The following is a 288,358-nucleotide window of genomic DNA, read 5'->3' as shown; positions in this document are numbered from 1 at the left end:
TCTGCATGGTGTATTACACAAAACAATCTCTAGGTGGCACTGCAGCACAAAGTGAGTAAGACCAGGCAGCAACACAAAGCCCCAGCAAGTTTCCATGGCAATCCTACCCCAAGGCTACAAAGGATATTCAAAGGAGGGTGACCATTAACAGATTATTATAATTAAAGACCAGTATAAAGTTTGACCACTGTCCACAAACAAACATTATGTGTGTACAAACCTTTAATATATTAATAAACTAGTCAAAGAATTAAGATTTTTCTATTCTGAGCTGTAAAATGTTCCAATACTCGTTTTGGATGGAAGAAATAAAGCTCTTGAGAATACTGCAAATAATGTGATGATTATAGAGTAAACAAATTTTGTCTGGGATTCCTGGAAAAAAACAAGTAATGAGGGTCAGACGCTCTCCCATTAGAGAGCCCACCTTCAGCAGTTTTTCTCTGAAACAATTACATCTAATATCCTACAATGACACACAGACCACTAACTTTCTTTCGCTGCGCACCATTAACATACTTTACCTAATCATTTTACAGAAAGCAACTTTCTTATTTTGTACTCTTAAAAAACGAATGGAACATAAAAGCATTCTTTGGACAGATGCCAGAGAAGAATCACCTTTTGTTCCCTTTAGAACCATTTTATGAATGGTTCTTTAAAAGAAGATGTGCAAGTGTGAAAACCTTTCTAAAGTTTAAAGGGGGATTTTATAATTAAATGTTTATGATAAACTAATAAATAGTGAATAAAGTAAATACAGTCATTCAGAGTGGTTTGATGTGAAATACTCTGTTCTAGAGAAAAGAATCAAAGTTGTTCACAGTGCTGATGACAGGAACCAGACGTCTGAAGAGCTGAATGCCTCTTAAAGCTAAATTATTTAAAGCCATTTACACAAAATGGTTAGGAATATGCTGACTGGTGACCAGACATTGTTTTACAACAGTTTTAAGATCAGATTTTGGCCTAAAATATATTTTTCAAAATCAATTAATGGCAAAAGGTTACATTCAGAGCGGCAAAACGGTACCCAGTGAAAACATGTTTTTGTTTTTACCACAATTTTACCATTATTAACATTATATTAAAACCTCAGGAGACACATGTATGTTTACTGGCTGCTTTGGATAATAACTAAAATGGCTATATTTGCATTGTAGACATTGAGACATTGATTGCTGGTTTCCATCACTGCTGTCAAGAAATCTGTGTCAGCTGGTTTCTCCACAATGCACCATCACATCAAAACCATTCTGAATGACTCTGTTCACATTAAAGCTATTAAATTATGTAGCAATGCTGAAAAATATAGGAGTTCCCCTTTAAGAACCTCCACATTATATACCAGGTCCTATATAAAATGAAAGGTTTTTCTTAGAACCATATGGCCAAGCCAAAAACCACTTGAGAACCTTCAGCATGGTAGAAAATGCTGCAAATACTTTTAACACAGCATTCAAGTAAATAAATATGCAAGACAATAGTTCTTAATATCAACTACATAACCTTGACCCATATTCACAGCTGCAGCAACTGAATAGAAAGGAACTCAAATGTGTTTACATCTACAACTTTTAAGGCCTACACAACCTTTTTTTCCAAAGCTGGGTGACTGCCTGCTTGCTGTCACCAAACATTTAGGTACTGTTGCAGATCAGCTGGTTAAAAAGAAGGCCCTTAACCCTCTTACAGTGCTCTTCACTGTCCCCAAGAAGCCAATTAAACTCTTATCCACTCAACACTATGGACCGATTGGAGAACATCCTCTGTCCAAGCGAAAAGATCTCACGATGTTTTCGTTTTGCAGTCTGAAATATCTTGTATTATTTTTCCTATCCTGCTGACCTGGCCATTAGCCACTGTCTGGTCCTTCAGATGGCTCTAGAACTCAGCTGTGGGCAGGAAAAATTCTGCATTCATATCTCTCTGCTCAGCCTGCTGTCATTAAGGTGAAAGGTAACCAAATGAGGGCTATATTTATTCTAACCCCTGCAGCAGACACTGTTGTGTGATATATTAAGAGGTTTGTTGGCCGCAGAACCAATGCCCTCCTCGCCCTCTGCGGCTCAAGCCCCCACCTCAGAGAACTGAACCGAGCCAGACAGATCTCCTTGCACCTGAAATATCCACACCCTATATGACGCGAGACAGGGCTGTGGAGCCACTCGTGTTCGACTGAGAACTGTCTATGTTGTTGATATTTAGTTAGGGTAAACTGAGGTCACTGCAAACCCCAGCAGGTCAGAAGTCATATAAGAAAGAACACTAAATATGAGAACAACATATCGTTCCACTTCAGACATTGCGTTCAGGGTGCTGAGAAAGTCTGGGTACTAATTTAAGTCTGAAAACTAGTTTCAAGTCTAAGAATAGTTTTTAAAGCCTGTATCATGATCTTCAGGCTTAAGGGTTGCCAAGTCAAGCTTTATAGTAATGGGGTGAAAAATATTCTAGTGATTGTACTCTGGTCTGTCACCGCTGCTCAAAAAGATCCTAGAGGAAACATTGCATTACTCACTATACCACACTCAAGGCCCTCACAGCTGAAGAAGACAGAACTTCACATTAAAGTATCAAAGTTACTTTAATGTAAAACAAAGCAAGTCCTGAATCTTCATTTTATCCATAACCTATGACTATTGATTAAAAATGGACCTGTCTTCTTTTGTTCACTGTAATGCAACTATTAAAGTACAAGCCTAATGTGGCCAAATTGTACAATGAGCTGTCTTGTTTTGTAGCTGTTGATACGTAGCAGCTCCCAACTGACACAGCTTGAACTCAAATAAACAAACATTACTCACCGCTGTCCTCTAAAGGTGTTACAACACCAGCTAGAAGGCCATGACATATCTCACTGCATTTTTTAACGGATCAAAACACAGTCAATTCACATTCTGTTTGATTCAATGTAAATATAAGATTTTGAAAGCTAACAACTGTGGAACACAACAGCGCTCAGCTCAAATAACTGCGATCAGGTGATTTTGCCGTAAATGTAACAAGGCTATCACTCACCAAGGTAATCAACAAGGATCCACTCCTCGTCGTCTTCATTTTCATTAAAGCCCACATCTGCAGGACATCCACTGGCCTCCTCCATGGCGTCTCCAAACAGGATGCTGGTGAACCTCTGGAACATGGTGAGGACGCTGGGAGAGGAGTGGGCCTGCTAGTGGCTGAGGATGGAGCTCTTTGGTCATCAGCTGCTGGAGCCGCTCACAGAGGTCTCCGAAAAGGTGCTGAAGTGCATTAGTTTCTTCTTCTTGTGTAAAGAACACCACTAACAAAGGTCAGTCATAGTGTTCACAAGTGCAAAATCAAAGGACCTGTGGACAAAATTAGAGAGGAATCTATCATTATTTACCCAAATTTCAGATAAGAGACAAGAGCAGTACCAAATAAGAACATGATAGAACAACAGTTATTAACAAAAGAACCCACTAACAAATCCAGACAACTATATATATATGCAGGTGGTCATAAACTCAGTAGTGACATTTACCCATTATTTGCAGAAGCACTATAAATCTTTAAGACTGTGTTTTGAAAACTGGTTTTAATGCTATGTGGTAAGGCATCCCAAAACTGCACAAGCAAGACTGTCTAGATGTTTCACTCAGCCATAAATTGTATGTTTATCCTCATAAAATGCCAAAAGGCTGCCAACTTGTTCTGAACGACAGTCCCTGCCCAACAGAGTACTGCCTGTAGGGTCATCTATTCTAGGTAATGATACACCACTTCAGAGGAAGCTGATACCAATGACAACTGCTCTTTGTGTTGATCACTCTGTTCAGAACTATGACTCACGAGGAACCTCTTATCTGTTGTTTTGCATGTAACGACAACAGAACAGCTGTGCAATGAAGCACTGAGAGCTTCCCCTCAACCAGCTGTGTCTTTATCTGACAAGCAGTCGATTCACAATCTCTTGCACCTGCTCAGCATAGCTTGCTTTGTCTGTGTAGGAGTGTGTGGGGCTCTGTGGGGTCACCCACTGCACAGAGCCCAAAAGAAGAGGATTAATCACAAAGCCTCATACAGACATTCAGAAGGTTCTGTCATGAATCAGCTGTATTAAACAAAAGTCAAATTACAGAAATATGCAGCATTTAGGCTAAAATACTGCTGGGCAACATATTATATATGACATTGTGTTTTTGTGATATATGTGATAGATAATGAGTGTTATACCCTTGTCATAATGCCCCTAAAATAGCAGTGTTCCTTCTGGTTTATTTAATTTTTTGTTCTATTTTGCACGCTTTATTCATGGTATAGGTTTAAATATATATATATATATATATATATATATATATATATATATATATATATATATATAAATCTAATCTGCTACTGTGATCTAGTTGAAAAATATCACCCAGGCATCACCCAGGGCCAAAATGAAGGCATGCTTGAGGAAAGTACACTACTTTCTTCCAAGTTTAATGACTGGCCTAGCTGGGCTACTGAGGATAACACTGAGCAGTACTGGACTAAGAAGACTAACACTGAGCAGTACTGGACTAAGAAGACTAACACTGAGCAGTACTGGACTAACAGAACTAACACTGAGCAGTACTGGACTAAGAGGACTAACACTGAGCAATAATGGACTAAGAGGACTAACACTGAGCAGCACTGGACTAACAGAGTTAGGAACAAAGACAACCGGCATCTGAAGCAAACTTACTGAAACACACGGTTCACAACAAGCGCGTAGTTGTAATTTACTGGCGGCTCTCGCTGCCTCTGTATCTTTAGTACATGGTCTAGGCGCATCTAATCGTCTAAACGAGTCTGAAATGAAATGATGTAGCTTTGGCCTGCCTTAAACAGCTAATGTTGTCGATGCCTACATAAGCAGTGGGGGAGGGCTGAGTAACTCTACACCCACCCACAGCAGGGCGGACCACCGCAGCAGCAGGCCTGCTGAGCCAAACCTAACCCCTCACATCGGCCCAATATCATCGGTCAGCTCACCCAGCGAAACACAGCAGTGAACGCAGTAATCAGGGAGGTCGGGAAGGTCAAGCCCTCCAAAAATATGCTAGGTATGAAAAAAAGCATATTTGTACGTTTCTCCAAACCTGCGCTTTTAAAGCTTTAAAGCAAACAAAAGTTTAGGCAAGACTACTTAAGAATCCCTGTCGAAGCAACTTTTTAACAGCTTACACATGTGAGTGGTTAATATGAGTGTTTTACAAGACAAAAACCGAAATACACTCAGTTCAAAAGCGCTGCTAACGGCTGCTGCGCTAAACGACGAACAACAAAGAGAGACTCACCTGCGGTGAAGTACTGTAAACAGGAAGAGGGTAAGCCCTTCAAAAACACGACAGGTCGCTTGAAAGTTGAGGTAGAATGTGTTACACGATATAAAAATATATAAATATAGCTATTGTGTGGAAAAACTGACAGTTTCTGGACCCTCCGAGTCGGAGCTTTCAGCGGCGTCTCTTCTGCAGCGGCGGCGGCGGCAGCAGCTCCTCCGAGTGCGAAGCGAAGCACTCTCTTTGTTATTGTTGTGGAAAATGAACAGCTGATCGCTGGCGACGTCACTTCGCCCAGCCTATGGGAGGGACTCGGTCAAACTTCACCAGCCAATCAGGAGCGGCGCTCTGCTCTGACTGACTGTCACCAACGCACGTGATCAAACAAAGCGAGACAAGACCAGGCAAAGCGCCTCAGCTACACAGCTACACGGCTCAGAGCGGAGCGAGGCGAGCTGACAGGAACTGGACCTTCAGCAGCGGTGACCCATTGTGTGGACTTGGTTTTGAGGTTGTGCAGAAAGTCGTTCTCCAGCACGTCCTTCTGTCAGTAGATACAAACTGCTCCATTACAGGGGTGGATTACTGAACGGGTCATTGGGGCCAGTGCTTAGGGGCCAAAGACCACAAGGCTAGATGTGGCTCAAATGCTTGGGATAATCCACTGTAGACTGTAGCAACATCACACAAACGAGTATGAATGTGCACAAATTACTAAACAGATGAAAGAAATGAAGAAATCTTATCCATTGAGGCAGGTTTTCTGTTTTCCCTTATCTGACTCATGGGACGTTGTTATTGTCAGTCAAATGAGGTGTTGGCGTTTACTCTTTCATGTGTCTAGACTACTTCTGTTACAGCACTTATAGAAATTCACTGCATACAAAAAACTGTTACAATGTAGACCCAATATGATATTACACATGAATGAGGATAATCAAAACAAACAACACATTTCCAGTGCTGCTCACAATGGGCATAATCTTACTTTTTTAGTTTTTTTTTTTGTTATCGGAGGGCCCTCCAAACGGGCCTCACAAAACCATGATCCATCCCTGGTCCATTAGTGTAAATGCAATTTATTGATTCATTCACTGATGTCTGTGATTGGAATTTTAAATTTCCTTTGGTTATGCTCTCTGAGTATGTCTCAAACCAATTTTTCTAATAAGTGTAATTATTTGTTCACTGGGAATTACAGGTTTTCTCCAAAACAACAAAAAGTCCAAATCTGAAAATGTATGAAAATTTCATGTGATCAAAAACATGCAAACTGTTAATTGTTCATTCAAAGTATAGCTAAATAAAATATAATCACTTCAGACCAATCAGCAGAAGTTCTGTAGCATTTGTCTATATCATACTGTTAGAAATGAATGGGTTAAATAAATAAAAAAAAGAGAGGATTTTTTTAAAACTAAGTTTTGAGAGGCTGTATCAAACGAAGTGAAAATGATGACACATTGCTGCAAAAGATGTAGGTCACCAGTTCTAGGGATTACAAAGACCCCCCTCCTCCAAGCAGATGGATCTGAAGAGGCTGTTCCGGAAAGGGGGGGACTATAGAATCAAAATGGGGGATTTAAAAGGAGCTGATTGAATAAGCTACAACCCCCTCCAGGCACTGAGCAAGACACCAGTTTAGACAAAGCACTTTCATATGTGCAAGTCTAGAAACTCAGGGCAAGTGAAAGTGTTTATCAAACCACTCTCAGTTTAACCTCAAACGTTATCATTTTTTAGATCTCATTTGTTTCACTGTTCAGAATCTCACCTCCATGCATTTGATAGCACAGAGCACGTTTATGCTACATGCAGAGTATTTAGTTTTTACAGCACACAATAAATACAGAATATGTAATTACTGCTTTGTGAGTATGAATAAATAGACAGATAGACAGATATATAGACAGACAGATAGATAGATAGATAGATAGATAGATAGATAGATAGATAGATAGATAGATATTTTTGTGACATCACAAAAACGATTAATTCAAAATTGGCTTTATTGCAGCTTCTATATATTAACTGTATTGACTGAGGGATGAATGATACATTTTGAAACTTTAACAATGTTTACATACGACTTCAAACATTTTTATTTTCCATTCATATGGGCCCTTTAAAATGCACCCATCGCTGACAGTACTTGACTTCAATAATGCTCCAGTGGCTGAATGCAATGAGATCCTCACAGCAATGTTCCAACATCTACCTCTCAGAAGAGTAGAGAGTAGAGAGTAGAGACAACAAAGTCACTAATAATACCCTTGACTTCTGGACAGTGTAGATAACTGCATTAAAGAGGCTGTTTGAGGCAGTGAGGAGAATAAGGGTGGAGTGATGTACAGAGTCATGTTGCTCTTTGTGCTCTCTGCTGTGTCATTTCCTGTTGATGACGGAAAGTTGGCTGTTAAATAAAGGCTCAAAAACACTCCTTCCTGGGTCAGGAACAGTGACAGTCCCTCCGTCAGCTGGCGACCTTGCTGCACTCCTTAAGGCCACGACACAGTCAGTGACTGTTTAACAAGAGGAGCACACTCTTCCTACTAAGCAAATATTTTCTTACTGCTTGTGTTCCGATTGCTAAAGAGATGTAAAGTGTGAAGCAGCACTCTCACATACAATGTGATGTTTTCTTCTGTCCTCATGACTGTCTCCTCTGTGCACAGGCCTCACATGATCACTTGAAAACCTGGACATGCTGTGTTCCTTAGCTAAGATTGGTCTTAAATCCAAAACTGGGTTAAAAAATAATAATGCCCCCAGTCTAATAACTAACATACATTTTCCAGCAAGGTGGACCAATCAAAATGCGATGCTCATATTTTTTTTTCCATTCAAATTTTGAAGCCCGTCAAGCATAAACAACCCTAGATGTACTGTACCGAAACCCTCTCAGCAGGCTGCCGCCTGGCTTATGTAATTTTGTTAATGTTTAGGGCATGTTCAGGTTCAGGACGTCTTGTGCAATAGCAGTGAGGAGAGTTCAGTGACTACGCCACTGTGTTTATCAATTACATGTAATCAGGTGCACCCATCGTACTGAAGCAGTTGTGTATCTGAGCAGAATGTTTTTTTCCTAGAAGGCTGACATCATGTTTCAGTTCCTGAGTGGCGTGTTTGTGTGTTTGTGCCTATATATATACACACACACACACACACACACACACACACACACACACACACACAGTGTGTACCACCAAAATGGGAACTTACTGGAGAAGGTAAAAACATGCTTAACTTTAAATGAAAAAGTTAAGTTAATGGAACAAGATGACCACTTCTGTTGGTCAACTCATCATGAAATTTTAACGCAACATAAAAGGTAATTGGAGTTTTCAAATTACATAAAAAAGCAAAAAACAATAAAAATTAAGATACAAGGTATTTGTGTGAATCTATCTTTAAGGTGTAGTTATTGCTATATATGTTCATATGTTCCCTTGTGCACACACAGCTTGTGTAATCTCCATAGCAAAGCATTGCTAATAGAATGGGATGCTATGGAGCTGCTACACATGAGCCTAAGATTGCCATGCATTGACTAGAGGGGTATAAATCCCCCAAACATTGGGTGTGTGGAGCAATGGAAGTGTGTTCTTTGGAGTGATGGAGTCCTGACCTCACTAATGCTCTAATTGGCTGAATGCAATCAAACCCTCACAGCAATGTTCCAACATTTAAAGTCTTCTCAGGAGAGTAGAGGCTGCAGGAGAGGGGGACAAATTAACCTTTAATACACGGGATAACAGAAGAAACGTTGGATGAGCAGGTGTTTATAGACTTTTGGACATAAAGTTTACACCCCAGTTGATGACATCAGCATGTCAAAAGTCCTTTCTGATACTCTGGAAAGGTCTATTTATTTTGCACACAGAACTCAGAATCAGTTCAGTAAAAAAAAACAAAAAACAAAAAACAAAAAAAACTGAGTGGGCAGAGCAGCTAACATATGATTTAATAATTACAGTGAAGAGAGCTGACATATGTTGTAACATTTACAGTGTAGTTATGTAATGTAATCAGATACAAACAGTCCACTAAGTGGGTCAGATTCTGTCATGTTGAGGAAGAGCTTAAAGCTGGAGTTTGGCCATCAAGGTTAAAATAATCTGTATGTGGTCTTATGTGGGTCATTACCACCTACGAGCCCCAGCAGCTGACATAGCACTAAAGGGGAATTTCTCTGAATTTTCAAAAGTTCTGCAAAATGGTCAAAGATGTAAAATCATTCAGAGTGGTTTGATGTGAAATGCTGCATTTTATAGAAATGCACTGAGCGAGAATTGTTCACAGTGGTAGTGACAGGAACCAGACGTCCACCTCTAAATGGTTATTAATACACTGCCTGATGCCTGAGACATTGTTTTACGATAGTTTTGAGATAAAATTTAGCCCAAATAAATGAGATAAAATTTTGCTCCAAAATTGTTGGAATAAAATCTCTTTACATTAAAAGTTAAGAATGTTTTTGCCCCCACCCCTTGTTAAGTTACAGATCTGGAGATTTTTCTTTGGACAGCAATGATTTAAAAACTCATGTAGAAGATATGTATAGGTTCATTGGTCACTTTGCATAGTAAATAAAATGGCCCTATTTGCATAGTAGACACTGTGACCCCTGGTTGTCACCACTGTAAAGAAATCTGAGTTGGTAAGTTTCTCTACAACAAACCATTTCCCATCAAAATATTTTGGATGATTTTAATTTATTTTACGTCATCATTGAATTATGCTGAAATTTTGAAAAATCAGTGGGCTTCCCCCTTAACTCAGTAGACTATCACCATGGAAAAAAAAAAACAATCACTTGACACAGTTAGATAGGGAATGGTTAATTTGTACCAAGAAGCTGGGTAAACAGCACAGCCGTCAAATCAAATGGGAACAGCAGTGGAGCAAGGTAATTTGTACCAAATGAACAGAACATTTGGAGGGCAGGTAATGTGTAAAGTGAAGGTAATGAGAGATGATGTAAAGGAGCTTACAAATTGACATCTGGGTAGGGGATTGCATCAGCTAAACGGCACAGACATGTGGGCGGGACCAGCCTGAGGCAATCAGACGACAGACAGGTGGAATATTCCTGCCACTCGACACCATAGACTGACTATACAGCTTTATAGGGGCATACAGTATGCCACATCAATTAGCGTGAGCAAAAATCTGCTGTGAATCACAGAAGCTAGAGCAGCATATCACAAAATGTACATGCCCAACTTTGTCTATCCACAGCCCAAACAAGTCAGCTCTGCCTCACATATAACGCAAGATGTATTAGCAGTAGTCGAACATGACCTGTTAAATGAGCGTTGCATATACAGAGCATGAATCATGCACTTGAGCACACAAGGTTTCTTATTCAACATTTAGTTTATTTTATATTATTTTAGTTCTTAATACAAATAACAAAGTAAAGTATTTGTATCAAAATGTTCAAAATCAAACTCTTCACCTCAAATTCAAACAGTAATGTCCAAATTGCAGGGTCAACAAGCAAATAAATCACGCTGCAGTACATTACAGCTATTGCAGAGCTTATGCATGCATATCAGAGGTGGAGCGCAGTTATTATGGATACCAGTATGCTAAGCAACAGTGTGGAACCACCCATGTTGACAGTGATTAATAAAAACCATGTCAACGTGAATGTGGATCATAACGTAGTTTCATTCGACAAATTACCAGATTCTTCTGATATTAATTCATTTATTTTATTTAAATTACTTTCTATAGAAATGCATGACCTCAATGAACAAGACAGTATATAAAACACAAGCTGATATATACTACTGTTCAAAAGTTTGGAATCGCTGGCCATAGTAACATTCTTTTTTATTTTATCTACAAAAATAATGTTTACAACGTGTATTTGAATTTCACAAACTATTCACCAAAATGGTATTTTTAATCAATCAATAATTCTTTAAACAAATAACACAATAAATAATATACTGTAATTATCTAGTTACATATTGGAATCATTGTGTACATTTATATACACAACCAAATTGGTTTTATATTATTGAAAATGGTGATTTCAAACTTTTGAACGGTAGTGTAGAACCTCAACCATCATTCAGACTGCCCTGATTTACTGTTTGAGTGTGCAGTACATGGAAAAAAGTAAAATGTGAAGATATGGAAGAGATGGGGCCTCCTGAGCTGTACAGTGGAGGAGACTCACCCTCTCACACAAACATCGCCGAACAGAAACAGTGCAGTAACTTTCTCACAGTTCAAAAGCAATCCATTAGCACAGAGGTGCGCAGGTCAACCATGCCAACAGAGAATTTTTCATATACAGATGTTAGGTCCAACCCTAACCTCACATCTTACACCTCAGCTCATCATGATCTTCAGGAGCTTTCTAGTGAGTGAGTGAGATCACACTCTAAGGAAGAAGATTTAGCAGACCTTCTTTCACATTAAAGGAGAGATGAAACATGAACACTGCATGACTAGAACTAAAGAAATGGTCACATGGCTCTTAGACCAACTGGGTCAACTAAAGCAAAGTGTACTTCCTGTAAGGGGTCAGATGGGCAAACTGGATGGAGAATCTTCTGCTTACCGCAGATGTAGTCGATTAGACATTTTTGGTGTCCAAATTTAGCTTATTTATTTCAGTGCTGGAGCTACAAGGCTAAAGTTGCTAGCAAACCCATTTAGATGTCAACAATCACCCAATTCTCTTGTCAACACATCCCTAACTGCTTCGATCTGCCCAAACTGCACCCACATTTTCATTAAGGTTGCATGGACTTCACTTGCTGTGAACTATGAAAAGCAAAACTTTACCATTTAAATGAACACAGTGTGCAGCCATTTTATTCAACAGGTGGTGTAGCTACACAGTGCAGTTAATTTTTTATAGTTCACAGTAAGTTATACTGGGAAGGCTGTGTGACTATAATAAAGATGTGGACATTTAAGTGGGCTGAGAGAGGTTTTGGGGATGTATTTCAAAGATTTGGGTCACTACTGACCTCCAGCATTTGTTAGCAATGTTAATCTTGTAGCTACAAAACCTGGATTCCAAACATGTCTTGGCTGAGCAAATACATCCAAGTTAAGTGGAAAACTGTTTAAATTAGATTTTTGACCAAACCATGCCATTAAGCAATTGCAGAGAGGGCCACATGATCGTCAAGCCACCAAAACCGTCAAGGACCAAGTATCAAACACAAGATTAACTTGAGCAACTCTCAGTAGCACACAGAAATAGCAGCTTATTACAAAATCATAAAAATCCATTGGCCCCTTCCATCACATGTTCGAGGGAAATGTCATCAGATACTGGCCTAATAGACTGGAAAAATAACACCACAAAAATAAAGTGGGAAAAAAGGCATCTGTCTCTGCCTCCCTTTCCACTCCTCTCTTACTACAAGCCTGCTATGAATTATATGCGTTTAGGCTTTTATATCTCTCGCTTAAAAGGAAGCAGCCTGTTTTGACAATGATTAATAAAAAACGTTAATGTACTGCTGTCTTATGATATTCAACTATAGACTAAAGCAGCTCACTTTGCTGTACTGCTGCAACTAATGACTCTACAGGCTCTACTGAGCCAAGCTGATTACCTTTGTACAGTGATATTGTACAAAATTGCTTTAAATACTGAGCCGGCAGGTAATACAAGGCACTAAAACCAGTTAATCCTAGCCCTTACATCTCTTGTTCAGTTAGGTATTACCTCCCAACATTTTAGCGAACACATCCTGGCAAAAAGCTCAGATTCACTAACTAATGAATTATAAGTGTGTCAAGTCCAAAGTCCATTTGGAATTTCCTTGTTTCGCCTTCTCAAAGTCTACAAAAAACTAATCAGTGCATGAATTTACAATGTGTGCCCAGGGAAATTGCTTACGACAACATACACCGTAGGCCAAGACCATAATAAAAGCCAAATGGGGTCACACTGTTTTCAAAATGAAAAGAGTGAAGGGGAGTACGGAAAGGTACATTTTCATTCACAGTTCAACCTGGTCTGGTTCTAGGGCAACAAGCAGAACATCAAGATAATGAAGGACCTTTCTTAAGGTTAATATGCAAGGCTGGTCACCAAAATGGAAGTTCCTGAGGTATGGAGTAAACAACACCAAACAGGACAATACTGAGAAACCATAGCGCACAAGCCAAGATGCCTGTTAGTAAGACTGTAAAAGCCACAAAATGAGGTGCCATAACTGAAAGTATACGCAGATATGCACATTCACTTTGTCTTTCTAGAGGAGCTGACACAGCTACATTTGAGCAGTGAGCAGACAGTTCATCTGCCCTTTGACTCGTAGTCTAATTGTGTTTCGGGTCAACGTTTTTTCCGTTCATTTCCAAAGAAAAGCCTGTCTGAAAGCAGCAGAGATAAGGAATGTTCTGATTGGACAGTCCTCACTTTAGTGCTAGGCTACCCAGTTTACTGAGAAATCCTGCCTTGGGAAATAACTCCTTAACTATCAGCAGGAACAAAAGGCTCAAAGGCTCTTTCTCTGTTTGTCTTTTAAACAGTCCTGTTACGATAAGGGCTAACTGCCACATAAATGTTTTCGATTAACAATTTAATTAAACTTTCATGTTCATTGTATGCAAAGTACAAGCCTGAAGTAGCCAAATTGGTTGACTTTTTGCTATTTGCTTCCTTCCTGTCAGCACTTTAGTATCAGAGGTGGGCGGTATTCAATTGTTTTAAAAGCATTGTAGAAGATGTAAAAGCATGTAAAAGCAGTTGTGTCACAGTCATTGAATAAGTGTACAAAGTGCACAATTCAAGCCATCACTCAAAAATGCCAAGCCACTGAATTAACGAATGCTGCCAACTAGGACAGAGGAGCTGCTTAGCATTAGCTTATCTAGAATGACAACAGCTCTGGTCACCACAGAACATGTTTGATTCTGGCTAACTAAAGCACAGAACAAGTTTCAATGATTCATATCTGAGGGCTTAAAGCAGGGTAGTCAGGCGACTGTTGTTGAAGCGAAAGAAAGGCAAAGTTAAACCTGTTGTGGAGAGTTTGCATCTTTAGCCTTAACGTTAGCTTAGCGGACAGGCTACAGACCTAAACAGTGCCACAGACCACAGCACAGGTTTAATTCTTACTAACTGGTGCTCTGTTCACACAAGTTTAGATGATTAAAAGCTAAAGTAGCTAAAGTGTGAGAATGCAAAAGTCAAGTGACTGGTGTCAGAGTGACAGAAAGAGGAAATCAAACCCGTTCTGTGTTGTTCACAACTGTAACATGTTGACTAAGCTAATGATAGCTTAGTTTGCAGGCCAAACATGAATGACTGGTGTTGCAGTGAAAGCTGAAATTGAACGTATTCTGTGGTGTCTATAGCTCTTAGTTGTTGCTGAGCCACAATCATGCTTAGTTTTTTAAGGTATTTCCTGGCTCCCCCTCTTTCTATCAGTGTCACATACTGGTGAGCTCCCACACCACCAAATCAGTGAACCCCTAAAATATAAATGGGTGAAATGTGTTTATTTGCCCATTCAAAGGAGGAAAAGAAACTTGATATTTAAGTGCACTTGCATAATTGGCATAGTTTTTAAACACTGCATTATACCTTATTACCATATTACCGCCTAATCCTACTTAGTAATTCACAACTCAACAAAAGAAACAAAAAGGTGTCATGGTTAGAAGTCAGAACTTCTCTTGTGTTCGCAAAATTTCTTTATTTTCTGTAAATGCCTTTACCTCAACCCAACTGATGAAAACGCATTCGATTCACACTGATGAAAACGCATCAGACTAAGATTCTGTTTCCTCGTGAACATATGACTATGAAAAAGAAGTGCAGCTTAAATAATTACGATCAGGTGATCATATCATAATTGCGACAGGCCTACTAATAAAAGCCAGAGCCAATGCAGATGGAGTCAGAAAGGCAACTCTCTCCTAACTGCCCAGGCATCAGAGATCACTTGGGCAGATGTGTTCATGTAAGGACAGTTTTGGCCGTAATACAAATACTCTCTTGCTCACGTATTCATCAGAACATGCATGCATTCAGACGCACAGATCTAATCATACAGAGTCTATGATCACTGTTCAGGTCATGAGGAGTCTTGCGAGTCTGAGTCATCTGGTAGAAAGAGGCTCTTTACAGGCTGTGTGCTCTGTCCTGTGCGTCCGTTCATCTCCTCCAGTGGCACATAGGAGTACTCCTGCCGCAGATGGTCTCTGAACCTTCGGCACACTTGGATCATGTTTCCAGTGACACTGGTCAGCAAGAGAACAGCCAAGACAGTGGTGATAACGAGCCAGCTCTGCCTACAAACATACAGTGGGACACAGACAGTAACCTGAATTCACTACCAGAACCTACACAAAGGCCTACAGCAAAACCATAGCAACTACACACTTGCATTTGAATGGGATGGTCGGCTAATATATGCGCAACTGCCTTTTCACTGGATGACCTGTTTACAAGCACAGGGGGACTCAAGTCTGCCTGCAATGATTGGTCAAGTCAACAAAGGTCTGAGATATTTAAGTCCATTTCCATGGCAATAATCAAGTTCTTATGCAAACTCTCGGAGAACACTGTTAAAGTATGACCTTTCTCTTAAGGCAATAGACTTTTCCACTGGAGCAAAGCCAGCTGAAAATTGAGAGGAAGCCAGCGTTATGGATCCTGTTGCACCACATATTTAGGTGACTAAAAGCAGGGTTATGTTTGTTTATATATGAGGACACTTACTCAGACAGATAAGGCCTTGGTTTGTGAGCCTCCTCCTGCTCTCTCCACTCCTTCAACATTTGGGTTGCCAGGCAGTGACCAGCTGAAGAGGGAAGAAATAAACATTCCATTTCCTCACCAAGACCACGACGTGTAGCACTGCCACACAGGGTGACTGATGCTCAGTTAGAGGTTTAAGTTATTGCATTTAGTCACTATACTTAAGTATTATTTGGGAAGACTTGTAGCTCATTCGAGTATTACTGAAATTGAGAATTTTCTCAACAACATACCCTAAAGGAAAAAAAAACAAACAAACATTTTACTCTGCAAATTTTCATTAAAATCATACAAGTTCTTCGTACAAATATCAAAGACCAGGAGATTTTTCTATTTTTTGTTCTTCTGGCAGGTGGTCAAGTTCCAGCACATTTTTTAAGCTGCTCTTTGTAGGTTTTTGTGTTAAAATTGAAAGAAGCAGAGCTATAGACAGTCAGCAGAAAAAGGAAAAAGGGTATAAGTGCACTGCTGTAAATAAATGCCTGAAATAATAAATTAAAAGTCAGAAGTGTCATAAAGACTTTTTCAAACCACATCATGCAACTTTATGTATTAACTTCAAACACAAAGGTTGCAACAGAAGGTCCGGCTTCAAGTTTAAGTCTCAAATGCCAAAATCAACATTATTCTATGCATTAGTATTAGTTTTTAGTATTAGTTCTCTTCGAATAATCTTTCAACGTGCTTGCAATCATCAGATTCATCCGCTTTCCAACAGAGAGGTCTCCAAATCCCCAAAATTTACACAGCAAGCTTTAAAATGTAAACATTCAGCCAAATTTATATGAATTTGTGAAACTGCTCACAAGTACGCTAATTCATTGTGTAGGGAACAGTAAAAAATGTAAAGAAGTGAAAAACAGCATAAACAGAGCATTAAAAATTAGCAAGAACTTTGAGTCTAACAAAGATTTATTTCATGTACATGAGATCTACAGCACATGACTGATGAACCTGTGAATACCAGAAAGTGACCAAACACACAGCTTGTATATCTTTAACTACATTAAAAAAGTCTGTTACATTTCACCCTACATTTGGTTGTGCTCGCCTAAATGGTTTGCACAGATGTGTTTGCAGCCTCGACCCTGCAACTTCCTTGGGGATTAACAAAGTTTCTAAAGTATCAACTGCCTCACAACATCGGGTTCAGATTTGACACAGAGGCAAAAAAGGCAAGAGAGTTTATCTCCAGCTCAAGGCAGCAGGTGCACTTGCTCTAGACATAGTAAAATGGTTGTGCAGTGCAAATACATCAGTTTGAACTGAAAGGCTGGATAAAGTACTTTTGATAAACACTCAGAGGGGGCTTTAAAAGAGGAGAGTGCAGCAGAGCTTGATGGAATCTAATTTTAAACCCTGCATCAGCCAGACAGCAGCAGACGGCCAGGCTCGGAGTAGAGCAGGCAGAGTGGGCCAGGCACTCAGCAGACAGGATGGGGACAGGCAGAAAAAGCCAACAATCTTCAGCTCTCACAGGGCAGACTGAGAGCCAGGGCATGCTGGCCAATAAAGGTCAGGGAGCTGGAAAAGTTGGATCTGGCTGATCGTTCTGACTGTCCCTGAAAACCTCAGCCTCGACTCCAGAACTATTAAGTGCTAGAAGACTTCCACTGAGCTGAGGGAGATTCTCTCACACCCTCGTACCTCAAACATCCCTGCACTTTCTTTGTTTGTGCGTAAGAGCAAAGGAAAGGTATCATTTGGTAGTTAAAGACAGACAAAGAGAGACCATGAATTACAGAGACATGATTCACTGGATGTGTAATGTAGATCTGTGAATAACTAGGGCCTGACCAATATGAAAATTCTGTCACAGATACTGATTTTATAGGGCCATTCCAGCCTTATGATGTTATATTTTGTAGTGCAGCCCTGCATTCTCAGCCTCATTGGTTGGAGCATGCATTACACAAATACATCATACAACAATTGAGAATTTCTCCCCACAGCAATAAAGAAATTTACTGATGTACCACTCATGTAGAGGGTAATAGATACAGATATGACAGCTGACTTCCTAGTAGTAACATGACCCCTTTGGCTTCCTTCTGCATTCGCTAGCAAAAATATTTCACACAGCCCATCCTCATGTATCTGCTTCACAGCCCTTGTGGTTTTTCAGAAGTTCCTACCACGTTTAAGATATCATCAGAAGGGGAGTTTCCTAGTCTTTAAAGTCTCACTCTGGGCTATGATGGCATGACTCTAGGAGATGAGTAGGCATGTTTACAACAGAAGTAGGCTGCGTCCAGGAACCCTAAAAGTTAATCCTTTTTCCTACAGGTCCTCCTTTTCTCTCCTCTCCGGCCCTTTGGTGACGCCATCTTTCTTGCCATCCAAATACTGGAGGACATGAGAGAAGCTCCTCCAAACACCTGCTAAAGTGGCTTCAAATAGAGGATGCACAAGTGTATGCTATCCAGGAAGTCTTTTTCAGATTTTAAAGTGACAATGCATGTGCACCCAGAAAGGACAAACAACATGAAGGAGCTCAGCTATGTCTTTCAATGTCGTTTGTTTGTGTTTATGCATTCTGAGTGTTCTTCGTATTTTGTACTTTATTTAAAATAAAACACAAAACATGGAAGTAAAGACCAAATGTACATACAGATATAAGGAGGCTGACCCTGTGCAGTGACCATGATTGGAATATAGAAGTATTACGGGTGTACTGACAATGGCCAAAATTTGGCAACGTTGGAGTGAATCAGCTGTCCTATTCCCCTCGTTACTGCTCATTCAAAGCAAAGGCAAAAAAAATTCTGGACGCAGCCATAGTAATGGTTAAATGGCCACAGTGCCCAAATTCTAATACCAACCAAAACAGACTCCAATCTTTTTAGTTCCACTGACTGATACAATTTTCAGGTGTCAGTTGAACGACTTTCCTCACACACAGAGGCGCATATAATTAGAATGTGCACTATATGCCCAAAAGTATCCAGACACCCTTCTAATTATTAAATTCAGCTACTTTGAGGCGCACCCATTGCTGGAACAGGCGTTCAGTTCTGGACACACAGCTTGTATAATTTGCACAGAAATGCACAGTCAATAGAATGGGACAAATATGAGCCTAAGGTCACCATGTCCAATGAAAAATGTCAGCTAGATAAGTATAAACACCCCCCAGCATTGGGCTGTAGAGCAGTGGAACTGTGTTCTCTGGAGCGATAGAGCTCCGTCCGATACCTGTGGTATGAGCTAGAGTGAAGTTTGTGATCCAGAACTCGTCATTCCATATCAGTAATTACTACCTCACTAATTGGTTTTATGCAATTAAACCCTCACAGCAATGTTCCCATTAAAGTATTCCCAGAAGATTAGAGGCTGTTACTGCAGCAAACTCCCTATTAATACTCTTGATTCCAGAAGAAGCGTTAGATGAGCAGGTGTCTACAGACTTTTGGATAATATAGTGTAAATCCAATAACTTCAAATCGAAATCAGTGCGATTTTTGCTGAAACCAGTAAATCCATGAAACCTTAAGATGAGCTGATTGAACAGGCCAAGCCATATCACTAACCAACAAGTGGAAAATTTAAGTGAGTTATCAAGACAATATCTCCAATTGGTACAAGAAGAAAAACCTAGCAGACACAAATTTGCTGAGAACTCAAATTCCATCACACTGTGCAGATCAGTTTCCAACGAAGACGGCCATCACCCTGCACTTTTACATAGCCTGATGTACTGGTTACTTGCACTGATAAATAATGTCAGACAGAGGACATTAAAGAAAGAGCAATGCAGGAAGAAAAATGGAATGCACAATAAGTAAGACTTTATCTGAGAACATGAGAAACATGGGACAGCAAAAGCAAGATGATCTAAAACATTTACACAGACAGAGCAGTGCTCATATGATCAGTACCTCTATGCAGGCTGCTGTTCCTCTGGTCATGCAGCGTGTAATTGCAGCTGCCGGTGACAGGGTCACATGGGCACATGTCACTGCACTGGCATGGCTGCAGACAGTGCAGCCCGTAGAAACCCAGCGGACATTCTGAGAGGGGAGAAGGTGGCCGTACAGTGTTAAAGGGCCCATTTCACATAAAACTAGATTGTCCCTGTGTGTTGTGTGTTCTCTGTAGAGGATGTGTTTTGGCACCTAGGGTGCCAAACTTTTGCATACAACTGTATCTGCCTATTCAGCTTACAGCAGTTTAGCCCCTCCCATTCACCTGAACATGTCAGCCCAGACAGCTTTTTGACAAAGTACAATACAGTGTGGCTGATTAGAACAGAGGTCATTTACATATATCAGTCCTAAAGGCACAGTACCAAAAACAGCCTGTTTAAGTCTACGGGATAAGAAGAGGTTGGAAAAGCGTTCCACAACTGAAATTAAAACAGTCCTAGAGCTCCTTGTGCACTGCATAATTGTGTTAAAACTGTTTTACGCACCTTCTTCGCAAGAATCTCCATAAAAACCAGCAGGACAGGAGCATCGCCCATGGACAGAGTCACAAGATCCTCCATTTACGCATGTGCACGTCTGGTTACAGCCATCACCATAGAAACCTGCTGCACACTCTAGAATGAGAGACACAGTAAGAGAGGTTTGTCTGATGGGCTGTGAAAACTTAAATACATAAAATACATTACAGTAGCCTACAATTCAAATCTACCTGAAGTAATGTTGGACATACATTTTTTTAAACATACACTAAGGGGGCATCAAAAACTCTATTTCTATTGCATTTTATTTTTAATATTATTATTAGTAGTAGTAGTATTTCTTTAACATTTTGCATTTTAACTGTACTATACCTGAACATGATGTAGCAGAGAGCCATATTTTCCATCATTTATCCTCAGTCATATAGTTAAATAAACCAGTATCTGTGCAACCAGTGAGTTGAATTTGTCTGTGTTTACCTTGGCTGCAATTGGCACCCATCCACCCCGCATCGCAGACACAGCCATCTGTTCAGAGAGATGAACAACACCCTGACAACTTCATATACATGTGCATAGCTGACAAATCTCTCTTATTAACTATAAGTGGCAAGCATATCTGTATTAATACCACATAATATATCCAAAAGTTTGTAGACACCTACGCATCCAACGGTTTTCCTGAAATCATGGGTACTAATATGGAGTTTGTCCTCCTTTGCTGCACTAACAGCTTCTGTTCTTCTGAGAAGGCTTTACACTAGATGTTGAAACATTGCTGTGAGGATTTAAGCCTTGAAAAAACACAAACTACCACAGGCTTAGGTTGCTATGGGCTTGTTTAGAGAAAATCATTTAAGATACTTTTTAGAGGACTGTTCCAGACTAAAACTAGAGTTTATTATGCTATTTGTCATTTTATGCAGTATTCTGTAGCACAGCATTATATCCCTAAGTCTCACCAGTTTGACAGAATTCATGATTTTATATTGTTTTCATGTTTTCTTTCATATGCAGCATGCATTACACAAATACATCATACAACCACTGGGAAAATATGGTGTCAATCAATTCTGACAGTTGGCCGAGCCACTGATCTATAAGCTAACAATTACAACTAAGTTAACATTAGTGTAACTCTTACCTCGGTCAAATTCATACCCCTTTTAGCCAGACAAAATACGCCAAACTAAGCTAAAGTATCTAGATAGCCAGACAGATACCTTGCTAAGTTTAGCCCATTGTCCCCCTCATCTGATCGTGTCTGTCATTTCAGTCATTTGAGTAATCCATTCTCCCCATTATAGTGATGTTTTAAAGACAGTTACTCCAGTTATACTGCTGTAATATGATATAAGGCTTTCTAGTAGTAACATTAAAGGAACAGTTTGGCAAAAAAATCTAATTTACACAATTTCTCACTTAGCCCAGATGTAGTCAATCAGCCAAGACATGTTTGGAGTCCAAGTTCTACTTGTTTTGTTTAGAACTGGGGCTACGAGGCTAACATTGCTGACAAACAACAGAACTTAATAGTCACCAAAACAGCCCAAAACATTTCTATAAACATTCATCACCAACACTTCTTTCAACTTGCTCAAACCACTTTTAGGTCCTCATTAAGGTTGTGCAGATATGTTGATGTGGTTTAGGAGCCATACAGTCTGCCTTTACAAACATTTGTGAAAGAATAGGTAATTCTAAAGAGCTCACTGAATTTGAGCATTGTACTGTAAGAAGACGCCACCGTTGCAACAAGTCAGTTCGTAAACTTTCTTAGTTCCAGTGGAAGCTGTTATAGCTGCAAAGGTTGGACCAACTCCATATTAACGCCTATGTATTTAGAATGGGATGTCATAAAAGCTTCTGTAGGTGTAATGTGTACGTGTCCCAATACTTTTGTCCATGCAGTGTACGTAATAGACTGTACATACACAGAAACACTTTCATTTGCAAACAGAACCCAGCATGCTCTAAACACGTCTATCTTTTGGGTGTCATCTAAGAGAAGTGCAGGGAATCGACGGAGATACTCACCCGGAGTACACATCCCGTGGTCTCCACAGGCTGCTGGCTGGCATGTTAAATTGTCACATGTGGGCCCGGTCCAGCCGGGCTGGCACTCACACTGGCCGTCCACACAGACCCCATGCTGGCTACAGTCCTCCGGCTGGCACAAACGCTCATGAACACACAGCACGGTGGAGACGGCTCGAGGGCATCGCCACATTGGGTCAACACTGGACACAGAAGAGGCAGTAGTCAATTAATACTGCAGAAAACACCAAACCTTACAATAAAAACTGCTCAGCATGCCAGAGCATTTGACGTTTTTGTTTTTAAACCTGCATTAGTTTATATAGATGTAGAGTGCTGACTTGTAGTCATATACATTTTATATAAATACGCACTCCAGGGCCAAAATGAGAAGTGTAAGGCACTGATATCAGACAAGAAGACCTGGCTTGCTATCAACATTCCAATTCATCCCAAAGGTGTTAAGTGGGTTTGAGGTCAGGGGTCTGTACAGACCACTGAAGTTCCTCCACACTAAACTCATCAAACCATGTCTTTATGGACCTCGCTTTGTGTACAGGGGCACACCAGGCTAGAACAGGAAAGAGCCATCCCCAAACTATTGCCACAAAGTTGGAAACATATAATTATCTAAAATGTTTTTGTATGGAACTAAGGGGCCGAGCCCAAACCCTGAAAACCAGCCCCAGACCATTATCCCTCCTCCACCAAACTTCACTGTCAACTGCTGCTATGTATTCTGCCACATATCCTGGCATCTGCCAAACCCAGAATCCTCCATCTGACTGCCATGTAGCGTGATTCATTACTTCAGAGAACACCTTTACACTACTCCAGAGTCCAGTGGTGGCATGCTTTACACCACTCTAGCCAACACTTGGCATTGCATATAGTGATCTAAGTGCCTAACTGTATACACCTGTGCAATGGGTGTGACCCAAACACTTGAACTCAATTAGGAGGGGTGTGCACACCCTATATGTCCAAACGTTTGCCCCCTCCTTTGCTGCAGTAACAGCCTCTACTCTTCTGAGAAGGCTTTACACTAGATGTAGGAACATTGCTGTGAGGATTTGTTTGCCTTCAGTCCCAAGAGCATTAGTGAGGTAAGCTACTGACGTTGGATGATCAGTTCTGGATCACAAACTTCACTCCAGCTCATCCCAAAGGTATTGCACACAGTTCCACTGCTTCACAGCCCAAAGCTCTCTATCAAGCCTAATGAAGTGTGTGTGTGTGTGTCTGTGTATGTGTGCATATACATAGTTTGGGTGCTTCTGGTAAAATTACATTTTTATTGATCTTCTAAGTGAAAATAAGTTCCTCTACAGAGAACACACTTCTGCACTTCTGCAATTTTAATACACAATAACTGTTTATTTGCTATATTTAACATATAGAAAAGAAATGAAAACACAAAATGTGGCCTGTGCAAACATTATGGGTATATGTTATATTCTATTTTTTTTTCCAATAATTTAAACTCAGCAAAGAAACAGAAATTGTGCCCTAAAATTTGCAGAAAAACAACATATTTAAGTTTGCTTCCTGTACAGGATTTGTTTGAGTATGTGTTGTTTCCACTTATTAACAATATTAAATTATCCACACAACATATACACAGACACACACACACACACACACACACACACATATATACACACACACACACAAATACTCTTCTGGCTCTTATTACCACTGATTTCAGAAGAAAGTCTGGATGAGCAGGTGTTGTATGCAAATGTTACTTTCAGCAGATAAACAGTAACTGTGCACTAAAATGTGCAGAAGATTTTTTCCACTTAAAAAAAAAAAAACAACAAAATATATCATTTGATCATAGGTGCCTAAACTGTCACATACAATTGTGTGTGTACATTCTTCACTTTAACCTCATAGGGCTGGTTTCACCTGAAAACAAATGTACTAAGGCAAAACACTACTTATAGACTGGACCATGTAAGCATACTATTGTCAGCACCTCTAGTAGTAAGGCCTATGATTTCTTGAAAGCCTGCTACTTATTTACAACAATAAGCATTTGGGGTGGGAAATATGACATTATTTTATCATTATATGATATGTTACCATGTGCCACAACATGCTTTTCTGAGAATATCATGGATACGGTGGACACTGTGGATATTGTCAGTATTTCAGAACACTAAAAAACACTGAACAACTGCTGAACAAAAAACACTTATTGGTGCTTTTTTGTCTGCTATAACTTACCAAACGTCAGAAAAATAACATATTGTGATACATATCATGTATTGCAAAGATGTCCTCAGATATCCTGATGTTACATTTTTGCCATATCACCCATTTAGAATTTATTTAGAATATTTACTGCTGGTTAAAAATGGTGACTAGGATTTACACACCAGTGATCTGACGGGTAGCTGGCCAGAGAGCCATTAAGGACGTAAGTAGCAGAGCCACCTCCATCCAGATTAATGGCATTGACAACTGCCTGTTTCCTTAGGAACTCCGCCACCTCCCACAGGTTCATGCTGCACACATTGTACACAAGCACAAACAAAAACACATTTAAAGAAAAACAATACTTCAGCTGAAGAAATAATAATGTCTAAATGTACAGGTTGTTACATTGGGCTAATATTTTGGATTCCCTGCTTTAAGCCTGTACATTTGAGAGTGTCTTCTAATATAAACAGGCAAAGGAGTTAAGCTTTCGGAACGTGCAGCACTCAGGAGAGGCGCTGGCCATTAGGGACATTAATGCAAACACAGAAAGTCTGTAACATCCTGTTCTATGTAACTGAAATTATCAATGACTCAGCAAAATAGGAGTATTCAGTTTCACACCTCATCATCAGAACGAACTGCTGATATATTAAAATATACCACACAGACTACAAACAAATACAAAGACTCCTACAAACACAGTCATATGCAAAAGTTTGGGTCTGCCTGGTCAAATTACATGTAGTGGTAATTTTCTAAGTGAAAATAAGTGAACATACATTACATATATAAGTCTGGTGTCTAATATACCATGTGTAAAGGTTAATTTTATATTTTCTGTTTTTCCAGTATGTTTAACTCACCAAATAATTAGAAATTGTGGGCTAAAAACTAGAAAAAAATTCCATTTTAAAGTGTTCTCTTTAGAGCATGTGCTAACATTTTTACATCAACAAAACACGTGTTCAAACTTTTGCATACAACTGTACACAGATGTCCATCATTCTCTTCACTAATTTGCATTAAGAAGCATAATGGTCAGAGGCTCTCATCAGGTATAATTTAACAACACTGCACAGAGACTGCGTGAGGTCATTTTGCTTCACCTTTTATAGCTAAAATAATTTATAAAGAGAAAATAATTCAGAGAGAATGTGTAATTTTCCACTAAATCTAAAAGGGCTTTATTCCTTCCGACTAGCATGATGCAACCTGCATGTAAAAATAGAGGAGCATACAGTCCTAAACATTGACTTCAATGAGGTGTAGTATGAGTATCGTCTGGACACTGGAAGATTTTCCCTCTCTGAAGTTTATAAATGGATACAGTCAATTACGGGATAGGAGGGGCAGTGGTTGAAGAGGTGTGTACAACATTCAAGCACCCTCATGACAGTAAGAGAAGAGTCATGGAGAATAGAACGAGTGGAGTATGTGATGGTTTTTGATTTACACTACATGTAGATGACCTGCTTTGGATCTTCATGAAATACAAATAATGTAAAATTTCACCACATGCACTGAGAAAACGGGCACTTTGAATTTACATGATTCAAACGTAGTAAGTGGTTAGAAATTAATAAAATGAACATGAACACAATTATTGCAAAAACCATAAATGAGCTGTGTGACCGTTTGACACATTTGAATCATGATTTTTTTTTGGTGTGGTCACCAGAAATATAGAACAAAGAAGGAGCCCAAAGCTAATGAACCACACTTTGAGCTGGTGTAAAAAATACACCCATTTGTTTGTGATTCTCACCCTCTTCTATCTGTCTGGCCGTCAACGTGGAAGAGAATCAGTCTGCCCTCCATATCATGGCCCACTGCTGTCCGGGCAGACCTCACCTCAACAAAGCGCTGAAACGTTCCTGTAACAAACAACAGCGTTGATATTCTAGTGCAGCACAAAAAAATGCAATTTTCACCTTTTCTGTTTTGCTAATCTTAGTGCTGATAACATTCAGTATTAATACCTTCCAAATGTACTACAGTATCAGTTGGCATTTAAGTTTGCATTAATTGGGTTAATAAATTAATAAAGTTAATGAAACCCTTTTTAAGTGCTGCTATTCTATGCAAAAAGAATGTCTAACAAACTTGACATAGCTTGTTTTGACTGTTTTACTCTGGTTTCTTCTCTTCAAATGCCACTAATGTACAAATGTACACTACAATAACATGCATGCACAAAGATTTTTTGCATTTGTGCAACTGTGATATATATATATATATATATATATATATATATATATATATATATATATATATATATACTATATATATACATACATACATACATATATATACACACATTTTTTTTTGTAATTTGCAAATGATTCTCCTAGCTTGTGTAAAAATGCTGCATATTCCTAATCAGGCAGAAACCACATTTCCAGAAAGGAAACTTTTGTATATATTTAAACAGTTTTACTGCACAAATGCAAAAAACCTTTGATTTACATAGACTGCACTTTGCCAAGTTTTTGGTTTCGTTCAATATCTAAAAACAGATATTGTCATTTCATAGGTAATAAAGGTATACCAGTACAGATACTATTGGCCAGAACTACTTCACTGCATTTGAATTTCTATTTCAGTGCTGTAATTTCTTTTATTTCGGTATTGTTTTTATTTATGTTGCTGAAGTACCTTTTATAATAATGATTATTACCATTATTGTAAGTAAATTACAAAAAAGGTTCTCAGTAAGTACTGTTCGATGGGCTGATGCAGAGTTTCTTGGAATTTTTCACTGTTGCCTCACTTGAGAACAGCTTTTAGACCAGTGATGTCACAGCCCTGTCTCACAGGCCACGTCCGGCCCCTCAGATAGCCAATGGTCTGCTGCAGTTTTTCCTTTAATCCTGCCTGCACGCTATGGTTAATTTTTTTCTCATTTTTCTGCAGCTCAGTATTTATACTTCATGACTAAATTTGTTTCATCAGACACCCTGGCTGGTTGCCCAGCATGACACCAGTTTAGGCTGAAGCTTAATTTGTCTTGTGGACAAATTAACTGGACACTAAGCAGTCAAGGCTGCACTGCACACTAAGCAGACATGGCTATAATTTAGCTATAACTAAGCGCTCATCCGAATTTACACTGACAGTTAAATCTGCCTTCATGGATTCATTCATGACATAGTGGTAAATACAGTATGTCAGATTTTAATAGACTCAACAAATTCACTCAGAATGGAGAATTAAATGCTCTCCATTGCATTTCACTCACAAAACTTCACTCGCATACAGCAGGAACACACTGCTAACACAATAAGAGAACCATATAGTTCTACTGATAATTGTAAGCTGACTTGATTTAATTGAACCAACACACAATTGGAGTTTGAGACCCTTGGTTTAGACTAAACGTACCTGTCTCCTGAGTCCTGTCGCATTCGGCCTGCATGCTCTCATTAATGTAAACTTCTCCTGCCCTCAGCAGCCACACCACCCCACTGATGAGCTGCACAAAGGGGTTTACCTCATCCAAAACATCTTCCTCAGACAGATAACTACCACCATGGAGCGCAGAGAGACAGAGAGAGAGGAGAGAGAGAGAGAGAGAGAGAGAGGGAGATGAATGAAAACAGGCAAAAAGCTACATCTGGAACAGTTTTTCCCTGAACAATTCAGCTACTATGTGGAAGAGCAATAAACCCCCTGATTTATAAGAACAGCCACAAACATGGTTGTTCGAATCACTTTATTGTTTAACAACCACAGTAACTTTTGCACACAAGTGGTCAAACACCTTTATCTTATGGTGGAAAATTCCATGGAAACCTGCACCTTCATAATGAACAACAGGCTGTGACACTTTTAGCACTCAAAGTACATAACGACTCACTCTTATTTGTGAACAGTGGTCTGTTACGCAAGAGTGCTGTGTTTTTGTAACGCTGCTATTTTGAGGAGCAGATGTTTTTGGGCCTCTGCATTCTCAGGCCTTTCTTGGCGTCTGCCTTTCCTGTCTCATCTTAGATCTGCCTGTCAGTGTCCCGAGTTCACTCTGATCAGTCAGCTGATACAGTGCCACCCAGTGAGGGCGTCGGGTCAAAACACTCCCTTCATATCGTGTGTGATAAGACCGAGTGATTTGAGGGGGGGTCAAAACCAGTTCACTTCATGCTGTAAATTAATGGCTTGTTAATGCTTCATAAAGGGAAACATCACATATTATTTAACATGCTTTAGCAAGCTGTTTGAAATTAAATTAAGCCACTCTAGTTCTCTGTCAGTTCTCTTTCTCAAAACAAAGAATAAAAAGATGAAAAAGAGAGAAAACTGATCATTACAGTGCCCCTCCAGCAGAAAAAAATAAGCCAGACATATTCCTGGTGCACATCAAACAAGGGTGGGTGTTATGGCAAAAATATAACATGACAACACTTCAAGACACTTTCTTGATACATGATAAGTATCACAATATTTAGTGTTTTTGAGGTTTTATAAGTTGGAACTGAGAAAAAAAAAAGTCCTATTTTGAAAAATACTATCAAAATTATTAACATAATTTTCATTCAGCATTTCACATACTGCACTAAATCTAATTAATTTTTTTAATAACAAAACACAGTCAGTCCGTCTTTTCTCAAGGAACATTTCATGCCAAAATGGCAAATTTCATCATAACCATCATCACATCTCTTGTAAACATGCCTAGTCATATCTGACCGTGGTGCCACAGCAGTCTCTCGAGTGATTTTTTGGTTTAAATACTAGGAAAATCCCCTTCTGATGATGTATCTTAACGGTGGGAGAAAGAACTACAAGCACTTTGGGACCCTCAGGGCCTTCTAGACCTTTACAGAAAGACTGATGATTTCTGGGAACTAAACAATTCATGTCTGTAATTATCTGTAGTTATTTTTCTCCATGGTATCTAGGTAGATATAGCTAAGCAAGCTCTCCTTTGGTCTTCAAGAGTAGAAAAGCAGGCATAACATGTTACATTAACTATCAACATAATTACAAATTACTATTTGAGTGGTGGATCACTCTCAGCACTCCAGTGACACTGATGTGGTGGTGTGTGTACGAGTGGATCAGACACAGCAGTGCTGCTGGAGTTTTTAAACACCTCAGTGTCACTGCTGGACTGAGAATAGTTCACCAACCAAAAACACCCAGGCAACAGCATCCTGGGGGCAGCGTCCTGTAACCACTGATGAAGAACTAGAGGATGAACTGTGCAGTAACTGATGAGCTATTGTCTATGACTTCACATCTACAAGGCTGACCAACAAAGTAGGAATGTCTAATAGAGTGGACAGTGAGTGGATACAGTGTTTGAAAACTCCAGCAGCACTGCTGTGTCTGATCCACTCGTACCAGCACAACACACACTAACACACCACCACCACATCAGTGTTACTGCAGTGCTGAGAATGATCCACCACCTAAATAGTACCTGCTCTGTGGTGGTCCTGTGGGGGTCCTGACCACTGAACAACAGGGTAAAAGAACACTGATCAACGAAAACACAAAAAGGATACAATAATTTGAATTCTTCCAAACCAGTGAGGCTAAGAGATACAAAGCTACAGAATATGGCATGGCAAATAATATACTCAATGCTGGTTTTAGGCCACAATGCCCCTTTAAGTACTGCTGATATCCACAGTCTGTTTAAAGAAGCACACTGGCATGTAATATGCAGTAAACCATAAATATTGTCGTATCGCATAGCCCGGATATCAAGTATTATGAGGTCTCAGTTTAAGTTTTTACGGATACCTAAACAGTTTAGACTTGGAATTCCATTTAACTTTCGAAGGAAAATATCAACACTTACAGCCCATCAAAATTTCAGTTAAAGTAACATACCCAAAGACGAAAAGAACCACAACATTATCTGCTGAGGGACATTCATCCAAATGTAACATAAACTTACCCAAACACAAGAGTCCCATCCTTTCTAATGCCAAACTGGGCATTCTGCAGTCCTCTGCTGTTCTGTACCAGTCTGCCATCACTTACAACATTCCCTAAACAGCGTCCACTGTGAGTGTCAAAATAGCCGCCGTTCTGGGCAATCAGACACTTTCTCGTTCTAGCGGTGTTCTCCACTATCTCTTTACGGGATTTTTCACAGCCGTCTGGGCCTCCAGGCTCTAGGACAGACACTGTCCTCACAGGGTCATGAACCACGGTGATGTGGCCACTCACCCATTTAGGAGTCTCTGAATTGGTGCTGATGTCCGAGATGAAGATCTTGGACTCCACCACAGGTGACCTGGAGTGATTACTGGCAGGCCAGGTTTCGTGGGTTACGTTGCCGTGGGTGATGGGCTGACAGTCCCTCACGTACCGATGGGAGTGAGACGGGCCATGAGAACTGGTGTAGGGAGACAAGACATCATCATCCATAGAGTACCTGTCAGGGGGAGAAAACACAAGAATATTGAAGCATGTCCGTATCTGCCAGCATGCACTTATTTAATAATCCTGTTTTTATTATTTCACATGCACACTTTTGAATAAAAGGCAATACTTAACACTCTAACCCAATGTGAACAAATATTTAATCAGCACCACCAAAATGTATTGCTGGAGCTTTTAGAGTTCAATACAGTTTATGAGACTCATCCCTTAAACCCAGACACCAATCCAATGTCAAAATGGAGTTTTGACTTTTTCATCATTATAATCCTTTGTTTTTATGTGTCAAAATGTCATATATACATACAAGGTACTGTGCAAAGGTCTTGGTTACCTAAGCACAATGTTTAAAACCATTTATCTTGGCAATAAGTGTGTTTGAGCTTGTAGAAAAAAAAACATATCATTACAATAGACGCAAATGAACACACATACAGCAAAAAGTAATAATAATTTCTTTGTTCCAAAAAGTAGTTGATATCTTAGTTGAGCAGGTTGCAACATTTCCAATCATTCATTTTTCATTTTATGTTTTGCGTGTGCACAAATTTAATATTACTTCTCATTTGGTTTAAATTCTAAAAGGTGCTGTTGTCACTCACAGAGGCACTCAGGATCAACGTAAATGAAGCTTTCAGCTGTGCACGTTCTTTCAGTGTCAACATCAGTTTGTGTACTTATTGAAACATTACTGAATGAGGAGCTAGAAAGATGAATGCTAATGATCTGATAAATTGAGTAATGACACTTGAGTAACTGAGCACAGAAATCCTCGGTATTCTGAAAACTCTGCATTAAGCCAAATGTTCAGTGTAGTTATTTTTGGGAAACCAAACCATTCTATAGTTCTAATCCATTAATTTTTCAAAATTTCTGTATAATTAAAGGGTTAAGGCTTAAACAAAGACATTCAGAGAGGTTTGGTGTGAAGTGCTCCATTCTAAAGAAACTTACAGAGTCTGAATTGTTCACAGTGGTGGTGATAGGAACCAGACGTCTGAAGAGTTTAAGGCTTCTAAAAGCTTCCTCACAGAAAGTTATTATATAAAATGATTATGTGAACACACACAATGCCAGAGACATTGCTGTGAGGCAAAACGGACCCCAAATAAAACTTCCAGGTTTATCACTATTTTACCATTACATATGAAACCTCAGAGGACATGTGTAGGTTACTGGTGGTTTTGGATAGTAAATAAAACAGCCTGGTTCCCATCACTACCACTGTAAAGAAATCAGAGTAGACAAGTTTCTCTACAATGAACCATTTCACATCAAACCACTCTGAATGACTTTGTTTGCATTCCAACCACTGAATTATGAAGAAACTTTGAAAATTCAGTATTAAATGGGTAAGATATATTTTGCATTTTGATGTGAATGTTCCATTCTAAAAAGACGTACTGAGCACTGAGTGCTGAATTGGTCACAGTGGTAGTGACAGAAACTAGACAAATGAAGCATTTAAAGGGGAAATCCACCGATTTTTCAAAATTTCGGCCTAATTAAATCACTAAGATATAAACACCATTCAGAGTGGTTTGTTGTGAAATGCTTTGTTCTAGAGAAACTTGCTGAGTCTGAATTGTTCTCAGAGGTGGTGACAGGAACCAGACATTTAAAGAGTTTAAGGCCTCTAAAAGCTCCATCACACAAAGTTATTAAATTCAATGATGGCCAATACATTAGCTGACACCTGAGATACAGTTTTACCATAGTTTTGAGGTAAAGCTTCACAAACGTCTAAAGAGTTTGATGCCTCTAAAAGCTCCCTCACAGAAAGCTATTACATGAAATGGTTATGAATACACTGCTTGATTCTTGAGATAATGTTTTACTTTGAGATCAAATTGTGACCTAAACCACATTTTAAGCACATTCATGGTGGTGGTGGTGGGGGGGCTATGTGCAGGGAACTGTAAAGCAAAACAGTCCCCAAAGAAAACAGATTTTTTTTCAGATTTATCACTATTTTACCATCATCATACATAAATACAGAAACTCAGAAAACACGTGCAGGTTCACTGCTCCCTTTGGATAGCAAATAAAATGGCTTTATTTGTGTTGTGGACGTTGTAACCCCTGGTTCCCATCACAACCAAACACAGAAACCTGAGTCAGTACACTTCTCTACAATGAAACACTTCACATCAAACCACTCTGAATGAGTCTGTTTACCTCCCAGTGATCGAATTACACAAATCCATTTTGAAAAATCCCTTTTAATAACCCCTTCTTCCCTTTTAAAACTCTAAAACCTGTTAGCCAAAAAAGGAAACAAGTCACCCAAATAAAGGGGCTTTTGAAACTACTGCTCATCTACTGAACAGCTCCTTTATTTATTTTCTAACAAAACGCAGCCAGGTGGTTTTAGCCTGAAGACAAAATAATGGAGAGCTCATCTGAGTAAGACATGTCAGTCTGCACTATGGTTCATGTGTCTGCAGAGAGGGGGGTGTTCTGTCCTGACTGGTCACACAATCATAACGGCTTTCTTTTCTTAACTGTAATGATGCTTCAGTCATTCACTACAGCGCTGTTCTTTGGTCTACCAGGATGTCCGCACTGACACGTTGGTTCTCTTGTAGCGATAAAGGCCTCCAGGAGCAAAGACTGCAGTTATTCAGTTTGCATGGCAAATGCAAATGAACGTCTCATACAAACCCAACAATAGACTTAAACAGAACGAGGCGAGGAAGCTGAATCATTTTAAACAGTTAGTCTTAAACGGATGTAAATGGGTTTGAGTTACAGCTGTTAGTCTGCACTTCTTCCTGCACTTTACCCTCCTCAGTCTCTCTCAATACAGCTGCTACATAATCAACAGCTTGTGGTATTTTCGGAGCCCGTTTCCTCTCAGCTGTTGTGGTAATTAGTACTGAAGCTTAAACTGTTCTCTTTTTAGATGTATGTAGTTTAAGATATGAACAGAATGGATCCTAATAAGTAAGCAGTTCTCGTTAGTTAAGCTAGGTTAGCTACACACTGTAAAAACTCGTGTATCGAGATGAATCTTACCGGATGTCTCTGCTGTCTGTCACCCACACTCCAACACACATTAGGAGAAAATAAATACGCCCTAAATTCTCTACCAAAGCTGCCATATGATTAAAAACTCGATCAGCTAAATCAAACACAGCTGCATTTCCATTATTCTCCAGTTCCTCTCTGAGCTTCCCAGCGCTGAACTGTCATGTGACTCTGTCATGTGCCGCGGTGCAGCGCCATCTACAGGCGCTGAGGCGCCAGCACAGGCCGCGCTATGTTCACACACATGAGCCCCTCAGCAGTGAAGCGCGTTCAGGTATACAGGGTCTGATTTACTGTGTACCTCCCTACAGAGAGTGAGATACACATGTATTCCTGATTTTATATCCTCTCAACCCTCAGTTATATTAAACTTTCATACTTGATAGGTGAAGAAATGCTCTTCTGTAAAATACTTGTTGTGTTCATAGTTACACTGGATGTAGTTCATATCCACATTTTATTTATCGGTCAGTTTTTTACTTTTATTTATTTTATTTTATTTACCTAATTTTGAATTTTATTTTGCTTTGTTATTTATGTGTGGATGTTTGTATTGTCCTTTCATTTGAATAGGTTCAATATAAATTCGTATGTTTAATTATTCCAAGACGTAACGTAATGTTTAAATAAAATTCAAAATAAAAAAAACAAAAGGAGGTTCCTTGGACGTGGCATATTTTAATTTAGTAGACATGAATACTTTTTCTTCATACAAGGCCTTTAGACTCTTAATTGTAAACTACACTGAGATGAGACCCTTTTTTAAAAAATCATCATGTACAGGAGAAAACATAAAAGTCCATTGACGTAATGTTGAAAAGCACACATATCTTGTATTCCACATCATAATACTTTATTAATCCCTTACAAATCACACTGAAAGGAAGGAAAGTAGTCTAATCGCCCTTTGATGCTTCCGTTAAAAACCGAGGTTCACGATGAATTGGAGGCACCTTAAAGGTAGTACAACATACCGTGTCATGTCACGCGCATATTTCGGTATACTTGTGATCAAAACGATTAACTGACAAACATTTTAGATAAGTTTCTCCGAAACGGACTACAAATATGGCGTCCCTTTCACCGATCGCACGAAAGCGAGTAATGGGTTTTGTAGTTTATTTGTGTTTTAATCTCTGAATGGCTAAGAAAAAAAAATGTTGCTTTAGTGTGTATGCGTAGCCAACTGTGCTACTGTGCTTGTGTGACTGCAAAATATTTGTTTCACAAAAGTTCCAGATTTAAGCATTTTTTTCAATCCGTTATTTTAAAAAATCACTGTGGCGAAATGAACGAGCGCAGCCGGCAGATGGCGCAGCTCTGCGCTCCACTACCCCGCAGCGTCCACACAGCACTGAACCACTGGAGACTTTTTGTGTTCTCAAATCATAATAAATCATAATGCATTTGGCAGAAGAAAAAATACATGATATAGGATTAAATGTAGAGATAAATGCACCCAAAGTCACGCGTAAATGCAGCAATATCGCTGCTCAAACAGAGCCGTCAACACAGGCGGAACTCAAAACACGCCGGTTGTCTCTCGGCGGACTGAAACTGGAGGGAGCCGGTTGAAGCTGAAGGGGACGCGGCGTCCCTCTGCTGGCATGTGAGAAGTAACATGGCACCTTCTATTAGCATGAAATATGGACTTTTAACCAGCAGAAGGTCGCTTTGTAGTAAGATATTTCCACTTGCCAGATGTAGACAGAGACCGACAGAGATTAAGAGTCTGAGCTCGTCTACTAATTCAAGCTCGCAACACGACGAAAAGTACTGTATTGATCTCGTCAGGTAAGCAGTGCTGAGCTAACGTTAACTGTAGCTAGCTGGTTCTGAATGGACAAAATCGTAAAATAACGCGTTTAACGCAAAAAATCCTGAATGTAGCCACCTTTACCCTGCTGTGATTTTCCTCTGTTCAGTTTGGTTGGGACCACTCGTTTTCAGTTGTTCTTGAGTGGACGTTGTATTTGTACTTCGCGATGAATGAACTGAAGAGTTGGGTCAGGTGTTATTAAGTTATTGAGCAGGTACGAACACTACAGTACAGCACATGAACTCCAGGACTGGGAGGCACTGCTGTTTTGTTCAAAATCAGCAATTCGCCACCATATCAGTTGGGTTGTGTCCCTGACCTCTGTGATGACAACACACACACACACACACACACACACACACACACACACACATATGTGTGTATATATATATATAGATATATAGATATATAGATAGATACTTTTGGACGTCCAGTACTGGGCTGTGGAGCAGTGAAACTGTCTTCTGTGAAGTGTTGGAGCTCCATCCAATACCTTTTAGGATGAGTTCATCCAACATTAGCTCCTGACCTCACTAATGATGTTGTGGCTGAATGCGATCAAATCCTCACAGCAATGGGCCCACATCTAGGGCTAGTTTCCCAAACATGGATTAAGCCTAGTTGAAGTGCCAACTGGGGGATCTTTTTATTGTAGCATTATCCTTGATGTTGGTCACAGTCCTGGTGTAAAGTCTTCCCAGAAGCAGCAAACTCCCTATTAATGCACTTGATTTTAGAAGAACTGCTGAGTGAGCAGGTGTCTGCAGACTTCTGGACACACAGTGTATCTACCTGATCATAAACTGCTTAATCTGTACTGATCTTTCATGTAGTTTATTCAAGAGTGGATAAAGAACAAAACTTATGTACAAACATTTTCTCTGCATCGCTACTTGAGTGAAACTGTGGCAGTTCGAGTAGTTTGAGCACGATGGTCTATTATTAGATGCTCGTCTTAAATGAAGTGTAAAACAAGATTTTGTTGTCTACACACCTAAAAAGTGCTTCAGATTGATGGGAACGCTTTTGTATATGGTTCTTTAAAGAACCTTTCAGGTATTGTTACAATGTCCAGTTTGTAACATTAGCAGAACCCTTTTTGGTGCTAAGTAGAACCATATACAAAACATTCTCCATCAATCTGAAGACCCATTTAAGCATGCAAATGGTTCTCTATAGAACCCATGATTCTAAATAGAACCAATGCCTTTACTAAAGAACTCCTGAAAAAACAACCAACTTTTTATTTATATTTATTTGCCCAACACACTCGATTGAAATCTAATGACTTTTATTGGCTTAAATAATTGTTGTCATTTAAAGAAATTGCCATTAAGTGATTGTGATAATTGTGACAGGCCTAGTTCTCGTTATCAGCTAAAACAGACACCGGCTGCGTAAAGAAAAACACGCCATGCACGCACACAGGGTCTCTCTCAGTTTGCATTATCTTTTATTTGTATCAGCATTACATGATTATGATCTACTCTACCAAATGTCAACATATTTAATTCCTGTTAATAATATTGTCTGTTTTTTTTGTATTTTAATATTGACCTATAAAACATTTGACATCATGAGAGTGTAACTAGGCATATTTTGTTTACACAGGTTTATGCATGAAATCTGCAAGTTTTATATGCTAGTACAGCTAGATTATTGATGGGTATTAGTATCAGGTCGATATCAGCAGAGACTGTTGTATTGAATATCAGAGAGGAAAAAAAATTAAATTAAAGTGATCCAGTCTTGTAACAAATCCCTCCAGAAATATCTCACGCATTGTTTAATGCGATGGTGTTAGCTGTGAATGTCTTCCTATGAGCTAGTAGAGTGATTAAGTATCTTAAATGAAGCGCTTAAATTAAAAATACGTCATTTTAGAAGCTTTTTTAAGTTTTAAAATCAGATCAGTATCAGCTGATAAGGAAGTTTTCAGTATTAGTATCGAAAAGCAAAAACGGTGTCATGTCATCTCTAGTTTTTAGCGTTGTATATAGCCTATAGCCTCTTAATGCTTGTCCCCCCTTGCTTTTCAGAACAAATTTGTATTGGCACAATAAAAGTAGTATTGTCCTATCTCTATCTAATACAACAAATACAGTGCTCTTCTGGTTGTGGCCAAGTCCATGTCTAACTGTGTCTACATGTGACCACAATGAAGAACTTAGAATTAGTTTGAAGATTTATCTGGTGAACCTAATGCCCTGCTGTCTACAGAGTTGTAAAACAACCACCAGCGTTTATGTTTATACATCATTCACTGTACACCATTATAGGGATAATATATAAAATGCTGTTGTATGTCTGATTAGTGATGTGCTCTCATTGACAGATCACGAGACTATGAAGGCTTTGTGTGCTCTCTGCTTGTTCCCGAGGCTGCTCGCCGCTCCTCCATGGCGCTGAGGGCTTTCAATGTGGAACTGGCACAGGCAGGTATTCATGATAACTGGTACACTGAAGCTCATGTACACACTTCTGTAGACATGCTGGCTAAGATTAAGGTGAAGTTAATAATCATTTATATGTATATGTATGTATTATATGTATAGTGGGGTGGGGCAAAGATTGAATCACATTGAGGCACATTGAGAATCTTCATATATTTTTGAATGATTCTGATGGATTTAAGTAAACTGCGATTCATTCATTTCACACAAACCCATTTTGAATTGCTTTATTTACATCTCGATTGAATGATTGAATTATGCAGAAATGTTTAAAAATGTGCTTTCTCAGTCCTATACCGTGTGCTATGTAAATTATGAAATAGTTCCTATGTAGTGCACTAGTTGTCCAGTGTGGTACAAATTATGCCCCATTTCAATGCAGGTGCCAGTATTGTAATTCCTATGTAGTGCACTATGTAGGGAGCAGGGAGCCATTTGAGATTAGAGAGACGTACAACGCTGTTACGTTGGTGCTAAATAACACTGGAAGTTGCATTATGGCGTTAGTGGTCATCGCAGTTGTAATTTGGCTCTTTTAGCGATGCATCGTTGCTTTAAAGGAACGACAAGCCTCTTGTGGATGATTGGTTTATTTTAAAAGGGATTACATAATTCTAAACATAGTTGAATAATAACCACCCACATTTCATAGTCCTTCAGTATGAGAACTTAAAATGTTAGAGAAAAGTTCATTTGCATTTAAAAAAAAACTGGTTTAAGTATATTCTAATATTTCAATTTTTGACTGTTAAATGTTGGAATTGCTAGGTACGCAAAGTTGTATAATCATATGTGGCCTGAATCTTCACTTTGTGTGCACTTTTCACTTTAGGTTAAGGACTCTATCTCTCAGAAGACCATTGGTCTAATGCGAATGCAGTTTTGGAAGACTGTGGTGGAGGATATCTACAGAGATGACCCTCCTGTCCAGCCTGTCAGTGTGGAGTTGTGGAGGGTTGGTTTTCTTCTGAGCTCAGCAATTTATGAACTTTGTTAAAACGTTAACATAATTGAACTAAATGCCAAAAAATATTTTTTCTTTTCATGTACATTCACATACACATGTACATTTTAATGTGATCATTTGCTCAAGATACTGCATTGACTTGTGAATGTGGTCACAATTAAAATTATCTGGGAAAAGGGAACGTTGACACACGGCTGTGATTCCTAAACGTAAATGTGCTGGTCTTTGCAGGCAGTGAGGAAACACACACTGACGAGGAGATGGCTGTTAAAGATCATAGCTGAAAGGGTAAGATTTGCTTTTTTGTGCAGAAGTTTGGAAGATATACTAAACATTTAACTCTTGTGGATCTCATTAAAGGGAAACTCGGGGCAAAATGAAAAATACAACTTTCGCAACAACTGTTGTAAACATGCCTACAGTGGTGCCACAGTAATCCCGAGAGCCTTCTGGTTTAAAGAGGAGGCTCTCAGCGTTTCTATACTGTATTTGTGTAATGCATTATGGGTGTTGTAGTGCTAGAACATTATTAGATCATTAGGGAACACAAACAGAATGCAAAATCATGAGTTCTATCAAACTGGTGTGGCTGAGGGATGTGATGCTGAGCTACAGATTACTGCATACCACAAAAAATAACATTAAATGTTTTAGGCAAAGCCAAAAGATTAGTTGTTTTTATATTGGACAGTATTATCAACAGTTTTGTTTAAGTGGGGGAATTTATTCTAATTATGAGCTGCCTGAGGATGAGTTAGACCTGTGGTTCTTAACCCTAGCCCTGGAGGACCCCCTGCCCTGCACGTTTTAGTGTGTGCCCTGCTCCCAACACACCTGATCCATTTATTGGGCTAATTAACAGAGCTGAAGTGGATGTGTTTTTGCAGGAAAACACAATGGGCACAAAGGACCAGGACTAGGGTTGGGGACCACTGAGTTAGACTAATCAGAAGCAACCAAACATTTTGTTGTGCTGTGTACAACACAACCATGGCAAACAATTTTTACATTATAATACTATATTATATATATCATACTAAGCAATGTCCAAGACTTCAAGTTTTAGAGAATTGCACAGATTTTTTTTTTACAATTTTGCATAATTCAGTCATTACGAATCAAAGTCATTCAGAGTGTTTTGATGAAATACTCCGTTCTAGACAAACTAAGTCAGAATCGTTCAACGAAGGGGTGATGGGAACCAGGCGTCTACAGCGTTTAATGCCGCTAAAAGCTGCATCACAGAAAGTGAGTACACTAAATGGTTACAGGTGTATTGTCTGATACCAGAGAGTTTCGAGATAAGCCTTTGGCCTAAAACATATTTTTAAAATACATAAAATACAGGAAGCTGTAAGGCAAAATAGTCCCAAAAAAAAACATTTTTTTTTAGATTAATCTGTGTTTTACTGTTATCAACATTGCATATAAAACCTCAGAACACATATATAGGTTAGCTGGTCATTTTCGATTGCAAATAAATCAGAAAGGTTCTCTACAATGAACCGTTTTACATCAAACCACTCTGAAGAACTCGATTTGTTTGCATCTCAACGGTTGATTTATGCAGAAGTTTTAAAAGTCATTAGAATTCCGCTTAATACTTTTGCTCAAGTATATTTGGTCACTACCATTTAGTTACCTTTTGTTGTACTCCTTTATGTTTAGTCTTTGCTTTGACATTTAAGGCTTTAGCATTTTGTTGGATGTACAAAGACGTTCTGCTGTTTTTGTAGTTCTACTCAAGTTGTTTTTGGAAAGGTACTTTTTACATCTACCTCAGCCATTATTTCACAAATGTAACAAAACATTGAACTTCAGATTTAGGCTGCTCTGTGATTTAGTATTTATCAGCTTTCAGTCCAGAAATAGGTCTTCATTACACTGCTTCTATTTTCATTCAGTAACACAGCCATGCACAGTCTTACTGATGGAGATCTCTCCAGTCTGAGTGACCGATGTCTAATACCTACTAAATACATGTTATGTTATTAAGCAGTAATGGAATCTTCTATTTGCTTTTTGACAGGAGAAGGACATGGAGGACAGAGCGTACAGGAACCTTCAGGAGCTGGAGTCTTATGCAGAGAACACTCAGTCTTCGCTCCTTTATCTCCTGTTGGAGACTCTAGGTGAGCTTTTATTTATCTGACAGTGTGAAATCCTGGAATTACACTGACTTTTTAGCAGAAATTATTTTTTTTTCAGTTACTTTCACTGAGAGTTGTTTCTGGTTTTCTTTATCACAGCTCAGCAAATCTTATTTGAATAAGACACAGTGATTTACTCTTATGTCTTTTATAGGTAGTTTGCTGTTGGGCAACTTTTTTGAGGTGTTTATTTAGTTTGATGTTTTTACTTTATAAATATCAAAGCTTTTGTGAAGCTGTTTTTGTACTGGAACTAAAGAAACATTTTGTGATATTTTAGACTTTTTACTTTCAAATGAAAACAAATTTAAAAAATCAGTTATTACAGACTAATTGATGTAAAGATTTAAAGAAATAATTTGGTGAAAAATCAAATTAACATGATTTATCACTTACCCCAGATGCAGTCGATCGGCTAAGACACAAACTTGGTATCTGAAGTTTGCTTCTTTAGTTTAGAATAGAAGATGCCTGGCTAGCGTTGTTAACAAACACTTTATTTCAGTTGCCTAAAACGTCTCTCAACCCACTCAAAACGCATCCAGGTCTTCATTTATTTTACACAGACAAAGCGATGTGGTTTAGTACACGGTATGACTTACTTTAGTCTGTAAAAACAAAAATAACCGTCTCCTCATAGGTGAATTGTGGGGCAACCATTGTAAGCACCCTGAACCACTTTAACCTCAGCACAGTATGTGGTAGTCCATGCAAGACAACCTTTTGCTTAAACACACGCAGTAAGGTAATTTGGCAAAGAAGCTAAGCTAGAATACTGAGTGTATTAGGATTTCAGCATGTACTTATTAACAAGTTGAGATTGGTGACAGTGTAAGTCCAGTGTTGGTTAGCAATATTAGCCCAGCATCTCCATTGTAAACTAAACAAGCGCACATCAGATGTAAAACGTTCTTTTATTTTTTCCCTGAAGTCCACTTATGCTCTTTGCATGGTTTTGATATACCAAAAACAGTCATAATTATTGTTTGCATGACCATTTCCATCCTTTTTTATCATTTGCATCATAAACTGTCTGCTTTTGTTAATGACTGATATGTTTAAATGACCTCTCTTCTGATTGGCTGTTCTGTACTCTTTCAAATAGCAGTTAGGGCTAAAACACTCCTGGGGGGGCTAAACTACTGTATACTGATTAAGTGGATGTATGGAAATGCATTGTATTTCATGTATTTCATCACAAAATCAGTGAACACTCAACAGGTTATTTTTGCAGGTTAATTTCCATATATGGACTGAATGGACAAGTGAATGTTTTTATTGTAACATACATTAAACTTTTATTTCATAATTATGAGGAAAGTGTCATTGTCCATGATATGGGAAACAAAAGGACAAAAGTCAGCTCTTTTAAAATGCTGTTTGAGACTTTATTTGAACATGTTCTGGTCTGAACTGAGTTTAACATACCATTACCCTTTGTGTGTTTATAAAGGAGTGAAAAATGTCCATGCAGACCATGCTGCCAGCCACATTGGCAAAGCACACGGGATTGTGACGTGTCTACGAGCCACTCCCTACCACAGCCAGAGACGCAAGGTCTATCTGCCCATGGACATCTGCATGCTGGTGGGTGCACTGCTGAGTGGTATCATGCGATGTATGAAGATCATCTCCCAGTTTATCCTCTTTCATCTGTTGGGTTGTCCTTCAGCCTCCTGATGGGAAGCACTCAGGGTCAGTGTGGTGGAAGAGCAGGGCTCTATAGCAGGCTCAATACATGAAGGTTTAATGGGGCATTCCACCAAGTTTTAAAATTTCTTGGTAATTCAATATTTGAAATGTAAACAAAAACATTCTGTGTGGTTTGATGTGAAGTAGAGAAGCTTACTTTGAGGTGATAAGAACCAAAGATATTTATTATCCAAACACGTGGTCCTACACACATCTTCTGAGTTTTAATATGTAATGTTGATGATGGTAAAATGATGATAAATCTGGAAAAACATGTTTTCTTTGGCTACTGTTTTGCCTTACAACACCCTACATGTATCTCTCTGCCATGAATGTATTTGAAAAGAAAAAAAAAGGTTCATAAAATTCATAAAACAATGTGTCAGGCATCAGGCAGCGTATTCATAAACATTAACATGTAATAACGTTTTGTAATATGGCTTTAAGTGCTGTTAAATACCTCTGGTCTGGTTCCACCACCACTGTGAACAGTTTTGACTTGGTAAGATTCTCTACAGTAAAGCATTTCACATCAGACCACTCTGAATGGCTTTGTTTACATCTTGAAGATTTAATTATGCTTTGATGTAATTGGCCAGTGCCTACTCTATAGTTAAGCCCAGATCCCTTGCCTTAGTTTCACCCTGTTGCCTGTTTGTTACAATCTGTCATTACTCTAATTTGAATGGGCTGTAAGTCAGACTGAGAGATTTAGATGATCTGGTAACAATAGAAGGAATATTCTAGGTCGTCTAACCAAATGTCATCACAGTTCGTAAAGCAAGTACTGAGATGTCCAGAATGTATTTTATTGTTGTTCTTTTTCTGTTTTTTTTTAATTATGTTGTAATCCAGACTCCAGGGGGCACTGCTGTAACGTAATGAGGGTGAATGCAGCAAACATAGCATTCTCCAAACAATGTAAAAATCAATTGCTTTATCTTTTGAGTTGAAATATAATTTTAAGATTGTGAAAGCTCTAAACTGCCAGGTTATTTCAACCTGCTGAACAGTGTTTATTCACAGTACACTGCATTAAAAGGAATAACTAATATTTTTACGACTTTTAAATTTGTAGATCTGCATATTTTAAATTGAATCACTCTCATACAGCTATAGTGCTCATTTTGATGTGGGATTAAAGGATTACATTGTAAGGATTTCTGTTGTATTTACAGTAAATGTTCGAAAGCTGGAGTGAGTAGCTGAGTGAGTGTGTAGAAAACCATATTTATATGGTGTTAATGGTAGTTAGCCAAAGAAGAGGCTAATATTAAACAAAAGCTGAAGAACACAACATTGTAATTGGTGTTTGCTTCAGGGTTTAACTGAGGCTGTAGTGTAAATGCCAGTGCAGACAGACTTGAGAGTGCCCAAAGGCATTGAAATCTGGTCTACAACAGTCTCACTATCATTTGAGTCCCTATTTTAGCATCTAAAGCAGTAATCTTTTCAGAACAGACCTAAGCAGTCAGTCATGTTCTACTGATTGTCCTATTGTCATGATGAGCTCAAGTGTCTAAAGCCTAATTGTCTGTGGAGTTAGAGGTGCTTAGTTGAGAATTTTAAGGTACATTTTGTTTGATGCAGCTGTGCATGTGTTACCTTTCATTGTGGTGAATTACAAAGTGGATGATGGATTTGTTCTTTTGTAGTTCTGCTGCTCTGCATCAGTACATGTTTTACTTCCTCAAGCAATTCACATTGGATAAAATTGAGGGTGAAACAATACTGTCATTGATTTCTCAGATTTGCCTTTCTTTCATAAAAAGAGTACATGAAAGCTTGTTGCCTTTTGTGCAAAAATGGTAATGTGCCAATTATTATTGTGCCAATATGGAGCAATATGGAGATTTATGAACCAGTATAGGCCTTTTACAGAATGGGCCATCACTTTTTAGAAAGACCTCAATTTATAATTGTTTTTGAGGGGTTGGGATGTGCATCCCTACTAATTCTCATAGTTGAGTATCTGTACCAGTCGTACATCGCTGTCCTGATTTTACTTCCTTTTTCTTTCTGGCCGTGATTTTTGCACTGTTACTAGATGAATCATAAATATCAGAGCCATCAGTCAGCAACTCTTGGAGAAACCTTAAAAGGCGTAGGTAGATACCTGTGTACCCAAACCTTTTTTTTGCTAACTAGCTAGTACACAGATGAATCAGAATTAATGACAACTTTTGCAGTTAACTGTGTTACATTGCATGATAATGAAAATATGCTAATCGGATAACTCTGCCTGAGGGTCCTTGGTAATTTGGCGTGTTGGCTGAAACAGGGGCTGCCTCTTCAGATGAGCTAAAACTACAGCTAACAGGTACCACCCTGGACACTGATGACGACTCATCTAACACAAGATTTTTTCTCCTCAGTGGATGATGTGCCAACATGTTAAATTGTCAGAGAAATATATTTTCACTGTTTCTGGACCTAGCTAACATCAGCTAGTGTTAGCCTCGTTAGAAAAAAAAAAGCTATGCTACATCTGCCTTCCCAGCCTCGTCCTGAACAGCGCATCCTTGGCAATGAGCTCTGAGTGGCACAGTGCAATATACATACTAACTAGGGGTGGGACTCTCTAGGCACCTCATGATTCGATTCGATTATGATTCAGAGGGCTGCGATGCGATTATAAAACTATTATCGATGCACCTTGATGCATCTTTTTTTTTCTATACAGGATTTCTATTTTCTCACTGTGTGAGGACTTGGAACTTTGAAAACAAAGTATTTGTAATGATCCATAATGAATTTACTTCCAATATTTTTTATTAATAAATCAAATGGAAGTGATGTGGCCAGTGAACTGGAAGGCTCTCATTCACTGCCCTTGTTTGGAGCACATGAGACGCTGTTGCCACTCAGCTGTGATAAAATGCGCTGTTAGAGTGAAATAAGATCCTGTGGCAGTGGTGTCCACGCAGCACGTTACAGCTATTCTACCCATTTGGCTTTTATAACTTCGGTTTTGGTCTCGTCGTAGAGAGTGAGGATCGCTGTGTCAGTAAAATATCTTCGAGACTGGACACTGTATCTCAGCTCCAAAGTGTGCAACGTAGCGCGAAAGCCCTGGTTCTCAACGACTGAGAACTGGCGTGCAGACTCCAGCTCACATAGCAACGCAGTCTCGCCGAGCTAGTAGCTAACAAAAAGGCAAAGAGAGATTTAAGACGAACATTCGGAGACCATTGGACTTATTCGCATTTATAAGCAGCGCAGTTGGTTTCCTGGTACGTTAAATCTGCAATGAGAGACTGTCACACACTAAACAGTTATGAAGATGAAGTCGCTTCTCTTTCGAATTTTCCCGTTCCACCTTAAATGGTGCTGCATTTATATTCTGGCGCCTCAGGCAGAATTTAAGGTGGAACAGGAAAATTCGAACAAGAAGCTGGAGAATGAGAAGCGATTTCAGCCTCGTAAAACAGTCGAACGTTTTACAAGAAACTATTGTATACTTTTGAGGAAAAGTTTTCTGGCAGAGATGGGAGGAAAGCGGCTATAGCTAAAGCTTAAAGCAGAGTAGAGTAAGTCCGCGTTTTTGTTTTTATTTTTTAGCCTATACTAGGACATTAGTACATACTGAGACATACTGGACATTAAATGTTGTGGCTTCCAAGGTGGTTTGATTTTTGTTGAAAGGACAAAATGTCTCTTCATAACATTTGGGTTGTGACTCCTGATCTAACCTGGCTTTTAATGCAGATGGGGCAGGTCGATTTCTCGCTCATCCAGTTGTGGTCAGAGAACTTGTAGAGAGGAGATTTACCACTCTACAATGTCTTCCGGTTTTCTCAAACACTACAGGGCGCTCCCGAGCGAGTCCAAAATAAATGGGTTGATATGGAGCATTTGAGCAAAATCATAGTTTATAAATGCTTAAACATTTTTTAATGTAAAAGAATACAATCATTTCCTGAACAATGAACAGCATAAAACATTTTAACACCGCTGTTATATTTATAGAGCTTTTAAACTCAAGTTATAGGAGTTTAAAACAGTGCCTCAAGTACGTCCATGACGTCAGTGAGCGCGAACAGCCAATGAGCTGCTCCGCTCGCCAATCATCACGCTCTAGCAGTAAAGCCCGCCTTTTGCTGCCCAAAACCCGTTTGCTGTAGAAAAAAGGAAATGTATAGGTAAGATTTCTTTTTTTTTAGTGAAATACATCCTTCTACTTTCTAAAATTAAAGAAACGTTCTGGTCAAGTGATTAGAAACTATTTTAACTTTTCATTTTTAGCCGTTGAGCTCCATTCACTCCCATTCATTGAGGACTCCCTCGCGGCCGCCCTCTGCTGTTTAGCAGTCCTGGTTTATATAACGGGGGGAATAGGAAGTGGCCAGGCTCCTCATAAACCAGCTCTGTTGTGTTTTTGTTATGTGCCGCACTTTTGCACTTCCAAGTTCCGCCTTTTGCGTTCCGTCAACATTACATTATAAATTAACATTTAGAAAATCGATTTTTGACATTTGTGAATCGATTCAGAATTGTTCACATCCGCATTGCGATGCATCTAAGAATCGATTTTTCCCCCACCCCAATACTAACTCACAAATATGTGCTGAACATTTTACAGTCATCGTTTACCTGTGCTGGAAGAGTAAGTTCAGTATTCGGATACTGGCATCTCCAACAGTTAAGTGAGTACTCCAGTACTCATGCACATCCTTAATGAGGGGTCTTAAAAGAAGATGTCTGCTAAATTTTGAGTAAATGTGCACATACATTAGTGTAATGTTTTATTTCATGTCATGAAAAACAGTGTCAGCTGCTAGTAAACATAGTAAACATAGCTAATCAGCCAATCTGGTCACTGCAGGCTTTTACTTTAGTAGTAATAGTTTAAAAAAAAATTTTCATCTCAATTATTTATGTAACAATTAGTTGTCAGCTAATATTTCATCATTGTGACAGGCCTACAAATAAATCAAAATAGCTGGAAGGCGCAGCAATTTCTTCCATTAAATTCTAGGCTTTTTTGATATTTTGGTCTAAGGGTGTACAACAATGCTTAGTTTTGATTATAATGTTCTCCTGATGGTGCCTCCAGATGCCCTTCTGATGTGTCAGAGTAGGGCCTAGAGGTGGGTTAGAGGGGATAACTTGGTTGGTTATTGCATTATCACCTTTTTAAGCCTGAAGAGTTTAAATGTCTGGAAAATATAATGAATATTTCAGTTGGCACAGACTTGGAATTACATTGAGTAAACATACTTTTGAAGCAGTCCAGTGATATGCATGTTTTTGTTCTGTGGAGCTGAGAATAATACTGAACTGTTGATATGTTTCCCAGCATGGTGCATCTCAGGAAGACTTCATCCGTGGCAGCAGAGAGCAGAATGTCAGGGATGTTGTGTATGACATTGCCAGTCAAGCCCATATCCATCTTCAACACGTACGTGTTGCAAAAATGGATTATTTTTGTTAATATACTGTACATATTTGCTCGCACTGCATGAACAGCATTAACTTCAAGTAACCTCAGATAGATGATGTCTGAAATCCTAGTCACTTTAGAAGATTTGCATCAGCATGTGTCAGACTTAATGTTGTTATATTAGTTATATGCTACATTTACCCATGACTAATTTGTCATCCACCAATCATATTCTTTTTATACAGGCTAGATCATTCAGTAAAAATGTTCCCGATGCTGCCATGCCTGCTTTTCTGCACACAGTAAGTGATTTTATGTCTCTCTCTCTCTCATTCTCTCTCTGTCTGCCCTCCATAACCTCACATGCCTGGTCCTTTCTGTGTAATTAGATGACTAAGCCCTGGTATGGGCTTGGCCTTTTCCTCTATTACAGTTCTTTCTCTTCAAGCAAGCATCCAATGCTGAAGTGAAGGAAACAGACAAAATGTTCGGACTGTAATTTCCAGCATTTCAAACAAAGGACATAATGGTCGCATGTTCTGACCAACAAGGGACATTATTAAGTTTAATGAGCATCAATTTCCACAAATTTTCTGTCTGTTTTAACCTCTCGCTTCTAAGAATACGTTTATACCACCAACCACTGTCACTTTTCAAAAGGCTACTCTAAAGTGCTTGAACGTTTTTTATTGTTTATTTTCTTTTACTTTTTTAATTTTATTATTTTTTGGATGATAGACTTATAAATGTGTGGTTAAAATGTTTTTAATAGTGTCAACATTTGACTTGAGAGAATTTGCCGGAAACAAAGCTTGTGTTCAGATGGCATTTTTACCATTCTCTGACAATAATAAATGTAAACCAATGGCCAAAAGTATGTTGACACCCAGATGTCACATCGGTATGTGCATCTCTTTACATCTCATCTTGAAACCATCTATGTTAATGTAGAGTTGATTAATACTGGCGGTCCTGTTCTGTGAACTTATATGGCCTGCTGCTTTGTGCTTCAGTTGTTGAGTGCTCCTATGCATTTTCACATGATGATAACGCCACTTACTGTTGACTGAGGCAGCTGTATCAGGGCAAAAATTTGACTTGCTGGGAAAGTGGCATCCTATTATATAGCCACATTGAAAGTCACTGAGCTCTTCAGTATAATCCATGTTATTGTCAGTGTTGTCTATTAAGATTGCATGACTGAGTCTTTGATTTTGTACAGTTGTAGCCATAAATGTGACCTGCAAAGGCTGAACGTACTACAGTCCCATTTCCAAAGTCTAAATAAAAACAGAATGTAATGATGTGCAAATCATTTAAGCTCTATATTTATTTAAAAACAGTACAAATTTTGAAACTGGTAAATTTTATTGTTTTTTGAAAAATAAATGCCCTTTTTGAATTTAATGGCAGAAACATGTTTAAAAAAAGATGGAACAGTGGCATGTTTACCACTGTGTTGCATCACCTTTTCTTTTAACAACACTCTGTGAGCGTTTGGGAACTGAAGAGACAAATTGCTGTTGTTTTGAAAATGAAATATTTTCCCATTCTTGCTTGATAGAGGGTTTCAGCTGCTCAAAAACTTTGTTTTATTTTTTATTTTATCCCAACTTTTTGGAAACTGGGTTGTAATTGAAAGAGATGTTCACATACTTTGGGTTGTTTAGTTGAGATAATTAAGAGCAAGTGGTGGTCTTTTGTGGTCTGTTATATAATCTGTCAATTATAGCTAAAGTCACACTTTCTTGATGATAAAAGAAGTAATAACTTTGAAGTTGTACTTTTTTTTGGAAAGAATTAAAAGAAGCAGCTTTACTGAGTCAGGAGAAAAAAAAACAGTAAAATATGACCTGCTTGAGCTGCTGTGTCACCCTGTGAAGCCTAAAATAATAATTTAAAAGTCAGATGTGCCGAGTCACAAATCAGTGGAGTTTTTTGGACCACGTCATATGTTTTTACATATTAACATCACACGCACAGGCACAAGGTGTGGCTCGGTATTTAGGCCTCAAATACAAAATCTTTATACTGATCAAGCTATGACGACAACAGTAAATGATACACTTCCATCCTCAGAAGACACATCCTTCACTAGGTTTTGACTTTGCAAGCATGTTGAAAGAGTAGAGTACTTATTAAATACATCTGCTTGCGGAAGGGGTCTGAAGCTCACCTCCAGCGTTACAAAATGTTCTTCCACATGTTTCATGCAATTACATATTTCCACCAGAGAGGTCTCCAAATCCCCAAATTTTACCTAGTGTAGCTTTAAAAAAAAATTGTTGGATTAACTTGTAGTTAAGTAGACTGTAACTGAAATGGTTAATGTCAGATTGTTTGTCTGTACTGCAGGTCGCTATTGAGGACTACCTGGAGAGAGTGAGGAAAGTAGACTTTGATGTCTTTCATCACAGCCTGCAGAGGAGGAACCCACTACTGCCCATCCAGCTTTATTTTCGATCATGGAAAAAGTCATACTGATATATTTTTTAAATATAGCTCTTACATTCATGTTGCAACTGATGATCCAAACATAGACACTGTGTGGCGTAAGGAATTGTATAGATGCACTTCCATCTTTTTTGATATCAGTTTTCTGATTGTTGGCACTAAATGAAGTCATTACTGGGAACGAGTTACTCACTGAGTAGAATTTCCTCAAAAACCAACAAGAACATATTGTATCAGTCTAGGAAAGGTACCTTGAACTGGTACTGTTGTTAGATGTTTGAAATTCAACCCGAAACTATTTTTCCTGCTGATTCTTAATCACACTATGTATTTAGTCATGAACCCACCAATTACGTGTAGTTTGTTTGCAATGAAACCAAGTTTTGCAAAATTGAGTGTTTTATTCATTTATTTATTTATTGTTTTGTTTACTTAATGATGCAAATCAGAGATTTGAGAACAGTGCAGCAGCTTAACCATTGAATTTGTCTAAATCAATGAAAGAATTGGATTGGGGCAAGTTTCACATCTTATAATTCGCACAGTGTTCATGCACAGAGCCTGAATACAAAAAGCAGCAGTCAATAACACGAAACAACCTTAAGCCTGGTCTATTGATTGCTGTAGTGTTGCTGTTATTGTGAGACTGCTAATTTTGCTCACAGTGGGGCAAACTTTTATTTAGGAAATAAAACATACTCTTTGATCAGTGAGTAATTAGGCATCAGTCAGGTGTAAATGAAATGTCTTTGCTCATACCTGATTACAACAATTATCCATATTTGTTTTCCTCAGCCCTCCTGGCTTCAGAATCTAGCTGTGTCCATGGTGATTCACTGGAACACCCCAGACTTTTAGAACTGTTGTGTTCTTATGTTGCAGCATATTTACAAAAACAAACAAACAAAAAAAAACATAAAAGATCTGTCAGTGTGAACGCATTAGATGTCAGTAAACAGAAAGCTACATCTGTGGTTCAGAAGATCAGAAAGCTGCAGCAAATAGCCTTTATTTATGGGGGAGCATATGTTCTATGCATGTGTCCTACACTCAGTTTTCAAAATGGAAAACATGAAACATCAGTGTGGTCAGCCGGCAGTCGTGCTAACAATGGAATCTTTGATTACATCCTCAGTGACGACACCCGCCCTTCATTTCAGAACTGTTTTTAACTTGCCCTTGTCAACTTGTACTCACTATTTCCCTATTGGGCAGTATTAGCTCAAAAGACACCATGGAGTAGCGAGAGACTGAGTCAGTGTAAACAGATGTCAGAAGCAGAACTTTCCCAGACATTGCTATTCGATGCAACATCCATTTTTATTGCAATTACTCTCAATAAAGTTGGTTCTGCCTTGGTTATTTGGAAAAGAATGGTGCCATTTCAAACCACAAGTTCTGCATAGAAACATTTCATGCTTAAAAGGTTCTTTGCTTGGGAAAAAGGTTCCTTAAATTTATGGAGATGGTGTTGTATGTGGTTCGATATAGAACTTTTTTGAAAATGGTTCTGCTGTCGTTACAAGCTTGACATCATAACAATTGAACACTTTTTGGTAAATGTGGTGTATAAGGTTATATATAGAACTATATACAACATACTCTCCATTAAACTGAAGAAACATTTCACCATACAGAGAACCATTTAATGGTAATTTATGGTGCTAAACAGAACCCTTGAAGAACCATCTTTTGGCATTGGATTTGCATTCAAATGTAGTAAAGTACTGCATTTGAATGCAAAAAGGACTCTGGAAACAGGAAGGGCACTGCACCACACTTTATTTCTACACTGGTAGTAATAAAGATACTGTGCAGGTACATTTTTCGTGACATTTATCAAGGTACAAACAATGTAAATGTACCCTCAAAGGTAGAACAGTGGTTTTAAGGTCTTATTGTGTACCTTAAATAAGTTTTTCAAGGTGAAAAGTGTATATTTGTATCTTTTTTTAGCCTAATGTTTTAAACCAGAACAACAAAATAAAAAGCCTGGAGACGAAACGAGGTGTGTGGAAATATCATTTCAATGGATTATGGTACAGTTATGTTCCCTGACTAAAGGTACTGAGATGTACTCTTTAGGGAAACCACCCCAGTAACAGTTTCATATTTTTTTTTTTTCTGAGAGTGTTGCTGAGGGCAAGCATGTTTCTATTGAAAATATCACTCCTCATTGTCCCCATGTGACCCATCACTCTAGTTTCTTAGCTTTTTTCTTACTACTGTTGCACTTGGCTTGCTCACCAGGGGCTCGGATCTGGATTTCTGTAAACCTTCTTCATGACATAAAAACACAAAGCTAATACATTTTTAATTTGATTTGAGATTTGGTATTTAATTAGCAATAGCAAACAAGTTTAGCAGCAGCCAACCACCTGGCAGACCACAGAGGCCACAGTAGAGAATTAATGAAGAGTACATTAAATCATAAAACTTAGGATTCTAGGGAGGCGGTTGATGTGAAACCCTCTGTGCTTTGACACATGCAGTCGGATCAGGATTTGGCATAGTTGCGCTGGACATGTTAGCATATTGTCACTGTCCAAATGAAAACAAGTATCTCCAAAATGGCAGCTTTACAGGGGAAGGCAACAATGTTCTTTACTTTTAATGTAGGTTAATGTCTAGAGATTTTTTTCGAACAACGTGAAGGACAGCTGCTGAGCTCAAATGATAGAAGATGGTAGAAAAATAAAAATCACAAAAAATGGAGATACTTAGGGGTTTGGACAGTGACGATAAACTATATCTGACATACATACTAGAGCATTACTTTCTGCTTATCTAAGGATACAGCAAAGCATTTCAACTTAACATAAAAAGCATGAACATGTAGTACTACCAAGTTTTAGATCAGAGTATCAGAGCCCTGTTCTCACAGTTTGGATCCATTGTTGAGGTTTTTTTTTGTGATGAGTGGCAGGCTGGCAGAATGGGATTTAATTATAATCAGTGCAGACCAAAAGCCTGTAATTACCTTTGAAATTAAGGTCAAGTACAGACAGCTTGAAAGAAAGATGTCAAGAGAAAAAAACCTCTCTAACACTTTAAAATATCATTCAGGGCTTTAGTTCTACAACTTGAACATTTAAGAGAGTTTTCCAAGAAACTATATGCCGGAAGGTTTGTGGACACCTGTTCAGATAATGTTTCTTCTCAAATCAAGGACATTATTTGGGAGTTTGTTCCCCCCTTGCTGCAGTAAATGGCTAAACTACTCTGAGAACTTGATGTTGGAACATGGCTGTGAGGATTTGATTGCATTCAGCCACAGTAGCATTAGTGAGGTCAGGTACTGATGTTGGATGATCAGTTTTGGTATTGTATGGAGCTCCATCACTCCAGAGAACACAGTTCCACTGCTCTATAGCCCAGTGCTGGGGGGCTTTATTCCCCTCTAACTGACTCTTGGCACTGGTCATGATGATCTGCTCCTCCAGAGTGTCTCATTCTATTGACAGTGCTTTTCTGTGGAGATTATTCAAGCTGTGTCAGTAATGGGTGCAGCTTAAAGTAGCTGAATTCACTAATCAGAAGGGGTGTCTGGATACATTTGGACATGGGCTGTTTTCCCAGAGAGGGAAGAACCCTAGTCCTGAACTATTCAGCTTTCTGAGTGGAGATTCTCTACTAGTCCAGGACATACAGCGTGGGTCAGTTTCTTGGACAGGGAATAGTATATACCTGACCGCTCAAGAGTGCTGGTCTTAGCAGTGTTTAGAGAACACTTCTTACAGAATAGGACTTATGAAAAATGTCCTTTGATCTTACAAATAAAATAAAGCTACACTGTCAGAAAAAGGTACTGTGCAGAAACATGTTTTGTTCATCGAGATACAAACAATGAAAATGCTCCCTCAAAGGTACAACGATGTTTTTAAGGTCCAATTGTGTACCTTAAATAAGTTTTTCCCAGTGAAGAAATACGTATTTGTACATTTTTCATAGCCTAGTCTTTCAAAAAAGAACAATAAAATAAAAAGCCTGGAAACAGGACAGGATGTGCAGAGTCAATACAACATAAAATATATAACTGCAATGGATTATGGTACAATTATATTCCCTAAGTAAAAATACTGAAGACGTGCCCTTGAGAGTCCTACCACAGTGACAGTGTAGTACTTTTTTCTAAGAGCGTACAGTGTAAGAGAGGGATAGAGAACTTGGACTTGGAGGGCTGGATTCCTGCACAGTTTGGTGATTCTCTGCTCAAACACACCTGATGCAACTTAATTACCACATTTAGTTTAGCTGTTATAGCAAGAAAATCATTACGAAGAGCTAAACTCCAGCCCTCTGTTCCCCACTCCTGGTATAAGACAAGTATGCTGTTTAATAAAGCCCCTTTTTCTTGTGATGCTTTTCATTTTGTTTTCACTAACAAACACTGGTTTGGTGTTCAGCTCAGTTCCACCCCATTCACACTACGATTTTTACTGCCTTCAAATCAAAACTAATTTGATTTGTGCCTTTAAAAATCTATGATTATTGGGCCAAAACCCTGTTTATATCACATAACCACCTCCTCCAGCTGGGAGCTTAACTTACTTACTAAGCCCAAGTGAATTGTGAAAAAAAAGGTATAAAAATCTTATGAACATTGCACAGTATACTGTAATGTAGCACAGTTTCTGGTGGTTATGCATAACCCTTCCAAGCACTGACCATCTGCACTGAAATGTGAGCAGCACACTCTCCAGAGGCTTTTCTCCACTGTGACATGTAATAAAAGACAGAAGGAAGCTGTTTACCAGAGGTCACTAATACCATTGTAGTTTGGAGTTATGAGCAATCTTGCGTTACTCACTAGAAAAAGAAGCTAAATTAAACAGGTGAAGAGTGAAATCATAAAGCTGGGCCCCCGAAGGGCAACAATGAAGTGACCTGTGACTGACAACTAATGGAGCTGTAAACTCCACAAGATTAAAATTAAAATTCTAATTCTAAGCCAGTTAAGCACACACACTGTTGTAGCACATGCAGAGTGAGCCCTGGCATTGTCTTGCTGACATAACCATGGCCTTCCTCAGAAAAGATGTCTTGATTCCTGCATATGTCTCTCTAAAATCACAATATATGCCTCCCTATCAATGTTGTCCTCACACGTATGCAAGTCACCCATGCCATGGGCACTGATGCAGCTCTGTACCATCACAGATGTTGGCTTTTGCACCTTTCGCTAATAAAACCCTGGATGGTCCCTTTTGTCTTCGGGGCAGAGAACTCAAAATCTGTTTTCACCAAAAACATATATATATGTATTTATATGCTTCTTCCCCCAAGTTACCCCATACTATTTGTAATAATTATTCTGCATGTGCATTTCAAAAACATGATGTCAGATCTTTAATCTTTCCGCTGATCAGAAATTATTTGGTCCAGCAGCCCCCTGACCCTTTTACAGGTGCTGAAAAAGACCAAGAATAAGTGTTCAATTCGTAATACAACCATTTATTCACACAAACAGCCAAATGTGCCATAATCCTAATGTTTGCTTAAGCATTAACAGACAAAGTCATTCCATCTCATAATGTCTCATTAAAATATGCAGATGTGATGGGGAGAACACAGTATACACAGTCACAGTTGTAATTAGTGTAATGTTCATCACTGCTGCGAGCAGAAGAAACTGATGAGTTCAGTACTGGAACAGCCTGTAGAGGAGAGGTTTATCTGATAACCGCAGCACATTTTGCAACTCCCTTTCCATCAGTAATGTAACGTTTCTATTATAGCTCGTTATTCTGAAAAATGACAGTGAAACAGTGAAGTAGCCTAGTGTTTTATTGTTTTTTTTATTTATTAGTGTTTTATTATCTGTGGATAGATAGATAGATAGATAGATAGATAGATAGATAGATAGATAGATAGATAGATAGTCTCCTGATAAGAATGGAAGCTATAATAAAGACAGAGGCAACACACTAAATATTGAAAAAAATAGTAATATTTTTGTTGTTCTGGGGCTTCTGTGTAAATATATGTTTTCTCCAGATACTGAAAATGAATAGCTTGTATTCTATGGCCATGTTGACTGGAAATTAAATTAATGAAGGATGTTCTCTGATTTTTGTACAGTACTGTGTCTCAGGTATGTTTGTCAGGGGAGCAGCTGAAACTTTTAGAATGAGGTGGTCAGGTGAGACCCAGAGATTTTATTGCGGGACACACTGGAAAAAAAAGCATTAGCGTCTGTACATAACTAAATCTGTCCATCATTTCTACATTGATAAAATGGTACATCAACACAGTTATTGCTCAAAATAAACTGAAAGACCAAACTGTGTTGGTATAACATCTTTTAGTCATTCACGAGAAATTGATGCATTTGAATCAAGAATGTTTTTTTTTCAGGGCACAATGCTAACTTTAAGAAAAGCATTTCATATAAACAGGCCATGGAAGTTATTAAATTAGATTACATTTACTAGGAGGTAAAAGTGTAACACATGAGTCTAATGATTAGAAAGCCCGCCGGACAGCACTGTATAAGGCGGGGGTCGGCAACATGTGGCTCCAGAGCCGGATGCGGCTAATTTACTGCTCTGTTGCGGTTCCGCAGCAGAATTAGATGTTTAGATAAAAATAGTCTTACTTTGCAGTAAAATAAAGATCTGTTGATCATTCTTACACAGTTTTAACACTACATGGTCTTAAACGCTGGAGTTAAAGTAGCCTATATCTGCTAATTCACCAACCTTTAACCCTGAAGATTGGCATGTAAACTACTGGTCATCATAGCAACCCAGACAACAATCTCGCCTAGCTAGCAGCTAACGAAACGGCAAAGAGAAAGATTTAAAATAAACATCAATGACTTGGAGACGAATGGACTTTTTGCATTTATAAGCACTCAGCTGGTTTCCTGATATGTTTAGTCTGCAACGACAAACTGTCAAACACTAAAAAGTCATGAAGATGAAGTCAGTTTGTCTTTTCGAATTTTCCTGTTCCACCTTAAATGGTGCCTGAGGCGGCAGAATGTGACTGTGGCACCACTTTAAGGTGGAACAGGAAAATTCGAAACGAGAAACTGACTTCATCTTTGCAAAAAGTCGAACGTTGAGAGACATTTTATGAGAAGCTATTCTATTTGTGGGTAGAAGTTTCCTGTTGGAGATGCGAGAAAAGCTTAAAGCACAGCAAAGTGAGTCTGCATTTCGTTTATATTTTTAGCCTATACTAGTACATTATCACATACTGAGACATATTTACAGTCAAGATGTTAAAATGGACATAAAATGTGGCTCCCACTATGTTTCAAAACGGCTCTTCTGAACATTTGGGTTGCAATCCCTGGTTTAAGGTAACCTATGACACGTGTGAATTCAACTGTAAAAATATATTAGCATGATAAATGATAAAAGATGACTAATTTTTAATAGTTAACAAAGCTTACCATCGAATAGCCTATTTATGATGTAGCTCACAGAGCAGCACTGTTGAAGGGACCCAGTGCACGTTCACTCACTTGTTTGTTTATTATTAAATACTGCATCATCAGACTCTCATAACTGTTAACTACACTGATGGCAGATTTTCACTATAAAACATAACTGATGATCACTGATGACCGTCTCATTCTCTACGACTGAGGCAGCCAGACGGGTGGTCATGCTTCATCCAGGTTGGCACTGGTCACCCCTTGGCTGAGCCTCTGGTGTCTGTGTGGAGCCGTTTGTGTTGAAGCTACAAAAGTTTGAAGGCTGTTTGAAGACGGTTGTGGATGTTTGTTTTCGGTTGAGGTGTGTGTGTGTGTGTGTGTGTGTGTGTGAGTGAAACACAGGCCTGTTGATGTGCGCTTCTCATGTGTGTGTGGAGCTCTTGTCTCTGCACCCGGTGAGCAGTCTGAGCGCGCGCTGTCTGAAGCGCCTCTCTCCCGCGCTGTAGATCACCACGTTCCAGCAGCTGTTGGCCGCGAGCCCCCAGAAGGCGAAGAAGGAGAAGCCGCACCACTCGTTGCCGCGCGCGTTGCCCACCACCAGCACGGCCACGGGGCTGAAGGACGCGGTGAAGGCGAGCGTGAGCGCGCCGATGCTCCTGGCCGCCCGGATGTCCGCGCCGCTTGGCAGCCTGCGCGCGCCCGCGCTCGTGCCCGCGCCCTCGTTCCCAGCCAGGCGCCTCCTGCGGCGCGAGTGCCTGCGCAGACTGCCCAGAGACACGAGGTTCACGAGTACAGCGGCGCCCAGCAGCGTGAAGTCGAAGGCAGGGAAGAGCAGGAGCGCGCTGGCGGCAGCGCGCGGCGCGTACGTGCACATCCTGCTGCACGGGTTGTACTCGAGCGCCACATCGCGGCCGAACAGCAGCGGCGACACGGCGAGGAAGAAGCTGCCGAGCCACGAGAGCGCGATGAGCGCGCCCGTGCGCCTGCGCGTCACCACGACGTCGCGGTGCAGCGGCCTGAGTACGGCCACGGCGCGCTCCACGGTCAGCAGGAAGATGGTGCTGATGGACACGAGCGTGCAGCCCGCAAACACGGGGCCCACGAGCGCGCACGGGTGCAGCGCGCCGTCACCGCCGCTTCCACTCACGGAGGCGCGCGCCGTCCACGCGGGGGCTGGACCGCCCAGCGCGAGCGCCAGCTCCGCGTGCACGGACAGCGGCACCACGAGCGCGCCCACGGTCAAGTCGGCCACGGCCAGTGACGCCTTCAGGTAGCCGTGCGGCGTGCGGTAGCGGCGCGTGCCCAGCAGCACCGCCAGAGTCAGCGAGTTGCCCAGCAGCGTGGCAGCTGCCAGCAACAGCATGAAGAGCAGCGCCACCGCGCGGCCGAGCGCGCTACAGCAGCACCCACCGCAGCCGAACCACACGTCTTCTGGCATGGAAAGTCCGAGTCCAGCAGCCTGAAGAGGATCTCCTGCTCCTCTAGAGAAGCAGCAGGAGGTGAAGGAGTTGAAGGTGGAGAAGTCCAGCAGCCTAGTCGAGGATCTCCTGATTCTTTAGATCAGGAGTAGGAGGAGGAGGAGTTGTAGGACGAGGAGGAAGAGTCCAGCAGCCTGTGGAGGATCTCCTGCTCCTCTAAAGAAGAAACAGGAGGAAGAGGAGGAGTTGTAGGACGAGGAGGAAGAGTCCAGCAGCCTGTGGAGGATCTCCTGCACCTTTAGAGAAACAGCAACAGGAGGAGAAGGATGAGGAGGAAGAGGAGGAGGAGGTAGAGTCCAGCAGCCTGTAGAGGATCTCCTGTTCCTCTAGAGAAGTAGCAGGGAGAGGAGGAGGAGTTGGAGGACGAGGAGGTAAAGTCCAGCAGCCTGTAGAGGATCTCCTGCTCCTCTAGAGAAGTAGCAGGAGGAGGAGGAGGTGTTGGAGGACGAGGAGGTAGAGTCCAGCAGCCTGTAAAGGATCTCCTGCTCCTCTAGAGAAGCAGGAGGAGGAGGAAGAGGAGGAGTCCAGCAGCCTGTAGAGGATCTCCCTGCTCCTTTAGAGAAGCAGGAGCAGCAGCAAGAGGAGGGGGGGAGGAGAAGGAGTCTAACAGTCTGTAGAGGATCTCCTGCTCCTTTAGAGATGCAGCCGCAGGAGGAGGAGGAGGAGGAGTCCAACAGCCTGAGGATCTCCTGCTGTTTTAGAGAAGTAGCCGCAGGAGGAGACGGAGGAGGAGGAGTCCAGTGGATGGAGAGCAGAAAGTGGAGAGTTTTTATTCTGTCTTCTGTTATAAACCTGTACTATTTATATCTTAATTCCACTGGCAGGTACCGTCCTAGAGCTCAATGAGGACTTGGAGTTCAGGTTTGTGGATAATAAAGGGACTAAACGATGAAGGCAGAGAGGAAAGTGAAGCGCTGCTGCTGCTGTACATGATGATGATGACGATGATGCTGTGACTCGGTGTATCAGCTTGCTGCGCGCGAGGTGTGAGCGCGTGTGTTTGTGGTGTGAAGAGCCCGCGTGAAGTCGCTTTTCGTCCCATGCCTGTGTGTGACCGCAGCGCTGCGCGCGCTCTGCGTTTGGCACGAAGAGGTGCGCTGAGCACGGGCGCGGATGCAGATGTGACGTTTTCTGTAGACTGTCACTGATTGCATAGGTTTGTTTGGTTGTTTGTTTACATGTTTGCACAATAACAAGCCTTATCGAACTACACTGTATGTCCAAAAGAATCCGGACACCCTTTTAACCAGTGAAATCAGCTACTTTAAGGCGGCCCAACGCTGACACAGGCGCTCAGGGGCACACACAGCTAGCATAATCTCAGTAGAAAAGCATTACTAATAGAATGAGACGCTCCGGAGCAGCTGCACATGAGCCTAAGATCACCATGTCCAATGCCAAGAGTCATTTAGAGAGGTAAAAAGCCCCCCAGCATGTGCCCTGGAACAGTAGAATTGTGTTCTCTGGAGTGATGGAGCTCCATCCAATACCTTTGGGATGAGTTGGTTTAGGCTGAGGTTAGAGTTGAGATTAGGGTCAGGATTAGAGTTAGGATTAGGTTTTAGGTTGAGGTTAAGGTTATGATTAGGGCCAGGGTGAGGGTTTTGGGTTGAGGTTAGGGTTAGGATTAGGGTCAGGATTAGGGTTAGGTTTTGGGTACAGTTATATTTTGCTTAATGGAAGTACCATATAAAGTCTACTTCAGGTAACATCAACAATACAGATATTTAATGTAAGTAATGTGTGAACAGTATATCTTCAGGGTATTTACCTCAGTGCATTCAGATGCTTCTCTACTGCTGCTTCACTGATTTGTTGTTGACATGTTACTGATATTCTGTAAAGAGTTATTAATCATCTACAAAGGACCAAACAAAAATAACGTTTTACCCTTCTTTTCTTTAAAAATAATACCCAAGTCTTCTTTGTCTGTCTTTCCACCATAAAATACTCTTGAAAATACATTTTAGGCCAAAAGCTTCTTTCAAAATTATTAAACAATGGATGAGGCATCAGGTAGTGTATTCATAACCATTTCATGTAATAACTTTCTGTGATGGGGCTTAAACTAGGCATTAAACTCTTCAGACATCTGGTTCCTATCACCATCACTGTGAACAATTCTGACTAGAGCATAGCATTTCACACCAAACCACTCTGAATGACTTTGTTGACATTTTAATGATATAATTATGCAGAAAATTTGCTACATTTGTGGACTTCCTCTTTAAGCTATTACAGTTCTTTTTTATTTTATAAAAAAATAATCAGATGCGTCAATAATGTTAACATCTATTTACAAAATAAATAACTATTAGAATAAACTTACACATCTTTAAACATAACCTACAGATCATTGTGTTCTTCATGTCAGATCACAACTGTTTATCAGCAATGAATATTCTGAACCTGACTTTCTGTAGTGAGACAGGTGGAGGCGACAAAGAGCTAAAACACACCAAAAACACATACATGTGAATCAGTGCAAATACACGTTTTGTTTTTTGTTCCCTTTTGCAATGGAATCAGAGAAGTATTGCATGATTTCTTAGTGATCTATTCTTTTCCATTAAGAATTCATGCAGTACTTAGATTATATTGCAAAGTGTGACAAAAATAAAATCACTTTATGTGGCTGACTAAGAACTCCTGATGTGATATCAAAACGTTTTGTAATCTGATATGATATTATTGGGAGATGGTATAACCCTGTGCATTTCACACTAAACCATGTAGCAGTAATGACAATCTATAAAAAGGTTTACAGGTATGACTGTGTGTGTATGTGTGTATGAGTGAGTGATGGTAGGAATGCATGATTTATTTTATTTTATTTTATTCTATTTTATTTTATTTACTACATGTACTACTGTTTGTCTGATACTGTGCACTGTGAGCTCCTGTAACCAAAACCAAATTCCTTGTATGTGTAAGCATACCTGGCCAATAAAGCTTGATTCTGATTCTGAAAAAAGAATTCTGCTGACCATCTCACCTCATCACCACTCTCATAATGCACAAAAAATGAGTGGGGTGTCTTTTATACATTCCAGATCCCTTGTATCTTAATTTTGGCAGAATAGTCTATTATGGGTGACGATGATATTGACAGAATGAACAGTGAAGAATAAAAGAATCTCTAAGGCACAGAAAATTGAGCCGAATAAAAAAAAATCTCAGAATGAGTTGCTGTGTGAACAACTTCAAAGGCCAGATTATAGTGTTGAAAAACAAGAGCAGCGCTGTAACAGAACACCGCACCTGTATGAAATACACAGCATATGACGACAGCTGGCACTGTACAGCAGCCCTCCAGACATCCACAACAGGAAATACGCCTAAGATCACTGATCTCCTGATGTGATCACAAGAGATCTGAATCTCAGATTAGGACTGGGTAATATTGATTAAATTTAATATCACAATACTTTCCATCTAAATGCAATGTCATGATATTAGATGATATGTAAGTTTGCATTAAGTTAATAAGTCAGCATTAATAAAGTTGATGTTGTTGATGTGATGTTTCCTGAGTCCTGCTAGTCTATATGCTAAAAGAATGTATTACAAACATAGTTTGTTTTGATTGGACTGTTTGTTCTGCTTTTGTCTCCTAAAATGAAACCATACACAGCACTGTAAATGCTAAGCAGACAGCAAACACATTTCCAGAAATGAAAATGACTATTTATTTTATTTTTTAATGTATGTTAAATTGTTGTTTCAAAACAGTTTGAAGCACAGAGTAAATGACATGCATTATAGTTAACTGTCACCATGAGTAAAGTGCACAAAATACTACAAAACCGCTTTGAATGGCTATTTTATGACCATTATAACAAGGATGATATTCACAAAAAACATTGCTAAACCTGAAAATCAGTATTACCTTATATGTCAATGTCATTAGTAAAGCGATATAGAAGAAAGTCATATGCAAAAGTTTGAACACCCCCATCAAACTACGGATTGTTGATTTATTAAATGAAAATGCCTTAACACATCTTTTGGTTAACAAACTAAAACATGCAATATTTCTATTTATTTGTGAAGTTTAACATATTGGAAAAAAACATAAAAGATCAAATGTGCCAAAACCTTTGCACAGGCTACATTATATGTTTTATGCCCCCCTTACCACCATTAAATTGTGCAAATAAACAGTAACTGTGCGTTCTCTGTAGCAGATGTGTAACTTATTTTCACCTGTCAATCTTAATTAACCTTGTGGTTATGACCAGGGATGGATTACTGGCTGGGCCACTGGGGCCAGTGCTCAGGGGTCTTTGATTGTTAGGGAAGCTATGGGGCCCCTTAGACAAGGCCTGAAGTAACTCAAACACTGGGACAATCCACTGCAAACATTAACATTAGATGAACGAGTAGCCCTTGAATATTGTAGCATCTGCACAGAAGAAGAACCAGGAAACAAATGCTCTTTTATTGAACAGGCACTTCAACAACCCAAAACATGGGGAGGGGGACACAACATACAAGGAGGGTAAAAACTTCCAACACACTGTAACCCACCCTCCTAGTTCACAATTACACTAATAACTCAGCTACACACTATAACTAACCTACACACAACAACAACACAACAGTCCATTTTACACTGGGAATGTGGCGGCTCCCGTGAGCCCATTTGCATGGCCACAAACCCTAAGCTCCCCATGGCAGCGCAGCCACAACATGTACAAATGACTAAACAAATGAAATAAATGAAGAAATGTCTTTTTCCAGCACATTTTCTGGTGTCAATCATTACTGACTCATGAGATGTTGTTACCACTCCACTGAGATGTTAACCTTTAGCCATCCGTAAGACTACTTCTGCTTTTTGTGGCTTGACAAAAAAAGAGAAAACACAAAAATCTCAAAATCTTACCCAAAACCTGTTATGATAGAATAGTGTTCATTACTGAGGCTATATTGTTCCGGTTCACTTACAATAAACACAATCATGACGTATTGTTTAATCTCACTTTTCTGGCTTTGTACTACTGTGATTATCAGTGAAGACTGGAGGAGCCTCCCAGGACTCTTGTGGTAATGATCTGTGTCTGGTTCTGTCTGTTTTACAGTTCAGTGAGATCTAACAGACAGACTGTGGCTCTCGACACTTCCTGAGCGAACACAAGCCGCTCTGGTTCACGCATTAGAAATGCAGGACTCCAAAAATAACTATGACAGTTTCGAGCACAGGCTGTGGACGTTAATAGGGGGTGTGTGGCACTTGTTGATGTTAATGTTGTTATGAAGAAGTGTTTGTCCTGTCTGACTAGTTAAGGATCAGTACAGCGAGCAGGAGCTGCCCGTTTCTCCCACACTGACTCAGTGGCGCCTACATTCCCTTCCCTTCCACTCCACAGCACACTCAGCCATATTGCTGCTACTCGCATCGGACTCTACCTTTACCCTTTTACCCCTGGCTGCACGGAAAAGCGTCCGAAAAGTTGGAAGGGCCCAGAAGAAGCACACAGACTAACTCGATAGCGTGATTTGGATTTTACATTTCACTGTTGTCACTGAGAGAGTCTCCGGTCGCTGCGCGGTTGCTGCCCAGATTAAACGCCGCCCGCCCGTCGCTGTGCTGGGTAAGTTTGGTAACTTAAGTTGGTTAGCCTCGGATGTTTACTTCATTCGTGTCCGTCAGACCAGCTAGGGACCCAAACCCTGGTACTCAAGAGAACTGGCCGCGAAGTTAACTTCTATTTTTTCAGCAAAAAACAACTTTTATGCGAGCTCAGCCGCGCTAGCGAGCTAACGGAGTTAACTGTACCCTCTGGTGTTGACGCTAGCCTGGCTTAGCCAACCTGCCCAGAGTTAACTGTACAACCTTCCAGCTACTGTCACTCTGGTTATGGTGCTGGCTGACAGGCAACATCGCTAAATAACACAAAAATCTGTTTGTCTGCGTATTAGGTTACAGGTTTTAATCGCAAACGAGCAGCTCTCACCCAAACAACACAGCAGGTTAAGTTAGCTAACTGGCTAGGAGCTAACTAACTTCCCTATGGACCGAAACCACTTCGGTCAGTGGAGCTGGCTAACGCTAACGTCAGCGAGACCAGCAGACCGCTTCTTATAAACTGATCCTTTTTATCTGTAGAGGGCCACCTCATTTTCTGTAGTTTTTTTTTGTTACAAATGTGTTGTTTTGTCACTGTGGTAAACGGAGTTTATGGGAATTCGGTGAAAGTGAAGCCTCTTCTGAAAAGTTTTGGGCAAAATGGAAGGTTTCGTTAGCTAGAGAAGGCTCGTATCAGTTAGTTAACCTAACCCACTTGTTGGACAATAATTTGGGATGTATTCGTAAAACCTACAACGTTTTCTTTCAATTTAGCCACATATAACTTGCCTAGACGTTATTTAGTAGTATCAGTGATATATATGCATCTATGTATGTGTGTGTGTATGTGTGTGTATATATGTATGTAGATATATATATATATATATATATATATATATATATATATATATATATATATATGTATATGTGTGTAATCAGTAAGCCATTCATATTAAGGGAAATTGGTAGTATCTGTTTTTCGAACTGTTTACTTTGACGTGTGACTATCAAAGATTACACAGGGCTGCGTTTTACCAGTGTCCACATACTATGTGAATGCACATGTTAGTCTGTCTAGCTGTCATGGAGAGCACACTGGTCTATTGTGCGCCCAATAGGTTGCCATTACTCATCACCTACACACCTACACAGAAAGCAGGGCAGTGGGTAAGGAGTGGAACACTTTAGGTCAGCAGTGAGGAGGATTGCAGCACTGCTGAGCTGACTGCTTTCACTGATGTAACAGACCTGATTCAATACATTAGCTAATTGCAAAGCCAGGATTTAGTGTCTGGGTTATTAGAGCAGAGTAAACACAGAGTATGACCCTCAAGAGTATGACACCCCTGGTTTTGTTGATCAGTGGGTGACCACCTTCAGCTAGTATTTCTAGGGATGCACTTTAATATTGGAATCATATCGACAGGGGTTTGAAGTATAACTTATAAATATTTCAATTGCATGTTTCATATAAGACGTCATAATTAGACCTGTTTAATTGGATTTACCACAGAGTAGTAGGTAAAATATTAAATAGTAGTTTAACAGTTTTTAAATGTGACGCTACAAGTGTATTTTGTCTGGTGTGCTGAAATCTCACGATACATACCAGTTATTGTGAAATCATTGGCATCAGACAGATGTTTATATTTCACCAGTATTTGATGACGTGTTTATTGTAATCTAGAAGAGCGGGACATTTAGGTGACACTGGGTTACTGTGCTAAAAACTGCATTTTGTAATGCTATGGGTATTGCTTTTATGTTTCTCTCTAATGCTAACGATTTATGTATCGGCATTGACAGATACACACATGGAAACTATCGGATATATACATCTGTTCACAATTTCCTACATCAGTGCATCCATAAGTATTTGTGTCTGCTAGTGAATAATAGAAAACCCATAGACTGCAATGAAGCAATTTTTGTGCTTACTGCTGTATACTGCACCATCTTACAGCCCCTGTCTGGCAATTGTACATTTACAGTAACCTTCAGCTAGAGTGACTTACTGGCTGAGATTGGAGATACGGCAATATATGATCATATTGTGATAAATTACGCAATATGTTATTTTTTCTGAGCATACTGTGGATGTTATCTGTACTTTAAAGAACACTGAACAACTGCATGTTTCATTACAAAATTAGGGTTCTGTTTAACTGGGTTTAGTACAGTGCTGTAAGTGAAATGTTGAATAAAAATTATTGTGTTCATATTTTTTGATAGTTTTTTTTTTTAAATGTGACACTGCTGGTTCCTTTCTGTTTTAACTTAACACATGATTCATAGACTAGTTTTTGTCCAGTTTATAATCCATTTTATAGAAAAACTGGTTTTACTTCCATAACCATCTAAATCCTAGACTAGGTATTGTGTTCTATGTGACCCATTTTTTTCCTTGTTTAAAGCCATTTGTCCAAAGTGCACTGTAGTCAGGTGCTACTCTCTGTAAGAGAAATGCTTGTTTTACGAGAATAGGTGTGCAAATAAGAAGTGCTCTGTCTTTTTAGTGTCAGGCTGTGTAAAGGGGAGCCTATGATTATGCACAAAATCCACCCTGTGGGGCTGAAATGATCATAATGTTTATACGTGTTTGACATTTCCTGACTTGTTTGTCAGTTAGCAGTTAGAAGTGGTTGACTACAAAGTGAATGGCAAACTATCTGCCACGCTACTCTGTTTTTTTGACAGCAAAGCTTAATAGCAATGCAATGAAAAGTATGACATGAGGTCAAAATGTCAGAACATAGTTTTTATGAAATCCTATGTATTGAAAGTGTAACAAACAGTATTCAAATACCTAAATAAATAAATAAAAAGCTAGAAACATGAAAGGTTTCACCATCATTTATTGCGTGCTGAGAAATCTGTACCTGATTGTTTGGGGATTGATTTATTGATTAATCTTTATATTTTAGGCAGCTGTGATTTAGCATTCCACCAGTTAGCCTACAGAGTAATGGCTCTGAGGTATACAACTATTACACTGTTAATATTTGTCAATAAGATCCAGATCCATTGTGTAGGACTTGCCCAGACGGACAGGCTTAACAAGGAGGGGCCACCAGAGTCGCCACACCTGCATTAGCTGCAGCAGTGCACTCAAAAGAGAGAGAGAGGAGCAGACTACTTTGTGCTTGTTAGAGCAATCTGAAAATGAAGTGTATTCACAACAATAAATGGGTATTTCACAGAAGCAGTCCAAAAAAACACAAACAATATCAATATTAGGCGTTTATCACTGTGCACCGTGATTTTCCTGCAACATGTAAAAGGTTGACGAATAATTAGGTAATTAAATTGGATAATAGTAAATGTTAAACATGTTAAGAAAAAAAAGTAGTAATTTAAGAAAGTAGGTCCAAAAAAAAAATCTTATCAGCCTAGAGTGCCCCATTCGTCACAGAATAAATTATGTGACTTTACTGCAGCGTTGATTGGCATCCTAGTGTACTTTACGAAAATATAAATGTTGCACCAGACTCTGTCTAAACTCATTATTAAAGGTTTTAGATTCTGGATTTAGGCATCGCTAGTTCCATGTAACTCCCTACTTTAGTGAAAATTGTATAAAATTTTAGTGTAAAATGTCTGCAAATTGGATGATGTTATTGAAATGAAGAAAAAGCGTAGTGTGATAAAATCCCCACTGTAAATGATGGTGTGACTTAAACTGAATGTATTTCCCCCCAGCCTTGTGTACTGATTGTTTGTTTGTTTGTTTTTAATAAAAAAAACAGCCTTTTTGTTGATTAACAACAATCGTTGACCATCAGTAAATTCAAAAATTGACAAAGCGTTTTTTTAATGAGTGATCTACATTGCAAGTAAGTGTAGCCTAATGTAAATGTTCTTCTGTATTTAGCTTGCTGATAGATCATATTCTTCTGTGTGCCTGACTACCACATGTTTTCACCAGTGCGTGCTTTTACTTCAGTAATGTTTTGCGTTTAATGCTGGGCGCAGGAGCTTTGAAAAATGGTCTGTACATCCTAATGGATTTGTTCAGTTGTACGTCCGTATGGAAATGGAGGGTAGTGCTGATCTACTTGGTATTCAGCTGACAATATACAGAAGAATTGGAAGGAGTTTTGAATGAGAGAACCAGATGTTGTCGCAGTGCATTCCTTTCACTAGTGTTCGTCGTTAGTGCAGCTCTGTGTATTTCAAACAGTAAAGACTTGCTGTTTTTTTTTTTTTAAATAACTGAAGTTGTACTGTTAGTACAATATAAGTAAAATATGCTAAAGTCACTAAATGTTAGGAGTAATAGAATATTACAGTGATGACGTTTTGGCTCATGAAGGTCCTTCAGATGGGAAAATATAGTTCTGCAGTGGTGAAGTTAATTCTTGTCCCTGTGAGCTAAGATGCACCACATTAGCCAGTTTAATAACAGTGTTGATCGACTTACTGTTTACTACAGTCCACCATCTGAACCGTTAGTTCATAGTAGGTTCAAATTGAAGTACCAAACTTTATACTTGTTGGAGCTTTTAGAATTACAGAACACAGTGATTTTTTGTGAAAGTCAAGAGTGACCGCTGGCTGAAAGGAAGGCTGCTTCTGGTGTTGCATGTGTTAACCAGTCCAAAGACGTTTGTGGTTAGCTGTTGTGAAGATCACGCTAATGCTGTTTGTAAATTTGTACAAGTAACCATGGTATGTTTTGGTGTATAGGGTTGGGTAATATAGCAATATTTTGTTATCGTGAGAAATTGTAGTATGCTTTCTGAGCATATGATGGATATTGTCAGTACGTAAAGAACACTGCACAACTGCATGCATCATTACATAGAAAGCATAATTAGTCCTGTTTAGTTGGAATTAGTGCATTATGTGAAACCTTGAACAACAATCATTGTATTCATAGTTTTTGATATTTTTTTTTTTTGGTTTAATGTTACACAAAGATATCAGGAATCATCTTGGTGTTGACAGTTATATGCTTTAAAAAAAGGAAAAGTGGTATTTCAAATTGATATTTGGTAAAGTGTATATATTGTACCCTGGAGCAGTAGAACATTTAGGTCACACTGAGCCACTGTGCTAAAATCTGCATTTTATTTTACTGCACTTGTAACCATCTACTGGTAAATGCTATGTTTCTTTGTAATGTTAGTCCAAGTAATCACAATTTCAACATTTTCTAAAAGTTTATAGTAGTTTATGTATCAGCATTTGCAGATATGTACTAGAACAATATTGGCATCTACCCAGTTCCCATATTGATAAAATTCCTAATTTTTTGTAAATATGAAACTGTGTGCATTGTGTTGATTCTATCTTATTAAACCTCATAAAATGTATCACCATACATATGGTATGTTATGAAAGTGTCTTCAAGTGTCATGAGATTATATTTTTGCCCACCCCTATAGATGCTGTATAACTCCCACTTTTGTTTAGTGGTTATCACTTTGGACAAGTGTGGGCAAACACTGCTTCCCTCAAGCCAGTCACCACATACTCTGGAGTGGCTGCCCAGGCAGCCTCATAAGACAGTTTAGCACACTTTTAAAGTGTTTTACAGCCGTTGATTATCCCTTGTTTTTATATAAGACGTGTCACTGGAAATGGACAAATTATTTCTATTATCTAATGGATAAGTTATCATATATACTGTATGACCAAAAGAAGTGGACACTGCTTCAAATCATTGAGTTCAGGTGTTTCTGCCACACTCACTGCTAACTGGTGTATAAAATCAAGCACATAGCCCTGCAATCTCCAGAGACAAACATGAGCAGTAGAACGGGTCGTACTAAAGAGCTGAGTAACTTTAAATGGCACTGTCATAGAGTGCCACAGCTCAGTTCATGAAATTTCTACCCTGCTAGATCACTGTAAGTGTTATTATTGTGAAATGGAAGTGTCTTAGAGCAAAAACAGCTCAGCCACAGACCGGTACGCCGCAGAAACCCACAGCGGAGCTGCCGCGTGCTGAAGAATGTAGCCCGTATAAAATCACCTATCCTCTGCTGCATCACTCACTACAGATATCCAAACCTCCAAACATCAGCACAAGAACTGCACATTGGGAGCTTCATGTCATGAGTTTCCATGGCTGAGCAGCTGTAAACGAGCAAAAGATTACTATGCAGAATGCGCATTGTGCGCAAGCTTGTGGAGGCGAACTTGAACTCTAAATGCTTCACTTCTCTTCTGAAGTAAAATAAACCGAGCACAGGCACAGTGACAGACAACTAACGGCGTTGCTGTATGTCTGATTTACGGCAGGAAACAAATCCATTCACATAAAAAAAAACCTGTGTAGCAGTCTTCAGTCTGATGCCTCTCCACATTTCTTCCACTTTGGGCCTTTCCGAGTCATAAGGCTAAAGTCAAAGTCCGAGTCATCGGTTTTGAAGTCAATGTACGTTTGCCCATGTATGTTTTGCCATGTAGTATATTTTCCCTTTTTTTAGTCTATAAATTGTTTTTCAGTTAGGCCTGTTTGTATTTAACGCTCATTAAGAATGTGAAGAGGTATTAATTAAATTTGCATGATCATTTAAATTTGCATGCAAACTACTAATGAGAACAGTGTAGTGAAGCAAGAGTAGCTTGGCTAACAGCTCCACACACAACAGTATAAGGTTGCTCCCTCAAATTTGAGTCTTGCCAATGCAGCATTTTGTTGCAACCAATCCTGAACTGTGTTATTATGCTAGTTTTATGCTAAGCTGGCTTATTGGACAGTACATTGCTGCTTAACCAGGACGGTAACAGTTCTGACTTACCATATTTGACAGTTTATAAGATCGATGTGGAAATACATTTGACACCATCATAATTTTAAATACCAACATTGTATATGTACTTTAACTAACTGCTAACTGCACAGTAGTAATACGTTTCCTGTGGATAATCCAGAAAGAAAGTGAAAGCTTGTGTTTTTTACGAATGGAAAAATGTGAGCTTTGCGCTATGGTAACACATTTGACACAAATATGAATCTATATAATCACAATAAGCCATCCAAAAGGAATTAATGGTTTACAAATCACATTTTTTGAGTAAAGGTCTTAAAAGCTTACCGCACAGGTACCGTGACTGAAATATTCTATACTAATAGTACTTAGAAAGTAACTTTAAACCAGAGCCAATAGATAGTCTTGGTAAACTTAGCTAAAACAGAATGATGGCGGGAAAAGATTGACTCCATTTACAAGCACCTGTACCTGATAATTGACCTAATTTCTGTACCCAACAAAGTCCAATAGCTCATCAGCAGATATAGGGCTGGGCCAGATTCAAAACGACTGTGTAAAGCAAAAGTGTATGTTGTCAACATAACAGGTGCTCTTGGGTGTTAGGGTCACTGTTGTTTACTTCAGGGAGATCAGACATCACATTATCTCTATAGTATTGTTTGGCCAACCTGCTTGTAATTTTTTTGGCGCAAGATTAGAAGATCCTTGTCAGCAGCTCCATTCCGATTGCTTCTAGGGAAATGCTGTAGGCTACAGGCGGCAACTCCAGGACTTAGAGGGCCACAGCAGGTTTGTCTCCATCACTGCAGGTGTTAAAGCCGAATCGTTTCTTCATGAGTAAATCAGAGAGGCTAAATCAGAGTGTTGTCTTGTGCTGTCCTGCCAGGACTGGAGTTCCACCTTGGTGGGTTTAAGAAACATGGCCGTAGTTTAATTAAGGGGGACAAAGGTATTACAGCTTACTTTCTTCCGACTTTTGTTACAGTCTGTGAGGAGTGTCATAGCTGTCACTCCACAACATGTGTTTTGATAACTGAAATGCCAAAGTAGATCTTATCTCTTAAGTAGTTGGTCGCTGTAGTTCAACAGGATGTTTGGTGGGTGTGTGTATACTCATGCAAGAGCGTGCTTAATCTAATTTTGTGGGCTCAAAAGCTTAACCATTACTTTATTTAGAAGTGCTGTTTATAAATTTACTGCAGTCATTGATGCTGTGAAGCTCTTTGCTATTCTTTGTTCAAAATATGTTAATGATGTTTACAGAGCATGTTGAGGACTTCGTTCTTCAGTGTTGGAGAACACTTTGAATTATCTCACAGTTAATTTCCAGTTTGCTGATAGTTTGATCAACTTTGCCATCATTTGTAACAGATTCTGACATTTCTACATTTGATTACGTGGTTAATTAAAATATTAGCAAATGTACTAACTTGAACATATAGATGTTTATAGCCTGTAAGATTGTACCTTTTCCTTTGAAAGAATCATGCAGTCAGTATTAAGGTGTAGGCTACCTGTAATGGCCCTTGATTTGATCTATTCATAACTGGTTTTGAATGATTACCCCCCCCCTTTGTAGAAGTCAAAGCAGTGTGACCACAGCACACAACACTCATCACTTAGTTTCACATTTATTGATGACCTTTAATAAAGCATCTCCAAACACTTAGTTCACTTATAGTGAAACTGACACCTGTTAAACGGAGTCTTGTGCATTTCCTGTTTTAAAGCTTCGCTCACATAGCATTAAGAAGAGTATATCTTCTTTGATCAAATTGGATCCTCTTTTCTTCAAAATGTAACTGCAATGTGAAGGTGATAGTTGATGTAGCATAGATTAAATCAGCATGGGGGTGGTAATTAATGTAGCTTGGGTTAATGGTTCATAACCCAGTCCTTGGGGTCTCCTAGATGGCCCACCTCTTTGCTCCAACCCAACTTGCAACACACAGGGAGGGAGGAAAAATGTAGCCTGTCTGGGTGGCCCTGATAACCAGGTTAGGAACCACTGGCTTATTTGTTAGTCTTTTTTGGAAATTATGCCACCCTAAGCAACCCTAAGTACGTTAGTGTCCTATTTGAGGGGTGGCTTGTAGCCTCGTAGCAAGAGAGGGTGAGCTTGCAACCGCAAGGTCACGGATTCAAATCCCAGGACTGGCGGGTTACAAAGATTCTTGGGCTCAAAATCAAGAATTGTAATGATGAGTGGGGTTATTTGTGCTGTCTTGAAATCTAATAGAAATATCCTAGAAATCCATGACAGGCATTGTAGGCTTGACTTGATATGTTACACTGCACCCATTAGCATTTCCAAAATTGCTTAAATTTCATTGATGAGTAAATTATACTTGTATCAAGGGTGCAGCAGTTTATCAGTACTTAATGTGTCCATGAACCTTTCTGTTGAGAGACTATAGTCAAATACAATCTACACTTTCCACTAGTTCAGTGTTTCTCAACCTGTGGGGCTTATTCTGTTTAAGTATAATGTCTGTTCTGGATTTTGAGTGCTGAACTGTCTGATTTATGCTTGAAGATGGCTTTGCTTTCATTCTAGAAAATTATAGCAATTACATAAGTGTTGTTTAAATAAACATTGATATTTTGTCTGAAAAGTAGAAAATATGTATGTAGATCTGCAATTGATCCATTTTGAAACCAAGGCCAGAAAATGGGTTTCATGCATTTCATGCTTAAGATACATTGCGTGAGTTCTGAAATCCAAACCTGACATGTAACCATCATTTTCCATATATCTCATTGTTAAGGGAGAGTGTGCTTTTGTTTCTGAAACACATACATAGACACTGCTGAGGCCAGTCAGAGCGTCAGGGATTGTTGCTATTATACACAGTCAGTAAAACTCTTGTTTGACTAAGGAACTGAAACCTGGTGCCACGTTGCATAGAACATCTAAAGTATACATTTTAGTTTATATTTTGCTTACAGTAGGCTTGTGCCAGCAAGACAGTCCTCTCATTTGGGTGCCTGTTTAGAAAATAGCTGCAGTATATGGTTAAACCAGAGTGGACAGTTGTGTAGGGGGTAGATATGGACTTTTGATTTGCCTTTTATTTATTAGATTTCTGCAAAAGTTATTTTTTATTTATTTGTTTAATGTGCATAGCAATAAAGTAATGATAATAACAATAATATAATAAAATAATGCAAAAATTATAATAATACAGACACACACCGTCTGAGTCAGCTTAGCTTAGCCTGATGCCTTCTTCTCTAAAGCCATTTTGCCTGAAGCTGTTTGAAGTGGGCCTGATTCACCTGATGTATGAGAGCCGAGGCGAGTTCTTCTTTGTGTTTTTCCCGAGACCTGCAGCTGTTTTGTCTGATGTCTAAAACCTGACATCATACCATACAGGCCTACCTTAAATGACCAGCAAGAGGAACAGTGTTATCTGGTGAGGCTGTCCAGGTTCATCCTGGAAACAGCCACTGTTAGTATTTGCTCCCAAACATCGTGTGGATGAGAATGCTTAGGAGCCCTGCCAGCAGCTAGGAGTCTGTGTAGCTTCATGCATTTGTGGAATTTCTCAGCGCTTTGTCAGTTTTTACACGTCTGATGGTCACGTGGGTTCATTGTAACTATTTTTGGAGCCTATAAAACCAGGCATGTCACAGCTAATATGCTGTCTTCAGGTTACATACTAGTATCTGAATAATCCAGTGATTGATTTGTTGCCCTTGTTTTATTGATTCACCTGTCACAACCTGAATTTTTGTCAACTTTTGTCCATTTTTGTAGATAACAGTGTGCCATACAGTGTCACAAACCACATAAATCTATTTGAGATTATTTACAGTGTTTGAGATTATTTACAGAATTTGTACAGTGGCAGTTAGCAGGGTATAAGCTTCTATTATTTATGAGCTACATTAGCTTCATAAAGAAACAGACTTCACACCCAATTCACATCCAGATACGTGATTACGATAGTGTTAGTGTGAATGGTGATTGAATGACTGGAAAATGCTCACTTGCTGCTCAAATAATTAAAGTAATGTGATTTGCTAAAAATAATTTGAGGTGAATAGTTTCTAACTATTTTTTTTCTCTCAAGATGGTCCAAGACTTGAGCCAGTAACTCACAGACGCACTGAGACAAGGAAAACATCACTTTCATGAATTAAGCATAGACGTAGCTTGAGCCTACAGCTCTCTCATTGCAGTGGCTCACTCTGAGCATGCGAGTGCCAGGCACAGACTCTTCCCCTCTCCAGCTCCACGTCACCCCTGTTCCATGTCTGTTTGAAACTTTTGCTGTGAACAAGAGTGTAGCTATTTCTTCAGATGGACTGATAGTTGTGGGCTGATGCTAGTATTTGATATTTTTGTGTGCATATCTGCCAATGCTGATACACAAACATTTAGAAAATGTAAAAAATGGAACATAGTAATAATATTAATATCTCTCTCTCTTTCTCTCAGCTACTTACAAAAACAGTGGCGAGGACAGTGGCGAGCAAGTGCATGTGCAACAGTTTCTCTGCTGGCAGGAAAAAGTTCCTCAAAGCACGTGTTCACTTACTGCTACAGAATTAGCTCGTTGCCAGCTGAAAGAGTTTCTCAATCTGAGGGAGACATTTGCTTGCCGTTATAGAGTTTGCATTACTGAGTAATCTAACATTTATTTCTATAGGGTTACAGAAGCATTAATGCTAATGAAATGCAGACATTTCAGTGCAGTAATAGTCCAGCATCCCAAAGGTTCTGCTCTTTCAGAGTGTAATAACACCAACTATCAGTATAAAACGTTGGTGAAACCTAGACGTTGGTCCAGTGGTTGGTCCAAATTATTTGTTGCTACCAATAGGATTCAGATATCTTGATGCGTGACTAACCATTTCACTTAGAGGTGTGTGAGCAGAATAGGCCAAAATTCATTCCTAACATGTAACCAATAACTGCTTAATTTATTTGTTATTTCAGCTGTTCTGTGCTGTGATATCTGAATTAATCAGCCTTAAAAAAAAAAAAAAAAAAACAGAAACAGAGAAACAGAGCTGCACACAGAAATCTGTGCTCTGTTTGTAGGGAGATTAATTACTGGATGTTGGCATTGTGACTGCATGGCCTCTGCCAGGCCGAGCTTTCAGTGGCATGTCTGGCCATGTGTGGCTTTTTCTAGTTGTTTGCAGACAGAGGAGAGGTTACAGGCGATCTGGGTTGAGCAGCTGTCTGCTGTGAGACCAGCAATACATCAGCATTCCTCATAGACACAGAGCTCTGGTCTGCATCTGCTGCTGCTCTCTCACCTGCCTCTCTGAACTCTGGCCTCCACACAAGCTTCTGAAAGTGCCAGGGTGCACCTGTTTCACAGACCATGCAGTGTTTCAAATTTACTGTCAGGTTCTAAAAGTATGCAAGTGCTCTTAATGGTTAGCGCCGTATTGTAGGTCGTGCTGATTAATATTGATAAAATACCTGAATGGAATCTTCCAGAAACAGCACTGTGTATCAGCTTTTTGAGTAGGTAGCACTGGTGCTAGTAGATTTGCAAGAATTGTAGCACTTAAGGGGGAAAAATCCATAATAATGCTTCTAAAAAGTGGTAGAATTTGTTATTTTAATTGTAAATAAAAACAGAATAAAATATGAACTTTAATGTTCATTTTGTGAAATAGATTAAAGATGGCACAGTGGTACTTTTTCCTTTGCTGCTTCAGATATTTAAACATGCTAAGTTTTAAAACAAGCAATCTTTTAATAGAAGCACTTCACTTTAGATGTGTGTCTAAAAGTAGGCAGGTGTAACTTCTTACACGCTGTATTACTCCACAGGAAGAAATACACAACAGATAACTTCAGATCGCCTAGTGTGAGTGAGGGCTATTTAAGGATAGATTTGTTACAGGATTGGATTGAATTCATTCTTTTTATTCTCTCAGATATCTGATCCAGTATTTTCTGCTGTTACTGGCCCGACACTGATACACGGTGCCATCACTTACTGGTACCAACACTTACTATTGTTTACTTTAAACAATTGTCATGCTTTTTCTATCAGTACCTTCAAACCCAATAATCAGTCATATATTGTGTGACACCAATATCAGTATTTGGGATAGACAGTTTGTTGACCAACACTGGTTGTAGGTTCTTTTTTTTTTAATGAAGTAAGACAGTTGAGTTCAGTGAGAGTCAGTGAGGTTACCCAACACATGCAGAGAATTACTCACAAATGGAGAAAATCATTTACACTACTTCCCAATCTCCAGCTCCTCCCCCACCCCATGCCAGTCTACAAACAGCATAAACAGAAAGTGAGAGACAGAGAAACAGGCCAAGGAAAAGAGCCTGAGAAAGGAACTTGTGATGACTTGCAAAAATGCAGGAAATCCCAGCAGCACGATTTTTGACATATGAGCCTTTTAGCTCCTGCTTGTATATGGACCATTGTCCTGAATTAGTTCAAACAGTGGTCACACAGTTAAAAAGCTATGTAAAAAACAATTCAGTCCTCAGATTTTTGCAAGGATTATGTTATGATCTAGTAACTTGAGAAACTAAATATGCAAAATCATAATTTATAGGATACTTTCTGTTGGGAGGTGTCTGTCCCAAACCCTAACCCTAGTAATTTTCAACTTGTGAAAATACTTTTTTTTTTTTGCATTTTTTCCAGTTGTATTTAAAATGTCTTTTTGATTTATTTTAAAGTAAAAACAGAGTTTTAGCCGTACCCCTGCATTTCAGAGCAGGAACTGAGACTGCATCCCTGTCCCTCATGGCCACATTGTGGGCAGTTAGGTGCCAGATTGTTTTAATGAAATTGTGTCCCAAGTCTGAAAATCACGTGTAACCTTACGAACTGTCACTACCAAAGCACATTTCCTGTAGAATGATCTGGATATACGGGGAGTGTCTGTGATGTAATAATTGTGAAGTATCTGAATTTGTGGCTGCGAATGGTTAACCGTATTTGTTAGTCATACTAGGGAGTCTGCTGATTGAGAAGGATGCATGTCTACTCTTGTTCTTCGTTGTGAGGGAGAGTTAGAACATTGCTCGACAAGGACACCACCCAGCATTCATTTCTCTGAATTTCTCCCAGCTCTTTGCGATCAGGCCGTCTTGTCAGTTTCAGTACCTAGTCTTGATCATAATGCTAAGCAACAGGGGTGTAATGATTTCAATACAGCATTGATAAAAAGAACGTTCATAACAGTGTAAATCGTTTGCTGTTGTTTTGAAGCCCACATAATTTGAATACTTAAGTGTTTTTGTTACACTGGTATTCAATTCAGCTTTGTCTCTTTTTCAAGCTGCAAATTGTAGCATATACTACAACATTTCATGAGCAAATGCCTTTATAAGGACAGTGATTGTTATTAAATGGAAAATGTTCAAAATAAATAAATGATAGCAGGTTTAGTTTAGGCATTCACCTCACCCTAGAGTGCTGCACAGCTTTTCACATGGAGGTTGAAGCCAAAAGAGCCAGGATGCCTAAAAGATCATTTGAATTATTGAACATTAAGAAAAATGCTTCTGACTGTAAAAGCTATAAGAGATGGGCTACAGTTGTGGCTTCTAACATACGGCATTTAAACAACTGGGCTTCAGCCTGACTGTTAGTACATTGCTAGCACTAATGCTCAAATGACTTGGTATTGCTTTGAATTTGAGGTAGCTTATAAGTTATAGGGGTTGTGATCTATGTAGTATGTAATTATAGCTCTGTAAAGTCCAGACTTAATACATTAAAAATCAAAGAATGAATGTAATGCTGACCTAAAGCGTCTAGGTTACCTTCCAAACTGAATCTTGATCTACTGTGTTTGGGTCAGAGATGTTATGCACTGTACAACCCAGCAACTTTACATTTTATATTATTGCTTGTGGTTTCCATTTTGCAACTGATGTTTAACACGCTCATATTCATGAGAAAAGGAGGTTCCAGGAATGTGCAGCCAAATCTGTGAATATGCAGGGAGCTTCAGTCGTAAATGACTCAGCATGGGGCTGGTGGAGCTGCTGCAGGCAAGTTGCGTGTTGCATAATTTGCAAACCACAGCAGTGTATTGTCGGGAATGACCCTTCTTTCCTGGTGCCCAATTTTTTCCACAGACGTCCCATGATCAGGGGCTGGGGTGGTGTCATCACACAGAATGATTTTTAAAAATCCAGTGATCTTTATTTTAAGGTAGTGCAGTTGTGATTTAAGAGCTCATTTATAGTCAGTTAATTTATATTTGAAATAGAAGTGGAAAATACAACAACATTTTATCATTATCTTGAAAGAATAGGTCCCAAAACGCTTTTCTAAGCATATCAGCAGTACTTAAAGAACACTGACTAATTATGTTTCAGACAAAGTAAGCAAAAATTAGCCTGCTGAAATGGGTTTAGTGAAATGCACTTTGTAAAACATTGAATAAAAAAATCATTGTAGTTGAAGGTTTGTTCTTAGTATTGTTGGGTGATTCACCGCAGCATAATTAAGATTAAAATTAAGAAATGTGTGAAAAAAACCCATTTAAAATTTCTGTGATGCAATATACCCCAAAACTGAAAAGAGAAGACCACACATTGAATTTTAAAAGTAAAATAGATAATAGAATTTTATAATAAAAGTGTTTTTCAGGTGGACAGGAACATGAAAAGGGAAACATAATTATAAGAATAAAATGATAAGGGAAAGAAATGTAGAAAAATAAGCTTAACAGTTCAACGCGTTCACACAAACACACGTAACTTTACATGCAAAGGCTTAACTGGGGCAAAAGCTTAAAGAAATCAGCAGGCTAAGTGGAGAGAGAGACAGAGAGAGAGAGAGAAAGAGACAGAGGTGGGGCTGAGAGCACCCACAGGTATCTTCCCCATCTAACACAGACTTGGTCAAAGCAGTTATAGCTTTATGCAAATTATATGTAAATTAGACATATTCTGTGCAATTTCTGATTCATCGTTACAATCAAAACTGACTTGTTTGAGCTCAGAAATAAAACTGAACAGAGTATCATGGGTGAGATTCAGTCAACAAAGTGTCCCTCTTCTGCCTAAAATGTCCCAAATGGTCAATTGGTCACCTTTCACCCAGTTATACAAAGATGGAAAAACCCAGTTCTACTCTTGTACTGCAGGCGATTGCCATATCTGGTAGGATAGATTGGAGATGGACATAAACAAGTTCGTATCTCATGTCACAGCCTCCTTCTCAAAGGAACGTCACGGGCCTCACACAGACACAAAAGCTAAAGAATGTTAGCCTATTTCTAGGTGTTAGAAATACATTCTTAAGAAAATTATTCTACGTTAAAAAGATTCGAATTTGATTATAGTTGATAATCTACGTCCCTTCAGTATTATATTATTATTTCATCATAAAACCCCAAATATATCTGCTTTTAATTTTTATGGGTTAAAGAAAGCCATAAGAAATTGATAGCTTGAATTTGCAAACTTCCAACACAGAGGGCTCTTGCTGTCTCTCTTGTCAATAAAACAGCAAATATTGAACATCACGTTTGAGTCTTGTGTTAATCTCTAATCAGGGGAAAAACAAAACTGTTTGAATATAATCAACCCAAACGATATTTATTTTGCAGAAGAAGCTGTTTCTTTAAGGACCAAGCAGTTCTCTGATGACAGTATACTGTGATCAGACACTGGAGCTAGACGCTGCTCCTTCGTCTTCACATTTGAATATAGACTGAGAATTTTATTGTTGACAAAAAATAAAACCTGAACACATACAAAATGAAAACTGAATACTGGGAAGTAAACTTTAGCCTGTCAGTTACATCCCATGTCTGGATCTCATCCAAGCTGGGCAATACATAAATTTGACCCTGGGGAAACACTGGATTCATATAGAACCTGCTCTATAGTACTTTTATCTTTTTTATCTTTTAGGCCTTCTGAAGGAGTGTTTGGCAAAGACTAAAGGTTAACAAAACTTTACGCATCCAAATTATGCCACAGGTTTTGACTAACAAAGCTTGCTTTCAGACCTGTCTGTTTTGTCTATAGGAAGAGTTTGCACTAAGCAATTATGAAAATTAGTCTAATGCCTATGGCACGGGAAAGCCCTGTTAGGTCTCTTAGAATGTGCTTTAGGTTAGACTTGGAGCCTTTTTACACTTAGCTGCTTCATGCAGATGATCAGATTGCTGTCCGATTGTTAAAGGCCAAGTGTAAATGCAGCATTCCACATGGATTGGTGCGTAATCAGTTCAGAAGGTGGTTTGACATACATTGCACATGAAATTGAGTGTAAATGTATCTGTTTCTTCAAACGTCATATGTAATCTTCCAAATGGGGTATGAGGCCCAACAGAGGAAAAATGAATTTCCAGTTTATCACATATAAAAATAAAATGTTTAACGCTGCATTTGGAAGCTAGTTAGCTAGTCACTACTGTGAAGTGAAAGCACTTATATCACTATCCTGTGTTCAAGTGTCTACATTTTCCTCAGGTATGAGTTTTGACATAACAGCTGTACTGCTATGCCATAAGTTAGAGCAGTTAATGTGACGTACAAACGGTGCAAACCATGCTAATGTTCGCCTGTTTACCCGAACAGCTGAGCCAAGGATGTTTGTCAGGTTTCAAATTAAAACGAAAATGCAGCAGTCTTTCAGTCTGTTCCCGCTGTCTAGTCTGTTGCACCTAAAGAAGTCCACTTTGTTCTCGAGGTAGCGGGCATAAAGGAATGGCCTGTTTTTTGGGGTAACAACCTAGTATGGGACTTTTGTTTACTCTTGTCACCTCGATCAGCTGCATCAGACATCATCCTCTGGGTTTGTGTGTGCAGCAAGCTGTGGACCAGCTGGCATTAACAGTGTGAATGACTGTAATATTTTCCAAATTCTATCAGTGTCTGACGGTCGGAGACACAAGTATACGGGACGGACATATGAGAAATGACTTGAGAAATTCCACAGAGCTGAAGTTTGCTTCTCATTTTAATTTCCCGTTCCATCTTAAATGGTGCATCAGTTACATTCAGGCACCTGTACAGGTGCCAGATTGTAAGTGCTGCTTCATTTAAGGTGGAATGAAAAATCTACCAACAAAAAGCTACCAAACGAGAAGCCAACCTTTTAGAAATTAAGACATTAGACAACAAATAGCCTGCAGGGCTTGTGTTTGAAAGCAGTGTTGGTTGAGGTTTATCTATATATTATTGAGTTTTTATTTATTTATTTATTTATTTTTACTATTTTTATTTTTATTTGATTTATAAATATACCTTGACCTGTATTTAAACAGAACGACTACAAAGACAAGATGTGTAATTTTTGCTAATTTAAAGAATTCCTGTTTAACCGTGCCAAAGAATAAAGTGCTTTTCTGTTGAAATATATAGGAATACAATTAGTAGTTTCTCAAAGCATTAAATACTGTTTGGGCTATAAACCCCAAATATATCTGCTTTTAATTTTTATGGCTTGAAGAAAGATGTGTAATGTTTTAGGTTTTAAAGTTCAGTGTTGTTTATACATACATGCTCATTATGAAATTGATACTTGCAACAAGTTCTGAAAAAAGTAGAACGTCGTGAAATTTTCACAAAATCTTGTTAAACAGGTGCTATAAAAGGAGCATTTAAGGAAAGGACTAGACCTTAGTCAGCAAGGATGGGTGGAGACTCACCACTTTGCCAAAAATACATCAGCAAAAAATCTGACAGTTTAAAAAGAACATTCCTGAGCCAGAGATTGCAAAGATTTTAGGTATTTCGCCCTCTTTAGTGCATAATATCATCAAAAGATTCAGGGAATCCAGACAAATTTTCATGCATGAAGGCCGAAAATCACAAATGAATTAGAACTGCATTAGAAACAGTCATGCTTCTGTGATGGATCTCGCCACATGAGCCTGGGAATATTTTGAAAAATCATCCATTGCTGCATCCACAAATGCATGTAATGACTGTCATATGTCAGCAATGTCTAGTCACGCTGCTGAATTTTATGGGCTCAAGCTCGTCTGAAATCGACTCATGCACAGTGGAAACAGCTGTTGTGGTCTGACAAGTCAACCTTTCAGATTGTTTATGAAAATAAAGGATGCTGTGTTCTCTGAGCTATGGAAGCAAAGAACCGTCTAGATTTTTACTATTGTAAAGTTGAAGAGCCAGGGTCTGTCACAGTACTGGGGGGGTCTTAGTGGGTGACTTCTTTCTTATCTGTGGAAGCACCATTCATGCTAAACTCATTTTGGAGCAACCTATGCAGCCTTTTAGATGACGTCTTTTTCAAGGGCCCTGCTTATTTCAGCATGACAGCGGCAAGACACATTCTGCATGTGTTACCATAGCATGGCTGCGTTATCAGAGAGTGCAGGTGCTAGACTGGCCTCTCGACAACAAAGCCCTGCACAGTTGCACAGCTGAATAACTGTCAAAAAATTATGCTTTCAAAACTGGATCAGTTTGTGTTTTCAGTACCAAAACGATTATTAAGGGACATTAAAAGAAAAGGTAATGTAACACAGTGGTATGCTCCTGTGCCAACTTTTTTGAAACCTGTTGCAGGTTGTAAATTTTGAATTAACCTATTTTTACAAAAAACAGTGAAACATAAAGGTTTTTTTGTACTGTTTTCAGTTTAACACAGGTCAAACAGAATTTACTGATCACTGTTTTCAATTTTTATTAGCATTTCAAATACAGTCCCAACTTTTTTGGTCATAAAAACATCTTATTTAAATGTTAAGGGACATCCCAGAATGATAAGCCAATGAGAACATACAAGAATAGGTTTACTTAAGCATCTAAAATGGTTTGAAAAAAAATTATATGTATATGCCAAAACAGTCAGATATTTAATTTTACAGTGGTATTCATTTTTGGCCATACAGCTCACTACTTTTACCACATTAGTTACTCTACAGAAATATGTGTTATGTTTCCCTGTAGTGCTAATCTAGAAATGTTCTACATTTTAGAAATGTTTATATATTGGCATCTGCAGATATGTAGAAGAAAAATGTCTGCTTTGGGCCAGTCCATCCCTACTGACTCTCAGCCACAGAGCTCTTTCACTAGTGAACTTAACACTGACAGCAAAGAGTCTACATAAAACGGCTCCAGCTGCCTTCTAAAATATGAAGCCGGTTTCCCCCTTTTCAATGTTTAACTGAAAATAACATTTCTGTAGCCCCTTGTGTCATTTCATATTTACATATTTCCTAGAAAAACAGCATGGGTGCAAATCATGTCAAATCATGTGCAGTCATTCTCTATGTCTAACCAAGACACATTTATGCGTCAGAGTGTTAATGGAATGTGGATAAATCTAAATTGAGCACTATCCTGATGTGAATGATATGGCAAAGTGTAAATAGACTCATTGAGTGCTTGTAGTACTGGTGCTTCCAAAAGCGGCATCAGTGTGTCTAAGGGGTTGATTTTCAGCCTTGTTTTCAGTCAATGGCTTTTTTTCTCAGATTAATAGATTGTCTAACACCTTTAGAAATGCATGTCGTCTCAGAACTGCCTGTAGGTATTTGAACAGTGTGTTTAAGCCCAGGGCTTTTCCTAACACTTTAAAATAGATAATATAGGCAGTGCACTGTATTAGTATCTCACCTGTTTTTTTTGTTTTTTTTTTATTTTAGGTGTACAAAGAAACATAGGAAACAAACGACCTCATTGAAGAGTTTGAATCTCTGTAGTGCAGTTGTGATGTAAAAGCCAGTTCCACTTCTGCTTCTTCTGTTTCGGGGGTGGTGTCCTATCTGTAATGTAGCTCTTTCTGTGTTGTAATCTTATTTGCATGAAAAGGACAGTAGTTGTGAAAACCTTCAGTGGAATGCACTGAAAGCAGCTCTGAAGTCTTCCTTATTGAGAGACTTAGACCAGAAGTCTTTATGTAGTATTGTATGTGGAAGGAAACGGAATGAGATAGATGCTAACTCTTCAGTAATGCTGCTGTAAGTATTTGGTATGTAAATGTAGTAAATTACCTCTTAAAAGTTAATAGACTTTTGGCCACAACAATCAATGCTTGTCAAATGAAGGGTAGGGTATACAATTATATGTAATGAGGATACTCATAATTTTTTTAGTTGTGCATGTATTTTCAGGTTATTTATACAGGTTATCTTAAATAGACATTTCGTTCTAGGGGTCCGATTTAAAATGCATTTTTAACTTAATGTGTGGTGGAAATGTATTGGTGCTGAAATAAAAACATAATTTCTCCTACGTTTTTTTTTTCTCATACACAATTTTTGTCACTTTTTTAGACTTCAGTTTTTAGATGACTTCATAAATGCCATGAATATATGATTACCATATCACAATAGCGGTGTATTTGGTCATTTTGTCCAGTTCTGTTGCTCCTAAGTGGTATACTGTGTGATACTTTCATTTCTTTATAGAGAAGGAAGTGAGTCACAAGGACAACCTTGTAGTGGGGTTTCTTGTCACCACATGTCTTGTTTTTCCAAGTGAGCTGCACAGTTGCCCTGTCTTGGTAGAGGTAAGGTGTTATAGATTGAAAAAGTCAGCATCGTTCCCTTGTCCTGAGCTATACATGGCTGAGTTTGTTCAGTGAATATATATTTTTCCCTTTTTTTTTTAAATCTGAAAAATAACCTTTTTACAATAATTGTTTCTCTGCTTTTTCCCACCTCTTTCAAACATTCTGTATCAAAATCTGTAATGTGCAATCGTGTCAAAAAAGTTGTTTATTTACAGTTCAAAAATAACAGATATCCATAAATGAGCTTTATTTGCATTTGATACGGAAGTATTACTCACTTGAAAGGTTAAATAAAGGGAACCTGGACATGAGCCAGCTTGTGTTTGAACGTTTTTGTTTTTTTAGTCTTTTGTCAACACTACTTACTAATCTCATTATATCAAAACTTATTATATTGTCTATCTAGAGAACTGTGTAAACGACAGAGACCACCCTTTGTTTATTTAATGTCCAGGTAAAACAGCTAATAAAGTTCTTCATTTTTCAGTGTCAGTGGGAAAAGAGCAGTATAATATAGGTTTTCATGTAGGTTTTTTCAGTAGTTGGTCTCTTTTTGAGTTGTCTTCTCACAGTGGGGAAAATAGATAAAAACACCTCTTAATTTTTTCAGATCTAAAGCAAGAGTGGAGCTTGATTTTCTCCTCTCTCTCAAAGATGAAAGTTGTAAGTGCTGTTTATCTGATGGTCACAGTTTCGGTGGTCTACTAGGCCTTGCACGGTTGTTTCTGGGTTGTTTCTTTTAACAGTTTTTTTCAAAGCAAGGTTTGGAAGCTCCTGTCTTTCCCCTTCTTTATGCAAGTGGATTAACTTCTCAGAAATATCTCCACAAAATGAATAACTTGTACTTAACTGACTGTTTTAACAGTAAATAAATGAATAGTGGTCTCTGACTTTGGCACAGTGCTATGTATTAATGAAAGGCAGCTTCAAGAGATCTTTAATGCTTGTGCCTGCAGTTGCTGAAGGCTTCACGTCGGTGAAATGCTGATTGAGTATTAATTTTGCTGTCTTTGAACGAATGCCTCATGGTCTTCATTTTGTTCCTATAAAGCTTGTTTAGAACCATCTTTCCTGAAGCTGATGGAGCAGAATGAAGGAATGAAATGATTTATTAACATCTGGTTTGCAGGCTCTCCAGTAATGTATTAGTCTACTCAGATAAATAACACAGTTATCAGAGCTGTAATGAGGACTGCCTGGCCTCTGAAACAGGGGAAACATTTCCACTCCATCATCAAGCAGTGCATGGAACAAACCTACATGCATGTGTGTAGGTGTGAAGGTGGGGGTGGTTGAGTCAGATGTTGTGGTTGTTCATTAAGTTCCTTCTCTGCAGGGGGGTTATCCTAAGAAAGGCGTTCACCTTTAGCATTAGTTGATGACGCACACACATATAGAGCACAGAACCACAGGATTAAAAAAAAAACTCTTGCTGAGACCAACAAGCTAGTAGGGATGAATGATTTGAGGAAGATAATTTAGTTAATTGTGATTTTTCTGACCAGCGTTGTTGCTGCCATTCAAATTACAATTGTTGCCTATAAATTAAGGTCCAGGTCTGTTGTTTTGGCTGAGAATATCCACTTTTTCTGGCTTGAAGCTTGAACGCTGCCAAGTACTGCCTGTTACTGGGGATGTGCACAAGTACTCAAGTACTTGGTTAACCATTCAAGGTGCCTGTTTTTGTATACTGTTCTATCTCAGGAAGACTGAGCAAATTAGAAGGCTAACAATGCAGGGAAGTGCTGATTTTACGTTTTAACAGGATTGTAAAAGTGATAGTTTTGAAGCACACAGGCGATGATGTGTTGTTAATAACGTGACTGAAAAGGCAGAGATAACGCAGCTGGCTTTGGCACGTTTTTCTGCTGTTTAGGCTAACTACACTTATTGATGCTAGCTAGAGCCATAAACAGTGAAAACATATCACTGTTTTCGGAGAAAATCCCGTATCTCCAAAATGACAACTTTACAGGAGAAGGAAAAAACCTACTTTACTTTTAATAGAAGTCAATGGAACCAGACTTTTTTCCAAATCATTTTGGGTCGTTTCTTTTGGTCCATTTTTCATTAAATTTACACACAGTGTAAAGGGCAACAGCCATTTTTAAATTATGTCAAAAACTGAAAAAAACAAAAAATGGAGATACAAGGTTTTCTTCCAACAGCAGTGATATACATCATGGAGAGAGAAGCTTCATCTTTCACTAAAGAGAAAAGACCTCATGTAAATGATGAATCCTTATCATTGTACTGATGCACTTTAGCTCATTAGCTCCTCTGAGGAGGCAGCTTCTGTTACTCGATATGAAAACTACTGCTTTCTCTTAACTATTTATAAAAAAAAAAAAAATAGTAAAAATGTTTTCAAACTCTCAGTGCTACCATCTAAAACGTAAGCCCACAGCCCTGTGCCAATTTTGGTTGAAGTCTGTTTTTACACATTTTTGTTTTTTTCCTTCTCTGTGGTTTGTTTACTAGATATCTGTTCATCAAAATGCACATCCTCTAGTTGTCATGTACACAGCACACGAGTGTTTGGTTGCTTTTGATTGATCTAACTTCTATTTGCAGGCAGTTCACCAGCTCCGTGTTATTACTTCAAACTAAAGATAATATGGTTGATAATTAGGGCTATAATTAAAACTGCAGCTCTTGTGGTTTGAAAATTGCACTTTAAACTGCAATTTTGATATAAAATGATTAATATTTCAGCCCTACATGCTAATATACACATACATACAAGACCGTGTAAAACCCTGCAAAATGAATTAAGACTCAAAATGCCAAACTGTGGTTGTAACAGTGTTTAAAAAGATGGCTCTCTCGTTTGTTGGTTTATTTCCTTAGTTTTCTGCCTAAACAGCTTCAGATAAAAAGAAAGATTGTGAAGCCTTGTATCATGTATCGTGAAGATATCTTCAAGAACTGTGATGTTACATTTTTGCCATATTGCCCAAAGCTGAATATTACTGTTTAATGATATGCTTGGTAAAACTTCAGTGCTGTCCAAAGCTTTCATCAGTGAGTGATTTGTGGGCTACATTTCAAGAGGGATCAGATAATTGCTATCTGCTTTTCTGCTGTCTGGTGCAGCAGGTTTTCACATCTGCCTCTTTCTCAGCTGGCTTGTGTGTTTATGGTGTGCATTTATATATATGACGTGTTTACAGCTTCCACAGCTGCTTGATTCGTTCTCTTTTGTGGAACGATGTGCTGATTCGGTGGATGTCCACAAAGTTGTGTAGCAAGCTGAGTGGTTATCTATAAATGTTGAGAGACTAGAAAGAGGATGTTTGTGAAGCTTTAGCCTCCTCATGCAGCTGACATGTTTAAAGCTCAAATTAGTTTTGTGTATCCATCCCTCCATCACAAACAAGCATTTCGCTATTTGTGTGTGTTAGCTTTTATTTCATTCATTTTTATTACCAGTAGTGAATACTTAGAGGATGAAATCTCTCCACAGATCATGAGAAACTCAGTTATGCAATTTGAAAGATTGCTCTGTAACTGCTCAGTTTCCTCAGAGATCGACAGTGTTCACAAAATGTAATACATGAAGCTGTTGGAATGCAAGAAGTATCGTTTCCTAGTATTCTGAATGCTACTTCTAGGTTTTTATCGCAGTAGATAAAGAATTATCGCTCTTGACTTTCCTTCAAGTGCATAGATAAAGTCTAGTGTGTTGACTCTATTGCATTTTGTTGATATTCTGAGATTTACAAGAAAAGAAAAGGAAGACTTCATAGACATGAGCATAAAGGAAGATTTACCTGTGCATTCATGTATCAGCAATGAACTCATTCATGCATAGAAGAAAATGTAGAATTTTTGGATGCTGATATTTAAAACTAAATTTGTATGCAGGCTTATGAAGCTCAGGATTTATAACAGCCAACATGCTTTAAAAAAGTTAAATGGGTCTCAAAGAAGGTTTTTTTTTCATGAACGTTTATTTGTATATATGCACTGTAATGTTAGCTTCAGTACATTTCATGCATTTTATACCTTATATGTACACTGTATGTCCCATAGACGTGAGCCCATATTCAGTATACCATGATGTTATAACACAGTAAATACCATCACTGTGATTTAGTCAAACAAGCTGCATTTTCACCTGAGAGCAGCTCTGCTTTCACAAACTCCTACTACACGCTCACGCTCGATCACGTGATGCGGTCCCAGAAGAGAATCTGATCAGAAAGGTGAAAAGTCGTGTTCCACCCAACTTAGGGATGAAACAAAATGCTCTGTCCCACAAATACACTTAAGTTTGCACTCACAAACTCTGTGTATATACAGTAAAAGGTATGAAAGCATCTCCAACTTAACCTAAGCTTTTTGGCTATGCAAATGAGCTCGCAGGCAGGTCGAGTAGTTCAGCATTAGGTTTAAATATATGGAGAAAACAAAGCAGAAAAAAAAGCTTACCCGAAAGTTTATTACAAGCATGTCTGCATGTCGTTTGTAGTCTCAAACTATAGTAGTACTCAGGGTTGCCATGTCCAGCAAAAATTCTCCAGCCCATAGTGTGTTTAAAACCTGCCGACCAGAAGCTGAAACTACCCTAAAATTTAAGTGTTCATTTGCAAAAGAAACAGGCTATAAGTTGTGTATACAATACTATGCAAATTCTATGTAATTAGGTGGTATTTATTCATTTAGAAAAAAACACCATAGAACAAATACTCATACACAAAGTGATTTTGTGTTAGATTAACCATTTTCAAGTCTCTCTTTGAGGAAGTCCGGTATTACAGTTACAGTTACAACCCAATGCCTAGACTGAGTCTCAACCTATGTTCAACAAAGGTCTTAAAATAATAGCTCCTGCTCCCAAACAGTGCATGCTGTCTAACAAAGAACCGTTTGGGATTCAGCCATACTGCACTATTTGTATGAAGAAGCAAAATTCACAAAATGCACTAAATAGGAATTGGGGAGTCACTTGAGATTCAGCCCTAGTTTATCTAATCAGTTCTTCATTAAAGTAAATGAAGTCTGCTGCTGATGGAATTTAACAAATCCATGATATGACTGGAGTGCAGTGAAAAGTATTATTCTGTGTTCTGTTTTACTTTAATCTATATATTCATAACTGGCAAAAACAGCCATCTAATTTTCAACAATTTTCATGGCCGCCTAAAATTTTTGCACAGTGCTGTATAAAAATCCACAATGTGGTTTTGTGGTAAACTTATGAGAAAAAGAATCTTTAGTTGCTTATTATTTTTTGTACTTAAATTCGTTTTTAAGTACTTTTACTGTTCACTGAAGTTCACTGAAGTAACAAAACTTTTCTTGAGTATGGGTTTAGGCTTCATTAAATCTTGTCCAAATACTGCTGCTAGACGTCATGACACGCTGTCACACAAAAAAAAGGTACTGTGCAGCTGCATTTTTCATTACGAAGAAAATGTACCTTTAGTCCGATTCTAAACCTTAAATATGTTTTTCTGAGAGGAAGTATGTGGAGTGAATTTGTGACAGGGTATGTGGAGTCATCTTAAAGAATATAATTGCAATGGATTGTGGTACAATTATGTTCCCAAATTACCCTTTGTGTACCCTTGAGGGTCCCGCCACTAACTAGATAATTCATTTTCTTCTCCCTGCAGTCAATCTTTTTGACTTTCAGAGTACATTTTAAAAGTAGCTCAAAAAACACACCCCATGACTTTAAAATTTTCACCTGTGGCATGTTCATGATAATTGAATGATACAGCGCAGAATGGCTGTTTCCGTGGTACTAGTTTCTTCCATGCTGTACTTTATGTTGGAGCACCTGGACAGTTTTTGGTAAGGATCTCAGTGCTGGAGTTCTCAACTCCTGTCCAAACTCTGAATAGTGATACACAGTGAGTATCACTATTTGCAATTTTTTAATGATTTTTTTTTGTAAATATTGCAGACATATACTGATATTTTAAAAAAGCATTTGGAACATGTATAAAATTTTATTTTTATTAAAAATAAAATTACTTTTTTAAAAATAGTGCAATATCATGATATCATAAACGGTGATAAAAGGTGATAAAATTATCGTGGTATTTTTTTTTTAAACTGGCACATATCTAATGTCTCTGCATTGGAGGTCAGGAGTCATCAGTACCTGACACATCCAAGTTCTGAGACTTATTTGTCCTTTTTTCTATGATCTCTGTTTTCCAGGTTACTGAAAGATGGTGGACCGCTTGGCAAACAGCGAGGCCAACTCCAAGCGCATTGCGGTAGTGGAGAGCTGCTTCGGCACGGCCGGTCAGCCACTGGCCATCCCAGGCCGCGTGCTCATTGGAGAGGGCGTGCTCACCAAACTGTGCCGCAAAAAGCCCAAAGCGCGCCAGTTCTTCCTCTTTAACGACATCCTGGTGTACGGCAACATCGTCATCCAGAAAAAAAAGTACAACAAGCAGCACATCATCCCGCTGGAAAGTGTCACCATAGACACGGTGGCGGATGAGGGAGATCTGCGCAACGGCTGGCTCATCAAAACCCCCACCAAGTCTTTTGCGGTGTACGCCGCTACAGCCACGGAGAAGTCAGAGTGGATGAGCCACATCAGTAAGTGCGTGTCGGATCTGCTGGAAAAGAGCGGCAAGTCGCCCACCGGCGAGCATGCGGCAGTGTGGGTGCCGGACTCGGAGGCGTCCGTCTGTATGCGCTGCCAGAAGGTGAAGTTTACCCCCGTCAGCAGGCGCCACCACTGCAGAAAGTGCGGCTTCGTGGTGTGCGGGCCCTGCTCCGAGAAAAAGTTCCTGCTGCCCAGCCAGTCGTCCAAACCGGTCCGTGTGTGCGAGTTCTGTTACGAGCAGCTCTCCACAGGGGCCACCCTACCAGTCCGCTCGAACTCCTACAGCCTCCTACCACCTAGCAGCAAATTCGGCCCCAGCATCTCTGATGACGAGGATGAAGACGATAGCAGTGACTGAGGGCGGTGAACCTGCCTTTTGCTCTTTTAGGACTATGATCTTCTTGTTTAGAGTCCCATGTGCTTTAGTATCTCATTTTCCATGGAAAGGTTTGAAATTAGCAAAGATTCTACAATCTTTTGCCATGATTTTACTCTTTAGGTAACAGTACCGATGAAGTAGCATAGTAAACACACTCTGAATGTATTCACACCATGTGCACATGGATAAAATGCGCAGTAGGAATCCTGAGGTTCTGCATATAACTAAACATTACTCGCAGGGTGAGCGTCCTGCCCTTTGCAGACACCATTTGACACCTCTTTGACAGCCCACTACAGGAAAAAAATGAATGCATTAAGACAGTGGTTCTCAAACCGCTCCTCAGGGACTCTGAGATGGTCCAGATTTTTTGCTCCAATCTAACTGCAATACGCAGGGATACATTAAAAATGTGGGCTGTGTGGGGGTCCCTGAGGACCATTTTAGAACCACTGCATTAAGATATTAACCTTCATTGCTAATTCCAGCCTCTGTGTATACTCTATGTATAGGTGCTTTTATTGTCTTTTTCCCTATTTCCTTTTTCTTTTTGTTATTAATGAATCTATAAGTGGAGCATGTGTCTGCTACGATGCTGCTGTTTCTGCAGGGACGATTAAGTTCAGCTGTGTCTGTATGCTGACTGCAAAATCTTTCAGGTAAAACTGTCTGGTTCCTGTTGTGTAGATTTGTAACAGTATTTTTCTAGATGTACCCTTATCAGGACCCGCGTTTTACACAGCGGAGATAACAAACCAATAAGAAAAGTATGCATATTTTGGTAGGTCTGTATGTAAAACTTTTTAACTTTATCTATTTGGTCAGTTGATGCGTCAAATTTTTGCTAGTGACAAATCGGTGAGAAGCTTTTTGAGTTGTAATCAAGTTCTTAAATGTATATAACGTGGAAAATAGATAGTCAACACCACAACGTAATTGGACAAAGGCCTTGATTGCCGTAGTGCCTTCTTAAATATTTTTCTGTAGAAAATGACTGAACTTAAGAAAGCTATTTTTGCAGCTTATCAGTGATCAGAGAAGTCTGCCTCCATCGTCAGGTCCGACACATCTTTGCGAACTAACTGGTAGAGCTGGTGAACAATATAGATTTAGCCATTTCTCCATGCGCAGTCCATTGTTTTTACTTTTGCAGTGATGTCCTAAGATTGCAGGCTTAAAAGATCCTGTTGGTTCCCCACTGCGTGGCTACAGTCCGACTTCTAGTCTGAATCCTGGCTCAGCGCTGAGCTTTTGTGTTGCTTAGCAGAACTGGGCACTGTCTGTCAACAGGGGCTAAAGCCGTCCTCCCCTTTCCCCTGAATCCTTATTGGATGAGGGACTTTGTGTTACCATGGCTACACACGTGGCTGTGGCGGTCATTCCTACAAGTCTCAGAATGGGAATTGAGATGCAGAGCATTATGAGGAAGTAACCTCCACACAGCCTTGACTTGTTCTACATTTGAATCACACATGACTCAATGCACTAACACTCGGAATTTCAGGTGAAAGTGTTTCATTACTAATGTAAGACTGTTACGATCTAGCTATGCTAATGTGTGCAGTGTGGTGTTCAAGTGAGACTTACAAGACGAATCTGCTTTTCCCAGCCTTGAAAACTTTGCATCTCAGTAAGGACACTGGCTTGATTTGTTGGGCAGGTTTGCTGTGTTTGTATTCATTACATTTACAGGAACCTTTATGAAACTGACATTCAAAAGGGAAATCAAGTGAACTGAATAATTAATATGCAATTTAAAATGGCATGTGTTTTCTCATGATGTTCATATAAGGTTGAGCAGTGTGATCAATTTTTTGTCTTTTTCAGATTATATGTAAATGAGTTATTTAGAAATGAGTTTCTGTACTTGATCTCAAAGGTAATAATCTAATTTTACTTTTGAATAACATTGGACTTTAGGAACTACATTGCCACATGTCTGTCCAGTGTTTTTTGTTTTTTTCTCAGCCCCCTTTGATATGAAAAATTGAATCCTGCCTGTTGTAAATTTTGTACAGTTTCTTTTGTTTCTTTTTTTTGTTTTTTTGTTATTTCCTTTTGGGGACTAGTATTGACTTGCAGCTCTTTCTGCATTTGTGTGGGTGTTTCCTGAACACTTCTGGATCAGCTACCAGCACTTTATTCCTTCTGTTAGCTGGGATGAGGGCACCCAGACTAGTCGCTGCAGAGGAAAGTCTCTCTTATCGATTACTAATCAGGCTCTTTGGGAGCCGGAGCAGAACACACCTGAGAATGAGTGTATCTGTTGGATTCCCCACCACAGACTCATGCGCTGAAGACGAGTTACGCTTGGGCTGTATTTCTTACTTTAAGCACTCAGTCAGGTCAGCACGTCCGTTTGATGCTACAGTAGAGGTGATGTAATTATGCTTTCACTGGGCTGTCTGGCTACTGCATTTGAAACACTTAGGGTTGGTTTCCCAGACATGATGAGTTACCTTTGGAAATCTTTCTTAGTCTAGTTTTAGGCTTAATCTGGATCTGGGAAACTGGCCTTTACTCTGCCAGTACATCTCTCCCATAACATCAGCCTGTGGTGGTGCATTCAACAAGTGCACATGGCCAGATGGGCTGTGACTTAAGCACAGGGGCAAAAAAACTTGACTTTGTGTTTATCAGCCTTTTTTCCCTTGTTTATTTAATTTGAACCCTTCAAGTCTAATGTAATTCCCTCATTTTTGGGTGAATTTTGGTTGTTTTCTCAGTGTTTTTTTTTGTTTTTTTTTGTTTTTTTGTTTCCACCCCTTTTCATCTGTCAGTCTTGTCATTTTAATATTCATTTAAAATGTTGAAAGGGCTCAAAGTTGAATGTAATCAATCATATCATTGTTAGATACTAATTTTCAGGAAAAAAATACACATATATATATATATATGTGTGTATATATATGAATTGGTTAAAAACTGTCTCTTGTCTTTTCTACCACTCCGAGAGATGGATTTTTGGTGCGAACAACAGATATTGTGGCAGGAGAAAGAATGGATGTAGGAAAAGCAGCGACAAAATACTTGAGGACGGATTAGACTTCAGCCTTCTCCTGAGCCGGACGGCGTGAGAGCTAATCGGTCAGGCACTGCTCAGTCTATTTGTGAAACAAACAACAGCCACGCCATCCTGGCCTGCTAATCCTTCGCTAGGTTGCAGGTTAGGAGTTGAGTGCGGAGTTACAGCGCACAGCCTCGCGCTCTTTATTCTAAAAGTAAATGTGGACTGAGGATCAGCCTAATGTGTTTGATCCTGCCTGTAGGGGGCTGTTTGAATTTTTCATCTAGGACAGGGATGCCCATCCTGGGGGCCGGATTCACAAACGGGTCTTAAGAAAGAAAATCTTCTTAAATGTGTGTTTTTTCTTAACTCTTAAGAATAATTTTAAGAACAGGTGGTATTGTTCTTAAAATGTTTGCTTAACCTTACGACAGCCTCACACTTGTCTTAGGCTGTAAGAGTTGACAAGGTGAGCGTCTAAATTGATCACAGACGCTGTCTCTTCTACTCCTGCCCATCCTTTTCCATCCCACCATATTTAATCATACTTTCCAATGAGGATATTTTTTCCTGTTGGCTGTTTCTTCCACCATTACCGTAGTTGTTGTGTTTTACCTCCGTTTTGCTGTCCTCTGATAGTTATTTAGTTATTTATTTATTTAGTTATTAAACTAAATAATGGAAATAACAGTTAATACAAATTCAGGATGTATCTCTGGTCGTTTACGGTACATGGTAAAATGCAACGTAGCATAATAAGAAAACAATGAAGATTTGTCTTAAGAACCTTCACAAGTTTTTTCTAAGGAAAGCTTTCGTGAATCCGGCACCTCCTCTTAGAGAGTTTAGCTCCAACCCTAATCTAACATCTCCCCTGTTCTAGGAATTCAGGAACCTCATTTAGAGGCTCATGGTGTGTCTGTTAATTCTTTTTTTTCTTTCCCAAGTTGCCCTCTACAGCAGTAGTTTTTAACCCGGACCTCAAGGTCCAGCAGATGGTCCACATTTTTCCTTCATTTCATCTCTGTGTTGTGAGTTGGGTTTAAGCAAGAATATGGTGGACTCTGCGGACCAGTTTGAGAACCACTGCTCTACAGGATCAAATTCTTGTAATCACTTTTGCCCACCTCTAAAACATCTTTTGATTGCATCACCGTGCACCAGTAGGGGGTGGGGGAGGAATATTAACAGATAATATATTTCAGCTCCTCCTCCCACCACCCCCAACTATCATCTAGAGAAAACTTTCATCTAGCTGAGAGATGCTTGGTGACCCTGTGTTTCAGGAATAATAAGTTATGATATGCCAGGAAAGTAAGATTTGAAGAAAGCCACTTATCAAGCTCTTGTGTCTCTATAACCAAATCCATTCGCAATGTAGTTCTCCTTCTCTGAAATCTTACGTCACATCTTGACTCCTTGACCCTTAAAGTTATTATTCATGTATTAAACTCAAGCGTATTGTTCAGTAACTAATACGAAAGTGAAACTAGGAAGCCAGTCACAGTTTTTATAGTCACAGTTATTTGATGGAAAAATAAACTTTGGACTTTGGTCCTTAGAATAGGCCTTAGGCTCTGAAAAGCTCTGTGTGTCTTAAAATGTTGGCATTTCCTTCTTGTGTAAATGTGAAGAATGCCTGGAACTCATCACAGATGTGTTATCAAAGTAGCAGACTTATTTATCGTGAGCTGTCACTTTCCGTAACCTAGTAGGAAATTCAGGAAGGTGACATTCTTCCACTAGGTGCCCTCTGCTTTGTAGCTTTACGATTGATAAGAGTGGCTTGTTCCTTAAAGGAAATAAGTGCTTTAAGGTCTGAGATATGTGTACGTGTGTGTAAAGCACCTGGGTAATTCTAGGAAAAAACAGTTCCATCAACCGGAAGGTAGAAAAGAATGTATTAAAGCAATGGAAAAGATGAGAGCAATGAAAAACCCTTTATTGACCCTTAAATTTAAAGCTAGTCAGATCAGTGCCTACATGAATGTCTCTTGTGCAAGGAATAAATGTGTGTTTGAAAGAGAGAACAAATCAATATGCATGTGAAAGAGACGAGGGCAAGAAATAGCAGGAAATCAAAATGATAACTCAGTGTGGTTTTCTAATATAACATTGTTACAGTTAAGGCTGCCCCCTGCTGTCCTTTACACTCTTTATATTCACCTCATTTTGCCTTTCATTACTTTGTATAAAAACGCCAAACCATCCTACATCCTTCATTCTGGTTAAATTGTTCTTAATCTAGATGAACGCTGCATATTTAGTAACTTGCTTATACAGTGATCTTTTCCTGATGCAGGCTATGAAGACGGCTTTATTTAAAAAAGGTACTTAAATTCCAAAAATAGGTTGGGATGCAGCAAATTAAGACTAGGAATGTTGTAAAATGTTCAAAAAACACCTTAAGCAGGTGATGTGGCTACAAAAAGAGCACCCAGAAGGCCTCATCCTCTATAAACAAACAAATAATCTAGCTATTCAAGAACAACATTCTTGAACGTTCAACGCTCAACCAAAACTGCAAATGAAAGCCCGTGACCTTTGATCTCTCAGACGCCACTGCATGCTTCTGTGCTGATAACACTACATGGGCTCAGGAATACTTTGACAAACCGCTGCCAATAAACACTGTTCATCACTGAATCCACAAATACATGTTGAGACTGTACTATGCACAGCTGCATATTTCTCTGGGCTACAGTATCTGTACAATCTGTAGAGGTGTAAAATGTAAAATCTGTAGAGGGGTAAAATGTAAAAATGTAAAATCTGTAGAGGTTAGGTCAAAAATAGCTTTCCATAAGCTTCCTGTAAGTCTTATCTCCATGTCTAAGCTGTAGTTAATACATCAGTGGGCAGTTGCAGAGAATATCTTGTGCCAGTTTTAGCCTTAAGTTTTACTTCCACCTTAAGTGAGCTGCATTTAATCTCTATAAGGGAATAGAGAAAAGTGGAAAGAGTAATAATAATAATAATCATAAAATAGTTTTCAGATCCTAACATATAAATATATCTATTCGCCTTATACATCAGCAATTCGTGGCGTTCTAGATCAGCTGATCAGATGACCAAACTGAAGGAGAGAATCTCTTCAGAGTCCAGAGGCTGTTTTGCTCCGTATCAGTACTATAGTATGAAAAATGAGGAGCCAGGAGAATCACGAGTGAACGAGTGAACGAGTGAACAATCGACCTCTCCGTAGTAGCGCCCCCTGCTGAAGAATATAGTAAAAACAGCTCCAGCATCCTCGCTGTAGAGTCATCTGGGGTCGACCCAGCAGGCCTACTTTGGAAAGTAATAAGTGCTGTAAGTAATGACTCAGACATGAGTGATGCCTTCATATCTATAAGGTGCAGCACTATCTGCTTGTATCATGCCTTTAAAAACACTGTTGGGACAGAACTGCTGTCCCAAACTGAATGTGTTACAGCGCTAATCTGTGTGATTTATAGCTGAAGTCTCACATCCTAATTGCTTAATCAGTTCCCTCATTTACAAACACTTAAACAGCTAATAATACAACTAATAAAATTTACACTACGTTTTGTGCACTTTACTGAAAAGTTTCTATTCTTACTTAACACACACCAACGCAACAACACACATGAAACACACACACATGCCTTTAAGTAGACGAACAGCAGCACTGCATAAGTAGTCCCTTTCTAACGGAGGCACACCTTCCATGAGCCCCTTTGCGCGGCTCTCTGCGATGCCAGCTCCTGATTGGCTGAGTGGCCGTCACCACAATGTTGTCACTGTCGGCACAAAATCTTGTACCTACAACCTTTTGATGTTTATTCCTTCTACTGTAAAGTTGTCATTTACTATAAAAGCTAAGGTCTATAAGACATGTTTGGCCCTGTTTTCAAGCAAGTCCACTCAAACTTTGTGGACTTCTTCTGTCCAGTAGCTGGGAAGTTCTCTTAAGATTCATGCAAATTCTACTGATTGCTAATTAAATTCTCAGCTGCATTATTCTTACCTCGTACTTTTACTCTTGCTTTTCACCAAATGCACTGTCCCCTCCATTCCTGCTTTATAATGATCGTCTCATTCCTTGTGTTACAGTTAATAACAGAGAGCAATAAAATATTCACACTAAATAACTGTATTTAGATTCCCTGAGATGAAATGTATGAAGCAGCTCATTCTCTATCACTGAATATGTGGCTTTGAGCAGAAATAACTGACTCACAGCCAGAGGAACATTGCATGGGGTTACCAAGGCAACTTCATCTATCCTACAAAAAGCCTGTCTAGGATGGGAGATAAACAACATTAGTTTGAGAGCCATAAAGTCTGGAACACAGAAATGGCCTGTCCTAAATAGTAAAGGCTTTTAGAACTAGGAATAGTTCACAATACCAGTGCTTTACAAGCCATCTTTGGTGTTTGAGAGAGAAAACTGAAAGAACAAAACAAAGACACAATGATCATTGAATTAATGGAACAGTTTCACCGCAGAGTTGGAGGAACAGTCATTTAATGAATTAATGTGACAACAGGTTTAATTCTTTTTAGCAATTTGGGTCTACATATGTGTGCCGTTATCTGTGCTCACAGAATAAAGCAGAAAATAATGGATGTGTAACTGTTGTTGGATTTATTCTTATTGTTATTATTTGTTCCATTTTATTGGCTTGACTGTCAAGCTGCATTCAAAAATATGTTAATTATGCTGCTTGGGTGACAGTTATTGGACATATCTGACCTTTCAGTGCACAGTTGTTGGATCACGTAGCTTTTTATTCTCTGATTTAACCTTCAAGACTACACTGTTACATTTTAAAGGGCACCATATTCTAAAGGTGAGACATTAGAATTAGAATAGCAAACAGTTATTGCTTACCAGCTTTTCTGAAATCAGCTTATATTATGACAAGCGATAGAAAGGAAAACATGTTTAATTTCTGTCCTACATAATGCTGGAAGACAACCCAGAGACCAGTTCATTACTTATGCTTATAATGAACAGATGTCTTTAATCTGTTTTAATGAATGCATCTAAAGTCTCTTTTCTAAAGCATGTCAGGCTGTCTGGTTGCATTACATTACATTGATCTCAGGACTTTTTTTAACAAAAGAACACCCTCAGGCCAATCAAAGAGGGTTCACACCACACTAACCTTTAGTCACAGCTGCAATCAGCACAGTGAGACTTTTCTCTTTGCAGAGTTAGTGCTGCTTGTCATCAGCTGTACATGCAAAGACCAGAGAAAACAACTGCAACATTTTTAATGTTTTTATGCTTTTTTATGTTTTTAATGCCTTTTTAAAGACATTTTTAATGTAGACAGTTACTTCACTCTCTAGTCCAGATAATATGATGTATAAAATATCAGCTTTAATTGTACATAGTTCACCCATTTTTGGGGACAGTGAGTAATTGACAAGTTGTCTGCTGTGTTATTTCTTGACCAGATGTGTGTCTTGGCATTATTAGGTCATACATGAGAGAGCTAACAATAGATCTACAGTCGATGCTTTAAACATAGAGTATGTAAGGAGCAAAAACGTATGAAAGTAAGCAGGCCATCGCAAGACTGGAAACTTGTAAATAAACAATGCAAATTGAAAGCAACACTTTGGTAACATTTTCAGGTAAGAATATGCTGACGAACTTAGTAATAACTACTGGGAACTACTAATACTAAGTAATAACTTACTTATTGCCATTGAACTATGGTAGTAGATGGACAAAGATTACACTCAAAAAACACAGAATCGGCTCTTGTACATGTTAAGAAATCAAATCACGCCCCCCCCCCACTCACACATTGTCTAAGCTGCTTTTCCTTCTGGGTCGTGGGGGGTGCTGAAGCCTATCACAGTGGTCATTGGGCGGTGAAATTAAATCAAGTTGATATTAATTAAATTGACCCAACTTGTTTCTACGCTCATCGTCCATTTTATCAGCTCCACTTACAATATAGGTGTACTTTGTAGTTCTACAATTACAGACTGTAGTCCATCTGTTTCTCTGCATACTTTGTTAGCCCCCTTTTACCCTGTTCTTCAGTGGTCAGGACCCCATGGACCCTCACAGAGCAGGTACTATTTGGGTGGTGGATCATTCTCAGCACTGCAGTAACACTGACGTGGTGGTGGTGTGTTAGTGTGTGTTGCGCTGGTCTGAGTGGATCAGACACAGCAGTGCTGCCGGAGTTTTTAAACACCTCAGTGTCACTGCTGGACTGAGAATAGTCCACCAACCAAAAATATCCAGACAACAGCGTCCTGTGACCACTGATGAAGGAATAGAGGATGACCAACACAAACTGTGCAGCAGCAGATGAGCTATCGTCTCTGACTTTACATCTACAAGGTGGACTGACAAGGTAGGAGTGTATGATAGAGTGGACAGTGAGTGGACACAGTGTTTGAAAACTCCAGCAGCACTGCTGTGTCTGATCCACTCATACCAGCACAACACACACTAACACACCACCACCACGTCAGTGTTACTGCAGTGCTGAGAATGATCCACCACTCTGTGAGGGTCCATGGGGGTCCTGACCACTGAAGAACAGGGTAAAAGGGGGCTAACAAAGTATGCAGAGAAACAGATGGACTACAGTCTGTAATTGTAGAACTACTAAGTGCACCTATACAGTAAGTGGAGCTGATAAAATGGACAATGAGTAGAAACAAGAAGGTGGTCATAATGTTATGTCTGATCAGTGTAAATTAGGCCTGTTCTACTTAAGATAGCATGTATGCCGCATTGCTCAGTTAGTTTGCTTTAGATGAAGTTTTTAATGATTTCATATTAACTGGGCGTCTGAGTTGAATCAATGTATTAAAATGTAGCGTAGTCTGTTGTGATATATGATAGCTGATTAAGTAAAGCCAATTTTAGTAAATTATGTTGGACATAAAAAATGACCTTTGTTTGCCCCAACGTTATGCCCAGCTTACTCCTTACTTCCTTGTGTTCCTTTCTATACCTGTTTTCCTGTTGTTCTTCTCTCCATATGTATTTGTTTATGTTCTTTTGTCCACCCTTGGCTCCTCCTTCGTCCATGTTTAGCTTGTGTCTCTGCCCTCACTCCTCCCTGTTTCCTTATTTGGCACTTCCTCCACCGGTTTCCTTTCTGTTGCTCTTCTCCTTCATTATTATCTTCAGGTGTTTTTTGTTTCCTGTAGAGAGAAATGTTCCCCATTCAGTTCAGCTCCCTGTGTTGCACTGTCCTCGATTTAAATCATTCTTCCTAGTTTTTGTAGTTCCTGGTCATTCTTGTGGTAGTTCTTGTGTTTGAGCCGGTTCTACAACCAACAAGGTTCCTCTTTCCTGTCATCACAGTCATATAAGGACTTTAATATAGCACCCAGTGTCCTTGGTCTCTTGGAAAAACCAGAATGTTACATTTTGAAAGAAAGTCAAATAATTGTGTGGAAACTCTTTCCATAATTTAATTAAGATTTGGTTAAAAATAATTTTTAGTGTATTTTAAATGATGAACTCCCCCTTTTTCTTCTTTGCTGAAAAAATATACATACAGTTTACCAGATTACTAGATAGACTACACTACATATGCAAATGGTATAGTTTTTTGCTTTATTTGATATCTGTAGCTTGTCTTTAAGTGCCTTTAGTACTGCTGTGTCATTGAAAAAATAATTAATGGTCATGTTAACTGGTGAATTTAATTGAATGAGAGTGAGTGAATTGTTTAGCCGCAGAGATCCCTTCATAGTTCAGCCAGACACACTGACTCTAAAACGTCTCAGAGCTCAGGCGGCACTATCGCCCACAAACGTCTGCCACATCTGCACCCACAAGGCTTTCTCATCCAGATATGAGTGCAGGCAGTGGAACTTTGGCTTCCTCTCTGTATTTAACTCTACTCTTTCAGGGTCAGAGAGCAGGGGAGCCCCCTCATCCTGCAGCCCACATTCCCATCAACTTTAACTTCAGCCAAACTTCAGCAGTATAGGGCCCATAATGTGAAGAGGCAAATTGCAAATCCTGGACAGATTCATGAGATATCTCAGAGTGGAACATCATCTCCCCTGAGATACTGCAACTGACCTGGTAGCCCACCAAAACTGTCACCATCAGATAAACAGCACTTAAAGCTTTCATCTTTGAGAGAGAGGAGAAAATCAAACTCCACTCTTGATTCAGATCTGAGAAAATCTACAGGTGTTTCTGTCCATCCTTCCACTGTGAGAAGACAACTCAACACTATGAGCCTGAAAGAATGTGTCGCAGAGTCCAGACCTCAACATCACTGAATGTGTTTGTGATTACTTGGATCATGATAAGCCTGACCAGACTAAAATTTGGAAATGTGGAAAACTATCCCTGCACATTTCTTTGAAACACTAAAAACAAGTATATTAGGCTGCATTTAGTTGTTGAGTTGTTTAGTTGTTCTCCTGTGTAATGCTGAAATTAGTGCTTCATCAGTGCAAAACATGCAGGAGCTCTGCTCCACTCTGTGGTCACACTTGTTGTGATGAATCTCCTCCATCACTAGCAAAAGCACCTCTATTGTTCTCTATCTTATGGTTTGTTTGTGTCATTTGTTATCCACGGTTGTAGAAAAAAGCTAGCCCCAAAAATTGAATGCTGTGTGCCGTCACCAAGCAACCAAAACCTATTTTCTGTCCACCAGGTTCTATTCCTGTCTCGCACCTCACAGCCCCACAGGACGTCTGGAATGAGAAAATGGACAGGATATGAGAGGTGGGTTTGAGCTGAGCCTGGACAATTAATACGCTCAAATGTGCTATAGAATGCACTTATTCAGCATAACTTGTTCTCTGGTGTCTGCATATAAGGTATGTGATTGGTTAGGGGTGAAAAATGTCTGGATATGGCTTTACATGCCTATTTACAACCCTGTGATTTGGCCTTAGAATGAAACAAGCCGTTTTCCTTTCTTGGGGGGTCATGAATAATTTGATGAACACTGCTCTGATTTACTGGTTTACAGTGAGGCACTGATGGCTAACACATAAGCAACATGTCAAAATAGACACAGGCAGGAAAGTAAAATGAACCTCTGTGTAAATAAGCTCAGTCATGAGACTATTTACGTAGCTATGCTAGTTACTTGGAGCTTGCTACCTTATGAGGATTCTAGAGGGTACCATTATGTTGTCACAATGTTGTCAGATAATGTTGTCACAACTTTTTTGTGGAATTACGTTTCAACACTGTGACAACGTTGTGGGGACCAAAACAATAGGTTGTTACAACGTTGTCTCAATGTAACTATGTTTGCTGGGTAGTAGCTAACGTTACCTATACTAGCTACTTTCTTTTGATCTGCAGTTACGGTCTGGCGCTGTACAAGCTGTAGCATTTAAGGTGGAACGGAACATTTGATTAAGAAGTTGGCAAAGAGGAAGCCAACTTCAGCCGCGTTTAAGATGAACATCAACCCTGCTTGTTGACTTTGGTTGGGCCTTCAGAAAGAAAGTTGTAGGATCTCTGGAAAGGGTATAAACCTCATTTCATAGCCTAGATCGGTACATTTCTGCACATAGTCTGTCATTTTCTTGGTGTTGCTCCATTTTCATATATACATTTTGGGGGTGTAAATATTAATGAGTCAAGACTGTTACGTAACAGTTTAGGATTTTGAAATTGACACTTTTTACCACCCTCTATTGTAAATGCAAGGTTTATATTTGAAGGTGGAGGCAGTGTTTGAGGTTAAGGTATGTCAGTTCCATATACTTTTCCCTTGAACACAGTTCTCCCAATGCAGCCTTTTCAGCCTTTTTGCTTTCATGGAAAGTATAAAATGGAAGCAAAAAGCGTTTGGTGTGCCGTACTCACGTGATTCACTATGTGGAGTTAATGCAAACAGGCTTAATACTGTTGCCTTTGCCCCCTACGGCAGAAGACCCTACAGATACATAATGTTTTTTACAGAGTGTTTTCAGCAAATCTCTAATAGTGGCTTGAAATATGTCACTCAATCTTTGTTTGGACAAGAAAGAAAAATAAACAATCAACTGCCGTCTGATTTAACAGCCCTACAAGAAAAGAAAATCCATGCTCTTTGTTCTCTTTCATTGTGTCCAAGTATTCCAGCTGTGTGCATTTCTCTACTTCTACACACTGATGATGTGAACAGTGCTGTAGTATTTTGTTGAAGCTTTGAAGCTTTTGTGGGCAGCCCTTTGCAGTTCGATTCAAGCCCCATTTCTTTAAAGATAGAATAGACTGTACTGTCTCACTAGCCCCATATAAAAGAGTTTTTCTACAGCTCTCCAATGGAGCATCAGAAGATAAGAAATAGAATTAATTAAAAGACATCAAAAGGCAAAATGATTTGAAAGACTTCATCCACTGAATCTTTCAAACACATGGATTTGATATTATCAGTGTTTCAAATCCAAGCCATTATTGAATGCTGACAGTGTTTTGTCACTTCACCAGAATCTGTAATGAATTCTTTCAAAGCAGTTGCATCATAACATATCTTTCTCTGCGCTGTCTGACAGATGAACTACACTGTGCACTTTGTAGACACCTGCTCATCCAGTGTTTCTTCAGAAATCAAGGGTGTTTATAGTGAATTTGCTGCAATAACAGCCTCTAGATGGTGGAACATTGCTGTGAGGGTTTGATTGCATTCAGCCACAAGTGCATTAGTGAGGTCAGGTACTGATGTTGGATGATCCGTTTTGGACTCCACTCCAACTCATCCCAAAGGTACTGGATGGAGCTTCATCGCTCCATAGAACACATTTCCACTGCTCCACAGGCCAATGCTGGTGGACTTTAGACCCCTCTAACAGACACTTAGCTTTGGGCATGATGACCTTTGGCTCATGTGCAGCTCCTCCAGAGTCTCCCATTCTATTAGCAGTGCTTTTTTATGGAGATTATACAAGCTGTTTGTGCTCGATTGAATACCTGTATCTGCAATAGGCGCACCTTAAAGGGGATTTCCACCCGTTTTTCAAAGAGTTCTACACAATTCATTCATCGTAAATAAAGTCATTTAGAGTGGTTTGATGTGAAATGGTTGATTGTAGGATGACTTACCAACTTTCTTTGATTTTCTTTACAGTGGTGCTGAGACGAACCAGGGATCACAATGCCTTCAACACAAATATATTATTTTTATTCACTGTCCAAAAACACCAGCGAAGCTATATATACCTTCTAAGTTTCATATGATGATTTTAAAATAAATTAATGTAAATTAATGTGTATCTGAAATAATAATTTTTCTTTATTGTAATTTTTTGTAAGGCAAAATAAGTTTTGCCTTACAATTCCAATGTATTTATCTCTCTGCCATGAATGAATTTTAAAGAACAGTTCTAAACCAAATCCGTATCTTAAAACTGTCATAAAGCAATGTCTTTGGCTACGTTCACATTACCAGGCTGAAGTAGCACAAATCCGTGCTACTTCCGATGTTTTCAGAGCTGTGTGGACACGCAAATCTGATCTTTTCAAATCCGACCTGAGTCACTTTCATATGTGGTCCTAGATCGGATATGTATCCGATTCGTGGCCATGCGACCTTAATGTGAACGCTCAGATTAGAATTCATGTGCTTTTTTTCCACTGCGCGTGCGCCATCATTCAGCGTTACCGTGGCAGCAGCGCCGAACAGAAGTTAAAGCCTGTAAAAGGTGGAAAAGCAACACAGCTCCCCTTTTTCACCTTCATCTTGCTCTAATAATGAGCAGCTGAGATGTTCAGAGTTAATTATCTTCGCTCGTTTTGCTCGTTAGTGTGTTTGCTGATGATGCACGTGACGCTTGCGATTAATTCACATGACGTTACTGAGTAGGATGTGCGCATGCGGGTCATTTCAGGACGCTGGTTCATTTACATTAATGGCAGATTTGAATCACTCACCTAAACGAGTGTGAACCATCCTGTCAGAAAGATCGGATTTGAGCAAAAAGTCGGATTGAGGTTTGTAATGTGAACGTAGCTTTACAGTATTCATAATGTATTCATATACAATTTCATGTAATAACTTTCTGTGAGGGAGCTTTTAGAAGCAGTAGCCTCTTCAGATGTCTGGTTCCTGTCACCATCACTGAGAACAATTCTGACACTGACGAAGTGTCTATAGAATAGAGGATTTCACATCAAACCACTCTAAATGACTTTGTTTACATATTAATGATTGAATTAGGCAGGAATTTTGAAAAACTGGTGGAGGTCTCCTTTGAAGCAGCTGAAATCACTAATTAGAAATACAATCTGTGTTCTTTTGTACACATAGTGTAAGTGAATCCCTTGGTTATTCATTTTTTATATGAATATAAAAATGTTCTAGATGTGTTCCCTCCCTGACACAAGCTTTCAGAAATGCAGTTCTGCCCTGTCCATTGGGCTTTGTTCACTATAATCATATACCTGCACACTGGCATAGCTAGAACAGAAAGAAGCTGATCTGATCTTCTATAACTTACACTGATAAGGGTGACACACTAATATTGTCTTCCCAGCATGCAGCAGCTCACCTGCTGATAGACCATATTCTCCTGTCAGCGGCAATCTAGCCACAGCAGTCCAGGTGAAAACACATGTTAAAAGAACACCTTTTGGAACGTCATGATGAGAAATTATATAAACACGTGTGTTATTCCTCACATACGTTGTCAGACAGGATCATTAGAATTTATAATAATTGAAAAAAATAAAAAAATAAAATGAAACATTTGAATGCTTTCAAGCCTCCCTGCATTTCAACAGACTGAAATATTAGCAGACCACCCCCCCCTTGTGGCTGTACATTGCAGAAATGGGCAAAGTCAATGGTCTCCTTTATAATTCTGTAGAAGCTTATCATGCAACTCAGTAGCACTTCAGACACAACAGCTGCATGTATTGGGTACAAAGCACAATGTTACTTAATCCCTTAAAAACCTGCCAAGTCGAGGCTTCCATTCTTCAGTTCTGTAACTTAAAGACAACTCAGTCATTTTGGTAAAAATTGTTTTCCATATATTACTGAATTATAAGCCTTAGGATATATAACCCCAATTTACAAAAAAAAGGGACATTGTGTAAATTGCTAATAATAATATAACAGATATAATAAGAGAAAGCAGTGATTATTCAATTCTATTTGACCTGTATTAAATTGAAAATGGAACAAAAACACTATTTTATGTTTTACCTTATGGACAATATCATCCAAATTTGATGCCCGCAACTCATTCTAAAAAGTTTGGACAGAAGCATGTCTACCACTGTGTTACATCACCTTTCCTTTTAACAATGCTTAGATTAATAAATCTTTGGGGACAGCAGACACAAACTGATCCAGTTTTGAATAATATTTTCTTAATTTCCTGCCATTTTTCTGTTATATAAGTCTTCAACTGTGCAACCATACAGAGCCTTTGCTGTCGTGTTTTGAGCTTAATAAGACACGTTTTCAATGGCAGACAGTTCTGAACGGCAGGCAGGCCAGCCTAGCACCCACACTTTCAGCCATGCTGTTATGCTTTGACACATGTAGAATGTGGCTTGCCGTTATCATGTTGAAATACGCATGGGTGCATAGAGCAGCATATGTTCCTCCGAAATGTGGTCACCGTTAATGGTGCTTTCACAGATACTTTCTAATCTTATATAAACCCAGACATGAGTGAGAACAGCACTCTGTGGAGTGAACAAAGCACAATGATAATGATGAGGGTTACCCACTAACACCCTCTCATACCATGACAGACACTGGTTTTTAATTTTTGAATTTACGCTGGTAACAATCTAGATGGTCATGTTCTTCTTTGGCCTGGAGAACACAGCGTCCATTATTTCCATAAACAATCTGAAAGGATGACTCCTCAGACCACAATACACGTTTCCGCTGTGCATCAGTCCATTTCAGATGAGCTCAAGCCCAGAGAAGTTGGCAGTGTTTCTGGACTCTGTTGGTCTTTTTGCTAATCTATTTTTGGCAAATTGGTGAGCCTGAACCCATTCTTGCTGCTTTTATATCCGAGCATGATTGCATCATCTGTTTCAGATGTTTTTTGAACATTTCACAGTGTTCCTAGTCTTAAATGTCCCTGTCCCAACCTGTTTGGAATGTGTTGCAGGCATGCATTCCAGAATTTTTATACTCTTTGTGTTCGATTTTTATAAATTACTGCTTTCTGTTTTTATTTGTATTTTACATACAGTCTCAACTTTTTTGGTATTAGGTTTGTAATAATCATGGGAATTTAAGTGCTTAAGCTGTTTAAGACAATAGTTGCACCTTGATCAACAATTAAAAGCCCTGCTCTCACCTTTTTCAGCCTCTTTCCTTTCTCATAAATGTAAAAGAAATTGTCTAACTGCTTTCTTATTTGCACAGTTGCACAATGCTATGCACCATCATGTAGATGGTTAGCATATAGAATGTAGAAATGCTGTACTTCAAAAGAATGCTTTCTTTTATTTGTTCCATCTCTGTCTGAAAAGTTAAGTTATATGGTGTCAAATAAGTGTTACACAATCTGGTGCAGCAGACAATGGCAAGATGTACGGTTATGTAAACCTATTTTGTTTTTCTTTCAGTCCATTACACTGAGGCCAGAAAAATCTATATCATTCAAGATCAAAATCAAAAAGAACTTGATTGTCTTCCCAACTCTATGCAGTTATAGAGTGGAACAAAATACAGTGTTTACAAGACACAGAATATGCACAGTGTGGTTAAACAGGAAAATTGTATTAGACAACAGAGCCTTACAACACAATAAAGGACAATAAGAGCAACTTGATACACTAAATATGCAGAATGACAATATAAGAATACGAGTTGATTAACTGTGCATATTCTATGTGAATCTTAACAAAAGCGTAGCACTGTGGAAGTGATAGGTAGATCGAAACAGAGAGAAGCATAATAATGCATTATAGCATAATGATTGTGAGGATATGTAAGTAAAATAAATATTGCTACAAAATACCTCAGAGCTGATCACATTTTGAATAAAACTTTTTTTAAAAGTTTTACAGTACATTACAGTAAAAGCATGATAGTCTAAGGTGGCTCTCTATTTGTTTGTTTAGATAGTTGGAAGATGGAAGGCAGACAGCAGCCTGAACAAAGAGAACTGATCCAACATAAGTAATGAAGATGGCACTCTCTGAAGTCACACTTAGTTCTGTTATGAGGCAGTTTTCTAAAAAAAAAACCTCATAATTTTAACTACCTCATAATAATACAACCTCATGATTCAAACAATCGCATAGTGCTACTACATAATTCTAACAACCTCATAATATTACCTCATAATACTAACAACCTCATAATATTACCTCATAATACAAACAATCTCAATATACTACCACATAATTCTAACAAGCTCTTAATACGACCACATAATTATGCCAACCTCAGTATACTACCTCAGAAATCTAATGAACTCATATTACCTCATAATACTAACGACCTCATGATGCTGCCTCATAATTCTAGCTACTTCATAATACTACCTCAGGACTCTAACAACCTCATTATACCCTAATAATCTAACAACATTGTGTAACAATCTCATAAGACTAACCCAATAATTCTAACAACCTCATAACACCACCACATAATTATACCAACCTAATAACTAATAATATTACCTTGTAATTTCAACAACCTCATAATACCACCAGATAAGTCCAACGTTCCAATGACCTCATAATTCTGTCTTTTTTCCTGTCTTGTTGTAGCCTATTGGCTCTTTTAATTTAGATTTAATCCCTAATCTCCTATAATTTCTTCTGTGTGCAGCACTTTGGTGCAACATAATTTAAAATGTGCTATAGAAATAAATATAGAAATAAATATTACCACTTAAAATGGCCATAAATCTTATAATTTTAATAACCTCACATTACTGCAACATAAATCTAACAACCTCATAACCTCATATTAAATGTGCTATAGAAATAAATATAGAAATAAATGTTACTACTTACAATGATGACATAATACTAATTCTGATAACTTCACAATACTACCTCATAAACTGAACAACCTCATAATTCTAATGACCTCATAATATTACCTTATAATTCAGAGGGGCTCATTATACTACCTTATAACTCTAACTACCCTATAATACTACCTCATAATTCAAAAGGGCTCATTATACTGCCTTAAAACTCTAACTACCTCATAATACTACCTTATAATTTTAGGTCCTCATTACACTGCCTCATATGTCTACCTACCTCATAATACTACCTCACAATTCAAACTACCTCATAATACTACCTTATAATTCAAACTACCTCTTAATGCTGCCTTATAATTCAAAGGTGCTCATAATAGTGCCCTTATAACTCTAATTACCCCACAATACTACCCTATAATTCAAAGGGGCTATTATAGTGCCCTATAACTACCTCAAACTACCATACAATTCTTAGGTCCTCATTACACTGCCTCATAAATCTAACTACCTCATAATACTACCTCATAATTCAAACTACCTCATAATGCTACCTTATAATTCTAAGGTCCTCATTAAACTGCCTCATATTTCAAACTACCTCATAATACTACCTCTTAATTCTAATGTTCTGCAATGTCTTTGGTTCATGAAATGAAATGAAACAATTTCATGAAACAAAAAAAATTAACAAATAATAAGTTAAAAATGGAAAAAGATACAAACCTCAGTTACAAAAGTTATCCACAGAACGAGTCAACCTCCGGATTTCTTGAAACTCCACTTTCTTTTCATTGAAGTCACTAAATTAAAATAGTCCAACAGTTGCTCGTCAGCTCACTGTTGTTGACCCATGCAGAATGCAAATAGGGTGTGTACAGCATGTGTGTGTGTGTGCATAGTGCTTCTCCTCTCTCAGCCCTGTAGTGGAAACCACATGCTGCAAGTGTGCAGACACAGTTTGAGGCTGCTGGGTCACACATTTGCAACCAGTACTATTTGTGATAAGGTATGTAAGAGCAGGCTGCAGGTTAGTCTGCCACTGAGGCTTCTCAGAGTCATTTTTCCATAAAGAGAGCTGACAGCTTTCTATCTATCAGCCAGTCTGCTGTGAAATGGAGCTTCTGCTGACGGTCGTCGTCCTCCACGCTTTGTGCTTGTCTCAAGGTAAAATGGTCCCTGCTCTTCATCTGCGTGGTAGACTTGGTAGATCTTTTTACAGAGTGAAGTTCTACAATTTAGGTGCAGTGCTGTCATATCTTGAAACGTACTTACTGTTTGTCCAGAAAAAAGCTGTGGCCTTCAGTTGTGCCCTTTTTTTGTGTTCAGTGGCAGCGATTAAACTTGAGGTTGTACAGTATTTCATTGAGTGAATGAAGAAGAGGCGGTGAGTCTTCAACCAGCTCATGCACTTCAAAAGACAGAGCGGCACAGCGTCACATGAAAAACAAAGTCTTTGTGAATCTGTAAACATGAAATGGCACACTTTGTTGTAGCACTGCATTGTTGCAATATGATAAATGAAAGGAAACTTATTGCATGTCAAGCAGAGATTAGTTCGGCTTCACTGCTTTCAGCTGTGGAAAAGTAGGAAGAACTCCAACAGCAGCTCGCATAAAGATCAGGTTTGGTACTTTGAGAATCTGAGAACGGAATTATTTTTTTAAGAGCAAAGAAATGCATGGACTCTCTAAATATGACAAGAAATGCATGTAGACTATCATTAGCCATTTTTTAAACGTGTATCTAATTATATAAATATCATATCACAACGCCATTGCTGAGGAAATCGTACATTCTAGCTGCTGGTCTTGAACGAAAACATTCAATATGGCATGTGAATCAAGGGTAAGCAATGAAATTCATTGATAGTGATGGAACAATCTGGGTTTTGTTAGAGTTAAAAACATTAATAACAATCATTTTGAATTGACAGGAATTTAAAAGTACCATTGAACAATATGGAAATGTTGCTATATTACATAACGGCATTGACCGGATGACAACAAGTTCATTACTTCCCCCACAGATGAAAAATGTTAACTTAGTTTGAGCTAGAATAAATGCAGATTGCCTCAAAATGTCAGCAGATAGGCTATTGAGGAAGTCTTATAAATTTACAGGCTAGTTTCAAGCAAGAATGATTTATAAACATAAATCTGTCCTTTAGGCTTATTTTTCATATATATTGTCTTCAGGATTAATGTGTAATATGTTCTAGGAAGAATTTAGTAACTACTATGAAACTAATGTGTCTGGAACTGCTGGTAGAGTTTATGGAGTAAACATTCCCGTAAAGAAATGCAGAGATTAACTGAAATGCACTTAAATTGCCTAAAATGAACCTAAATTTGCATAAATTTTCATTTGTAACGATTAAAACAGAGTCCGAAAAACTTTATTCCCGTACAATGTAGAATTTTAATAAACATCTTAAAATCTTGCGTTGCAGCAAAATTCTGCTATTCCTTTTTGTTTAATATATTATTCATAGTACGTCAGTAATCATAAGACTGAACTTTAAGCTTAGCATCGCCAAGCGTTTGTAAGATTATAACTGAAGAATTATGCTAATATAGAAGTGCTCACAGTATGTACTGATAAACTACAGTTGTATGCAAAAGTTTTGACTCGCCTAGTCAAATTAAACATTTTGTTGGTTTTCATGTTTTTATGCCACATTTTCATGCACAATTTCTGTTTATTTGCTGAGTTTAACATACTGGAAAAAAATAAAGCTTAAAATATAAAATGTCCCATAACTTTTGTACAGACCACATTTTATGTTTTATTTTCCAATAGGTTAAATAAACTGTGCAGAAGTGTGTTCTCTGTAAAGGATGTGCTCTTATTTTCACTTAGAAAATCAACAGACCATGTAATTTGACATGGGGCACCCAAAGTTTTTCAAACAACTCTATATATGACTCTGACATTGACTTTGTCAGCCATTGCTGCATTACAGAAAATCTTTATTAAAAAAAAAAGTCCTACATTCTGGAACAATATGACTAATAAAATAACAATGATGCAGATTTTGTGCACATTCAAACCTGCTTTGTCAGTTTAGCGTGTCCCAGACTTCATTTCACTCCAAGTACTTGGTGTTTTTTAGCATTGCATCTTGGAATCTAAAGCAAAAAAGAAACAAAATGCCTCACTGACACAAGCATGATGGGAAAGCACATTATGACATGTCTTTTGTGCCTTTTGACTGAGGACAAACTGTCCCTTCTAAACAGAAATGTTTGCTCTTAAATGGATTTTGGATGGATCTTAAATAGACATTTAACATTATGCTGTCTCCCTCAGACTTTACTCAGACTCAGACATTGTTTGCCTTCTTGATTGGTCTGAATTTTGAGCATATTCTGGCAGGAACAGTGAGTGGCAGAATAATAGAGACTTTAGTTAACCCTTTAGTTCTGAGAATAGCGGCTATTTCAGCCTTTGAATCTGCTCTTCTCCCTTAATAAGTAGATTACTTAGCGCTGTAGTCGCATTTATTTTGCAAAGCAAAGAACTTTTTTTGTTGTTGCAAACTGCCATTCAAATACATGAATAGGAATCACACTCAGTCACCTTTGACTTTTACTCTGATGAAACAAGTCTTAAGCCCTTAGAGAGATGAATTGGGTCTTGAATGTACTTAGTGTGCTCGCTCAGAAACGAGCGCAGAGCATCTAACAATAAAAGCAGCATTGAGCTTCTTTTATACAGTGATAGAAAACACAGTAGCACATACAAGGTATCATTTGCATATGCTGATACATTTACAATGGCCAGTGGGAACACCTCCCAACTATGTTACACATACAAGGAATTTGTTGTGGTGATGTAACATGCTGACCAGACCAGACAAGCACACTGACGGTTAACAAGTATTTAACTAAGGGACAAATAAAACAAACAAAAAAAATAGAATAAAATACAATAAATGGAATAGAGAATAGAGGAGTAAAAGATAATAAAGACTGGCTGAGTTTGACGTACAAGAGACAACATTAACAAACTAAAACAAACACAAAATGTAAGAGTATCTCACCAAGGCTGTTGTCCACCCATTTCTCTAGTTGTTAAAACTTCTGTGTAATTTCGTGTTAAATATTTGTTCTGCTTTTTTTCTGACACTGAAAAATGAATAAAATGGACTTAATGGCTGTTTTAACTGGGAACAAAGTAAATGAAGGGTGGTCTCTGACTTGCACTGCACTATATGTGATCTAATGATGTTTAAAACTGTCTTAACGTAACTCATTCCATATATTTTTTTTTCTTTGTCTATAATTGATTGGGCTCCCATCTACTTTGCATATTTTGTTCTTGTCATATCGCTTAATTCCCAGACTTGACCACCTGCCGCCACTGAGATCAAGAAAAAATCTATTATAAGGTTGTTGTGCACAAAACCTAGACTTTTTACTTTTTTTTAATATTTCAGTATAAAAACTGTTCTTTTTATTGTGCTAAAATCTAAACAAACAGTTGCTACATAGTGCACATGCTGAGAGAAATGTCAGAATTTGATAGAGATAAAATTATTTTGCGCTAATTATGTTTATTTTATTAAATGTAATGATTGAACATTCCATTTTCTCACTACCAAAACAATCATAACATTACCAAAACTTTACCAAATGTTTCAGAAGTGACTGTTTCGGTAGAGACAATATTAGCTAATTTTGAGCAGAACTTAAAAACACTACATGGCTAGTAAAACACAGCATAGAGCACTTGCATACACAGAAAATCATCATATTTTTAATTAAATCACAAAAACATTTACTTAACTGAGACAACAACTACACTGGTTACTACATTGTTTACATGCTGATTTCCAGACTTTAGGACTCATTTACTTCAAAACAATGGGATTTTAACTGTTCATCATGTGGTCATCAGGGACAGGGATGCAGTCTCAGTTCCTGCTCTAAAATGCAGGGGTGTGGCTAAAATATGGAGTCTATGGAGTAAAATTATGTAAAATTATGGAGTAAAATTATGTTTTGGTAAAAACATGAAAATGTTTTTTGAATAAAGTTTTTTTATTTAAAAATTAATCTTATAATAAATCTAATCTCTTTTAACTTTGGTTTAAAATATTTGAAAACGTTTTTTAATAAAAAGAAGAGAAAATACAAAAAAGATTGAAACTTAGGGGTTAGGGTTTGGGACAGCCACCCCTCAATAGTTCCCTATAAATGATGATTTTGTATATATTTAGCTGGATGTCATGATGGCTAACTAGAGCACAAAAATGATCATGTGATGTGAGCTGTCATGATATCAAACATTTGGTATTTTGCATTACATTTACCAGTAACAGTAACATTGTAATATCACTGAACAAACAGCTCAGGACAGCATGACATCTGCCATGACATGTTTATGGCATTGTTATGTCATGTAGCAGGGTTTTTAACATGCCCCCCAACAAGTGGTTTTAAGTAGCCAACAGGGTCTCAACATATGCGCATAAAAGTGCTTGAGAGAATGATATTTCTATCTCAGCATAATTCCATGTGTGTTATTTTATAGTTTTGATGCTTTATGTTATTCTAAAATGTGGAAAATACAAGGAAAATTAGAAGAACATCCTAAAAGCAGGTGTGTCCAAACTTGGAGAGGTAGTATACGCCTCATACATATCTGATTCATGTGTGATCTAGTGCATAAGCGCTGGAGAAAATTACAATTAAAATGCTGTTTATCTGGTCACTAAGTGCTTATTTGGTCTGAAAATGCCAACAATACAATAAGTACAATTAACATTATTAAAATAAATAGTGATTTTGTGTCTTATTAATGTGTTTGTTTAACCACTCCCAAACCTCTCCTTGACGAAGCCTGGTATTATTTGTTGTTACCATTCAATGCATGCTTCAGCTACGCAATCCTTCAATAAATTAAGTTGGGTGCTGTGGATGGAATTGAATTCTGCGATGGCATCTGGGGGCGTCAGTGAGAAATCTGGAACAAAACTTTGTTCTTTAGACACACTTTTTTTTTTCACCGTAAGACATTCTTGTTACTTTTTACTGTATAATTATTTCCGTTTATTGAAATGATATATGGTGTTTTTACAATGGAAAACACACCGCTGAAATAAATGATTTTAAACAGTGTATTTAAGACTTTTGCACAGTACTGCATATCGTTGCTGTCCAAAAAAAGTATGTCTATTTTTTGGCAGTTTTTAGTATTCTGTGTAATTTGAGCTCAGCAGCTGTCCATTACATTGCCTGAATATTTCATGATGATTGGACCAATAGCAATGCTCCAAACAGCTTTGAATAAAATCTCCTTTCATTAACCTTCATTAAAAGTAAAGAAAGTTTTTGCCCTCTCCTGTGAAGTTACCATTTTGCAGATACTTGTTTTTCTTTGGGAAGCAACAGTGCTCAACCTTTTCACAGTCGTATATTGACATAGCTATTTTAGCAAAAGATCCTGTGCCATAGGCTTGATTAACAACAAAAAGTCACATCTGATTTGAGCTGTGTTCTCCAAAACTAGGACAGTATTTATTCTCTGATGTCCTCTTTTTGTCTATAGGACTCCAGGCTGCAGCCGCTTCTTCTGTCGATGAGCATGTAGAGAAACAGAGTGAGTGTTTTAGATTGTTACTTTGTTTGCGTGACTCAAAGCTCTTATCGCTACTGTCATCGTGTTCAAATCAACACTGTAAGCAGCAATCAGCCACATCAGGACTATATCATTGCAAAACCACTTTACTCTCGAAACGAAAGACCACCAAGGAACAATAAGATAAGACAAAATGAAGAAAGTGGGCCAGTCTGAGAGCAGGTGGTACATTTGTAAAGATTTTTGGCAGAAAAAGAGCAATAAAATCATAAGACATACCAACAATGAGGCTTTAATTCAGAGACACTCACAAATATAATTTACAAACAAGGTTCTTTAAAGAATCATCCACTGAAAGGTTCTTATGGATCTAAATGTGGTTCTTTGAAGAACCTTTTTTTGTCAATGCCAGTTTTAAGAGTGAAATTTCTGCCTCTGCATCTTGTAGTAATAAGTGGAGAATTTCATGAACTCTAATTCAAACCACAATTGTTGTCTAGTTGCCTTACATGCTGTAAACATTCTATAAAAAAAGTCTTCCCCAGTGTCCTCCCTGCCACAGTTTGACATTTCCACAGGAAGTGACTCACGGGATGTGGCTGTGCTGCAGTTTACTCTTGCAACTTAGCATAGACATTAGCTCTATTCTTTGAGACTATTGACTGCATTGTAAAAAAAAAAATACAAACAATAGAAGATTCTCAGCAAACACAAGGGTTACATGTACAACCAAGTCAGTCTAAAACTCTAACTAGCTTGTATTGACACTCCTTGACTATCTTATACCATGTAGGTGCACTTTGTAGGTTTACAGTTACTATTGTAACCAATGATGGACAATTTATCAGCCCCCCTACCAAGAAAACATCGATTAACATGCCACTACCATGTTGGTGTTGGTGACAGCTGAGAATGTAGAGCTGAGAATGGTTCACAATCCAAATAAGATCTGGTCAGCGGTGGTCCTATGGTGGTCCCTCTTCCATTGATGTTTGAGGTAGAGAGTGGCTGATAAAGTGCACCTACATGCTCAAACATAAAAGTGCCAAAGAACTCTTTAGAGCTATGGAAGAACCTTTTGTTTCCCAAAGAACCTTTCAGTGACTTTCTTTAAAAAAAAAAAATGGCATTTTGTGGAACCAAAAGTGGTTCCTCTGTGGCATCACTCCAAAGAACCCTTTTTGACATATTTAGGAGTTTATCTCTGTGTATACTTGATTAAGTTTATAGGTGTAAAAGAGATACACCTAACAAACTGGTTAATAAACTGTGTATGAACAAGTAATTACATAATATCAATTACCACAATTCACAGTCCATTTAAATGAACATCTCTCCTTAGGTGGCCTGCATACATTCAACCTTTCCAAGGCTTGCTCTGGAACTCTGAGGGCTCATCGGAATGGCAGCTGGGTGCCAGTCACCCTAAAAAGCCCAAAGAAAAGAAAATTGCTCATGGCTGAGCGAATCTGTAGGGAACTGGGCTGTGGGGGACTCTCAGAGTTTAGAGAAAATACGACAGCATCCATCAACACCTGCCTGACTGAGTGCATCATCAGAAACTCCATACTGCACAACTGCACTGCAGCTGCAGCGAGCAATTGCTCCAAAGAGGTGGTGGTAGAGTGCGGTGAGTCATCCAGCAGCCAAAGTACATGCAGATGTGGTTTCTGCTGTTAGCAACTGACCTAACCATTCTCCACCCACAAACGCATTAATTCCGCTGGTGCAAAATAAGTAGGTGGCGCTGTGGACATGTCCCTCCCTGTTTTTATTATTATGTGAGATAAATTTGGGAGGGTCCTAGGTTGATTGTCACAAAAGATACATAGCCTATATTATAAATGATAAATATTTGAGAGTGGCTTTTCCATAAAATCTCCCTTACCAGTGATATTATGTTGTTACTAAGCTAAAACAGAGTGGCCGCATGAGTGAAGACAGCCAGTGCCACTACCTTGTACATTACAACATTATATGAATACTGTCTGTCTACACAGTGATGGGTTGTCATTCAGTTGCCTCATATAAGAACATGTTTCTACCTATTATTGCCTTTATTCAACTTATACAGTAGACACATCACTTTGGTTTGCTCTGCCTTTTCACCTAGTTTTGCTGTGTGGAGACTTTAGCCTCCTGGTGTTAGTGGCCCCCCCTCCAATTGCTGCAAGTTGTTGCAAAGATGGACATGCTTTATGGAACCCTGGCAACTTGTCAATATTCCTAAATTTGAAACAGTATTTTACATTAGCATAGTGGCAAATGTGTCATTGTAGTTTGCAAAGTCTCATTTAGCTACAACAACTAGCATTTTAAACTGGAAAGTCAACATTGTGTAGCAAATTATTAATTTCTCATTATACTGAATGGGATTTTTTGTTAAACTTCTGTAAAGCAGTTACCCTGAAACAATACATTTGTGGGCGGAGCAAGTATAGGTCAGCTATCATGTCATTCATCATTGTGTCAGATTTGTCTGGTCCTTTCCCAAACAATCTGATTCTGATTGTTTCCATCCTTCAGAGCACCACGCTGTCCGCTTGGCTGCAGGTCATGACCGCTGCGCAGGACGAGTGGAACTGATGGATGATGGCCGCTGGGGATCAGTGTGTGATGATGATTGGAACCAAAGAGGAGGAGATGTGGTGTGTGCCCAGCTAGGTTGTGGCACTGCTGTAGAGGTGACTTGTGAGGCCAAAAAATTTGGTCCAGGCACAGGGCCCATCCACATCAGCAAACTCAACTGCACAGGAAAAGAGAGCAACCTCTGGCAGTGCAGCGCTCAGAAACATGAAGATAGCAACTACTGTGGCCACAAAGAAGATGCTGGAGTGGTGTGTTCAGGTACACAGTGCTAATACAACTGCACACAGATCAGTGGGTGGAAACACAGTAACACTTTGTTTTACAGACCCTGAAGTTCTAGGTGTTAACCAGGTAACTGTGAGGTGAACTCCAAACTACTAGATCATTCTTTTGGGTAACATGATGGCAAGTACCAAGGCAGTGTATCTAATACTGAAACCAACAGGCTCTAGGTATTAACTGGATGAGTGTGAGATAAAAAGTGGGTAAAAAGTACAGAGCAGTTATACGGGGTAAAGAGATACAAACACATTTCACATATACATAGTACGTACCTGTCTATTACCTATGAATGAAACTGAATATGGGCTGTAAAGTAAAGCAATGATTCTTACTATGGTTTTACTGGGTTCTCACTGTTCTATTTCAAAAAAACTGTCTTTATGGTATTTGGAGCTGTTTTTATTTTGCTTTCCTTCCTAAACTACTTACTATGTCTTTTATCAGCTAAATAGCTAGAACCTGTTGGTCATTTTAGTATACTTTAGGTAGACTGTCTTCGTACTTGCCATCATTTTAACTAATCAAAATAATTACACAGCGCTTACTCAAGAAATAAACCTCTGTGGCTTTTTCGACCTTTTCTTTTGGTCTATTCATTATAAAATTTCCACACAAAGGCAATAGACATTTTCAAATTATGTAAAAAACTGAAACACAACAGCAGTATATATATATATATATATATATATATATATATATGTGTGTGTGTGTGTGTGTGTGTGTATACAAACACAATCAAAACTCTGACGCCACTAGTAAATCACATACTTAGCAAAATTTGAGTGAAAAGTAGAATATTCAAAATATTTACATCAATTTCCGAACTTCTTAGTATTTGGTATGTTCTCCTGTTGCTTTAAGGACAGCTTGCACTCAAGCTGGGAGGAACTGCACAAGTTTGCACAGAAGTCTGTCAATAGATCAGTAGTAAGTAGTGCCCTAAAAACAGCGCAGAATTTTGAATGTTTCTTCACTTTTTCATTTTAACTGTTTACTTTTTTGTTTGAATTTTTTAAGAAACTTACTGTTATTTGTTTCAAGATTTAAATTTATAGATTTTCAGTGTGGTCTCAGACTTTTGGATCCCACTGTACATACACACCTAGATGGGAGGGGATAGAAAAAGTAGAGAGAAATTCTGCTTAAATGAAAGTATAAGCAATGTGTCATAATCTTAATATCGGCAAGTGAATGCATCTTGAATGTAGGCAATATTTCTAATATTACTCATTATGAGACAGTTGTGGGAATTTCGGAAGATAGTTCACCCCTATAGTGATATTTGACACAATGACTACATTTAAGGTGCTTTCACTTGCTGAGGTATCATTTTCTGCAGTATATCAAGTCTCATAAAAAGATAAGGCATTATTTGTTTGAGAGGAAGTTGGAAATATCTGCGTAATTAAGGCCCAGGTGCCAAACCTCATATGCTGAAGAGGTACTGTGTGAAACAGAGCAGCGTCAGCTCTGAGGTTTATCCTCCAGACCTGATTTCAGCACCTCTGGCTGTAAAATATAAGGCTGTGGTTGCTATTGGGCCCTGAAGCAATGAAGGTCACTAAAGGGTGTCTGCTGCAGTTATTGTGTTGCTGCTGACTGCCGACTGCCAGTGAGACAAAACTGCAGTTATCTGTACTCGAATGAACTGTGACAGTCGAAGCTAATTATAAGCATTTCCACTCAAACAGGAAGCACTACCGTTACAGTTTCGCCGATCAACACGACTACACCAAGTCTAACAAACTGGACCACAGGTGATCCCTACACTCTAACCTGAAACTACAGTGAAAAATTAACATCTTTCATTTACCAATAGCAAGAAAAGTGTACTGCATGCCTGTATAAGATTCAGTGTGATCTGATTGGTGCATTGTTCTGTATCTTTTTAGACTCTGTAACAGTGATGTTAGTTCAGGACAGCAGCAGCCTGTCAGGGCCGGTGTGGGGCTGTATCGCTCTGTCTATCGCTCTGCTCATAGTGATATTATCAAATGCTGCCCTTTGCAAAAACTACAAAAGAAGAAATGGCAAGTATATACAGCATCCTCACTTCTGTCCTTGAGTCCTTCAACATAACCAAATATTACCATTTAAAAGATAGGATCATTGTTCAAAACTGCAAATTCAATTTGGTTTCGGATGTATTAAGTTTGCTAGTCATAGCTTTCAAATAATCAGTAAGACAAAAAAAAAAATCTGAAGAAATTGTAGTATCTACAATGATGAACAGAGCCATGTGTAAATGATTCCATAATGACTGAGAAGGCTGACCTTAAGAATTAAATTATAATAAAATTAATATCCTGAATTTATCATATTTCATGAGTGGAGATCAAATCTCAAGGCAGATTACTGGAGAACAATAATGTAAACAGACAATTACAGTACAGAATACAATAGAATGTCTGTAACAATATATAATAATTCATAATGAATGGAATAAAACATCTAAAAATGCCTTTAAGTATCTAGTTTATAAGGTGTAAATATGTTTAAGTGATTATTATATTTACTGTATCATGCTGAGAGGTTTTACTTCTCACTTGATGCATGTATTTCAGACCTCATGATGGCAAAAAATATATGAATCTATCTTTAATACTTAAGAAGCCACTGCTCTTTTAGGAGCAGAGCGTTCGCAGAAGGTAGAAAATCCTAGGGGATGATTAACAGGCTACTCACCTTTTAGGTTTTTAAAATTTTTTTTTTTAAAATGAGAAACCATCATAGAAAAATATGTTTTTGTCTTATTTTTTTTCAGTATGAAAACCTACCTACAAAAAATCCTCCAAAATGCTCTACTTTTTTGCTTATTACAGCAGTTTATTTTTGACTTTGGCTTCAAACTGAAGCTCTGTGAAGCACACTGGCTTAATGACGTACAGTTGTGGCTAAAAAACTAGGTTGCAGAAATTTAACTTGAATTACAGCCCATAGGCTGATTCGGTATGGATCTATCTGTAGCTCTCAGTTTAATACAGCTGATAAAATATACTGGAAAAGGCCAGGTTACATGTTACCTCTTATTTGATGTTTAGTTGCATATACATATTGATGCTGTCACAATGCATTTTTTTTCAGTTTTTATATATTTGATTTTTTTTTTACAACACAATTTAAAAACACCAGCTGCTCTTTACTTTGAACATTTCAAAATGAATGGACTAATAGACAATGGTCAACAATAAAAGCTTGTTTCATTAATATATACAGTGGGGTCCAAAATTCTGAGACCACCTTGAAAATCTGGGACTTTTTCATTTAAACCTGCAACAAACAACAGAAAGTTTTAGAATTGTAAAAAAGTTGGAAACAAAAATCATTGTTCAAATTTAAGCGAATCTGTGACACTGACCATGTGAAGGCCTTCGCATAAAAGGTCAGTTTTCCATTCAGATGAATGGAGTTCTCAGTTGGAGCTGATCTACTCATCAGAGGCTTTTGCACCAACTTATGGAGTTCATGCAGTCTTGAGTGCACGCTGTCATTAAAGCATAAGGGGGAAATATCAAATACTACGAATTTCTGAAATTACTATAAACTTTCAAAGATTCTACTTTTCACTCAAAAGTTTATGGTGATAATATCATTTATAATTTAACATTTGGCATTAAAAATACAAAATATAAGCATTTTCACTGGTGGTCTCAGACCTTTGGACCCACTGTGTTATAAAGTTAAGAATGTTTTTCTCCTGTGAAGTTATCATTTTGGAGAGATTTTGTATATACGACGGCAACACAACGGCCAAAGTAATGTCCCCTTTACTCTGCCTACTCTCAGTATAACATTAGTGAACAACAATATCTAATACATATAACAATAATTGTCAACAGAATAAATATACTTTGCAACTGTCACAAGCACATTTGATTTAAAGAGCCCACGTCCTACATTTTCCTGTAGTTTAGTACTTTATTGTTTCTCTCCACACATGATGTTTGTGTGGTTTTGTGTACTAAATTCATAATTACATTTTTTATGACCATTTTTCAACCTCTCTTTATCCCTTTAAACAGACTGTTTTCGTTATTCTGCATTTAAGACTGATACATAAAAATGACCTCTGTTCTTGCTGGCTGCTGTGTTTAGAAAGCAGTCCAGGCTGAAATGGGAAGTGCTGAACTGCTGTAAGCTGGATTAGTGGATACTGTAAATGTGCTGCTTTTGCTTAAATTAGTGATAATTAATGATAATTTATTTCTACATGACCGTTTCCAGCCTCTCTTTATCCTTTAGAATTAAACAATCTGTTTTTGTTACTGACTGCTATAAGATAAATGTGCTCTGTTCTGATTGGCTGTCCTGTTTTGCACCTCATTCAAAAAGCACTCAGAGCTGTAACACTCTTTAGAACTTCAGTGTGAGTGGGTGGGCTTAAACTGCTGTAGTGAACAGTGACTTCAAAACTGGATGTTTTTGCAGTTTAGTTTTCATACACTGACTGTATGGACTGGTACATTTTGGAAGATAAATAATGTTTACATATTACTTCAAGCCCCTTTATTTAAAAAAAAAGCAACAGAATGGGTCTTTAAAACTTTTATAATAATGTTTAGGGACTTCATTGAATTGTTTTATTTGTAAAAAGGGAGGAAAATTAGGTTTTACAAAATATGGGCCCTTTAATAGTTTACTAGCAAACACATTAAACTTGTTCCATTGTTGGATTCATTGCTTAGACTTCATTAAGATATTTTGGTGTATATTAGTTCTGCTGTAGAGAAACAACTAACCTACGCCAAGACCTCTCTCACTATTATGACAGGCACTCTGAAAAATAGCAGTAATTTTCTCTAGCAAGCAATGCTGTTTCTGCTCCCAGTTGCTACAGACAATGTTAGTGCTTTTACCACATTAGTCCACTTTCAGGTGTTAAACTCATTTAAACAAAAACACACACAAAAGCTTAGCAATGGCCACTAGAGATTCACATTTTAAGAGAAATTCCAGTAATATCTAAGATTATAGCCCATTGATGATATTCATATTCATATATAATTGCAGTGAAGATTCAGAATAGATAAATTTGGCATTCAAAACTCTTGACAATATCTACTACCACAGTAACAATTATATGCTGTGCTGAAGCTCTGCTAAACGGAGCTAGGACTTTCAGAGTGGGCTTATTGCACCAAAAGCAATGACTCAGAGTGGCAGTTTTTCCTGTAAGTGAGAGCTTTTGAAAACTTGTGAGATGGTTCGATTTTTTTAATGTCTTTGCTCCACATTACACACAAAAGGCATCTGCAAATGCAAGGCCTCTCACATGCACTATGAAGCGTAATTCTTTTTCATTCCCTCTGCTTACAGCATGTGTGATTCACCAAAGGTATCTTGATTCTCACACGGGAGAAGACGGGGACATAAACAACCTGCAAGTTGTCGCTGTGCAAGCGTCTACATATGGTCTGTGCCCTTATATCTATCTTGTACATGAAACTCAAGTTCAAGGAAGCCTCTTCTCATATAGAGCAGCCTACTGGAACTGCTCTGTATGAGAATAGACAAGTTAGAACTGTGCTGTTCTGTGTTGCAGTGATCATATTTCAGCTCATCTAGTGTCTCTACTATACTTAAAGGAGGATTCTGTCCCAAAACTAGTTTCGTCGTTGTATTATGTAGCATTCTCTAACACAGAATTGAATCCTTCAGCCTCATTGACAGAATTATGATTTTATATTGTTTTCACGCTTTTGTTCATCATTGTTCTTTCATCGCAACACCCAGCATGCATTTGACAAATGCATCATACAACCATTGGGAATTCTTCTGGTGTCACCCAAGCCTGACAGCTGGCACACTGATCTATAGGCTAATAAATACAACCAAGCTAGCATCAACGTAACTCTTACCTCAGTCATCAGACAAAACTGTAAAGAACCAGTGATTCTGTCTTTATTGACTACAAAATTGACAAGTTTTTTACCTTTTCAACAAGAAAAAAGAAGCCAAACTGAGGAGAGGTATCTAGATGACCAGGTAGCTACCTTGCTAAGTTTAGCTCTTAAGTTGTTGTCATTTTAGGCTAGGTCTTTTAACTGCTCCTCAACCGATGAGTCATTTTTGTCATTTTAATAACCAGTCATCTCCATAGTAATATAGATATAGATATAGTTTATCCTCACTGTAGTAACATAGATATATGCAGGCAACTGTCGAGCCCCAAAAATCCATGCTAAAGCAGTTTTTCTAATGTTCATCTCACATTAAAGATATATCAGAACATCATAGCACATTGTTACATTTTTCAGTGCCCCTTGAATGCATTTTGGGGTTTTAAATAGTGAGCAAGGTTTATGATGGCTTTTAGTTACTTGACTTCTGCTTCATGTCTGAGTTCTTCCTTCCTAAACATTGTAATATTACTGTGTATATGTGTTTAAAAACACAGTAATAATTGGCTGGTGTATGGCCTCAATTCAGTTAAAAGACTACTCCAGCTTTCTTCCACCTAATCTTTGTTCACTGAATCTGCAGCATACAGTCATTTACCATGAACAGTAACTTTCAATAATAGTTTTTCCCTGTACTTAGTAAAGAATCGGATAATTACATGACACACAATAGTGTGAGGCTGCACAACTTCCCATAGGCTTCTGTACCAACTGCTCACAATTCCTTTCCACAGGTGAAGGAGAAGCCAGGAGGCCCTCATTAGAGGACGATTCCGAGACCTCCAGTGGCTCTGATTATGAACCTTATCAACACTTTGTTCCACAGTCACTGGCTAATGTGAATAACTTGCACCGTAAGCAGATAAAAATTATATTAACAGTCAAACAAATTCATGACACATTTAAAAGGTTAATATTCTGCTCTCTGTGTCCTGCACGTTTGTCATACTATGTAATTATAACTGCTAGGTGATGACTATACTTAGCAAGTCATAAGTGGATTGTCATTATCAGATGCAACTCGCACTGACAAAAACTGTTAACCTTGCAGCCGTGGATGATGCACCTGTGGCTGGTGAGTGCAATCAAGCACAAGAAAGAATTTGCAAGGAGGAAAATGTCCTGAAAAACATGACAGGTTGTAAGCTATTTTTTTATGTTTTCTCCTTTGCTGCTGTTTACAAATACAATTTGATTTTGTACTTATATGAATTCATATTTTTTACTTATATGAACAAAAAGCATAAATAAACGTATGTTTAAAAAGCTACCTGTATAAGGAAAAAGTTTTCAGATGCCACAAATGAATAAAATTAGTACTGTGTTACAAAGCTGTTGTTATCAGTATCAGCACTGATGAATCTACGGTAATAAGCTTTTTGCTGCATTGTGGTTCATGTTTGGCCCATTTCTCTTCGCATACCATCTTCAGTTACCCAGAGTTGTCTTTGCTGTGGCACTGTGTTGTTTTTTTCCATTTTCGGAATATATATATATATATATATATATATATATATGTTGTTTTTTTCACTAATATGTTAATGGTCAATTAACCAGTAATTGTGCATTAATATTCTCTGTATAGAGAATGTGTACTTATAGTCCTGTAGATAATCAACAGCCAGATGACCCATGAATCTTTGCATATACATACAAGCATAATATTTGAATCAATTTTTACTTCTCAAGTTCTGTTGCTTATGAATACACTACATCTTTTTCCATTTTATAAGTCAAAATAATAAACATTCACTGGAGTAAATTGTGTGGGAGCTCAATGCACTGACGGCCCTTTTCACTGTGGTTTGTAGATGATGTTGATTCAGAGAGCACATCTTCAGGAGAATGTTATGAAAACACACCGAATGAACAGGAGCAACTTGTGAATCCAGGTCAGCCGATATATCTCTCACAGTCACAGTAACCCATATAACATTTCATACACAGCTTTTCATTTCACCTATTTCTCTTGAAGATGTTAACCAGTTTTACCCTGAGCACTCACTGCAGACAGCACCATTCCTCAACACCGGCCAATCAGCTATCAGAACCCGTAAGTTAAACTGGTCTTATTTTTTTAAATCAACTTGGTAATACAGCTGAAACATGAACACCCATGAAATTTTATATAAACCTTTATTTAATTCCCCAAAGTTATGACAGGGATGTTTAAGGACTTTCCTAAGGCTCTGTAGTTCTTTTTATGCAAGTGTTGTTTAATAATGTTGTCCCTGAGAACTTTAGGAAGCTTCTTCACCTTCACCACGATTGCAACTTGCGTAAAGTCTGTCCGACCAATGGCCACATCTTTATAATGACACCATGTGCAATTTTTTTCCCAGCATTAATATTTAGATCTTGATTCATTTTTGCAACCATTATATATTTAAAATACTGTGCAAAGGTCTTAGTCACCTAAACACACTGTTTAAAACCATTTATCTTGGCAATAAGTGTGTTTTTGTATGTAAAAACATTATATATCATTAGAGTAATACATGAAAAACATAAATACAGTTAAAAGTAAGACAAATGTAATATTTTGAAGAAAGTAGGTGATATCTTGTGAGCTAGTCTGAAGAACAAAGTCATACATAAGATAACACGTCCCCTATATCAGAGGTGCCCACTCCTGGTCCTGGAGATTGACCACCCGTTAAGCCTTCATTACTTGAATCACGTGTGTTAGATTAGGGTTGGAGCTCAACTATACAGGACGGTAGGTCTCCAGGACCAGGATTAGGCACCCCTGCTCTGCAGGAACAAATAAAATATGGGATTTGTCTACAAATTTTAGTGAACAGTTTCATTACTGTAATTCAAGTTGAACATACTGGGAAAACAACAGAACAAAAAACAAAATGTGGTTTAACATTAGCAAATGCCACATTTTATGATTGAATTTTTTAATATGTAAAAATTCGGCAGATAAAGAGTAATTGTGTATCAAAATGTGCAGTAGTGTGTTCTCTGTAGAGGATGTGTGAACTTATTTTCACTTACAACATCAACAAAATGTCATTTGATCAGGGGCACCCACACTTTTGATTTTTACCTCTCAATATCGTTTGCTCATGCTTATGAATGTATTACATCCTTTTTTGTTCATATTTATTTTTTTAAGTCAGAATGAAAGCAAAAGTGTCAGAGTTGTTTCTCCTCACTGGAGTAAATTGTGTGGGAGCTCAATGCACTGACGGCCCTTTTCACTGTGGTTTGTAGATGATGTTGATTCAGAGAGCACATCTTCAGGAGAATGTTATGAAAACACACCGAATGAACAGGAGCAACTTGTGAATCCAGGTCAGCCGATATATCTCTCACAGTCACAGTAACCCATATAACATTTCATATACAGCTTTTCATTTCACCTTTATTTCTCTTGAAGATGGTAACCAGTTATACCCTGAGCACTCACTGCAGACGGCACCATTCCTCAACACCAGCCAATCAGCTATCAGAACCCGTAAGTTAAACTGGTCTGCTTACTTTTTTTAAATCAACTTGGTTAATACTGCCAAAATACCCATGAAATAAACCTTTATTGAATTTCCCATAGGGATGTTTAAGAACTTTGCTGGGTCTCTAGTTCTTTTTATTGAAGTGATGTTTAATAATGTTGTCCCTGAGAACTTTAGGAAGCTTCTTCACCTTCACCATGATTGCAACTTGTTGCAAGCAATCTGTCCAACCAATGGCTACATCTTTATACTGACACCACGTGCAATTTTTTTTCCCAGCATTAATATTTAGATCTTGATTTATTTTTCAACCGTTATATATTTAAAGTACTGTGCAAATCAACTTGGTAATATAGCTGAAATCAAAGACTTTAAATTTTAAATATTTTTTCTCCGTGGAGCAGAGGACTCAAGTGATTCGGACAGTACATCCTCTGGCGAATGCTATGAAAACTTAGGCTTGGAGGCTGAAGCCTTTGTCCAGACATGTAAGCTCAAATGTTCTTCAGCTTAGAGGAAAATTAATTGAAAATTTGGAACTAGAGTGGTGTACTTTGGCCTGTCTGTGTTTTATCAGTCATCCTTAAAGGGGAATTCCACCATTTTCCAAAATTCATTAAAATGATTTGATGTAAATGCTCTGTCCTAATTTACCAAGTCAGATGTGTTCACAGTGGTAGAGAGAGGAACCAGACATCTGAAGAGTTTAATGCCTCTTGAAGCTACCACAAGTGAACCTATCACATGACATGGTGCCTGAGACATTGTTTTACCATAGTTTAAAGATGTAGTTTTGGCCTGAAATATATTCTTATATTCTATTCATGGCAGCCTGGTTGTAAGGAAAAATAGTCCCCAAAGAAAACCTTTGTGTTCCTATTTACCACTGTTCACTGGTGGTTTTGGATAGTATCCAACATGCAGTGACTAGTATATTTGCATTGTAGACATTGTGACCTCCACTGTAAAGAAATCACCACCACTGTAAAGAAATCTGAGTCTGTAAGTTTCTCTATAATGAACCATTTCACATTGATTCAATCTGAATATCTGTTTAAATCTAAATGACGTAATTATCAGACTGATGCATTTTTAAAAATTGGTGGAATTCCCCTTTAACATTAAAACTGAATTCATATTTGATGTGTAAAAATGTTTTAGCATTAGACGGATCTCAAGATCTTTAATTTGATGCATAAAACTATTTTTTGCCCCAAATGTCATTTACCTCCATCTAGTTCCGGTCTTAATTTTTGCTCACACTCTTAAAAATAAAGGTCCCAAAAAGAGATGTTTGGAGCAATAAAATAACACCTTTTGATTCCCTGAGGCAGGGGTCAACTCTAATCTTAGGGACCCCATGCACAGTTTTAGCTAATCACTATCCAAACCTACCTAATCCCATCTTATTTAGGACTCAATTATTACCTGATGAGCTGGATCAGGTGTGTTGCAAGGCAGTGAGTCCCCAGGATTAGAGTAGAACCAGTGACTTAAAGAACTTTTCAATGGATGGTTCTTTGAAAACTCAACTGAAACCACTTGTTTGAACAGTTCCTTAGAGGGTCTTCTATGGCGTTACTCCAATGAACCCTTTACGGCATCTTTATTTTTAAGAATGCATATTAATCTCTGTGGTGTGTAGGGCGTGAGGGAAAACACAACACCGTTCTATAACATCAAATGTCTCCTCTTGTTCGTCTCTGAAAGTTGAGGGAAGCCCATCACTTCCTGAGCAGAACCCCCTGGGCCACCACACTCTTCAGCCGACAGGAAACAGCAATCTTTTCATACCAAGCGCCCTGAATCAAGGTACATCTCAGGTGTAGCCATGCAAAATATCTCTGCCCAAACGCCTTTAATTATCTGGCTCAGTCTGGGTTCATGTTTTATACAGTAGTCTGATGTGATAAGACTTCATGGCTTCATATTACACAGCAAAAATACAAAAACAGGGTTTAATAAGACAGTGACATCTTCGTTTTTTAAGATCTACCATGTTTCACATGAACTAATGCATTAATAATGTCATTGTTCTTTCCCTTACTAGATGACAGCAGCACATCATCTGACGAAGCATATGAAAATGTACCGGACATTGACGAGGAGAATTGCGAGTCCTCTTCAAGCAGTGACTATGACGACGTCGCAAACTGGTGAACTCCAAATGCTAAGGCATTTAAGGCCTTAAATCAAGTTCTCAAAGACTGCTAGCATATTATTTATTCTAGTCTCTTGATGTGCTGGTAATGAGATACTGCACATTTACATTAGTTCAAAATATAATGTTTGTTCGTTATTAACTCTGTACACTATATTGTTTGCTCTCTGTGCTTTTGATTGGAGCAAAACAAGGATTTACAACAGTTTAAATATTTAAACGTGTTACACATAATGAATATATGCAGTTCTGAAGACCTCAGGACTTCAACAGTTCAGTGAATGTCTGAATAAAGAATGTTCATCACAGGGTGCCAAATATTCTGCTGTCAGTCTCACAGCTAAAACATCTTAACAGAAACTATTCGGTGACATGAAAGAAATTCAGTTTGGTGTGGAAGTGTGGTCTAAACCTAACATAATGTTTCAGTTAGACCTTTCCATACTTTGATGCCACCTGAATGTATTTGTAAAGTTAAATGCTGCAATAAACGCTGCAATAACTCAGATTTCTCAGAAGAAAGTGATAAAACTACACGTACAATGGAAATGACACCATAAAGCGACCCTGTATTAAACACCAAGTGTAGCTTATTCTATAAATACCTGGTTTCTCCATCTCAAAAACTCTAATGACAGACATGGAAGAATGATAGAAAATGGCCAGCATCTTCTCTGAAGCCAAGAGCATATCAGTACTTGGGTGAAACAGAGTTGCTTGGTGCAACGTGGTCCATAAGATCATCAAGCTTTGTGCTGACCGCAAACCCACTTGAGCTGCGGTATGTGCCTCAGTTCAGTCAGGGTGACGGCGGAGTGCCAGCTGCACTGGCAGGCATATGCACGAGCCCCCTGCCTCCTCTTCAGCTTGGCTCGCAACTTGTTATGGTCTGGCATGTTGTTTCTACAACACAAAAGCACAGGTAAATAAAAACAAAACAAAACAAAACAAAACAAAACAAAAAAAAACACATTTTTTCTCTCTCCAATCTCCAATCAGTGCACCAGTAATAACTGTTCATTTAATTTTGTATTTTGCTCACAGAAACCAGCCCAAAGTGTTTGATTAACAGTACAATAAAAAGTTCGGAATCACTGTTCTCGTTATTACTTCATGGCTTTATATTACACAACAAAAATACAATATTTATTAATAAAAACTAATTTTGTTGTTAGTGCATGTATGAAATGATCAGTGGTGGACATGTACTTCATTACAGTATTTAGGCACTTTTTTAATGTATCTGTACTATAAAGTATTTCCATTTTTTGATACTTATACTCCTCGAAATTTCACAGTAAATGATTGTACTTTTTACTCCAGTGTTTTTGCAAAAAACTAAATTTATATAATAAAACTAACTTTTTTTCATAATATACCATAGACAATGATTCCTTTTACAAATAAATCAAACTAATCATTGTGCACTTTTCACATCCCTCTTCTAAATGCCAAATGTCCAGTTATAGCTCAATAGCTGTAACTAGGCCTGGGTACTACCTAAAATGTAGTAATACTGTGTGTATCAGATAATTCTGTTGGTTGGGGGCAGAAATGTTGAAGAGGAGAAATGTTGGCTTGTTAGAATATCTCGCAACACCTTTGAAACTTAGGTATATTTAAAAAGAAGTACTTTCACAAAAAATATAAACAGAGCACTTAGATGCTTACTTGACTAGTATTTTACCAAGGGTATCTCTACCTTTCTCCACCACTAGGAATGGTTCTGTTAACATGTTAGTACTCTACAACCTTATAGGTTTCAAATAATTTGTAGGAAGCTGTACAAAGTATGAAGAAATGTTGGAATTAAATTAACATCCAGAATGCCTTGTATTATCTGAATGAATAAATCTGAGGCAGATCATGTATCAACAAATAACTACAAACAGACAGTTACAGTAGATTATTTATTGTTTAATAACTTCTTGATGCTCCTAAAACAATTGAAATGACACCCTCTGTTGTCTACACACACACACACACACACACACACACAAACACACACACACACACACAGATGTGTAAGTTACAGAACAAGATAAAAGCAGACAGATCCTTACAAAATGGAGTAAACAACATAAAAAGCTGCAGAACATGAGTCACTGTGTGTTTGATGGTGAAAGCGAGTACAGAGCATTCCGACTCTGAGCCTGAGATAAGGAAATGATGCAGTCTTGTGGAAAAAGCATAGTGTTCTGTTATTTATGCTTCCGTGAAAAGTTTCTCTAAGTGATTACTGCATATTTGCTTTCAGCACCGTTTCCTTGACTAATGCTCTTTGTGAAAAGGGAAAAGAAATTATCTCACTCTGTTACCCTACGACAAAAAAAACAGAGCAAAATATTCTGAAAGTCAGGCAAAGATAGTGGACCACTGACCAGTTCAGCTGCCCAGTGCTTATTTTTATCATGTATTTGCTTCAGCTTCCTAGCATGTGCTACTGCTGCCCCTCTCCTGACCAAAATGCATCATCCAATACTACATGAGCATACCTGAAGAAGAGATAGTCACAGGAAGAGTCCCACTCATGATCGTCAAACATGGTTACATGGAAGTCGCAAGATGTACATCGTAGCTGGTCACATGCCCTGTAAGAGAAGGTAAAGTGAAAAGAATATACACATGTTTAGATTGTACACCATTTCTAAGAGATGTTGCTGTCCTTCAGTAACTAGATTTAACACAACGTTACTTGAGTCAGGCTATTTGTGATGAAGCTAAAGATGTAAAAATGTTACACTGCCAACTGGTTATGTTGTTATTGCTAACTTCAGCGTACTATCATTACCTAAATGCTAAACTAAGTATGATTTAATGATAAGACACCACACAATAATGTGTCATTTCCATTTAGTGCAAAATGTTAGCGTTAGATTGAGATGATTAGGGATGCATCGATCATGAATTTTAATGGGTGATTCCAATTCTGATTTTTTACAGCCAAATTTTTTGTTCACTGATTTTTATTAGCTTTTTTTTTAACCCCACAGATTATACTCTGTGAGCTAAATAAACACATGAATCACTTGTCTGGCACTTTTTGTTAGCCAAAGTTTCAGTATAAATAACATGATTTGTTCTTTAACGGGCCAAACTGCCATTTTAAATCTTTAAATAAAAAATCATTTACATTTTAAATAACATGAACCAAATAGAGTGATACACTGAAGGTAAGAAGCAACTACATAGCATGCATATTTATTTAGCCATGCATGCAACTATTAGGTCATGCATAACTGAACAGTTTCATTTTAAAATGCTTTATATCAATTTGTAACAATTCCTGGTATAACAAGTTTTTTAAAAGAATAAGAGACGTATAATGATTATTTCTCTAATAAAGATGGTATTAATCACAATGTAGCACTGACTTCAGTGTTACTGTAGTGCTGATAATGATCCACCACCCAAATAATACCTGCTCTGTGAGGGTCCATGGGGGTCGTGACCACTGAAGAACAGGGTAAAAGGGGGCTAACAAAGTACGCAGAGAAACAGATGGACTACAGTCTGTAGTTGTAGAACTACAAAGTGCACCTATACAGTAAGTGGAGCTGATAAAATCGACAATGAGCGCAGAAACAAGGAGGTGGTCATAATTTTATGCCTGACTGGTGTATATACATAATAATAAAGAGAAGATTCCTGAAAGCAGTCTATAAATGTAGTTATGTTATAACTGTAGTTTGGGGGAGGAACATGCCTGAAACCCCTCCTTCTTAAAAATCTAATGCTCCAGAAATTCACATCCTCACCTTCCGTTCCTGTGACAAAGGTTCCCAATCCCCACCACCCCTTCTCCTCCCTGTTCCTCAGTCCTGCTATTGCTATGAGGGGGGGATCTGGCCTTCTAGCTACAGGCAGAAGCTGCCCAGAACTCCAGCCTGAGTTTTCAGAGCCCCCACAACTCCCTCAATCAGTCTTCCCTCATATTACCACCACATGTTGAAGGCATGGTCTGAACTCACAAATGTGTTTTGGAATGAAACCCTGTGAAGGCCTTCTCCACTTGTCATGTACTCTGACAGCTGAAGATACTTTTGAGGCTACGTTCTGGGCAGCAGGCCTGGGTGATACCTCAAAATAATTAGCACTATATTTTCTAGAAAAGAAATTGATTATTGATTATAATGCCCCCTACACTTCCCCAGCCCCCCAACCAATATACAAGGTCTGCTGCATCTTACTTTCTACTTTGCTCTTTTTAGTTTAGTGCTGTTCATATAAAGAAATTTGGTGTTTTCCCCCATAACTGGTATCACACTGGTATACAACTAAAGACGTCTTTAAAAACAATGTAGTATTATATTTTCAGCATTTTTAAACTGCTGCAGGCTCAACAGGTGGTTTTCATGACATCACAAAATGTCACTTTGTGATGTCACAAAAGGTTCCACATCACAAAAAACAACAAATTCACTACAGTCTTTCCAGATGTGGACTATGTGGACTGAGGGAGTGAATGGTATGTTTTGAAACTTTAATAATGTTTAGAAACTACATCTTGTCCTTTTATTTAAAAGAAGTGAGGAAAATTTGTTTTTGCATGATATGGCCCCTTTGGCATTTAGAACATCATTATTTAAGATAACTGAACTAAGCTCAGAGTATCAATCAGCCGTTGGTTCAGATTGCAGAGTGCAGTGTGGGAGAGGTTCATCATAACAACACTCACCTTCGAGAAATACTTGTTCCGACACCCCTTGTCATTGAGCTTCCACCCAGAAACAGAGGGCAGCATCTGTATGTAAAATGCAGAAGCACAATTAAGTCAGCTCAACTCAAATTATTATTGTTTCTCCAGAAGAAGACTAAAAACAAAAACCTGTACTTAATATTCATCCTCAAGGTCTACATCTAAACATATTTAACTAAAACAAGCTGTGATTAGGCTCATGTCTTTTAGGTTACCAGTCCTTGCAGATTTTCGGGGCACTATGGATTGATTAGATTCCACATTTTGTAAGTCGCTCTGAGTAAGAGGATCTGCTTAATAAATATAAACGTAAATGTACACTAACTGACCAAGGCCTTTGACATTATCTGTCAAATGAATGAAATGGCAGAGAGTTTTAACACTAATGATACTAAATTAGTTGCATTAATGTTATGCAGAAACATTTGTCGGCACTTACTTTTATAAAACTGTTACATTTGCTATTTTGGTCATTAGATGTTTCCATGAACTCACAATAATCACTATTACGAACAATAACAATAAATAGACTAATGCTATAACATAAATCTGAAATCTAACATGCATTTACACATTATTGCAATTATAAATCTGAAATATTAATATGTGTAATAATAGGCTTTAACAGGCACCAGTTTATTTTTCCAATTGTCCTCTACCTTTGCAAAGGCTTTTCTATTTAATAAGGCTTAGTTTAGGAGTATCTTTGGGCATTGGCCTGGGAAGATTTTTTTGTGTGCAACACAATAACTCTTGAATTTTAAATTTAATTAGCTTATAATGCAATAGTATATGTTCTTCATAACTATCATCTACTTACTTTTTTGAAGCTGTCTGAGGAGAAGAATGCTTAGTGCAGCTCCTCTCTGCAGCAGGTATCTGTAAACATGTAGTTTATCTTAGCAGCACAGCACCTTTTTTACTGTTAGATGTGGAAATGGCCCAGTTACACTATATGTCCAAAAGTATCCAGACACCCATAAAAAATGAGCAAATTCAGCTACTTTTCCCATTGCATTACAGGCATTCAATTGAGCTGTGTTCTCTGGAGTGATGGAGCTCAATCCAGTACCTTTGGGATGAGTTGAACTGGAGCATGCGATCCAGATCTGATCATCCAACATCAGTAATCTACCTACCCTCACTAATGCTCTTACGGCTGAATGCAATTAAATCCTCACAGCAATGTTCCAACATCTAGTGCAAGTGTAACCAACCCTGGTCCTGGTGATCTACTTTCCTGCACAGTCTAGTTCCAACTACAGTTTTCTACACCTGCTCCAGCTTATTAAGTTCTTCAGAGGTTCTTGACTGGCTGCATCAGCATTAGCTGAGGGCAGGGGCACCGTGTTATAGACGTAGGCTGGAACTAAACTCTGCAGAAAAGTAGGGCTGCGTCCAAAACCGCATACTACTCTAATGAATGGACTGCTAATAATTGCATACTAGATTTTACACACTACTGAGTATGGTTATATGTGGTTTTGGACGCAGCATCGATCTACAGGAGGAGGTTTGGTGACCACTGATCTAGTGTAACGTTAAAGCCTTACCAGAAGACAAGAGGCTGTCACTGTAGCAAAGGGGACAAACTTTCTAGTAACACCTTTGATCTTTGAGGCTGGATGAACAGGTGTCTTCAAATTTTTGGACATGCAGTGTAGCTTCTATGCACTATAACCGTCACACTCACGTCTGAACTGACAGTCAGGTAATCATCGTCCAGAATTTCCTGAAGCGCAGCCTCAGTATCACTGTCTGCTCCGGCTTCGTGTTCATTCGTACTGCTGGCAATGAAACACAACAGCTCGGTTTAGTGTTTCACCATCAAAACAGAGCAAACAGAGCCTAAATACCCACTTCATTAGCTTAGCTGATGTCACATACTCAAATATATAACTGGCTAAAACCGTCGCGTTTCTAGAAACGTGTAAATCTGATCTGTAAAGTTCGCTAGTCGAGATTAGATTTACTGCAACTGGACCACCTAGCGTTAACCTAGTTAGCTACATGGCTAAACAGCTAGCTCTGTGCAGAGCTGCGGGGATTGGTGTACCTGTGCCTGGAATCATTATTTCTCCGCTGTCTGAAACTGTCTTGGCTTACTTTAAAATTACAGGAAGGTTGAGCTGACAGTGAAGTATTTCGACAAAACTTTGCTTCAACCTCGTCAAGTAAATCGTCCAAATTGTCCGCCATGATGGCTGTGTCTCAATCCTCCAGTCTGTTCCCTTCAGTCCTTCACTCCGTCTGAGGGGGAATCACAGCCAGTCTAGTGGGAGCGAGCGAAGGAGAAAACAGGCGTCAGACAGACACGTTTACATAACTTGGGCTTGACAAAAGACTCTTGCACTTAAAGGAAGATTAATTGTCACTAGAAAATTATAGTTATTCAACTCCAGCTTTCATACTGTGTCTTTTAGGTGTTGTTTAAATGGTTGGTGGGTTCTTTGTTTGACGCAATGTGAAGAGCAAGCCGGTGATTTATTTAGCCTGTCGGTTTTAAGTGTGGGTTTACAACACTTTGTTTCATCTACATCAACATCTGTTTAAGACCGAAGTGTCCAGTCTTATCTTACCCTGCTTTAAGCCGTGTTTGTTTTCTTCACACACTTCGTCACACACAGATGAGGGAGTAGGGAGCGAATCAAGGGAGGCTGCTGAATGGATAAAGGCCGAGGAAGGAGCTGTCACCATAGAAACCCCATGGCGACATATAACACCACGGTCACAACACAAAGATGCGTGTCACGCACATGTTGAAGAGAGAAACTGGATTGTTTTTTTTGTTTGTTTTCGTATTTATTTATTATAACTCCATTATATGTAACATTTCCACATCAAGTTTTATTGTTTACAAGAAAGTAGTTTTTCTAAGTAACTTACAGGTAAGTTCTACATAAAACATACAAATGAACAGCACCCTGATTTGAAAGTGCTACTAAAGCAGATACGAGCTCGGTCAGATCGGGTTGCGTTCAGAGACGCCTGTTTTACTGTGAACTGCAAAAGTGTCACGTTGTCGGCAGGATTCGAACCTGCGCGGGGAGACCCCAATGGATTTCTAGTCCATCGCCTTAACCACTCGGCCACGACAACACGGAAACCTTCCCCAAGCAGACGTCATGTGATTGTCATGTGACAAACACCACATTATCAGTGCTACATTGATCAGACATAACATTATGACCACCCCCTTGTTTCTACGCTCATTGTCCACTTTATCAGCTCCACTTACCATATAGGTGCACTTTGTAGTTCTACAATTACAGACTGTAGTCCATCTGTTTCTCTGCATACTTTGTTAGCCCCCTTTTACCCTGTTCTTCAGTGGTCAGGACCCCCATGGACCCTCACAGAGCAGGTACTGTTTGGGTGGTGGATCATTCTCAGCACTGCAGTAACACTGACGTGATGGTGGTGTGTTAGTGTGTGTTGTGCTGGTCTGAGTGTATCAGACACAGCAGTGCTAAAGTATGCAGAGGAACAGATGGACTACAGTCTGTAATTGTAGAACTACAAAATGCACCTATATAGTAAGTGGAGCTGATAAAATGAACAATGAGCGTAGAAACAATTGAGGTGGTCATAATGTTATGCCTGATCGGCGTGTCTTATGAGTAATATCACCTTTAATAGGGAAATATAAGTGTTTTTCATTACACGACAGCTATTATATCCAAAGGTGTTACAAAACGATCGTGAAACTCTTCATTCATTTATCGATGTTACGGGAGCAGTACTACACAGACCTCTCTGTATTTTGCGGTAGACTGAATGATCTGCGGTTTAAAAAAACGCAGACGTCTTTCATCAAAACAACTGTTCCCTGACCGGGAATCGAACCCGGGCCGCGGCGGTGAGAGCGCCGAATCCTAACCACTAGACCACCAGGGAGCTGGCGACCCTTTAACTCCGACAGCCTGACATGGTAAACGCTATTTACCATATTAGCTATTCATCATATTACTATATGATTGTTATATATGACTCATATATTAGACGTTACCATATTAGACATTAATCAATGTATAATGGAATGTACCTTATTTATTTTTATTTGTTCTTTTATTTAGCTCAAAAAATACTGTTACACAGGTAAATGCACTCAGACACTGTAATGAGAGTAAATATAACTCGTTGAAGTTCTCATCTGTTTCTGTAAACACAGAACTATTAACCAATAGATAACATACTGCTGAGGTCTTCTGTAAAAGCCCACATATAAGAGGAGGCTTTCTCGGTTCAGATATTCGAAAAAGTAGTTTTTCAGGTGCACCGGTTACTATAGTATGTTAAGAAGTCGCTTATTTAATAAAGGTTTAGAAATCTTTAGTTTATTTTTTCTTTTATTGTCCGCTTTATTCCCCTCCCACAATCCTCTGAGCAGGACTGCTGTCTGTCTTCTTGACTGAGCGAAGGTGGACTTTTCTTGTGTGTTCTTGTATGTGGACTTTTCTTGTGTTTATGCACCAGGGGGCGCAAATGAAAATGTTTTGTGCTTTTGAGAGCTGGCATCAGCTTCCTATTTTTTTCTGGTAGTGAAACTGTTGGTGTGCTAAACTGGGACAGTGCTTTACAGAGACATTCCAGCGATGCTTCCGGAATTCTACATAATTCAGTCGTTCAGATGTAAACAAAGTCATCCAGAGTGGTTTGATGTGAAATGGTGAGTTCTAGAGAAAGTTTACAGTGCTGGTGATAACCTGGCGTCACATCATCAACAATACAATTAGCCAAGCCTACCAGGTGGCGATATCCCACTTCGGACACCAGTGTGTCACCTGCGGTGAAAAAGCAGCAACATTAAATGCTGTTTTAACGGCGGACAACTATAAATGGAAGTATGGAGCTAAAAATAAAACAATGAAAGTCAAAACTTAGTGATATTCTCATTGAAGTTATGAGGTATGTTTCAGCCTGGACTGATTTTTAAATGAGGCCCAACACAAGGCAGCCAAACAGAGGTCATTTTCATGTACGACTCTTAAAGGCACAGTAACAAAAGCAGCCTGTTCTGAGAGATTGGAAAATGCTCATGTTAAAATTCTGACTGTTTTGGTAAACTCACAAACGTTATAAGTGGACCTCAATGAAAAAAAAAGAAAATACAAGAAAAATGCAAGATATTAGGCCTTTAATAAAACAACAAAGCAATAAAGCAACAGAAAAAAACTTCTTTAAACTTTAGTTAAATCTTTACTCTTTAGTCTTTTATAAGTCATTATTCCACTGTGTCAGAAAGAGACAGAATAAACGATGTGACCTGTGAAAACTATTCCAACTTGGGGACAATGCAACCATTAGAAATGAATAAAACCCTTCCCATGATGTAAAGGTTGTGTACCAGTTAAATCGGTTTTTAAGTTTTAACCCAGGAACCGTTTAGGAACCTTTATTTCAGGGCTGGCTTTTCTCGGAGACAGACAGACAGTCCTACAAGCACAAGCTGATCAGGGAGCACATCTCAGGCTCCCGTTCTGTACCAATATTTATCATCTGGATCCTAAAGAATCTGAGCTTAGTGTGAATTTGAGGGAGGTGGACGTTAATAATATAGAAACGTTAATCACGGTGACATGAGGTTAACAAAGAAGAATAAACATGAGCAAAAGCAGCAGTTTAAACAGCTGTTAGAGTTAGCCCCTTTAGTTAAAGGGAAACTCACCGATTTTTCATCATCTCTGCATAATTAAATGGCTAAGATATAAACAGAGTCGTTCAGAGTGGCGTGAAATGCTCTGTAATAGAGAAACTTACTGAGTCAGTATTGTTCACAGTGGTGGTGATACCTGATGCCTGAGATATTGCAGTTTTATGATAAAGTTTTAGTTTAAAACATATTTTTATCAATTTATTTTAACCCATTCATGGTGGAGGGATACATATGAGTGTTCTAAGGTAAAATAGTCCCCAAAAACCTCTTTTTTTCACATTTATGACTACCATCATCAACTTACATAAAAAAAACTCAGAAGACGTGCATTTGGATAATAAATCAAATGATTTATTTGTTTTATAGACATCGTGACTCTTCGTTCTTATGACCACCACTGTAAAGAAATCTGAGTCTGTACGTTTCTCTACAGTGAACCAGTTCACATAAACTGTTTACGTCTCAGCCGCTGAATTATACAGAAATTCTGAAAAATTGGTGGCATTCCCCTTTAACACAGGTCGTTACAGAAAAAATAGCTTCGAAAAAATTAACGTTTGTTGTCATGGATCGGAAAACTGACCCAATGAAAAAAATACCAACATTTAATAAAGTGGATCAGGGGCATCTGCTTTTCAACTGACCAAAAATCATCATGTGTTTTCGATTAATCAATAGCTGGAGATGACGTAATACGACCACGTGACGCATGTCATCGTTTTGATTGGCTTTTACATGAAATGTGTTGATGTGCTTGCAACTCTCAAGATGCAGGGCGGTTTACATTATGCAACTCGAGTGCAATTTAGTGACATGTTTGTTTTAAGCAACTAAAGTTGCTGGCTTTCTCACAGTAATAATTCCAGTATCTGTAGGCTGCTTTACACACTGTGAAAGTGTAGTCACTTCGATAGCCATGTGGTTTCATGTGGGGGGAAAAAGTCACTTGCATTAGGTGGGTTAAGACAGCTCTCCTCATTTATATTATTTATTATTATTTTACTAATTTAAAGAGCATGCAGACAACACTTGTTTCAGTAAGTCATTCTGAATGCTATAGTCTCTTTAAACACAGTTTAATTACATCTCAAATAAAAGCTTAAACAAGTAAGTTTCCACTTGCATGAAAAACAATTTACTAGAAAACATATAGTTGCCTGGACAGAGATAACTGCATTAGAGCTACCGTGGGGTAGAGTCATTCTGACATGACTGTAGATCACGGTGATGAATGATCACAGTTACATTCATTCAAGATATTAATAAAACAGCTACAGGTCTTTCAGCATGAATTAAGCTTAATTATTATTCAGTAAACATACTAGACAATGTAGTTCAGAAGCTGCAATGAGCTGTTTATGCTTACAGGCTGTGAAAATTAAGTAACAAATCACCTTTTCTTTCTGACTAGAACATAAATTATAAAACTTACATGCTTGTGAAGACATAATTGGAAATGATCTACATGTAAACACATACTTTATGGCATAAATTGCTCACTCATGGCCCCAGTAAAATGGACTAAATTTTATGTTGTACCGAAACATTTCAGCTAGAAATAATCAAAAAGGCACTTTCAGTTTTCATCTGAAAGCCAAAAAAGAAAATTTTGGCTGAAATAAAAAAAGACTGAATAAGACTAGATCGACTTAACAAATCATTTAAACATGAAACAGTGATTAAAACACTGTTTGTTCACCTTGTTCTCCTGTACCAGCATTTAAACATTTGGAGCTGTAGTAGATCAACAGTGGAAATGTCGGCCATGTGGAACTGTTATAATCTCTATTCATGTAGAGTTTTAGAAGGGGGTACAATGATCAAGAATGTCTCTACTACAGGTTTGGTACCATGTAAAACACTACATCTTGCTTGATATATGAAACACAGCAAAACAACAGAAGCAGAAAGAAAAGTTGTGGCAAGGATGCCAACTCCATCTCTAGCCTCAGTTTTGGATATGATGAATAAATCCACCCATCCACAAAGTGCAAAGTGTAATTAATAGAATAATGGAATTTATTGCCTTGGATGAACAACTGATTTCCCTGGCACATTGTGTAGCCTACAAACCGAAACTATTTTATGTTTGAACTATTTTTAGTTAGTTTAGTCAGTTTAGTCCTATTGAAAGCAGATTTTATCAATAATAAAGGCATATTTTCTTTATTACATACACCTTCTATGAAACCTTTCCTTTGACTTTCCAGCTTCAGTTTTCATCCAGGTTTGTCCTGAATTTCAGTTTTTGGCCTTATTATCATTCTGGTATATCTCTAGATGTTACCACTCTAAAGTGTGAGAAGCTAACAAGCTCCAGCTTCTACATGAAATCTGAAAGATCACTTATCCCATCTACAGAGCTCTCTGCTTTGTAACAGTGTTAATGTGGTTTTAGCAAAAGCATCTTCTCATCAGGTGTATGTGAAATTATACATTTGCATAGTTTAAGATTAGTTGAGAATTACAAACAAAAAAGTCTCCACTGCGTACACCTGAAAGATGCTTTCCCAGCACAGTCACAGTCTTAGTAAGGACAAGCACAGTCCTTCCTATTCCAGCGCTGAACATTGCCTCACCAATCAGACAAAGTCAACAAGGAACTATTTCTTCCACAGATCCACACTGACCCTCTTCGATGTGTTCCTCGGTTTGAGACCAGAATATGAGGATTACAGAGTCACACGTATTCCTGGGCTGAAATCTTCGAAACCACTCCTTTTGATTCCAAGCTAACGATGAGGTGCTTCATCTTCTGGGTTGTCTTTAGTCGAGCATCTTTTGAGAACTTGTCTTTGTGGTTGATTAGTGTATTCCTTAGACAAATCTGGAAAACAATAGTGTTAAACGTTAACAACCTGATAAGTGGAAAAACATTGGTCTTGATATGTTAATTAAGTTAATTAAGGTATTGGAACGTAAAAAGTGTATCTGATTTCCTTATATTGACTCTACAGGCCACAGCAGAAAGACAAAACAGGATTACTTACATAACTAACATAGAACATCAGCAGTGCTGCTATAAGTAAAGTGATGGCCAGCACCAGATAAATTGTATCATTTTCTTCATATTGTCTTGCATCATCTTTGAGTTGCTCTGAGGAACACAAAACAAAACATCTGGATGAAATAAGATGTTATTTGACTCAAGTTGTTTTTGTATATCAAGTACTTCCCAATGCAGTCCACTCTCTACATTTAAGTACATTTACACTCACCATAGACCCGGAGGTGAATCTCTCTCTCCTGGTTCTGATGGCCAAGGGGAGCTGAGAGAAAGCAGAGGTATGTCCCAGCATCCTCCACAGTCACGTTGGGCAGGAGAAGGCTTTGTGAATCCTCCAGCAGCTCCACTTCCCGCATCAAACCTCTGTATCTTTGAATAGTGCCATTATTTTGTGTCAGCCTCTTCATCACTAGACCAGTTAACTTGCGAGAGGAAGCCTCACTGACCTGAGAAATGAAAGCAAGTCAATCAGTTATGAAGGGAAAGTCACTTTACTGGCCTTAAGAGGCATACAATAGTCTACACTAACAAAACTGGTTAATTCCAGGCCTAGACTGTTTCCAGACCACAAGCACATGACCACTCACATTTAGAAAACAGTATTACGTCAGTTAACTTCTGCTATCACTTCTGATTCATCCAGTTGAATAGCCTAAAGCAATGTTTCCCAGTCTCAGTCCTGGTGTGGTCAGCATTGCCGAGGTACAGTTAAGCTTTCCCTCCATTTTTTTTACCTGAATCAAGCGTGCTATTGCAGAGGCAAAAGACTCACTAAACGCTTCACCAGTACAACAAGACTTTGCCATCGTCCTGAAGTATCGCTACACTAGAGTGAACTGTTTGATCATTCTTTTTCATAGCATGTTTATAGCAAAGGGCAGCACATGCATTTCTTTGAGGTATCTAAGGCCGTTCACAGCATCTTTTTAAACCACTGCCCACATCTATACCACCAGACACCAACAAGACTGAATAGGACATTGCTTACATTCATCCCAGTCATCCTTCCAACTCAATAGCAGCACAGCTAACTGTTATCATGTCTTATTCTGTGGATACTAGGTGGTTTCATAGATCTTCATAACTCTTATCAATGCTGGTCCTCACTTAGGACAAGACATATAACAATGTAATGTAATGTATTTATAATTAATTGATGGATTTGCATACAAAATAGATCAGTTTGTTATTTTTACATAAGACAAATAAAAAGTAAGTCATAATATAACTTTAGTGCTTTATCCCATAATGAATAGTTCATGGTCCCTGAGCTCTTATGATCACTATTACCCCACTGAAACATTTTCTTGAGAGTGTGTTGTCCCATCCATGAGATCACACGTGCATGTAAAGTTACAATCCTTCCGTCAACTTCATTCTTTTAATACCTTCATAGTTTATCTGAAATGAGTTAAATGTGTCCTACCTTGTACCATATGACAGACTGATAGCGCACACCGGGCTCAGTCGCTGCCAAACAGCGCAAAACTGCGTCCCCTCCGCAGACGGACAGCGCTTCATGCTCCACACTGGCGCTGTGCCCTCGGACAGCTGTGGACACATTAGGCACTGAGTTACAAACCACGCCGGTGCGGAAAAAGGACAGAACAGCGACTCCTGCTAACCGGAGTCAAAGGATGGTCAAGAACAGCAGCCAGTCTTACCGAGTGAGAGGAGAAACAGACTCAGTACTCCAGTGTAGTGCATCGTTAGGCGCAGATAGAGAAGTCTGACGGATGCCCTGTTTTTATTATGGGACAGAAAGTGAAAGGTGGAATCCCCCCCCGCAACAGACTGTGATCACACGCGCACGCCCACGCGCGGGAGGAGCTCAGGTCAGCTGAGCTAGCGGAGCTTCGACGCTTGAAGGCTCATCAGCATGGTTCGCTTCGCCTTCATCGTATTATTTACAGCCACTGTTTTCCAACATGGTAAGTTTTTTAGCAATCATTTGCATACATGCTACGACAAAGTTTGCACGCTGAAATCTTAAAAACACGCCGGGTGGGTCCGGTTAGCTCACTGTGCTGCGCTGAGCTCTCTCACCGCTTCATTCACTGCGTGAGACGATAAAGACGTTTCGTGAGCCTCTGATTTCTCTATGAACGCTAAAGAAATGGTCCGTCGGTGAACGCATGAGTTGTGTGTGGACATTTCGGGTTTTATGTTTGATTTTCTGTTTTTATTTTTTTCGCTATTGCGGGGGAGAAAGTTTGTGCCGCTTCAGACAAGCCCCGCCTTCCTCGCGCAGGAGGCGGGCGCTAACTGTCCTCCGCTCAGTTTCTTATGGCCCACTACTCCGAACGGTGGTCACCAAATAACCGATATACACACAAATACTGTATTATCTGTCTAATATAAAGGCACCTACATTCAGGTATAGGCTGAACGGCTCAGTGTCTAACAGTTAGTGCCCTGTTTCGTAGTCTCGTGACGTATGCAGTGCACTATATAGGGCGAATGGAGCGATTTGAGATTCAGCCAGTTAATTTCAGCACTACGACATCAACACGTGCGGTCCAGCTTCCGCATCCAGGCTGAAGCCCCTCGGCTCTGTGAACAGAACAGGGAGAACAACTTCGCTTTTTCAGGAAATTTTCAAAATGCTGTTTAATGTGCGTGTATAGCACAGCTTCAGCTTCTCTTTTGCTGTCTTGTTTGTAAACACGTTGTACTTCCGCATTGAATTCCTCGTGTAAATTTCCCTCCACCGTTGGGGAACTCCTCGGGAATCCCCTCACAGACCCGCATCAGTCTGCTGACGAAGCCGCTTTCACACCGTCGGAGCTGGGGGATTTCAGGTCTCCAGCTGTTGAACTATGACTTCTATATAGAACTATTTGATGTTTACATTGTTCTTTGCATGGTTCTTCAGATTGATGGAGAATGTGTTGTAAATGGTTCTCTGCAGCACTATATACAACACATTCTCCATCAGTCTGAACCTAAGCATGAAATGGTTCTATATAGAATTCATGGTTATAAATAAAACCGTTGCCTTTACTAAAGAACTGTTGAGGGACCATGTTTTAAAGTGTATACACTGGTATTTGAGCAACAAAGTGAGGATTTCCCTTTATTATAAAGCAGAAAGCCGGTTTCAGATTCTTCAGATTCAGAGCACTGTATGCAGGGACTCAAAACAAATAGGTTGATAAAATATCTTTTAAAGCACTACGTTTTTGATAATTGTAAAATGTAGAAGCAATAAATAACTTAATAATACAAAACCTTGTTTTTCCTCTTACTTTGTTTTTTCATAATTTGAAAACCCCATTGCATGATGAACAGATCAATGTGTCGAAAAACCTTGTTAATTTAACTTCCATTACAAGTTAAGAAATTTTTTTCGTTGTGTAACGTGACCGTTTTGGAGATGCAAGGTTTTGTTCCGACAGCGATGATATCTTGGCTTATGAAGAGTTAGAAAAGTTTCTCTGACGAGCCCAGTGGTTCCCAGGTTTGGTCCTGGAGCACCCCTGCTCCAGCTCAACCACTTCAACTCAGGAAGGACTCATTAATCATCTGATTAACCATTGAATCAGGTTTGTTAGGGTGCATAATAGCATTTTGATATTTGTGATATTTGCTAAACAAATGTGCTAACAAATGTGTCTTTGGATCAGTGCCATAGAAGAACCAGTGCTTAGGGGCCTCTTACTGCTAGGAGCCTTGGGGGGGTGGGTCGCTCTGCTGACCACAAGGCCTGAGTGCAGCTATGAAAATTAGATGAATGGATAGCCCTTGAATATGTAATGACAAAATAAATAAAATAAAGGCCCCTTGGCATGTACCTTGCTACCATATTCAAAATAATTTAAAGCCCCCTAACACCAATCTAAATGTGTAGAAATATTACTATTATTACTGTATTATGACTATTATTATTACTATATTATTATTGGGATATTACACATTCTTTGAGAATCAGTTTTTGCATTACAATTTTTTCCCAGTGCAGTTTGAAGTGCACATAAGTGCTTAATTAATGTGATTTGTCAGGTCTATGTTTTTATTATAATTTGTTATTTTTTTCATTGTTGTAAGAGTGTGGGGAGGAGGGGGGGGCTCAGTGCTCAGTGCAGGGCCCTCATAAGACCATAAATCCATACCTGCTTGAAACGCATTACCAGCTGTTGTCTCAGTGTGTTTTGGCTGAACAGGTTTACTAATTATGTTAAACATTGCTGGAGTTTTCTTTCAATCACAGGTTCTGGAGTACCTCCTGCCCTGTGCATTTATGTGTTTTCCTGCGCTAAACCTCCCTCTTCAGCTCAGGAAGGGCTTTCAAATTAGGTTCTTAATTGGATCAGCTGTGTTGGATCAGGGGATTCTCCACCACCAGACATGGGAACCACTGCCTTAAATCATCCACTGAGTGGTTACTTAGGAACTTAAAGAACCCATTTGGCACCTTTAATTTTAAAGAGTGGTCTTGAGGATCCTAACAAGCTTTCTGTTACTCTGGGAGCTGTTTGATGGCACTTAGTGTGGAGATTAGCTCTATGTGCTTTTGAGGAAGGCATGTGTTGGTCGATACTGACAGCTAATCCTTTTTCTTTCTTGCGCTTTCTCTGTAGTGGTGTCCACATCAGTGCCAGAAACATATGAGAATTATCTTTGTGCTGGAGGACCACAAAGTCTAACGTCTGAGCGCGCAACAATGGCCGAAGACTGTGAACAGATTTGGAGTATTGGGAGCAGCGTAAGTAAAGCAAGACAGTGTTTTCATTTCAGCTCTGCTATGTTCCTCACTTATGATGAGTAACGTTACATTCATGCAAAACAGAGAGTCTAACGCTCATCCAGAGTACTGTACCTTATTTACCCCGTTTAATGTTGTACTTCCCTCAGCCCATAGGAAGAATCTGGAACGGAAGTGTTGAGTGCCACAGACCATGCAGTCAGGTGACTGTGGGTAAAATTGTTGTCAGCAAGTGCGTCAATATCACACTGACTGTTTTATGTGTAGAGGTAAGGAATTTCTATTCCCCATTAGTGATTATAATTACACATGTGATAAATGCATATGTTAAATTCATTCTTCTAATTTTACTTTTAAAGGATTATATGACTGAATATCGGATTCATTTTAGTGGTAAGATTTTAAATGGATATATACATACATGCATACATATGTATATACTTACATCTTCATTCTTCATAATGTAGTAGAGCCAAGGCAGTTATAATTGATCATTCTCTTTATGATATTTCATTGTAGGCATCAACCCTTCACCACAAATACAGCCCAAGGACAGAGCTCACTATGGTAATACTATCAAATACAGTACAACTACTTAAAAACATCAAGTTTGTTATATCCTGTTCAAAAATCAGAATTCAGAAAAGTGGCTTGTAAAAGTATTTGATACATTTAATAGACAAACTAAATTTGAGATGCAAAGACGGAACAAATAATGAAATCTGAACATTTTTATTATAGTTGAGAAAATATTGAATTTTTAAAGGGTTGAGTTTCATATATTTACACATAGAGGGCTGACATATCTGATGTTGTGTAATCATCAGGTTTCTATGCAAGTCTTGCTGTCCTTGGTGGCCTGCTGGCAGTGGTTTTGGTGGGACTGTTGTTCCACTGCTACAGATCTCACCATGATGGCTCCAGGAACACAGACGTGATTCAGCATTAATTATACAATGCTAGCCTACATTCACTGTTAATATGTATAAAACAATACTTTTATATCTTTATATAAATGTATATACCTTTATATATATATATATATATATATATATATATATATATATATATATATATATATATATATATAAGTATGTATATATACACTCATTGTCCATTTTATGAGCTCTACTTACCATATAGGTGCATTTTGTAGTTCTACAATTACAGATTGTAGTCAATTACATCTGTCTGTCTTCACACTTTATTACCCCCTTTTTATGCTCTTCTTCAATGGTCAGGACCCCCAGATGACCACCACAGAACAGGTACTATTTGGGTGGTGGATCATTCTCAGCACTGTAGTAACACTGACGTGGTGGCGTGTTAGTGTGTGTTGTGCTGGTACGAGTGGATCAGACACAGCAGTGCAGCTGGAGTTTTTAAACACCTCAGTGTCACTGCTGGACTGAGAATAGTTCACCAACCAAAAATATGCAACCAACAGTGTCCTGTGGGCAGCGTCCCGTGACCACTGATGAAGGACTAAAGGATGACCAACACAAACTGTTCAGCAACAGATGAGCTATCGTCTCTGACTTTACATCTACATGGTAGACCAACGAGCTAGGTGTGTGTAATAGAGTGGACATTTTTGATTTTATAGAAAAAATAAATAATACATTTGAAGCTGTGGAAGCTTCATATAATATATGTAATATAATATATAAAGGTGTAGTATAATATGAAGTATAAATATAAAATAAAAGATTTAATATAAATAAAATTAATAAATGAAATATATAAATACTTGTGGATGATCAAGCTGAATGAACAAGCACACAGGTATGCTATATGTGTGTGTGTGTATAAAAAATTGTATTTATAGTCAGCTAGTATCAAAGATGAGACTGTCTATCGTATGTTTGTAAATGTGAATTTTCTTAAATATTGAAAATATTTTTATGGTAGGTTTTAATCGTTTTATGTATTTTATATATATATATATATATATATATATATATATATACTTTTTTGCATAGTTTATATATGATATTTTGTTGTACATACATTTCTTTGTAATAGATGAATGTGTTGAATTCTAAATATATTTCATATTTTTTATTTTATTTTAATTTTTATAAATACTTTTACAATAATCATTAGGCAGATGTTCCAGTTCAGAATGACTCAATTATTTAATTGTACTTTTATAATGATCTCTATTTGTAAAGATGTACAATCATATAATCAGACAATAAAGCTGAAGAAGAAATCTTACCTCATTTTTCTCCTGTGGTTTGGTTACTTATCTTATCGCCCACATTCACATGCATGGTTACCAAATAAGTCAGGGCTCAGTTTTGAAAAAGTCATGTTTATCTTGAACAATGATATTTAGGAACATAGTACATGTACATAAGATGCTTTACAATATTATTTACATGTCTCCTTTATTTGCAGTGACCCCACAGCATCACTGATACTGAAAAAGTTAGACATCTCCCCATCACCTGATGAGGCACAAGACATTTTTACTTTTTTATGTTTGGACACTTAAAAAGGTTTATTATTTTAGCTGTAGTTATTTTCAGTCATGTGTCTTTGTGTTTTCTTTGGAGAATGCTTAGAAAATGCGACTGAGATTGCTGATAAAGTTCTCAGGAAGATTTGGTTCAGGTATTTCTTCTCATTCTGTGATGCCTTCCTGAAGAGTACACTTGAGCTCTGTGTTGTTACGAATGATTCTCACTGAGCAGACCACTGTAACAGTCTCATCCTCTCTGTGGTCAGATTTTGGGACTGAGAGGGCCCTTTACCAGGCCCTGCTCCTTTCGTACAACAGGCGCATGAATGCTACAGTCCCGCGCCTCACAAACTCCTGGTACACCTGCATCTCCAGCCATACCCGGCTGACCCACAGGACCTGGGAACCCACGAGGACCTGGAGGTCCCTCAAGTCCATTTCTAGGCTCTGCTGGATGGCCAGGTAAGCCTGTATGGGAAAAACAAAGTTTGTTGCTGACAGCTGGATGTTCAGCATCTTTCCTAAATAAAGCTGCACTTTGCTTAAATACCGCAGACATCTTACCTCTGAGGCCTTGGTGACCATCAGGTCCAGGAAGTCCTTGGCCAGGGTTGCCCTGCTGCCCTTTCTGACCTTTTGCGCCTTTGGATGACAAAAAAAAAACATTTTTAGGATTTGTGGTGGTCAGACTGATGTATCATTCTTTGGGACAGAGAAGGAAATGCTGTACCTCTGTCTCCCTCTGCTCCTTTCTGTCCCTGTACACCTCTCACGCCCTGAGGTCCTCTAGCTCCTTTAGCCCCAGCTTTGCCAGCTTTACCCTGAGCAAATCATGTCAGGAAACAGGAGGAAAGAAAATAGAATTCTGTAAATACTGACATCAATGCAGTGTTTTCCTTTACCTCTAGGCCAGGGGTGCCCTAACTGTTTGTCTTGGGTTCCAAAGTGCAATGCTTGGGGTGAGTGAAAACGGCAAAAAATATAAAACTAAAGAAAGTACACAGATTTGAAAGGGAGTCTTCAAATGTATTATGTATTGTATAGTATTAAACCATACTTTGTTACTAAAATACTTCAATTTAAAAGGGAATTAAGGATTTAGTGCTAATTTTAGTGCACTATTTAAATGTATTTGCTAAGTTTAACATATAGCAAAAATAAAAAAATACAATATAAACCTTTGCACTTGCATTTTTTCCTAAATATGTTAAATTTAGCAACTAAACAGTAATTGTGCATTAAACTGTGCGGGAGGTTCTTAGAAAATCAACAAAAATACATAGTTAGACCAGCGTGCCCAAACTTTTTCATACAACTGTATAGTACAAAATTATGGTTGTTCGCTCATTCAATAAAGTGGTGGGATTAGGGTAACTTTACAATGGGACATCAAACTTTTTCATGGGCCAGCTTTGGCCCTCGGGCCACACTTTGAGGCCAAATGCAAAAATGAGATACATATTTTAGTTTATAGTATGTGACTTCTAAAACTGACAAATACTTTGTACTCTTCTTAAGTATCAACTGAGAGGCGTTCTGTGACTCACAGGTTTGCCTGGAGATCCAGGGGGTCCTTGCATCCCTGGAGGTCCAATTAGGGTGCGGTTGTTGACAGGACAGCCCTGTGCACACTTAGCCCGAATAGAGGCAGCATACTGTGAGATCTGTGCAGTTACCACACCTCGGCACAGCTGCAGAACCTGCTCATCGGTCAGCCCAGGACCCTGCAAAGTATAAAATGACATCACTTGGCTGGTATGTAAGGTAGTGAATGGATGGGGTGCCAAATTGGTCAGCTATCACCTTAGTTTAGATGAACATCTTTGTCAGCTGATTATGTGTTTCTGTTGGCTTCCATTATATGAGTAATTTGAGTCAGTAGGTTTCCTGTTCTGACTAAGCACAAGGACATTATTAAAATTATTGTCCCTTGTAATCAATCAAATGCCACTGATGGAGCAGATTGGATTAGGTTGGAAAAATGCTAGAATATTCCATAAAATTGAATTTGGCTTGTGATGGTGTACATGGTGTCCGTGTATGATCTCTGTATACAAACAGTTTGTTACATTGTTCAGAAGCGAGACTGGTATTAGATTGGCATTAACATACATGGTAGAGCACAGTAGTGGATGAGCAAATAGTAAAACCACTACTGTGCTCTACCAAGTATGTTAATGCCAATCTAATACCAATGCATTTTTGCTTCTGAACAACGTAAACTGCAAACTGTTTGTATACAGAGCTGAAATCCTACATGGACACATACGCCTTCAAATTAAAGATGACCCTCTGCAGTATAACCCCCACCCTAACTATCCTGGAAAAATAGAAAATTAAAAAATAGAGTATTAGTCATATTTTTTTTTATTAAGAATGTAATCAAAAATCTTCTTGTGTTCACAGAAGTCAAACTCGAAATGAGCTCCTGAGTCATATTAAGGTAACAGTGAGTGTGTCATTTTGCATTTTGCATTAATGGAGAATGGGCTTTATGTCTTATGAAGGAAGAACATGCACTGCTTATGCTTAACCTCCCAAGTCAACCTCTATTATGATATGGGGAGAACCACAACAAAGAGAACTGGTTACATCAAACATTGGGACAATATCAGGGTTTTAGGTAAATATACAAATGTAAACGGTTGTAAATCCTTTATAATTGTTAATAATTGCTTATTGGTAATTGATTGTTATGATAAAATTAGTACAATGGGACAATGAGCAGTTGATAAGTTGATAAATCAAGACAAAGTTAACATTAAATACATATTTTTTTCATTATTTAAATAGTTTACCTTTACATATTCAGAATATCTAGAACAGTTTCCATTTGCGCCAATGTGCTATTGATGCTTCATCTAAAAGAAAATTATTATTTGATCATTATTTGATGAATCCTATTCTTCTTCTTTTGTGTCTTTTCCCACATTCTCAGGACTTAATGTGATGATTCCAGGGCGTTAAATCCATAAAAATCAACTTTGTGTGAAAAGACTTCACAACCTCTAAACAACAATCTATAGTTAAGCACAAAAATTGTGAGACACTCATTTACTCCATGGCCCACAGAGCAACTGACCGCGTAAATTAAGTAAAACCATGACCAGAGATTTGGATGACAGATGAGAGCACAGAACGCTCATGCATGTAGAATGGGAAAAAAAACACACACACGATAAATTCTACTTAGCGATTTCATGACTGTTATCATTAATTACTGATAAATCGATAGTCTTATTATTGATGAAAAGTGGCCCCAGCCCTAATAATTATTGCATAATACTGAAACCTAAAAAAATAATTTTTTTGGAGAAATAATAAGTTTGGAGCTTTGACCTCACATTATGAATATCCCTAAAACTCAGCTTACAGCAGATATGGAATGTGTGTAAGTTTTGTGATACGCACAGGTTGACCTGGCTCTCCCTTTGGTCCACTCAGTCCTTTCACTCCCTGGTCTCCAACAGGACCAAGGTCACCTCTGGGGCCTGGAATACCAGGGGGTCCCACACGACCAACAGGCCCAACAGGCCCAAGATAGCCTTTCTCTCCTTGCTGCACATACACGCAACACAGTGACAGGCAAATTATGTATTTGGTATTTAGGCTTCTCTGCAGCTTTCAGTGTATACACATTTCTTCTGTTAGTTGAAGCTCATAGGAACTTTTTTATAAATGACCTTACAGAAAAAGTGGTTAAGGAACTGGATTCTGCCCAGTAACCTTTGCTGATGTATCATACCAATAACTGACTGTTTAAGATTTACATAAAAAAAAACTTTACATGCTTAAATGACAGACCTGGCCTTTGTCACCGCGAGAGCCTGAACTTCCCTGTGGAAAGAAGTAATGGTTTTAAAAAAAAAAAACTCCCGCATGTGTAATGGAAACAGGAAGAGAAACGATGATGCAAATCTCAGAGAAACAAACACAGTTAGCAACTTTTTACCTTTTCTCCTTTAGCCCCTTTAGTACCTTTTCTTCCTGTTTCTCCCTAAATGGAAGAAAAAACCCCATGAAAATAGGGAACATGAGAAATGTCAAGACTAATGTCATTTAATGTCATCTGATATTGACGTTTCAAACGTTGATCACATTTTGAGTAGTGTGACTAATATTAACTGAGAAGGCAGGACACTTACCAACTATGACTTGGTACATTTATATTCGAAAAAAGTGTCTGAATTGAAGCAAATTTGACTCAAATGTTACCTTAATGCCATCTGGTCCAGTTTCCCCTTTGGCACCCTACAAAATAGATGCTCTCAGAGTTAGCTTATGTTAAAAAGCAACAAAATCAATACAGTTGTTAAGGAAAAAATGTCATACATAATACTGGTTTTTCAGGGGTCAGTGAAGTCTAATACATAATACTGGTTTTTCAGGGGTCAGTGAATTGAAGTAAAATACTATAGCAGGCTACTTTAATTGGATGTGCTGGTTAGTTCTTTAGAAAGTGACAGGTGTTATTCTTACAGGCTGGCCTTGCAGGCCTTTTGGGCCTGGCTTTCCTGGAATTCCAGCATCTCCTCTCTCCCCTAGTGGGCCCTGAAATAAATCACAGCCAAAAGTATGCACAATGTAGAGCTTGTTTAACAAAAAAAATACAAAAGGCACACTCTTAAAAATAAAGATGCTTATTTGCAAGATGCCATAGAAGAACCACCTCTGGTTCCCTAAAGCGCCTTTCAATGAATGTGTCTTTAGAGAACCGTTTTTGTAAATGAGATGGAAGAACCTTCAGGTAATGGCTGTATTCCAAAAGCTAGGCTATGGTCCAAGTGGGCTGCATTTCTGGATGCAGCTTACATAGTAACAGTTTTTGTGAACACTATCAGAGAATCCCTGTTGGTCTGCTGTTATAATCCATAATCCTTTGCGCATGCGAGAAACGGCAGCAGATGAAACCAGCTACTTCATGTTCTTAAAAAATCCAATAAAATCATAGAGTAACCCTCAGGCCTTCTAGGCCTTTTAGAGAAGGCTAATTGTTTCTGTGAACAAAAAATGCATATCTGTATTTTTTCAGTTCAGATTTATTTAATAGAATCATGCTTGTATATAAACTCTGTAAATATTCTGGAACTACTCTTTGTTAAGTAACTCTTTGTTAAGTAACTCTTTGTTACTCATTGTTAAGTTTTGGATGGAAATAAAAGAGTTAAATTCTTGAAACACCAAGTGGGAAATTTGGCAGTGATGAATCTTTTTCCTGTTTGGTATCTAGGTAAATATAGCTAATATAGATAGGCAAGCTCTCTTATTGGTACAATTTCAAGAGCTAAAGAGCAGGTGTAACAAGATTAACCATAAGCATAATAATGAAGTGACAGAGGAATCAAACCATCACGTTTTGATTTCTAATGGGTGAATCTAATGCCGTAAAAAGGTCACTCTAGGCCTTCTGGATACGTCACCGACTGTGAATGTGAGTGGCAAGCTAACCACAGGGCTGTAAAAACGGAACCACTCTCCACTGATTCTTACGGAAACTGCTACAAGGTAAAACATACGCCTGTCACAAGCTTAAAGTAAAACAACTTCATATATCTGTGTTTAATCTAGACCTGCCAGAAAGTCTTCATGCGAATCGCCATTAGCTTAGCGCTAATAAACTACTAGTATCCATTAGAGACCCTGGCAGAAGTTAGCATTATTGTAGAAGTGGGTTTTTTTCCCTCATGTTTTTGACAGAGTTTTGACTTTCATATCCTGAATTGAAGGCCTAGCTCTAATAGTCTGAGTAAAATGTATAGTAACACATACAGTACGCTATTTGATTAATTGTGCATCTGTTTAAAATGGTGTAATTTGAATGCAGGTAGTGAAATGCACCTGCTTTCGGTAACTTTAAACAGTTTTTAGCTGAAGGACAACATTTAGTTACAAACAATTGATTTGCTGGCCACATATTACATCATTTACATGAACATTTTGCTTGCCAGCTTATCATCAACACTATTTTTACCATTAAATTTTATGCACCCACGCCACCCAAAGATGTGACAAAGCAGCCTTGTAGACCATTACATTTTGCATTATGTAATACAAATGAAGTGCCGTCCTTGTACAGTCTCTACCTTTGTCGGCTACAGCATGGCTTTTGGAACGCAGCTAATGTAACAGATCTAGGAACAGCCCTTAAATTGGTAAGCAGTATTTACATTATACATTCTTTAAATGTTTAAAAAGTTCTTCAAACTCACACACTCATCTCAAAAATTCAGACAAAGAGCCATGTGTGGCACCTTTGTTTTAATGCTGTAATGAGGGCCTACAATAGGTTATGCAAGTAATGCTGCTTACACACTGCAAAATAAAGTTCTAATCAGTATTAATTAGGGATGCACCTGTATGGAAATTGTGGATCGGTTCTGATATCTGGTATTTTTCATGTACATATCTACAAATGCCAGTGCTGCTAATGTTATCTTTGTAAAATAAAATGATATTTTAGCACAGTAGCCCAGCATCACCTAAATGTTTCCTGTTCTAGAGAACAACCAAATATCAGTTTGTAATATCAATCAAATCCAATCCTCTGTCCAGTGCTGATATTTTTGTTTTTAAAGGGCCTATATTCTGCTTTGTTTGTATTTATTTTTCCCTTGAGGTCCTTTTGTGTGGTTTTATTTACCAAAAATGGCTCATAATTCATTTTTACATTACCATTTTCCAACCTCTCTTTATCCTTTAAAAATGCACAGTCTATTTTTGTTACTGTGCCTTTAAGAGTGATATGTGTAAATGAGTTCTGTTCTGATTGGTGGACTGAATTGTATTCCATTCAAATGAAGTCCAAGCTGAAAAACTCCTTGTAACTTCAGTGTAATTGGGCAAGACTAAACTGCTGTATGTAGATGTATTGGTTTTTGTGACATCACAAAAACAGTGATTTCAAAATGGTCTGTTTTTGTAGCTTAGTGTCCATATTTAGAATGTATGGGCTAAGTAAACAGTGCGTTTTGAAACTTTAGCAATGTTTACATACTACATCATCACTCCTTTATTTCAAAAAGGCAAGGGGAAATTCAGTTTTCTGTGATATGGGTCCCTTAAGCAAATATGTGCCAATACTGATCCTAATATTAATATGTTTTACAATTTCACTTGTGACTCTACAGTCTTCTTCTGTTTTTAACTAGTCTAAAATGTATTTATTGAACTTGATTGAAATTAATTTATTTATTGGAAAGGGATTTTAAAGGAGATGTTAGTTGATGTTGTGTGGACTGGCCAGATAGTTTAGAAAAAAGAATTGGTAACGTAACTAAACTATAATCACCTCCTCATGCCCCCCCACCAACTTGCCAGCCCATATTCCCCATGCACTCCCAATTACCTCCCCACACACATACACCCACATACTCTCACATACACCCACATACTCTCACATACACCCACATACACCCACATACACTCACATACACTCATACTTTGAAAAGGAAGTTCTGGTGACCTATAAAAATAGACGCTGCTAGTAGTTTCACTTTCGCTCACATGCTGTAAATTCCCTTTTTTTTGTTTTTTGCTTGTAAGGGAAAGTACCAACGGTGCTATCACACTTCTGACTCACGTAAATACACCAACATGAAAGGCACGAATGAACAACTTGACACATGGTAAGCCAGGGAGTTTCTAGCTGTCACTGAAATTACATTGTCTCTGTAAAATGTAAACAAATGATTCAACAACAGATGTTGAACAAATATTTGTAAACTCTTGTAAATTCACCTGGCATCCTGTTTGGTCTGTTAATAGTATGTGATGAATGACCCTACCCTGGTGCCTACTCTCCCAGGACGTCCGCTCTCCCCACGATCCCCTTTCAAGCCCTTAGGGAAGAAGAGTGAAGTAATGAAACTTCCCAGAAAGTGATTATTCTGAATCCACCAGAATCCACCACAATAACAACATGTTGTAACACATTTCTCAGGAAAGGTAAGCAGTCGGTTCATTAGTTCATTTGAAGAGTTTTATTCCAAAACGCTGTATATCCATTTGCTACAATTTTGGATACAATAATATTTTTGAAAAGATTAAGAGCTGACGTAAAATGGAAAATATTGTTTTGTCTCTCTAATAAAGGTGGTATTAATCATACTATAGCACATTCGTCTATGTATAAATCAGTGTATATCATGAAAGAAGAAAATTATTAAATAACATGTATTTGTAGAATAAAAGCCTTCATTTATAATAATCTTACCTTTGGTCCAAATGGCCCAGGTAGCCCGACAACTCCTGGAACTCCTAGAGGCCCCTGAGGAGGGGAAAAGGATATGTTTGTACTTCTCAGAACTGAATGAAAAAATTCCTAGCAGCGGTAAGCTGTAACTTACATCTTCTCCAGGCTCACCATCACTTCCTGGCAAGCCACTAAGACCTTTCTCACCCTGAACAGGAATAAACAAAGAGAGGGAAAGTTATTTGAATTGAAATATTTCTTTTCAACTCCTAAATTCTGACTCAGCACAGACTTATTAAATTCTTTTTTGAATGATCTTTTCTTTTGACATTTGAATAGTAGATATTACTGCTTTAAGTGAATACCTGGAACAGTTGTTTGCTGAATAAGATATTGGTGCTGTCAGAACAAAACCTTATGTCTCCAAAATGGTAATTTTACAGTAAAAAAGAATCTAAATTTACAATCAAAGTTAAAGTAGCAAGATGTTTTTTTCAAGTCATTTTGGACCACGTTATCTGCTCATCATGAAATTTTAACAATGCAAAGGGTAACTGGAGTTTTCAAATTATACAAAAAAGTAACTGACAAAAATAGGTTTTGGCATAACAACAATGATATGCAATTACAAAGATGATACAAACACTCAGTTTATATGTTTGGGTAATAAATAAATCAATACTATCATATCAGTATTGGTAGAGACTGGAAGTGTAGCTCACTTTAGACCATGGCTAATTCCACTAAAACTAATAATACTGATATTAACTTTCAATAACAGTATTAGGATATTTCACCTTTGGCCCAGGTACTCCTCTGTCTCCAGGTATTCCAGGATAACCCTGCAAACAATACACAATGATTAACATTTCATATCAGATGTAAGTCATAGGCCTATTTTTCACTGGTGAGTGAGATGATAAAAACAGTGATTATCTCACAATGTAGCCTGGTTCCCCGATGTCTCCAGAGAAGCCAGGTGCTCCAGTCTGACCCTGTGAACAAATGAAACAGATGCTGTTTTCCTTGAGATAAATCAACATGATTTGTGGCAAATCTCAAAATAATGGATACAGCAGTACTCAAACTTCTGTGAAACTTTGGTCAATATTTAAATCAAATAATAACAGTGTTTTTAGCTACCTTTGCTCCCTGTCGTCCCTCAGGCCCTTGTTTCCCAGGTTTTCCAGTGGATCCCTAAAGAGAGTTAGAGACAGTTCATTAATCCTGTGTACCACTGGTATAGTATAGTGTTTTCATTCTGAAAAACAAAACTTTGCACAATACTTATGTGGGACTGGTTTACCTTAATACCTTTACGTCCTGCAGTTCCTGGGGGGCCAATTGGACCAACTGAGCCCTGTAATTGAAGTAAGAAAAATTAGTGAACTCGAGACAAGATTCACCATCTGCTCTTTCTAACATTTCATAATGAATACACAGAAAAGAGTGTTTATTAACCCTTTAAAATTGGTCAGGAATGTACAGAGTGCTGTAAGGCAAAATAGTCCCTACAGAAAACATAATATTTTTAGATTTATCACTGTTTCACCATTATCAGCATTACATATAAAACTTGAAAGTGTGAATTCATTGCTGTTTTGGATAGCTAATAAAATAGTTATCTAAGCATGGTAGACATTACAACCCCTGCAAATGAACCCGTTCACAACAAACCACTCTGAATGACTCTGTTTACACTTCAAGGATTGAATTACGCAGAAATCATGAAGAATTTCTGGTTTTCTGAAGAAGAAAATCAGCAGAATTTCCCCTTTAAGATAGTTATATTAAGAGGCAGTGCATCATCATAACTACATGATAAGTTTATTGGTTAATCCGAGTTCAGCCACGTACGATGTTGCAATTTCGTCCTCTAAAGTCATATGAAGACTTATGTGCTATACTAGTGGCAGCCCACAGCACAGTAATAATCCCCTATGGGATTCTTTAAGGGTTATTTCATTGTTAATGAGTTTACTCACCGTCTGTCCTGGAAGTCCAAGTCCTCCACGAGGGCCCATCATACCAACTTCACCCTACAGAACACACACACTCAGTCTTGAAATGTGTTCGTCACATAGCAAGTAATCAGCCACCTACCAAAGCCACCATATGACGGATACATAAATGTACACATTTACTTTCTGTACACGCTTCATTTATTAATTTCCAAACAAACAGCCGTTAAATACACATTTTTTATTTTTCTGTGTCAGAAACAAAAGCAGAAAACAAACATTTAACTGAAAATTACACAGAAACCTCTTCAACTGAATATATAATAACATTTTAGTATTTAGTGTGTCCAATCTTTGCATTTATTACAGCTTCAATTCTTTTCAGCAGACAAGAAAAGAAATCTGCAGGGATATTTTTCACACCTCTAAAGTTCAGTCTTAGAAGTTGGTTGCATTTTCCGCTTCTCACAATCCAAATAATCCCAAACACATTCACTGATGTTCAGGTCTGGAATCTGGGGTGGTCAGTCCATTGTTCTGAGAACACCAGCTGCTTTATTGGTTTATTTGCAAATTTTCTTCTTTTTTTGTTTATTTTCTTTTCTCTATAATGGCTTCTTGACAGCTACACATCCTTTCAGACTCATAGTGTTGTCTTCTCACAGTGGAAGGATGGATAGAAACACCAATGGACTTTTTAGATTTGAAGTTAGAGTGGAGCTTGATTTTCTCCTCTTTCTCAAAGATGAAAGCTTTAAGTACTGTTTATCTGATGGTGACAGTTTTGGTGGTCCACCAGGTCTTGCACAATGTAATGAGTCTCATTTTCTTATGCAGGTAGATTATTTTATATCTAATCTCCTCAGAAATATCTCCTGAAAAGTGCGTAACTAATGGCCGTTTGGACAGGAATGAAATAAATGAAGGGTGGTCTCTGACCTTCACACAGTAATGTATACTGATATTTCTAGACTATTTACTATTTACCCTTTTAACTAAAAGAGTTATGTGCTTATGATTGGAATTTAAGGTGGAGTCATTACCTTTAATCCAAGCTCTCCTCTCTCACCTGGGTCCCCAGGTAGCCCCGGCAAGCCCTACATATAAAGTGAATTAGAATACCTATCAGAGACACTCCAGGATAGACAGCTCAGGTGCTGAAGCCTTCTTCCACTCACCATTGCACCAGAGAAGCCAGATCCACCATCCTCTCCATCAAGCCCTGGGTCACCCTAAAGAGAGGGAAGGTAAGAGGTTCAGAGGACTGTAAATGCTCCAATCATGAATAAGTGATATATTTTTTTAATATAGTTATGATTAATTCTGTGCAGTTCACCACAGAGCCTGTGTCTCCTCCCCTTCCTCGAACACCTTTGGTTCCTTTGTAACCCTGAAAACATCACGTTAATAAGTTACGGAAGCTTCAAAGAAATCTGGGACAAATTACAGAGCAGAAAGTTCATTGACTTTTCAAAATCTAACTTCTTACCTCCCTTCCTTGGTGCCCTGGAAATCCTTGTTTTCCCTGCAGTCCTCTGGATCCCTATTTACAAAGAGATATTTGCAACTGTAGACATAAATTTGCTAGATTTGCTAAACAGACACAAGCTTCTTCTTCTAAGTAGTGTCTTTTTTTAATCATGCCAAACTGTATGCACATTTTAAAGGGCCCATATCATGGAAAATTGTTTTTTTGTTTTCCTTTCTTTCTTTTTTTTTTGTTTAAAGAAGATAATGCAGTATTCACTCCCCAAGAAAACTAAGCCCATTTTAAATTCACTGTTTTTGTGATGTCACTAAAAACAGCACATTTACATCTATCCACTTATAAAGCCTATAGCAGTTTAGTCCAACCCGTTCACGATGAGTTCTAAGGCACTTTTCAGTCTAGACTACCTTTTGAATGAGGCACAATACAGTTCAACTAATCAGAACAGAGACCACTGACTCATAACACTCTTAAAGGCACAGTAAGAAAACAACTGTTTAATTCTGAAGGATAAAGAGAGGTTGGAAGGTGGTCATGTACAAAAAAGTGGTTATATACAAAAAACATACGTATCAAAAACTGTTTTTTTTGTGCATAAAATCTTATGAATGGCATCTGTGGACTTCAAGAATGTCTGAAAAAATGTCAGATATGGGCCCTTTAAATAGAATGCTGCTTGCTGTGTACTGTGAACATTATTAGCTACATCTCAACTAGTAGTTTATGATACCTGCAACGCCAAGTGCATATGTTCAGTTCTCAGGAAGCACACATAAATATATATACAGTCGTATGCAAAAGTTACACATCTGGTCAAAAGACATGTTTTGTTGATTTTCAAAATGAAAATAAGTTAACTTCCTCTACAAGGAGCTAATTTAAATACAGCATTTTAGGGAAATTTTCTACTTCCAAACTTTCTGTTTATTTGCACAGATTAACATATTGGAAAAAATAAAACACAAACCTAAAATTCAAAGATTTCAATTTAAAATTCAGTTTGCCTGGTCAGTAAGCATTTATTTGCTCAGAAAAAACACTAATATTAGACTAAATACAAATAACATTAATACAGTAAGTGATGATTTTATGTATATGAATGTGTTCATTTAACTATTTTGAAACCTCTCCTCATAGCAGCCCAGTATTATTTGTAGTAATCAGAAAACACCTACTTTAGCTTATAAATACATCATTATTTTAAATCAGGTGTGCTGGGAGTGGAATTTAACCAATCCATGTGATGGCTGGGGGCACTGGAACCAAATCTGGAACCAAATTTTGCTCTTTAAACTGCCTCACAAGATAACAATAAAGTCCTTCATTGTGAAAATATCCTTGGCTAAATCTGAATCTTACAAAAGCAGGGCTTTTACATTTTCAGGGATATGGCTGATATCATGTAGGTGACCAACCTTAGGACCAGCAAAGCCAGCAAACCCAGGCTCGCCTGGCTCACAGTCACACTCAGTGGGTCCCTCCTCCTCTCCCAGAGAAGCTTCGCCTCCATAAGGGAACTCAGTGGTCAGGGTGGTTACTTCTTTGGCATAGTCGTATGTCTCTGAGGTGGTAGTGTATGGGTAGGACTCCTCTGTGATCATGGTGACCACTGTGGGAGCGGGGCCATAAGGGTCATATGCAGATGCGGTCTGCTCATCCTCATAGGTGTGAGTGGGCTCTGGAGAGTAGTCCACTTGAAATGTATAGAAAAACTGTGATACACTGGTTGACTCATTTTGCTTCCAAAAAGACATTATCAGGTATTGATTAGTGCAGAACAAATTCAAATGAAAACAGTCATCATTCGGAGGAAAGCAGAGCACGTGCAGACATGTGGGTGGTAATATGTGTCAAGAATCGAGGCTCCACCGCCGGTGTAATGAGCAGGTACTGCTAATTTGGAGATATGGGGAGTTTCCAAAGGTCATTTTACATTCACACAAAACTAGCCTTGTTGTATATGTTTAATTCAAACACATGAAACACATTTTAAAACAGAAAAGCAGAAGACATCTATAATTTAATAGTAATATATTATGTTCAATACTGTACTGAAAAGTCAGAGAAAATGAGATGCAAAACCATCTGTGTGCACTAAGCATTTATTTGTTAAAAAAAGGGTAATAGTTCACTATAGGGCCTATAGGACTATAGTGTTCATATGGCTACATGACACCTACAAAAGCTCATCATGACAACTGACATGAACCTACATAAACATTTAAAAAAGCCTATTTCAATAGGCATCATCTGTCCTAAGGGCTGATTTTGTCAACTCTGATCAAAGTGATATACACTGTATGTAAGGTATCCAGACATCCCTTCTAATTAATGAAGTCAGCTACCTGTTGCTGACAGAGGCACACACATCTTGTGTATTCTCCACAGAAAAGCACTGCTATTGTAATGGGATGCTCTGGAGCAGCTGCATAAGCTCCATCTGATACCTTTGGAATGAATTGGAGTGGAGCTTGTGGTCCAGAACCGATCATCCAACATCAGTACCTGACCTCACGAATACTCTTGTAGCTAAATGCAATCAAATCCCCACAGTAGTATTCCAAAAACTACTGTAAATTCTTCTCAAACGAGTAGAGGCTGTTGCTGCAGCAAAGGGGGACAAACATTATTAATTCCCTTGATTTCAGAAGAAATGCTTGATGAGCAGGTGTCAAACTTTTGGACATACAGTGTAGATCTATTTCTGACATTGGGTTGTGTCATTTTTTGGGGGCGAAATGAAGCTCAGTGTATATTACAGTGACATAATGCTGATGGAACTTACTTTACCTAAAGGCCACAGAAAATGCTCACTTTTGTTCAACCAGTCTGACTTAACAAGCTAAGTCCTATTATCAGCATAATGTCATTATGACATAGACTGAATTACAAGAAAGTGTAAAAAATCAGTCACCCGACACAGATATTATGCCGACTTGACATCAAATGCGACCTTTATAGAAAATGACGCCTTTTGGAATTAGTGTTTATAAATGTGTATGTAGGTCTATGTCAGTTGTCAGGGAGATCTCATGTACATCATTAACAACATTAGAATAAATACAAGTAAACAAAACTTTGGGCTTTGTGTCTATAAGTGTGTCTGACAAAAATCTGCCCAAGGAACCCCAGCATTTACAATGACCACCCAATGACTAGTTTGGCTAAACAACACTTCATTAAATTTAATCTGATTCCATGTAGTGGCTGGAGTGCACTAAGAAGTCAGGAACTAAATGTATTCTTATAATAAAGAAATCTTTTGAAACAAATGACTCTTGTTTACATTTCACTATACTTATGGTTAATTGTATTTATCATAATGTTGCATAGTGTTCGTACTTGCAAAAATCAACTTACTGCCAAAGTAAAAAGTTTAAAAAAATTTTTTTGGCTGCCTACAGCTTGTGCCCAGGACTGTATATACACAAGTGATGCAGTATTACCAGCATAATGACCTGTAATATCCATTATCCAAAGACTTCCTGTTTCATGCAGCATTGAAAAGAATTTAATATTTATAGATTGTGATGAAAACATAATGTGTCATACAAATGTTCCCACTTCTGGGTTGGAGGTTAGAAGTTTCAGTTGGGAATGTTTCTTTATGGTACTTTCCTAAAAGGGGTCTACCTATTACCACAACAGGGATAAGCTGAAGACCCCCAAAATACTTGAACTTGCCGTATTAGAATTCGTATATGAGTCAGTCTGATAGTACTGGTGATAACTGCATAGTGCCATATGGAGCATAACAATTTTAGATTTACATTAGAGCTTCACACAAAATTATGCAACTTTTAAAACAGCAGATAATGAAAGCTACATGGTAATGAGAAGTGAAGGCTAATGATGGATATGGGCTGGAAGCCTGAAAAGGCCTTGCTGCTTATGTTGTTCATAATGAAGGAAGCACTAGTTAGCACTGTGCAATTGCTAATTGATAACTCTGATAGCTACATTACCATATTTGATTAAACCACTTATGTAAAGCGGGTTCAATTTTGAAGGCAGCATTAGGAACCTGACATAGGCGCTACGTCAACTTGACATCAGAGTTGACAAAAGCATCCTTTATAACAGATGACGCCTATTACAGTAAGCCTTTATAAATGTGTATGTAGGTTTATGTCAGTTGTCATGAAGGGCTTATGTAGGTGTCATGTAGCCTTATGAACACTGATCTATATTAAAGTGACATCATTCAAGCCAATATTTTCAAGGTTTCCAGATCAAAGATCAAGTGGAGTGATCATACCTGGCCTTGGGTATCCAGACTGTTCATCATGTCCCTCTACTAAGGAGCCTTCATATGTATGTTCATCACCTGAGTAATCAAATAAGGAGATTGTTATACTATTTAAATTTACTGGATGAGGATGAATGAGGATGAATAAGGATAGTGTACAACACTTAATAATTATTTTGCACTGTTAAAAATACGAGCTAGTTAGTTTCTGTGGAGTCTGACCTGAGTGCTGGCCAGAGTAGTCCTCCTGGGCCTCAGAATGTAACACACACAGCAGCAGCACAGAGCTTAGAGACACAGCCCACACCTGGCAGCAACAGGACAGCACACAAACACCATCAAAATAACACAGCAGCTTCTACTCTGACACTGTCAATGTCCCTTTTCCATCTAAAAAATGCTTCCAGTGCTTTTACCGGGGAACTGAGCTCTAATCAGTCTTTGTATGGGACATAAAATGAAAGCACTATATAAAGTAATTTATTCCATCAACTTGTCATGGTTTGACAAGGAAAATGCCATGACCCTTTTGGCAAGATTGAGTAACACTTTGCTGAAGGACACCTACATAAACCTATATAGACACTTATAAAGGCTTATTCCAACAAGGATCCTTTGTCATAACTCTTCCTGGGGTGAAATGACAAAAACTAATGCAGCTTTTAAGACAGCTGATGCTTGTTGGAATGAGTCTTTATAAATGCTTTATGTTGGTTGTAATGAAATGGTTAAGTAGGTGTCAAGTAGCCTTACAAATGCTGCCTTTAACTACTAACTACTACTGTTACAACTAGTAAGAGTCCTTAAACATTTTTTCATGGATTGTAACCCTAACATAACTTCATATAGTGAGATTTAAGGCGTTAGAATGATGATATTTTGGTTAAAGAGTCTTCACTGATCAGCCATAACATGTATCCTTGTATCTACACTCATTGTGCATTTTATCAGGTCCACTTACCATATAGGAGCACTTAGTAGTTTTACAATTACAGACTGTAGTCCATCTGTTTCTCTGCATTCTTTGTTACACCCCTGTTCTTTAATGGTCAGGACCCCCACAGGACCACCACAGAGCAGGTAGTATTTTGGTGGTTGATCATTCTCAGCACTGCAGTGACACTGACGTGGTGGTGGTGTGTTAGTGTGTGTTGTGCTGGTATGAGTGGATAAGACACAGCAGTGCTGCCGGAGTTTTTAAACACCTCAGTGTCACTGCTGGACTGAGAATAGTCCACCAACCAAAAATATCCAGACAACAACATCCTGTGGGCAGCGTCCTGTGACCACTGATGAAGGACTAGAGGATGACCAACACAAACTGTGCAGCAGCAAATGAGCTATCGTCTCTGACTTTACATCTACAAGGTGGACCAATGAGCTAGGTGTGTCTAATAGAGTGGACAGTGTGTTTATCAGGTGGGGTTGTTAAATGTTTTGCAGGTGAAATGCAGGTAACACATTGTTTCAAGCCTCTTGAGAACTGATGGATTGTCCATATTATTGCTCTATCCTAGTTCTTAGCACAGCATTGAATATTTAGTACAGTATCTAGTGCAACAGAGATGACGTGGATTGTCATGGTGGGAAAAAGTGCAGTGAAACTGTACTTAAGTGAAGGCATGAGTACTGCGTCAAAATCTTACTCAGTTAAAAGTGGAAGTATGGAGGCAAAAAATACTTAAGTGAAAGACAGAAAAAACTACCTTTAGTAAACAGTAAATGTTTTAACAGATGTAATTAAGAATTTTTCTTTTCAAAGTGCAATTTTACAATGATATGAATTTTAAAAATGTGTGGAAAGAGAACATTTTTAAAAACAGAAAAAAATCCCAGTGTTTTGAGTACTTTCAAGGTCTAAATGAAAATGAAAGGACTAAAAAGTATGTTTGAAATACGAGATGTAACTGTAACAAATATTCAGTTTCAGTACTACTCAAGTGAGATTTCAGACCTTCTCAAATAATACTTTAGGGAAATTCCACAGATTTTTCAGATGTAAACAAGGTCATTCAAAGCAGTTTGCTGTGAAACGTTCCAGGGAAAGTTACAGTTTCAGATTCGTTCACAGTAGTGCTGACAGGAACTATCTGAAAGTTTTGAGATCAAGCGTTAACAAAAATGTAGACGCATGGTTTTCTTTGGACAGCGATGATTTATGGTTTGAAGTTTGCACTATGGTACCATTAACATTACATATAAAAACTCACTGGTTCAGTGAGTTTCACTGGTGGTTTTGGATAGTAAATAAAATGGGAATATCTGTGATGTTCACACTACAACCCCTAGTTTTATCGGCACCAGTTTAAAGAAATCTCAGTCGGTATGTTTGTCTACTATTTCATATCAAACCACTCTGAATTATATTGTTTACATCTCAACCCTTAATTTATTCAACAATGTTATAAAATCAGTATTAAATACATTCCCCTTTTAGTAATAAAGTATAATGATTACTTAAGTATCCCCCTCCCACCGACTATGTGAAGGTTACACTGTGATTAACCATAAAATTACACTATAATGGAACATTTCACTTCAGTGACAGTGTTGTATGCTCACATACAACAAAAGGTGACATCAGTCTACAGCTTGTAAAAAGCTTTTCTGTCCTTTGATGCAGCTGACATAACCTTTTCACTTAATAATAGCTTATATGTCCATAGTACACAAATTTGTTCACTTTAGCGTTTATAATCATATAACTTGAGCACAGATATCTAGAGAAATTACAGGTGGAGAGAAATGTAAGTATCTAAATGCAGCTATTCCATTTCCTCTAGAAGGGCTGCTGCAGAGATGAATATGACTGAATGGCTCCCTCTTCAGTGCTTCAGTGTAATTGAATCAATCCTCAAAAAGGTCATCCTCACACTCATACACACACACACACACACACACACACACACACACACACACACACACACATACACACACATCACACTCACACTCATTCACACACACACTCACACACATTCACACACACACAAAATTTACGCTGCCCTGATAAGAGATATGCAATTTTTTCTTTGAGGTCAAGATCACTTCTTATGTTTTGAGGTCAAGGTCCAAATCTTGTGTTTTACGACCCCAAAAAATGCTTATAATTCATTTCTACATGATCATTTACCAACCTCTCTTTATCTTTTAGAATTAAACAGCCTGTATTTTTGTCATTGTGTCTTTAAAACTGATATATGTAAATAAGCTCTGTTTTGATTGACTGTGTATTGTGGCCAATTCAAAAATTATTCCGGTGCTGAAACATTCTTAATAACTTCAGTGTGAGTGGGCGGGGCTAAACTGCTGTAGGCTAAATAGGTAGATACATCTAAGTATGGTGGCTTTTGTGACATAACAAAAACACTCAATCCGAAACAGGCTGCTTTTGCAGGTTGGTGTAGAGGGCATGAACTGGAGAGGAAATGATCTGTTTTGAAACTTGTTTACATACTACATCAATGTATTCTTGAAAGCCAGATTGGAAATCCTTCCATCAAAAATGTACTGTTTTCATTCTTTAAGGAAACCAGCAATCCTATAACAATGAGCACTGAAGCTCTATCTGTTGTTGAGTTTATCCATTCAGATACATTTATGACATTTGGCAAATGCTCTTATTCAGAGTGATTGACAGTTTAATCATGTGACAGATGAAAGTGAATGTAGCATTAGGAGTTTTGCCCAAGAACTCTGGTATTGCATGGTGTTCTTGCACAGACAGGGAACTGAACACCAGTCTGCTTAATGGAGGGCACTGGTGTTACCCACTACATTATATCAGTTATTACTTACAACCATTACATGTAATGTGGAGTACAGATTCTAACTAGCTTAATATATCTAAAACATTAAAGAAATAGCTTGACTAAGCATGCTGATGTGACTAAAATTGAATGTAAGGTAATATTGGTGGCCTGAGGCTTTTATTCATTTTAGTCACATTAGCACATTAGCCTGACTCATTCCTTTAAAAGGGAATTCCACAGACATCAAACTTTCTAATATAACTAATATAAGACGTCTGATGGTTTTAACACCTCTAAAAGCTCCCTCACGGAAAGTTACTACACGTAATGGGGATGGATATGTTGACTGATGTCTGAGCCACTGATTTACAATAGCTTTGAGATAAGCTTCTGGCCTAAAACAGTTTTTCAAATCCAAAGGGATGCATGCAAGCCAAAATCGTTTTCTACAGATTTTCACCAGTATTTTTCCATTATCAAGATTAGATATAAAACACTCAGACCATACATGTAGGTTCACAAACTGTTTTGCATAGTAAATAAAACGGCTATGTAAGTTTTACTTATGATTTAAATCTAGAAGTTTCATTTCACATCAAATGATTTTGTTTACATATTAACTATGTAATTATGTGGAATGTTTAAAAAGTCAGTTGAATTCAGCTTCAAGAAACAAGCATAATGAAAACCATTGTGCATTTGTGTCTGATCCCATTTAGGTTGCAGCCCATGTGCCAGAGACTTACAGTCTTAACCTCAAGAACCAAAGCAGTTCTCAGCCTGCCTCTACATTCCAGACTGGACTGTGGATCCAGTTTTTTACTCTTACTGTAGCCTCTCACACGCACTCTGCTTTTTTCCTATGGAGCAAAAGTCTGCTGTATCTATTCCCAGTGAATGAGACCTCATATAAATCTGTAGTCGTGATGAACTCAAGCATTGTTGCATTTTCTGACCACTGACTGATTTACATTGGATGGTGGTTTTTGACAAGATAGATCAGAGCCACAGTGCTGCAACACTGCAGGCCTAGAGGATCATCTGCCAACCATATGTTCAGTATAAAATAAACAAGGTTGGAAGCTGAAAGGTTACACTTATAGTACTGGATGAAGTCTCTTTGGAATTAATGACTTCTGTGCCCTGTCAGTTTAGCAGAATTACATGTGAATTACAGGGGAATTCCACCAATCTTTCAGCATTTTTGCATGAAGACGACTGTAAACAAAGTCATTCAGAGTGATTTGATGTGAGTTGCACCATTCTGGAGAAATTCACAGAGTTTCAGAATGGTTTACATCAGTGGACCAGATGTCAGCAGGGTTTAATGCTGGTAAAAGCTAGGTCACAAAATTATTACATGAAACGTTTGCAGATATGCTTCCTGATGCCTGAGACATTGTTTTGTATTTATCAGCTTTGAGACACAATTTTGACTTTCGTAAAATCCATACATGGCAGGGGATGCCCAAAGAAAACATATTTTATCAGATTCAACCACTATTCTGCCATTGTAAACATTATATATACATATAAATAACATAAGGCGGTTGCAGGGTCACTGTTGATTTGTTGCAGTAAATAAAATTGCTATATTTGTGTTGTAGACATTGTGATCCCTGGTTCCTTGTCACCACCATTGTAAAGAAAGGTTTGAGTCAGTTTTCTACAATTGATGTTTCACATGAAATGATTCAGAATGACTGTTTACATCTCAACCACTAAATTATGAAGAAATCATAAAAAAAAAAATCTGCGGTATTTCCCTTTAAGAGAGAGGGGGTGGGACTTGTACATGAGGCCCAGTGAGGGGTTCTCTTCTCACCAACCCACAGGCCCTCTGGGACTGAGAGGTGCAGGGTAGGATACACTCAGACCTCTCACTACTGTCTCTCTGACCTATCAGCTGGTCTTCATCACCCTTAGTGAAGTGAAATGGGTCATTAGAAGGATCAAAAGAACCTGTAATACTTCTCAATGTAACAACTACAATCAAGAGAAAGAAATATAGAGTATAAAAAAATCACGAATAAAAACGGCCATGTACTCCATTTCATCCATTACTGGAAAAATGAACCTATAAAACACAAAGCAAACACAAACAATAGCTGTTGAGCCTGATCTTTCAACAGAGCTTGGTGAGGTTATCACTCCTTCAAGTCAATTTTGACTCCTGATGACTATTTGGATGATGTTTCTTGAGAATGTCCTGTCTTTTGTTTGGGTCTTTAGACTTCTTGACAGCTTATTCGTGAATCCTTTTACTGCAACCATCCATCTTGTAATTAATTTAAATCAGGAGTGAGGAACCGAGAGTCCAACATAATTGGCCGATTTGATTTCCCTGGTCTAGTGTACCTACTAAAGCTGGTAATTAAAGGGGAATGTCAACAACACAAATAAAGCAATTTTTTTACTATCCAACATGTCCAATGAGTGTCCTCTGGGTTTTTATATGCAATGTTGACAATGGCAAACGGTAAAGCCATTTAAGGCTTCAGACATCTGGTTCCTATCACCACCATTGTGAACAATTCTGACTCAGTAAGTTTCTCAGGAACAGAACATTTCACATCAAACTGATTTAAATGAACAGTAAATAAATACAAATTCGCAGTATTTGCTTTTTGTCTTCAGTCCGTAAAAACAGATTCCAGATGCCAAAGTGGAACTAATGCAAAGTAATCTTGGCCCAGTTTCTCAAAAACATCTTATTGTTAAGATCACATCAACTGGTAGAGAGAGTTCTATCATTCAAGTATGATCTTTGTGTTAAAATGCTTTCTGAACACCCAGCCCCTGAACCATAAACCTCAAATAAAGTATGACCGTATTTCCCACCTTTAGTCTTATCCAGCAGGTCCATCTACACTGCACAAGTTCATGTGTTCCCCGCTCCAACACAAAGCACAAAGTCTTAGTTGAAAAACCTTGATTTAACATCTTTAATTTCAAAGTCGTGCATCTATTACTCACCTTCACCCTGGAGCCTGCCATGGCCTCTGGCCCTTCCTGCTGTGGATAGTGGCAGGTGTGCAAGGTCCACAGAGAAGCCCTCTCCCCCTGCACAAGGGCTCACGGTCTCGGGCTCTGTGCGAACGCAGTTAGCTCCGTGTGCGAGTTCCTTCATGCGTGGCAGCACTGCTCACAGCATTCTCCCTGCCAACCTGCAGCACTGGAACCCCTGAGCAGAGAAAACCATGCAGCTCTGCTGCACCACTGCACCTTCACCAGCCTTTCCCAGGCTCCCTCCTCTCTTCAACAGGGTGAGAAATACCTGAACCTTCTCCAAACATACAGTCAGGAGACACACTGAAAAACTGAAGGCAAGTGATGCACAAATATCAGAACAAAAGGATTTAACATGATGGAAGATGAGATTGTAGTAATTGAATTGCAATTCAGTCTTTGCCAGCTTTTGTCCTCTCCATTTGTAAAGGCTGAGTCAGCAAACCAGCCATGACTCCACTGACAGTTCACATAATGTTAGCAGTATTAGGGTGTCTTTAATTATTTATATGAGGATGTCTGAGAAAAGCTCTTCCACAAGGTTGTCCTCTTACAACATTTAGGTGAAGAAAATAGATAAAAATTAATTTAAAAGCCAGTGTTTTGGCAGTAAAACTGTTCTTTTGAGGCAGTATAGCTAGCATGCCAGACAGGCTCACCTACACACACAAAATAAATAAATATGTACGTACGTACGTAAATAAATAAATAAATAACTATCACATACATATCCAAACTGGGGCTGGAAATCGATCCCAAAAAATACATCAATTTAAAAAAATCTATTCTTAGATTTTAGGAATTTATGGAATTGGGAGTCGACTCCAAAGCTTTGGACTTGAATCCACACAGTGATGGTCAAGTTATCCATTATGTCATTTGGTGTTGTCAGAGAGGACACATAATCTTTGGCGTAAAATGATACCAAATAAATCTGCCTTCCTGTAGATTTGTTTTACAATAATCAACTCATTCCATGATTCTGAAAGGCCTTATCTAAGCCTATTTCATGAAACAGATTTAACTAGCTCTTTAGCGAGCTGTATTTTAATAGCAAATTTTGGACACAAATGTCTACAGTTATCCACAATCTTATGTAGGGTGAAGCAGTTTACATTTCCTCTTGAGATTGTTTATATGTATGTAAATGAGTGTAAAAGATCCACAGTAACCTTTGGCCCACTTGCCAAATTGTTCAAGTCACAACACTGCTGTTACAGATTCTTTCTAGACGGGACAGTTACAGTGACCCATGACCTTTGCATTTTACAGCTGAGAAAAATGGTGGCATCACACTAAAGTGTCAGAGGAATAACAGATCAAACAGAATTTAGGAACTTCAGTACTGTTCATCAGCGTCAATTAAAGCACACAACTTAGCCTCCGTCTGCACCAAGCACATTTATGAGGATTTTGAGGATAATAAAATTTCCTGGAATTTGAAAAGCATTACGAACAAAACATCACTGAGATCAACCATTTTATTTAGCTGTTTCCATTCAAACTGTACAAAGCTAAAAGGGTGAAAAAAATGCAGGTAATACAGTTCTACTTTTTTGGGACAGATTTCTTCATACTCAGTGCATCTGAATTCATCACATGTTGTTTTCTGACCTAAATATAACTAAACATTTCATGACTTGTCCTTTTTCTTCTTTTTCTTCTTGTGATGTCTCTCGTCAGGAGAGCGGGAATCCCTGCAGACAATGAGAGAGCAAAGGGTTGAACACACACTGATAACGCTGTGAGGAAGCTGTTCAGACCTAAAGAGGCATAATTCGGAGTTTTATTTTTTATTTTTTTTTGTAAGGAATTATATTTTTCGTGCCAAAATTTTTTTTTATTGTCCATATTTCATTGCTGCATAAACAGTAGCATAAACATCTGTGTGTTCAGTGAGTTTTTAAAAACAGTTCTGAATTGTACGGTGATAATCTAATCAACTTGTGGTGAAATGTAAGATTCTTTGGTGCACCAAAGAACCATGACTGAATAAAACTGCTGTGATGTCTGGGAATTACCAGTCTAATAATAGTCAAATCAATGCCTCACCTTCTTCTGCTTTTGCTCTCCCTCTCTTGGCTGCGATCACGACTGCGTTTCCGGTGGCGTCTGTGGCGGGAGCTGCTTTCTTCCCTGAGGCTCGTATGGGACTCACGTGACTCAACAGACCCAGAACGGCCTTCACCAGATGGCCTCCTGCAACACACAAACACCAAGAGCCAAGTGACCAGACTATATTAATAACAGAACAAAAGGAATGGGCATGATCTGCTCAAGTGCCACAAGGCCTGTTTAGAACAGATGGCTATGACTGCTAAAAAATGACATGGCTGATCAAAACAAAGTCCAACTGTTTTTACTTTACCGTTTTCAACAAATGCTAACATGTAACACTTGTATTGCATATTTTCCCATTACTAATATATGTAGACATGCACAAATTTTGATATGCTTGTATCAGTAGATGTATACTACAGTATGTTTTCCCATTTTTACACACAAACCCCACTACACAAAAACAACAACTTTGTTTACTAAAGTAGCCAACATTACCTGTGGAGGTGTTGTGCTGCTTTGGACTCTTCCTCTCTCTCCTCCTGCCATAGTCTGGCTAGCTCCCCTGAATGAACATTAATCACTTCACGAATAACCTATAGAAAACAGGGCCACAAAGATGAATACAATACCCTGTAGATCAACTGTGTAGACAATGGGGCCTATGAAATGTATATCAATTTCGATCTAAATCTGTTCTTAAGACAAGTTTACTAGTCACAAATCATATTCCCCAAAGCCTGTGGCAAACTAGTACTGTTATTCATATACCAGCTAGGAAACCTGCATTCATCTACATGTCAAATTCACTTTGTGAATTTTTACATATCATTTCAAGATCTGTACATCTCAACGTTTATAAATGAGGCCTAGAGTTCCCACTCGTTTTTAGGTTATCATTTTCCAGGGCAAATTCCGTGACAGCTATTGCTCATAAGAGGTCAACTTAAACTGACACACAACTACCAACATCCTGTAAAATTTTGTAGATACAGTCTAATTCCAAACTACAACAGGTATGAATGGACACTATATGCAATTATAGTGGATTAATGGTCCAACTTTACACTTTTACCAGGTAATTTTATAAATCTTTATTTCTTACTCATGACTAGAAAACTAGTCTATAAATTTCCAGCTTTTCCAAGACGCATCGGAACTGATAGTACTTATCAGTCCTTGCTGACCACAGCCCAGCTTACTTTAGCATTCTGCCCCACAACACATCCAAATGTTTTTGCACAAGCTCCATCTTGGCATATTAGGCCCACGAGAAGAGAAAAGGAGCTAGAATACACACCTCTGTGTAAGACTTCTTGGTGATGTGAACATTCTTTGCTCTGTACGACTGCCGGCGTCTCTTGTAATCTCTCATCTCAGCTAAAACCTCAAGGTGAGACTTTGGGCCACTCTGCTCCTCACCTATGTTTAGAGAATTCAGAAAATACTATAACAGGATGCTCTGGCAAAGAGGTGCAACACATTTCTACATTAAATCCACAACATCAGAGGTGATGCAAGTCCCAAGGAATATTCACACACTTTTGTAGCAAAACATGGTCTGGTAACCAGACTCCCATTTCTACAACAGTATCTCCCAATCATACAGTGTGCAGTTAAAAAGCGATCTATTCATGTTGTTATTGATCATTTTCACCATGACTTGCTAAGTAATAAAACCTAAGTAACTTAGCAGTTGCATTACTCTGCTTCCTACCATTAACCATGTTTTAGCAAAGACAAAAATAGACAAGTAGGTAACAAAACATTTGACTTGATGCTCATCTTAAACTGCTGGATTACTCGCTGATGCATTTTTTGGCAAAGTGGTAAACTTTGACCCATCCTTGCTTATAAAGTAGGCTGTTCCTGGATACTCCTTTTATAGTCAAGCATATCACCTGTTTTTTTTGCTCAATACTGCCCTTGTCTCAACATCTTTTGGAATGTGCTCCAGGCTGCATTTTCAGAATGAATGTATATAAATGTATATAAAAAACAATGAAGCAGATAAGGTAAAAAACATTATATCTTGTCTTTGTTCTGTTTTCATTTAAACACAGATACAAAGTGGATTTACAAATCAATGCTTTCTGTTTTTATTTGCATTTCATATGTGCCAACTTATTTGGAAGTGAAGTTTGTACTTTTTTGGCAGAAGAATTTGCCAATAATATAAACGTGTGTTTAAAACAATGCTAGGGGCTTTTTTGCTTTACTTCTTTCTTTAACTTAAAAGACTGTTGTAGAAAGGCGACAGAACACTTAAAGACGTGTTATCATGAATAAATACATCATGAATACAGTGAGCAACAGTCATTTGTTAAAATGCACCCGTTTGTATTCTGTTGCTTTAACGAATATTTACCTTTGTTAAGCTTAGAGACAAGATCTACGTAAAGATCCTCATTGCTGGACGACTGTGCGTTTGCTCTCTGCTGGATGGCCTTTTGAATAACATGATCATACAAAGCCAATCGGTCAGCAACTGTGAGGTCACAAACTGCTCGCTTGTGGTTCTGAGGCACATCTGCAGGCTCGGTGGAGTAATCACCTAAAACGTTTTATACAAACAGAGATCAAATATATTATTCACAACTTCTCAGAGATGTTTATCAATATCAAATGAGAAACATACAAACTAAAGGTTCATAAAATAAAATTGAACACATAAATGACATGGATCTTCCCAACATGTAATGGGAGACCCAAGTCATCATGTTACAAAAAGTCTTTAGATTCTGTAATGCATCTGTATGTACATTCTTCCACATGTAAAAGATGCAATACTACTCATTTCAAAAGGCGTAAAAAGACCATTTAAAAGGATATTTTTAAAAGGATACAGCAAGTATGAGTGGAAATATGTCTTGACCAGACATCCTCTAATACTCACCCCTGTTACTAGAAAAAATACAGAACACAAATAAATAATGACAGTATTGACGTAAATGAAACAAAAGACTTTTCAGCGGACAAATTCTTGGTCACAGGATTTGGCTGTAAATAAAACACATGCTGATATCTTTTTTATAAAGAAAGGTTAAAAAGTCAGTAACAAATGAACCCTGACCCCACTGGCAATTTAAAAAATGTACTGAAATTTGTCCAAATAATCACAGTTGTGATCAGCACAAAAAAAGAGCCCCAAAAATGTGGGCGGTCTGCGTAAAGTTAGGTTAGGATAGCCTTGGTTTAAGAGCTTACTCTGGCAGTAGAATCCTGTAGATGGAACAGGAGGCGCCCTCACCCGGGCCTGCAGGATTACCTGCTGTTGTTCATGTTTATCTGTTAGAAGACATATGTTATTAGAAAATAAATGACAGACACAAATTTTTGTAGTCATTATTTTCTGATGGTACACATAACTATCAAATCTAACAAAAATGCAATGGATACACTTGGTCCCACCTCATACACCCATTACATGAGTGAAATAGCAGACCTGTCCTCTCTTTGAGTTCAACTCACCCAGTTTTATGTTGGGAATGTTTGCCCTCTCATAGCAGAATGATGGCTCGCACATCTCTGCCTAAGGACAAGCAATAAGCACAGGTTTTTGAAACGGAGTGTGATAGGTGGACTACGCTGTGCTTGTACAAGACTTTAAACAGATGTGAACAAAGAGTGAAGATTTAAAAAGTGTGAAAGAGTGAAAATAAGGTTCAATTTTTTGGAACATTACACATCAAACAACTGTTGAATGTAACCTCCAGCTTCCTAAATCACTCACATTCAGCTCAATCATGGATATGAAATCCTGTTTTTTGATTTTGGCACCTTTTACCTCCTATAAAACGCACTGTGGAAATAGCCCTACGTTATATTAATCCTGTGCAAATTATAATATCTGTAAATATTCTATTGTGTCCCATGGAAAAGGAATTCAGTTTTTCTTAGGCACGGAGGCAAACAAAGAAGCATTTACATGCGTTCTTTGTGGCTCAAATCAAGCCAATATGTACTGTCCTACCTCAAGTGTACAACTGCGAATTTTAACATGTAAAATGACAAAAATAAATAAAAAATTAAGCAAACAAACAAACAAACAAACAAACACACACACAGACAATGCTCACTTTGTATTAACTTAAGATAGCCTGGCAGACAGTCAGGAGGGAAAGCAAAATTAATTAAATTACATGTTTTAATAGTTTTTTTAAACACTTTTATGAATGAAGGCAGTACATAAATCAAGTAGCCACTCCCATCTCTGTAATTTATAAAAACATCTCTGTACTGGTCATAAACAGACATATTACATCCTGTGGTATATTTACATTACCCCACCTCATGTAAAACTAATCCTGTCTGAATAATACTTTAGACTGTCTATAGTATAGCATCACTTTACCTGTGTTGTTCTCATTTGAGGTAACTGCGGAAAATTAAAGTACTTTCTGAAGTGGAGACTTTCTGCTGTTCGACACCTTAAAACATGATCCAGATTAACTATTCGCTAAGCAATTTAACTTGGTCTGTCTGTAACAGCTGAACAGCTCTCAGTTTGTATCTTCCCTTTCATGTGCATCAGTCACAAAAAGGGGCAAAGCGCAAGTTTCTACATTCAGGATGAGGGAAAATTAAGTCATCAAACGCATAACACAGCCAGCAGCCTCTTACATCACAACACTGATGTTAGTGTTAGTGATGTTAGTAACAGGCTTATATCAAATCTTACAGAAAGGCAACAATATACTAGCCCTATCTATGTACTTGATCTTGGATAGGGATTAGCAGTAATAATTATACTGGGCATTTATTATACTGTATACTCTTTTACCTGATCCTCTTTGGAGTATCCTAACTGGAAGAGCTGGCATGTTGCTTTGTGTTTCTCCATACTCCTACTGGGAACTGTGTGATTTGTGTCGTAACAACACACATCCATCTTCTCCTGCTTCAAAAGGGAATAAGAAAACATTTAAAGTCCTGAAGTGCTGGTTATCATTTTTCTTTTAGCCAGTGCCAAGTTGCAGACACTAACAGCTCATTCTGCCTAAAAGGACACACTGACTATGTCCACAACAGCTTACTGTATATTATATACTGCATACTTAATACTGAACCAGCATACACTACTGCATGCTACTTCTCATAATAATATTGCAGCAGTATCTCTCAACCCTGGTCCTGGAGGCCATCTGCCCTGCACATTTTAGTGTTTTCCCCACGCTAACACAACTGGACCAACTAATGAACCAATTAAAACCCTCTTAACTAGATGAAACAGGTGTGTTAAAGCATGGAAAGTACTACAATTTTCAGAAGGACCTCAGGACCAGGGCTGGGAAACATTGGTATACATTAGGGAGGCATCAAAATTAGGTTTACGAACAATTTTTGGCCATAAATAATTAAAAGTGGCTCTACAGGTTTTCAACTGAAGGCTGAAATTTTGACCGAAGAAACACATAGGTCTACAATAATGTGTCAAAATCTAACACCTAACAGATCATTTTAAATGGTAGTGAAAGTCAGAAAGAGCGATTAAAAATTATGTTTGCTTCATGGACAATGAAGACGCACAAATTGTTTCAGAAAGCTTGATAAAAGTTTTCATATATCTACTTTAAAACTTCAGAAGTAATAAAATTAACATGTTTTAAAGATACCATGTAGACTACACGGATACTGTACTTTGCTACATCTGCAGTCACAGCCCAGCCAATTCGGGCTGCATCGAAAATTTTGACACCCGATGTTATCATCCGACTTTTAGTGGTGTTCATATGGTGCCTTTAGTGGGAAACTCGTGGATAAAACCGAGATCACTTGAAAGCAGCATTACATCCTGCTAAAAAACTACATTTTGGATGCAGCACATTACGAAGACAGCTCTGGCTGAAAACTGGAATATAAGTAGTATGGCTTCCAGTTATCTTTGGCGTTCTGGAGAAATTAACATTGTTCCCAAACTGCACACTACTCACTAGTTTAGGCCACATGAGCTCCAGGCTACTTTGAACAGAACCACAGTGTCACTGATGCAAAGCACGACTCCCACCAAGCGTCAGTGGCTGTTTGAGTACTGATGGCGCCTCTTGTGGAGAATTTTCGGCTCAGTAAACCTGAGCGGGTTCTCCGAGCGCTGAGATGAGCGAACGAACCAGCAAACCGGCCTTTTGTTCTGACGTGTTTTTATCTATGCCTGTTAAATGCGGACTCGGTGTGAAAAAGTCTTGGCCTGCGTCCAAAACTGCACACTACACTAATGACTGGACTTGTAATGATGGTGTAGCTACTAGTTTTGACATAACGTTACTATTTAGTACGCTAGCTAGCTAATATGCTATGTTGTGGACGCAGCTTTGGACTTTGTCGCCACCCTCAGATTGACATGATAACTGCACTGAATGTGTTTATATAAATAAAACTGGTATTAAATAATGAAAATACCGATATATATATCGAAATATTTTCCCGGTTTATCGATTTTCCCGGTCTTATGAACAACACTGCGCCAATTTTGGCAAACCAGCTAATTTAACAACATCGAGGTACTTAGCTAAAAGCTAGATGCTTATTTTCAGCTTCATACTGATCTTGAGGAGAAAATTCTTGTAGGTTTAAAATGGGAATTAAAGAAATCAGGCGTCAAATGTTGCATTTTCGACTGTGAAGCGGACTTCTCCAGAGTAGCCCAGCTCCTGTTGCCGTTAGCGACAGTTAGCTAGGCTCGCTAAGTTACCTGTGGATTTGTCTCCCAGTCCGGCTCCCATCCCAGCGCATTAAACACCTCTGTCAGCTGCGCCCGACAGCTTTCTGTAAACTCTGTCAGCTCCTCCAAACTCCGTAAACGATCCTGGGCTCCTTCTGAAGAAAACGCTGCACACATTTTTGATTCTGAGCGGGAGAAAGACAAAAAAACACAAACGGCCCGCCGAGCTCTGCTAGCTGACCATGACTCTGATGAAGCAGAGGCCGCGTAAACCGGAAGAAGAATCCTACCGTGCTCCGCTCCGTTCCGCAGGTCCTGGATCAGTTTTTGTCCACTTTGTAGCCAATCAGGAGCTCCGGGCCGCGCGTGGGGACGACCCCGAATCAGTCAGCGGCGCCGCGAATGACGAGTCTCAATTTCGGTTCAACAACAAACGCCGTCCTGTGTTTCTGCAGTCTGGGTTGTGAAGCTGCGGTGTAATTTGATGTTTATGTCAGTTACTGTTATTGATATAAAGCGGTGCAGCCGCTTGACTGGTTGTTTATGCTTTCGAGGTGAGAAAAGCACCGCCGTCATGAAACTAATCTTGCCGACCGGGAAGTAAATAGCAGGTAAACAACACTGAGCCATCATCGGTAAGTAGGGCTTCTGTAGGAGGTGACAAATGCGCACTGAGAACAGCAATAATATAAATATCCATGTTTTTCCCCAGTAAATGTTTTACACAAATACGTTGAATGAAGACAAATGTCAACAGAAAATTTCTGCTAAGAGAGTAACAGTTAATGAAAATGCAGATAGACACGTAGGTTATTAATCTGTGTCTGTTTTCATTAGACTTTAACGTTAGTGTTTGTCGTTGTGCCCCAGGTATGAGGGAGATGTCAGGAGCAGGGCCATGTTTTGCAAAACAGGATTTCTCAGCAGGCTGACTAAGCATAAAGTGAATACTATCCAAAGGGATATCCTGACTTTTGGCTAACAGACCTGATTCATGAAATTCCCCCAGGTTCTCTGTTTATATTTTAAAGCTAGGCATCATATTGACTTTAATCAGATAACTACTGTCAGAGGGTAGCTTTAGGTCAGATTTCTCAAAAGCAGGATTTTTCAGTTAGCCGGATAACTTAAGCCAAAAGTCAAATCTGGAGAGATCAAGGACAACCTGTCATATGAAATACCCCCCGAGCTCTACTAGAGCTGAAAGATGAATCCTTTTTATGTTGAAGTTGCAGTTTAAAAGAGCGCAGTTTTCAAATAGCAGAAGCACTGTGATTTGTTCGCCATAGCCTGCATTATTATGGGGAAATTTAACCTAATAACACAGAGCTTGTGAACCGCCTGTAGAGAAATTAAACCAGTCAGAGACAACCAAATTTCCAGGTGCTGTGACATCACAACCACAACTTACTGGTGGTCTGGCACACTACATTTAGGGGTCAAGCCTCAAGCCAGAAAAAGTGGGTATTCTGGTCATTTTGGCAAAAAAGAAAAAAAAAAAACAGGCCTGAACCTTAATTTATAGAAAATAATTGCAATTCAAATCACAGTCACAATATTAGTCAGAATAATCACGAGTAAAGTTTTTCCCCAAATCATTCAGCCTTCCTCTCTACCTGCCTACAAACTCAGAAAACTAGGAAGCCAAACACTCTTAGCAGTGGTTCCCAAACCAGTCCTCAGGGACCCCCAGATGCCCAATTTGCAATATACATGGATTGAAGAAAAAATGTGGACCATCTGGGGGTCCCTGAGGAACTGTTTGAGAACCACTGCTATATAGAAACAAAGTGTTATTAAAACAACTACATACAACAGGTTTTACATCACAGAGAATTCAGATGGTTATTTTTAGTTGTCAGAGTTCTATATATAACCATTGCCTACAAGAAGCCTTAAGGAGCCTCTTTTTTTAGGGATGTACAAGCCACTGAGATGCAGTGAGACAGCATTTTGCATTTCATATTCCTGTTGTCTGTTTCTTGGAAGCTGCAGCTGCACATTGATCTGTACATTTTTAAACAAGCATTTGGAATATTGCTCTCAAATCATGACAGATTTCTAATTATATTTTTTCATCTTAAAAATAGGATTTGTTTCTGGAGAAATCTTCAGATAAAGCAGAAAAAATATGGGAAATCAGCTGGCTGGAATCGCTCCTTCACAGATACTGTCTGTTGACAGTTATTTCTCAGACATCCATGATTATGAATATGACAAAAGTCTTGGCAGCACCAGATTTTTCAAGGTAGCCAGAGCGAAACACAGAGAGGGTTTAGTGGTGGTGAAGGTCTTTGCCATTCAGGATCCGTCATTGCCTCTAACCAGCTACAAGCAAGAGCTAGAGGAACTGAAGATCAGGCTACACTCTTGCCAGAACTGTTTGCCCTTTCAGAAGGCCACGCTCACAGAGAAGGCAGCCATTCTCTTTCGGCAGTATGTTCGGGACAACCTGTACGATCGCATCAGCACACGACCGTTTCTCAACAATGTGGAGAAGAAATGGATCGCGTTCCAGATCCTTAATGCTGTGGACCAGGCCCATAAATCAGGCGTGCGTCACGGTGACATCAAGACGGAGAATATTATGGTGACGAGCTGGAACTGGGTGCTGCTTACAGACTTTGCTAGTTTTAAACCCACATACCTGCCTGAGGACAATCCAGCAGACTTCAACTACTTCTTTGATACATCTCGAAGGAGAACATGCTACATAGCACCAGAGAGATTTGTAGATGGCAGTATGTTTACCACAGAGAGTGACCAGACCACTCCACTTGTGGACCTAACAAGCAATAGTCAGAGGACCAGAGGAGAACTCAAACAACCTATGGACATTTTCTCAGCTGGTATAAATTACATTCACTAATTTAGTCCTTTTCACTTGTCCTTTTTTTCTAAACCCGTATGAAGCTATGTAAGGATTTTCTAACAGTGTTTTGGTTTTTCAGGCTGTGTAATCGCTGAACTGTTCACAGAGGGGGTCCCGCTTTTTGATCTCTCACAGTTGCTGGCCTATCGCAAGGGACATTTTCAAACTGAACAGGTTTTGATGAAAATTGAGGACCGAAGTATCAGAGAACTGGTATTTGAATTTGTTTATTTACACATTATTCAGTTTTTTAATGCACAGGCATGTCTTATGGCTTATGCCTATGGCAAAAGGTTAATGCAGCACTTTAACCGTTTGCTACCCTGTCAACATTCTCAAGATTCAATATGTGTCATAATATCCATAGGTTGCCCAGATGGTGCAGCGAGAACCTGAAAAACGTCTGACAGCAGAAGATTACTTGAAACAGCAGCGAGGAAAGGCCTTCCCAGATATCTTCTACACATTCCTTCAACCATATATGGCCCAGTTTGCCAAAGAGACCTTCCAGTCTGCAGATGAGCGAGTGTTAGTGATTCGGAAGGACCTGGATAATATCCTTCATAACCTGTGTGGTGGAGGAGGAAGGGAAGCAGGGAAGGCTGAGAAGCAAGAGAAGGCGTCTCAGGAGCTTGGATCGACTAAAGAACATGGGCTGGTGGTGCTAGTGTCAGTGATCACCTCCTGCCTGCAGACGCTGCGCTCCTGTGATTCTAAGCTGGCGGCGCTGGAGTTGGTTCTCCACCTGGCCAGCCGGCTGAGTGTGGAAATACTGCTGGACCGAATCACTCCTTACTTACTGCACTTCTGCAACGACTCAGTGCCTCGTGTCAGGGCTGAGGCTGTGCGCACACTAGCTAAAGTTCTGGCACTTGTCAAAGAGGTGCCCCGCAATGATGTTAACATCTACCCAGAATACATCCTGCCTGGCATTGCACATTTGGCCCAAGATGAGGCAACTATTGTCAGGCTTGCTTATGCAGGTAATAGAGAGCTAATATAGAAAATTAAATGCAATGCTTAAACTACTGAAACTAATAAATGTATCAATGAGCAATTATCTTCATACTGTTTAATCAAATTGGTATTATTTGTACATTAGAAAATATTGCCCACCTGGCTGAGACAGCTCTGCGTTTTCTGGAGCTGGTGCAGGAGAATAACTTGAATTCTGAACAGGACCTAAATGGAGAAGATGCTGAGGAAACTCTTCATCCCAATGAAAACTATGACTCAGGTACCCGACAATTTAGCAGCCATTTCCAAGTTCTGTGTAAATTTCAAGTAACGGACATTTACGTAATTTACACATACAGTACCGTTCAACAACCACTCAAACAGTACAAAACAATTGCTATATTATTGTTTTTTGTCATTTTATATGCAGTAACAACTTATATTAATTTAACTATTGTACACTAGATGATGAAAAGTGTAAAGTATTTTTACATTTTTTTAATATATCAAGTATTTCGTGAGCAACAAGTAATTTAGGGCTGGCTTGAATCATTTGAATACTCAAGTATTCGTTTGTCACGCTGGTGTTCGGTTCTCTATTTAGTATCATCTTTTTTTACGCTTTTCACAGCCATTTGAGCTAGAAGAGCAAATATGCTTAAGGAATCATAGGTGTACTTAAAATGATCAAACAATCACAGAAGTGCTCAGTGCAAAATGTGCAGTATACCATGGAGGCATGACAAGTTTGATGAATTGTCTCAAATAGTACATAATATAGTATAGCAGTACTTATCAGAGCTTGAAATTTTTTGTCTGGACCCGAGGGAACCTGACTGCTCAGGTTTGGTTGGGTTTGGGCATCATTTCCCAAATATGTATGGTGCTTTAATCTGACATGCTGGAATCACCCACTCATGTTGCTGATATAAATCAGAACAAAGTTCCACAAGGCCTGCACTATTATTTCTCACTCATCCATGAAAAAATGGATGAGTGGGGAGTAAACATTTAATCAAAGTACTGATTAGTGCAGGCAAAAAAAAGTTTCTTTGCAAAGTTTTTTTTTTATGTTGCATGTGTACTATGCTATATGTAAAGAAATAGAGCTTTAAGATTAAACAGGAGAAGGATATGGTCTTGCAATATAAGCACAGTACAGCATGAGAACCGCACAGTATGGAACGTTTATCCAAAGTAAAACACATTTTGGACTGATAAATCAGTTAATTTTGGACAAGTTGGTATTTTATTATATTATATATTTCCCATTGTAAAAAACACCAAACTAGCCAAATAAAATGACTCAATACATAAATAACAGTAACTAAACTAATAAACTACAAGTAAAATTACAGCTTAAACTGTGATGATGAGAAATAAAATGAAATTGTAATTGATTACATACTAAATACATGACAAACGCTATACGAGTGATAAAAGAGACTATATTTGAACGGGAGGGTTACACTTGTGATTTTTCCCACAGCAGCACACATTGAGCTTGCAGAGGGGCTTTAGCCTGACTCTTAATCCACTGTTGCTACTTACTGGATGTAGTTTGAATTGCAGTAATGAACAAGCTTTAAAAGAGGGTTAATTAAGAAATGCAAATATTATTGTTTTCAAGGGTGATTTTTAGAATGAGTGTTTAGTACTCAGAGATACCAACTAGTATTCAGAAAGTGTAAAATGCTGTTCAGGCTGTACTGTCATCTATTTACAATAGTTTTGGCAAGTTATCTGCCAAATCTGACAAAGTATGTGGCATTCTGTATATTCATTTTATTATAACTTCATTCTTGTGGTCTGTCATCTCTTCACAGAACTGCAGGCACTGCATGAAATGGTTCAACAGAAGGTGGTGACGCTCCTCAGTGACCCCGAGAACATTGTGAAACAAACGCTGATGGAGAACGGCATCACACGTCTCTGCGTGTTCTTTGGTAGACAGAAGGCCAATGACGTGCTCCTTTCCCACATGATCACCTTCCTTAATGACAAAAACGACTGGCACCTCCGTGGAGCCTTCTTTGACAGTATTGTGGGTAAGTTCTATTTCTTTGCCTTATTGACACAAAACACAAAACACTAAGTAAACTTTCTTTTTGCTCTTGGACACAAAGTTGACCTTTTTTCCTTTTTTGCAGGGGTAGCAGCTTATGTGGGGTGGCAGAGCTCATCCATCCTGAAGCCATTGCTACAGCAGGGCCTCAGTGACGTGGAGGAGTTTGTCATTTATAAAGCCCTCAACGCTCTGACTTGCATGTGCCAGTTGGGATTGCTGCAGAAACCACACATCTATGAGTTTGTCAGTGACATTGGTGAGAGAGAGCATGTCTATGTTCATAGTATTCAAATTTTCATTGCTTATAAATTACACTCATAGTTATGCACAAATGTATCAGCATAACTTGTGATAAATTGTAGGTAAGAAGGGCAATTCATGAAAGTAATGATTCACCACATTTTTAAAACTGTCTACCATATTCATCTTTGTTGTCTTGCCAGCTCCTTTCTTGTGCCATCCCAATCTGTGGATCCGTTATGGGGCTGTAGGATTTATTACTGTAGTTGCACAGCACCTAAACATTGCAGATGTTTACTGCAAGCTCATGCCCCACCTCAACCCTTTCATTACCCAGCCTATTATACAGGTGAGACTGCATCAGAATCCTCCCCCCCACAAAATCTTAAATCCTCAGGTATCCCAGTCCATATGTGGAAATTAAGCTGCGTAATTTAAATTCACTGTTTATGTGAAGTCATTTAGTTGTATGGGTCAATCTACCGAATTGGTTCAAACTCAAAAGCACATTTTGGATTTTTAACTGATTTTGACTTTAGACTAAAATTCTTTAGCTTTGAGTGATGCTACACCTTAACGGTGTTTATTTAAGTAAATGACTGAGCATTTTTTCACTACCACAACAATCATAACACTACTGTGACAATTTTAGCTAGTTTTGAGCATAACTCAAAAACACTTGCCAGTATATGACGAGCAAAAACAGCTTTGAACAGCTATACACACATAAAATCATAGTATTTTTCATTAAAACATAAAAAAGTGTACTTATTTGCAGAAAATATGTTTCAGTAGTGACAGTTATTAATATAAATTAGAGTGGTCTGTGATTAGAAATAAAATCATGGAAGTGATTTGGTCACAGGCAGAAGTCATAGGTAAGAGTGTTTTGTTGCTTTTACACAACAATTTGCAAAGTGAATAAAAGCTAAATGAGCCCATGACACACATTTAATATTGCTATTGTTAAAACATTAATTCCTCCACAAATTAATTTGAGCTAAAATGGAAGCAAATGTCACTAGCATGTAAGCTAGCACAGCTAGTAGCACTGGCAAATTTGTTTTAGAGTATAGCTTGGAGCTATGGAGCAGTGTTGAGAAGTGTACCATCACCGCCTAGTTTGAGCTCCTCATTTACGAGCCATTGGATTGGTTTAGAAATTTCACACCCTAATAAATCTGTGTTCCAATCTACATTAAGCCCAGAATTTTTCATGGCTGTCCCAGGTGGTCTCATTGCCAGACCACATCTTGCCCTGTGAGGCTAGTAGTAGTGCTGATCTAGAGTCGGTTTCTGTGACAACGACAATCATAAATACATGGCAGTTGGCTCGGACACCTCTAACTAAGGAGATCTTCATGAATATCAACCTAAATTGTTTGGTCGAAACTAATTATTGTATATCCTTAGTAATATTTGGTTTCCTTTCCTCTCTGACAGATTGATAAGGAGATAGTGTTGCTGAGTGTGCTCAAAGAGCCGGTCAGTCGCTCCATCTTTGACTATGTGCTCCGCTCCAAAGACATTAGCAGCCTCTTCAGGCATCTGCTGCTCCGTCAGAAGAAACGCAGTGGCTCCATCCCAGAGTGCCCCATTCCTGAAGATCCTGCCATTGCGCAACTGCTCAAGAAACTTCTCTCCCAGGTCAGAGAGAAATCCTCTGTGTCCTTCTCAAACATGTGAGAATTGTGAGAATAGGAGAAAACAGATTGATTGTATGCTATGTTTGTATTTTGTAAGATAATTCTAGGAAACTAACAGTGTAGCACTCCATGGTGAGAAGACGTACAGTGTCTTAGGCTGACTTTACATGGTGAAATTTTTACGCAACTTGTTGCATGTTGTGAGTTGCATACAACACATTCAGTTACTTCACTAGTTAGCCAAATTAGTGGCTCATATTTTTATACACTACTGTTCTTGCTATAAGTCATCTGTGATATATAATTTTCGTATTTGCAGCATTTTTTTTTTACGATCTGCCATGCCGTTCTGTTTTTTCAGTATCTATATATCTGTCCTTTTTTTTTCTCGGATTGTATTTTTTAATCTGTTGTGTCTATGTTAAGTAGTCATTCATGGTTATAGCCTATTTGATGTCTCACTCATTCTGTCCTACAAGCACAGTAGCTTCGGACCACGTCTCTGTCTCCCCTTCTATAATATTTTTCATCAGTTTGAGCCCAAATGAATCTGAGCTCTGTGTAAATTTAAGGGACGGGGAGAAGAGAAAATGAATCTAAGTAAATCATAATAATAATCATAACAACAGGATAAAGAAGAATAAGCAGCCGTGCAAACGGAAGGACAGAATGAGTGAGAGATGCAAATAGCCTGTAACTACACCAGCTACTTAACATACACAGACAAAAACACAAATATACAAGAATCCTAGAGATAGAAAAAGGACAGATATACTGATAGATAGACACTGAAACTGCAGCTTTTGATTTTGGTGTGGTTCTTCATGATTAAGCATTGTCTGCACAACTATCATGGAAGAGTGGGCAATATGATGATACATTATGGTCATTGTGATAAATTACAACACTGTAGGTTTTCTGAGTATATCATAGCTGTTGTCAGACAGATTTATAGAGAGCTTGTAAACAGAAACAACCAATGTGTAGTACATGTATTTATACCGATCAGGCATAACATGACCACCTCCTTGTTTCTACGCTCATTGTCCATTTTATCAGCTCCACTTACTATATAGGTGCACTTTGTAGTTCTACAATTACAGACTGTAGTCCATCTGTTTCTCTGCATACTTTGTTAGCCCCCTTTTACCCTGTTCTTCAGTGGTCAGGACCCCCGTGGACCCTCACAGAGCAGGTACTATTTGGGTGGTGGATCATTCTCAGCACTGCAGTGGATCAGACACAGCAGTGCTGCCGGAGTTTTTAAACTCAGTGTCACTCCTGGACTGAGAATAGTCCACCAACCAAAAATATCCAGCCAACAGCGTCCTGTGACCACTAATGAAGGACTAGAGGATGACCAACACAAACTGTGCAGCAGCAAATGAGCTGTCATCTCTGACTTTACATCTACAAGGTGGACTGACAAGGTAGGAGTGTCTAATAGAGTGGACAGTGAGTGGACACAGTGTTTAAAAACTCTGATCCACTCGTACCAGCACAACACACCCTAACACACCACCACCACATCAGTGTCACTGCAGTGCTGATACAAATAGTACTTGCTCTGTGAGGGTCCATGGGGGTCCTGACCACTGAAGAACAAGGTAAAAGGGGGCTAACGAAGTATGCAGAGGAACAGATGGACTACAGTCTGTAATTATAGAACTACAAAGTGCACCTATATAGTAAGCGGCGCTGATAAAATGGAACGAGGAGGTGGTCATAATGCCTATGTTTATGCTTTTTACTATTTATTTGAGTTTCCCTGTTCCCTGTTTTTACTTAAATAGTTCCTTTTTGCAAACATTTAAAAATGTATATTGTATATTGTATTTTTTCATTTTCTTTTAGAAAGTACTGTATTGTTTTTATGATGTAGTATTTTTGCCATATTGCAAACCTTACTTTTCTGCTTTGGATCTCCTGTTTTAGGGGATGACAGAAGCTGAGGAGGACAAGCTTCTGGCTCTTAAAGACTTCATGCTCAAGTCCAACAAAGCCAAGGCTAACATCATTGACCAGACCCACCTGAGTGACGGTGCCCAGAGTGGGGTCATTGACCTGAGCATGCTGGGCATCACTGGTCGACAGGTGGACCTCATCAAACCCAAACAGGAGACTGAGGACAAGAGAGGTAGGCAGCATGTTAATCAGTCATACTATCATGCAGTTATACATTAGTTACATGTTAGTGTTTTAGGGTAATGTATGTTTTTTTCTTTTCGTTTTGTTTTGTTTTTTGATTGCAGATTTCACCTCTACTGTTTCTGGTATATTGCTTAGTTTATGATGAGCATGTCTGTCTTTGAAGTAACATTTAACCTCCACACATTTTGATGCAGAGGACATTTGCTGTTGTGACTGAAAACTCACTGAACTTGTGCTATGATCTTTTCTGATCACAAGTCCAAAGGTGTGCAGTACATTCTGTTATAATTCTGCACACTAGTGCATGTGATCATTGGCTAATAGCACCTTCTTTTTGCAGTTGGTATGTTGCAATCACATGGAAGTGTCCTATTGGAGTGTTGGACTGCGGGTGACTGGACTAACTTAATTACTCACTTGTAGACTTGGCCACGCTGTCCAGTAGATGTAGTTGCCAGTAGTAGTAGTAGAGTCTCAGGATGGCATCACACCTGTTTTATGGCATTAAGTTCACCCTTTTAAGAGTTTACTTTTAGACCTGTTTCTGTTGGATCTTCCATCTCATTCCCTCTGTGTTTTGTCAACAGTTACTGAAATGTAGATGAACGCTCATCTCTGCCATCAGAGGCTCTACACTGCCTTATTGAAATGTGCCACTTTTGAACATTGCTTTTAGTTGCTGTTTATAGTAACTGTGTGCTTTTATTAAAGAAACGTTTGATGCATATGTTCTCTGGTCAGTGCAACAAACATGGATTAGTTTCAGTGTATAACCATAGTAGTTATTTCATATAAGACAAATAGATTGTTGAAGTATTTGTTATTTTGTTTTAGGATTCATTACATATACAGAATTCTCAAGAATGTGAGATAAATGTGTTACCTTTGTGTATTAATCTCTTTAATTCTTTCTAGATTCAGTCAGATCCATAAATATTTGGACGTCAACAAAGTTACTGTTATTTTAGCTGTTTAACACATTGAATAATGGACAGGAGCTCAAAGTACTCAGACGTTCAGCTTAAATTCGAGGGGATTTGCATCCAAATAGCATGAACGGTGTAGTAATTACAAACTTGTACAACCATACATAGCACCCCCATTTTTAGGAGCTCAAAAGTAGTTAAATCGTGGGCTACTCAGTTTTATGGCCAGATGTGTGTTATTCTCTCATTTTTTCATTTACAAGTATGCAGACAAAAGGTCTAGAGTTGATTTCAACTTTGGCATTTGCATTTCAAATCTGTTCAAAGAGCTGTCACTACCAGTAAAGCAAGCCATCATTGCAAAAAAAAAAAAACTGTGGTGGCTGACAGATGAATTATTTTCCTAGTAAAGAAAAAATGTTTAACAACAGTTTGACTCCAGGAGGTAGGCGTGTGTGTGTGTCAAAGACAACAAACAAGAGAAGTCTTCACCAGAGTAAATACAGAGGGTTTACCACAAAATATAAACCACTGGTAGTCTCATAAACAGGAAGACTGAATTAAGATTTACCAAAAACCATCTAAAAAAGCCAGTACAGTTCTTGAACAACATGTAATGGACAGATGAGACAAAGATTAATAGTCTGGAGAGGGGAAGAAATCACTCATGATCCAAAGCATACCACCTCATCTGTCAAGCATACTCGGATTTAGTCCAGTGCTTCAAAGCTCACTGGAGTGTTATCACAGTGCAGACAGATACGAAGCATACTGCCAAAGAAACTAAAGATTGTTTTTAAGGCAGTGAAGTAAAATGTTTTTGCAATGGCCAATGACCTCAATCCAGTCCAATAAATTTTACTTATTAGAGGCAAAACTGAAGGAAAAATGCCCCAAGAACAAGTAGGAACTGAAGAAAGCTACAGTAAAGGCCTGATAGAGCAGCACCAGGGAGGAAACCAAGTGTCTGGTGATGTTTGTGGATTCCAGACTTCATGCAGTTATTGGCTGCAAGTGATGCTCAACTAAGTATTAAAAAATTCAGTTGAATTTTTTACCTTTAAGCCCCTAAAAATTGGGGGCTATGTATGAAAATGGTTGTAATTCATACACCATTCACCTAATTTGGATGTAAATACCCCCAAATTAAAGCTGACAGTCTGCACTTTGAGCTCACAACTTTTGAGTTATGAGCAAAACTTTATCAGTGTCCAAATATATATGGACCTGACTGCATGTACAAATATATTTGTGTAGCTATATTGTATAAAAATGGGACCTTTAGAATCTCTTTTCGTCAGTATCTGCCATTTCAGCATTATAGCGATATATCAGTGTTTTAAAATGAGTTTTAGATTTTATATGGTAAAAGTACAGTACTGTGCGAAAGTCAGAGACCACCCAACTTTCATTTCATTTCCAGTCAAAACAGCCATTAAGTACAACTTATTCATGTTTTAGCATCAGGAAGATCTCCAAAAGCATACTGAAAAAGCAGGAAAAAAAATTAAAAATTAAATAAAAGTATATTTAGATTATAGATTATATGTAATCTCCTCACAAGCACCTCCTGAGATTTAATAACTTGCACCTAATGGCTGTTTTGACTTGAAATTAAATAAATGAACGGTGGTCTTTGACTTTCGCACAGATTTTTCCTTGTAAAATTACTGTAGATAACCACTGCAAGAAGTGAGCTAGATTGTGCACTCACCAAGTTATATTCTTTTTTTGTGTTTCTGTGTCTTACCAGCCCGTAAACACACAAAACAGGACTCCAACCTGAACGAGGAGTGGAAGAGCATGTTTGGTTCTCTGGACCCGCCCACCTCAGCTCCAGCACCGCCGACGGTACCTACTGTTCTAGTTGCGAGCAGTGGTGGGGAACCCAACGGAACTCTGGCCGGAGGGCACCTGCGATCTGAGAGTTCCTCCCAGACTCTTAACCTCCCTCATGTTCCATCCTCAGCCCAGGTCGACCGCTGAGCCGACTGCGCGCTTTCCCTCCCTGCCTCCCCCTCTTGGCTCTGAGCCCCCTCTGCACTCTTTCTTCTTCTCCATTTAACCCTGCTTTAGCCTTCTCTCCATCTGCCATAGACATGTGCTTCCCCTCACTGATGACCATCATTCATGTGCTCTGCTTTGGTGGTGTGATTGTCCAGTTGATAGTGTTACTAGCTCTAATCCCAAGGGCTTCAGGGCATTGAATGCATATTGAATTTGGATGGCAATGGCCAAATTGCCCATATCTGACACATATCTGGTTTGTTATGGTGTTACCGCTGTTTTCTTTTGTCTTCTGCATCAACAGTACATCTAGTTGTGTACTCCAACCAGTGAAGGTTAAACCCCTTATACTCCATGTACCAAACTTCCTTTTATCATGCTTATAACTAGATACATTATATATTATTTGAATAGTAATTACTTAATAATTCATAGAGATTAAAAAGGATGATAAGCCCTAAAGATTCACAGCTAAATAATAAGCCTAAGGGATTAAAGGGATTAAATGCAAATTGAAGATTCCCCTCCTATGCTAAATCTTGGCCTCTCGCTCTGCCTCTATTTTAGGCACCTGAAGGGGGAGGCACTCAGCCCAGGAAAGCCACAGTGCCCACTACAGTTCCAGTAGTTCAGTCAATGAGTGGTGCATCCACGTACCAGCGTCGCGTGACCACATGTAAGGCTGAGCTGCAGCAGCTAGTGCAGCAGAAAAGAGAGCAGTGCAATGCAGAACGCATGGCCAAGCAGATGATGGAGAGTGCTGAGTGGGAGAGCAGGCCTCCGCTACCAGGTTAACAGTTTATACTACCATGAACACCGTTAAGACCTGTAACGTCTGCAAATATAACACTAGCTTTGAAAATGCACTAGTTCTTACACATTTGTCACTGTCCTACAAAAACGTAACCTTTTTTGTTTCTTTTCTTTAACCATTTGAACTGTTTGCTTTTGCTAATAGTGTTTTCCACCAGGCAGTACTATACAGCATGATACAGTTACAGATCCTAACCCAGAACTGTTTGTATACTGGTGGAGTACTTATGTAAGTTTCAGAGTTCTCTTTAACCTGTGTAGTCACATCATTTAACATTCTGGCTCGCTATTGTTTGAAGGATTGGAGGATTGGATTTTTAAATTTTTGTGATTTTTTTTTTCCACCCAGTGGTGGTCATCTGATTCCAGTGACACTGTATGACAATTCTGTGACAATTGCTTTTGTCCATGCAATGGTTTGCATAATTTCTAGCTCCAGTTGTATGTTCCCACTTGGCACAATTGGTACCCCAACAAGGAGGGTTACCAAATTCAGCATGGGTCCCCAGGTACTCAATATGCAGTACTCTCACTATGCACTTCTATTGCACTGCCTGGTGGAAAGACATCATTAATGAGAACATTTTTAGAGAAACAGACCGAATAAGAAATGGTCAAAAAATTATACACAATAAAATTTTTCATGTTTTTCCTTCTCCTATAACGTTTTTGACCATTTTGACAGGTTTTCTTATGACAATGATGCATAGTAACAGATACCAAATGGTCTCTTCATATCAAAGTAAATGTTTGTGGACCACTGATGTATTTTGTATTTGTAGGATGGCATCCTAAAGGTCTGCTAGTTGCCCATCTCCATGAGCATAAGTCTGCTGTGAACCGCATCAGAGTGTCTGACGAGCACTCAATCTTTGCCACATGCTCCAATGACGGAACAGTGAAGATCTGGGACAGTCAGAAAATGGAGGGCAAGACAACGACCACACGGTGCATTACACTTATTTGAAGTCTCACATCAGATCTGCTAGAAATGTCCTCGAAATACAGTATTGTGCAAAAGTCAGAGACCACTCTGCATTCAATTAATTACCAGTCGAAACGGCCACTAACCACAAGATATTTATTTTTCAGTGTCAGACAAAAAGAAGGAAACAGATTCAACAGAAAATTACACTAAAGAATCCAACACTAAGTATAATATCAAATCTATCAGTGTTTAATTTGTCTACTTTTTACTTTTGTACATCCTTCCAATTATAAAACCAACCAGTTACAGCTGCTTCCTCCCAATCAAAACTGTTTCCCAAATATATCACACACATTGTGTTCCCCTTCAAAGAGACACTAACATTCACACAAGCAACTACTCAAACACACCTTTGCTGCCTTACAAATTTCTTCCTCATGGGTCATGGGAGATGTTTCTGAAGAGATTAGATTTAACATAATCCACTTACATAAGGAAGGGGAAAGTCACAGGACAATAAGTGAAAAAACAGGAGTTTTCAAGACTGGAGTTCAAAATGAATTAAAAGATGCAGAGAAAATTGGACTCCCAACAAGTATGCAAGACATGTTACACAGCTGTCACCCTCAGATAAACAATATTTAAAGCTTTAAAAAAAAATCCCTGGGTGCTTCTTTCCATCCTTTAACTGTGAGAAGACAACTCAGTGCTATGGGTCAGAAAGGATGTATAGCTGTCAAGAAGCTGTTGCCAACTTCTAAGAACTTCGAAGGTGTGGAAAAATATCTTTGTAGATTACTGTGAAAAACTGACATCAGGTCTCCTAAATGATGAATGAACACAGTTAATACTGAAAATTCTGAAATGTTGGCTTTTGTGTAATTTTCAGCAGAAAGTGCACAAAATGGATAACGTGTATTTAATGGCCATTTTAAAATTAAATAAATGAAAGGTAGTCTATGACTATTGCACAGTGCTGCATAGAACAGGCTTTTCTAATGTGTAATATAAAATAAACATTATTTTGCATGGAATTAGGGATTTTTTCTCAGATTATTCTTTGTTGGTCTACCCTGCGGTTCTTCAAGAGTGACTGATTTGATCTATTTCACTGTTCTTGCAAAGAACATTTGCGGAGGAAATCTAACAGAACTGTGGGGGAAATTTTATTTCAGGTCAGTGCTGACATATTCTCGCATTGGAGGTCATGTGAAAACCTTGACATTTTGTCAAGGGTCACACTACCTTGCTGTCGCTTCAGACAATGGCTCTATCCAGCTTCTTGCAGTTGAGGCCAACAAGCCGCCCAAATCGCCCAAGGTGCAGCCTTGTCAGACCAGGTATTCACTGACTTTATCAGCTGCCAAATATTCACTGTACTCTTAATGCATCTTCCATTCTTTATTACATAAAATGTCAGCTGCTATTTTCTTAGCAATTTTATATTTGAATTTGGTTTAGAAAAGATTAGATTATCACACACACTGTTGCTCCTTATTTTTATCCCTTTGCACAGAGGTAATTACAAATGCTAAGTATAGACAAGTAAAGTTACCTTCCACGCTAACAACTGGACAGTATGATTTGTGGTATTAGCTTATACACTGTATGTCCAAAGTTTATAGACACCTCGTTTCCTCTAAAAGTTTCTTCTAAAATCAAGATTATTAATAGGAATTTGTTCTCCTTTGCTGCAGTAAGAGCCTCTGCTCTTCTGAGAAGTCTTTATACTAGATGTTGGAGCATTGCTGTGATGATTTCATTGCATTCAACCGCTAAGCATTAGTGAGGTCAGGTACTGATGTTCAGTGATTAGTTCTGGATCACAAACTCTAGCTTATCCGAAATGTATTGGATGGAGCTTCATTAGTCTATAGAACACAGTTTCGTTGCTCCACAGCCCAATGCTGGGGGCTTTATACCCCTCTAGCTGGCGCCCGGCATTGGGCATAATGACCATAGGCCACGTAGAGCAGCCCATTCTGCTAACAGTGCTCTTCTGTGGAGATTATACAAGATTTGTGTCTGCACTTGAACATCTGATTCAGCAGTGAGTGCACCTTAAAGTAGCTGAATTCACCAATTAGAAGTACTACAAAGTTTTGAACATATAGTATATTTATAGACATTTTTTCTGTTTACATTTTTTAAGAACTTTTTTTTAATGCAAATATACTCTTTTAACTTAGAAATGTGAAAATCAATGGGTTATCAATTATTGTAATTAATTTAAAATAAGGATCAAATGAGAGTCTACAGCCAACATTTATTCTCTACCATTAACCATCACTGGAAAAAAATCTGTCACTTCCTGTTTTAAACGAATCTGTGCAACTTCTGTTCTATTACCAGTCATTTTGTCCATTTAATCCATCCTCTGCACTGCAGGTTCCTGGACCTAAAGGAGGATGGCTGTGTGGTGGACATGCATCACTTTAACTCTGGGGCTCAGTCAGTGCTGGCCTACGCGACAGTCAATGGCTCGCTGGTGGGCTGGGACCTACGCAGCAATAGCAATGCCTGGACCCTCCGCCATGACCTGCGCTTGGGCCTTATCACCTCCTTTGCAGTGGATATGCACCAGTGCTGGCTGTGTGTGGGTAAGTGTAGGTCGAAGTTTTTTTTTTGTGAGGGCTGTTCACTGCCTGTCTATTAATAAAACAGAATTCTGTTGGTGGGATTTAATTGATGTACATGTTAATTTCCAGGCACCAGCAATGGCACAATGGCATGCTGGGATATGCGATTCCAGTTGCCAATCTCCAATCACTCCCATCCAGCTCGAGCACGAATTAGACGTCTGCTCATGCACCCCCTCTATCAATCATCTGTCATCACAGGTGAGATCTTTAATTTGTTAAATACAAAGTAGTAATTATCCTTCAGTTGATCGTATGTATTTTGGAAAACAATGATTTTAGATAATAACGCAATAAACCATGAAAGACTATGCAGTACAGTGTTTTTACCACAGTTAAGGCATGTTGTTAAGCATGACGCAAAGCAGAGTTAAAATGATAACAAAAAATACAATATGGTAAAACCAATATTCAATAGCTGATTTAATATGCTAACAAATCATGGCAAAACTTTTTCATTCAACCTATACAGTTTGTTAAAAATAGGCTAGAAACGTAACAGCCAACAGTTGTTCCACGAACAGCACAGTCATTTTCAATAACTTGGCACATTAAAACAGAATTTAACTGATGTTTGCAATAATATATGTATACATAAAATATTTTACAATGGTACAGTACTGTGAAAAGGTTTTTGCCCCTCATCTTTGCCTAATTTCTTCTATTTTTGCTAATTTGTCACATTTAAGTGATTCAGATCATCCAACTAATTTTAATATTAGATAAAGACAACATGATTAAACACAAAATGCAGCTTTTAAATAATCATTTCATTTATTGAAGATAAAGATTTATTCAAAACCCTGTATCACCCAAGTGAAAAAGTAATTGCCCCCTAAACTTAATAACTGGTTGTGCCACCCTTAGCAGTAACAACTGCAAATGTTTGCGATAACTTGCGATGAGTCTTTTACATTGCTGTGGAGCGATTCTGGCCCATCTTCTTTGCAGAATTGTTTTAGTTTGGCTACATTGGAGGTTTTTCCAGCATGAAAACCTTGCCACAACATCTCAACAGGATTCAAGTCAGGACTTTAACTCAGCTACTCCAAAACCTTACTTTTGCTTCTTTTGAGCCATTCAGAGTTGGACTTGCTTGTCTGCTTCGGATCATTGTCCTGCTGTATAACCCAACTGTGCTTTAGGTCATGAACTGACTGGCGAACATTCTGCTTCAGGATTTTCTGATAGAGAGCAGAATTCCGTCAGTTATGACAAGCTGTCCAGGTCCTGCAGAAACAAAGCAGCCCCAGACCATCACACTACTACCACCATGATTGACTGTTGGTATGATGTTCTTATGGTGGAATGCGGTGATAGCTTTACGCCAGATGTAATGGGACCCATGTTTTCCGAAGGTTCCACCTTTGACTCATCAGTCCACAGAATATTATCCCAAAAGTCTTAGGAGTCATTTGGATGTTTTTTGGGCAAATGTGAAACGAGCCTCTGTGTTCTTTTTGGTCAGCAGTGGTTTGCGCCTTGCTGTCCCATGGATGTCATTTTTGCCCAGTGTCTTTCTTATTGTGAAATCGTGTACAGTGACCTTAACAGTGGCAAGAGAGGCCTGCAGTTCTTTAGATGTTCGTCTGGGTTTTTTTGTGACATCCTTGGTGAGTCGTCAGTGTACTGTTCTAAGTTTTCTCCATTTGTGGATAATGGCTCTCACTGTGGCTCACTGGAGTCCCAGAGCCTTAGCAATGGCTTTGTAAGCCTTTCCAAACTGATTTCAGTGACTTTGTTTCACATCTGTATTTGACTCTCTTTAGAACGTGGCATCATGTGCTGCTTTGTGAGACCTTCTAACCTGCTTCACATTGCCAGATAGGTTGTATTTGAGTGATGTTTAAATTTAATAGGTCTGGCAGTAATCATGCCTGGGTGTGGCTAGTGAAATTGAACCCAATTGAATTTAGTTAAGAGAGGCAATTAGTAGCTAAGGGGGTAATTACTTTTTCACATAGTACCAGGTAGGGCTGAACAGCATTTGTCCTTTAATAAATGAAATCATCATTCACAAAAAGGAATGTTTACTTGGGTTATCTTTTTCTAATACTAAGTGTAGTTTGATAATCTGAAACATTCAAGTGTGACAAATATGCAAAAACAGAAGAAGTTGGAAAGGGGGCAAATACTTTTTTACAGCACTGTATGTAATACTTATTCCTTAACTGTGTTTCTCAGCCGTTCAAGGAAACAATGAGGTGTCCATGTGGGACATGGAGACAGGAGACAGGAAGTTCACTCTGTGGGCTAGTTCTGCACCTCCACTTTCAGAGATGCAGGCATGTAATCACCTCTCATTTCAACAAATGCAGTCATTTCTCATTGATGACTATAAGCAAAACTATTCAGTTTCTCTAACTAAACTGTATTTCCTCTCTCACAGCCATCCCCTCATAGTGTGCATGGCATATACTGCAGCCCTGCTGATGGCAACCCACTTCTACTGACTGCTGGATCAGACATGAGAATAAGGTATGTTTAGTTGCGATGCTAATATATTAATCACTGAGAAGTGAAGTATTCCTTCTAGCTAAAGGAGGATTGTTTTTGTTTCTTGAAGTGAAGTTGATAAGATTAAGAAGTGATCTCTATACATTTCGTTTGTATGGTTGATAGAGTAGTTCAGTTCAGATATGGAGTGCCATTCTTCCAAACAGTTGTCATTCACTCTTTTTAATTTAATATAAAATTCAAAGGGCTCAAGGCCCTTTTTTCCTTTTCTATTTGAACTGACACATAATACACAGACAAGTCAGTGGCAGTAGCCACCTCAAAGGAGTAAATACACATACCAGGGGCATGATCAAAAAAAGGAAAGAAAACCCCAATAAATTTGGATTAGTTTTTAAATTTCTCATTCAGTTTATTCCCACCTACATTTAGCCCATTACGAGTTCATTTCTTGCCTGTGAGACTAAGGAAAAAACTGCCTTCTCAGAATTATTTGAGACAATTTATATCATCAATTATACCCTCAGATTCTGGGACCTTGCCTATCCAGAAAGATCCTATATTGTTGCTGGTGGGGCCAATGACTCCCTTCACTGCCCCTCTGTGTTCTACAACCGCAAGATCATTGAAGGAACCGAAGTGGTGCAGGTTTGACACTTTGATTTTCTGTGGATTTTCTCTGCCTCGTCTTTGCTATTACTGGATTATTGAGGGTTGCTGTACCTAATATTCTGTTCCGTCCTGCCTCACTAGGAGATCCACAGCAAGCAGAAGAGTGGTTCCACGGAGGATGCCCCTCGCAGAGGCCCAGAGTCGCTACCTGTTGGCCATCACGACATCATTACTGACATTGCCACCTTCCAGACCACCCAGGGCTTTATAGTCACCTCCTCTAGAGATGGCATTGTAAAAGTGTGGAAGTAAGAGACTGACCTTTAATGCCCTCTACATGGAAGTCTAGCCACAGTGGTGACGTAAAATGTACATCTCAGTATCACATCACATCACATGTGAACACTGAGTGTGATTGTACAGAATGCTAACTGTCTCTTTTGCTTGTGGAGAAGCAGCTAGTTAATACTAATACTACTACTACTACTACACAAGTGTATGTTATGTTTTCTTGTGAGCATGTGCAAAATGTAAATGTGAAGATCACACAGTGTAGCAGAGCACAGTAAGTCAAACACATGTCAAGCAATGGTTTGTAGCCATCAGATAAGCAAATTTCTGATGTACTAGTGCATATTTATAAGCAGCTGCTCTGTAGTTGCGACATTGTGCTGATGAGGTTAGTGGATCTGATTTGATCATTGTGTTTTCAGTATTATAAAATAAAGATAATCAACAGATTTGTTCATAATGATTAATACAAAGTGTGTTTGTCCACATGTTTATATGTGCAAAATCTTAATAGAGTAAATATAAAAATGAAAAAAGAACTGTATGGTGGTGATACATTTATTTACTTTAAATAGAATGAATATCATAGTTGCATTGAGTACATTGATGCTTATCTACTGATCTACAATGCTTTTCAAAAGTCAGAGACTACCTGTTTGTGCAAATTATATTTCAATTTACAGATATTTACAATGACTGTTATGACATACTGAATGCCAATGCGTTATTTTAGATAGTAATAAGTATGTAAAATAATCATAAATATATACAAAATCTTCATTTATAGGGTACTTTCTATTATCTGTTTTTTGCAATTAATTAAACTTGTTTGCAGTTTCATAAGGAATATTCTGACTTTGTCTGCACACCTGTTCAAAGCTGTGTTTGCAGCCCATGTACTGGCTAGTGGTTTTGAGTTTGAGTTACAAAAATAATGTTTAATCATTTGTTTTAATAATCATAAACATAAACATAATTATAGCATCATTTATAGCAAAAATCATTTTAGTTTAAAGTCCAAATCAGGTAAAAGTGCAAATGTGTTTTGAACTCTGAACCGATTCAGTAGAATGAACCATGTAGTGAAAGAGAAAAACAGAGGGAGTGCAGGCCAGCTGTGTGCAATTCTGTTGTTCTGCCCTGCAGGTATACATGTTGATGTGGTCCAAAACAAAGGTGTGTAATCGTTGAACTCATCGGCAGCTCAGCAACCTGGAGAGTATGATATGCCGGAGCTTTCTGAGCTGGTGAGCGTGCCTGCTACTAATTGAAATGCAAAATTGTTTAGAAAAAAAATAAAAGCAACCACATAATGTTTAGCATTTCAGCACAAAAAACACAAAGATTGTACACTGAGGAGTCAAATCCATTGGGATTGGTGAGATGGCAGCATGTCTTCTGGAGCATTCTAGGGAAAACACTGTGTTCTTAGAACTGTCTGAAACAATTAACAGCATGCTGCTCATTTTATTCTCAGATTCTGACATCTTAAGATCCCACATGAACATAAAGTGTGAGTGTGACTGAACAAGATGCCCATTTCTTTTGTTTGTGAAAAAGCGGCCAATACCAATACCACTAAATGCAACAGTATTATATGTTTATATGTGTATTAAGTGTATTTACTAAAATACAAATGTCATAATGTAATGTAGCTGGTCAAGGTGAGGCAAATACATGCCAAACAACTGCTGATAACCATCAAAAAACAGATTTCTGTCAAAAAAAAAAAACAGATTTCTGATATTTTAGGGCAATTATATAAGCCGCTGTAGTACTAACGAGTTTGAAGGATTGTGGATTCAATCACTGTGATTTGATGATCAGTATTATAAAATAAAGATAACCAGCAAATGGGTTCATTATCATTGACACAAAGAGTGAATTATGTCCACAGGTTTATTTGTACAAAATATGAACAGACTGAATGATTAAAAGCAGTAAACTGCACAGTGAAGATAAAGTTCAAAATGGTTCACTTTGATACTGAATTGGCACCTTTAGGATCATGTTGAGCATTTTGAAGCTTATCAACTGCACTGTGTGAACAAAACAGGCATTCTGAAATGTGCCTTGTTACTAATGATATGGTCAAAATAGTAAAGATAGACTGATGTAGTAACCTCGAGTTAATGTGCATCTGTGAAACAAATTAAAAAATATTTTATGTGATAGCACCGAAAAATCCTGCCGTTATTCGTAATATTCAGCAAGGTATAAAAACCTTGCTGAATCTCATTATCAATAACTGTAGGTATTCATTTTTTTTTCAGGAAAAATATGGTTCTCTCTGCTCAGAGCTCATCAATGATTACAATACAGCATATGTTCAGTGTTACAGCCATGAAAATGCCATTGCAAATACATTACCATTGGCATTTTAAAATACTTTGTCTTGAGAGGTGCAGTAAAGGACGACATAACAAGGTGAAAACTTTGATGTAGATCCGGTTGACCTGAATGAATTGGGTGGAATGAGACATTTGAAGAGAGCATTGTTCAAATGTTTTTGGGTCATCACATTCTATGCAAACAGGAGAAAGTGGGAGGGTAACTTGATAATATTTTATGGGATTTTGTGGTGTTTTGGAGAGTCACTATGCAGTGTCCTGCGTCTCACAGCGGGCTTCACACTTCTCCTGTGTGTCAAATCTGTTAGCGTTCCCATCACATCCTCCATACCAGAAGGGACTGCATCGTTTCTGCTGGGTGTCATAGAACCATCTGAGTTCGTAAGATCTGCAGGGTCCTGGATCATTCCTCAGGAGACACACATCTGTGGGAAGAGAAAATCAGAGATACCAAAAATCAATACCTTTACATCTAGATTTAAAAGAAAGACCTGCAATTATCAACAAACAAAAAAGAAAACCCATTTCACCTTTTGTTTCATTTTCTGTCATCTCTTCTACTAGAGAGCCTAAACAAAGATGTGAATAACAAAAAACATTTTACACTTCCAAAAAAACAGGTAAATGTACAGGGTTTCCTGAAGTAATTTTATCCCTTTTTATGTGCAGAATAACATGTTTTTGTTATTTGTTGTATTTACTTTAGTTTTTTTTGTATTCCATTTTATTTTTATATTTTATTTTCCATATTAGAGATTTTTAAGAAAATAAATAAGTGTAAGTATTTAAGTACTTAATTTATCTTCTCCCCCTGTAACTATGTCACTCATAATCTCCACTTCCATCGTCACTTCCATGTGTGGTGGCAGTGGCTACATATACTACACATGCAACAAGAGCAACTGTCCAATGATAAAATGAAATGCTTTAGGCATAGTTGTTATTTTGGTAATAATACTGTAATGACTGTGGGATACAGATGACTTACTGTATGTGCTACATGTCTCCATGCATTCGATTTCCGTTCTAAAACGGTTGTTGTTACCGTTGCAACCGCCGTACCAGAAGAGTGAGCATGCACCGAGCACACTATCATAGTACCACATTTGCACATAGCCTCCGCACACGGTGCCAATGTCCTTATCCAGCAAACACTGGGCTGAAAGCAAAACACTCACTTACTACTGGAACATGCAGGGAACATGCAGGGCACAGTAATTCCACTGCACATGCTCACAAAGATGCCATTTGAGTTCATGTATGCAATCACTACTCATCACAAACAAAGGCAAGAACACTCATGCTTCTCTTTTCTCTCTTTCCTTTCTTTTTTTAAAAACATTCAGAAATGTTCAAGGATACGACCTAGAAAATTCTAAAATTTGTAAATTATTATTATTAAATGATAGTTGTTGTTATTAAGGTACGTATCAAAAGCCAAATGTTTCTTCTGTTGAAAAGGACTGCTTTACCATTTGAATCTCCACGACCTGGGGTCAAATGGTTCTCCACTTGGGTTCCTGTCTCTTTGATGTAACTTGTGTCTTCCTCCTGCTCCACCACCTCCTCCTCCTCCCCCTCCTCAGGGTAAGCAGTGGCTGGTAAAGGAAACCTGAGGAAGGATACTTCATGTAGTCAACCTGTTATGAAATTACTTTTGTGGTCTTTCAGCAACTTGCAGGTGAAAGGTACTGAATGATACAGTGTTAACTCAACTCAGCCCTCAGGGCCCCCCAGACAGTCCACATTTTTGCTCCAACCTAACTCAAAACAGATAGGGTTGATGGAAAAATGTGAACTGTCTGGGGGGGGCCCTGAGGACTGTGTTCTACTACATTAAATATTGAGAATATTAAATATTGAGAAAGAGAATATCACTGAAACCAAATAATGGTGTTCATGGGATTTGGAGAGGATAAGAGATTTGTCATATATTACCATTCAATGGTAGGTCTTTCTGCAGTCTCAAAGATGCCAACACCGTCTCGGCGTCTGTTCAGGTCACGCTCAACAGTGTCACACACTCCTCTAAGCAGTTGAGTCTTGTAGACGTTCATTGTCTCTGTATTCATAGAGGACAATATGCTGAAAGCGCATTAACACACACCTACACTGTACAATATATATGTAACACAATATCTTACAAGTACTTTGGTGGTATGGTAGTATTTTTTCTGGAGAGCTTAAATTCCCTTACTGATCAGAGTCTGGAGGAAAGTCCTCACAAAGCGCTGGGCATACTCCTGCTCTTGCTGCTTCACATGGCTCAAGTGGACTATGTGTTGCTCTATAGGAATACTAGCAAGCTCCTCCACCTGAGTGCTGTTGAAACGATTCCCAACTGTCAAGACGAGGGTCACTATACCCTCACACTTTGCCGCTCTGGACATCAGGTCCAGTATGTCTTGGTCTAAATAGTCTGTTTCATCTCCAACAATAACCAGCAACATTTTGTATTTGCGGGGCCTGGAGACTGTGAGAAGGCCATTCGTGATCGCAAAATCCAGAGCATGGCCTAGTCTGGAGTATCCACCGGTCTGCTGTAGGTTTTGGAAGATGCTCCGCTTCATCAGGTCGCGTTCCTGGTACTGCTGGAAGGTGAATATTTGCTTGACTGGTGCTTGCGCCTCAGTATAGGTGGAGCTCTGCTGGTAAAGAGCCACCCTAGCCTGTCTGTCATTTGTGCTAGGCTGGCGGCTCACTGCAAGCTGGTCTAGCAGGGTGCTCAGAACCTGTTTCACTCCCTCATACTCATCTTCTTGCATGCTGCGAGAACCATCTACCAGCAATGCCAGGTCCATGTCCACTTCTTTCGGAACAGGTGCTGCACTGCTGTCGGGACAACCTGGAGCTGGCCTGCAAGGATCTTAGAATACAAGATATGAGATAAGCCCAAGATAGTAGGCATCCCCATATATTGATAGAAACTATTAACCTGCTTATTTTATATCATATAAAAATCAGATATTACTCCCTGGTTCCTTTGTAACAGACACCATGCAGAGATGTGTAGATCAACATCAACATATCCTGCACATTAGAAATTGCAATTATTACGCAGCTGAGTTACCAAAGCAGACAACACATTGCTGGATCCTCTCGAGTGCTGCCCTCTGATCGCGTGGTCTCTCCACCAAAGTCAAAATAAAGCTCCTTGTCTCATCAACCTGTGTTACAACAGACAAAAGAAGGGAAGCTGATGAAACTAAGTGCATCAAAATAAGAAAAAGGGTACAACACAGTTTGGCAAATCTCCTCCTCTGATTTCATCTGTCAATAGACAGGTATAGTGGGTATGTTAGTAGACACATCACAAAACTATGCTGGATTCTATCATTTATAGATATGTGTTTGCTTCCTTTATAGACATGACTGTGTAATCATTTTACTTTACCTCAAAGGCACGAAGAACATTAGGAGCACTCCTAAACGCAATAACACCAAGATTGATGTCCAGAGCCTTGTACTCCAGCACAGCTGTGACAATAGATGTCTGATCCTGGGAGGGTCCAGCGGTTAAAAAGACTGCCACCTTCCTCATCAGTACACCCTGTCGCACACGTTTAAAGACATTCCTGCCCACAAAGCGCATGGCTGCACCAATGTTACGCTGGTTGGTCGTGCGTTCCAGAGCAGTGTTATTTAAAGCTTCCATCAGGTCCTTTTTACGCTGATAGTCAGAGAAGCGGATGAGGTACTTGGTGTTGGAGTTGTAAGAGACCACAGCTACTCGGGTTCCAGTGGGACAGTTGCTCTCAGCAAAGTTGATGCCATCAAGCAGAGACAGAACTGTATTGCGCATCCTTTGAAATACTGCATCAGTCACACCATTAGACATGTCCAAGCCAATGACCAGTTCAGTGGGGTAGGCAGGGCAAGCGGCATTAGCTGCAATTATAAATACACCACACGAGAGAGAAAAGTTCACTGATTAAGTACTTCTTCTCTGTCACGCTCATGTTTTAAAATGTTCATTGTTCTCAAAATGTGTTAATGTTGCTGTTGCATTGCATACAATGCAGTTCCTTTGCAAGTGAGGTGAGAAGAGACATACCTTTACAGCAAACTGTGGGAATGAAAAAAGGTAAATTGGAGTTACAAGAGAATATCATATGTACTCGTGATCACAGACACACTAGAACACAGACTAGTCAAAAGGGGCACTGGGGAAAACTTGGATGTTATTAGTACAAAGTCAGAAGGCCTTTTAATTGTCACCAGTGTTGGGCATATGGGATTGGATGATTAGTTGTGATCAAGTTATATTTTATTTATTTTGTTTTTGAGGTCATGTCAATCGATATTAGTCTGAAAACTGTTCAGAATAGCAGAAAAAACACTACGGTTTTCTAAACTGTTACATAGAACAACACTTGTGCAGGGAGAGTTGTTAGGTTCCTAGAGTAAAATATTCCTGATACCAACTGTGTGTCCAAAGGTCAATCACAAGGAAATCTGTCCCAATCAGCTGACCATGACAGATATACTTGTTTTTATAACTGTAACCTGAGCAGTGCCCCCTCATGGCCAAAAGTATACAGGCTAATAGAGAGGACAACAGTCAGGTATCAAATCAATATGTTACAGATCAATACAAAGATGCGGTATATAAAATCAAAATCTGGTCAGGTAAACAGGTGGAACTGTAGTCTGTGATCAAAATTCTGTTTTGGTTAACTAAGCTATGCTCCTAAATGACAGACTGGTTTGTGCTGGCCGCAGTCTAATATAAACAGATATTTCTAAATACTTGTTTAGTTTCTGTTTGCAGTAAATATTTTAAGACCAAATTTTGGAAGAATTTTATCTGAAAGAATTGTGAATATAGGACTTATTTGCATATAGTTTTGCATATTCAGTTAGTACGGTGGAATAACATAGTATTTGAAGCTTTTTGTTTAACCACAGATAAAGGGCGAGAGGAAAATGACTGTATGATTTATAGTTTAGAAGATATAAACAACTACAGAGCAATTATCGGTATTATTATGTGGCTTCATTTGCCTTTATTTACCACTGGGGAGGGAAATAATTCACCCACTGGCAAATTTACTGTGTCTACACCCATAATTTTCATAGTGAGCAAATAAAACATGTTGATGTATGAACTGATAGTATTGTATGGCCCACAAATTCATTTCATGTGTGCCCCTAAAATTACTTGTAGGAAAATGGACAAATCAAACAAAGCACAACATAAAATCTTACCACAGTTGTCTCGCACATAGCTGATCAGTTCACAAGGCTAAAAGAATACAAAGTAACAGTTTCAGTCAGCAAGAATATTGTTCAACATAATCTGAAATGAAAAGAAAAATGGCTTGAACTTACAGACATTGCTCTGCTTCCTGGTGGTCCTTTAGCCCCCTAAGAAGACAAGCAAAGATGTTTTGATGATTTTAATAGTAAATGTTATAATGCAAACAATCAAATAATTTTAATAATGCTAACAAACCCTGTGACCAGGGAGTCCATCGGAGCCAGGATCGCCTGGTGGTCCAGTCCTGCCTGCATTTCCCTGTCAGTACACATCGAACCAACTATGAACAATCTAATCAGTCACAGAACTGTGCTTGTTGTATTTTAATAAGAATTGATAATTATTGCATGTTTTGCATAATGAATAGTTATTGATAAATACTCTTACCCCTCTTCCCCTGTTGCCTTTACGACCATTAGCTCCAGGTGTCCCGGGATCCCCTGCTTCACCCTAAACATAAAAATAAGTGACTGAATTTACTGGACAGTCAGTGCTTTTGATTTACAATGCATGACCAAAAATTATCATCATGCTTTTTCTCAGTATATTCACCTCTAGTACTGGGGTGGCTGAAAAATTTCAGTAGGAAGTTCTGATTGCAGTTCAAAGCAAAAAATTCTACATCGATATTGCATATTTCAAAAACTGCACTGATACAAAGAATTATTCTGAAGATGTACCTGAAGTCCAGGATAACCAGGAAAACCGATATCTCCCTTTGAGTAAACAAAAGTGCAGTTTAGCCAAGGTTAAAATCAATCCAAGGAATTCATATACACAAACACAATTTCAAAACAGCTGGGTCAGTACAAAAAAAAGAAAATAAAAACAGAAAGCAGTGATTTACAAATCCACTTTGACCTGTATTTACACAAAAAAGTACTAAGATTAGATATTTAATGTTTTATCTTTGTTTTTTTGTAAATAAATGCTCATTTAGAAATCACAGAAATTGTTTTTTATGTCTAGCATTCTGTCCGCCTATCTATCTGTCTACATATCTATCTTTATATATTACCTTCTGTCCTTTAGGTCCTCTTACTCCATATCCATCTGGACCATCAGATCCCTATTGAGAAAAGACACAGCAGAATAAGAGAAGTAAGAGAATCACAACAACAAAAATTGTTTCATAATTTTTTTTTTGTGCCCTCAGTTAGAATAAAGTCATTTAATCAACATGTTTGCATTTAAATATCTTTTGTGGGGTTATTTAGAAGGACCATCTCAATTGGCATTTTTAGGGATAACTGCTGTTCCTGCATGAATAACATTTCTAAGAGATGACTGAGAGCACTGATAAATGAAAATGAGTACTGTTGTGAGCGAGTGCATATAATCTGAACAAACCTAAAACTAAATATAATGTAAATCTGACAGTAAATCTATATTTCTCCATTTCATCAGGATCAACTCAGGATCAGAATTATGCAGGATCCTTTCTCAATTTGTTCAAGATCAAGATCTCATTTGATTCAGATTGTCAGTTCAGTTGTGCTAGTTTGACTTACCGGAAGTCCCCTGGGGCCCCGTGGTCCAATTGATCCCTCATCTCCAGTGTCACCTAGCTGGCCCTGCACAAAAACATTCAGATTCAGAGGCAAGGGTAAAAGGTAGCATATAATAGCTAAATCTTGTGCTACAGTTACAGTTTAAATTAGATGTGGACGCTAGTGCTACTGGTGCTGGGCGGTTTTGTTATAAGATGACCAGAATGGAATTGACCATCCAGTGGCTTTTTATTCGAAGAAGTTTTTAAAACATCAACTTAGCAAAAGTACAATTGAGAAGGAGACCCTACCATTTTTGTTAGCTCTGCAACATTTTGAAGTATATATTGGTGGTAGCCCGGTACGAGTCATTGTATATACGGACCATAACCCCCTCATTTTTCTTTCTCGGATGCAAAATCATGAGATATGCATTGATCGTCCAGGAGTTCGACCTTGAAATTTGCTATACGAAGGGAAGAGTGAATGTGGTAGCGGATGCCCTGTCTCGTATACACTAATGTATCACTGTTTAAACCAACATGAGATGTTGTTTTTCTGGTGGTGGGATTGTTATATCCTGTGTCTGATCTTTGTTTTTCCTCTCTCTCTCTCTCTCTCTCTCTCTGAGTGTTCTCAGGTTGATGTTTCTGCATGACTGACGTTCCACTTTTCCCAGGAGCCAGTTCCAGTTGGCGCTGGCTATAAAAGGCTTTTGGTGTTGAGCAATATGGAGCGTTTTTTTTCCTATTCAGCCACGCACGATACCGCTCCCCTGGCTGCCCACCAGTCGACAGACCAGTTTTTGTTGATTGTGATTCACTGGCCTACAGGTACATGTGGGCCAGTGAAAGCAATTTTGTAATTTTGGTTCCTGAAAGCCTGCCCTTTTTGTTTGATCTGTTGGACTTTGTTTATTGGTAGTGTAGTGAGAGTAGTGTTTTTGTAATTTTCTTTTTTTTTTTCCCTTTGGTAGTTTAGCTAGATAATTTTTGTTTTATTGGGATCTTTTGTTTGTTATTTCGGGCCTTTGGCCTCCCTGAAATTATGTTTCCTTTTTTTGGTTTTCTTGCTTCTGTTGCACACTGAAAATAATTGCCAATTGGATGAAAGTACAAAGCATCGAATAAACTGTCAATCTGTATATCTATATTTGACATGTTTATTATTATTAGTTATTAATTAGAAATTTCTCTTTGCTCTGGTCCGGTGTCTGAGCAGGCAGTCTTGATTCCTCTTTGTGTGTCTTACCCCTAGGAAACGTAACTTGCTACCTTGCTACCTTGTATTCAACTTCCATAAAAGTCAGCAGATTCACCTGGATTACAAATGACACTTTGATATTTTGTGCTCTGTCATATTTTATTTGAATTTTTGTTATTTTAAATTCATTTACAGTACTTGTAAGAAAATATTCTGTGTCAAAAATTACTATCTGAAAAATGTTGTTTGCATAAGCATTCAACCCCTGTGCTGTGGAAGCTCCAAGCTGATGCAACTGGCCTTTACCTGTGAATTATTTAAAAAGTTCAGCTTTTCTGGAGAAAAGCTGTGAAAATGAAGACCAAAGAGCATTTCAAAGAAATCAGAAGTAAAGTTAGAGACAAACAATATAGGAAAAGGCTACAAAATCGTATCACACAACCAGGTACTGCCTGGACAAGGCCATCTCTCAAAACCTGGTGTCAGAGCAATAAGGGGACTTGTAAAAGAAGCCACAGAGAGGCCACCATTAGTATGAAGGACCTACAGAGTTCAGTGGCTGAGACTACAGTGAACCAGTCAACAATATCAAGAGTTTTGCGTACAACTGGCCTGTGTATTAGGGTGGCTATAAAGAAGCCATTACTGAAGAAAAAACACATCCAGAGTTTGCCAGAAAGCATGAGAGTGACCCAGCTACAATGTGGGAAAAGATGTTTTGTGAGGAGACAAAAATATAGCTTTTTGGCCAAAATTGACAATGCTATGTGTAGTGCAAACCTAACACTCTCCATCCCTCAACAAACACCATCCCAAAAGTGAAGTATGGCAGCATCATGTTATCATCAATACTTTTCCTCAGCGGGGATGGATATTGCAAAACAACTTTATTCAGTCTGCTAAAAAACTAAGGCTTGGGAGAAGCTTCACCGTTCAACCGGAGAATGAGCCCAAGCACTCAAGTCCAAAGCAACACAGGAGTAGTTGAACAGCAAAAAGGTGAATGTTCTACAATGGCCAAGTCAAAGTCCAGATCTCAAACCAATCGAGAATCTGTGGCACTATTTGAAAATTGCGGCCCACAAGCATCATCCAACCAACCTGAACAACGTGGAGCAAATCTACCAGGAAGAATGAATGAAACACACTGCAAAGCTGGTAGCAGCAAATTACCCATCAGACATCAGACAGCTACTGCAGCGAAAGGTGGTTCTAGTGCTAGTCTGAAGAGGTTGAATACTTGTGTAAACTGCTTTTTTAGCTTTTTTTAGAGACTGGTGACAAAAGGAAAACAGGAATAAAAGTGTCTAGAAACATTACCAGTGCAGATGATTACATATCAAGGGAGATTATAAACCATTATTTTATTATAAACCCTTAATTACCTTGACAAATATACCTATGAGAGTTCAGTATTGCGAAAACCACTGAGATGGTCAGATAAGTAATCCTTCACTTTATTCTTCACAAGTGGGCGAGTGTATGTACACCAACAGAACAGGTCAGGCCTGAATGCTTGACTCCTACAGTGAGGGGGTCCAGTGGCTCTGTTATGCTGTGGGGGACAATATTTACTGGCATAGTCTGGATCCACTTATCGCTTTAGCAAGAAGGGTCACTGATAATCAGTTTCTTCCTAGATTATAATGTGCCTACACAGGGCATAAGGGGTCACTGCATGCTTTGTTTCATTATGAAAATTATGTAAATCATATGCTACAGCCTTCACAGTCACCAGTTAACCCAACTGAACACTAATGAGAGATTCTGGACCAAGGAGTTACATAGAGCTTTTCACTAACATCATCAAAACACCAATCGAGGCAATATGTTCTGGAAGAATGCTATTCCATTAACTCCAGTACAGTTCCTGACTAAGACACTTTATATTCTTTTTATATTGTTTTATCCTTAAATTTGTCATGTTTGAAAATTGTCTATATTGTTTGTCACTTGTATATGAAAGCAGTCTAACTCACCTTTTGCCCCCTAGGTCCTATATTTGCTTTAGATCCTTTGCTTCCTGGAGTGCCAGGGGGTCCCTAAAGGAAGGTCATCACTGTATTAAAGAAACAAATGACTGAATAATACATTCATTAATGTGAAAGGTGCTTTCATCTCAAGGCATACCGGTGGTCCTTGCAAACCAAAAGTTCCTTTCTGGCCTGGAACACCATTAGGACCAATTCGCCCCTGAGGAGAAATAAGGAAGCAAATCATCTGATTACTCATGTTTCAAATTCAAACGGATTAAATAAACTCAAGACTTTATAATATTAAGAACATTCATTAGGGCCAGTGGTTTCTATAGACCTTCTCCATTTTATACTATAATGGATTTGAACATGTCTGCTGCCTCCTCCAGGAAGTTGTAAGTTTCTTAGTTGTAACCTTCTTAACCTTATGAGTTTGTGCCTGAAGGAACTGCTCCAGCAACAGTCTTTTCAGTTGTTTTCAGTTGGTACCAGCAGGAACCATCACTATATTAACAGGAAGTGTTAAAGCATCTGGATGCGGCATTATAAGCTGTAGTGCTGTAGTAATCAAGACCAGCCTCAAAACCATGAACTAGCGCTCTTGTCTTGTTTCAGTCTCAGTGTGAAGCAGACATAGAAGTTGTTGTGGAGAGCAGTCGAGTGTGATGCCTCCATCTAAGGCAACTGAAAACTGAATTTAATAACAAAACCAGAAAAAGAACAGAATAAAGCAGTCTGTCCTCTGCATCAAGGATTCCCAAATGTTTGCAGCACTTGGCCCACACACACGACCACAAAAACGTCTGTGGATTTACGTGATCAGATCTTCTTTTTCTGACTCAACTAATGAAAAGGCTGATTCGGCAGCTACCGAGTGCTGGATATCAGGCTGAAGAGAGGAAAGCTGCAAATGGAGTTCTGGCTCAATCTGACAGGTTTAGATACATATTCACTGTGTTTAGTCTCCAAATGATGGTGTAAATTGGTGGGTTTGAAAGATTCATTTGAAAAGACCCCTGAGCAAACAGCAAGGAGCTATAGTTGCTCATTTTCAGTTACGTATTCAGTGCAATATTTCCTTTGTTTCTGTACGCTTGCACTGCAAACATCAGCATAACTATTATTTTGCCAGAACAATCAATGAACTTGACATAAATGTTTTTTTTTATTTGTCATATTTTAAGTTACGTTTGGGTTAATTGTTTGTACTTAGGGGGCCACAGCCCACTGTTGTACGTTTAAATAAAATATGTTCCTTAGGATCTAACTGATTTTTTCCAGAATGACTTAACTATTTGTTCCAAAATTTAAACATCTCCTGAGGTCAGACCGAAATGTTATTACTATGTTTTTGTTTAGCATAAAAAATGGATGTTCATTTGACTTTAAGTGATGATTCCGAGTAAGTTTTAGAGAAGAACGGATCCGAGAATGGATCCTTAACATTGCTTTCAGTTACAATGCAAAGTTTGACAAAGACTATAATGTAACTATAATAAATAATGTTTTAGGCACATGTTTATTTTTATATTCTGAAAATAATTCTCGATCTTGACTTTGACTCGACTACTAAAAGTCTTGGTCTTGAGTCGGACTCGATGTCTCCAGGTGTCAGTCTTGACTTGGACTCGGCTCTAGTGGTCCTGACTACAACACTAGTAAGCTGAGCGTGAGAACCTTCTGAAAACTCCCTCCTGTAAACTGAAATAAATAAAGCTGGAACACAGCATACAATAGCATATCTGAAGTAACATAACAACCCTATGAAGCTTGGCCTGTCCAATGATCTAATGATCTAAGGTCTAATGATGGATTTGTGGAGATGTATTTGTTATGCATTTAGTGTTTCTCACATTTGTAGAACATTAGCATTAGTACAATAAATGGAACAAGTTACTTATGATGCATATTCATGTATTTCAGATCATGAATACTACATTTCATAATGTTGGCCGTGATGTCTGAGTGATATTTTTCCTTACAGGTTAAACAATGTTGGAACAATTGAAGAACATGTAATGTCATGAATATGTAAATATAATACAAATATAAAAAAACAGTGTCACAATACTCACAACACTACAAATACACTTTCCTTTTCTCTTTGGACAACTTTGGGAATAAAGTCGATAAACAAACTCTGGATTACTGTTGCCTCTTTGAAAAGAAAGGCAGTTGGGTCCAGCAGAGGGAGCATGTTTGCTGTCATTAAGCTTATCTTCCATGTATAAAAATGCCACAGAGCCCTCCTGTCTATGTCTTGTCGTCAGAATAAAACACTCCCCCAACTCTTTGCTATATGGTCAAGGAAAGATTATGAATATCTCTACCTAACAAACAAAATGTTCTTTGTTCAATTATATAAATTATTTCTCTGCAAAACATGCAAAACCTCAAAGCAATACAATACTACAAAGACCTTTTCAAAATATACAGTAAAAAATACAGTAATGTGTGTGAAGCCTTTTAGGAAAAGTGGAACAAAGAGGTCAGAGTTCAACACAAAAGGAAATATAGTGGGGTCTGTGCTAAAAGATATATACTATATAAGATGTAGTAATTTATAAATTACATTATTTCAATTTTATGGGAAGAACATAGTTGTACCTGTGGGCCTGTAGCTCCAGGGGGTCCCTGCAATCCTGGTGTTCCTGGAGGCCCTCTGGAACCCTAAAATTAAAACAAAAGTCTTTCTGTGAGTCGGTTGACTTCTAAATCAATGCTTTTTGCCACTATGTTATTTATGAAATGAGTGTTATACTGTTTGGTTTTAAATTATTTGTAACCCTTGTAATTAAACACTACATTCACATGTATTATCAATGAAAGGAAAAGGTACAGTTTAAATAAAAAAAAATGAATTTCTTCTAAGAAGAACGTCCATGTAAAACCATACCGGCAGACCCGCATCGCCCCGTCTACCTTTTTGACCCTGAAAAAAGAGAAAAAATGACGAGTCAATAGAAAAGCCATTGAGTATTGAAATATGGCTGTTATAAAAGCTTAAAGAGAACTTACAGGCTTGCCAGATTCTCCAGGTATGCCTGGGTTCCCATCTTGCCCTATCTCACCCTGTCAGTGAAGCACAGATAGGCAGGGAGTTAACATGCTATTTTTTTACTCATTTCTTTTGGCAGTCACTACCATTAAACATTTGGGAGGCAATACATTTCTTCTTAAGACACTGATTGTAGCCATGCACACCAGTGACACATCTCCAAATAAACAAAATGTTGGTATCTAAAACATGTTAGCATTGGGTCAGTGACTGGACTGAAATCATTGTTGAAGAGTTCACATACCGGTAGGCCTGGGTTTCCAATGTCCCCTTTAGGACCGCGGATGCTGTTCTCAAAACCTGGCTCACCCTTGGTGGAAGAAAATAACACCAGTCAAAATTCAGCAGTGTTTAAAGTCGTTTAAAGTATGTTATCTAGCCTATATGCCATAAGCAAGGATTCAAATTAAAATCAAGCATTTGATTAAAAGACTTGCAGGATTTGGAGAAAAATAAAATAACACAAAAAAATAACACACAAAAATAGAAACATTTCATAGCATGCAGCTGGGATCCATTATCATGTTCCCTTTTGTGCCACAGCCACAGACAGAGTGCAAAAATAATCAGTTTCTGTCAAATCACAAAAATAAGCAGTGATATATTTTGAGTAGAAGAACAGTGGAAAGTAGGAACTTTCTGTTTTTTAAAACAAGGCAAAATGAGAGGTGCTATCTCAAAGACATGCTGTTGTGACCTCGAAAACTGAGAGAACATTTACCAAAAGAATTACAGTAATTTAACTCTCACGATCAGATGTACATACGTGAGATAATACAATGCAAAATGTGCCTTGATGCAGCTGCAATATAAGCTAGCAGTCCATTTTATTGTTTCTATGTCTTTTTTTGTAGAATTAAGAGTGGCACTACACCTTTGTTAAATGTTCTGGTGGAAAAGAAATTCCTTTACTGACATTGCTTCCTCTCGGTCACAGGACTTTCTTTTTTTCCTATTTGTTACATGCTTGTTGATGGTTACACTGTTTACTGCACCTTTTAAACCCTATACCTCACAAACCCTGCACCTCACAGAGACAAGCATGATTAGCTAGAGCTGTAATATACTAAATGTTAATTTCATGAGCACTGTGGGCACGCACTGCAGCCACATCAAGGCACGCTTTGTGCTGCATCCATACATACATCTGGCCCTCTATATAGAAAAGAAAATTGTATTCATTTTTTGAAGGTAAATATACATACATTTATTCAAGGAATGTGGATTCCTTGTAAATGCTTGTTGATAGGAGAGGCATGTTTGCTTGCTTTTTCTCCATCTATAAACCAGACCTCACAGTTTTACACACCTCAACTCCAAAATTCAGTTGAGGCAGGATGTGAAATGCTAAGAAACGCAGAAAACAATGACAAGAAAAAAAAAAAACACAATAGTCTATGTTTTACCTTTTTTTTTTTTTTTACCTTATTGTTATTTTAAATATGACGCCTGCAAAATGTTCCAATATTTAGGACATGGGACATTATGGATATGTCATCCTGGCAATATGACTAGTCAAAATAGCTTAATAGATATGTATACTTCATATTATTACTAGTAAAAGTTGCATAGTAGATATTTAGAATCATAGTTTTTACTAGTAGAAAGACCTCCGGAACTTAAGTTTTTATTAATAAAAACAATATACAACTTGTATTGCTGGTGTCATTTAAGGATAAAACAGCTTGCCATAGTGTTTTGGCCATTTCAAATGAATCACAAAACCCCTCAAAACTAAGAGGACACCCCAAGACCAAAATATACTGTTTTGCGAAAGCCAGTGGAGTATTTTCAGTGAAAACATGATTGACTGCAGCTCTACATCTACCTCATACATTTTTTTTCCTTTATTCACCCTTTTTAACATCACTATATCCATGTGTTTTTTTTTAGCATGTTTTATGTTTTTTAACATACCTGCATATTTTGCAAACCTTAAAGCCGTTAGCCCCTAATTCACAGGTTTTCAGTGTCAGCATTTAAGAAAAGAAAAATAAAACTGCATTTTAAAAAGTTGATTTGAGATTTCCTGTGGGCCACTATGCTTTGTAATTATACACTGGTGGGCCCTGGGGTGGAAAAGATTGACAACCCCTGCACAAGCAGATACTCAGATCAGATGACGCATCATCTACATGAGGGAGAGAGATCTTATGTGTTATGTGCTCATGTACAAACAGGCCTCAGAGTTGGGTTTACCTCAAAGATTCTGCTTTTACCAATGTCTCAGAGGGATAGATAAAGCAAAAAAGGACAACTCACTGGATCTCCTCTCAGTCCTTTTTCACCTTTCACACCTGGTTCTCCTGGGGCACCTCTTTGACCCTGTTGTGGCAAAATAATCATTAGTCATATACATAGACTTCGCAAACAAGTTTTCAAGACTAGACTGTTGTAGATTATATATCACCTAAAAAATTGTACAGTATACCTGTTTAACACATTCTAAAGTACATAAGCACATTCTACTGTGAACCAGCTAAAAAAATAAAGATAACAAAAGATGAAGATGTTTACTGGGCTGCCCAGATCCCCTAGCTCTCCTTTAGGTCCTGCAGGTCCGGCCACACCCTAAAGGTAAAGAGAATAAAAACCAGTGAAACAGACTCACCATTTGTGTTCAGTTAGTCAACCCAATTAACAGAAATCAGCAAAGTAATAGGAAACCATGTAGATGGTTTTCTATTGCATTCAAGGATATTGTAACGGGTTTCGTGTTATGGCACTTTTGCTTGAAATTAAACAGAAAATGATTACCTGTTCTCCATTTACTCCATACACACCATCTTCTCCAGCTTCTCCCTGTCAAACACAGATATAGTAAGATCTATGTGATAATTAAAAAAAAACAACATATTCTAATACATATAGATATAGCGATGTGCAAAAGTTTTTATAGTCCAAACTATTAATCTCTATAATATTATTACATCTGCACATCTAATGAAAATAATATTAACATCTTGTAATGCTAATATTGACATATTATTAATGCGATAACTTTCCACATGTCTCTGACCTATAGAATAACTTTCTCTGGATATACAAAGCACTTTTTGTAAGTCGCTCTGGATAAGACTGTCTGCTAAATGCTGTAAACATAAATGTAAATAACTGCATTAATATCATTTACACGATCAAAAAAGCCTAAAAAGCTGGCATCTGGCTTTGTCATCATACTTCTGGCTGCAATACATTCAGATTCTGCAATACATATTCATATGTAAAAGGTCTCAAATACTCACCATATCTCCCCTGTAGCCTCTGCTACCCTGCAGAGAATTAAAAAAAAATGAAACTTGTTCAGGTGAAGTTCATAAACCAGCTGTAGTGAGTAGTAAACATTCAGGTAAATGAACCACTGCTACCTTTTGACCTCTTCTTCCAGGGCAGCCCCGATGTCCTTGGGTTCCATTTAGACCTGGTGTTCCTCTGTCTCCCTGAAAACACAGCGATCTCATAGGTTACAAAACTCTTCAGGCAAGCTCCCTTCAGAGCTGACATTTTATGGTTTAACAAGAGAAAAGACCTAGACAAATAACTTCAGAATGTTTTACTGAAAGGAGGAAAAATCATACAAAAACAATCAGTAGTCAAGGATGGTGGGTTCATACATTTGGCAGGGGAAGGGTAAAACCCAGGGGTATAGGTTATGAACTGTAGTACACCTTTAAAATCAATGGTTCTTCCAGGATTCTTCAGTAAAGACAATGGTTCCATATAGAACCATGAACGCTCAAAGAACACTTTCCTTGCTTAAAGAATTCTTCGCATCGTGAAATGGTTCTTCAGACTGATGGAGAATGTGTTGTAGATGGTTCTATATAGAACCTTTTGGAAAAGGGTTCTATACAGCACCAAAAAGGGTTCTTCTATTGTTACAGGTTTCACATTGTTTTAAGAGTGAACATTTACTGTTTTAGACAAGGTTTTAGCTTTCTATTGTGTTTAAACTGCCCATGTGTTCCTGTAGCATAACACTAAATAAGGTTTTTGCAATTCTATTGTCATTTGAGCTTTTATCTAGTGAAATGCACATATATCTAAATAAGCAGCTCCCTTTCTCTAATCTTAAGTTGTTGGTTTTATTGAACGAGCTTGGAATTTAAATTGGAGTATAAATCCAACTTGCATGGAATCTACAACAGACATCATATGATTATTGTATCACAATTAAATCAATTTATTTTAAATCTATAAAAGGAGAAAGAGAGGAGGGCAGTTTCAATAATTAAATCATTTTCGTCACTTCTTTTGGATTGGAGAAACTGGATCTCCTTGCATCCCTCCTTACATGCGTTCAGCAGCTAGAGTTTGGGCAAAAGTCGCCTGGTTGTCTTATGAATTTGAAATAAGGTTTTATAAAAAATGTTTTAAGAAAGACCAACTGAAGTCTTACCATTCCTCCTTCTTCTCCAGGAAATCCAGGATGTCCTCCCAGTCCTGGACGGCCCTGTTCAGAGGTAAAAGAGATACAATTATTGAAGAATCTCCTAGCTTTTATACAGCACCCTTCCTGCCTTGCATTAAACAACACATTACCTTTCCTCCTGGAGGTCCTCGAGGACCTCGCACGCCGCCGTGGCCAGTACATTTACACGTCACATTACAGCACTCTCTCGAGACCACAGTATCCTACAGGGAGACACATTGAGAGAGGTAAACATAAAAGCTTAATATAGTGAGTAGTAGTGCTGGATGATATTGTGTAACATTCAATATCACAACATTGACCTGCATAACATAAAATTCACCTGCAAAAAAATCTTAACAAGCCAGAAAATCTTAAAAATTAACAACAGATCTTGTTTTTTGATTTTATGATTGGCTGCCTAGACTGGATGTGTATGTATAAGATTAATCAGCTAGCTTTTAAAACTCTACAATTTTGTCAAATTTATGAGTTCGTAAAATCAAATAAGAAACTTTTTTTTACTGAACTTAAACGTTTTGATGCTCTCCACTACGAAAGAAGGAATTTCTTGTTTATTGTGCTATTGTGTGCATGAATTGACTATATTTTACTATTATAGCATGTATGTTCCTTGGCAGCTGTGTATTTAAGTTAGTTTCACTTCTAAAGATGCTATTCAGTTTGCGTTGTAGTGAGCTGTTAGTTGTAGAGCTTTGCATTGTAGCATTTTTGAAAATGAAACTGGTGGTGTTATTGTGCTGTATGTGGTCTGTGGTGTGTGTTGGTGTAGGTCACACATCCACAGACTGTCTCACACCCACATATGTCCAAATACTGACTATTGATGCTGCTGTTGTGACTTAAACTGCAGAAAGTTTTTTCCTGTGCCTCTCTATGCTCTGACTATACTTACAATGGTTCCTAGAAGCCCCCCACCTATGTTTATGGCAAACATGAGGCAAAAAAACCCAACCTTGTTTATTTACTCATTTTTTCTGTGATACAATACCCAGCTCCAACTGGCTGACTGTGTTATATCCCAATAGGTGACCCTATTGCTGTGGCTCTGTTTTTTTCTTTTAGCTAATAGTGTCACCTGGAAATTAATGGTAATCTTAATTAAAACTGATTCGATAATCGTGGATTCATCTGTCAGCATGTATCATTTTACAGTACATTGGCTCACAATCTGCTTGTGCACGGCACTGGCCACGCTCTGCATGCCAATAGTGAGAGGCTCCTTGTAGTCGAATCCTCGTCCAAACTCCAGCTTCTGCAGGTCTGTAGTGCTCTGGACTCCCTCCAGTGCTACTACCAGCAGTGCATGGACTCCTTTCACAAAAATCACAAATACATGAGAAATACAGTGGATCATCTCTGATTTAGTGTCATACACATGCAAGTGCCTTCAAAAAGTTTAATATGAAACATTTAAACGTCTTTGGTAGATATTTACCTTCTTAAAATAACAGTTTTCTGTCAAAAGTGATGTTCATTAGTTCAAATCTCACTTCAAAGTAACTTCCACTGTTCCATTTTCAAAGAGTAATCACTGACAAATCTTTTTGACTTGAAGAACTAATGATTTAAAAATAGCGAAATTAAAAAAAAAATTGTTCCCCTACCACTTCTCCTGAGTTCCTCTGAGGATTGCATAAGCGCTTCAACAGAATCATCCAGGCCATCAGTGAAGATGATTACTACCTGAGGATGTCAAACAATGGAATTTGAGCATTTGATCATAAAATAACATTTGATGAAAATCAGACATAAAAATTCAGAAGAAATGTAGGGTGAGCAGTTTAGAAAGTTTTGGACATACATACTGCAAAGATTTTTTTAAAACTGCCTTTTAAAAAACTCTGGGTCAATGAGTAGTGTGTCTCATTAACATCAAGAAGACAATCTGAAAAGATAAAAAAGTGAATGTGGTTGCCTTCTTATGAGCTTAAATTGCTTGAATTCTTCCCCCAATTTGCAACCCCATTTCCAAAAAAGTTGGGACGCTGTGCAGAATGCACATTTTATTGTTTTTTTAAAAATATATGCCCATTTTGAATTTGATGCCAACAACACATTCCAAAAAAGTTGGGACAGGGGCATGTATACCATTGTATTTCATCACCTCTTCTTTTAACAAACTCTGCGTTTGGGAACTGAGGACACCGACTGCTGTAGTTTTGACAGTGATATGTTTTTCCATTCTTGTTTGATATAGGATTTCAGCCGATCAACAGTTCAGGGTCTCCTTTGTTATATTTTTCACTTCACAATAACCCAAATGTTTTCAGTGGTGACAGGTCTGGACTGCAGGCAGGCCAGTTTAGCACCCAGCCTCTATTAATACGGAGCAATGCTGTTGTAATACATGCAGAATGTGGTTTGACATTGTCTTGCTGAAATAATCAAGGCCTTCCCTGAAAAAGACAATGTCTGGATGGCAACATATGTTGCCAAAACATGTATATATCCTTCAGCATTAATGGTGCCTTCACAGATGAGCATGTCATCCATGTCATGTGCACTAATGCACCCCTATACCATCATGAATACTGGCTTTTGAACTGTGCACTGGTAACAAGCTGAGTGGTCTTTAGCCTGGAGGACACAGTGTCCATGATTTCCAAAAAAAAATTCAAATGTTGATTCGTTGGACCACAGGACGCTTTGGTCTCAGTCCATTTTAAATGAGCTTGGGCCCAGAGAAGGTGGCAGCGTTTCTGGATCCTGTTTATATACGGTTTCTTCTTTGCAGCGACAAACTGTTTTCACAGACAGTGTTTTTTAGAAGTGTTTCTGAGCCCATGCAGTGATTTCCACTATAGAATCATTTCTGTTTTTAATGCGGTGCCGCCTGAGGGCCCAAAGATCATGGCCAGCAAGTACTGGTTTTTGGCCATGTCCCTTGCATACAGAGATTTCTCTGGATTCTCTGAATCTTTTAATTATATAATGTACAGCAGATGATGAAAAGCAAAAGTTCTTTGCTGTTTTACGCTGAGAAACATTATTCTTGAATTGTTGCACTATTTGCTCGTGCAATCTTTCACAGGGTGGTGAACCCCTCCTCATCTTTACTTCTGAAAGACTCAGCCTCTCTGTGATGCTCTTTTTATACCCAATCTTGTTACTATCTTGTTGCCAATTAACCACAAGGTGTTTTTTTAGCATTACACAACTACGCCAGCCTTTTGTTGCCCCCGTCCCAACTTTTTTGGAACGTGTTGTTGGCATTGAATTCAAAATGGGCATATATTTTTCAAAAAACAATACAATTTCTCAGTTTCAACATGTTTAATAACACAACTAAAAACACACATTAACACTTTGCTGTAGTTAATGTGTGTTTTTAGTTGTGTTATTAAACATTTTTAATATTAACTTTTTTTTGGTTGTTTTTTTCTATAACATCATAGCTTGAGTGACGCGACTTTCTAACTGCTTTTTGACTGTTAAGAGACGAGATCATGAGCTCAAGTCCTCAAAGAGGAGGATGACTTAAGGGCAGTCTGAGGGTGGAAACTGGCTAAGACTTAAATAGAGGAAGGAACTCAACTTGAATCCAAATCAACATAAAATGTATTTTTTTTAAGCATAACTTAATCTGTTTTTTTGTGTAGACTAATCTTAGGTGCGGTGCTGAAAATGTAAGTTAGCAGATCTTTCGACTAAACTAAATTCAGAATACTGCTATGAGAATCTACTTTACTACACTCAATGAAAATAATCTGGCTCACCTTTGCACCAGCATTAGAGGCCTTGAACATATCTTGAAAAGACCGCAGGAGCTGGGAGTTGAAGGCAACAGCTTGAGTAATCTGCTGTGCCATTATTTTATTTATCACATCGTCACTGTACTCCGCAAAGCCAGTATCATAGAGTAGATTCCCATTCCTAGCAACCAGGCGGAAGGCCATTTTGGTCTTCAGCATGGGCTCTTTGAGACAGCACAGGTTGTGCAGAGTAGATATTTGTCTGGCAATCTCACGCAGGTATGTCTGCAGCTTAGACTGGCCACTGAAGAGTGACTGCGAGTTTGCACCAACACGGGAGACATCAAATCCAATACCAATATCTACAGTGCAATCTGTTACAGACAGTAAATGCTATATTAGTAAGTGAAACAGATTAAGTACAGTTTGTGTGAGTGTGGGAAACAAAGCCAAAACCACCTGAAAAAGCACCAAAACTTAACAGATTTTATTTTAATTTTTAGATTTTATTTTTTAAAAGGTTGCAACTTCATATTCAGCTATATCTAAAAGAGAAATCCTTCCTTACCTGGCTCATCCCCCCAATCCTCTTTTTTGCAAAGAATATCAAGCACCTCCTGGGTTGTTCTGTTCAGTTTCAGGGAGTCAAAGCTGTCCACACGAAAAAGTCTATCTGACCGCCCGGCAATGTCATTGAGCTGAGACTGTGAGACATCCCCTATTCCAATAACAAACATCTCAATTCTCCTGGCCCTCAGTTTCACAGCTGGCTCTTTGACACTGTCTTTTGATTTTCCATCAGTGATCAGCAGCAGGTTCTGTGAAATGCCACTTTGTATGCGGCTTCCCTTGCTTGTTTCAAAGAACTCGTGCACGTTCAGCAAAGCATTTCCAATTCTTGTCCCTTCGGACAACTGGCCAATGCCCTGAATAGCATCCTTCACATCCTTTGCGTTCATTTTTTCATTCAGGTAGAACTCCTTCTGGTATGCAGTACTAAACTGTGCCACACCGACTCTGAAGAGGTCTTCTCTAATGCGAAGACTGTCAATGAGATACAACATAAAATTTATCATTGTCTTCCATTCTGTCTCGTCGATGCTTTCAGACCCGTCAATTAGAATGACCAAATCAGCTGCTTCTTTCTGACATTCTGAAAAAAAGGCAAGTCTGAGATTAAATTGTTGTACTGATGTATGTAGTATGTCCTGTCCTGATGAACCTCACAGTGTTTCAGTTGAAACTTAACAACTGAATTCAAGACTTTTGTCTGGTGTGAGATAAAAGCATGTTATGTATTCACCTGGTTTAGAGGTGTTACAGAGCACAGTGGAAATTTTCTGGTGCAGGGCTTTCAAAGCTTCATAGTCACTAACATGGAAAACCTTTTTCTCATCTTTGGTGATGACCTCTAGCTCACTTCTCTTTGCCTTAGCCACTCCAATGCCGTATACACTGATTCCACGGTCCTGGAGCTCATCAGCACGTTTGGATAATTCAGATTTGTCTGTGGCCTCACCATCTGTGATGACAAACATCATCTGTGGGATACCTCTTTTAGCTCGGCCACCACTGGCTTGATCAAAGTAGGTCAGCGAGTACTGCAGAGCCTTTGCTGTGTAGGTACTTCCACCTGGAGCTTCTATGCCACTGATAGCTTCCTGAACCTCTCTTTTGCTACTGTAACGGTTGAGGGGAAATTTTCCCTCAGGAGCATCAGAGTAGACGATACTACAAAAACGGACATTATCTTCCCCAACTTGTGTGTTGTTCACCACCAAATTCATGAAAACCTTCATGCTCTCAAAGTCCTTTTTTGCAATGCTGGTGGAACCATCCACTAAAAAGACAACATCTGCCACCTGTGTTTTCGGACAATCTGAAAAAAAGGGAAAGAGGCATGTCAGACTAAGGCAATTTATTTCTGGGAGCATGCAAATATTTTAAATAATCTGCCAAATATACAAGGGGAAAAAAAATTGTATAATCTTAAACATAACCATAACCATGTTTATGCCAATGAAACAACAAAGCCACAAATCCATGAATCTATAAGATGACTATATAGAACTGTCGCTGTCGGGACAAGGCCTCTTATTTCTACCATATTACCTTCTGTGCAACAGGACAAAACATTCTAATCTCTGAATAGAAGTCATTTAGGACCACTTCTATTGGTCAGCTCACCAAACTGTTGTTAACAATGTGAAGGACTGGCAACTAAGTTGTTTTTTTAATCTGGTTCAATGAGATGTATAGATTTACTAACATAAATCTGTTAACTTCTTGAAATTCCAGGTTTACAACCTCATAATACTTATTATTCATTATTATTATTCCGAGGCATTCCTGTTATAGAAGTGAGAAAGGTGGCAGTTACTGGAGAGCACTGGCCATTTAAAAGGGTAAAGGTAATGATCATAGTTCAGTAATGACAATTAGATGGACATTGCATGCAGCATCCTTAACAAGTTTAGTGGTAATGATGTCAAAATTACTTTGTTGATGCATAGAAGCACTTTAGATGTAAAATAAAAAAGGATAGAAGGCTAAAGTAAGAAAGTAAGTATTAGTTTTAGTTTTAGTTATTTTAAAGTATTTTGTTTTTGTTGTGTCAGGATATTCATGTGTATCCATTTCAGAATAACTTTACTTTTTATGGTACACAGACCAAATGTAGTTAATCTTGTAAAGTACAGTTAGCTTTTTTTCAGTCCTATTGGTGAGATATGTCCTGTTGTACACCCTGAATCCAGACAGCAACTGTAAAATGGAATAGGATAAGCCCATACCAAGGTGAAAGCATAAAGGAGGAAAAAAACTGACGTTAGAAAAAATAGACAGCAATTGAATTGTGGCTAATGCAGAAGCTCAGCAAAACTCAAAATTTAAAACTAATACTCTGATGATGTGCACTGGCTTGACAGAGTTAATGCTTGCAAAATATTTGTGAATCAGCAGTTTTTAGAGTAAATGCAAGCATATTTTTGATCACCTGAGAGCATAAAACTAGTATAGTTCGTAAAACTAACAACATTCTAAAATCTCTGTTTAGACAACATAGCTTGACCACTAGATCCTCATTTGCATGTTGAGCTTCCAAATGACATTACATAAAAAGTAGTCTAGAAAGGCTAGGTTGAGTGGACATTTAACAGGGAAGACATATAGGACAGAGCTTGTCTACCACTCATGAGAAATGAGAAACGCATGAGAAAATTTGTCATCAGTTATTCTTACTAACCAGTTAACCAACCTAAACTCTGAAAATGAAAAAAAGCTTCATCTGTGTTTACTAAACGCCATCAGTGTGTGAATGCAATTGTAATGTACATCAGTATGACTCACCATCAGCGGAACTGCAGATCTTCAACAGTAGGTCTCTTTCTAAGAAACCCAATGCATCAAAATCTTGTGCCATAAACACATTACTGGGAGATCCACTGATATTCCTCAGCTGTAATAGGTTAGCCTCTCGTACAGCTATTGAGTAAATGGTAACACCCTTGTCCCTAAGGGCTTTGGCAGGAACAGTAACTTCATCCTGGGATTCACCATCCGTGATCACAATAAGAAACTTTGGGGCACTGGGACGGCCTCCTTCGGGTGGATCGAAGTACGCTGACACGTAATCGAGCGCATGTCCAATCAGAGTATTTTTGTCCATTTGCTGTATTCCAATAATAGCCTCCTTCATCTCACTCTTATCATAATATCTGTTCAGTGCAAATTCAGCCCTGTGACTCTGTGCTGAACTGCACCAGCCCAACCTGTACACTATCCTTCCCAATTTTAAGCTTGGAGACTAGGGTATCTACAAACGTAGTCATCGTTGAGAACTCCGTAGTGCCAATGCTCGATGAGCCATCAACCAAAAAGATGATATCTGCCAGCATGTTCTTGCAGGCTGTGAAATGAAAGAAAAGATTTGGCAAAGGCTAATTCAGTTTAAAAGTAAGTACTTTCATGTTATCTTTAATGCATATAAAAATGCACTAAAAGCCAAGAGTTAAATGCAAACAACAAAAAAGAATCAGTGAATACGCATTTGACATCCTTACCCTCATCTGAGCAAATATCAGTCAGAATGTCCTTCTTGAGAGGTGCCAGTGCATCATAGTTGGTGACAAAGAACATCTTCTTTGGGTCATCTACCATTTCCAGGAGTTCTGTCTCATTTGCCTCTTTCACTCCAATAGCATAGATGGACACACCTTGATTCCTCAAAGCTGCTGCTGGATCCTTCACCTTATCAGCAGACTTTCCATCAGTGATGACAATAAGAATCCGAGGAACATTTTTACGTGTTTCTCTGGCCTCCTCAAATGGCGTCCTCATATACATCAGAGCTGCACCGGTGTATGTGCCTCCACCTTTATGCACAATCTTATTTACAGCTGCTTCAATGGATCTTCTGTTGCTATATGTTGTCAGATCAAACTCTAGTGTTGGTGAATCCGAATACTTCGCTAGACCTACACGAACTTGTTTTGGCCCAATTTTGAACAACTGCAGAAACTCCTGAATAAACTTTCTCATGTCATCAAAGTCTGGATGTGTAATACTCCCGGAATCGTCAATGAGAAAATAGATATCTGCTTCTTCTATTTGTCTGCACCCTAAAATTGACAAATGTGAAACAGTGTGCAACATAACAAGTAATTATTGTTCTCTGCTAAATTTTACTGAAAATAAGCATGACTTGTGACAATGTAACAACTTACCTTGCTTTAAAGTGTAGCGATCTGTAATGTCAAAAGTTGGAAAAGTAACACTGTTACACAGAGTCTTTCTCAGAGGTGTTTCCACTGTGTAAATCTTATCAAAATTCTTCACACTGAACACAAACTGCTGAGAAGGGTGAGATGCAATCTCCTTCAGCTGGTCAAAATTTTCATTTCCTACTCCCAGAGCGTACACGCTGACCCCAGAACGCCTTAACTCGTAAGCTTCTTTTGCGATGTTATCATAAGACTTCCCCTCTGTGATGACAACAGCAATCTGCGGCACCCCTTGGGCACGTCGGCTGCCGAGATCCTTGCTGAAGACTTTTTCTCTTGCAAACTTCAGGGCCTTGCCAGTGTTGGTGTCACCACCCCTGTACCGCAAAATGTTTATGTACCGTAGGATTTCCTGCTTGTCATCAAACTCGTTCAGGTAGAATTCGGCCTTGGGCGTGTCACTGTACAGAACCATTCCCACCCTCACGTTGTCAGCGCTTATCTCTAGGCCATTAATCACCTGGTAGAGGAAGTTGCGCACCAGCAAGAAGTTTCGAACAGCATTAGAGACATCCACGATAAACACAATATCTGCCAGATGAGCTGACTTGCAGTCTGTGAAACAAATAAACAGATATAACATAAGTAAAAAAAATGCATCAAGCAAAAAAGATTGATTATCATCGAACCTGTTCAAAACAAAGCAAGCAACCAGATAATCTTTATGAACATCAAATGACTGTTATAATTTCAATTTTAATTTCATTTAAGTAAACAGGCTAGCCTTAAGGCTGCTTTGGCCAGCCTTAAACTGACTGTCTGATTTGTACACAAATAGGAAATCATTGACGTTTTCTGAGAGATAAACTCACCCTCACTGATCACTCCTTCACTGACAGTTGTAATGACAGATGTTACATCTTGTGTTATTTGAGTAACATTTTTCTGAGCAGTAAAGAAGGTTTTTCGTGGAGAAGCAATCATGGTCTTTTCCACAGGAGGAAGTTCTCCAGGACGAACAGAAGCAGCACCTGGAAATATGGCAAAAACGAGCTCCACCTTTTTGCTTAAATCAACATTGAAAATGGTCACCCCTTCAGACTTCATGTCACGAGCTGCCCTGATTACGTCAGACTGTGTGTCATCAGATTCTCCTCTGCTCACCACCAGCAGGTACTGCTTGAAGCCCTGGCCAATTCGGCTGCCTGATTCAGCGTTGAGGAGGCTAGTACGTACAAAATCCATTGCTTTCCCAAGGTTGCGCTGTCCAGTAGCCTGGAGCTGGAACTTGCGAATAAGAGCAACCGCCTCATTTTTGGTTTTGTAAGCATTGAAAAGAAACTCCACTGATACGTTTTCACTGAACTGAGCCAAAGCCATCCGGTTGGATTTACTGCTCACGTTAAGTTGATCGGTTAGCCCGTTGAGAAACTTTCTTAGCTCACCAGTCTGCTGAACCGAACTGTCCACCAACACAAAAACATCTGCAAACTTTGGAGCTGCAGCTGAAACAGAAACAAAACAAAGGCAAAACATTTTTTTTCCCCAACAAATTATAAAATATTACAATGAACTATTGTATAATTGCAATATTTTGTAGTATTTATTAGTTAATTTAGTAAAACAATATTAAAATATAAGCTGATTGTTTCGGGCAATAGTTGATTGCAATACACTTATTAATAAACAAAAATTTACAATTACTAGAGAATTTAGTGTACCCGTCAACAGTTGACCGACTGCAATGCATGTTTTTTCATTAGACATTTTGAAAGGAGCATCAATAAACTCCATACGTTCACGCTTTGTAGCACAGAGAGAAAACAATCATGTAATGCTGAGGTAAATAAAAGGTAGAGAGGTTGGCTGTTAGGCAAGCTATTTAGCTATGCAATGCTGCCTAGCTATGCATGCCAGAAAGAGTTTTTAGTACAGCAGTGTGTGAGTGGCACATGCTTATTTACAAGGCCATTCTGTCTGATGACAAGGTGACATCATTCATGTGGCAGATTTCATAGTAAGTCATTCTCCAAAATATCAGTGCACTCTTAAAAAAGATGGTGCTTCAAGGATTCTTTAGTAAAGAAAACGGTTCTGTATAGAGCCATAAACACTCAAAGAACCCTTCGCATGATTAAAGGGTTCTTTGCATCATGACAGCGTTCTTCAGATTGATGGGAAATTGCTATAGATTGTTCTATACAGAAACGTTCTGAAAATGGTTCTATCTAGCACTCAAAAGGGTTCTTCTATTGTTACGGTGTCAAGCTTGTAAGAACTGAAGAACCCTTTTCAAAAAGATTCTATATAGGACCGTCCATAGCATATTCATGCATATTTTCCATGAATCTGAAGAACCCTGTCATGATGCAAAGAACCCTTTAATCATGCGAACGGTTCATGGTTCATGGAACGGAATGTTCATGGTTCTATATAGAACCATTTTCTTTATTAAAGACCCCTTGAAGCCCCCTTTTTTTTTGAGAGTGTAAGGCAAAGTGAAGCTGTTATTATGATTTAACACTTTTTGGTCACTGCACAATTTCCTGTGTGTTATTTCACAGTTATGATGTTGCTGCTACTAATAAAACGTATAGAATAGTAACAAACAGTAACAGTAACAGTAACAAAATCTGTCATGAGTAGGTGTGCCCAAACTTTTGACTCGTACTGATATTTGAGATGATGTACAGAGCATTACCTTGTTGCTGGTCCTCCACTGAGATACAAACTCTGTCCATCGTGCTAGCAGTTGCTTTGACCAGTTCCTGGTAGTTGCTGAAGTTGATCAAAAACCGCCGATGTGGTTTGCTGGCAATGGACTGCAGCTCAGTAGTGTTTACGTCACCAACTCCAATAGTGAAGATTAAAACCCCCTTATTCCGCAGTTCCGTGGCTGGTGTCTTCATGTCATCACCTGAATCTCCATCCGTGATCACCACAGCAATTTGAGGCACATTCTGACCAATCCGACTGCCACCTGCTTGTGTGAAGTAATGATTTTGGAGAAAGTTGAGGGCTTTTCCTGTTTCAGTTCCTCCCTTTCGGTAGATGAGTTCATGCACCTTCTCCAGCAGCTCCTTCTTGTTCGCATACTTGCCCAGGAGGATCTCTTGGTGAGGGTCATTGCTAAACTGCACCAATCCGACTCTGATCTTATCAGACCTAACATCAAGACCCTCTATGAACGTGTGGAGAAACTGCTTCACCTTCAGGAAATCCTCATCACCAATACTACTAGAGCCATCCACAAGGAACACAATGTCAGCCAAGTTAGCCTTGCATCCTAAAGATAAAAACAGGCAATGCATTAGTAGAAAACATGCCATATGTATGATAAGTACAGACATTTTTTAAAAATGGTTTCACTGTATGATTGAAAACATTGCTCATTAAAAATTCCTTATGTAGTACTGACATAATGAGAATTCCTATCTCAAGTTACAGAAGTTCAGCATACCACTGTTAATGCTTTAGCTGCTGCTAATCAAAGTGCTACTTTACCTTGTGGCACCTCAGATACCTGACGTTTGGCTTCCTCCACTGTGGTGCAGAGTACATGGATGAAGCCCTGGGAGATCCCCTGCAGGGCTGTGAAATCAGACACACTGTAGATGTGCTTATCATGAGGCTTTGTAGCGATCTCCTTCAGCTGCTCCATGTCAGCGTCTTTAATTCCAATGGCATAAAGTACGATTCCTCGCCGCTTCATCTCCTGGGCATGTGCTTCCACATTGTCCTGTGATTGCCCATCTGTGATGACCACAGCGATCTGAGTTACCCCCATTTTAGCACGGCTTCCTGCCTCTTCCCTAAAGTGATTTTTCAGCAGGAAGTCTAACCCCAAACCAGTCTTAGTGCCACCACCCATGTACGGGAGATTTGTAATGTAGTCGAGAACCTCCTGCTTGGATTCGTAGCTGTTAAGGTTGAATTCAGTGCGGGGTGAGTTGCTGTACTGTACTAGGCCAATGCGCACCTTGTCAGGTCCCAGATCGAAACTGTCCACCAATGTGAAGAGGAACTCACGGATCCTCTGGAAGTTCTCTGTGCCGATGCTCCATGAGCCATCCACCAGGAAGACAATATCAGCCAAGGCTTCCTCTGTGCAAACTGGGACAAGAAACAATCCGAATTAATTTGCAATCTGAATGTAAAGAAATTCAGTTTCCATTCATAATTCTAATGATATATGTATTTGTTCCATCTTATACTAAATGTGGCATTCAGCTGTGTGGAATGTATATACCTGTTTTCTGTGCACCACTGGAAAGGAAACATGATGCTAAAATGAACACAGACAGCAGTCCTTTTATAAACCCCATGGCTGTGGTGTTCTGTAAGGCCTGGGAAACACACATTAAAATATAGACAAGCCTTCAATATACATGAATATTAGTATGCATATTTACAGACAGTGTGGAGCAACAAAAACTCTATTTATTACTCCATATTGAGCACTCTCAATATCTTTATTCATTCTCATTAAGCAATCCCCTTTTTGTTTTAGGTCATAGTGCACCTTTCCAGATTTCCAAGTGAAACAGGATACTTGCAAAAAGGATTCATGAGGATTTCCCTAATATATAATATTAATACTTGAGCAGGAAACAATTATGGGCATGAAATAATTGGAGTGTTAAAAATGGGCTTCCAAAATGTCAGAAAGTCAGCAGAATCTGTTTGTTTTGTGGAAAAGCCAAAGAAAGAAGGTTGAACAGATTTTGTCAAAGTACTTCAACATTGTGAAGTGTATTTTCTGTAGTTTTCTGTAGTTTCTGAAACATGAACATTATTTGTTGAATTTGAATTTGTTGTATTTGTTGTTTGATTTAATATGGATTTTCTTTTTCTTTTTAAGACATACAGAGGATGAAACACCAGTTAGCCAGCAAGTGACGAGAAGAAAGGAGGTTGTCTGCCGACATATATGTAGGTGCAGCCGGGAGCAGAAGTGATGATGGGTGATCTCTCTTTACAATTGGTCAGGTTGGTGGGAGGGGAAAATATGCTAAGATATTATTGATGAGTGTACATTTTTCCCAGCCGCTGAAACACAGCAACCAAATGTGACACAGTGTTCAGAGGTGAGCAGAGGTCACTACACTTTGATGAAAGATGGATACTAGAATTTTGTCTTTTTAATTATATGATACAATGGATGGTGCTTAATATGACCAATGACATAAACTAACAAGGTGAAAAAGGTCCAATATGGTTTCAGGTTGAATTTAAACATAGTTTGTGAAATGAGTGTTTGCTCGTTAAATGAGACTGTCTTTAATTATTAAAACTCACAGAATGGAATGGAGTCACTAAGACAGTTTGCAAATATCGCTAGTCACTATTCACTCATTCATATGCCACGGCTGTGGGGAAGAAACACTCATAATTACCTCCACAGTACAGTTACATCCTCTACATATTTGCCGAAAAAGAAAGCTAAATGAAGATTAGTTACATCTTAGATACTTTCAGCCTAACTTGACCACTCCATGTTTTAAAAGCTACGGCTACTCATAAGATTAATTAATGGACAGTTTATTAATGATCATAAATGTACATGGTTTGGCCTGGAGGGTTTGTATGTCTTGTCTTTTTTGTTTCTGTCACAGGCCAACTTATCTTCACTGCTAACTATAAGAGCCAATCCCATTTCACCCCTCGCCCCTACCACTTAGCACTTACCCCTCAGTTTTGCACATTCACGTCTAGGGGCAGTGTGTCCCGATTTTTGTTGAGACAAAGGGGTAGGACGAAGTGTTAGGGCTACACGGCCTGCCGTTGTTTTTTTAAAGGCACACTCCAAACGGAATGTTATGAGAAAAAAAGAAAAACCAACAAGATGGCTGGCCAAGCGACCAAAGAAACCCTCAAATGTAAGTATTTTCACAGTTAAAAAAGTATGATAACCATTCTATTGTCTTAGTTTAATGTTGTTTCATTGTATTACAGTCCTTTTCTTCATAACAGGCATAAAAATTGCTAGTAGTATGCCGAGGTCTTAGTAGATAGCTAGCTAGCTAAATTTCCTATTCCACCATAAATGGTACAGCAGTTACATTCTGGCGCCTCAGGTGTCAAAACTGCTGCACCATTTAAGGTGGAACAGGAAATTCGAAAGAGAAGCTGGAGAATAGCTGAATTCAGCTCCATATCACTGAAGAATTAGGGGCGGGCGATAATAAATAATTGCTCCATTCCCCTCTTTAAAGGCATATGAGGCCCTAAATTTAGCTAAAGCCCAGCAGTGAAGTTGCTTAACATCACTGCTCCTCTGCTACCACTATTCTAACTCCAATATGCAACAGTTCTGACATCCCTTCAGTTATACATGGTGCTTTTGTTAATTGGCAAGAAAAGAGTATGTAATACTATTTATTAGTAAACCCAGGAAGCACTGACGGGACAAACATTAACAAATATGAACATTTTAACGTTTGCAGTTGCCCTGAGAATGTTCAGAAAAACAACTTACAATTAGAGTAAACTGGAGTGAATGAAAAGAAAACATTGTAGAGTCTTTCAACAATCAAACGTGTTTGGTGCACCAACGAAACGTTTGTGTTTGTTAATGTTGGTTGGTGTTCATCCCGTCAGTGTGTTCTGGCCCTTAAAGGTAAATAAAATGTACCTTTACTGGTTCAGTCTAGACTTTCTAAGGTATAACTCTACAGCCATAACTTTAGAGTGTTTTCTCATGGATTTCACATCAAAAACTATCTGAGGGATGCATCTCATTTTCAGTCAGCATCCCAGTGCTTCTACCATCTACTGATGAATTCCTTACATTTTCATTCTTAATACATCTGAAGACTTATTATTCAATAACTACATGGAATGTAGATTCCCTTAGTTATTCTTCAGCTAAAGGAATGAGGAACAGAAGCAATTTAGGGGGTTAACTGTAAGAGAGACTAATTTTAAAACTGTGGGATATGTTCTGCAATGTTTTGGCCCTCAAAAAGAAAGCTTACATTTTCGTTGAGTAGGTCTGGTTAGAGGACTCCTCTCATTATATTCTCATTAAAATAATTTTTTTGTTTGGTTTGTAATTTTTTTCTGTTGCCCTATGTTTGAAAATGAACTCTAATTTAAACGCAAAGGAAAAATACAAACAATAAATAAATCAATTAACGTGTACTTGTAGTGCTATCTTAGTCAAACGCCCTGCCTTAAGGAGCACACTTATTGTCTTTCATAACATTCTATGGAGTGAGGCACCACATCGACATCTGCCGGCAGTTTCCACATCTTGGCCAGCTGTGTGAAATGTGGACAGTGGAAAAATTAGACCTATGATAAAACCTACATGTGATAAGACTGAGACAGAACCTTGGTGATGAACTTTCTCAACCACAAAGACAAGCACATGAGCACATCGCGCTCATAGCAGAGAACCACAGCTCTTAGATATGGCTTGTAGGCCATAATGTGAAACTGTACTTTAGGAAAGATCAGCACATCTTAAGAGATCCTCTCATCAGATGTGCCAATCTTTACCAACGTACAGAACAAGCTACAAGAACAGCTTCTTGAATTAACATTTTTGTGAGGTTGCATGTCCCAGTTTGCTTGTTTCCAATAATAATAAATAATAATAAAGTCTTAACATCTTGAGAGCAAATGTTACAAAGGACAAAGGACTGTCTGATCTGTGGGTTCATGACATTTAGAAGAAAAACAAAACCCACAGGCACATCCTGTTTGGGCTCGATTCATTGCTGTACTTCTGCAGGACTTCAAAGGCTTTAAAAAAAAAAAAAACAGCTATACCACTCCAGGTTTTTTTATGTCTTGCATGTAAAAGACAGTTATTTGTTAGAGCTGTCAAAGTTAACAAATATTAATGTGCACGGCAAACTATAAATACCAATTATTACATCTTAACTACTTTTGACTATCAAAGAACAACATTGGTCATTTCTATTGAGAGATTTTTGCACGTCTGTGTTGGATGTTAGTTGACTATCCGCACTACTCCTGTACTCCAGGATGCTTTTAATGACTTGTGGACAGAACTTCTGGTAAAGCATAAATATATTAAGTGCTAATGACATCATCACATAATAGAAATTATTATTATTATTATTATGATTAATAGAAGAAGACGAAGAAGAATTTGCTTTATAACTTGTTGTGCTATTGTATTTATGCTCTTTTTCAAAATCTAATGAAATAGTATGACATAATAAATAAAACATCATTGATAAAATATTGTTTTCACAAAAGTTGTAGTGATAATTTACTTAAGTATAAGTAAAAGTATTAATAAACATGGTTTACTGGAAAACTAGTAAGCAAGTAACTTTTTATATCTGCAATCACGGTCTGGAGATATTTCTGAGTTGACTTAGCTACATCAGGGGAAATAATCTGAACAGATAAACCTGAAGCAGAACATGATATTACATGAGAAAAAAAAAGTCTGGAGTCCTGAGACTGATCACCGAACGCTCTGCAAGTGCATATCTTTCTGTGTACTGTGTAAGTTGTACATTAAGCTACATGGATTTCATGGTTAGATTGGTTTATGAGCTGAAACACATTTACTTTTTACTCTGTAACAGTTATTAGAAATTAAAGCAGCGAGGTGAAGGTACTTTTAGAAATCAATTCAAATAAAAGTGAAGGTACCATGATTTAATTCTACTCAAAAAGGACCGTTACAGAGAAAAGAGGTCTCAAGTAACCATAGTAAATGTTATTCGTTAATTTCCATCTCTGCATGTTAGTAATGAGCAGTGCAGAAGAGCAGAGAAATCAATGCCTTTTTAACTACCGTCTTGAAAAATGAAAACAACCTCTTTGATAAACTCTTGTCTGTCTGTGGGAGAATGACTACATTTCAGATTCTAACTCACAGAGGAGGAGGAGAATGCTGTGCAGTGAACACGGAGTAGTAGTACTTGAGTCCAGTCTTGGTCCTAAGACCGGTCTCAAGACCATAAACTAGCATTCTTGGTCTCGGGGTAGGTTGGATACGGAAATTATTGCTGGGAACAGCTGAGTGAAATGCCTCCATCTGAGGTAACTGGAAACTGTGATTCATTATTGAATATTAACAAAACCAGAATAAGCAGAACGGTCCTTTCTCTACATCAGGGATTCCTTAACTTTTGCACAGGCACTTGACTAATAAAACAGTCCAAACAAATGACCACAAAATCTTTCCCAGCCCACAAGATTTAACTGATCAGATTGTCTTTTTCTGACTCATCTAACAAGAAGGCTGATTAGGCAGCTACCAAGAGCTGAATGTCAGGCTGAAGAGAGGAAAGCTGAGGAGTTCAAGCCCAGTTCAACAGGTTAAGGTACAGACTCACTTTGTTTAGTCTCCATGTGACAGTGTAAACTGTTCACCCCTGAGCAAACAGCACAAAGTGGTAGTTTTCAATTCCTATGCAGGTATTCACTGCTGTATTTCCTTCATTTTGGTTATGCTTGCACTGAAAATATTAACATAGCTAGCAGTCTGCCAGAATAGTTAATGCGCTTGATGTAAATGATATTTTATTTTTACAAAAAATGTGTGGTTAACTGTCTATATTATAACGGATTTTTGGGGTTAAAAAAATATTCAGTTCACATCAGGTAGTGATCAGGGCCGTAACTAGGATAAACATTTTAGTGAGGTCCATTTCGCAGAAATGTGACCTACATCTTAAAGTGAATAAACTAACTGTGAGTATGAGTATTACACTAACCGTAAGTTCCTCCTTTAGTTTATTTTTAACCAAATCGTTGTTCCTTTTTACCCATCCATAACTGTCATGCACCTTTTCCTTTCATTCATTCCTTCCCCATCCCTCCATTCTTCTATAAACTGCTATTACTCTTCTATAAACGCATTTGAGTCGTTATCCTGTTTAGGTTTATTTAAATAATCATATAACTATTTATTTATATGTTTATTTTAAATAAAATTAGCCCAAAACACGTGTTGAAAGCTGCACTAAATAAAGTGATAGCTTCAAATTGATTTTATTTCATTTACCTCTCTCTCTCCTGCTTATCTGTCCTCACTGATGGCTGAAAAACACACATTATACAAACGTTATAAAAGGCTGTCTGTACCAAAACCCAGACAACGGGAAAGGCAGCTACTCATTCAGTTAACGAGACAAAATACAGTCTAATGTACCTTCCGATTTCTTAGTAATGTCAGCTACATGAGACTTTACCTTCAATATGCTGGTTAACAGTGAACTTCCTCATGCTGGCTGTAGTGTGTTAACCTATGTGTAGGTAACACAGTTCAACTTTAATTTCTTACCTAATCACAAAATGGAGCCTGTAGCTTAAACTGAGCAGCTACTGCAGCTGGACTAAAGCACACTGATATATTTGGCAACATTATGAGCAGAAAACAAAAAAATGAAATACAAGGTTTGCATTTTACAATCTTAACGTGTTAACTGCACACATAAACTCTTAGCTAGCTACATTTTTACCATTTTTTTCATGTGTGAAATTTTATTATCATGATAAAAGCGGTATAATAAATATTCTGTCCTCATATAAAATGTTTAAATATATATAATATATAACTACAAACAAATTTCATATATATATATATATATATATATATATATATATATATATATACCTGAAATTTACATATATATACATACATATACATACATATTATGTATTAATATATATATAAATATTTTAAATATATGTTTACATTTTTTTATTCTGAAAAAATCTTAATCTGGTTTCAGCCTTGACTTGGACTTGACTACTGAAAGTCTTGGTCCTGACTCAAACTCGATGTGTCCTGGTCTCTGTCTTGATTTGGTATCGGCTCTAGCGGTTTGACTGCATCAAACCAGCTGACATAACATTTTTAAGCAATTCTAACATTTATTTTTTGAGTATATATAAATATCAAGTTATCACAAACTGACTTGAAAAAGCTGCACAGAAGTGGAGCAATCCGTTGTTCTTGTCTAAATAATGACCTTTTGGTGTAAGTTGAAGACAATCAGCCCCAGTGTTTAATGCTGCATGTCTGAGACACTAACAGCTGCTAATACTTACTCCCTCTAACTCACAGAGGAGGAGGAGAATGCTGTGCAGTGAACACTAAGCACGGCCAAGGCAAATGAGGAAATACTCCACCTGCCTTTGTTGAAGCAGGGGAGAGAAATCAAGATGGCGAGAAATACGTTTGGCAAGGCAAAGCAAAGATTTTCAGACCAGCTTGAGTGATCAGTCTAGTGTAGGCTTTGTTTTGTCAGGCTGTTGAAATTCAGTCAACTTCCTTTGCCTTTGTGAATTCTGCATGGCTGGGGACACATCTGTGACCATGTGTTATATAACCCCACCGTTTCATTTGCTGTTGGTTTGCAGAAGCATTCATTTCCTTTGCTTAAAGACTTTCACTCCTTCCCCCATCCAAGACTCAAAGCTGAGAGTCCAGAGTGCTGTTCATACCTCTACATGCTCAATGAAGGGATTCTTACTTTTAATTTAACCATATGGTAACATGCATGGAAAAGGAAACGGAAAAACACTTTACTGTAGGACAATGTTCAGAAGACTACATGATGCCTACATAAGCATTTGTAAAGGCTTATTCCATTGTCTTCTGTCATAAAGGCTGCATTTGACAGCTTTGAGGTCAAATAGATAAAACACCAAAGTCATAGATTTGAGTTGTGTCATGACACTTTTTGAGTAAAATGACTTCGTAGCTTCGTGTATATTCAGAAGAATTAGTTCCTGGATTGTAGGCCAGTCTTTAGAGGATTGTTTAACAACATTTTAGAGGAGAAGTATGGAAAGATTAGCACATGCTATGGTGAATACAACATTCTGTCCTAAAAAAGATGGTTTACAGCAATAGATTTCAACCTGTGGTACTGCTAATATATAGGCACTTGACAAAACATAATTTAAATATAACAAATATTAATGCTGTTATAAATATTTGTAATAATTAACCAACATATTTAGGTCAAGCTTGTTGATCCGGCAAAATGTTAGCTAAGTTTTTTGCAAGTCACTATAAGACGTTTCTTCTTTCAATTGCACAGAGCTCATCCATGATGGATTATTGATTGTGTCTTTCCAAAGAAACGTTCCTGAGGCTGGAACAGCCAACATGTCTCAGATCTGGGAAAACCAAGAAAACTAAGCATAATCCAAAACGAAGAAAAACAGCAAAGAGTGCCAAGCACTAGGCTACATATGTGCGGGAACTGAAACTGAGCAACTACACCTCTGTGCTGTATGTTTATTGTGTTGGGTTATATGATAAAATATAGCAAAATCTGACAGGCTACATTGATCATTGTATTATATTTGTTTGACTTTTAATGAGTGGGTCAAGTTGCAAGTTAAAAAATGTTGGGAACAGTTATTACAGTACAAAAGTCAGGACTTAATAGGTTTAGGAATTCATTTATTCCCCAGTCAATTGTGGTACTTAATAAAAAAAAAAGCAGACTGTTTATATAAGTACATACACCAACCGGCCACTTCATTAAAATCACCTTCCTGTATCTACACTCTTTGTGCATTCTATGAGCTCCATTTACCATACAGGTACACTTTTTAGTTCTACTATCACAGACTGCAGTCCATCTGTTTCTCTGCGTAGTTTGTTAGTCCCCTTTGAATGACAAAGTGCAGCTAAATGGTAAGTGGAGCTGATAAAATGAACAATGAGTATAGATACAATGAGGTGGTCTCCTCAGTATACTATTGATAAAAAGGGTTCTATGGTTCTTGGCTTGGACCTACAGTTTTAGGTATTAGGCTATTTTTAATGCAAAATAAATGTTTGCGCAAAACCACAGATTCTTAATATTCGACAATATTTAATGCTTATTTTGACAGTAAACTAATATATACATAAATGTATTATAAAATCGGGTCATCTAAAGTTATTGTCTGTTATAACACAGCAAATTATTGTGAAGTAGACGTTAAGCTGTGCCACACAGCATCATGCGACATTACTGCACCTGGTAAAAAAAAATTTTAATTTTGATATTTCAGATTTTGGTGTTTTAAAGACTTTTTGTTTTATGGTGGATTTTATTATATTTTTCTTAATTTATTTTTTGACTGTTTAAGTGCTGGCACTGTGGTGTTTCCAGACATATGTTTGGTCTTGTTTGTGGAAATTATAAGCAAAATTGAAATGTCTGTAAATGTGTATTTACATTTTAAAAATGAATATTTAAGAAATCTGCATATCCTGTGCAAAACATGGTGAAAGCATTTGTTCATTGATTTTTTTAAATGATCTTTTTTATAGGTTGCAGGTCATTTTGTAGGTCTTAAGTTATGTAAAAAAAGGAAATTACAGCTTATTACTGTAAATGTACAGCAGAATACAGCTACATTACAGTGGTCCAAGTGTTGGTGAAGTCACAGTATTATTTACTGTTAACACGGTACAGTAAATTACTGTGAAAGTAATCAAACTGGTAGCCAGTAATTTACTGTAGTTTTACTGTAATTGTATTGTAAATTATAACTACAATTTCTCTCACCAGAATAAGACTGTGAAAAGTAGTGTCAAACTACCCTCCTTTGTTTTTCTGGGTGGGTAATGTTAACATTGCAAGGTTTAACTATGCGTAAAGTTAGAGAGGAAAAGGGAAGACAACAAAAAGCAGCCATCCCACTACCAACATGAAAGTCATCCAGGTTTCAAGCCCTTTATGTATTTGTTAGCAATTCCTTCCTAAAGTTAGTCTGTGCTCAGGTTAAAGGTGTTCACAAAGACATCTGGGATTAGGCTGATAACTAAGGTTAAATCCAGTGAAGTTATATTGGCCAATATCACTTTCTGCCAGCTAATACTGAACATTAAAATGGTGGAAATAATCATACATGCATATAACAATACTGATGTGTGTACCAGTGGAAACTAAACTTAAAGATAACAGAAACAGTCCCTTTGGGAACTGTAATTAAATGAAGGCAATATTAATGTTGTCTTGGAAAAAATAAATGGCCAAATTCTCAGCAGTTCTGAAATATGTTGCAAAACTGAAAATTGAAAAACTGACCACATAAATTCACTGGCAGAAATGTTACACTGGCCTTGTGTTTGAGCTGAGTATTATCATTTTCTATTTTAGCACGATTGTATATCTTTTCCAGACAGACATAAAACATTTTTTCAATAAAGAAGGATGGTAGGGAACACATATGTGTGATCTTATAATGGCTGTTCTTTCATTTGTCATGACATACACAATTTGGACAAAAGTATTGGGACACATTTCTTAGTTATTGAATTCAGGCGTTTCATTGAGTCCCATTGTCAAAAGTGTATAAAATCAAGCACCTTGCCATGCAGTCTGCCTACATTTGTGAAAGAATGGGTCGTTATAAAGAGCTCACTGAATTTGAGCGTGGTGCTGTAATAGGATGCCACCATTGTGACAAGTCAGCTCATGAAATTTCTTCCCTCCTAGATATTCTATGTTCAACTGTGAGTGGCAAGTGGCAGACCATGTGAAAGTTACAGAGCGGGGTTGCCGAGTGCACATAGTGCATACAAGTCACCAACACTCTGACCTCCTCTCGCACAAACATCAGCACAAAAACTGTGTACCAGGAGCTTCATGGCATTGGTTTCTATAGCCAATCAGCTGCATGCAAACCTTACATCACCAAGCATAATGCCAAATGTCTGATGGATTGATGTAAAGCACACCACCACTGTACTCGGGAGCAGCTTCGGAGTGATGAATCATGCTTCTCTATCTGGCAGTCTAATGGATGAGTCTGGGTTTGGCGAATGCCAGTAGAACATTATCTACCTGACTGCATTGTGCCAACTGTAAAGTTTGGTGGAGGAGGGATAATGCTATGGGTTGTTTTTCAGGGGTTGGCCTAGACCCCTTAGTTCCAGTGAAGGGAAATCTAAATGCTTCGGCAAACCAAGACATTTTGGAGAAATGTAGCTTCCAACTCTGTGGAAAAGTTTGGGGAAGACCCTTTCCTGTCTCAGCCCCAGTGCACAAAGCAAGGTCCATAAAGGCATGTCTAGGTGAGTTTGGTGTGGAAGAATTTGACTGACCCTAACAGAGCTCTGACCTCAACCCCATTGAACACCTTTGGGACTAGAATGGAAATTGTGAGCCAGGCCCTCTCATCCAACATCAGTGTCTGACCTCACAAATGCTTTTCACACTCCAAAATCTTGTAGAAAGCTTCCCAGAAGAGTGGAAGCTGTTATAGCTGCAATGGGCCATATTAACACCTATGGATTTACAATGGGATGTCAGGAAAGCTCCTGTAGGTGTAATGTGTGGGTGTCCCAATACTTCTGTCCATAGATTGTAACCCCTCCTCCCAAAATTACACGAAGCAAGTGCTTAGTCTTATTTTAAGCAGTAAAAATTGTAATTTTTAATTTCCATAAATAACTAATAGGTTCATTATAATTCTTTACAAACTAATTCACAAACCAGTATGGGCCGTGCAGATATAATAGATATTACATTAATAGTAGACATTACAATGAATTGTAGCACATTTAATGGACCTGATTAATCCATGTATCTGAATTTAGATCTTTTTGTTCCTTTGAAGCCGACATTATGTTTTTTAAAGAGCAGCTGTATATAGACTGGAGTCGTCACAAATCTTTGCCTTTTGAATGAACAAAAGATTGGCATTGGCTTCAGACAGTCACCAGATTAAAGGTATATCAAATTGAGAACTACATGCTACACAGTAGGGGTTGCACAGCTGGTCAACTTGTTGACTTTACTGCACAGCGATGACGCTTTAAGCTTGATGTTGACCAGTCACTGATCATGTGATTATGACACTAACAACTTGGACACATCACCAGACAAGTGGTGAGGAGGCTGGTGATTTCAGGATCCGTATCTTCAGTTTCACAAAGGTTGTAATCAAGAGATCATTGGAGAGGGCACATCATGCTCTACTGACATGTGGAGTTTGGCTTCGTTCTAACATTTTTCTGCTGATATACAGTGCTTCATAGTAGAGGTCTGCACAGAACTGTTTTTACAGTCCAACCCCTGCCCGCTCCTGCAAGATTTCATCTCACTCCTGCAGAAAATTGGAATCATTTGTCCCACCCCAGCCCGCAACCGAACAATTTTGGCCTGCTCCTGACCATGCAGTTCCATCAAAGTGCACTGACATCCAATATTTGACATAGTCTATTCACAAATACATTATCCTCTGCTGAAATAGTACAATAGTCATGGGCACTGTGAAGAAACTTCACCATATGCAATTTATTCCCAGTAAACACAAAGCAAAAATTAAAGCACAGAATTGTTATTTTTGGTATTTGGCTGGGCTTGGCAGCTGTGGCCATTGGACTAAAGGCTCCACCATCTCTGTAAGGTACAAGAATTTGCTTGTTATTTACCTGATCTGTAGCTTCACAACTCTTTAGAATTACTTTATTCATTTTAATGGTTTTAATGTTAACATTTTATATTGTTATTGTTATATGATTTAATGATCGTTCTACTCTATCTAGGCTATTCATTAATTTGCAGGATTTCTCTTCATGTATGCTTTGTCCCACTCCCGCCTGCAGTGTGCTGGTTCCCCGCCCGCTCCTGCGCACAACACTGCAAATTAGTCCCGCCCTGCAAGATATTGTGGTGGGTGCAGACCTTAAGTTCAAAGGTAAGATAATACATGTTGTTATCTCTTGTTTCCCAAAGACTACAATAGAAAGTCATCTGTTGTTGGAAAGGGAACGTAACCCCCTATAACCCAATAAAGTTTGAAGTAAGTTACTCATATTTTCAGCGAATAATGGCTCTCTAAATTTCTCTGGCTCTCCAAACCTTCACCATGGACGAGCGTCTCGGCAGGGCACCTAAGTCGGATACAAACGTGCAATATTCCAGGATCTGTAACTCTGGCTCCCTAAACACTAGCAGTGCAAACAAGGGCTTGTTGGAAAGGGCATGTCATGTTCTACTGACCTGTGGAGTTGGGCTTCGTCACCAATTTTTAAAGTTCCATTTATAAAGTCACTTCTTACAAAGCATTCCCTTCCATTCCACAGTCAACCCACAACCTCCACAACTTTTAAAAACAAAGGTCAGCCCACCGGCTTTAAAGAGAGTTAAGATTGGCGCTTTGACTCGACATTAAAGACATCTTCCATTTCCCGACGCATTTCTTTGTTGATTTAGCTGTGTGTTTCAGATCACTGTCATATTGAAAGGTGAAATACTTCTTTACTTTGAACTTTCTGGCATAGGGCAGCAGGTTTGTGCCAAAATATCCTGGTATTTTGAAAGCTCCATATTCCCCTTAATTCCCCTTCATCTTAATTGGAGCCCCCTTCCCAGCTGATGAAAAGCAGCCCTATGAAAACATCCTGCCACCACCACATCTGACTGCAGGCACAGTGTTCTTTAGGGGTTGAGCCGTGTTGGCTGTGTGCCAAACATATCCTCCGGAATTAAGACCAAAACGTTCAATCTATGATCTCATCAGACACGAGATGTTTTGTGAATTTATTGGTATTTGGAACGGTTCATTTTCCCTGCTATCTGAACTGGAGCCCCAGTCCCAGATGAAAAGAGCAGACCCATGGGTTTGTGCTAAACGTATGTTTTTGGAATTGAGCCTGTATTATCGGAGACTGAATATATCTTCATTCAAAACGTAAACAAGCTTAGGTCATTTCTTTTGTGAGAAGTAGCTTTCATTTAGCCTCTCTAGCTCACAGCTCAGACTTGTGACCTGAAATAATACACACAATCATTGCAATTCGCATCAACTGACCACTTACTTCCATAAATTCTTGTAGCTTCTTTCTATAGATCACTTTGTAGCCTCCGTAATGAACTTTCAAATTTGCCTGGTCATCAGCTTTGAACAATCTGGTATTTTCAAAACCTTGGTGGTACTATATTTCTTCCACTTTTCACTGATGGACTTCATAGTGTTAGATAAGGTCACCATGTTCAAATCCTAGCATCAGCTATAGGGGAGGAGAGCCCCCCAGCATTGGGCTGTGGAGCTCTGAAGTTATGGAGCACCAATGAAAAGCTTTGGTATGAGCTGGAGTGACAGCTGTGATTCAGAACTAATCATCCAGTATCAGTAGTTAACCTCACTAATGCACTTGTGGCTGAATGCAATCAAATCCCCACAGCAATGTTCCAAAATCTAGTGTAAAGCCTCCTCAGAAAAGTAGAGTCTGTTACAAGGACAAACTCTGTGTTATTGCCCTTGATTTCAGAAGAAGCGCTGGATGAGAAGGTATCTACAAATTCCTGAACGTTATAGTGTAGAATGGCATTCTGTGCTTTTCATCTATTGGTGAATGTTTGTTTTGGGCACAGTTTGAGTTTCATACTATTTAGATTAGAAGGTTTTGGACTAAAGTAACAGAAATCGGTCATAATCTGATGTCTAAAGAAATGTTTTAAAACTAATATTACATTTATTTACATTAATCTAATACATCAGCAATATATTTTCACATTCAAGACTTAAAGACAGCTCAGTAAGACTTTTTGCAACACAACAGCCTCCTAATCCAAGACTGGCCAGCACAACAGTGTTAACTGTTGTATTGCAACAGCTTTCACTCTTCACCCAGATCTCTGTTGGTTTAGCTCATAACACATATTCCATCAGAAACCTTGGAGCAAAAGCTTTGCCATTTTTCCCTAATCACTTTGATTATCCAGCAGTCTGGCCATATTTATAGTTGTACGAAATAAGCATCAACTATAACGATAACTGAAAGAAAAAAAAAGAGTAAAATTGCCATAATTTCATTAACACTTCAGTTAGCAATATAATGTCCATTATTGAATCTAATCGTTAAAATGGAACCAATGTAATTCATACTTCCAAGCAGCTGCAGGGTCTCAGACTCATAGACGACCGTTCCTCATTATCCACACCCTTGTCTCCTAAGTCTATGTCTTTAGGGACCAAATCTGGAGGAAATTCCTCATTACGCCCTATTATATTCATTAGTACATGAGAGCCGTCCTCTGCACTGATACAAGCACAGAGAGAGAGAGAGAAAGACAGGAAACCTGGCCACCTGTCTTTGCTTATAATGACAGTAGTCATGTTCAGGCCACTGATCTAAGGTGTGATGCGCAAAAAGTATCCAGTAATTCATTATGATAGCAGAAAACAAAGCAGCAACACTATTTAACAATTACACTAAAGTATACAGCACGTGTTCAACAATTTCTTCTTTCTGAGTTTGTGGTAATTTTTGATTTAGTAGAGTCCGACTGGAGCATTCTTAGTGATTTTGTTTGTTTCTGTTAAACCTTCAAAGATCTCTTTGAGTGATTCCATATATAGCCTTTGCATTTAGTACAGAACCTTTTTTAAAGGATGGCCTCACACTCTTCTGATGATAGCACTGCATGGACAGTGACATCAACAAACGTTAATGAAAGGACTATTGCGTAAGTAATGAACTGTTACCCACGAAACATCATCATCGTGATCAGAATCATCCACCTCAGTTCAAGAGGCAGTCTCAGTAGCCCTTTAAAGACTGGCCAAAGCCAGATGTTTACCTCTACATTAGTAGTGCAGGCTGACTTGGAAAACTTGAACACAAAACATCAGCATGGTTAAAATAATGAACACCTCTAAAACGCAAAGCTAACCTTCAGCATGAGGATACCATCTTATGAGCTCAAAATAACTTTATTTGAAGATAACATAAAAAATAAGAAAAATGAGAGTTATGAAATGACTTTGGGAGGAGGACCACACCTGCCGCTCCCCCTCCTTCAAATCTAATGTCCCATAAATTTCCACCTCTACCTTCCTGTGACATAAAAATGTTCATATTCCCACCAACTCCCCTCCCTGTTCCTCAGTTCCAGCTCTCACTCCTTCCTCTGTTCATCAAGAGGGGGTCCAGCCCTATAATTCAAAGCAGACACCATCCTGAGCTCCAGTCCAAGTTCTTAGAGCTCTCTCCTATCCTTCAGTCACACAGTCTCTTCTCATAGTCATACACAAAACAACACAATTAAACAATATACCCCCCTTTACTAACAGACAACAACATAAACACATAAAACAACACATTTACAGTCCATTTTTTGGAGGGCTCTACCATGAGCCTCCATGTTTGGCCACTCATATGGCCACACCTCCCAAGCTAGCGGGTCTCTGCAATATCTTGGCCAGTTTTTGATTTATTTTAATGTTACACAAAAGCTTGCAATAAGTATAAAGAGCAGACTTATGCTTCTTATGCTTTTACAGTTTTCATAATGCATCAGTCATCCACACAAGTTAGAAAGTTAGCTCGCTCAGTCTCACTAGCTAACTACTTTAGCAAGCAACCTTAGAGGTCCGTAAGGTTCATATTTTGCCTTCCCAGTTGAACAATGTAAGCATCATCCAATCGGTTTTTTCCCTTCAAGTCCTCAGACACATTCACCCACGCACACCTCAGCGCAATTTAGCATCTCCAGTTTGCCTGACTGCATGTCTTTGGACTGTGGGAGGAAACCGGAGGACCCGGAGTAAATCCACACAGACACGGGGGGAGAACATGCAAACTCCACACAGAAAAGACCCTGGTTGCCTGGCCAGGGAATTGAACCCAGGCTCTTATGTATAAAAAAATAAAACGTAAGATGTAAAATGTGCCATAACTTTTGCAAGAAGTTGGGAGAGTAGCCTAAACCCACACTCAAGTAAAATTTGTAATATTTTAATAAAATAATGACTTAAGTAAAAACACCTTTCCAAAAAAAAAACAACTTGAGAAGAAGAACAAATGTATCAAGTCCAAAAAAATACTTAGAAAATCAGCATTTATCATTATTGTAATTGAAGCTTGTTAGGCTCTACTCTTCTCTTTCTGAGATTTTTTTGATCTATAATAAAATGCTGAAGCTCCAAAGTCAGAGATGTGACCAGCCACAAAGAGGTATAGATGTTGTCACCAACAAGACTTTAAACAAAGGAAGGGAATTAAAAAGGAATTAATAAGAATTTATGAATATATGAATATAATTAATATGAATGGCCAAAATGTAACTGAGCAAAAAGTAGATTCCTTTACTCACTTATACTCAGGAAATACTCAGAAAAGTACAGATTTATCAAAATGTCTTTACATATACTTGAGGAAATGTGTTTAAAAACATTGGATTTAAGGAGTAGATGTTTCTCCCTCTACACTCGGAGGCAGACATTTAAGACCAAGGCTAGTCTACTTTTGTCTGATTGGCTAAACTCAATGCGGCTGCCCAACTCATTTGCATAAAGTTGAAATCTGCTGAACTTTTTCACTGCACTGCTTAACAAATGCCAAGTGGTTGTGAATAAGATATGGGCAAATTGCACATTTCCTGAACGTCTGTGCTTATATGATGTTTTCCTCTTCTGACAATAAAACATCAGTCTACACTGATGGTCATTTTACTGCTCTGAGTGAGAAGTAAGAAGATGTAAGTCCTGTCCATCCTCTTCTTTTCAGCATGTGTGTGGTCCATCTTGACAGACATTCAACTAATATGATTTATCTTTTGCTTATCATGCTGGGTGAAACCTCAACATCATTCCTCTGTTTAGTTTACAGGCCTTTTTTATAAACATCCTAGTCTCTTAAACACTCAGCAAAAATCTCAATGATTTACAGTCAACAAAACCTTCAGGACTGCAAACTCTTTTTAAGTCCACAATCTGAGCACTACTGCCATACTTTCTTTAAAAGGGAAGGGTCAAATCATGGCTGTTTATCTTTTGGAACAAAGTGGATGGGTCAAAATCTTTTCAGTCTAGTCCAAACACCACTTAGGCCAATTAAGTTACATCCATGAGGTAAATTGCAGAAAATCAGAAATTTAGCTTTTTTTTAAAAGGATCCCTGAAATGTCCTTTTTGTTTGTGCATCGGTCGACAATAAATGAAAATAGTTCAAACAAAAAAGTAAATTTGTAGGGCTTTTCAAAAGGCTTTTCAAGCACTCCTTTATTTGGTCATATGAATGCAAATACACCAGCCTTCAAAAGTTTGGAATCACTTGTCATATTAATAATTGATGCTATTTTTTTCAACAGTAGCTTCTGCAGTATAGACTGAAATCCCACATGATTGACATGATTTGGAAAGGACAGTTGCCATTTACTGTTTTCATGAAGAATGGACCAATGGAAATTGTCTAAAATTACTTGGAATAAAATCCTTTTACATTTTACATTAAAAAACAAGAATGTTTTTTGGCTTCTTCTGAGAAGTTACCATTTTGGAGATACAAGGTCCAACAACAACAATAAGCTAGACACCGGACGGCATTTCAAGAGGTTTTATTCAATATTTCATGTTTTTCGGGAACACCAAAGAGTTATCATTAAATCGCTGGATCATTCAAACATTAAATGTCAAGGCAAGTGAAAGTTTATTTATATAGCACTTTTACAGCAGGCGCCATAAATGAACAAGCTAATGGAGACAGTGGTGAGGAAAAACTCCCTAAAAGCAAGAGGAAGAAACCTTGAGAGGAACCAAGACTCCAAAGGGATAGCCATCCTCCTCTGGTCAACAGAGGATAGCAAACAATAACACAAGAGCAATTTGAACAGAAGACATTGGTATAAAATATTAAAACACAGAAAAGGGGAAAAACAGGTGAAGCAATAGATATGATTAAATAGTTCGAATCTGTGCATGCAGCAGTATCATCAGGAGGGTCAGTTCATGCAGGTGAGGTTGGCACAGCGTTGGACAGCAGGAACCTGTGGTGGTCAAACTGATCCAGAAGGCTAGTTTGACACACGACATAATGTAATTATTTATTTACAGTAATTTCTTTATCTGCCAGGAATTTGACCACCAAGTTTCAAATACAAGACAATCTGAATATTTATAATATTTTATGACAGCTTCAGACAAGTTAGTTGGAATCTAGGAGGCTGTAGAGTAGTAAAATCATAATAGTATAATTTCAGTTTTAAAATATTTTTGTGAAAACAGTGATCTCAAACATTTGAACTGTGACTCCAAACTTTCGAATGCTGTTTTACAAATGCGCATTTAGTGAATCAGTACATGGAAAGTGTGCATTGACAGTTTAAGAGTCCAAAGCTCCAGAGATGCTCTCCTTGCTTTTGATCAACATTCAGTTAAATATTTGAATGCATCTGAATGTTTAGTTAAACTGAAAATGTAAGACTAATCCCAGCCCTGACCTTAATTTAAACCTAGTCCTACATCTTATTCTAAATTCAGCACATGCTCATCATCAATTGGGTTTCAACAGATAGTTTGTAAACCGTTAGAGCAGGTATAGATAATCTATAAGGGACCAATATGAGGCATCCCTACAGGCTCACTACACTTTTCTAAGGGCATTCTAGCAACACAGCAGATTCTCGTTCAGCCTGCAGTCACTCCAAACAATAGCACACTGAACCACATTGAAAAAAGGTCTTCAACATTAACAATTCCAGCTCACTAACATCTCTGACCATTAGATATCATTATGATTAAGACCATTATGATTAAGACCTAATGGAATAGGTCTATAGGTTTTTTCAGCAGGGTAGATAATGCTTTTTTATCTGTTGTTGAAAGCTCTTCAACTACTCAATGAAGTCATTTTGCATACAAAAAGCTCACATGCAGCGGATAATCGCATCAGTTTTATCCATGAAAATGGAATAACTAACAGTGACCGTGCAGTACTTACATGAGGCTAGTGCGCAGGGTGGGAATCTCACTCCTCCAGACTCTGCAAGCGCCTCTGCCCTCAGCCTTATTATTCCCACCCGTATTCCGACAAGCTTCGTGCACTTAGTTTGGCTAAAAGCTTCTACTCACACCAGGGAGCTCTTTGTGAGTATGAGCTTTGAGCCAGCCCTAACAAAGATGTCACTTTATTAACCAATCACAGAGCAGGAGATCGGATACTCTCAGCCAATTGTAGAAGAGGAGGCGGAGCTTTGTCGGAAATCAGGTGGGGTATAAATAACGCGCTTTTTTTTATCCCAGGAACGCTCAAGTTGAACACCCGAGGGAAGCGGATAGAGGGGATGCTGCGGGTGTTTCAACATCCCTAGATTTCAGGGTTGGCTAACTGCAACAAAAAAAAGCCTTGAAGATCTGAACTTAAAAGTAATGTGAAAGTGATAAAGACCTATATCTGCGTGTTTTAATGTGAAGTTTGTAGTTTTGTGGGTTTTTTTCATAGATTTTAAACGCTGCCGTAGCCGTTTGCGTTAACGGTGTATTTTTATTACAGTGCTCTGATCGCTTACCTCGTCCACTGTTGGCCATTTCTGAGACTTAAAAGCTGCCAAATACTGTTTTTAAAATCAAACAAACAAAAAACTGTTATCTATAATTGTTACCGCTCAGAGTGTGTTCGAGTGTGTCACTGTGGGCGTGACGCCCCACATCAACAATTTGATTGGACACTAATTTGCATAAAGTTCACCCAGAAAAAGAGAGAGGAGACAAACGAGCTGACACTTTACAGGCGTTGCTCACTTTGTTGTGTATATTAGCATTTAATTGTTTGTACCTACACTGTTGTAAACAAAGGTTCTGTGCAGGTACATTGTAATGTTCCCTCAAAGGTGTAACAGTGGTTTTAAGGTCCAATTGTGCACCTTAAATAAGTAAAAGTATGTATTTGTATCTTTTCATAAACTAATGTTTTAAAACAGAAAAATAAAATAAAAAGCCTGGAGACGAGTCGGGGTGTGTGGAGTCAGTGCAACTTACAAAATATAATTTCAGTGTGTTATGGTACAATTATGTTCCCTGACTAAAGGAACTGAGATGTACCTAAGAAGGTACCAGCCCAGTGACGAGAGGGGTACTGCCCCAGTGACAGTTTAGCACCTTTATTTCTGTGAGTGTATCTGCCACAAACAGAATCTGCCCATCGGAGCCACCTGTCTGCAGCCTTCAGTCCACCGAGGTTAACACAACATCTGTGTGTGTGTGTGTGAGTGTGTGTGTGTGTGTGTGTGTGTGTGTGTGTGTGTGTGTGTTTGTGAGTGTGCCCTGCTGAAAAAGGACCACTTGAAAACCTAATGATTTTGCTTTTTAATGGGTACTTGGCTTAATGGTTTCCAATAGCGACTACTAGATTCCTGTAGAACACCTTAAGATCCCATTAGGAAACAATCAAATGCATGTAGAATCAGCCACTGGTCATCTGTTCAACCATTAGGATCTTTTACATTGCGATATATATAAAAAAAAAGCCGAAACACACAACAAACACTTCAGCAGGGTGTGTATAACAGGAGAATTTGAATTGTTAAATTATCACACAGATTTACATACTTTACACTCTTGTCTGAGCTAAGTTTCCTGCCAAAAAGTCTCTCAGTGTTATACCACAAACCTGAGTCATTAATAAATAAATATGTATTTCAGTGTAGACCAAAATAATCAAATAAAGTCAAACACACAGGAAAAGGTCTTTAATGCAGTTACCCATAGCTTGCATTGTAGATGTTTTTGCAGTCCCTCACTGCATTCACTCCTCCATTAGTGGATCATGGTTCAACACCGTAAACTAAAATTGTTGCCACCTTAGAACGTCTGTAGTTAGTGAGTGTGCATGCATGAACAGATTACAGTTTTACAAAAAAACAAACAAACAGATTTTTGAAGAATGTATATTAAAAAGGTGAACAGAACATGTGTATAATTTTACTGTATCTATTTACTTACATTGCTGGAATTCAACAAGCAGGACATTAGAGGTGACTAGACTGAAGATCCTTGAGCTACACTGCATGTCCTGAAGATCCTTGTTGTCTAGGCTGCCAGAGATGAAGATCCCTTTGATGTTGCCATCGTTGTCGAGGGCAATGCGCTATTGATAAAATGTGACAGCACAGCAAAGGCATGCACCCTTATGATCTATGTTTTGAATCTGAACTTAAATGTTGTAACTGCACTTCCAGCTGTTTTGTATGACCTTGTCTTTTTAGACCAGTGACTCTGTAGAAGGGACCAACCAGAGCCCTGCAGAATAAGTGGCAAACTTATTGGTGATTTGTTCAGCACAACCCACACTGTGCCGTCTGATGTTGTGAAACAGGAGATTCAACTCCAGAAGATGGGAAAAGTCATGCCTCTGGATTCAAATCCACTGCAATGGTGGAAAGAAAATGCATCTTACAAGCAGTGTGTGGCACGCAAGGGAGTGTTTTTAAAGACAGGGGACGTTGTGACCGGTTAAAGAGCAGCCCTTTCTTTAAAGAACGTGAACATACTTATCCCCTTAAAGAAGAATTTGGAAACGGAAATGTCAATAACAGTTCTCAGAGCATAAAAACGTCTAAATAGTTAAAAGTGGTGCATGTTGAACTGTTTATTATTCAGTTATTAGTTTGTTCAAAAAGTCCATTTGGATATTACAATCAGTCTGTTTGATCATTATGCTTTTGTTAACTGTGCCAGTGTCCTTCCTCCACAAGGTGTTCTTGCTATGAAGAGCCTTAATGGCACCTGTTGATGTTTGATGTGAGAAATGCACATTGCAGTTAAAAGGAGCACCACAGATGACAGAAGCTACCAGGATTAGTGGCATTTTCAACCTTTCCAGCCCAATCTGATTTTGGAGAATTGTGACACGTTATTAGTATCTCACTTGTCAGTTTCCAGGTACTAACAAACATTTATGTCTCGGCTCTTTATTCCATGATTTTGTGTACTGTCGTATATAGCAATTGCTGTATGTTTGAAGGGAAATGTTGCGATAGTTGTGTGAAAAGCACACTTATTATTAATGTTCTTGTTGCATTGTGTTGGGTTTACACTGCATATGTAAACTATGTATTATTTTAATAAAAGAACAGCCATTTCTACATGAAACCTGAGTCTGTCCTGTTCTTGCATCTGAGCGAAGGGTTGGCAGGGAGGGTGGGGTGGGGGAAGTAGTAGAAAATTAGCAAAATAAGTCGTTCTGGCCCAACGCTGGGATTGGTAGTCAGCTAAATCTGGCACTTATGACATACAGCACATCATGACACGCTCTGTTTGAAGTAACTTCACAAAAAAAAAATTCAAATGAAAAAAAGGCAAATCATTTTGCATGACATCACCATTCATGTCACGCATATACTGCTTACAATTTCAGTGCCCCCAACTTAAACCCTGCAGTTCCAGTTAGAAAACCTGATTCCCCTGATTAAAGGGTAACATGTGAACATACTGACCTAAAACCAGACTCAAGTGAAAGCATTGTTACTACGGTGAAATGCTGACTCAAGTGAAAGTAAAAGAGCCCAACCTGAGTAGGGATAACAAAGTATTAAATCAAAAACCTCCCTGAGTGCTGCAATGGATCTAGACCTGAATGACTAATAAAGATTTGAGTAAAATAGCAACTAACAGCATACATGAAAACATTGCAGTTTACCATGATTTCCAGAATAAACAAATTGCACTTCTTTCATCTTCGAAGCACCAAACCACTTTTTTCTTTTTCTGATTTGAAAAAAAAAGGTGATGCCTGCCTTTGTTTCAGCTTGTGTGGATTACTGTAATTAAGTTATACAGTTCTGCTCATATGTTTATATACCTTGGCAGAATTTGTGAAATATTGGCCATTTCTTTAAAAATATGTCTGATTATACACAAAACTTTTCTTTTATTTAGAAGTAGTGGTCAGATAAAGCCATTTATTAATCACATAATTTTCTGTGCCCATTGTACTCATTATAATAACTGAAATTACCCAAATAACCCTTATCTAAAGTTTACATATCTTTGCATGTTTGGCCTAATAATATACACACCAGTGGACACACACAGGTTTAAATGACTATTAAGGGTTTCCAGACCTGTTACTTGTTTGATTGTAATTAGTGTCTGTGTATAAATAGTCAAGACATTTTTTAGAAACCTGCACATTTCATCCAGGGTTGCACTGACTTTGCTGGATACTGAGTCATGGGCAAAGCAAATGGACTGTCAAAGGACCTGCAAGAAATGGTAGTCGAATTTTATAAATTATGAAAGGGATACCAAACGATATCCAATAATTTGAAAATGCCAACAAGTAGTGTTCAAACTGATAAATAAGTGAAAAATTTGGGCTTACCAAGAGTCAGGTGGACCAAGAGTCAGGTGGACCAACAACGATTTCAGCCATAACTTCCAGGAAAATTGGTGGGGATGCAAAGAAGCCTACAAGCAACTTCAACTGAAATATAGGCCTCCCTGTAAAAAGTGGTGTGGCTGTTCCAAGATGCACAATAAGGAGGTACTTCATCAAAAATGAGCTGCTCGGTTGAGTTGCCAGAAAAAAGCTGTGCCAATGCCACAAAATAGTCCACTTACAATATGCCAAACAACACCTACACAAGCCTTAAAACTTCTGGAACAAAGTCATTTGGAGTGTTGAGACCAAAACTGAACTATATAGTGTTCAGACAGGAGTCAAGAAGGCCTATGACAAAAAGTACACAATCCCTTCTGGGAAGCCTGGAGGTGGATCTCTGATGTTTTGGGGGGGTGTGAGCTACAGCAGCACAAGGAATTTAGTCAAAATTGATGGCATAATGAATGCAGCAAGCAATCAGGAACATTTTGGAGGACAGTCTGCATTCATCAGCCCAGAAGCTGAGCATGGGCGATACTTAGACTTTCCAAAATGACAATGATCCAAAACACAAAGCCAAATCAACCCTGTAGTGGCTACAGCAGAAAAAAGTGAAGGTTCTGGAGTGGCCATCAAGGTCTACTGACCTCAATATCACTGAACCACTTTGGGGAGATCTCAAACATGCAGTTCATGCAAGACATTATTATCTATATATTAAGGACTATGAATCTACAAACTTTAGAACAGGGACCATTTCAGTATTTTCTTCATTGCTACATTTTGTTTAATGGGTGTGCTACTCTGTGCACCTTATAGGTTAATTTGAATCCCATTAAAATAAAAGAACTGTGTTTTGCTTGATCACTCATGTTTTAATTAGGGAATGGTACACATCTTATAAATTCTAGTATTGCCAGGATTTGTAAACTTATGAGGAGAACTGTATGTGGGTCTCGGTCAGTCTTCCTTGTCCTGTAAAGTTACTATTTTTTGGGCAGTAATCATGTGCACAATATGGCCTGTTGACCTTTGAGAGCTTCTTAACAGATTCTTTTGATGGTTGTTCAGTCTCAGTAAAGCAAAAAGGTGACCAAGCTTTTGCAGTTGCTTCCTGTAGACTCTGGAACAGCCTATTAATGTGAGCTATGTGTATCTCCTATCTTTCTTTTTAAGTCATAACAGTTCTTTTTAACATAATCCAAGACCCTGAGCTATTGTCAGTACATGCCAGTAAGCCTCTGTTCTGCATCTTGAAAAGTAAAAATGGACAGGGAAGTGGATTTTTTAGTTTGTAGACATGAACGGATGGTGATCCTACTTGAGCACACATTCTGGTAAATACGAAAACATGATCCTTTCCTCCCACTCTCTTATCTTGTGGGCTGACCCTGAATCTGACACTTTCACAGTCTCCCATGACACGTTTGCTTTACATCAACCCTCTTGCACAGCCGTGACTAGAAAACATCCACAAGTCAAAGCACAGGACTATAGGCATCATCTGAAATGAGGTTTCCTTTGGATTGTGCATTAAAACAGTTAAGAGTCTGGAAAACACATGATTACATCACATCACAGCAATGGTTTCCAGTTCAGTTCTTGAGAACTTCCAGACACACATTTTTGTTCTAGACACACCAGTGTAACCCACTGCTGGAAGAGGCTGAAAAGGCTTCTACAGTGAGTAGATATTGTTTGGCACACAAATACATGCCTAAAAAAATCCTGATACCCCTTATAATTAATGAATTCAGCTACTTTAAGGCACATTCAATGCTGACACAAGCACTCAACTGCACACACAGCTTGTATCAGCTTCAGTATTTCTAATAAAATAAGATTCTCTGAAGCAGCTGCACACAAGCCTAAGATCATCATGCCCACTGCTAAACATCAGCTAGAGAGGTATAAAGCCCCCCAGCAGTGGAGCAGTGGAACTGTATTATCTGTAGCTCCATCTAATACTTTTGGGATGATCAGTACCTGAACTCTCTAACGCTCTTGTGGCTGTATGCAATTAAATCCTCTCTTTTGTTCCGCACAGATGTTCCAGCTTGGGTTGCCTGATTTCAGCTGTGGCAAAACTATATAGTGCTTGGGTGGGGGGCGATGAGGTGGAGTGGTATTTGTGTTTAGAAAACATCCAATGTCACTAATATGAAGCATGCACATATAAAGTTAGACCAATCCCTTTTTATCACATCAGTATGGAGCCCCATTCTGTTTTTGGCATGCTTTTTTTGGTAATACCTTATTTCCGTAGATGCTTTGCAGATGTTTATCATGCATTTAAATTACATTCAACCAAATATCTATTAAATTCAACTTAAATTCCCCTCACGCTAAACCGATCATTAAACCTAAGCTTAACCTTACCCTAAAACCTAAACCTAGCCCTCACACTGTTGAGAATCACCAGATAGTTAACTAATACAAACCCAAATACAAGAAAGCCTGGTAAAATGCAAATAAAACCAGAAAGCACCGATTTATCCACTTTGACCGGTCTTTGAACAAAAGCAGTACAAAGACATGTCATATTTTATCTTATAACCTGCATTTTTGTTAAATACATGTTTATTCTTATATTGATGCTTGCTTGTAACATGTTCTAAAAAGGTTGGGACAGGACAAATAAAAGGGCATTTTCACACCTAAAAGTCCGAACCAAGGTTCATGTGTTTGTTACACTGTACACATTCGATCCAGTTAGTTGGCTTCACATTGCAGTATAGCTAACTTGGGCTGCATATCCTTACTTAGCACTGAATGGTTTGTAGTGGAGCATTTGTCTGATGTCGGTATGTTGTCAATTCGACAGGTAGCCTTTTCTGTTTGAATGGAGAAGAATTAATACCATCTCTCTCTCTCATCCTCTCAATAAATAAGGATTTCAGCATTTTTATGTATTTTTCAAGTTGGCATTTGATTTTTTCATTTGACCTGTACCTCTTGTCTTTGGACCAAATTTTGGGTCCTCTGCTCCATACGTAGGCACCTTTTACAACTGCTATTTTGGTTTGGACCAAACTGACAAGTCTGAAGGTCCGGACCAAACAAGGTAGGTGTAAAAACACCCAGATACTAGAAACACCCAAAAAAGACCAAGTCTTTTGTGAGCAAGGATGGGTCGAAGCTCACCACTTTGCCAAAAATACATCATTAAAACTTCCAACAGTTTAAAAATAATGTTCCTTGAGCAGAAATTGCAAGGATTACAGGATTACATTTCACCATCCACAAGCATTTTATCATAAAAAGATTCAGGGAATTCTAAGAAATGTCTGTGCTTAAAGGAAAAGGCCAAAAACCACAACTGAATGCCCATGACCTTTGACCCCTCAGATGGCACTGCATCAAAAACTGGCATGCTCCAGTGATAGATGTCACCACGTGGGCTTGTCAGTAAACATTGTCTGTCACTGCGTACATAAATGCAAGTTAAGACTGTACTAAGTACAGCAGAAGTCATATGTTAACAATGTCCAGAAACACTGCCTATTTCTCTGGGCTCAAGTTCAAGAGAAGTAGGCAAGCTTTCAAGCTTCCTTTTGAAATGAACTGTTACACAGTGGGAACATGTGTTGTAGTCTGACAAGTGAACCTTTCAAAAATGGACGTTGTTTTCTCCAGGCCAATGAAGAAAAGGACTATCCAGATTGTTACTACCGTAAAGTTAGAAAGTCAGTATCTGTCATGGTATGGGGGGGTATTAGTCAGATTTTGGAGCAACATATGCTGCCTTCTACATGACAGCTTATTCAGGGACATCCATGCTTATTTCAACATGACAATGGCAAGCCATATTCTGCATGTTACAACAGCATGGCTGCGTAATTAGAGAGTGTGGGTGCTAGACTCACCTGCCTGCAGTTCAGAACTATTTCCCATGTGTCTTATTGAGCTCAAAATATGACAATAAACACCTGTACAGTTGCATGGCTAAAGGCTTGTATAACTGACGAATGGCAAAAAATTCTGCTTTCAAAACTGGATCAGTTGGTGTTTTTAGTCCTAAACAATTATTAAGTGGTGTTGTTGTTGGACTTAACAGCATTCTGAGTTGAAAGAAAAATGTTGTCCAGTTCTAGGCTTAATCCCTGTCCTGGAAACTGAACCTTCAAGTGCTGTAATAATACATTTTCTAGCCTACTAGAAAATGCTAGAGAGGTACTTTATCTACTTGAACAAAACAAAATGCATTTAGGGTGAATTTTTTCTTGACCAGACAGTCTGGTTTTGAGTCTATTGACAGCACCAACAGGACAAAGAAGCTCAAAACCATGTCTGTTTCAAAACAGGATGCCTGGTAACCTTAGTTGCAACATCTAGCATGTATCTTTCCTAGAGGAGTAGAGGCTGTTTCTGCAACAAAGAGACACAAACTTGCTCTGAATACACTTCATACACATGATAAAGTGCTTCACTGAATACCCTTCACTGTGATAAAGTGCACACTTATTTTACTCCAGCAAATAAAGCAAGTCTAATCCAAGTCAGAGAGTTAAATGAGAAAACTTGAGGATGTAAATGATTTCAGTGGAACTGACAGTGTGCCCAACAGAGCAGGGAAGAAGCCAAAAAGAGGACCACCCTTGCTTTAAAACTCCATCCCACTCACTTCGAATTCTCCCTCTTGGTGGTGTGTCTTACTGTGAAACTAACAGTTTCCAGCTTACACCATGACCTAATGGTTCTTCTCCAGAACTGCTCTTTCCCATAAATTCACAAAAACATGCACTCAGGGCACAGAAGCCTCATAATTAACCCTACTAATGCGCACTTCCAACACAACTTACATTCAAAGCCCATTTTTATAGAAATGTTTCCTATTACTTTGAAAGATTGTTGTGCTGACATTGATCCCTTATTATTATTATTATTATTACTATTTGTTTTAAAGAAATAACCATTATCCATTATTTCAGTTTATTAGTTAACTTACTAAATGCAGTAAAATACCTAAAACTAAACATTTTATTCTCTGAATTATGACAACAAAAAATGTCAATGTATGTTTATGATCTTTATAATTAAACTGGTTAAATTAAACAAAATGTGAATTCTTATCCAAGCAGTAAACATGGATTATACTGTTTGGTATTACCACTGTGCAACATATTGTAGCCCATGATGAATGTTTGCAGCATGATTATATCTGAATGTTCTGAAAATTCATCCATAATAAGAAAAAATACTCTGGGAATCGAAATCAATGGAGGACTGCTACTCCTGGATGACCGGGAGTATTTTGATAATTCATCAAAACAAGTAAGTAGGAGTAGGAAAAACACCCCCAAAAAACACATTAGATATGTCAAAGCTGTATGAAATCACTAATTTTTTAACGATCTATGAATGGCAGGGTAGAAGGTCAACAAAGTCCTGTGAGCAGCTGTATTATTGTAAAATGTCTACTCATTGACATGAACTTTCATGTTTTGAGAATGTTTTATTTTACAGAAACCTTTTTCTTTAGTATTTTATCCTTATTCTAGCTTCCTTTCTTTTCAGGAGACTTTTAAAAAGTTTTTAAATAAATCTGCAGGAATATTTTTCACACCTCCAAAGCTCAGTCTTAGAAGTTGGTTGCAGTTTCTGCTTCTCACAACAGAAATAATCCCAAACACATTCACTGATGTTGAGGTCTGGACTTTGGGCTGGTCAGTTCATTGTTCTGAGAAAACCAGCAGCTTCTTTGTTTAATTTGCAGATTTTCTTACTTTTTGTCTGTTTTCTTTTTTCAATAATGGCTACACTTTCTTGACAGCTACACTTTTTATATTTTATATATAATTTTCTCTAAAAATATCTTTTAAAAAATGAATAACTTGTACTTAACTGCCATTTTAACAGGAAATTAAATACATGAACGGTGGTCTCTGACCTTTGCATAATACTGTATATGCACTAATATAGGCAACAAAGTCCCAAATACAGCTCAGTATAAGATAATGGAAAACAACTTTGCATGCTACATTTTCTAGCGACTCTTTGTGACAAATTGATACATAATATACACACTAATATCTGCTGTACTGTACTGCAGGGTTTTGAATGATCTGCTCTTTACTCCATTTCATTTTGAGAGAAGATGGTCACTTCCTTTCTCTACTCAAACCGGTTTTAAGCTAAACTTAGCCAATCAAGGAAAATATCAGCAACAATAAAAACAGAGTATCTGTGGGTGTATTGGATGCTTTCTTATATGTGAGATTGATTAAATTAAAGTGGAACATCTTGAAAAAAGGCTGAAAAGAATGCGAGGGCTAATAGGCAACAGCAAAATAGGCTACAGTCTTTGTCAATAAAACTAATTATGCCAGTTTAAACACTTTTAAATACAGGATGGCAGCTCTTGGCACATTACAGTACCACTTCCAGTAAATAGGTTAAAGCATTGTAAATAGTACAAACTTGAGGCCAGAGTAATGATGTCTGCACGGGTTGGCACATCACTCTGCTATATTTGGGTGTAGAAAGATAGCTTGAGGGTGTCAGTCATCAACATTTAAATATGAGCTGACACGCTAAGCACTCTGTACAGGTGAGCTATACCCTCTTTAGCACTGAAGGTTTTTTCTTGCCCATTTAGGATAAAACACACCTGTCATGGAAAAAAGGCCCAACACCAGCAGGTATAAATGGAACACATCTGCATGTAGGGTGAAGAGCAGCTAGGACTGCGCTTCTCACCCTTCACTGAGTTTAAATAAGCTTAAATAATCCACATCTGTCCAAGCTCTACACCTTAACATGCAAACGCCAGGGCATCCATCAATGACAGGTTGCCTTTGCTGCACATTGTGTAATCAATAGTACTGGTACTGCTATACACTGAAGCCTTGAAATATCTTGTTTTCTCAGACTGTGTTTAATCATTGTGTCTCCTGGCATTGAAAATGAGGCTGATCAGAGCTGCTCTACTGCTTTCCAACTTTTCAGACTGCAGTGCATGGCTGGGTCCAGGAAGTTACCGCAGTAAGAAATCTATGCACATAAAAGATCAAAGAGTGTTGTTTCTGTATCGCTACACACACACAAAAAAAATATGTACATATATATACACACACACACACACACACACACATATGTATGTATGTATATATATATATATATATATATATATATATATATATGTGTGTTAAAAAACATTATATATATAATATATATATATATATATATATATATATATATATATATATATATATATACACACACACACTAGATTAATAAAAATGAATCGCCTTTTAATTATTAAATGTGCCCAGAGTTCTGGGGTTTAGACTTTCAACATAGCTAGATAGTAAGCAACAATCAGATCATATTTTGTGCATAACTGCATAACTGTGTATATGTAAATCATATAAAAAAAATAACTATTTGATGAAAATACATTTTAGTGAAAAATGTTTATTTTGATCCAAAGAGAACTTAAGAACTTAAAAGATCTTAAAATAAATTGCACTGAATTGTTTCAATTGTATTCTATTAACAATTGAACTTTACGCTGCGGTGATAAAGTCTATGTATACTGACTGTACTCTGATAGAAAGGGAATAAATTAAGTTCATACCATGATTTTATTTTATGAGTGCACTTTTGTTCCAATATTTTTTGTTTTTCAGCGAAAAACATAAGACTATAAAGGCACAGGAGGCCTGTCGCCCAAGTACGTGGGAACCTGAAGAATGATTCTTCCAGTAAAAACTGTTGCATGGTTTCCTAAAAGAACCAGATCAGATTTTAATAACAGGCTTTAATAATAAATTCAGTGGTCTAACTCAACCACATGAGATCAGTTTACCTTAATACAGGTCGGATGAACATATGAAATGTGCTCATATTTTTATCTGACCAAGGCTAGCAGTATACAAAGTAAGGTGAAAGTAAGTTTGGTGAATTTGGCAGCTTTTGAATAAATAGCATTTTTAACCCCAGAGGTAAGGCATTTAACTCAATGATATCAAAGAATGTCTATTAACATGATTGGTAGATGTTAAGACTGTATAAAAAGATCATGTGTTACTGGTAAAAATGACATATAATTATTAAGTTATTCGCACATTTAAAGTAGGATTGGGTATTTGTGAGTACTTTATGTATCATTATATAGTATCTGAATAAAATGACTTTCTTCAGTAGAAAGAACTCAGTAGCTCAGAGACATGGATTGTGCTCTCATGCACTCATATGCAAAAAAAAAAAAACATGCTCTTCACATGCTCTGAAGGACAGTGCATTAGCCCTCATCCTCCTGGGTGTATTGGGTGTCAGAACAGAGATGTGTAGCAGTGAGAACCGGCCATCATTCACAGTAGGGGGACAATTAGAAGGAAGCTAAAGAAAGGTCCCATAAGGCTGGGCAAGCTTTTTTCACCATCTGGGCATGTTGAGACAGCTGAAATCACAGTAAGTAGATTTCTTTTAGTATTTTAATTAAAATAAAAGCAATTTTTACCAGTCTCCATATATTCATAAAGTGTAATTCCAATCCTTAGGGTTAGTCATTTTATATCAGGCATGTAATAACACTGTAAGAATAGTCAGACTTCAGATTTTAACTAAATTGAATTAAAAGGCAAAAGTGTATCTTAGCTTGACAAAGCACAATTGCAACTAAGAGCAAAAACATTTTAAATTCAATTGGTGCAATAAGGGCAGCAGCACACTGTCACTCACATTTAGGAAACATTGTCTTGGTAAGAAACTTTCATAAACATGGCCAACAAACAGCCTTAGTCCATCACTGAAGGACATGGACATTACAATGGGATTTTGCTTTGTGAGCGTGTTTACATGGCAAGGAAGCAATGCCAGGGGTTCTGGAAGCTATATCACAAAACAAGATTTCTCAATAAACTTGAATAACCTAGGCCAAAAGTGAGGACCATTCAATAGGAATGTCACTGACCTCTCCTCCAATTCAACTGGCTTGATTTTGGCTTTAGTTTTCTGGGCTGAAGTGCAGGATTGGAATTACCATGTCACAGTGTAGTTCTAAGTCATGCTTTAAAGATAGTGTGGGGCTGAGCTTTTCAAGGCCTGGAAACGAGGCACAGGAGTTTTGTTTTTTTGATGTTTGCCGCTACATGGAGCCTGTGGATTTATATCAGTAAGGGTGTCATGTAAGGTAACTTTGAGAGGTTGCAGACAAAGTAAGCAGCAGAGTTTTGGATGCTTTGTAAAGGAACCGTAGAAGAAACATCAGCCAGCAGGGGTTGGCAGAAGTCTGGTAGTTTCATTCCAAAGTGCTGTATATGGGCTTTGTGTTTTGAATACATTGCAAAATTTGAATACAATAGAGTTTTTGCAAGGACAACAGCTGAAGTTGATAAAGAACACATTTCCGCCTCTAACAAGGGTGGGATAAATTATAATATAGTACTGATATATGTGTAAAGTCCACTCTCAACAACATATGATGGAAAAAAGAAAATTCTTGAAAATGGTCTCTATTATGTTTTTAAACGAAACTCTTTGAATACACCTTTAAAGTCATGTTGTCATTTTGTAGTTGGTATCATATCCATATTAGAAACTTTAGATCTAAGCTGGTTTTCTCTGAGGCAAAAATGAATGGGATTTTCAAAAACTGCTGCTATTGCACCCTGTGGTAAACAAAATGGTTCAAAACCCTGATTGTATTTTATCCGACGTTCATTTTTCCTTTGGATTGCGCTGGATCCTCTGAATTACGAAGTTCTAGAGGAGTCAGAATTTTTTCTACATGCAAACTAACACTATTGTGCACTGAACTAACTGGCAACCTCAAGAACAGACCCCAGACAAACCTGCAAGCTTTGTCAAGTGTCATAAGTAAGTTGCTTTGGCAGTAGAAGAGAACATTAGTATTACTATATAATAGTAATATTATAATAAAATAGTAATAGTATAATAGCTTAATAGAAGACTCATTTCAATGCGCAGGAGTGGTAGCTTGTTATTAGCATGGATGTTGAAATGTTTATATTTTGACTCCTTTACAGACCTTGTAATTCGGTGGATCCAGTGACACTCAGAGGAAAATGTATTTAGGACAAAACCTAGGTGATAACGACGATTTTCCTAATTCCCACCTATTTTGTCACAGAGAAATCCAGCTTAGACGTGGAGTAACACTGACATGACATCAACTACAGAATGACCTCAGTGGTCTATGTCCAAGGCTTGGATGAGAGCTCAGGCATCTTCTATAGGAGGCCAATTATTGCATAATCACCTCACACCATTTATTTGAGCTGACTGTAGTTATTTTCCACAGTTGTTAACTTTCACAATCATCAAGTTGCAATAAAACAGAATGTAATTGGGCACGTTTTCATCTCTTGTACTGAGGCAAAAGCACATAAATAAAAGAAAGCAGAGCACATTTATTGAGACGTAGCATGGATCTTTCAAAAACGAAGTTTTTAATGTACTTCAGTAGTCGCATACAATAAACGAACATTACATTGTTAAGCACATTTATTTATATAGAAATTAATTGTCAGCTTAACTTTCATGACCATGACAGGCCTACATTGTTCCTTTAGGCTTAGTCTTCAATGTTGTGGAGAAGTGATCTGCAGGTACGTGGTGACTGTAGATCCAGGAGATAAACTCTACACTGGAACAGTTTCAATACTTTATTGTTATATTAGTCAGTGATTAATGATTAGATAACACATTTAAAATAAACTGCTGAACAGCTGAAGCTTGCTAAGATGTTGCTATGTGGTTGCAAACGTATCTCAGGTGGTTGCCAGTGTGCTGCAATGCAGTTGCTATGGTATCTCAGGTGGTTGCCAGGGTGTTGCTAGGTGGTTGTTATGGTGTCCCAGGTGGTTTCTAGGGTGTTGCTGGGTGGTTGCTGGTGGTTGCTATGCTATCCTACTTGTTTAACAGTTGCACAGACTTTTGCACCTCATTCATTCCTATGGGGAAAAATATTGTTTGTATGTAAAATCTTATACATAAAAATCTAGTCTATTCATCTTTAAAAAAAATTAGATCTATTGTTTATTTTTAAGATTTTCCAACTTGTTTTCTTTCAGTGTGGTTTGTCTCTTTGCAGCAGTTTAACATCATAAGTAAAGCTTTTTTTAAGAAAAGAAAATCATGGCTCATATAAAAGGCATTATCAGGAATGCATCTTAAGTATTACAGTATTGCTTTAATACCATTTTAAAGTTGCATAGCTCCACCCAGATTTTGTGCTAAACACCTGGATTCGCCAGTCAGATCAAGCCAGCAGGTAACGGAACTGGATAATACAAAATGACTGCAGGGTCATTTTGTTTTCAAACTTGAAGTTTATATAGACCCCCTTTGGACCTCTGCTGCAACATGCTGCGCTGACTGTTAGCTTGGCTCAGCTAAGACTTGGGACCAGACCTAGAAAAATACTTTTTTACTGTGGTGTGCCAAAAGTATTACATATGCTGTAGCATTGTCATGCATATATGTTTATGAGTATGAAGTGTATGTTTGACCCCTGTTGCTGCAGTAACAGTCTCTACTCTTTGGACTTCTTAGATGTTGGAGCATTGCTATGGGGATTTGCTAAAGTATGAGTTACATGCATCTGTGAGAGAGTAGTGAGCTTGGCTGTGCAGTCAAGGCTCATGGCAATGAACCAGGCCAGTTTTATAAGAGAGAGAGGCGTGCCAGAGTGCTGCTGAAACCCAGTGCGTTATCAGACCAGAGCAGATCCAACAGCTTCCAAAGCAGATGGTTTCCTATTTGTTTGCCTTCCACTGAAATTCTGAGGAATCATTAGTTCCTGAGAAATCGTATGGAATACATTTCAGAACTGAGTCGGTTGTCTCTTGTGTTCCGCATAATGCTGTTATGATTCCCGTTTAAAGATTTTTTTTATGCAAAGGAGCCAGCACAGAGGCTTATTTCTGAGGCTTCCAGTTCTGCTCTTAAAGACTTCTAGCCCCTGTTTTTTCCACTCCAGCATCAGTTCCTGATTTAATCAGCTTTTAAATATAGACTCGTTGTAGATCAATCAATTTCTTGAGAAAATAGCAAAGATTGCATAAGCATGCAGTAGACAGCATATGATTAAGACAGTCTGTTTAAATGTCCCCATTTTGGCCCCAAAAATGCCTGTATTAGCTGTACGTCTGCTGCCAATCATATCTACAGAAGGTTGGTGTGGCCACAGGTTTTCATTCCAACAAAGTCGGAGCTCACCTCATATACAGTAAGAAATCAATTGTTTAAAGATTTAGATTCAGTGATAAAACAAATGGAATCATATGTACTTCTGCTCGACTTGAATTAAGACTTGCAGCTACACGGGTCCGTTTGGGGAAAGATGACCCCTGCCCTGGGGTTTATTATATTAAAGTTCATGGGTGCATTTGCCATCAGCTTGGTGAGACCTCAGGACTCAGGATCATTATTACTTTCCAACTAAAACACGGACTGCAGTTCCAAAGTCGTTACTTATAGTAAAATGTAAAAGTTTAGAAATGTTTACCTTTGCAGGATCTCGCACTTCCTTAAATATGTAATACAGTTACAAGGAGGTCTGGATCTGCTGTTAGTTCCACATACAAAGTGACTGTGCTTGTAGTGTATTAGGAAGGACTGGGAGTCAATCCCCCTCAAAAATTGATTCCTTCATTCCAAGCATTTGGGAACTGAGGGTCAAATTCAAAGACTGTGTTTATTCTAATATTAGTGTTTTTCTGGGAAAATGAACACTTACTGCCCAGAGAAACTGCTTCGTAAAGTTAATCTTCTCAGGTGCCTAAAATCTTCGCAAAGTACTGTATATGTTCAAAATCTCCAGTAGACATGCACCGTAAAAGCTAACGCTTAATTTTAGAGTAAAGTGACTTGTTTCCCTCACCATCTGTTGGTTGTGCAACTTGTGCTTGTCGCTTTGGTGCATCTCTAGAACACAAGTTGCAGACTAGTTCTGTGCCTTGAAGTGGCCTCATGTTTGTTTAAAAGGGCAGAAATTTGACCAAAACAATTATCTCTTTCATGCATTCTAATTATTTCCACCTAGAAGTGCACGTAAAACTTAAGTAAGGGGTTTCAAGTCTCCTGTCAACAACCTGACTGGTCAACGCTGAGCACATTTGTGTAGGTTGTGCATCAGCTGTGGTTGCTTTGTCGGTTACATGTGCACAGCGTCATCTTTTCGTCTCTTTCCAAACAATTCAAATGACAAAAGAAAAAAACAACATGTAGTATATAGCATGATGTCACGGTGTTTCAGCACCCCCTACATAAAACACCTTGCTGCATTCAGACTTTCAAAACTCATCCTTTCATATAAAGTGGTTCCCAAACCTCAGGGCAGCGAGACAGTCCACATTTTTGATCTAGTCTAGCTGCCAACACACACGTTGGAAAAGAGCAAATATCGTTGGAGGGATGTTGATTATCTCCCATAATCAAATCTGAATATTTTTTATGATAATAGTTTTTTGGCTTTTGTGTCTGTGTGAGGCCTGGATATTTTCCTTGAGAAGATTACAATGACACGAGATAAGAGCTTCTTTATGTCCATCTCCAATCTGTCCTATCAGGCATGGCGGCAGCCTATGGTTCAGGAGATACAACTGGGTTTTTCCATCAACATAAACCTGGGTGAAGGTGATCATTTGGGAAAACTTCAAGGCCTCAGGCCTGACTGAGAGCGACTCTTGCTGACATCATCAAGATGTGCACAATGGACTCTATCTTTGTTAACTGAATCTCACCACTGTGTTCAGTTTTGTTTCTGAGCTTAGGTAAGTCTGCACTTTAATGGTTTTGGTTTGTAAAGATGAATCAGCAATTGCATGTGCAGACTGGCTAACTGATACAGAATTGTAACTAAATTTTACAATCTATTTGACTCTGAGTTTTTTGGGTATATCACATCCCAGAAATTTTGAATGGGTGTTTTTCATACATTTCTAAATTTTAATCTCAGTTATGCTGTGGCAAACTACCCAACATTGTGTGTGAGCTGTCTATCTTTGTGAAAGCGCTAAACAACAGGTATGGAACTCATAAAGAAGGAACTATTTTCAGCAGCCAAATGTTTTCAGTTGAAAAAAGTAAAAAGTCCCTGGATTTTAGACAACAGCAGCTCTGGAAGACAAAGGCAGATTTTTTTTTCTATCTTTCCTCCCTTTTCCCTTTTTCCCCCCATGTTTTTCACCCCAGCCTGTTCTGTCCTCAGGCTATGCTATGTTGTTCTTGGTGCTGCAGTGAATTTGTGTTTGATGATGGAGAACCATGTGAGAGAATTAGGAGAGAATTGGAGAACTGGTTCAGATTTAGTTCATAGTTCGCTTGACCATGAACTGTAAACACAGATGCTTCCTGCCAAGACACAAAGTCATAGATAAGAACATAGAGTATCCGACTTAGTGGATGGTGCTTTCTTTAGAAAAAAGCAAGGGAGGTCAATATACAGAACTCTAACTAGAACTCTAACTATAGCACCACTCAATCCAAACTAATGTAGTTCATATGCATCTTGTTGAGGCCCTCATTATTTAAATGTGCTCTTAATGTAATGCGGGCAGCATCATTTAACAAATGCTGCCTACTCAGACAGTATTCTGAGACAGGAAGGTACTCAGTCATGTCTGAATTCTTGTAAAAAGTTAACTAAAATTGAAGTCCAAAGAATCCAAACTGATAAAAAGTTCACTAAAATCAAAGAAAACAGCTGCAGGTTGAGTGGAGTGGTTTCCTGTAAAAAAAGTCCAGCTTGCTGGTGCACTGCAGCTAAAAGTAGATTTTCCCAGCTCAGTAAAAGCTCTCGTCGCCTGAAGCGTGATCCAGTCATTGGAACGAGTTTGATCATTTCCATTATTTACACTGAGCTTTTTTGTGATGCATGAGGGCACACGGCCAGTAAATGCTTTATAGATAAAAAGAAGCCAATGTGTCTCCCGATGCACAGCCAACCTTTTCATACAGTGCACAGTGATGGGTATTGTAGGGGTCACCAGTGATGAATCTTAAAGCAGAGTGGAATACAGAGTCTAAAGATTTTAAAGTAGTTGCAGATGCATATCTGTTTATCACGTCACCATAATTCCGAACAGATAATAGTGTTGTTTCAACAATCTTTTTCCTTGTGTGCACTGAGAAACACATTTTGTTTTGATACAGGAAGCCAATTTTTTTAACAAAGTACAACATCCTGACCTAATACTATTTTTCCTGGGTGAAAAAATGCTAAATCTTGTATCCAGTCCTGCTAAAAAAACACAGCATAGACCAAGATGCATTCTATGCTGGTCTAAGCTAGTTTGTGCTGGTCTGGTGCTGGTTTAGCTGGCGACTCAGACTGGTCATGCTGGTAGACCAGCATACTAATATCCAAAACACAACACATGCTGGTCTTGCTGGATGAGCAATATAACTTCCGCCAGCTTAAGGCAGCGACTTATGAGACAGCTCAGACAGCCTCCTTTAGCCTCGGATACAACCTTCATCTGAATCTCATTTTCTGGGATTCAAACATCAGACATCAGCTCTATTATGATGACAAAGTATGTGTGTTTGTCTTTGTGTGTGTTGATTTATTCTCTTATTTTGGCAGGCGGACACTAATATCTCAATCGGTCTGTGGCTTTAACCTGTGAGAAACACTCCAGACTGAAGGATGATTAGGAAAAAAAAGATCGATCACTTCTCAGACTACTTGCAGGGTTACGGCACCTTTAATCCTGGGGGCCACTGTATTGGCTGTAAGGGGGTTCCATGAATGTTGAGATGCTATTGTGTAATCAAATCTTAACACTTAGTCATGCTTACTTACACTTAACCAGCGTTGAAGCTTCTATACTTAATAGCAGTGCCTTTGCGTGGTGGTTAAGACGCTGGTAATGTGAGGTAAATGTCTTTTATCCTCTGCTGCAGTGACAACTTCTCACACATTCAGTGTTTCTCGCCTGAAGCTTTTAATCAGATTTCCCTCAGGAACTGCGAACCCTATCCTCCTGTTATCTTAAAACCCTGCTGTCTAGTGTTGTAGTGTTCAGTCAAAATGAAACTTTTTTTTATTGTTTTCAAATATCAACAAATCCCTTAAAAAGAAGAAAACAGTCCATTCTCTACATCAGGGACCTCAAAGTACATACCTGATTCCTTCAAGATACAGCGGTAGATACAGCCGAATACATAGATAGATAGATAGATAGATAGATAGATAGATAGAGAGATAGACAGACAGACAGACAGACAGACAGATAGAGCCAAACAGCTCAAAAGCCCATCCAAACTGAGCTACCGCATGGCAGTGTGACCCACCGGACAGCTTACCTGAACATGGTGTGAACCAATTTGAACCTATCAGTGAGCAGCACCGCGCACACGGAGGCGTGGACATGCAGAGTGGCCATTCAAGGAGGATCTGGAGAAGGGCCTTGCTGGCAGTAGCAAAAACATTTGTTGTAAATCAGTTATTGTTGTTGTTAGCTTAATGCTGTGCACATGTGTTGTTTGTGCCGAGCTGTGGGGTAGTGGGTGCAGTGTTAGTGTCTTCCGTAAGGAGAAAGTGTACAGCTAGAAGTGACCTGCCTGCTATCTTGGCTATTTCAGAAGCGCTGAGCAGTGGTTCTCCCTCACCGCTTCCTGCATCTTCTACGCTGAAGCCACAACACATTAGTACTTGTATTAGTTATAGTCATTCACACCGAATTATGTGCTCCTGCATGCTGAAAGTCAATCAGTATGAAGACACTGAGCTTTCTTTCTTTCTGTTACTATTATTTCATGGGAAGTAAAGGGTTGTTAAACTTTAGTGTGAAAATCAAACCTGTTTCACATTGCTTCCTCACTGATAGAAATACAGGTAGATGCTAAACGTGGAAAGCAGGCAAGCTAATGTGGCTAAGTACAAATACTAAGCCAAAGAACAACATATTTTTCTCATATTTTACTGATCAAACACATAAACTAAAAGCAGAGTATGATGTTTTACAGGGTAAACAACACTTATGTACACTATATACTCAGTTCTAGTGTTTTTGTAAGTTCTCACAAGCCTCTTGAAGACACATTGAATATAGTTTTATGTCTAAGATTTTCTTGAACACAGTTCGTCTCATTACAGGACCATGGGCATTGATATGGAGTTGTCCCTTTTTGGTGATTATAACAGCTTCCACTCTTCTGGGAAGCTTTCCACAAGATTTTGGAGTGTGTCTGTGGGAATTTGCATCCATTCAGTCAAAAGAACATTTGTGAGGTCAGACACTGATGTTGGATGAAAGGGCCTGGCTTGTAATCAATGATCCAATTCATCCCAAAAGTGTTTAGTGGGGTTGAGGTCAGGGCTCTGTGCAGAAGTTCCTCCCTGCAAAACTCCTCTTTATGGACGCTTTGTGTACATGGATGCAGTCATGCTGGAACAGGAAAGGGCCTCACCCAAACTGCTGCTGCAGAGACGTCTGGGACAAGTGGGTTAAGCACCTGCAGCTCATTTATAGTCTGTGTGTGATGTATTTCAGAATTTACAGTCTTTTAAAAATAATACATAATGGTTAAACCAGGCAATGATGTCACAAAAACTAGAAAATCAATATGACAATATGACCTGTCTGGAACATGTAGGTATAACATGTCAAATCTACTTTTAAATAAAAGCTGGTCTTCAGGGAAAGAATATCATGTGTGACAGCTTTTTAGAACTTTATTCACTAAATCTAAAGTCTGTAGACACCTGCTTCTCCAGCGTATCTTCTGAAATCAATGGTATTAATAGAGAGTTTGTCCTCCTTTGCTGCAGCAACAGTCTCTACTCATCTGGGAAGACTTTACACTAGATGTTGGAACATTGCTGTGAGGATTTGATTGCATTCATCCACAAGAGCATTAATGAAGTCTTGGCTTAAATGCATTAATACTGCATTAGTGGCAGCATCAATGGTTTTGATGTTTAATAACAGGCCTGATTATGCACCTATATGTCTGTATGTTATGAAATATCACAGCTTAAAAGTACTGAAACTGCACCAGTAGCAGTTTTTGTTTGTTAAACTTGCTTGTGTGTTGTGTTACGCTGTGTTCTCAGACTGTCTTTTGGTTTCAGTCTCTTTTTCTCTAGTAGGTATGCACCGCTCTAAATTCAAATAGACATGCCTAATTATACCTTAGGCCTCACCAGTAGCATAATGATATTATATTTTTCTGTATTGCAAAACAGTAGTTTCAATTGTGAGATATTTTTCTAAATCTAAATCTGCATTTTTAAATCCCAGACATAGCAGACACAATCTCCACCACCCCCTCATTACCTTTGTGTGATAGTGTGGATGAAAACAGTGATTGTGGTGAATAATGAGGGGACAGAGTTGTAAGAGTGTCTGTTTATTGGGAGGAATAATGTTAGCGCAGCTCACGTGCTGGTTAAATCTTTGGGAAAAGGAAACTGAGACTGGGGAGCAGCAATGCTTGATATTTTTAACTTCCAGTTTTTTGCAATTTAGTTTTGTTTTGAACTTTTTTTATGTAGGTAACAGCAGCTGTAACTTGCATTTTTAACATTGTTTTGATTATGTGTTTATGTTTCAGCTGTGTCCATATTGTTATTTGCTTGGTAACAGGCATGACAGTTGATTGTTGACTTCAATTGAGTAGGTTAAGATTTCCTAACTTGAGATAAGATGCTGTAAGATAAGATAAAATTCCAAAATTAACATAAGATTTATTTCTGTATTACGAAAAATCTTATCTTGACCTTGTCAGATATTAACTTAGGACAAAAGATAAGAAATTTCTATTGGCATTAAAATAGATTTTGGCATTTCACAATGTTGACTTTGTGTGTCTGTGTTTGCTACTGTCTTTTTGTACCAAATCCTTTGCTGACTTCGATGGTGCTTCTATTAATAATAATAATAAATAATAAACTATAATAATAATAAACTATTATTATTATTATTATTAACAACAACAACAATAATAATAATAATAATAATAATATAATAAATTAACTCCAATTGCAAATAATGCTCATTGAAAACTGTTCATGTCTGTGTTTTAGCCAGAATTTGCTTCTAAAAATGATATATATAAAACATGCGATGTCCAATAAATAGCTATAGGAAAATTGCTTCACAAATTCCTGAGGTGAAATTACTTAAAAAGAAGCAGTGATAGATCATGATCTAGGCCACTGGGTAGTCATGTGTTAATAAACAAAAACAAAAAAAGGACCCAAAAAGTGAGCTTAAATAATATTTCATGTTTGCGTTTGTGTCCACTTTTAATAATTTGTTTACATTTTGTTGTTTTGTAAATAAAATAAATAAAATTAGCCTCATCAATATGCAATACCCTTTTGTAACTTAAGATTTTTCTGTAAAAATTGTTTCATAAGTCAGTAAGTTTCCATTTTCTTTCGAGCCAGAGCAAGTTGTAAAGCAAAAACATATGTCCATATGTTTAATCTAGTTTGTCATTCAGTCACATGCTCAGTGGTCAATTGTTCATCTAATTTGCATCTGCAGTGGATTTTCTCAAGAATTAGTGCCATGTCCAGATCCCTGGCAGTCAGAGGACCGCTGGGCACTGGCCCTGCTGGCCCATTCAGTACTCCATTCCTGAAAAGAAATATGTCCCTTTGGCCAGTTAATCAAATCTGACATGGTCGCAAGAAAATTCTAAGACTGGTTTATTATTGCCTTATATTTAAAGCAGCATAGTAACTGTTATCTTTTAATGCTGACTCGTAGACACTATGATTGTGCATGAGAATTGGTGTGGAGTGTAAGCATCCAGCATTATAGTGATGAAGTCAAGATAATGAGTGAGCTCATCAGAATGAGTGAGGCCAGCGTAGCAGACCAGCTAAAGAGAACTATTGGAAACATCCACCATATCGGCAAAGGCACATACATAGACTGTGCCGTTTCTGTGGCCACAGGCCAGCTCACGACAGGGGGAGTCATTCATCTGAACAAATGAAAACCAAGTGAAATGAGAACTTGCGGCTGATGAGTCAGCTTGTTCTCATTATCCACAGTCTGGCATTTCCTCAATCATTCGAGATGTACTGGAGTTGCACAGTGTCTTTGCTTATACAATGGTTCAGACTTAAAACTGGTGCAGAACTGTCACTTTTCAAGCTGCAGTTTTGTTCTGACTGTTGCTGTTTCTGTACACTCTGGCCTGGCATGGCTTATGCTCTCTCCATGGCAACAAATACATGGTGGAGGTAACAGATGGAAACCAACAGTATGGCCATCAGCCCGGGCCATGTTGTAAGTGCATGCTGGCTGGTTTTCATTCATCATCACCTGCCATGATATTGGAAACTCAAATTAACAAGGCACCGTATAAGACTGGCTGCAAAAATAAATGCTAGCTTGCTGAACCAGTGCCATGGCTGAGGAAAAAAGCACCAATTCATAATCAAACAAGTCAGTGACTTGGGCAAATCCCATTACACTTCTGTTGTCAGTTGCCAGGTTGTTACTTTCATTCACAGCAATAAAGAATTATATAAAGCAGTGCTGATTAAAATAGTGACAACCATTGCTTTCATAACTAGCACATTTGATACACATTAAAATATGAATCCATTGTAATTTGCATTATGGGGCAGATTTACTAAGATAGGCATCAATTACAGACTGGGCAATTTCAGTGAGTTATCTACTAAGAACTTACATGCAAATGAACACAGACACAACTTGATAGTTAACATATGACCAGTGCAATATAAGCAAGTGTTTGTCTCACATGCTTTTTGTATGAAAGCCCCTTTCCCTTAGTTAGGAGAATTTTTTAATACTTCTTTCTGTCAGGTTCAAACTTATTAGGTCAAAAAATACCTTTTTTTCTCAAGGTTTTGAATTAGAATAATGACGTAAGCCCTACAATAGCTGGATTAGATTTATATGGGGAGGTGCTGTATTTTTGAGGGATAACCAGTGAGATCCATGATTTGAATCCACTACGAATCTGCAATGTCTATAGTTAACTAAGCCTACTGATTAAAAACTCTGGAGTGAATTACCTTCTAAAATTCCTCAAACTTGGAATTCCTTCAGTAATTTTAGCCCCTTAAATGGCCAGGGCCTGCTGACAGGCCCATTTATCACACACTTCTCTTCTATAACCTAAGAACAGCTCACCCAGTTTGAAGTCCCTGTAGTAACTGAATAATAAGCCTGGGATTTTAAGGGGTTAATCCTGTTCAAATCAACCTCACAGTAATACAATAACAAATCCTATTAATAGACATCGGCACCTCTGTTTTTGGTGACCGTGAGACACGGATGAATGCTAAAATGGAGCTCTTGGCAGTATAGTTCCTTTACTCTCAAGTACTCTCTAACAGGACTGTTGTAATCTAAAACATTTTTGGTAATGAGCTTATTAGAGGGAGAATAAAATGAAATATTAAAAAGTACCTCTCACAAGGCAGAACCATTTCTGTCCTGTTGGGTTAAAAGTTAAATGAGCCCACTTTACTAGCCTAATGCTATTGTCTGTTTGGATCTGTTTAACTCTAATCTTAACACTGAAGTGAACACCCACCTATGATGTTTCAGCCTGGACTGTCTGAGGTAATTTGTGGACACAAATATTTTATTACAAATTAATTAGCCAATCAAATCCCTTACAAATTACATTATCATACGTCCTCTGGTAAAGTCCAGCGCAAATAGGGCTTAATTAAAAAAAACTGTAATTATTACTCACCAAAAAAGTATGTGATTATTTTAAACCATGAGTGATCATCAGAGATTTGGAGGCCTCTCTGCTGGAAATGTGGAATTATAAACAACATATGGAAGAACAAATTGTTTTTACTTCAGACCCTTTCCCTGAGCAGATGAATCTGATGATTGCGAGTGAGTTGAAAGAGTTTTCAAAGAGAAGTCAGTCAAGGTGAAGGATGTGTCTTCTGAAAATATGAGTGAATTATCTTCTATTGTCATCATATCTTCAGCAGTATAATGTTAATTTTCCATTTGAGATCTTTTTGAGTCTGCATGTGAAACATTAATGCAAAAAAGTTGTTTGATGTGGTCTGGAAAACTCACAGCAGTGCATGCACATCATATCTTAGGGTGTTTCTTCCCTTCTGACTCAGTAATGCTACTACTTTCATTCACTTTAACAAAGCAGTCTTACAAAGTGTAAGTAAGCTGTAAGTAATTATTTTTTTACTTCTGTTTTGAAACACATGTTCCTTTTCAGGTGGTGGGATGAGCTGAACTTGCATATTGTAAAATCTCTCAGGTTGTTTGAGAATGACATGATTTTGATCATAGTCTCTCAGCTATGTGCAGTAAATCAATGTCTGTGACATTTCTGCAATAGCACACACGTAAACCTCAGTGCACAGAAGCCACAAGGTGCAGAACTAATAAGGGAAAGTGTGGCTTTGGTAAAGCAGGGATTGCAGGGCCAAACATTTCCAATATGTGCTTTTAACAATCACTTGGAAAACAAAATTGTCAGATCATTGTTTAGGCTATGAACCTATAAACCTGCAAACCTATAAAAACTATCTTTAATAGCGTTGTAAAGTAAATCCAAATGATTTGAATAAAACAGTTTAAAACACTGTTTTTTAAAACTATTTAGTTTTAGTTTTTTATTTCCTTCATCAAATCAAGAATAATGTGCCATGCAAAAAAATAAATAAATAATTGCATTTGAAAAACTCTCTCTTTTTCTCTCTGAGCACATGAATGAACAATGGTAGCTATGTTAGTACCAAAAACACAAGCTTTTCTCAGGCATTAAACGGTGCACAGTAAGTATTTGATATCAGTTTTGGTAATGAGGCACTATCACTTGCTTTATTATTACAATCTCCTCCCAGAATTTTGCAATTTGAAAGGGAAGCTCCTAAAAATGCATATGAAATGAGGCAAAAACAAAAAAGAGCAGTGACTACCCTTTCATTTTATTAGGGACACTAAAGTGCTATTGCACCTTTTAGTAAATCATGGCAGCCACTTTTCAACACCAAAACTCCACTCCAACTCATCCTAAAGGTATTGGATGGAGCTCCAGCACTCCAGAGAGCACAGTTCACTGCTCCACAGCCCAGTGGAGGGCTTTATACCCCTTTAGCCAACACTTTGCATTGGAAATGGTGATCTTAGGCTCATGTGCAGCTGCTCCAGAACATTCCATTTTATTGACCGTGCTTTTCTATGGAGATTGTACAAGCTGTATTTGTGCAACAGGTGCACCTTAAAGTAGCTGAATTCAGTCATTAGAAGAAATGTTTAGATACCGTTGGGCTGTTCTTCATCTCATGACTTGTGAGACAAAATCTGATAAACAGCAACTAACCAGTGTTATTCTCTATAGATTACACTACATTAAAAATTTAAGAATATAATTAAAAAATATATAAAATGTTTCATTAAGAATGATGCAAACAGATTTATATTTTAGGAGCTCCCTGTCAGGAGTGGTGTGGTCCAGAGCTGCACTTTAGGATTAACAACTGGGTCAACAGGCTTTTTTAACAAAAGGGCAGGGGTGTAAAGAGTACTGAAAATCCCTACGCAAGTACAAGGACTGTTACTGTAGTGATAATTTACTCAAGTACAAGTAAAAGTATTAGTAAATAAAATTAAGAGTCAAGTAAGAGTAAATAAGTAGTAAATACTTATGTACTGAGTTACTTTTCTGTATTTCCGCTGTCACAACCTGAACATATTTCTGAGCTGACTCGGCTACATCACTGGAAATAACCTGTACAGAAAAAGGTAACACTTTACATTAAGGGTCGCTAATTAATCATTAAATATATGATAATCAACTATTAATTTCCCATTATTTAGTTATTAGTTAACTTTTCATTAAGCATTAGCTATTACTTAGTAATTGATTAAGCACTTATCAATTAGTAATTAAGTACACTGTTAGGTCATAAGTTAGTTTGTCGTTAGTTTATGTCTTACTCATTATCTGTGTACTAACTGCTGCTTATTACATTGTTAATTAACTAATATTTAAAATTTATGTGTTAATCCAGCTAATTATCTGTTAATTAACTTTCCATCACCTCCATATATTCAGTTGCTTCACTTTTCTCACATTGGTTCTTCTTCATTAAAGTTGCTTATGGTCACATCTGACCGTAAGATGAGTGCACACAAATTCATGGACGGTTTTGTTATTCATCAATTTCATCTTGGCATATCTGTACAAACTAACTCATATCTGGTAGGAGTGCATGTAAATTTGGGCATAAATGCTGGATATGTGGCTAATTAACCAAAACTATTATCAACATAATCTGTAATTGCAAAAATAAGAACAACAATAGAAAATATCAATAATACTAATTTGTGTGCATGACAGTCCAGTACAAAAGTGGATGTACTTACTTTACATGCACATTGATATAAACAAGTGCTGCAACTATTTCATGTTCCATTTAAAGACACATTACACTGTGCTTTTGTTTCATACTACTGACTCACAAACACAGCTTCGGTCATACACTGCAATAATACAGCGTTTATTTTAGGGAAATAATTACACTAAATCACTCTACTATGTTAACAACACTGAGTATTTTGTTTTATTTCACATTTTATTTTTTTCCAGTTGTAATTTTAATACTATTAATACTTTTAATACTAAGTTTGGTCAGCAGGGGAGGACTGCACTCACTGCTGGACATCAAACTCCACCCACGAGCACGGCCATTGGCTTTCATGACAAACACTGCCGTTTTATTGGCTGGCTACTGAAACATCTGCATGAATTCGTGTGTGCTTCATGTAAATGATATGTGAATGAGGTGCTGGTCGGCTGGTTTCACGCACTGAAGCTGATTTATCATTTATGCTCACATCTCTACTTGTTTCCACATCGTACAAAATTGTTATGAATCAGACGCAGAGCAGTTCATACCTTATAAAGACGTTTTCTTTTTTATGCGACTTTGATGATTAATGGGCCCTTTTCGCAAGATTCGTGATTACGTCCGGTTTAAGCATTAGCAGGGTAAAACTCACTTCTTCTCCATATAGGTTAGCTAACTACTGCAGACGCGATGTCAAAATGTTTAGTCGTGAACTATAACGCTCAAATACTGAGCTACAACAGCTGTATTTTAGTTTTCCTGCACGGTTGTGACAGCGAGAGTAAGAAGTGGAGGGAAGCACTGATTTAACTGTAAACACAGCTGAGATGCTGAATGTTGTTTTTACTGCAGTTCTGCTGCAGCTGCTTCACATCAAGCAGCCTCTGTGTCTTTGTACAACATGCCAGCGATTTCGGTAATATTCTGTTTTCAAAAGAAAGAAGAACTTTTATATGTAGCATGAATGTTATAGACTTTGTTATAGACTTCGTTTATATTAAGCTAGCTTAATATAAATATAAGCTACTGCTAACCAAACTAGCCCGGCTAACATAAAGCAGCTTTTTCAGATGTTTTTTTCAGCTAGGAGTCGCGTTTTTGACTGAGCAATGAAAGGTGGATGTTTTCTGAAGTGCTGCTTCAAAAATTGCCATGAAACTATAAGAATAATGCTGTTTGGCAGATTGCTAACATAGCCAGCGTTAGAGCTAACTTAGCTTTAAAGTTGGTGCTCCTTAAACTGCTAATGGTAGGCTAGCTAATTAGCGACTGTAGCCTGCTAGCCTACCATAAGCTAATACAGTTTAAACGATGTCTATCAAATAGACTTTACATATAAAAGTTTTTTGTTTGTGTTTATGTCAGAAGTCACTGCCATCATGTAGCTAAACGTGTCAGAACCTGCTCCACGTTAGCCGGCTGGTGGCAGCAGCTAATGAAAGCTAACTAGCTTCCTTATTTTGGGAACACAGCCACAGTTAGAAATGGCTTCTAGCGTTGCTAGCTAGCTACAGCTAAACAACGTCTACCAAATTCATACTACATAGAAGAACTTTAATTTCTTTTGAAAACAGAAATATTACAGAAATTGCTGGCATGTTGTTCAACTACAGAGACACTGCTTGATGTAAGCAGCTGCAGCAGCAGTAAGCAGGGCTAACGTACACCACACACAGCATTTTAGCTCTGTTTAAAGTTCAATCAGTGCTTCCATTCTCTTTCTGTTCTCACTTTTTGTCATGACAGTGCACGACAACTAACATATGTCTATTGTAGCTCAGTGTTTGAGCATTATAGTTCACTGCTAATGCTTAATCCGGACGTAAACGCGACTCT

General features: G+C 38.4%; 12 protein-coding genes and 2 non-coding genes across 21 annotated transcripts in view; 4 read left to right on the top strand and 10 right to left on the bottom strand.

The window, feature by feature from the left end:
• The window catches only part of tp53inp1 (tumor protein p53 inducible nuclear protein 1), a 10,585-nt gene extending 5,038 nt beyond the window's left edge, over positions 1–5,547 (bottom strand). Inside the window, exons 1-2 of one of the 2 annotated variants that reach the window (XM_036590399.1) lie at positions 5,295–5,547; positions 3,022–3,332 (exon numbers count right to left, since the gene is read on the bottom strand). In XM_036590399.1, the coding sequence (XP_036446292.1) occupies positions 3,022–3,145 (124 nt within the window). In that variant the 5' untranslated portion in view covers positions 3,146–3,332; positions 5,295–5,547. Of the gene's footprint in view, positions 1–3,021; positions 3,333–4,699; positions 5,246–5,294 lie in introns of those variants that run through there. The other variant, XM_036590408.1, reaches the window with a different exon arrangement.
• Positions 5,548–14,813: 9,266 nt separating this feature from the next.
• On the bottom strand, positions 14,814–34,269 carry nagpa (N-acetylglucosamine-1-phosphodiester alpha-N-acetylglucosaminidase). Its single transcript, XM_036590389.1, has 11 exons — positions 34,091–34,269; positions 30,585–31,067; positions 28,064–28,203; positions 26,448–26,556; positions 24,859–24,987; positions 22,475–22,677; positions 20,918–20,965; positions 20,444–20,572; positions 19,911–20,042; positions 15,994–16,075; positions 14,814–15,563 (listed from the first exon to the last, which is right to left on the bottom strand). The coding sequence occupies exons 1-11, from the start codon at positions 34,174–34,176 to the stop codon at positions 15,347–15,349; spliced, it is 1,758 nt and encodes a 585-aa protein (XP_036446282.1). The 5' UTR covers positions 34,177–34,269; the 3' UTR covers positions 14,814–15,346.
• A 1,396-nt stretch (positions 34,270–35,665) lies between these two features.
• Positions 35,666–52,859, top strand: ndufaf6 (NADH:ubiquinone oxidoreductase complex assembly factor 6). The gene is made up of 9 exons (XM_036590376.1): positions 35,666–35,896; positions 38,257–38,356; positions 39,207–39,329; positions 39,573–39,629; positions 41,371–41,473; positions 42,945–43,078; positions 48,483–48,584; positions 48,812–48,868; positions 50,922–52,859. Exons 1-9 carry the CDS (start codon positions 35,724–35,726, stop codon positions 51,048–51,050), a joined length of 978 nt encoding a protein of 325 aa, XP_036446269.1. The 5' UTR covers positions 35,666–35,723; the 3' UTR covers positions 51,051–52,859.
• Positions 52,860–58,828: 5,969 nt separating this feature from the next.
• Positions 58,829–59,845, bottom strand: LOC118813968 (beta-3 adrenergic receptor). The gene has a single exon (XM_036579620.1). The coding sequence runs from the start codon at positions 59,843–59,845 to the stop codon at positions 58,829–58,831; it is 1,017 nt and encodes a 338-aa protein (XP_036435513.1).
• Positions 59,846–64,967: 5,122 nt separating this feature from the next.
• Positions 64,968–101,185, top strand: plekhf2 (pleckstrin homology domain containing, family F (with FYVE domain) member 2). Of its 2 annotated transcripts, none has more exons than XM_036590356.1 (2): positions 64,968–65,482; positions 92,810–101,185. In XM_036590356.1, the coding sequence occupies exon 2, from the start codon at positions 92,821–92,823 to the stop codon at positions 93,565–93,567; it is 747 nt and encodes a 248-aa protein (XP_036446249.1). In that variant the 5' UTR covers positions 64,968–65,482; positions 92,810–92,820; the 3' UTR covers positions 93,568–101,185. The 2 variants fall into 2 exon arrangements, with proteins under 2 accessions (XP_036446249.1, XP_036446258.1); XM_036590365.1 differs by lacking the exon at positions 64,968–65,482 and adding an exon at positions 85,961–86,081.
• Positions 101,186–113,448: 12,263 nt separating this feature from the next.
• Positions 113,449–133,460, top strand: LOC118821626 (T-cell differentiation antigen CD6-like). Its single transcript, XM_036590333.1, has 16 exons — positions 113,449–113,650; positions 119,039–119,089; positions 120,411–120,698; positions 121,595–121,915; positions 123,631–123,696; positions 123,832–123,969; positions 127,256–127,351; positions 128,574–128,693; positions 128,891–128,977; positions 129,651–129,731; positions 129,815–129,892; positions 131,062–131,142; positions 131,228–131,305; positions 131,705–131,788; positions 133,011–133,112; positions 133,351–133,460. The coding sequence occupies exons 1-16, from the start codon at positions 113,599–113,601 to the stop codon at positions 133,458–133,460; spliced, it is 1,833 nt and encodes a 610-aa protein (XP_036446226.1). The 5' UTR covers positions 113,449–113,598.
• Positions 133,461–133,994: 534 nt separating this feature from the next.
• cunh8orf37 (chromosome unknown C8orf37 homolog) lies at positions 133,995–140,794 on the bottom strand. Its single transcript, XM_036590344.1, has 7 exons — positions 140,740–140,794; positions 140,217–140,432; positions 139,854–139,947; positions 138,981–139,039; positions 138,140–138,205; positions 135,957–136,052; positions 133,995–134,364 (listed from the first exon to the last, which is right to left on the bottom strand). The coding sequence occupies exons 2-7, from the start codon at positions 140,357–140,359 to the stop codon at positions 134,205–134,207; spliced, it is 618 nt and encodes a 205-aa protein (XP_036446237.1). The 5' UTR covers positions 140,360–140,432; positions 140,740–140,794; the 3' UTR covers positions 133,995–134,204.
• A 383-nt stretch (positions 140,795–141,177) lies between these two features.
• trnas-aga lies at positions 141,178–141,259 on the bottom strand. The gene has a single exon. It is a non-coding gene; the product is annotated as a tRNA-Ser (tRNA).
• Positions 141,260–141,985: 726 nt separating this feature from the next.
• trnae-cuc lies at positions 141,986–142,057 on the bottom strand. The gene has a single exon. It is a non-coding gene; the product is annotated as a tRNA-Glu (tRNA).
• A 2,154-nt stretch (positions 142,058–144,211) lies between these two features.
• LOC118821617 lies at positions 144,212–148,543 on the bottom strand. The gene is made up of 5 exons (XM_036590319.1): positions 148,488–148,543; positions 148,250–148,374; positions 147,035–147,269; positions 146,807–146,913; positions 144,212–146,643 (listed from the first exon to the last, which is right to left on the bottom strand). The coding sequence occupies exons 1-5, from the start codon at positions 148,528–148,530 to the stop codon at positions 146,497–146,499; spliced, it is 657 nt and encodes a 218-aa protein (XP_036446212.1). The 5' UTR covers positions 148,531–148,543; the 3' UTR covers positions 144,212–146,496.
• Positions 148,544–153,825: 5,282 nt separating this feature from the next.
• Positions 153,826–176,793, bottom strand: zgc:113232 (uncharacterized protein LOC541546 homolog). Its single transcript, XM_036579596.1, has 25 exons — positions 176,611–176,793; positions 170,108–170,192; positions 169,895–169,963; positions 167,052–167,329; positions 165,637–165,690; positions 165,484–165,537; positions 165,326–165,379; positions 165,191–165,244; positions 164,172–164,225; positions 163,493–163,546; positions 163,330–163,383; positions 163,128–163,181; positions 162,984–163,028; positions 162,341–162,394; positions 162,208–162,261; positions 161,780–161,833; positions 158,475–158,546; positions 158,211–158,246; positions 157,948–157,992; positions 157,800–157,832; positions 157,407–157,553; positions 155,543–155,719; positions 154,726–154,816; positions 154,560–154,637; positions 153,826–154,463 (listed from the first exon to the last, which is right to left on the bottom strand). Exons 1-25 carry the CDS (start codon positions 176,629–176,631, stop codon positions 154,258–154,260), a joined length of 1,977 nt encoding a protein of 658 aa, XP_036435489.1. The 5' UTR covers positions 176,632–176,793; the 3' UTR covers positions 153,826–154,257.
• Positions 176,794–178,110: 1,317 nt separating this feature from the next.
• On the bottom strand, positions 178,111–185,706 carry snrnp48 (small nuclear ribonucleoprotein 48 (U11/U12)). Of its 2 annotated transcripts, none has more exons than XM_036590309.1 (9): positions 185,393–185,706; positions 183,485–183,601; positions 182,173–182,233; positions 181,909–181,989; positions 181,070–181,255; positions 180,002–180,123; positions 179,200–179,297; positions 178,696–178,842; positions 178,111–178,340 (listed from the first exon to the last, which is right to left on the bottom strand). In XM_036590309.1, the coding sequence occupies exons 1-9, from the start codon at positions 185,537–185,539 to the stop codon at positions 178,277–178,279; spliced, it is 1,023 nt and encodes a 340-aa protein (XP_036446202.1). In that variant the 5' UTR covers positions 185,540–185,706; the 3' UTR covers positions 178,111–178,276. The 2 variants fall into 2 exon arrangements, with proteins under 2 accessions (XP_036446202.1, XP_036446194.1); XM_036590301.1 differs by having other exon boundaries at positions 183,485–183,598; positions 185,393–185,539.
• A 49-nt stretch (positions 185,707–185,755) lies between these two features.
• On the top strand, positions 185,756–206,508 carry pik3r4 (phosphoinositide-3-kinase, regulatory subunit 4). Of its 5 annotated transcripts, none has more exons than XM_036590262.1 (21): positions 185,756–185,973; positions 187,453–188,211; positions 188,314–188,447; positions 188,602–189,217; positions 189,337–189,471; positions 191,018–191,239; positions 191,342–191,515; positions 191,703–191,848; positions 192,943–193,146; positions 195,081–195,282; positions 195,398–195,418; positions 197,976–198,196; positions 198,797–199,019; positions 199,825–199,990; positions 201,146–201,310; positions 202,359–202,570; positions 202,679–202,810; positions 204,794–204,894; positions 204,999–205,087; positions 205,594–205,714; positions 205,820–206,508. In XM_036590262.1, the coding sequence occupies exons 2-21, from the start codon at positions 187,494–187,496 to the stop codon at positions 205,988–205,990; spliced, it is 4,173 nt and encodes a 1,390-aa protein (XP_036446155.1). In that variant the 5' UTR covers positions 185,756–185,973; positions 187,453–187,493; the 3' UTR covers positions 205,991–206,508. The 5 variants fall into 5 exon arrangements, with proteins under 5 accessions (XP_036446155.1, XP_036446174.1, XP_036446147.1 ...); XM_036590281.1 differs by having other exon boundaries at positions 185,757–185,997; positions 197,976–198,073; XM_036590254.1 differs by having other exon boundaries at positions 185,757–185,997.
• A 1,319-nt stretch (positions 206,509–207,827) lies between these two features.
• Positions 207,828–257,971, bottom strand: col6a4a (collagen, type VI, alpha 4a). The gene is given in 43 exon segments (XM_036590243.1): positions 207,828–208,745; positions 208,851–208,889; positions 209,309–209,479; positions 209,793–209,932; positions 210,259–210,382; positions 210,518–211,186; positions 211,391–211,487; positions 211,715–212,208; positions 212,375–212,386; positions 213,529–213,565; positions 213,652–213,687; positions 213,776–213,838; positions 213,968–214,030; positions 214,261–214,296; positions 214,599–214,649; positions 215,092–215,154; positions 218,253–218,315; positions 218,404–218,466; positions 220,857–220,919; positions 221,146–221,181; positions 221,268–221,321; positions 221,552–221,617; positions 223,570–223,632; positions 223,825–223,878; positions 224,065–224,109; positions 224,553–224,579; positions 224,676–224,747; positions 225,707–225,760; positions 225,850–225,942; positions 226,908–227,053; positions 227,347–227,425; positions 229,459–229,808; positions 230,003–230,587; positions 230,738–231,313; positions 232,783–233,179; positions 233,181–233,341; positions 233,496–234,053; positions 234,159–234,770; positions 235,028–235,660; positions 236,857–237,441; positions 237,660–238,268; positions 238,405–238,501; positions 257,833–257,971. Coding segments are annotated over 42 exon segments (8,394 nt in total). The 5' UTR covers positions 238,481–238,501; positions 257,833–257,971; the 3' UTR covers positions 207,828–208,566.
• Between the last annotated feature and the right edge of the window lie 30,387 nt (positions 257,972–288,358).

Source organism: Colossoma macropomum, unplaced genomic scaffold (genome assembly GCF_904425465.1).
Source record: "Colossoma macropomum unplaced genomic scaffold, Colossoma_macropomum, whole genome shotgun sequence".
Lineage (NCBI taxonomy): Eukaryota > Metazoa > Chordata > Actinopteri > Characiformes > Serrasalmidae > Colossoma > Colossoma macropomum.
Note: the sequence above shows the minus strand (reverse complement) of the source record. Positions and strands in the feature narration are given on the sequence as shown.

Bases quoted from the DNA above. Each gene is read 5' to 3' on its own strand.
- ndufaf6 (XM_036590376.1), top strand. From the start codon at position 35,724: ATGGCACCTTCTATTAGCATGAAATATGGACTTTTAACCAGCAGAAGG. The intron at 39,630-41,370 runs GTAAGATTTGCT...GCTTTTTGACAG, and splicing joins TAAAGATCATAGCTGAAAGG to GAGAAGGACATGGAGGACAG. The intron at 41,474-42,944 runs GTGAGCTTTTAT...GTGTTTATAAAG, and splicing joins TCTCCTGTTGGAGACTCTAG to GAGTGAAAAATGTCCATGCA.
- zgc:113232 (XM_036579596.1), bottom strand. From the start codon at position 176,631: ATGGCAGGCTCCAGGGTGAAG. The intron at 163,182-163,329 runs GTAGCTAAAAAC...ATTTGTTCACAG, and splicing joins AGGGACGACAGGGAGCAAAG to GGTCAGACTGGAGCACCTGG. The intron at 162,262-162,340 runs GTAAGTTACAGC...TCCCCTCCTCAG, and splicing joins ATGGTGAGCCTGGAGAAGAT to GGGCCTCTAGGAGTTCCAGG.
- pik3r4 (XM_036590262.1), top strand. From the start codon at position 187,494: ATGGGAAATCAGCTGGCTGGAATCGCTCCTTCACAGATACTGTCTGTT. The intron at 193,147-195,080 runs GTCAGAGAGAAA...CTCCTGTTTTAG, and splicing joins TCAAGAAACTTCTCTCCCAG to GGGATGACAGAAGCTGAGGA. The intron at 202,811-204,793 runs GTGAGATCTTTA...TGTGTTTCTCAG, and splicing joins TCAATCATCTGTCATCACAG to CCGTTCAAGGAAACAATGAG.
- cunh8orf37 (XM_036590344.1), bottom strand. From the start codon at position 140,359: ATGGCGGACAATTTGGACGATTTACTTGACGAGGTTGAAGCAAAGTTT. The intron at 139,040-139,853 runs GTGAGTGTGACG...ACATGTTTACAG, and splicing joins ACCTGACTGTCAGTTCAGAC to ATACCTGCTGCAGAGAGGAG. The intron at 138,206-138,980 runs GTAAGTAGATGA...TTTTACATACAG, and splicing joins CCTCAGACAGCTTCAAAAAA to ATGCTGCCCTCTGTTTCTGG.
- LOC118813968 (XM_036579620.1), bottom strand. From the start codon at position 59,845: ATGCCAGAAGACGTGTGGTTCGGCTGCGGTGGGTGCTGCTGTAGCGCG.
- LOC118821626 (XM_036590333.1), top strand. From the start codon at position 113,599: ATGGAGCTTCTGCTGACGGTCGTCGTCCTCCACGCTTTGTGCTTGTCT. The intron at 127,352-128,573 runs GTCTGTGCCCTT...TCCTTTCCACAG, and splicing joins TGTGCAAGCGTCTACATATG to GTGAAGGAGAAGCCAGGAGG. The intron at 131,143-131,227 runs GTCAGCCGATAT...TTTCTCTTGAAG, and splicing joins GGAGCAACTTGTGAATCCAG to ATGGTAACCAGTTATACCCT.
- nagpa (XM_036590389.1), bottom strand. From the start codon at position 34,176: ATGGCAGCTTTGGTAGAGAATTTAGGGCGTATTTATTTTCTCCTAATG. The intron at 28,204-30,584 runs GTAAGTTTATGT...CCATGGTGGTAG, and splicing joins GATGGGACTCTTGTGTTTGG to TTATCTGTCTGAGGAAGATG. The intron at 20,573-20,917 runs GTAAACACAGAC...CTCTCATTCTAG, and splicing joins GGGTGCCAATTGCAGCCAAG to AGTGTGCAGCAGGTTTCTAT.
- plekhf2 (XM_036590356.1), top strand. From the start codon at position 92,821: ATGGTGGACCGCTTGGCAAACAGCGAGGCCAACTCCAAGCGCATTGCG.
- LOC118821617 (XM_036590319.1), bottom strand. From the start codon at position 148,530: ATGCACTACACTGGAGTACTGAGTCTGTTTCTCCTCTCACTCG. The intron at 148,375-148,487 runs GTAAGACTGGCT...ATGTGTCCACAG, and splicing joins TCTGTTTCTCCTCTCACTCG to CTGTCCGAGGGCACAGCGCC. The intron at 146,914-147,034 runs GTGAGTGTAAAT...TGTGTTCCTCAG, and splicing joins GATTCACCTCCGGGTCTATG to AGCAACTCAAAGATGATGCA.
- snrnp48 (XM_036590309.1), bottom strand. From the start codon at position 185,539: ATGTGTGCAGCGTTTTCTTCAGAAGGAGCCCAGGATCGTTTACGGAGT. The intron at 181,256-181,908 runs GTAAGCTCTTAA...AAAACGTTTTAG, and splicing joins TACAGGATTCTACTGCCAGA to GTGATTACTCCACCGAGCCT. The intron at 179,298-180,001 runs GTGTGTATTCTA...TGTTTTCTATAG, and splicing joins CCAAGAAGTCTTACACAGAG to GTTATTCGTGAAGTGATTAA.